At 42.9% G+C, this 258,303-nt stretch overlaps 18 protein-coding genes, 1 long non-coding RNA gene and 1 pseudogene across 37 annotated transcripts in view; 9 read left to right on the top strand and 11 right to left on the bottom strand.

Annotated features, from left to right (window-relative positions):
• Positions 1–3,868: 3,868 nt before the first annotated feature.
• Positions 3,869–18,058, bottom strand: sypl2a (synaptophysin-like 2a). Its single transcript, XM_021570334.2, has 6 exons — positions 17,809–18,058; positions 17,546–17,620; positions 7,250–7,368; positions 6,665–6,863; positions 6,262–6,435; positions 3,869–6,085 (listed from the first exon to the last, which is right to left on the bottom strand). The coding sequence occupies exons 1-6, from the start codon at positions 17,821–17,823 to the stop codon at positions 5,963–5,965; spliced, it is 705 nt and encodes a 234-aa protein (XP_021426009.1). The 5' UTR covers positions 17,824–18,058; the 3' UTR covers positions 3,869–5,962.
• Positions 18,059–23,869: 5,811 nt separating this feature from the next.
• LOC110494971 (putative nuclease HARBI1) lies at positions 23,870–26,387 on the bottom strand. Of its 3 annotated transcripts, none has more exons than XM_021570316.2 (3): positions 26,095–26,387; positions 24,412–25,837; positions 23,870–24,179 (listed from the first exon to the last, which is right to left on the bottom strand). In XM_021570316.2, exons 2-3 carry the CDS (start codon positions 25,482–25,484, stop codon positions 23,966–23,968), a joined length of 1,287 nt encoding a protein of 428 aa, XP_021425991.2. In that variant the 5' UTR covers positions 25,485–25,837; positions 26,095–26,387; the 3' UTR covers positions 23,870–23,965. The 3 variants fall into 3 exon arrangements, with proteins under 3 accessions (XP_021425991.2, XP_021425992.2, XP_036804109.1); XM_021570317.2 differs by having other exon boundaries at positions 24,412–25,834; XM_036948214.1 differs by having other exon boundaries at positions 24,412–25,817.
• A 13,404-nt stretch (positions 26,388–39,791) lies between these two features.
• On the bottom strand, positions 39,792–44,662 carry LOC110494986 (SUZ domain-containing protein 1). Its single transcript, XM_021570341.2, has 4 exons — positions 44,440–44,662; positions 43,636–43,685; positions 43,263–43,532; positions 39,792–43,170 (listed from the first exon to the last, which is right to left on the bottom strand). The coding sequence occupies exons 1-4, from the start codon at positions 44,488–44,490 to the stop codon at positions 43,059–43,061; spliced, it is 483 nt and encodes a 160-aa protein (XP_021426016.1). The 5' UTR covers positions 44,491–44,662; the 3' UTR covers positions 39,792–43,058.
• A 1,666-nt stretch (positions 44,663–46,328) lies between these two features.
• Positions 46,329–62,327, top strand: fbxo42 (F-box protein 42). The gene is made up of 11 exons (XM_021570302.2): positions 46,329–46,498; positions 47,224–47,503; positions 47,791–47,907; positions 48,080–48,214; positions 50,282–50,435; positions 50,704–50,814; positions 51,116–51,212; positions 51,390–51,446; positions 51,594–51,710; positions 54,729–56,759; positions 62,223–62,327. The coding sequence occupies exons 2-10, from the start codon at positions 47,233–47,235 to the stop codon at positions 55,779–55,781; spliced, it is 2,112 nt and encodes a 703-aa protein (XP_021425977.1). The 5' UTR covers positions 46,329–46,498; positions 47,224–47,232; the 3' UTR covers positions 55,782–56,759; positions 62,223–62,327.
• Positions 62,328–63,649: 1,322 nt separating this feature from the next.
• slc25a34 (solute carrier family 25 member 34) lies at positions 63,650–74,185 on the top strand. The gene is made up of 5 exons (XM_021570311.2): positions 63,650–64,228; positions 68,001–68,066; positions 72,383–72,535; positions 73,214–73,348; positions 73,579–74,185. Exons 1-5 carry the CDS (start codon positions 63,704–63,706, stop codon positions 73,759–73,761), a joined length of 1,062 nt encoding a protein of 353 aa, XP_021425986.1. The 5' UTR covers positions 63,650–63,703; the 3' UTR covers positions 73,762–74,185.
• Positions 74,186–80,594: 6,409 nt separating this feature from the next.
• On the top strand, positions 80,595–90,123 carry fblim1 (filamin binding LIM protein 1). Of its 4 annotated transcripts, none has more exons than XM_036948215.1 (8): positions 80,595–81,005; positions 85,905–86,299; positions 86,496–86,653; positions 87,555–87,654; positions 87,919–88,088; positions 88,186–88,364; positions 88,538–88,658; positions 88,897–90,120. In XM_036948215.1, the coding sequence occupies exons 2-8, from the start codon at positions 85,909–85,911 to the stop codon at positions 89,008–89,010; spliced, it is 1,233 nt and encodes a 410-aa protein (XP_036804110.1). In that variant the 5' UTR covers positions 80,595–81,005; positions 85,905–85,908; the 3' UTR covers positions 89,011–90,120. The 4 variants fall into 4 exon arrangements, with proteins under 4 accessions (XP_036804110.1, XP_021425994.2, XP_021425995.2 ...); XM_021570319.2 differs by lacking the exon at positions 80,595–81,005 and adding an exon at positions 84,614–84,710; XM_021570320.2 differs by lacking the exon at positions 80,595–81,005 and adding an exon at positions 84,635–84,714.
• A 4,213-nt stretch (positions 90,124–94,336) lies between these two features.
• On the top strand, positions 94,337–125,811 carry LOC110494951 (msx2-interacting protein). Of its 7 annotated transcripts, none has more exons than XM_036948166.1 (15): positions 94,337–94,607; positions 100,551–100,871; positions 103,620–104,105; positions 104,384–104,544; positions 104,779–104,979; positions 105,139–105,290; positions 105,397–105,522; positions 107,225–107,338; positions 107,466–107,579; positions 107,674–107,774; positions 107,912–115,970; positions 116,097–116,180; positions 116,372–116,566; positions 122,450–122,611; positions 124,600–124,792. In XM_036948166.1, the coding sequence occupies exons 1-15, from the start codon at positions 94,525–94,527 to the stop codon at positions 124,729–124,731; spliced, it is 10,491 nt and encodes a 3,496-aa protein (XP_036804061.1). In that variant the 5' UTR covers positions 94,337–94,524; the 3' UTR covers positions 124,732–124,792. The 7 variants fall into 7 exon arrangements, with proteins under 7 accessions (XP_036804061.1, XP_036804062.1, XP_036804064.1 ...); XM_036948167.1 differs by having other exon boundaries at positions 104,381–104,544; positions 105,145–105,290; XM_036948169.1 differs by having other exon boundaries at positions 94,525–94,607; positions 104,381–104,544; positions 107,912–115,943; positions 122,453–122,611; positions 124,600–125,811.
• On the bottom strand, positions 124,916–136,456 carry prkar2ab (protein kinase, cAMP-dependent, regulatory, type II, alpha, B). The gene is made up of 10 exons (XM_021570324.2): positions 136,196–136,456; positions 135,015–135,056; positions 134,727–134,866; positions 133,274–133,380; positions 131,635–131,788; positions 131,441–131,542; positions 131,163–131,237; positions 130,996–131,061; positions 130,592–130,730; positions 124,916–126,806 (listed from the first exon to the last, which is right to left on the bottom strand). Exons 1-10 carry the CDS (start codon positions 136,434–136,436, stop codon positions 126,682–126,684), a joined length of 1,191 nt encoding a protein of 396 aa, XP_021425999.2. The 5' UTR covers positions 136,437–136,456; the 3' UTR covers positions 124,916–126,681.
• A 728-nt stretch (positions 136,457–137,184) lies between these two features.
• Positions 137,185–143,637, bottom strand: slc25a20 (solute carrier family 25 member 20). Its single transcript, XM_021570329.2, has 9 exons — positions 143,303–143,637; positions 140,893–140,985; positions 140,650–140,777; positions 140,436–140,526; positions 140,086–140,203; positions 139,351–139,423; positions 139,063–139,172; positions 138,182–138,306; positions 137,185–137,896 (listed from the first exon to the last, which is right to left on the bottom strand). The coding sequence occupies exons 1-9, from the start codon at positions 143,402–143,404 to the stop codon at positions 137,834–137,836; spliced, it is 903 nt and encodes a 300-aa protein (XP_021426004.1). The 5' UTR covers positions 143,405–143,637; the 3' UTR covers positions 137,185–137,833.
• A 2,387-nt stretch (positions 143,638–146,024) lies between these two features.
• On the bottom strand, positions 146,025–163,387 carry LOC110494960 (NCK-interacting protein with SH3 domain). 3 transcript variants are annotated; one of them, XM_036948192.1, is made up of 13 exons: positions 162,638–163,387; positions 156,226–156,338; positions 153,689–153,866; positions 153,484–153,559; positions 152,729–153,297; positions 151,181–151,351; positions 150,789–150,944; positions 150,542–150,680; positions 149,698–149,778; positions 149,391–149,519; positions 148,877–148,966; positions 148,531–148,703; positions 146,025–148,104 (listed from the first exon to the last, which is right to left on the bottom strand). In XM_036948192.1, exons 1-13 carry the CDS (start codon positions 162,806–162,808, stop codon positions 147,889–147,891), a joined length of 2,262 nt encoding a protein of 753 aa, XP_036804087.1. In that variant the 5' UTR covers positions 162,809–163,387; the 3' UTR covers positions 146,025–147,888. The 3 variants fall into 3 exon arrangements, with proteins under 3 accessions (XP_036804087.1, XP_036804086.1, XP_036804088.1); XM_036948191.1 differs by having other exon boundaries at positions 152,729–153,300; positions 162,638–163,386; XM_036948193.1 differs by having other exon boundaries at positions 150,858–150,944; positions 152,729–153,300; positions 162,638–163,380.
• Positions 163,388–163,464: 77 nt separating this feature from the next.
• Positions 163,465–165,884, top strand: ndufaf3 (NADH:ubiquinone oxidoreductase complex assembly factor). The gene is made up of 5 exons (XM_021570340.2): positions 163,465–163,613; positions 164,059–164,254; positions 164,494–164,560; positions 165,097–165,197; positions 165,483–165,884. The coding sequence occupies exons 1-5, from the start codon at positions 163,480–163,482 to the stop codon at positions 165,576–165,578; spliced, it is 594 nt and encodes a 197-aa protein (XP_021426015.2). The 5' UTR covers positions 163,465–163,479; the 3' UTR covers positions 165,579–165,884.
• Positions 165,885–167,725: 1,841 nt separating this feature from the next.
• Positions 167,726–173,927, bottom strand: zgc:112334 (uncharacterized protein LOC619199 homolog). Its single transcript, XM_021570312.2, has 11 exons — positions 173,810–173,927; positions 170,798–170,905; positions 170,612–170,708; positions 170,345–170,479; positions 169,943–170,141; positions 169,731–169,862; positions 169,514–169,613; positions 169,172–169,343; positions 168,908–169,052; positions 168,729–168,783; positions 167,726–168,486 (listed from the first exon to the last, which is right to left on the bottom strand). Exons 1-11 carry the CDS (start codon positions 173,849–173,851, stop codon positions 168,331–168,333), a joined length of 1,341 nt encoding a protein of 446 aa, XP_021425987.1. The 5' UTR covers positions 173,852–173,927; the 3' UTR covers positions 167,726–168,330.
• Positions 173,928–179,665: 5,738 nt separating this feature from the next.
• Positions 179,666–186,768, top strand: LOC110494973 (transmembrane protein 43). The gene is made up of 12 exons (XM_021570321.2): positions 179,666–179,912; positions 180,295–180,438; positions 180,665–180,799; positions 181,186–181,280; positions 184,056–184,105; positions 184,319–184,388; positions 184,565–184,635; positions 184,754–184,881; positions 185,315–185,389; positions 185,728–185,829; positions 185,986–186,103; positions 186,239–186,768. Exons 1-12 carry the CDS (start codon positions 179,898–179,900, stop codon positions 186,439–186,441), a joined length of 1,206 nt encoding a protein of 401 aa, XP_021425996.2. The 5' UTR covers positions 179,666–179,897; the 3' UTR covers positions 186,442–186,768.
• A 298-nt stretch (positions 186,769–187,066) lies between these two features.
• On the bottom strand, positions 187,067–193,087 carry rhoa (Transforming protein RhoA). 2 transcript variants are annotated; one of them, XM_036947899.1, is made up of 5 exons: positions 192,989–193,087; positions 191,592–191,749; positions 191,182–191,302; positions 189,283–189,413; positions 187,067–187,737 (listed from the first exon to the last, which is right to left on the bottom strand). In XM_036947899.1, exons 2-5 carry the CDS (start codon positions 191,745–191,747, stop codon positions 187,564–187,566), a joined length of 582 nt encoding a protein of 193 aa, XP_036803794.1. In that variant the 5' UTR covers positions 191,748–191,749; positions 192,989–193,087; the 3' UTR covers positions 187,067–187,563.
• Positions 193,088–197,058: 3,971 nt separating this feature from the next.
• LOC110494984 (cytokine-inducible SH2-containing protein) lies at positions 197,059–204,093 on the bottom strand. Its single transcript, XM_021570338.2, has 3 exons — positions 203,474–204,093; positions 201,451–201,620; positions 197,059–197,909 (listed from the first exon to the last, which is right to left on the bottom strand). Exons 2-3 carry the CDS (start codon positions 201,590–201,592, stop codon positions 197,440–197,442), a joined length of 612 nt encoding a protein of 203 aa, XP_021426013.1. The 5' UTR covers positions 201,593–201,620; positions 203,474–204,093; the 3' UTR covers positions 197,059–197,439.
• Positions 204,094–219,413: 15,320 nt separating this feature from the next.
• Positions 219,414–229,631, bottom strand: LOC110494976 (WD repeat-containing protein 82). The gene is made up of 9 exons (XM_021570327.2): positions 229,304–229,631; positions 228,736–228,836; positions 228,284–228,350; positions 228,098–228,197; positions 227,854–227,970; positions 220,826–220,981; positions 220,443–220,512; positions 220,126–220,268; positions 219,414–219,994 (listed from the first exon to the last, which is right to left on the bottom strand). The coding sequence occupies exons 1-9, from the start codon at positions 229,462–229,464 to the stop codon at positions 219,965–219,967; spliced, it is 945 nt and encodes a 314-aa protein (XP_021426002.1). The 5' UTR covers positions 229,465–229,631; the 3' UTR covers positions 219,414–219,964.
• A 746-nt stretch (positions 229,632–230,377) lies between these two features.
• On the top strand, positions 230,378–234,140 carry LOC110494990. 3 transcript variants are annotated; one of them, XR_002469364.2, is made up of 5 exons: positions 230,378–230,684; positions 232,006–232,093; positions 232,334–232,498; positions 233,472–233,544; positions 233,670–234,140. It is a non-coding gene; the product is annotated as an uncharacterized LOC110494990 (long non-coding RNA). The 3 variants fall into 3 exon arrangements; XR_002469363.2 differs by having other exon boundaries at positions 230,378–231,238; XR_002469362.2 differs by having other exon boundaries at positions 230,380–232,093.
• On the bottom strand, positions 234,035–245,689 carry LOC110494957 (glutamine-rich protein 1). 2 transcript variants are annotated; one of them, XM_036948186.1, is made up of 12 exons: positions 245,326–245,689; positions 243,953–244,228; positions 243,637–243,717; positions 243,325–243,423; positions 242,065–243,210; positions 241,370–241,529; positions 240,982–241,136; positions 238,741–238,855; positions 238,416–238,524; positions 237,405–237,565; positions 237,061–237,151; positions 234,035–236,880 (listed from the first exon to the last, which is right to left on the bottom strand). In XM_036948186.1, the coding sequence occupies exons 2-12, from the start codon at positions 244,196–244,198 to the stop codon at positions 236,691–236,693; spliced, it is 2,553 nt and encodes an 850-aa protein (XP_036804081.1). In that variant the 5' UTR covers positions 244,199–244,228; positions 245,326–245,689; the 3' UTR covers positions 234,035–236,690. The 2 variants fall into 2 exon arrangements, with proteins under 2 accessions (XP_036804081.1, XP_021425974.2); XM_021570299.2 differs by having other exon boundaries at positions 243,325–243,429; positions 245,326–245,684.
• Positions 245,690–248,680: 2,991 nt separating this feature from the next.
• Positions 248,681–253,076, top strand: LOC118940151 (annotated as a pseudogene).
• A 398-nt stretch (positions 253,077–253,474) lies between these two features.
• LOC118940040 (proline-rich transmembrane protein 3-like) overlaps positions 253,475–258,303 on the top strand; it is a 6,464-nt gene continuing 1,635 nt past the window's right edge. The window contains exons 1-5 of one of the 2 annotated variants that reach the window (XM_036948184.1): positions 253,475–254,059; positions 256,211–256,222; positions 256,398–257,230; positions 257,345–257,446; positions 257,573–258,303. The exon at positions 257,573–258,303 is cut by the window's right edge and continues 1,635 nt beyond it. In XM_036948184.1, coding sequence (XP_036804079.1) covers positions 256,411–257,230; positions 257,345–257,446; positions 257,573–258,303 — 1,653 coding nt within the window. In that variant the 5' untranslated portion in view covers positions 253,475–254,059; positions 256,211–256,222; positions 256,398–256,410. Of the gene's footprint in view, positions 254,060–256,210; positions 257,231–257,344; positions 257,447–257,572 lie in introns of both variants that reach the window. The other variant, XM_036948183.1, reaches the window with a different exon arrangement.

Here is a 258,303-nt window from a genome sequence, read left to right as displayed (position 1 = left end):
TGGAAAACAATATATAATATGGCATCACTATATTACCTACATAAATCCAGTCCTTTCAGATCAGTGAACACAAAAGATAGGTGCTAAGGAAAGGGTGGAGGGATAAAAATAGGATTTGACCACACGTGGGGGTAACAAACTCTCCCTACACATAATACCATAATACCATTGAGAGGTTAAACCCCGGAAGTCAATACTATTGTGACCTACTCATACACACGCTCTACACACAAATATCCTCATTAGCAGACCACTATGAAAACCACTGTAACGTTCACTGTAAAGGGGTTAACATGAATTTGACAGTAATCTAGATGGAAAGTAAAATTCTTTATTTAATATTACAGTACAATTAGTGTAATCAGAATGAATGGATGGATGGATGAAATTCATTGAGGGGATGGGTTTGTATTTCACAGTATTTGACTGTAATTACAAGGTATTGGTGCAAGCAGGTTTGCTGCTAGGTAGTGTTCACAGCATATTAATTCATATTTGTGGTCTCAATATTTCCACACAGTCCATCAATTTGTTAGTCAGTCAGTCATGGTTGGTCTGGTGGAGTGGTTGACAGTGTGTTTGTGTCTTTGTGTTGGGGAGGGAAGGGGAAGGGGTGAGGTCTGAGCTGCTGGATGAAGGTGGCAGTTATGGTTGGTCGGTGCCGTGTCCAGGGTTGTTGCTGGTGTTGGGGCTGGGACCAGGAAAACCTGGGTTGGTGTTTTGGTGGGGTTGGATATTGTGCTGGTACCAGTGCTGGAAAACCAGGGGTTGGTGCATGGGTCAACACCAAAGGATCCGTTTCACAGCCACAGATCTGCATGGCTTACTGAATGTGGAGGACATCCCAGGAATTGAGAATTACTATTGACTTAACCTGAGCCTGACATACAAAACAACCACTGCTGCCTAATCCCTTATCAACCTACCCTCTGATGCATTTATAACACTGGAAGGTTCGGATAGGTGGAAGCAAAAATCCTCCTTGACCTCTGATAGCAATTTAGTTACATTGCTTACATCTATCCAACTTTTTCTTAAGTTTAGATGTACATACACTGAACAAAAATATAAACACAACATGCAACGATTTCAAAGATTTTACTGAGTTACAGTTCATATAAAGAAGTCAGTAAATTTAAATAAAAACAGGCCCTAATCTATGGATTTCACATGACTGGGAATACAGATATGCATTTGTTGGTAAAAAAAAAAGGTAGGGTCGTGGAACAGAAAACCAGTCAGTATCTGGTGTGACCACCATTTGCCTCATGCAGCACGACACACCTCCTTCGTTTAGAGTTGATCAGGCTGTTGATTGTATCTGACTCCTCTTCAATGGCTGTGCGAAGTTGCTGGATATTGGCGGGAACTGGAACACGCTGTCTTACACGTCGATCCAGAGCATCCCAAACGTGCTCAATGGGTGACATGCCTGGTGAGTTCACAGGCCATGGAAGAACTTGCAAATGTTTAGGTTCAAGGAAGTGTACAGATCCTTGCGACATCATGCTGAAACGTGATGGCGGCGGAGAAATGAGTCGGCAATATGCCTCAGGATCTCGTCACGGTATCTCCGTGCATTCAAATTGCCATCGATAAATGCAACTGTGTTCATTGCCTGCCCATACCATAACCGCACCTCCATGGGGCACTGTTCACAATGTTGATGTCAGCAAACCGCTCGCCCACACAACACCATACACGCGGTGTGCCTGGTACAGTTGAAAAAGGGATTCATCCGTGAAGAGCACACTTCCCCATTCTGTATACTTCTGGCCCTTCTTTGGACACTGTGTTAACAACCCTCCAGGCAAGCTTCAATGCCATACAACTCTCCTTCCGTGGCCTCCAATTGCTCTTAAATACAAGTAAAACTAAATGCATGCTCTTCAACCGATCGCTACCTGCACCTGCCCGCCTGTCCAACATCACTACGGCTCTGACTTAGAATACGTGGACAACTACAAATACTTAGGTGTTTGGTTAGACTGTAAACTCTCCTTCCAGACCCATATCAAACATCTCCAATGCAAAGTTAAATCTAGAATTGGCTTCCTATTTCGCAACAAAGCATCCTTCACTCATGCTGCCAAACATACCCTTGTAAAACTGACCATCCTACCAATCCTCGACTTTGGCGATGTCATTTACAAAATAGCCTCCAATACCCTCCTCAACAAATTGGATGCAGTCTATCACAGTGCAATCCATTTTGTCACCAAAGCCCCATATACTACCCACCATTGCGACCTGTACGCTCTCGTTGGCTGGCCCTCGCTTCATACTCGTCGCCAAATCCACTGGCTCCATGTCATCTACAAGACCCTGCTAGGTAAAGTCCCCCCTTATCGCAGCTCGCTGGTCACCATAGCATCTCCCACCTGTAGCACACGCTCCAGCAGGTATATCTCTCTAGTCACCCCCAAAACCAATTATTTCTTTGGCCGCCTCTCCTTCCAATTCTCTGCAGCCAATGACTGGAACAAACTACAAACATCTCTGAAACTGGAAACACTTATCTCCCTCACTAGCTTTAAGCACCAACTGTCAGAGCAGCTCACAGATTACTCCACCTGTACATAGCCCACCTATAATTTAGCCCAAACAACTACTTCTTTCCCTACTGTATTTAATTAATTAATTTATTTTGCTCCTTTGCACCCCATAATTTGTATTTCTACTTTGCACATTCTTCCACTGCAAATCTACCATTCGTGTTTTACTTGCTATATTGTATTTACTTTGCCACCATGGCGTTTTTTTTTGCCTTTACCTCATTTGCTCACATCGTATATAGACTTGTTTATACTGTATTATTGACTGTATGTTTGTTTTACTCCATGTGTAACTCTGTGTCGTTGTGTGTCGAACTGCTTTGCTTTATCTTGGCCAGGTCGCAATTGTAAATGAGAACTTGTTCTCAACTTGCCTACCTGGTTAAATAAAGGTGAAATAAAATAAATAAAATTCCCCAGCCTGCCAGCGGCCATCGAAGGTGAGCATTTGCCCACTGAAGTTGGTTAGGTCGCCAAACTACAGTCAGGTTAAGACCCTGGTGAGGACAACGAGCACGCAGGTGAGCTTCCCTGAGACTGTTTCCGACAGTTTGTGCAGAAATTCTTTGTTTGTGCAAACCCAGTTTCAACAGCTGTCCGGGTGGCTGGTCTCAGACAATCCCACAGGTGAAGAAGCCGGGTGTGGAGGTCCTGGGCTGGCCTGGTTACACATGGTCTGCGGTTGAACCTTGTGCTAAATTCTCTAAAACAACGGAGACGGCTTATGGTATAGAAACGAATACTCATTTACCTGGTAACAGCTCTAGTGGACATTACTTCACTCAGCATGCCAATTACACACTCCCTCAATACTTGAGACATCTGTGGCATTGTGTTGCGTGACAAAACTGCACATTTTAGTGGCCTTTCTGCCCCAGCACAAGGTGCACCTGTGTAATGATTATGATTTTTAAATCAGCTTCTTAATATGCTACACCTGTCAGGTGGATGGATTATCTCAGCTAAGGAGAAATGCTCACCTACAGAGATGTAAACAGATTTCTGCACAAACTTTGAGAGAAATAAGCTTTTGTGCATATGGAAAACAATTCTGGGATCTTTTATTTCACCCATGACACGAACAATTTACATGTTGGATTTATATTTGTGTTCATTGTTTATAAAGGGATAAGGATTTGGGTTTGGGCATGACTGTCTACAAAACAGTGCTACCTAGTGGGCAAAAAAAGAACTGCAACCGTAGTTATGAAATGCAATAGCTCTATCTTCTGGCTAAAAAAAATGCACTTTAGTTTTACTTAATAGGTAACATTACAGTTACAGGGCAGTGAACACAAACATCAGTACAGAGGTTGTTGCAGCTCTCTTATCCTTTAATGTGTTGTCAATACAGAGGATGTACAGATGTTTATTTTGTACAAACATGGAACAAAATACAAAAGAAATACAGAGTCAAATTTCAGAAATCCCATTAGAGAATATAGAAGACCCACAAGTCTGACTTCTACCCTAAAAAGCTAGGTTATTTCTATTAAAATGGCACAAATGATCTAGAGCAGTGTCTTTTGATGACTGATATTGACTCAAACCTTCCCTTTGTAAATAACTAGAGGCCAAGGCGGTATGAACGGCACTGTGTGGATTGCACAATGTCTGCATTTCCCTCAAATCACAACTCATAAGTCAATGACATTAATTACAACACTTAGTGCAAAGCAACAAAAAAAAATCAAGTTCCATTCACTTCCCATAGAGCTGGACAGAGTTTGTACGTCATCCCCACATAACCGTCAAACGCAATCATTGCCGAAATTAAATGTAGGACCAATGTAAATAATTGAGGGGAAAAAAATAAGCATTATTCAAAAAAATACAGCAGGATTCACCACATTTTGGCACCTACATGTTGCCACTTGTTACTTGGCGGTGCCATGATTAATTCTAGCTTGTCCAGTGATGCCAAATAAAAAGCAACAAATCTAGGACCCGTGTTTGCATAAAAATGACTCCGGTAGAGAAGCTGCATAAAATATATTTTTCTTAACACACAGAAGCCATAAATTAGCTTAATTTTAAATGTATTGACCAATGAATGTAGGTAAAAAAAAAAAAAGTATAAATAATGACTTTTCTAAAGTTGCCTTATCCCGTTCAAACAACATTTTTGAGAAGAGTCAAATACATAGGGAACTTAGTGTTGTAGTTGTTAGAATGGTCACCTCCACAATACACAAATTTAAAAAAAGTTTGGCTAAATTTTCCAAGATATCCACAAAAATACCACTTATCTGCAGGTTGTTGAGCAAACATACACCAACCAGCGCTGTCGAGGACTATAGGCACTGACTGGTTGAATAACTAAAACAGACAGCCGTTACTAAAAACATGTTACATCAACTTGACTGTAGCCAAAATAACTTGGTTACTCTTTGAGAGTAAGTACTCTCTTAACCAGATACTGATATTTTGTGTAAATTACCAAGGCACTTTTCATACGGTTAACAAAATAATGACAAAAAAGCCATACCACACGTCAAAGAGAGGAACGCATTGTACATCAGTAACGACTGCAATCAAGTAGCTAACACAGCTCTAACGAGTTAAGTGCACCAAAGCAATACGCTTTCAGACACAGAAACATCAATGTATCTATGAGGTCCGTTTCAAAACACGCAGTAGTAGTGGAATATTAGGGAGTTACTGAAAGGCCAGTAGTTAAATTGTTTCTTATTTGAAAGTGCCAAATTTCGACGTGAAAGGCAACCTAGAACAGGGGCTTTCAACATGACCTTTGACATCTCCTTTAACAAATTCATGGGAAAGGAGGAGACCTCCAGACAGGCAATTACTGTATGTCAACCCAGCATTACTGAACTTCCTCATATGAATCAAATATAGGGAACAGTTCAGCTACAGTAGGTTGTCTGCGAGCCCTGTTTTGTGGTAGGCCTATGTGATCGAAAGCACCTGTTCTAGAGGAACCGACCAAATCAAACATGTTGGATATCACAAATACCCAGATCCCTATCAAAGTGTTCAACTCAAGCCACGTTCACAGTAACTGAACACATTTTATGTACAGTAAAGGCACTTAGTTTGGAAGGGAAATTCCATTTAAAAAAGTAAAAAAATAGTTGTGATCACTCTGTAAATTGGGGTAGTGTTGAGTGCAGCTAGCAAATCAATCATATTAACTGACCAATTCTATGAAGAGTAGATAAACAACAACCTGGGTTCACTGTGGTGAAAGTTAGAGATGGGCAACTAACTACTATCCCTGAAGCTTGAGCCGAACACTCGTCATTGAAAAGGGGCCTGTGTTGTTGGTGGTTAAAAAGCTTAATTTTGCTCTACATTTTAGTTTCTTTCCTAATAGGGTTACACTGTCAGTCCCAAGCACCTTGGCGATTGGCTTGAACTGTAGAGGTGGAGCTTCTGTGTGCCAATTAAGAGCTGGGGACTCCACCCTCCATGGTGGTTGCTGGATTGGGGTCTTTGTGGAATGGAGTCTCCTTAAAGATGAACCAACAGTTACCTGCCCACAGGATGAGGTTCAGAAACCCGAAAATCTTGACAGAGGAGGAAAAGTACGAAACAAAGACAAAACACAGGACACAAAGGAATTACAAATGCTACCCTATACCCGTAGCCCTGTCATTCACACTCGACTTGCACATTCACATTGAGAATTAGCTATAAAATGCAGAACACTGAATAAAATGTATTACAATATCAAATTGCTCACCACAGAGGCATTGAGTTTTCCCATGGACGGGTACTCTCCAGGTGAGCACTGGGGCTGGCAGGCCTCAACCAGGTGTACTGGGTTGGTGGCCCACTTCACATCAGTCAGGCCCTTCCCCCAGGCAGAGGAGGACACCAGCCACAGGAAGGCAAAGGCAGCAGTCACCAACAGGTCCTGGGAGAAACACAGGGCTGTATCATCACTATATTACCATGTTGGAGAGGACAGGTACGTAGCTTTCCAATCATAAATATCATTACAACGATAAGGCTCACGCCTTAACTATTATAAAAATGGTTCTCCAGCTATTCTACAACTATACTGTAGTAGTAATAATAGTCTACTACACGGTAACTAACATACCAGTGGTAAACACGAGATACTACGGTATCTTAAGACTCACAAAGGTGGGTCCGCGGCCCTCGCGGTACACATGCTGGTAGCCCAGGTAGAGCACCAGGGTGGCGGTGCAGTACAGGAAGCCCAAGACACCGACACTGACATAGAACTCGGCTGAGGAGGAGTAGTCGCCCTGGAGGTAAGTCGCATTCGCAGCGCTGCCGTTACACGTGGGCACCATGAAAGGGCCGTAGCTAGACAACCTAGAGAGTAGTGAGGGGGTAGAGAAACAAAACCAAATCTATAAAATCAACTGCATGGCACAAATGCATTTCAACCACAAAAACACTTAAGAGGCAAGAGTCAGAGACAAAGAAAATTATGTTGGTGGGAAGATTAGTTTGTTTTTTCCATGTGCGAATGCAAGCATATCACAACCAGCTTAAGAGTAAATAGAAAATGCTATTTGGAATTCCTTGCTACACATCTCTCGGCCCTTCAGCAGATTTTACACAACTTTTGTCAGAGATAGGCTTACTGTGAAGACCATTAGGTAGGCATTATAAAAGAAGAAATCACAAACACAGAATGACAATTACAGTAATGTTGTTAATTTGCAGCTCCATCTGTGAGGGATAACAGGTTTTACCTGAAGGGGTAGCTGAACCCTGCCCCTACGGTCTTGGGCTCCCCCCCCACACAATTCACAAGGATTTGGGTCGTCCCAGAATAACCCCCCGTGGTGGCAAAGGCAAAGATGGTGAACACCTGCACAGAGAGAGAAGAGTCAGGGTGCATCTCAATGGCCTGTCGCTTCCTTTCCTCATTCCTTTGCCTTAACCTGCACTGATCTAGGGCGCATCATTCTCATACCCGAGTGGGCAGCTAAGAAAGTTTCTCATTTCAAAAGGCTAATTGATCATTAGAAAACCCTTTTGCAATTATGTTAGCACAGCTGAAAACTGTTGTTCTGATTGAAGAAGCAATAAAACTGGCCTTCTTTGGACTAGTTGAGCATCTGGAGCATCAGCATTTGTGGGTTCAATGACAGGCTCAAAATGGCCAGAAACAAAGAAGTTTCTTCTGAAACTCGTCAGTCTATTCTTGTTCAGTCTACACCAGCAAGAGGATGACCACCATCCAGGAGTCGCCTCTTCACTGTTGACGTCGAGACGGGTGTTTTGAGGGTACAATTTAACGAAGCTGCCAGTTGAGGACTTGTCAAGCATCTGTTTCTCAAACTAGACACAAATGTACTTGTCTTCTTGCTCAGTTGTGCACCGGGGCCTCCCACTCTTTCTATTCTGGTTAGAGTCAGTTTGCACTGTTCTGTGAAGCGAGTAGTACACAGCATTGTACGAGATCTTCAGTTTCCTGCTAATTTCTCACATGGAATAGCCTTCATTTCTTAGAACAAGAATAGACTGACGAGTTTCAGAAGAATGTCCTTGTTTCTGGCCATTTTGAGCCTGTAATCGAACCCACAAATGCTGATGCTCCAGATTCTCAACTAGTCTAAAGAAGGCCAGTTTTATTGCTTCTTTAAATTAAAACAGTTTTCAGCTGTGCTAACATAACTGCAAAAGGGTTTTCTAATGATCAATTAGCCTTTTAAATTATAAACTTGTATTAGCTAACACAACGTGTCATTGGAAAACAGGCGTGATTGTTGCTGATAATGGGCCTCTGTACACCCATGTAGATATTCAATTTATTTTTAAAATCAGCCGTTTCCAGCTACAATAGTCATTTACAACAGTAAAAATGTTATTTTAATGGGCAACAAAATGTGCTTTCTTTCAACAAGGACATTTCTAAGTGACCCCAAACCTCTGAATGGTAGTGCATATGCGTGTTTTTCGGATGGGATGGGTTAAAAGACGAAGTCAAATTCTGGTTGGACACTTGACCAATAAAGTGATCATAATCTCCCCTGATTTAGTCATTTAGTTGTATTAACACCTTCAAAAACATATCCTAATATAACCTACATAAGACAGTATATAGCTATATTTAACTCGCACTCCACACGCTCATCTCCATCATAGCTGATCAGAGAGCTGTTCTGAGTTCTGGTTCTGTAACTTACAACAGAGGGGAGGGAGAGCGATGTTCCAACAGGCAGGACGTGGAGCCATTTGAAGTGGTAAGATGTTCCTGCTGCAGCAAAGTTAACAGGCCTGAGAAACTGTCATAAAGCGTGGGGATTGGTGACTCAGCAAGAAAAACACCAACTCCAGCAGAACGCCCCACTGGGTTCAGGTCTGACAGGAAGAGGCATTGCCCACATCACCAGCCAACGTTCTGAAAACCTGACTTGGCAGAACTGTGGGGATCTCACCTCAACCACCCTGGTAACCACTTCCTCTGCTCATAGCTGAGTAGTGGGGAGAGATTAAGGGGTGGGGAGAATGGTGCACACATCCGCAAGCTAAAACATACACCATTCTCTCTCCCCCGGAGTAAGAGTTTCCCTGTGCTTGACCTTTTTCCCACTCTGCTCACCACATCAGCTTCCCCTACAGCATCCTCTTGTCATACAGGAAACTCCCTCCCTCAGTGAGTGCTGAGAGAGCTAACTGACTAACACTGACTGGCTACGAACAGCAGAATCTGACTGACTGTCTAGGGGTGCATTTGAGGGCTCAAGTTGAGCAAGGCGAGGTGCAGAATCGCTGATCTGTAATGAGGAGTTATCTGGGATGCAAGGTGACTTGAGGATCAGTGATTCTTTACAGTATGACAGCAATGTAGTAGTCCATCTCCAAACACACTACCCACTGGTGCTCACACTGGTTGAATCAACGTCGCTTCCCACTCCATTTCGATGAAATTACATTGACCCAACGTGGAACAGACATTGAATTGACGTCGCTGCTCAGTAGGTAGGTCTTCGAGGCTACTGAGTGCAGCGAGGGGATCCCTATGATAATGGGTGGGAATAAGTAGCCGAATTGGTCATTATAAAGATGGTTAACGCAGTGACAGTTAGCGAACGCAAGTAATAGACAAAAGGATATAAACTATATAGCTCTCTGTATCCATCTCTCCAAGTTACTCCTCTTTCCCTAGGTGTAAAAATAACACTTGGGAATAACACACCTTCTGGAACTACAGAAATAAACCTGTCTGGCGGGCTGATTGCATAGACTAATAAAAAACGAGTGTCTTTCTATGCATAGAGTAGAATTATGTTGCTGCCCAAACTTTGATCAATGAGGGGATTCAATTATCTGGCCCAGGTTTCCCCGGTGGGAGGAGTTTGTATCAGGTGAAAAGTGATTGCATTCGTTTTGGAACCGGGCAGCCTCCCACGAGTGAGCAAAATGGCCCGTTTTTCCCCATTCACTTATCAAGAGAACATCCCTGGTCATCCCGACTACCTCTGACCTGGCAGACTCACGAAACACAAATGCTTCATTTGTAAATGATGTCTGGCTATCCATAAAAAATACAAGACAATTGTGCTGTCTGGTTTGCTTAATATAAGCACTTTATAAAAGTTTTATACTTTTACTTTTGATACTTATGTATATTTAGTATCACAACATGACCGAGCGACACAGGTTACTGTTCTATTTGTGAAGGGTGCTCCTCCCTCACCACTTTTGCCGTTCACATCACGGGCCTTAGAACGGTGCACCGCAGTTCAGCTTAAACTAACTCTGCCCATATTCCCTTGTTAGGGGCTTGAGGCAGCGTTCCAACGAATAGGTGCTTGTGAGCAGATCCCTCCTCCAATGAAAACATCTGATAGGGCTGTGTAGCACGTCCCAACTTCCTTTTCAGAATAATGCTCGTTGTTCTGAATATAGTCCCAACTCCAAAGTTGGCTGAGGCACGTTCCCACATGATTACAATCAAATAATTTACATAACAGTTCAACGGTGCATCAGAAACCATGAGGTTCAGGGACCGTGACATATTGAAGTCACTAACAGATACAATATAGACTTGCAATCAAGGACAGTGTCTTTTCCAACAGAGTATCAACACAAGACAACAGTTCCTGAAGTGTAAGGGTAAAATACTGGTAATTTCAGTGGCAACAGAGCCAAACAGGGAAAACTTTTCAGTGATAAACTACTACGATGGTCAAGTGAACTTTGTGGGAATTGGTTTCATCTTTCAGGTGTTTGGCACAGTAAAACATTTCTGAGCTTTCATATCACCGCCCCCACCAAACCCCATTCCAACGATCCCCCAGCTCAGCCACCCTCCGAATAAACCCTCCACTATGCAGTTTCCTGAGTAAGTAACACACCCAACCTCCCTGACTGAGAATGGGAGCACACATAGGCTAGTACATTCATATAGTTTGTTTAGATGGGAGTTAAGGGATATGGGGAAGTTAGCAAGCCTTTGTTATACAAGCTGGTGCCTCAAAGAGTCTGGCTTGTATCGTTGTCATGGCATATTGAATAAGCTATTACTTAAATACTGGAAGTCAAATGATACCCCAACGTTAAGAAGATGTAAGAATCAAATGGGTTTTTTAAATATAGAAAAAAATCTTGCAACAGACAAATAACATAACACATTTTGAAGCCATATGGGGCAGAGTCCGACAAGCTTTACAAAGAACATTAGGTGTGGATAAGATGGAAGCAAGTGTGTTAATGTATGTATGCAAATGTTAAGTTATTGTTTTTGTCTGTAGGTTTTTGTTTATTGTATAAAAAAAGGAAAACTAGACTGAACAAAATATAAAAACGCAACATGCAACAATTTCTAAGATTTTACTGAGTTTACAGCTCATAGGAGGAAATCAGTGAATTTAAATAAAATCATTGGGCCCTAATCTATGGATTTCACATGACTGGGCAGACGTGTAACCATGCTACCCCCAGAACCTCCACATCCAGCTGCATCACCTGCGGGAACATTTAGAAACTCATTGATTGGCTGGGCCTGGCTCCCCAATGGGTAGGCATATGACCTCCAAGAACCGCCCATTGGGGAGCCAGGCCCAGGCAATCAGAATTAGTTTTTAAACAATCCCACAGGTGATGCAGCTGGATGTGGAGGTCCTTGGGGGTAGCGTGATTACACATCTACAGTTGTGAGGCCGGTTGGACGTACTGCCAAATTCTCTAAAAAGATGTTGGGGGCGGCTTATGGTAGAGAAATTAATAGGGATGCACGATATATCGGTTAACATATTGGAATCTGCCGTTATTAGCCAAAAATGCCAACCTCAGTATTGGCCCAATGTCTAGTTTAACTCCGACGTTAAAATCCGATGTCAAAGCTATCGTGCATACCTATAAAACGTAGGTACATGACTTAATGACGCCAAGTAAAAGTTTGCGCTCCACGTGCAACACAGCATTCATAACTTAGCCCACAACTCAAAGGCGAAATCCATTAAAGCCAAGATAATGGAATTCATTGCCCTTGACAATCAACCGTTCTCTGTCGTGGGTGATGTTGGTTTTCGCCGACTGGTCGAGCACCGGTACACACCACCAAGTGCGATGCATACTATGGAACGCCGTTTGGATATTTGCGTGTCAAAAAAGATAGAGTAGCACTGTCAAAGCTGTACAAAAAAGTCTGCAAACAAGCAAACACCAGCCACGAACGATGCGTTTACAATACCGTGTTGGTAATAAAGCATCACTTGTTTGACCGCAACTTCTGGGGTAGTTAGCTTTAGCTTGGTACCTAGCTAGCACCAATACAACCAGTCTGAAAACAATGACCAGTACAAACTGCAGTCATTTTCACTATTTTTAGCAATGATTTAGGAATCCTTGTAAGTATTAGCTAGGTAGCCACTTGTTGTTTGCCAATTAAAATTGAACTTCAGTTCAAGAAAATAAATAGCTAGCCAGCTACTTAACCCTGTTGCCCAAAGCTAACGTTATAAGCAGCCAGCTAGCTTCATCTGGCTAGTGAGGCTCGACTGGCCCGGGAAGCTAGCCACAATAAGGATTCGTCGCAATAGTATAATTTGCGGTTTGCCTTCAAAATAAAAAGTATATAATTGATAGTAATGCAAATTAATACAAATAGTCGAGTTATGCCATACTTTTATTTTGAAGGCTAACCGCAAAGTACACTATTGTGGCTTGCGTCACATAGATGGGTCCGACAATTAATCAAATAAGAACAGTCTTATAAATTAGAGCAATTTTAAAAACGACACCTAGCTATATAGTTACCTAGCTACCGAAACAGATGTTTTTCTATGTTTGGGGGAAGAACATTGTTTGCATCCATGAGCTAGATAGCTTTTTATTTTAATGACCAGCACTGTAGGACTTGCGAGTCAACTTTACCAGCATCATAGCATACACATCGATGAATCGTTGTGACATATGAAATACAAGTGATTGATTACACCTGTGTAATACCTATGTAAAAAATGTATGAAAGTGTTACATTTTTATGTGACATGAAGTCATATTCAAGTCCTGATTGGTCAACAAGCTTATTTGACAAGGCAAAGAGTATTATTTGACACGTTAAATAGTGTTATTCGCCGTCTATCTTTGACACGCAAAGACCCAACCGGCTTTCCATAGAAATCCTGGTTGAGAATGAAACGACTGAACAATGAAACAGCACATAAAGTGAAAGAAATAGGTTTTGATTATGTTTTACTGGTAATGGAGATGTAAATGCCAACAAAATAACTTTTTGGTCAGTGTGTGTGTGTGTGTGTAACCTTTATATAACTAGGCAAGTCAGTTAAGAACAAATGTTGATTTAAAATGACGGTCCAGACGATGCTGGGCCAATTGTGCGATGCCCTATGGGACTCCCAATCACGGCCAGATGTGATACAGCCTGGATTCATACCAGGGAGTATAGTGACGCCTCTCGCACTGAGATGCAGTGCCTTAGACCGCTGCGTCCATGTGTGTTAACTATTTAACTGTACTAGAATGCTTAAAAGGCAACACATTTTAAATATCGGTATCATTTTTGGGGGGGGCAAGGAAAATATTGGATATATTGGTATTGGCCAAAAATGTCACATCACTAGAAATGAACATTAAATAATCTGGCAACAGCTCTGGTGGACATTCCTGCAGTCACCATGCCAATTGCACGCCCCCTCAACTTCTGTGGCATTGTGTTGTGTAACAAAACTGTACATTTTAGAGTGGCCTTTTATTGTCGCTAGCACAAGGTGCACCTGTGTAATGATAATGCTGTTTAATCTGCTTCTTGATATGCCACACCTGTCAGGTGAATGGATTATTGTGGCAAAAGGGAAACGTAAACTAATTTGGCATGTAAACTAATTTGTAAAACAAAATTGGAGTGAAATAAGCTTTTTATGCACATGGAACATTCCTGGGATCTTTTATTTCAGCTCATGGAACCAACACTTTACTACATGTTGCCTTTATATTTTTGTTCAGTACAAATCATAAAAAAGCAGCCACAAAACATATCAGGGATACATGTTGCCTTATTTGAACTATTCTTCCCTCATACCATGCAGCAGTATGCAGGCCATGGTTTTGCACCAGGATCACTGGTGTATATAAAGTAAACCCTGCCTCCACTCCCTCTCTGCACTGACGCTCTGAGAATGTTGTGTTGCAGCGTTGGCCAGGATTTACAGTGCATTTCTTGGTAACTGGCCACTCCCCTCTCTGGCCAGAGAGGCATGTTGCTGGCTGGCACAGGACAGAGGAAAGGGATAGGGGGGCTAGTCACTAATGCTAGAATGGACCAGAGTGGAATTATGGTCAAAGAACATAAGCCCTTTCTAATTAATTTAGGGTGAGGGTAAAGTTACTGGTTAACATAAAGCTTAGAGGTTTTAAAAAAATTACATTTTGGACTAGAAAGTCTACATTTATGTCCTCTAGCATGGCCAGATAGTGATGACTAAGGGAGAGGACGTCCTGGATTGGATACAAACTCCAACCTAAAAGATAACGTCTGTCTTAATTACCTACAGGGCTCTGCCACTGGCCATTCTACTAAAACACACACACACACCTTAAGCATACACAGACAGTACATTAACGGCTGTCAACAGTTAGCCTAACGCACAGGCAAAACATGCACATACACATACACATGCACGCAATAACGGCAGTCTGAATGTAGTGCATACAAAGCATACAAAAACACCAGTACTGTACAGAGTACACACTCGAACAGATATGCATGTGTATACAGTAGGACCTATACAGAAACCCGAAGACAGAATGCCCATGGATCAGAACAAGAGGTCCTCCTCCTTGTATCCTGAGCCAGCTACTTAGTCAAGTTATAAAGTTCATGAATCCAAGCTATTTCTGTTGCAGCTGCTGACATTCACTTTGGCCAGCCGGCTACACCTCTAAAAAGTAACTTCACATAACATCCCTGCTCGAAATTGCACACTATCAGCTAATTAGCTAAATATCTCTTACACAGTACAGTATATGTTAGTCGGCCTTCCGAAGTGCTGGGCTGGGCATTTCCAGTATATTTTCTGGGGTCAAATTTAAACATTATTTGAGTGAACTTTACTTGTGATCTGTTTGATTTGGGTTGAATTATACTGACTTGGAGGTGATTCTTTGCTGTATAAGCAGCTAAAGCAAACAGTGAAATCAGCTAGTGACAAACTATGGACATTCAAGAGTCATTGAACTTCACATCAAGTCACTAAAGTGCTCTACAGAAATGTAGCTCAAGGAGGCAGCACTGTGAAAAAGCCGTCATTCAGTTATTTCATAAAGGAAGCCCATGTTAGGAAATAAGTAGCTATCTGCCCTGTATATCATAAGTGGAATTTCCATGTCCTTGTACTCACGGTGGTAACAAATTAGGTCAGGTGCCTAGTTGCCCTGGTTACTAATGAGCACGAGGAACTTGCAAATTGGGTTTGCACTGCGTACGGGATCCATTAGCCTTCTAGCTCTCAGTTTGTGGTCACAATACTGCTGACACTATCTGCAACAACTTTGTTCCGGTCATAGAAATACCAATATACCACTCTAAGTCAAGATCTAGCTAGGTCATAGGTAAAGCATCAGTCTACACTCAGACATTAAATTATACCACAGCATTTTTGAATACTTATTCTGGCCTTCCTGACGGGCCACCCCCAGGTGTTGAGGGTAGGCAACAACCCATCTGCCACGCTGATCCTCAACACTGGGGCCCCTCAGGGGTGCGTGCTTAGTCCCCTCCTGTACTCCCTGTCACCCATGACTGCGTGACCAGGCATGACTCCAACACCATCATTAAGTTTGCTCATGACAAGAAAGTGGTAGGCCTGATCACCAACAACGAGACAGCCTTTAGGGAGGCGGTCAGAGACTTTCTGTATCTATGGACATGACCCAGTCGTTCATTCTAAACATTCCATTGCATACTGGCTGGCAAAGTTCTTATCACTTGCTTGCTAGCTAGCCAACTACGGCTAACTTTGTCATGTTAAACAGTGCAGCCAAAATAACAGTAGCTGCATTTGCATAAGCTGTTTTCTGGTGACATTTATTTGGATACATCCATAACAATGAACTAATGAGGCATGATTTCATCTGGCATAGAAAATGTTCACTAGTCAGGACACTGTTGTTCAGAAGAGATAGCCAACAACACAGCTAATACAATCACGTCAAACTGAAGCTGAAAATAATAAACTAGCTGCACTTTGTTTCGTTTGACCTTTTTTTCAATTGACATTTTTGTATATATCCATGAAAATGATGCCAGCTGATTGATGACTTCGATCGGCTGAGAAACGCTGCTTGCATGTCTGTTTCGTCCCGACTCTCGACACGTTTATTACTACCGGACTGCTGGATATCGAATTTGAATATTGAAACAATGTTGCAAATGTCAGAGAGGCAGACACCAAGGTTTACACAAATCTCTGCTTTTGAAAACTAAAATGTTAGTATAAAAGAAATGAGATAACGTCTAGGTACTTTTTATAGTGGAGATCAAGTTTATACATTGACTGGCTGGGCTGATGAGACAGTGGATTGCGCAGACAGGTGGAACAAAGTAAATGGCATTTTAAAATCATAGATTTATCTGATCTGGTGGTAACTTGTGGAAAAGAAACTGTCGAATGCAGTTTCAACTAATCAGTACTAGAACCAACAGTTGTAACCAATTCACGTAATGTGTGTATAGTCGGTACTGAGGAATTCAATGGCTACAGTTAATTCTTACACTTTCTGTTTGAGCTGCTTTTGAAAGCAAAAGTCGAATTTAAAACATTAGTAATTTATTACATTGATTTTCATAATAGAAAGCTAACTAATGTTTTGGTTAGCTAAACTAGCAAGTATGTTTGGATACCAAGGAAACAAGTCTAGCTACCTATTTAGTACACTTGCTAGCTAACTTCTGTGGATGTTTAACACATTTTAACACAGCAAATGTGTTAATTTATAGAGATGGTATAAAAGGGATCATCAACTAGGTACTATGCATTCACTTGAAAATAATGCAACTCCATGTAAGGTTAGTTCCACTCCGCAAGCGGGGTCGTATAACAGACTTTGCACGTCGTTCATTATTTTCCATAGAACGCATAGTTAGACAGAGTCGTTGATTATGCCTTACATAACGTTTACTATAACAACCCAAGACTCAAGTGCAAGACCATCTTGAAGGGGCGACTTGCTACGAGTCCTAGCTAACCAAAATAGACAGTCGCTGAAAAGGGTGTTGCCCGATGAGATCTACGCACGAAGCTTTGGTGTTTGAGATTGTAGCTCGCCAACGTTAGCTAGCAAGTCAGAGAGCTATATTTTGAGACAACCTACACACTATCTGCATCAATACACTTGTTCAACTACTGAATAATGTTAAAAGTAGGTAGCTCGTTAACGTCAACTGATAAGCCAGCAACATTTACCAATAATAACTAGCTAGTGAGTTGTGCTTGTTTGCCAGCTTCAAGACAAGAGAGACATTAATAGTTTGCACCACATATTTTGGTTAAGATATCTAATTAAGGGTATCTTACCCATTCTAGAACCCGAATGAATCCCAGAGGTTCTTTCAACGGTCCCAGGTCAAGTCTGAATCCCGAAAGCAGTTTCTGAAGTTGTAAAAAAGACGAAGACAAAACATCTGAATCATGACGGTGGTAAGGAATGATTTCAATCAAATTATTTAGGTTTGTAAAACTAGCTAGCTAACTGGCAAAAACATATTTACGAATGTTTTTTTCACCTTCACCGTTTCAGTAGATAGCTAACGTTGGCTAGCTCGTGTTAGCCGACCCACCTGAATAAATTCCATGTTCGATTTTCAGAAGTTTGTTCGTTAAGTTCCCTTTACTGGAAGAAAACGTATATTCTCCCAAAGCAACAATCTTGTACTTGGACGAACCTCTGGTTTACATTCGACTGAATTTTGGCAGGCAGCAGATGTTGTAAAACTGCTGTCAAACTTTCTAAACTGTATAGGCACACGTGACAAGCAACTTGTTTTTCTTCTTCTTTGGTATAATGGCGATGGTACATTTTGTTTGTGCATGCCGCCACCTACTGTGCGGGAGTGTCGTCGATCATGATACATTTTGTTATAAGTAAGAGGGAAATGAACAAATTCCACCATCAACTACCCCTACACCACAGGAGGCTGCTGAAGGGAGGACGGCTCATAATAATGACCGGAACGGAGCAAATGGAATGGCATCAAATACAACTCCAGCCTTTACCACGAGCCCATCCTCCCCAATTAAGGTGTGACAAACCTCCTGTGACCTACACCTATAGACCACTATCCCATGACAACAAAAAACATTACCCCATTCCACTACTTTGACCCTAACTGATTCTACATCAGGCCGACGGCCGGGCAGGATGGGACTCTTTTGTTCAACCCACCTTGTAACTCTTCTGCAGTAAAATCTAAGTACTTCTCTGCAGCTGCCACCACAACATTTATTTCTGTGATACCATTTCTGCGATACAGTTGATAACCATGGCAATGAATGCAAAGAAGACAACCTTACTGAAGTACAAATTCATATCACTCCATATTACTCAACCTTGACCCATCATCCTCTACTCTTTTCACTGCCTCACCATATGACACCTTCTGTTCTACTCTGGCAACCTCAACCGGTCTCTTGCACCGGACACTTCTGATCCCCAAAAACATGGCACCCCCACAATTGACACAGTTTTGTCATGACCATCCTGTGAGGATCCAATTAGGTCAGATCAGCTTGGCAATGGATTTTTTATTTTATCTTACCTTTATTTAACTAGGCAAGTCAGTTAAGAACAAATTCTTATTTTCAATGACAGCCTAGGAACAGTGGGTTAACTGCCCGTTCAGGGGCAGAATGGCAGATTTGTACCTTGTCAGCTCGGGGATTTGAACTTGCAACCTTCCGGTTACTAGTCCAACACTCTAACCTGCGATGACTTCGTGAAGTACATCTTTTGATTAGCGATGCACGGTTGATGCACGGAATGTGCCTTTGTTTCACATGCGTTTTCCGCTGAAACTCTAACAAGTTCTAAAGCGAATACTGGAACAATATTTCTAACATAGAACATGTGAAATGGTCAGCGGCGATCTAAAGATTAATAATGTCATTTTGATTGTTATTTTGTGATGCCATTAAACATGTTATAAAGGAAATACTGAAACTTGAAAAGTATATACACTTCATGTACGAAGTCTCCATCCTCTACGTTGTGTATGAAATGTGACAAATGAAAGGGTTTTTGTTACGAGAGGGATGTGATCTTAGAAACTAAGAGGTAATTGTTTCTATAACTTTGTACAAGTGAGTAGTCACTGCTCCTTGAGTGAGGTCAGAGAACCTGTCAGCCTCACAAACCGTCCATTTTGAATGAACTGTATAAAATGGTGTGTTAAGAATTAACATATCAGACCAGAGAGGCGTTGAGCTGCAGCTCACGTTCAAAGTGGTTTGAACAATGAAATCTCAACACTAGTTAGAGACGATACTCATCTCCCGTAAAATCACTGCTGAAAATCATAGCTGTCCTAAGTAAAGTATCTAGAAAAGTGAACTTAAGTGGGACCATTCTACTACTCTTCTCAAAATCACAGAAGTACGCTACTCTCATCACTCAATGGGAACAATCAACATGGCTGGCTAGCCTATCTTCAAAGAGGCAACTTTAGGAGCGAATGGAAGGGAAATCAACTCTGTAGTTCTGTTCAGGACTACACGAAAAACCAAGGCATTTACACGTAAATACATTCATGATTATTTACTCCAAACAGGCGAGTAGTTTCTAAATGTACCAAATTATTATGTCTCTGTCCTTCTCTCCCTGTCCCTCCCCATCCCTTTTGTAACAAGCCACCATATTGTGTCAGTCCGCTAGGGACCTGTTTCTAATGTATTAAGTGTTAAGTGTTAATTAAGATTAATGTTTATCTTGTGTTACCATTTAGTTAGCTGGTACATAAATAATTAAACCAATTTGTGCAGTACTGAATCATAAGTACGGCTGGGGTTTTAGCATATGCAGGAGATTATGATTGTTCAGAATGATGATATGATACAAGGTTATGATTATACGTTGACGGTTTATGAATGTAATAGGTTAAGACCTTTAGTTTAATCCAGGAGATTTAAGGAACCACTCTCGTGGTGCCCCAATTCCTAATGAGTTAATTGTTACATTATTAATTTAATTGGTAACAATTAAACATAGTTAATTGATTAGATAAATAACAGTCATCAGATGAATGAAAGTAAAGTCACAACAGTTTTAACTTGTTCTTAAAGAGACGGGGCATGTTTATTTGAAATCCGAACCAGGTACAGTCCTTTGGACCAGTGTTTCCCAGAGTCGGGGATCCCTTTGGGTCCACGTTTTGGCTTTTGCCCTAGCACTACACAGCTAAAAACAGGCAACCTGTATTTTTAGCTTAAAACCTTGTGTGACTACGGGGCAGTATTTTCATTTTTGGAAAAAATAAGGTTCCCGTAGTAAACGGGATATTTTGTCAGGACAAGATGCTAGAATATGCATATAATTGACAGCTTAAGTTTCCAAAACTGTAAAAATATTGTCTGTGAGTATAACAGAACTGATATTGCAGGCGAAAGCCTGAGAAAAATCCAATCCGGAAGTGCCTCATGTTTTGAAAGCGCTGCGTTCCAATGCGTCCCTATTGAGCAGTGAATGGGCTATCAACCAGATTACTTTTTCTCCGTATTCCCCAAGGTGTCTACAGCATTGTGACGTAGTTTTACGCATTTATGTTGAAGAATACCCTTAAGTGGCTACATTGCGCAACTAGTCACCTGATGGCTCCCAGAGTGATTCTCGAGTAAAATACAGAGGTAGCCATTATTCCAATCGGTCCTACTGAAAAACCAATTGTTCCGCTGGATATAATATCGACTAGATATTTGAAAAACACCTTGAGGATTGATTATAAACAACGTTTGCCATGTTTCTGTTGATATTATGGTGCTAATTTTGAATATTTTTCTTCGTTTTCGTGACTGCAATTTCCGGGCAATTTCCCAGCCAAACGTGAAGAACAAACGGAGCTATTTCACCTACAAAAATAATATTTTTGGAAAAAAGGAACATTGGCTATCTAACTGGGAGTCTCGTGAGTGAAAACATCTGAAGCTCATCAAAGGTAAACGATTTAATTTGATTGCTTTTCTGATTTCCGTGACCAAGTTACCTGCTGCTAGCTGGACAAAATGCTATGCTAGGCTATCGATAAACTTACACAAATGCTTGTCTAGCTTTGGCTGTAAAGCATATTTTGAAAATCTGAGATGACAGGGTGATTAACAAAAGGCTAAACTGTGTCTCAATATATTTCACTTGTGATTTTCATGAATAGGAATATTTTATAGGAATATTTATGTCCGTTGCGTTATGCTAATTCGTGTCAGTCGATGATTACGCTCCCTCATGCGGGATGGGGAGTCAGAGGTTTTTAAAATGTGGGTCTCTGCCCCACCTGCCCTGATTGACGGGTCGCCACAGAGCGTGATCATAATTATTTTTGTGATCCATGGTAGACGTCCTTCCAAACAACAATGCCCCCAACCAGCTGAACCGTATTTGCACTTGACTGTTTATGGATGAGAAAGTGAAATTGACATTTCCAAAAAAGTTTAGCGGGAATGCTGCTTTGCGATCTATTGCCTAGGACAGGGCTCTCCAACCCAGTTCTTGTCGTAGAGCTACCATGCTGTAGGTTTTCACTCCAACCCTGATCTAGCGCATTTAATTCAATAATTAGGTGGTTGATAAACAATCGGATTAGTTACAACTGGGGTTGGAGTGAAAAACCACAGGAAGGCAAGTCAACAGGAACAAGGTTGGAGAGCCCCGACATCAACAGCCAGCCAGGGTTTCATTAAATAAACTATAGGCACAATACTTTTATTGCACACTGAGGGCTAATTAAACTGATGCATTTGGCGATGTTAAACTTAAATTTACTGGCACTATGAAGAATAGAGTAGCCATACTAACTTATGAGGCTTTGCTAAACAAGACATTGCTAGATACACCATTATAAAGCCTATGCGCACGGTTCTGTCTGTCTGCCCCGATCCTCTATCTTAGCTATTAAAAATGTAAAAACCCTAGTGTGTGTTTGGTCTAAGGTCTGTTGCATGAAGAATAGCTCAGCCTAGTCATCAAAAACCTCTACTTTAGTGAACTTGCGCGAGACACTGCATACAACACCCATTCTGCCAACGCACACATCCCTGGTTCGCTCCCCTTTTCAGTACGCTACAGCTAGCAACTGGAACGAGCTGCAACAAACACTCAAACTGGACAGTTTTAGCTCAATCTCTTCATTCAAAGACTCAATCATGGACACTCTTACAGACATTTTTAGCTGCTTTGTGTGGTGTATTGTTATCTTTACCTTCTTGACCTTTGTGCTGTTGACTGTGCCCAATCATGTTTGTACCATGTTTTGTGCTGCTACCATGTTGTTACCATGTTGTCATGTGTTGCATCTCTCTTTATGTAGTGTTGTCTCTCTTGTTGTTTTGTCCTATATTTATATTGTATTTTATTTATTTTTATCCCAGGTCCCGTCCCCTGCTTAATACTGCATTGGGATAGCCTACATCTTTTGATTAGCGATGCACGATTGTGACTTTCTACCTGGTGGCCGACACACCTATGCCTGGCTGTGCCCCCCTCCCATCGTTCTCTCTTCCTCGCTAGCTCGCTCTTGAAGTAGACTATAGCAAATAGTTTCTTCCGTTGGAAAAATAATGAATCTTAAGAGTCGATTAACCTTGACACCCAGAAATTTAATTTTAATTTTTTAAATTTAATTTTACCTTTATTTAACCAGGCAAGTCAGTTAAGAACAAATTCTTATTTTCAATGACGGCCTAGGAACAGTGGGTTAACTGCCTGTTCAGAGGCAGAACGACAGATTAGTACCTTGCCAGCTCGGGGGTTTGAACTTGCAACCTTCCGGTTCCTAGTTCCTAGTCCAACTGGGAGTCGATGGGCAAGGAGAGGTGCCCGAAAGTCGTGATAGAGGCTAACAACAGTTTCGTCAAAGTTACACTATAGTGGCATGGACATATGATGACACTGCCATCATTATCATGTTGTCGCTAACCATAGCTAGCTACCATAGTGATCCCTCGAGAGTAGCTAATTTCTGAGCATCATTCAAGTTTGCCAGCTAGCTAGGCGGCTATGCAAGAAATTATATAATTATGCTAGCTAATTGTGTCAACGCACCATCCCAGTGTGAAATTACAAGACAAAATGTGTTTGTAGATCGACTGTGGTGAATGAAACTACAGCAACCAATGTGATAACGGCTGAGGTAATTTTTGCTGTTCTCCAAATAGCATTTGAGTTTAAAAATTGGTGTCAGGGAAAATGACACCCATTCATATAACCTTTATTTAACTAGACAAGTTAGTTAAGAACAAATTCTTATTTACAATGACAGCTTACCCCGGCCAAACCCAAATTTTGCGCCGCCCTATGGGACTCCCGATCACGGCCAGTTGTGATACAGCCCGGGATTGAACCAGGGTTTGTAGTGACACCTCAAGCACCGAAATGCAGTGCCTTAGACCGCTGCGCCACTCGGGAGCCCAGAGTGGTGTTGTTGTCCCAAACAAAAAATGTGAGCCATTCCACAAATGGTGTGCCTTCTGGTTAGTGTAATTTTGTAAAAAAATATATTTAAAAAACTATACACTTCAGCTAATTGTAGCATTGCCATAAAGAGCACATGTTCAACTTCGTAACAAACATGTTTTCCCCATCTCAAGCTGTTAAATTAAGAAAAATTATTACAAAAGTGACTAAAAGTGCCTGTAACAGGGTTAATGATTTATTCTTAAAATCAACAATAACTCACCCTTGTGACAGTTGAACTGTAACTGATCGATAAACACATATTTCCATATCGTTTGTAGCTAACTCATGTACAGTACTTGTGATAGCCACACATTCAGGGTCTGTTCTACAGCATACTTGAAATGTAGATCAGTAAAGTAGAGTCTGTAGTGAAGATCACTTGGGGGCAGGCTCTCTACTGGCCCATTCTCTTCAGCCATCATGCTTGCAGGATGGGAAATCTCCTCTTCATTTGGCTGATGGCCCTCATTACATCTCGTTTTCTTAAGTGCCCTGAAAATAACCACCACAACAACTGTATCACTAAGATAGGCCAAATTGATCATAGATACAAGACAGAGAAGGGGATACTGACAATTGGAAAATCGCACTGTTTTATTTCTCCTCGGGTGGTTATGTCCTAAGTATTCCTATTCACAAATTTGCTATGACAACCAACTTACTTCATTTAAAGTTACCCTCAATGAAGAGGTTGATTTTAAACATGTATAATACAACATCTTACCTTTTGTAGTTGAACTGTGGGCCAGGCAGTGGATGGAGGTAAGATGTGAGCAGCCATTGTCTGCAGGGGTATCCACTGTCCCCCAACAAGTGATATCCAGCAAGCGCAAGAAGCCCCTCAATCTGTTTGAGGCCAACCTCACTCAGTATCTCCTGATCCACGCTCTTCGGCACAACATAGAGAACCTTGCAGTGTGCATCGAACACCACGTGGGTGTTGATTAAAATAATTGGGTCTCCAGGGAAATTATTGAACTCCTTGTTGTATGTTGTACTTAATACTGAGCTGCTTCTAAAAGTTGTGCCAATGACTCCAGCAACACTGGGGAAGCCAGCTATTGCTTTAAACCTAGCTTGGTTGTGTTGGAGCTGGCTGGCATCTTGCGGGAAGGCAACGAACTGGCCTACTAGTTGAGGATCTGAGAGGGCATTGATAGTTTGTGATATCACCATTCTGACATGAGCTATAGAACAGCTTGACAGTCCCAAATCGTCACTACTGCACGGTAGCATCTTGCCTGTGGCCAAGTAACCCAGGGTTATTAGTAATTTAACTTCAGGAGAAATGGCTTGACATTGATGTTTTGACGACGTGAGAGAGTCTCTGACTAACTCCAATACAAACGTAATTCCTGCCTGATCAAGCCTGTATCTTCCCAGCAACTCCTTGTCATCACACATTAATAAAGCATCTTTGTTTGTCACAGTATGATGGGTTTCCTGATTAAAATGTCCTCCTAGAACATGCCCTGGCCAATAATGACGATTCCTCATATGCCTTACCAGGTCTGCCTTTGCACTGTAGCATTTGTCAGTCTTTGCACTTATATGGCTTCCCCCCCCTGTGTGAACAGTCTTATGGATTCTCAGATTAGTATTGTGTGCGAAGCATTTGCCACAGACATGGCAACAGTATTTTTTGCCTTCACAACTCCGCTTTAACCCTGACGATGTTTCTCCCTTCTCAACCCAAGCATTTTCTCTTGTTCTAGTCTCATCAGCAGAGCACTCTGAATTTACTGCAGAGAAGGGCTGAGAGACACTGTAGTTCTCTTCATTCACTTCTGTTTCCATCTGCTCAGTTGTGTTGGTAGGTAGAGAGTCACTAAGTCTGTTCTTTACATTTTGACTTTGGTAAAGGTGTGAGGGTTGAGATGGGTCCTGATCAGTCACTTTTAATATAGGGAGGGTTGAATATGAACTCTTATATCAGACTCCAGCCCTTGAAGTTGGTCTCCGCCCTGACTGACCCAGAACTCCCCCCCCCTCTTTAATCTGTGTGTGATCTTTCGGACTGGTCCTGAGGTCTTCTTCCTCTTTAATCTGTGTTGGCTCAGGGTCCTGTTCATTTTTAATCTGTGTGGGATCTGGGTCTTGGCCCAAACTGGGGCTCCCCTCTTGCTGACTCTGCACAGGAGAAACCACTTCTTGTAGAAAGAATAGAAGAAAACATTCAATGTGTTTTCAAATTCAATCATATTTTTGTTCAGATAACTTTGCTAAGATTTATATTCCTCAAAACAGCTAATAATTAACAGCCAACTAACAACATAACTGTTTGTTTAGCAGTGGCTTTGGCTGGCTAAATCTGACATATTTACAACAAGCGTTGGGCAAACATTCTAGCCAATCTAAATGGCTAGGTAGAGATGTAGGTAAATTAGTTCCCTGCCTAGTTACAAACCTGTTCCATGTAACTTTATCTCGGGTTCCAAAACCAAATCTAGCATCCTTTGTAGACGTTCAATCTCCTCCTTTGAACGGGATAGTTCTTCCTGGTACTCTGCTAACGATTTTTTAAATGCCCCAGATATTTCCACAGCGGCCGCTGATAATCGGTCGGTAAGAAACGTGTTAAATAGTTGTAATTTTAACATTGTGAAGGGAATCCTAGTCCAGTCAATATTCCACCATCCTTTGCAAATTGGGAAGAGGGGAAGATATTGCCCAAGTTCTTCTTCTTCTTCAGTGGTTTTAAAATAGCGGTTGACAACCAACTTTAGTGTTGCATTACTGCCACCAGCTGGACTGGAGTGTGGACCAAAGACGTAAATTCCTCAAAACTGTCTCGATTTTTTAAATGTATAAAAAATGTATATAATGTAGAAAGGTCTGTACACATACAATAAGTACACAAATAGACAATGATCAAATATGCTAGGGGGTACAACAAATGACAGATTATACAAAGACCTGAAAAGAAACAAACATATTGATTGTTTTAACAGCTTTCTTATTCGAAGAATTCAGAATGGTCTCTTTTTTTTTTACCTTTATTTAACTAGGCAAGTCAGTTAAGAACAAATTCTTATTTTCAATAACAGTGGGTTAACTGCCTGTTCAGGGGCAGAACGACAGATTTGTACCTTGTCAGCTCAGGGATTTGAACTTGTAAACAACGCTCTAACCACTAGGCTACCCTGCCGCCCCGTATTAATGTACTGCTCGAATTCTTTATAGAAAACACAGAGGAGTGTTTGTTTATTCGTGAATTTACATTTATGAAATGAAATTTTGCCATTAGCACAATTATATTTATGAGGTAAAATTGTTTTTCTTTATCTTTATTATGGTTAAGGAAACCGAGCAGCACATTCTCCCATAAGAAAAAAAAGTCATCAAGAATATTAACAATTATAAAACTGTGAATATCTTTCCATAATTGTTTTACATGTAGACAATGACAAAATAAATGTGAAACCGTTTCTGGATGCTCAACACAAAAAGTAGAATCAATGTTAAATGTATATTTTTTTGTTTCTTCAAGTAATGATTCGCAGGGTAATACTTATGGATCATTCTGAAAGAGACCTCTTTGACCTTGTCAACAACCAAGTATTTGTGTGGTAATAACCAGATGTATTTCCAACAGATATTAGTGACCAATGTATTCCAGTAACTTGTGACATAAGGAATGGATACAATATCCCTTTGAAATAAAGCACGTATAGATCTGTTGTTTTGAGGGAGCGAGGAGAAACATATTAATAAGTGAGGGTAGGTCAAGAAGGTGAGGTCTGGTTACACCTCTAAATAACATGAGAGAATACCATCATGGTTGCCATTTTTACGTCTCTGCTTTCACTACGAAGGAAGTTTGCGGTAGTTTCACGAGCCAATGCTAACTAGCATTAGTGCAATGACTGGAAGTCTACAGGAACAGTTAGTACACTAGCTGTTCCTGTTCATCTGACTGGGGAAGTAGATAAATGGCTACATTGCCAAAATCTCAAACTATCCTTTGAAAATTGAGGAAATTACAGTCATTGGAGCTAATTGCAGGGTTTTTTCTATATAGAAAATTCATAGGCGGGCCATCTAAGTAGAGCTCTGCTACCCGACCCGAGCTCGACAAGCCCGGCATTTTACATTAGGTTAGAGCCGGGTAGGGCCAGTTCTTCCATCAATACCTAGGGTACAGGCAGGGCTCGGGTATCTCTAAATTGATCCCTAACATTTTGAAGGTGGGCCATTTGCTTGTGCTCTGCTGCGCAGTACAGTCATATCTGACTGAGATCATAACATTGTGTTTGAACATTGTGCTTCAGCATAATCAAATATAAAACAGGAAGGATTATTTCACAGAATATAATACTGCACCTTAAATTTAGAGCGATGAAAAGTATCTAACAGCTATATGCTCTTCATTGAGCAGAGCAGCCCAACTGAGCCGTTGCTATTGATGCATGCAGAGGAGCTGCACGCAAGGAGCAAGTGACAGACAGAGAGCTAATAATTTCTGGGTTCAGGCCAGGCCTTAAATTTGGCAGAAGCAATTGGGCCTGTGTAGGGTAGGGCCTGACCATAGGGCTTAGCCTTAAAAAATTAATTCCCTTGCAGGGCTCTACGTCTAAGTGCTAATGTAATGTAGGGTAGGGCCTGACCATAGGGCTTAGCCTTAAAAATGTATTCCCTTGCAGGGCTCTACGTCTAAGTGCTAATGTAACGGATGTGAAATAGCTAGCTAGTTAGCGGTGGTGCACGCTAAATAGCGTTTCAATCGGTGACGTCACTTGCTCTGAGACCTTGAAGTAGTGGTTCCCCTTGCTCTGCAAGGGTATGGGCGAGGGGACGGTCTAAAGTTATACTGTTACACTAATTTTCAGGATGGAAAACCTGTTTCAGTTCAACCGGAAGCATGGAGAAAAAATATTGAACTACTGTATATACAGTGCCAGTCAAAAGTTTGGACACACCTACACATTCCAGGGTTTGTATTAAAAATATATATATTCTACATTGTAGAATAATAGTGAAGACATAAAAACTATGAAATAAAACATATATTTGAGATTTGAGATTCTTCAAAGTAGCCATCCTTTGCCTTGATGACAGCTTTGCACTCTCTTGGTATTCTCTCAATCAGCTTCATGAAGTAGTCACCTGGAATGGATTTAAATTAACACGTGTGCGTTCTTAAAAGTTAGTTTGTAGGATTTCTTTCCTTCTTAATGCATTTGAGCCAATCAGTTGTGCTGTGACAAGGTAGGGGGGTATACAGACGATAGCCCTACTTAGTAAACGACCAAGTCCATATTATGGCAAGAACAGCTCAAATAAGCAAAGAGAAACAACAGTCCATCATTACTTTAAAACATGAAGGACAGTCAATCCGGAAAATTTCAAAAAGTTTCTTCAAATACAGTCGCAAAAACCATCAAGCGCTATGAAGAAACTGGCTCTCATGAGGACTACCACAGGAAAGGAAGACCAAGAGTTACCTCTACAGCAGAAAACAAGTTCATTAGAGTTAACTGCACCTCAGATTGCAGCCCAAAATAAATGCTTCACAGAGTTCAAGTAATAGACATATCTCAACATCAACTGTTCAGAGGAGACTGTGTGAATCAGGGCTTCATGGTCGAATTGCTGCAAAGAAACCACTACTAAAGGACATCAATAATAAAAAGAGACTTCCTTGGGCCAAGAAACACGAGCAATTAGACCATTGGAAATCTGTCCTTTGGTCTGATGAGTCCAAAGTTTAGATTTTTAGTTCCAACCGCCGTGTCTTTGTGAGAAACAGAGTAGGTGAACGGAAGATCTCTGCATGAAGCATGGAGGAGGAGGTGTGATGGTGGGGAGGTGCTTTGCTGGTGACACTGTCAGTGAATTATTTAAATTCAAGGCACACTTAACCAGCATGGCTACCACAGCATTCTGCAGCGAAACCCCATCCCATGTGGTTTGTGCTTTTCAAACATTTGTTTTTCAACAGGACAATGACCCAAAACACACCTCCACATGTAACATGGCTGAAATATACATTCTTAGTTGTATGAGTTTTGTCATAATTAAGCAGTCATGTTATGTATGTATAGTTGTGAAGCCATCTGCTGTATTATTTGAGTAACTGCATCCCGTGTGTACAGTGCATTGCGAAAGTATTCGGCCCCTTTGAACTTTGCGACCTTTTGCCACATTTCAGGCTTCAAACATAAAGATATAAAACTGTATTTTTTTGTGAAGAATCAACAACAAGTGGTACACAATCATGAAGTGGAACAACATTTATTGGATATTTCAAACTTTTTTAACAAATCAAAAACTGAAAAATTGGGCGAGCAAAATTATTCAGCCCCCTTAAGTTAATACTTTGTAGCGCCACCTTTTGCTGCGATTACAGCTGTAAGTCACTTGGGGTATGTCTCTATCAGTTTTGCACATCGAGAGACTGAAATTTTTTCCCATTTCTCCTTGCAAAACAGCTCGAGCTCAGTGAGGTTGGATGGAGAGCATTTGTGAACAGCAGTTTTCAGTTCTTTCCACAGATTCTCGATTGGATTCAGGTCTGGACTTTGACTTGGCCATTCTAACACCTGGATATGTTTAGTTTTGAACCATTCCATTGTAGATTTTGCTTTATGTTTTGGATCATTGTCTTGTTGGAAGACAAATCTCTGTCCCAGTCTCAGGTCTTTTGCAGACTCCATCAGGTTTTCTTCCAGAATGGTCCTGTATTTGGCTCCATCCATCTTCCCATCAATTTTAACCATCTTCCCTGTCCCTGCTGAAGAAAAGCAGGCCCAAACCATGATGCTGCCACCACCATGTTTGACAGTGGGGATGGTGTGTTCAGGGTGATGAGCTGTGTTGCTTTTACGCCAAACATAACGTTTTGCATTGTTGCCAAAAAGTTCAATTTTGGTTTCATTTGACCAGAGCACCTTCTTCCACATGTTTGGTGTGTCTCCCAGGTGGCTTGTGGCAAACTTTAAACGACACTTTTTATGGATATCTTTAAGAAATGGCTTTCTTCTTTCCACTCTTCCATAAAGGCCAGATTTGTGCAATATACGACTGATTGTTGTCCTATGGACAGAGTCTCCCACCTCAGCTGTAGATCTCTGCAGTTCATCCAGAGTGATCATGGGCCTCTTGCACGCCCAATTTTTCAGTTTTTGATTTGTTAAAAAAGTTTGAAATATCCAATAAATGTCGTTCCACTTCATGATTGTGTCTCACTTGTTGATTCTTCACAAAAAAATACAGTTTTATATCTTTAAGTTTGAAGCCTGAAATGTGGCAAAAGGTCGCAAAGTTCAAGGGGGCCGAATACTTTCGCAATGCACTGTAATAACAGGAGTAGCAGCAGCGTTAAAAGAGGGGGTGGGGGGTGGTGGGCAAAGCACATAGTCTGGGTAGCCATGTGATTAAATGTTCAGGAGCCTTATGGCTTGGAGGTAGAAGCTGTTTAGAAGCCTCTTCAACCTAGACTTGGCGCTCTGGTATCGCTTGCCGTGGGGTACCCTTCCCTAGAACTGTGCCTCAACACAATCCTGTCTTTGAGCTCTACGCACAATTTCTTCAACCTCATGGCTTGGTTTTTGCTCTGACATGTGCTGTCAACTGTGGGACCTTACATAGACAGGTGTGTGCCTTTCCAAATCATGTCCAATCAATTGAATTTACCGCAGTTGGACTCCAATCAAGTTGTAGAAGCATCTCAAGGCTCCCGAGTGGTGCACCGGTCTAAGGCACTGCATCTCAGTACTAGAGTCACTACAGACCCTGGTTTGATCCTAGGCTGTATCACAACCGGCTGTGATCGGGAGTACTATGGGGCAGTGCATAATTGGCCCAGCGTCGTTTAGGTTATTAGGGGAGGGTTTGGCCGCGGTAGGCTGTCATTATAAAATAAGAATTTGTTCTTAACTGACATACCTAGTTAAATAAAGGTTAAATGGAAACAAGATTCACCTGAGCTCAATTTTGAGACTCATAGCAAAGGGTCTGAATACTGTAAATGTAAATAAGATATTTTTGTTACATATTTTTTTGGTGTAGATTAATGAGGAAAAAACATATTTCATCTATTTTAGAATAAAGCTGTAACGTAAAAAAATGTGGAAAAAGTCAAGGGGTCTGAATACTTTCCAAATGCATTTGAAAAGTCCTCATGTAAAGTCATCATATAAAGTCATCATATAAAGTCAACATATTATGTTGGATTCATGTGTGCATTTCAACCATAAATCAAAGTTAAAGTATAGGACTAAATCAAACTTTATTTAAAGTGCATTTTTGGTTGAGATGGAAACGTGAATATCAATTGTTAATTTGTAGACAAACTGGAATTAAAGTCAGTGGCTCAGATGGAGCTATCCAATCAGTAGATACATTTCCTTTTAATGTTGATATTTGGTTGCATTGTCAACCAAACACAATTCAATATTACTTTTGTAATACAGTAAATAGTCTAAAGTTAAATGCGTTACACATAGAATTTCTTCCCCTTTCCCCATAATCTGCGCAGAAGTGACGTTGATCACTTGCACCATGTACTTTACTGTAATCTCAACTGCAATCCAAGTCATTTGGTTCTGCTATTAGATGAAGCACAATGATAACACATTAATCTGTTGTATAAACAAACAACATTTCTGACATTGTATTCCCATTTGAACTTTGTTATGCTTTTAAATGGTTGAAAGCTCAGTGATAGACATTTGGGTGACACTTAACCCAAAAATCTGTCATTGTTTTTCCATTGGAATTTGGTTGTGCTTTTAGATGGTTGAAAGCATAGTGATAACACATTGGAAATTCAACTAACTTTTGGCTGTCTTTTTGAGTGGGTGAATATAGGTTGTAATCTCATTGATCAACGTCTCAACTAAATATGACCCAATTATTCATGTTGAAATTATGTGGTGTGCACAGTATGTCTGCTCAGGGGGAAACTGCTTCAGGGATGTGGAGAGTTAATTTATGTGGGTCTGGGGTGATGTAGAGAATAATATCAGGGAAATAGGCTGACATACGATGTACTCAAATTATAAAATATTTAGATACTGGGTTGATCTTGTGGTCCGAGGCTAAGACTTATGCTCAATAACAATCATATCCATTAGGGAGAGAGCTATACCCAATAAAGTCTCTCTCTCTCACAAACACACACACACCACGCACACAAACGCATGAGAGATTGCAACAAATCTGTTTTATGTAATTTTATCACGGGTTTGAAATACAAGTCCAGTCGCCTTTGTTGACATTTACTCTCTGTTCAGAAAATGTCTTCCTCTACCTCCGTTATATTTTTTTCCATTGCCCCAAATACGGTATAGCGTATCTCAACGCCACTGTTAATTTCGCAGTAATAAACACATTTAATAACTATATTTGACATTTTCATTGAGTAAATGTCGAGCAGTTCAGTTCATATGCTAGCTAACCCGATGAGATGAAAGGGGAATACAAATCTTAGGTTAAACTGGTAATTATATAACTCTGTTGTAGCTAGCTAACTCTCTCATTGGCCGCAGAGACATTTCCTTACTTTCACCCCAGAGGAAAAGGCAAAGCCTCTAAGCAGACTAGAAAAGGGCTTTTTAAATTTCTCTTGCCCAGGGACCCCCACCCAGGCAAGCTGGCGACCCAGAGACCCCCATCATATGTTAAAAGAAAAAAAATCACGTATTGTCTTGTCAGGTGAATGATAATGGCAAGTAGAAGTAATTAGCATTTGAAAAATAATCGATTTGGTAGACAGTTTCATAATTTTGACCTTCCCACAGTTCATTGGAAGAGGAAGTGTAAAACTCTAACATAGTCTATTAGCTAGAAAGGTATTTTTGGCGGAGTATAGAAAATGTTGCTGTTGAATAGCACATTTTCTGCAATTCTACACATTTTTCCATTGACCTGAGAATTAGCTGTTTTAATCTCATTACCAATAATTGTGTTCCTCTGCTCAAACGTTATAACAAAATATATGTAAATGTGCCCTGAATGCCTGGTTTTGGGAATTTGTCGAGCTTTTGTTAGTTCTCAAAGATGGTATAATTAAAAAATATACAGTACCAGTCAAAAGTTTGGGCACACCTACTCATTCAAGGATTTTTCATTTGAACTATTTTATACATTGTAGAATAATAGTGAAGTCATCAAAACTATGAAATAACTGTAATGGTTGTCTTGGGTGGAAGGAGAGGACCAAAGCGCAGCGTGGTTAGTGTTTATTTTTTTCATAAGAAACTGAACACTTCAAAAATACAAAACAACAAAGTGAAAACTGAAACAGTTCTATCTGGTGCAGACACACAAAGACTGAAAATAACCACCCACAAAACACAAAGGAAAACAGGCTACCTAAATATGGTTCTCAATCAGGGACAACGATAGACAGCTGCCTCTGATTGAGAACCATATCAGGCCAAACACAGAAATAGAAAATATAGAAAAACTAACATAGACTGCCCACCCCAACTCACGCCCTGACTGTACTAAATAAAGACAAAACAAAGGAATAAAGGTCAGAATGTGACAATAACACACATGGAATCATTTTGTAACCAACAAAGTGTTAAACAAATCAAAAATATTTTATATTTGAGATTCTTCAAAGTAGCCACCATTTGCCTTGATGACAGCTTTGCACACTCTTGGCATTCTCTCAACCAGCTTCACGAGGAATCCAACAGTCTTGAAGGAGTTCCCACATATGCTGAGCACTTGTTGGCTGCTTTTCTGTCCCTCTGCGGTCTAACTCATCTCACACTTTCTCAATGGGGTTGAGATCGGGTCATTGTTGAGGCCAGATCATCTGATGCAGCACTCTCCTTCTTGGTCAAATAGCTCTTACCCAGCCTGTGTAAATGCTTTTATTTGGCTCATCGACAAAGGACACAATGCTGTTTATTCTGCAAATACATACACAACACCGCGTACACTTCAGAACAACTGCAAACCCACCATGCAATCTGAGTGACGTGAAACAGAAAAAAAAACACATTTAGACTTCAGGAGGTGACTAGCCTCATTAGCAGAGAAAGTACAATGCGAACGTTAGCTATCCTTTAGCATAACGCAACGTACAAATTTCGTAAATGTCCATAAAACTATACATTTTTTTATTTTATTTTTATTTCACCTTTATATAAACAGGTAGGAAAGTTGAGAACAAGTTCTCATTTACAATTGCAACCTGGCCAAGATAAAGCAAAGCAGTTCGACACATACAACAACACAGAGTTGCACATGGAGTAAAACAAACATACAGTCAATAATACAATAGAAAAATACATCTATATACAATGTGAGCAAATGAGGTGAGATAAAGGTGAAAAAAGGCCATGGTGGCGAAGTAAATACAATATAGCAAGTAAAACACTGGAATGGTAGATTTGCAGTGGAAGAATGTGCAAAGTAGAAATAGAAATAATGGGGTGCAAACGAGCAAAATAAATGAGTAAATAAATACAGTAGGGGAAGAGGTAGTTGTTTGGGCTAAATTATAGATGGGCTATGTACAGGTGCAGTAATCTGTGAGCTGCTCTGACAGCTGGTGCTTAAAGCTAGTGAGGGAGATAAGTGTTTCCAGTTTCAGAGATTTTTGTAGTTCGTTCCAGTCATTGGCAGCAGAGAACTGGAAGGAGAGGCGGCCAAAGGAGGAATTGATTGAGGAATTGAATTGAAATTATAAATACATGGCACAACTCTGTAACACTATCACATAATGTGTCAAAATCGATAATGATTATAAAACATTATGGTTTTCAGCCTAACGTACATTAGATATAACTTTAAAAGTGAAAACTCTGGGTGCAGCATGGATCACGATACATACAACCATCAAAGGTTAACAACTCTATAGCTGGATGTGGCGTGATCATGCGCACATATATACATTTTTGCCTTGCGAAAGTATTCGGCCCCCTTGAACTTTGCGACTTTTTGCCACATTTCAGGCTTCAAACATAAAGATATAAAACTGCATTTTTTGTGAAGAATCAACAACAAGTGGGACACAATCATGAAGTGGAACGACATTTATTGGATATTTCAAACTTTTTTTAACAAATCAAAAATTGGGCGTGCAAAATTATTCAGCCCCTTTACTTTCAGTGCAGCAAACTCTCTCCAGAAGTTCAGTGAGGATCTCTGAATGATCCAATGTTGACCTAAATGACTAATGATGATAAATACAATCCACCTGTGTGTAATCAAGTCTCTGTATAAATGCACCTGCACTGTGATAGTCTCAGAGGTCCGTTAAAAGCGCAGAGAGTATCATGAAGAACAAGGAACACACCAGGCAGGTCCGAGATACTGTTGTGAAGAAGTTTAAAGCCGGATTTGGATACAAAAAGATTTCCCAAGCTTTAAACATCCCAAGGAGCACTGTGCAAGCGATAATATTGAAATGGAAGGAGTTTCAGACCACTGCAAATCTACCAAGACCTGGCCGTCCCTCTAAACTTTCAGCTCATACAAGGAGAAGACTGATCAGAGATGCAGCCAAGAGGCCCATGATCACTCTGGATGAACTGCAGAGATCTACAGCTGAGGTGGGAGACTCTGTCCATAGGACAACAATCAGTCGTATATTGCACAAATCTGGCCTTTATTGAAGAGTGGCAAGAAGAAAGCCATTTCTTAAAGATATCCATAAAAAGTGTTGTTTAAAGTTTGCCACAAGCCACCTGGGAGACACACCAAACATGTGGAAGAAGGTGCTCTGGTCAGATGAAACCAAAATTGAACTTTTTGGCAACAATGCAAAACGTTATGTTTGGTGTAAAAGCAACACAGCTCATCACCCTGAACACACAATCCCCACTGTCAAACATGGTGGTGGCAGCATCATGGTTTGGGCCTGCTTTTCTTCAGCAGGGACAGGGAAGATGGTTAAAATTGATGGGAAGATGGATGGAGCCAAATACAGGACCATTCTGGAAGAAAACCTGATGGAGTCTGCAAAAGACCTGAGACTGGGATGGAGATTTGTCTTCCAACAAGACAATGATCCAAAACATAAAGCAAAATCTACAATGGAATGGTTAAAAAATAAACATTTCCAGGTGTTAGAATGGCCAAGTCAAAGTTCAGACCTGAATCCAATCGAGAATCTGTGGAAAGAACTGAAAACTGCTGTTCACAAATGCTCTCCATCCAACCTCACTGAGCTCGAGCTGTTTTGCAAGGAGGAATGGGAAAGAAATTCAGTCTCTCGATGTGCAAAACTGATAGAGACATACCCCAAGCGACTTAGAGCTGTAATCGCAGCAAAAGGTGGCGCTACAAAGTATTAACTTAAGGGGGCTGAATAATTTTTCAGTTTTTGATTTGTTAAAAAAGTCTTAAATATCCAATAAATGTCGTTCCACTTCATGATTGTGTCCCACTTGTTGTTGATTCTTCACAAAAAAATACAGTTTTATATCTTTATGTTTGAAGCCTGAAATGTGGCAAAAGGTCGCAAAGTTCAAGGGGGCCGAATACTTTCGCAATGCACTGTATCTATGCATAGTCACTTTAATAACTCTACCAACATGTACATATTACCTCAATTACCTCGACTAACTGGTGCCCCCGCACATTAACTCTGTACCGGAACCCCCTGTATATAGTCTCGCTATTGATATTTTACTGCTGCTCTTTAATTACCTGCTCCTTTTATTTCTTATTCTTATTTGTATTTTATTAAACTGCACTGTTGGTTTGTAAGTAAGCATTTCACTGTAAGTTCTGTTGTATTTGGCCCATGTGACTAATTAAAGGCACATGACAGCCCGCTTGGAGTTTGCCAGAATGCCAGAGAAACAAGATTCTCTAGTCTGATGAAATCAAGATGGAACTCTTTGGCCTGAATGCCAAGCGTCACGTCTGGAGGAAACCTGGCACCATCCCTACGGTGAAGCATGGTGGTGGCAGCATCATGCTGTGGGGATGTTTTTCAGTGGCACTGGGACTGGGAGACTAGTCAGGATTGAGGCAAAGATGAACAGAGCAAAGTAGAGAGATCCTTGATGAAAACCTGCTCCAGAGCGCTCAAGACCTCAGACTGGGGCGAAGGTTTACTTTTCCAACAGGACAACGACCCTAAGCGCACAGCCAAGACAACGCAGGAGTGGCTTCGGGACAAGTCTCTGAAAGTCCTTGAGTGGCCCAGCCAGAGACCAAACTTGAACCCAATCCAACATCTCTGGAGAGATCTGAAAATAGCTGTGCAGCGACGCCCCGGATGGACAGTGGAGGACTAATGTCAGCGTTACAGCCACTATCAAAATAAAGTCACACCCTCCATGTATAATCTCCCAGCGATTTAATGGGTATTTACCAACGTTTCGGCATCACTGTGCCTTCCTCAGGGTAATGTCATGAATACTTGAACCAATGACAGTAGTGAGGGGTGTGTCATAAGGATTAACTTAATTTATAAGACTTGTTCATGAAGGAACATTTGTTCATAAGAAGGGCCTGAGATCAAAGTCAATATTCAGACCACTAGGGGTCAATGTTTTTAGATAGCCTACAAAGTCTCCCTTTGTAGTAGTAGGATCTCGATGTTACCTTCTCTCCTTGGTAGAGCAACATGCTCAATGCCTGTGTATTTGAGGGAGGAGATGGGATGGTTAGCTTCAACAGAATGAGCTGCTACTGGATAGTCAATGTTTTTACACCTGATTGAGCTGTGGTGTTCAGCTATGTGTTGTTTTAATTGTCTTTTTGTTTGTCCTACGTAGGCTTTTCCACATGAACAGGTGATGAGATAGATTACTCCCTTGGTCTTGCATGAGATGATACCCCTAACAGGGATCTTTCTACCTGCATGTGGGTGTCTGAAGAAATATGTTTTTATAGTGCTATTGCACTGTGTGCGCATGAGCTACATTTGTAGTTCCCATTTGGGATAGGTGTCAAGTGTCTGAGTGGGCTCAGGGGGCATGTCAGATCTCACCAAACTATCTCCAACATTGTGGCCACGCTTATCAAAGAGAACACGGGCAAAGAAAGGACCGAAGCAGGGAAGTCAGTAAGCTGAAAGTTCCATTGAGTGATCAGGTAAGAACCCACACAGTGTCCTGATTGATGAGGGGGGAAACGATTTGATCAATTTTAGAATAAGGCTGAAACATAAAATGTGGAAAAGGTGAAGGTGTCTGAATACTTTCCGAATGCACTGTAAGTGCCTCATGTGTGAAATACTTCAGGACAGCAAGTCTTCTAAAGCAGCACCAGGGAAACCACATTGTTGACTTTTTGGTGGAAAATGGCTTCACTTGTAAGAAGTACTGGTTGGGGCAAAATCTAATTCTCACTCAGTGGTGGAACGAGTACCCAATTCTCATAAAAAAAAGTAAAGATACCTTAATAGAAAATACTATTTGAGTAAGTGTAAAAATATTTGGTTTTAAATATTCTTAAGTGTCAAAAGTAAAAGAATAATTTAAAATTCTTTAAGCAAACCAGACGGCACGATTTTCTTATTTTTATTTATGGATAGCCATGGGCACACTAAATAATCATAGCCAGATCAGAGGCAGTAGGGATGACCAGGGATGTTCTCTTGATAAGGGTGTGAATTGGACACTTTCAAAATGTAACAAGTACTTTTGAGTGTCAGGGAAAACGCACTGAGTAAAAAATACATTATTTTCTTAAGAAATGTAGTGGAGTAAAAGTTATCAAAAATAGAAATAGTGAAGTACAGATACCCCCAAAAAACTACTTAAGTTGTACTTTAAAGTATTTTTACAAGTACTTTACCCCATTGCGCTTACTTGTAGGACATTTTTCCACAGTAAGACGCTAACCTTTCTGCACATAGCACACAAATGGATATGACCTATAACTTAAATGTTATTGACATTTGCATCTCAAAATTGTACTTTTTTGCCAAAATAAAAATTTTGTCCATGTCCAAACAGGCCAATGGCTTTTAGAATATGTTCTCTAATTACTGCAGTTTATTCATAAAAAATAGACAGAACAACACATCCTGGACACACATTGTAGAGCAGTGGTATCCAAAGTCCCGGTCATGACTCCTAGCTGAGTCGTAAAATGTATTAATAAGAGTACAGATTCTTGTATTGGACAATATACAAACGGTTTTAAGAAAGATAATTGAAAAACACTTTTGAGTTCATGTATTTTTTGGTTTTATTTTTATTTTGAAAATGGTACGACGTGAAGGCTATTTGTTGATGTAAAAATAGAAATGTACCGATTTGAACGTTGTGTCATTTGATTTGGTGTGGGGTCGTGAGAAAAAAACAGTGAAAAAAAAATGGGGTCCCGAAAAATGTTGAATACCACTGTTGTAGTGTGTTGGGCTAGACAAACAAAGGACACAAGTGTTCAATGATATGACAGTTCCAAGGAGATATACATTAGGACGACACTTCACACACATTTTTAGATCAGGTTAGTAAGAACACAAGATGCATGTCAATGGTGCTTACTGCGGGGTTTAAGATTTTTTTTTTTTAACAGGACAGACTATTAAATATCTCCAAGGGGAAATCTGAAATGTCTGGCACCATACTCATTTTAAAGCTACAACAGCTCAATAAAATATATGAGAGTAAGTTAGCCATATATGGAGTTCTTACTGCTATGGTTTAGGTTAGAATAATAATTTCAAGCATTAGCCTAACTGAAAGTTAAAAAATTTAAATAATTGTACATTAGGTATAACTTCAAAAGCACACAAAGAGCTCATTGGGCATTGACCAAAATTGACAATGGTTGCATTAAGCATTTCTGAAATGCAATTTATGTTGGTTGTGCAGAATATCATATTCACATGATTGCTCAAAAAATTCTGTCATATTAATGCATTTGAAATTCTTCCTGTAGTCATTGAGGGACATTTAAGGTTATGGTTTCAGCTATGCTTGGTATCTGTAAAACCACTAATATTTGACTAAAAGTACATGCACATTTTCCATTTCACAAAATAGAAAAATAAAACTCTACACCAAACAAAAATATTTGCAATTGCGTTTAACTTTACTTTTCAATATTATTTTATTAAAGGGAATTTAAAAAAAACTTTACAGGCTGATTTGTTTGTTGTGTTCGCATGACAGAAGAGAAAAGCGTAATCTCTTCATTGTCGCCCCGCCCCATATCCGATGGCTGAGTTACTGGAATTGCGCAGGCTCATCAAGCGCATCGTTGGGGTCAATTCGGTTTTGAATTTAAATTCACTTCACAAACGGAATAAATCCTCAGAAATAAAAAATCTATTTTCTATTCAAGCATTACATTTCAATTCGCTTCCTGAATTAAACTGAATTGAGCCTAACCCTGTTCAGGAGGATCATACTAATCCAGGGTTAGACTCTAGTCTCCTCCTCCCTCCCTTCCCCAAGCTGATCTCTGATCCATGTAGACAAGACAGGTATGGAAACCGCACCCAGGGGTTTCTACAATCCACCTGGGTTTCTCCACCGTATTGCTTTCACCTGTCCAGCCCTCTCTGCTCAGTGATCCCTAGAAAGGATAAAGGATGAGGTTGAGTACTCTTCAATGGCCCAGACGTAACATACTCTAGGTATAGTCCAAATAAGAACCAAATCACACCCAAATAAGGTTACTGGGTGTGATTTTCTTTACATATTAGGCTGTGCAACAATTCCAGCCAGTCACTGCATCACTGGGATTACATGTGAGCAGACCAAAGACTTTGCTTGGCCACTCCAGCATTAAAACCTGCCTGAGGGGCCAACAAAACCACCTTTCCTGAGGTTCTAAGGCGGGCCAATTGACAGAAATTAGAGAAAGAGAGGTTACAGGGAGGATATTTTTTTTTTTTTTTTTTTAGGAGGTGGGGGGGTTTAAATCTCAGCATCCAAGAGCATTAACCTGAGGTGCCTCAGTTACTGTGGGGTCCAATATGAAACCAAAGATAATTTAAGGCGTTTGAGTCAACACATTTACTATGGTTTAAAACAGCCAAGATGTAGTTTCTTGTCATTTCATTTACAAAACTACATAGATTGGATAGACAGAGCTATGACATGTTCCTCCACTGGGGATAAAAGGGCTTCCTTTCAACTTTGGCACTCTCTTTAACAATAACTTGCCTTCTAACCAAGCAAAAATTGAAACTTTATGTCAATCTCCATCTAACTCAGTTTGTTATTCTGTCATTCTCCTTGATCCAGCATGTCTTTAACGTAAAAGAACAAGTGCTCCTCTCTCCAAGTAAGGCAACCCTGGAGAGACAGAATGAAAGACAGGACAGAACAGAGGTGCTGCTTAAAACACTCCCAGCCAATGGCTTCCTCTTCAAACAACCCTGAATCAAAAGAAAGCGATGGCCTTCTTCATGCTCCTTGTCATCGGTGGCCCCTCTCTTCGCAAATGAAGCAACAAGGCCACGCAGTGTGGACATTTTTACAGGATTACTTTTTGGCCATCCATAAACTATTTTCTCCTAATCTCAACATATACTTACAGTATCGTTTCAAAAATGGCTACTACTTTCAATGACTACCTGTATAAGATGCTATAAAACATTCAGCTTCACTAACATTTGTCATTTTTTTTCTTTTCTTCTATATCATTCCCACTTTGAAAACAGACATGAATTTAAAAAAAACTAGATGCAATAACAGAAGACACCATTAATCTAACAACCTTCCCAAATTCGCCATTCAGTTACTGCCCAGATGTTAAACAAAAAAACAAAGAAAAATAAAATTACAGTAAAATGTTTTTTTTGTTGTTGAAATAACTTAAAAACAAAACAGACGAATATTAACAGATACAGCACAGGCAGTCTAACTAAAGAAGGCGGGGCTTACATGTTGATTTCGGAATTATTGCTTGAACATGCTAACACGAAGTGGCACCTTGTCACTCCCCTGCTCTATCCATGGCCCTACACTCACACCCGGAGCAAGGTTCCTTCCTCACTTCCCCCTGGCCACCTTTCAGTCCCACAGAACCAGTCTGTCATTTCCCTGGAGGGCAGGTATGCCCGGGACCTAGGAGGACCCTGGTCCTTAGCAGGAGAGGGACAGTGGAGAGGGGCATGGGGCAGCTCAGGGTGCATCATGGGAGATATCACAGTGTGTGGAATCCTGAGGGACTGCCCTTGTCACAGTGTGGGACAGAGAGGAGATCTGACTTGACACTCAGCTCCTCTCTGCCATCTCCCTGCAACCCTCTGCGCAGGCTGGAGACAGGGCAGAGGGCGAAAGGCAATGAGCGTACCAACAGTCAGCAGAAAGGGGTGGGAGGGATACTTCATCTCATTCTGTGGGCCAATATATTCTGTTTGTCCTAATCTAATTTTTTCAATTTCATCCCACCACTCTGCTCTTCATGCACTATGCTACCTCCCCCTTTATCCCCTGCACACCATGCCCCCATGGAGACGATGGATCCCCCTCTCCCTTCTGCACTCTATCTGCAGTGACGGAAGCCTGTGGTGCCGTCTGGGCCAGTGGGTTGGCGGATCAGGTGATTGTTTGGACGAACCGGTTCTGGCTGTGGCTGGGCACTCACTCGCACTGGTCTAATGGGGAAAGACAACAAAATGTAAATGGATGAGAAACAGCACAATAAGACTGTTTACATAACCCATACCATTGAGTGTAGGTGCCTAACCTGTCTTGGCTGGGTTTGTCCTGAGGTGTTTCTTCAGAACTAGCACTACCCAAAATCCTCCTGCGGGCCTCAGCATACTCTGCCTCCCGCTGGGCCAGTGACTTCGGCTGCTGGGTGGGGCGGTTAGATGAACTAGTTGACCCTAGGGAACCGTTACTTGAGGGGCGCTTCAGAATTCGGATTTGAGGTGGGGGGGCTGCAGGTTGAGATTCATCCTGGATAACCATGGCAGTTCGTATAGGGGAGCTACCTGGGCCGATGGAGGATTTCCTGAGGGAGGGGGCAGAGTTTGTATTAAACAAGAAATACGTTATGCTGTATAGCTAGCTATATCTTTACTTGGATATTTTCAGTTGGATTTTATTTCGCTCACTTTGTTTTCTGGCTTATCTTCAACTTTGCTTCGAGTCTTCGCTCAATTTCCTTGGAAACAGGCAAATAAACATAAAAACCTTTTCATTCTTAATTCAATTATTCAAAGTAGGAATACGTTACATCTATAATCAGAATTAATACATTTTCGTTATAAGTCACTGGTGAGAAAATGTGTTAAAAGAAAGGAGACTCGGCATAACATGATTCGATTTAGCACACTAGCTAGCCGATTTAACGTTTGGTAGTTATCTACATTTAATTCCAGTGCTGAAATTTGAGTTGAGTGTTAAGCATTTTCACAACAGTTGCAAAATGGTGTAGTTATTAAGATAACTACCTAACTGGCTTAAACATAGCCAATCCAGTTTGTCGAAATGTTTCGTTAATAATTATTTCGTTGCCTAGCTAACGTTAGCTGCTAGCCGAATGACAACTGCTAGCTAACTAGCGACACTTTCCACAACCTGGCTAGCCAACTAACGTTAGTTACATAACAATAACTTGCCGCTAGTTAACGACGTTACCAGATCGTTGTTGACTCTCTTTTTACACTTCCGCCTGATACAAAAAAATAAACCATATCGTTATCTGTAGTCCTGGCCAGGCCTTTGCAACTTACGATACCCTGGAATGGCTCAATTTGGGCCTGTATCTAAGCTAGCGGAGGCTCCGACATGGCGACAGGCTGTTCGCTTCAGTTCCCTCATAAGGCATTGAATGTTTGACAGGCCAACCACACACACTGACTATTGAACACAGTTCATGTCCTAAAAACAAAAGTTCCATCGCATTTCTTCCTCACCCCGCTGTCTGCAGCTTCCTCCCAGCTTTCGCAAACCTCTTCATCTTCCATATTACAGCGTCCAAGACCCACACACGAGCTCAGTGTTCAAGATACAAACACACGCTGTAGCTAGCTGGATGTCTGCGCCGATGCGAAATCGAAAACCAAGCAGTCAAAAACAAAAAAATACAGAATCAACAGCGACCTCTACTGTATCGACATTGCACATGTTCATCGGGAACGCGCATTGATTCCTGAGCTAGAAGTGTGGTCTACTTCAATGTTGAATGATTTGAGTATTGGATGACCTATATGTTGTACAGGTTATTGTAGCTATACGTTTACAGGTCGTATCCATATGACTTAGTTTGTCCCAACTTTGTTATTGTAAGTGACCTTTAGTTTAGGTATGCCAACTTGGTCTAAACTTCATCCAGGTGCAGAAATCTGTGTTCAGCTACATCAAATCAAATAAAAGTTGATTTTTCACTTGAACTGGATGGAATAAGTGTAAACAGTACAGCGAAATGCTTACTTACAAGCTATTCTTCCTCAACAATGCAGTGTTCCATATTAAAGGTAAAGAAATAGAAACATCCATAATAGAATCTTCAAACGAGCACGTAATCAATACAAGGTCAGATAAAATAAAAACACAATAAGTAAAACAAGATTTTACACTATATACAAGGTCAGTACTTAAGTACCATAGCAATGTGCCAGGGATATGGTGGTAGTTGAGATAGCTATGTAAATATAGGCAGGGGTAAAAGTGACTGGGCAGCAGGATAAAAGTGACTGGGCAGCAGGATAAAAGTGACTGGGAAGCAGGATAAAAGTGACTGGGCAGCAGGATAAAAGTGACTAGGCAGCAGGATAAAAGTGACTGGGCAGCAGGATAAAAGTGACTGGGCAGCAGGATAAAAGTGACTGGGCAGCAGGATAAAAGTGACTGGGCAGCAGGATAAAAGTGACTGGGCAGCAGGATAAAAGTGACTGGGCAGCAGGATAAAAGTGACTAGGCAGCAGGATAAAAGTGACTGGGCAGCAGGATAAAAGTGACTGGGCAGCAGGATAAAAGTGACTGGGCAGCAGGATAAAAGTGACTGGGCAGCAGGATAAAAGTGACTAGGCAGCAGGAAAGTAATAAATAGTAGCAGCAGTGTATATGGTGAATTTGTGTGTGCATGTGTGATAGTGTGTGTGTGTGTGGGGGGGGGGGGGGGGGGGGGGGTGTCAATATCTGTGTATGTGTAGGAGAGTGTCAATGTAAGTGTGTGTGAGTATGTGGATAGAGACCTGTGAGTGTGCATAGAGTTAGTGTAGATAGTCCGTTGGTGAGGGTGGGCAGCCATGGAAATAGCTGTTCAGCAGTCTTACTGCTTGGAGATAGAAACTGTCTCGGAGCCTGTTGGTCTGTGACCTGATGTTCTGGTACCGCTTGCCAGACGGTAGTGGAGAGAACAGTCCATGTCTGGGGTGGCATGGTCTTTGGCAATTTTCCGGGCCTTCCTCAGACACCACTCTCAATGGTGCATCTGTAGAAGTTCTTGAGGATCTGAGGGGCTATGCCAAATCTCTTCAGCCTCCTGAGGGAGAAAGGGCGCTGTTGAGCCCTTTTCGCAAACTGTGCTGGTGTGTTGTTAAGTCCTTAGTGATGTGGACACAGAGGAACTTGAAGATCTCGACCCTCTCCACTGCAGCCCTGTCGATGGGATACCGGCTGCCCCCGTTTCCTGTAGTCCACAATCAGATTGTTGTATAATAGCTTGGTGTAGATTAATACATTGGTATCAATACAATAAAGGCATTTGAATTCATATGTTTTGTTTGGTTGTCATGGTATTTTAGTACAATGGGCCTTTCCCTATTTTTTTAACTATTCTCTTCACCGCTTTTGTTTCTACTTCCTCCATTCACGATTTACGTGCGCGCTCCCGCGTTGCGAAGGACGCTGCCACTGAGGAAGATGGCGAATGCTTGGAGTATGGCGATTTACTGCAGAAGCTGATAAAGGGAATGAGAAGAGAGACGTCAAAAGATAGAAAACCAGCAAAATAATTCGTGCAGAATTACGGTGAATATAGCTGTTGGGGTTATGGTTGGAAGGGAAATATTGCCCCTGAAAACTAGGGCAGAAAACACTAGTTTCTGACTGCAAACATTAGCTAGATATATAGCTAGCTAGTAACGTAACCCACTAGCTAGCCAACTATCTCGAGATTCAGGAAATGTGTAACTATCATAGTTTCCCACGGATTGGTAGCAAAATGTCCATGATTTGCCACATAGTTTTAACAGATGTGATGCCCTACCATAGACTGGAATTCTAATTATCAAGGGCGGGCCAGGATGGATGCGCACATCGGTGAACGCTAACATAATGCAGCTAACTGTATTGTGCCACCTACCTTACCACTTTGGTGAACTAGTTATCAGGCAAACAAGTTACATGAATTTAGCATAGCACTACCTGGAAATGGAATGTGTTTAATTATCTACGACCAGCTAAACTCTTAGCTAGAAATTAGCTATCAATTATCCAAGAACGTTTGTTAGCTATCTAGACAAGTTACCGTTACGTTCGCTGCTCAAAACATTATATAGTTAGTTAGATAGTTAACTTACTCTGTTTTGCCTTGTATAGTGGCTAGCTAAATTAGCCATGTGTATTTCCACCTTGTTGTCATTGATTAATGCTACCCTGAAAACACGTGACGTGTTGGAATTGATGGAAGTTACAATTCTTGTTTGAGTCTTTGGGCTCACCTTTTTAGTGACTTCTCCCATCTTTGTCTACAGAAAGAAAGAATGTCCCGCTCCTCAGACAGTGAGGATGGATACTTTGTTGCCATGGATACAGAGGAAGATGGAGCAGGTCCTGTTGGATTGGCACAGGAGGAAGAAGAGAAGATGGGGACCAACAGAAGAGAGAGGGACCTAGAGGGATTAGTTGAGGGCGAGAGGACAATGGTGGAGCTACCAGAGGAAGTCCTAGAATACATCCTGTCCTTCCTTTCACCTTACCAGGAGCACAAGACCGCTGCACTGGTGTGTAAACAGTGGTACCGCCTCATCAAAGGTATGTCTCTCTTCTGACGACACCATAACCACACTAAACCAAAGTAGGCAATTGCATGCCATGATGCTACATTTTGAGACACCCTAGTGGTTATTTCCTTACAAAAGGGCAAGTAACCTTTATCCCATTTTCAGTAACCTTTGACCCATTTTCAGTTGGGAGTCAACCCAAAACAACAAGATACTGACATGTTACCTATTATGTTGCTTTTATTGTGGTTATGAGTTCACAGAAAACCGTAGGAGTCACTCACTTCATCTCCAATCCCCCCCCCCCCCCCCCCCCAGGTGTTGCATATCAGTGTTACCATGGTTTTCTGCGGGCCGTCCAGGATGGCTACATCCAATGGGAGAGTCGTACATACCCATATCCTGGAACACCCATCACTCAACGCTTCTCACACAGTCAGTATACAATATGTATATATACCACGGCTTTGTGGAATTTAGTTGAATGGCCATGGTATAAGCTGGATAATCAACTAGGCTGTGCTTTTTCAAAAATAAGTATCAGGGACATGGTGTTGAAGGTGTAACTAGTTCTTACTCAAACCATGTATGTATGTGTGTGTTGCAGGTGCATGCTACTATGACTCCAACCAGTCCATGTATGTGTTTGGGGGCTGCACTCAGAGTAGCTGCAATGCTGCCTTCAATGACCTGTGGAGACTTGACCTCAACAGTAAGGAGTGGATCCGCCCTTTAGCCTCAGGTACACACTCAACGTCCTTTTCAGCTCACTGTGTCTGTTGCTGTATCTGTTGGTATTTATGCTTTATGCCTCTCCCTGACCCAGGGAATACCTACACGTTTTTTTTTTACCTTTATTTAACTAGGCAAGTCAGTTAAGAACAAATTCTTATTTTCAATGACGGCCTAGGAACAGTGGGTTAACTGCCTTTTCAGGGGCAAAACAACAGATATGTACAGTTGGGGGGTTTGAACTTGCAACCTTCCGGTTACTAGTCCAACACTCTAACCACTAGGCTACCCTGCCGCCCCAAGTGAAGTTTCAAGTGGAGAACCTTCCAGAAGGACAACCGTTTCTGCAGCACTCCACCAGTCAGGCCTTTATGGTAGCATAGCCAGACGGAAGCCACTCCTCAGTAAAAGGCACATGACAGCCCGCTTGGAGTTTGCCAAAAGGCACCTAAAGGACTCTGACAATGAGAAACAAGATTCTCTGGTCTGATGAAAGCACGATTGAACTCTTTGGCCTGAATGCCAAGTGTCACGTCTGGGGGAAACCTGGCACCATCCCTACGGTGAAGCATGGTGGTGGCAGCATCATGCTGTGGGGATGTTTTTCAGCAACAGGGACTGGGAGAATTGAGGGAAAGATAAATGGAGAAAAGTACAGATATTCTTGATGAAAACCTGCTCAGGACCTCAGACAGGGACGAAGGTTCACCTTCCAATAGGACAACAACCCTCAGCACACAGCCAAGGCAATGCAGGAGTGGCTTCGGGACAAGTCTCGGAATGTCTTTAAGTGGCCCAGCCAGAGCCCGGACTTTAACCCGATCGAACATCTCTGGAGAGACCTGAAAATAGCTGTGCAGCAACGCTCCCCATCCAACCTGACAGAGCTTGAGAGGATCTGCAGAGAAGGTCCCCAAATACATCTGCCAAGCTTGTAGCATCATACCTAAGACTCAAGGCTGTAATCTCTGCCAAAGGTGCTTCAACAAAGTACTGAGTAAAGGGTCTGAATACTTAAGTAAATGTGATATTTGAGGGGGGGGTGAAATGTTTTTGCTTTGTCATTATGGGGTATTTTGTTTAGATTGATTTAATCCAATTTAGAATAAGGCTGTAACATAACAAAATGTGGAAAAAGTCAAGGGGTCTGAATACTTACCAAATACACTATATATACAGTGGGGCAAAAAAGTATTTAGTCAGCCACCAATTGTGCAAGTTCTCCCACTTAAAACCCCATAGAAAATCTTTGGAGGGAGTTGAAAGTATGTGTTGCCCAGCAACAGCCCCAAAACATCACTGCTCTAGAGGAGATCTGCATGGAGGAATGGGCCAAAATACCAGCAACAGTGTGTGAAAACCTTGTGAAGACTTACAGAAAACGTTTGACCTCTGTCATTGCCAACAAAGGATATATAACAAAGTATTGAGATAAACATTTGTTATTGACCAAATACTTATTGTCCACCATAATTTGCAAAAAATTCATAAAAAATCCTACAATGTGATTTTCTGGATTTTTCCCCCTCATTTTGTCTGTCATAGTTGAAGTGTACCTATGATGAAAATTACAGGCACCTCGTCTTTTTAAATGGGAGAACTTGCACAATTGGTGGCTGACTAAATACTTTTTTGCCCCACTGTACATATCAACCTCAATTACCTCGTTCCCCTGCACATCGACTCGGTACGGACAAACTGTATATAGCCAAGTTATCGTGAGTCATTGTGTATTTATTCCTCGTGTTATTATTTGTCAGTATTTTCCTCTCTTAATTGTTGGGGTAAGGACCCGTAAGTAAGCATTTCACTGTTAGTCTAAACCTGTTGTTTACGAAGCATGTGTCAAATAAAATGTGGTTTGATTTGACCTCAGGTAAGCACTCCTAAGCCCCTGGGGTGGATGCTGCTGTCAGTGTGCTTTACACATGATCGAACAAACTAATCTAAAATGTTTTTTGGTGTGTTTTTTTTTCTTTTTCTCCCCTCATTTTTAACTCGACTTCTAACCCATGTATGTATGACATAGAAAATGTATGAATGTATGGTTCTTTCATTTCTCCTTTTGCCCACACAGGCTCCTATCCGTCTCCTAAAGCGGGGGCTACCCTGGTGATGTACAAAGACCTGCTGGTGCTGTTTGGTGGATGGACTCGCCCCAGCCCCTACCCACTGCATCAGCCAGAGAGATTCTTTGACGAGATCCACACATACTCCCCTTCCAAAAACTGGTGAGAGGAAGAGGCGAACCTAGACTCGGTAGATGAATTAGCCTTTTTGAAGCCAATGAGTGGCTTTATCACGTTGTCTACAATTCACTCTCTCAATACAGGTGGATAGTCAGTGTGTTATTACGCATGAGAAGTCTCTGTGTAGAAGCTCTTAAGGCCCATTATCCCCATATCTATATCTGTAGCCTTACCTAGCCATCAGTGCTTGGTGTTTTACCACTTTCCCCCTCCTGTCTAACTAACCCCGTACTCTTCTATGCCCTCTCAGGTGGAACTGCATCGTGACGACCCACGGTCCCCCGCCTATGGCCGGTCACTCTTCCTCTGTCATAGGGAGCACCATGGTGGTGTTTGGAGGGTCACTAGGGGCACGCCAAATGTATGTCACTACTTTGAGGAGCTTTTACCTTGAGTTTTCTGCTTATTTTTACCATACTGTGCCAAACCGGACGCTACAATTGCACAACCTGACACACATCAGTTCAAACACTTGGAATTAAAACCGTTGTGGTGTTAGGAAACAATGTAGGAAGGTTGTAGTGTGAATGTCTTGAAAGGAAATCATTTCAAAAACTGTCTGGTTTAGTTGTTTTGCAGTGTTGAAAGTTGTGTGTGTGAATCTGTCACTGTGTGTGTTTTGTCTCACCGTGTCCCCCTGCTCTCCACTGGTCCCTGATCAGGAGTAACGAGGTGTGGGTTCTGGATCTGGAGCAGTGGTCCTGGTCCAAGCCAACCATCTCTGGCCCGTCCCCCCACCCACGAGGAGGCCAGTCTCAGGTCAGGATGACACTTTCACCGCCCACCTTCTCCCTTCTGTACCTCCATGCAGTATTTCGGATTCTTTTGTAAATATCTGTATCTGTATATTTTTTTTTAGAGAGAATACCAGTCACATTTTTTTGTGGCTTGTGTCAGTGCTTGTCTGTTTTAAATGTATATTCTCCTCTCTCACAGATTGTGGTTGGCAACGAGACTCTACTTATTCTGGGAGGCTGTGGAGGCCCTAATGCGGTGAGTGCCTGTGTTCTCGAATGGGAGTCTGCACTGTTTTCCGTGGACGGGCAACTCTGCTTGCCGGTGTTATGCTAGTTGAACTGTTTCTGCGGATGTTTTGCTGGTTGTGACTCTGCTCCCCCCCCTCTCTCATGTCCCTGCTAGCTGCTGAAGGATGCCTGGCTCCTCCACATGGGTGCCCCACCCTGGACGTGGCAGCAGTTGAGGGTTGAGAACGATGACCATGGAGCCCCAGAGCTGTGGTGCCACCCCGCCTGCAGGGTATGTGTGGCTCTCAATACGTTCCCTACCCCTTTTTATACACACATTTATGGAGTGCTATATGCTTGTCGCTGTCAAGATTGATGAGGGTAAACCTTATCCCAGATCCTTGCCTGCACCTGTTGAATGATGACTCATCTTTGACACTTAAGGCAAATGCTTAGTTTTTTGCAGTTATGTTGGAATCAGGGCTGGCTCTTGAATTTTACTGGATGAATGTTTTCCAGAATATTGTTAATTTGGGATCCACAACAGTAAAATGTAATAGGGCGAGGCCATCCACAATGCAGGCTTTGGCAGGGAATCTTAAGCCGTAAGGGACCAACTGGTGGGGTGACCTTACTTCTCTCTTTCCTTCACCCTTTGGTGTTTCTTTTTGACTGCCTCTGCTATTTGAGAAGTTGGCTACGGACTGTTGGTGAGAGATGGGTGGGAGGCTTGACCAAATCTTAACATTACCTGTATTTTTATTTGGGAATTTAGTTTTTATGGGCTGGAGCTGCATGTATAACATTGTATGGTGTTTTCTGTTTGTTTGTTGATGTTCTTTAAAAAAAAAAATGTTGGTCAGAAATGTACTGGCCCGAATAGAATTTATACTGTCCCAGATATGGGGTAGTTTATAAATATATTATGGTACTGCAGGGCCTGGGTTGACATGCTTTCTTTCTATATTTTCAGCTAATAAAATGCTACATTATGGTATATATTAAAAAGCTGTGTAATATAATTTAGCAATGTAGGACATTATTCTCTTCTTTGAAATCCCAAAATGTTTTGCATGCTAGCAATCAAGTTTTCAAGATATAAAACATTCAAAATACAGTTCTTCAAAACTTGATTGCTGACATGCAAAACATTTTGGGATTATGTCAACAGTGGACAAATGAAACAAATACCAAAAGATAGGTTTTGAGTTGTATTTTCCTTTTAAATCTGCAATTTGTAACTTTATGGGCTACAAACCAAATTCACATAGAAATGTATGGTTATAGGTCTGTCGTTGAAAGCAAGTCTAAGTTTCATTTTGCGTCTTTTACTTTCGGTTTTGTACACCAGCTTCTAACAGCTGAAAATACAATATTTTTGGTTATGGTAAATATATTTTACAGCGGTTTTGATGGTACAATGATTTTCTACACCAGTGGTCACCAACCTTTTAATTTTTGAGTCAAAAATGTAAGCTGAGATCAACCGTAAAAATATTTTGGGAAATGACTTAAACATAAGCTTATACAACAGTCACCTATTAAAAACAGTACTGTAGTAATGAGATCTGTGTGTAGGTTATAAGCCCAAATCATTATCACCCCCCCAATGCATTGTTGTTCTTCTCAGACCATTTAATTTGTATTTATTTTTATATTTCAACATTTGAGCTAGGCTATATGATCACACCGGTAATAGATCAGTTGTTGTATTACTTGTGAGGTACAGCTGAGTGAGCATACATTTAAATCATTTGCTTAGTTTTTTTTTTTTACCAGGCTGAGGAAGCCTGCATCTGATGGTCAGTCTCAGCGGAGGGAGAGGGCAGCAGACTGGGTCCGCCTCTCAACGTCCCCCAGCTCTCCCTTTCCTCCACTGACACTGACCAAAAAGGGACACCGGCTGATGGTGAAACTCGCATTGCATTATTTCTGCCTCGTGCACAAATTCATGTTGTTACACCTATGACCAGAGAAAGTGAAATATTCCTCAATATTTAAAAAAAGATCCAAGCCGCTAATAATAACAATGCAAGCCTATCAATACACTTTCCTACTAATTCATTGCAGCTGCAGTGCTGGTTGTAGCGCGGGTGGAAGTAGGGAGAACATGCATTTTATGGCTTATAAAAGTGTTGAATAGAAGTTAAAAACTTAAACATGAACTCACTCATAAAAACAGCAGCTCTTTGCTGTATTCGTTGACACTCTAGTCATGGTTTTAAAAGATCTGAAATCTCACAGTATCAACGTTCTTTTACGCCTGCTACGTTACTACAGCACTGTAATCTGAGCCATCCGATTGGCCAGAGGTAGGCCTATAGTGCACTTGATTTGCTTCCCCCGGGCCCGTCTGGAAGGCAGAGGTTGTACTTATTAGAAATATGCTATGGTTCTAAATGGGAACACGTCGACTACCCGGCGCGCAGGGCAGTTAAATCAGGTGCACCTACCGCCAACAGCGCGAGCCAAATAAAAAAAATGAGGAACCCAAGGCTTTCTCGTTGTTTTTTTACAGAAATATTTGGTGACCGACTAGGAATGCCTAGGAGATCGACCAGTCGGTCACGATCAACTGGTTGGTGACCACTGCTTTCCACTGTACTTGCTTGTTTTGTCACATAAACTGAAATTAAGCAAACTATTCTAATTTTAACAACCAGGAAATGGCGGTGCGACTTCTGCATAGTGCATTTTCTTCCTAAAGTATTAAGAGTTTTGCATCTGAAAATGGAAGGTTACCCATTAGACAACTGCTTTTCAATAGAGACATTGCTCTAGGCTAGCCAAGAGGAATGATACTTGTCTTTTTGTAGCATTCTTCTTTCAGACTGTCAACAGTAGCCACTAGCCAGCCTGTTGCTGGTTTGTAAATCACTTTCCCTGAAAGAAATAAGCTCAGCGAGCGGATTGACAAGTGCTTCTTTTCACTCTGGACTGCTCAACTCTGCAGTGTGAATGCATCAACTCTTGTACTGCACAGGAAGTTGGGGCTCTCGGAGTGTGGTTGAATGAACGGGCTATCATATTGCTCATACAAATAGATTTACTTTTTCACATGTGGTCTTCAATGGAAGACTGCGACGTAGCAGGTAAATGTCGAAATGGAACACCAAAATGCGCTGAGAAATTACTGACCCGGTCCAGCCAATGACTGATGAGATCCACTGGCCTGACACATACTGGCCCCGGGCCATCGTGAATGTCGGATCCTGCCTTGGTCTCACAGCAGTGAACACTGTTGGGATGTTGTGTATGGGATTTCTTCTTTCAACTCAACCTCCTTTCATTGTTTTCTATCTCTCTCCAGGTTGGGCAGTGTGTGGTGGTGTTCTCCCAGGCTCCGTCTGGCCGTGCGCCCCTCAGCCCCAGCCTGAACTCTCGGCCCTCACCCATCAGTGCCTCTCCCGCTCCCTTGGGCACGGAGCCCCCTTCCCTGCGCTCCTATTCCCCTGTGAGGAGCGGAGCCGCCGGGGTCGTACTGGGGGCCGCTGAGGAAGCCCCCTGTGTGAACGGCCGCTGGGGCACACTGAGACCCCGTCCCTCGGCCAGAGGGGGTGCCAGAGAGGGTAGCCCCGGCTCCTCCTCTCAGCAGCCATCCCCCTCCCAGGGTCCTGACAGCCCGCCTCTTCCATCCCTCCATCCACTACTCGACGGCTCGTCCCCCTCTCCCAGGACCAGCCCTGCCCAGGCAGCCTCCCCGCCCTCTCACCCCCCTGTCTCGTCGGACTACGGCTGGGAATCTACTCTTTCTGCCACCCACCCCCTTTCTGCTGAGGTACTCAGCACTAATGGAGTGCACACACCTCCCCCTGCTCCTGGTTCCCCACTCACTCCACCGGGGGCGGTGTCCCCTGCTGCCCTGAGACGGGGCCTGGAGGCTGTCAAAAACCCGTCCTCTTCATCCATGCCATCGTCCTCAAATCCATTGTCTCAAGGGGCTGCTACAGGAGTAAGTGGAAGCGGGGGAGGCGGGGCTTCAGCGGGAACCTCCCCCTCATCCTCCAGCCCACCACAGGTTGCCGCTGACGGACACACCATCCCGCCCATCGCACGGCGGCTTGGCCATCACCCGCCCCAGAGCCTGAACGTGGGCAAGCCCCTGTACCAGTCGCTCAACTGCAAGCCCATGCAGATGTATGTACTGGATGTGTCCCGAGCCAAAGGGGACGGTCTTGTCTCCTGGAGGGTTTACGGTAACGGAACCCCCGCCGCCGTCACGGGTCCCCCCGAGACGAGCCTCCACACAGTGGTCCAAGGGAGGGGTGAGCTCATCATTTTCGGGGGCTTGATGGACAAGAAGCAGAACGTGAAGTACTACCCTAAAACCAACGCCTTGTACTTTGTACGCGCTAAGAGGTAATGTAACGACGGACAGGGTCGTGAATGATGCCAGAAAGTGTTGCTAAGTAACGGACGATCAATTTTCCATCCTGACCCATACAAGGGAAGTGAAACAAGGTCTTATTCCTCTACCGCAGAGGATCATGGGAAAATAACATGTCACACTAATTCTTGGCGTTTCTTTCTTCTCACACTAACTTCTCTCCCTCTACTTCTCTCTCTACCCCCTCTTCCTATCGCATAACTTCAAAGAATATAACATTTCAGACAGTACATTTTAAGGACGTTGAGGGTGTTGTTGCTATGACAGTGAGGATTGGATGAATGGGTATCCTGACCTCCCAACACCTGCAGTGTGTGTGAGATGGTTGGTCAAATGGCCCGACAGGACAGCAGTTTTTCCATTGATCCCTAAAGATTTACAGTTTCTGTTCCTCTTCGGTCTCCCCGCTGTGCACTGAGAGGGAGAGAAAAGAAAATGGTTGACCGAGCCCTGTGCTGAAGAGGGAGGAACAGTGGAAGGCTGACTACTTTGCTTTTTTAATCACTCTATCAGCCTGCATTGTTTACATTGAAGAGTGTAAGTGCGTGTGAAAGCGTGTATGTTGCTGTTGGGTGTGAGTGCGTGTGGGTGTAAATGCTATTGTATGTTGATTTGGGTTTTTTTTTGGGGGGGGGGGGGGGGGGGGGTTGCAGTGTACTGTAAGCATAGTAAAACAATAAAAGCCTAATTGTCAAAACTCATGTTTCATTAGGTGTTAATACATTCCCTTTAAGTAGTTGATTCATTATGTCCTGGAAGTATTTTGTTATTGGGTCATCACCAGGCTATGCTGCATCTTACAAAATAACGGTTATAAATAAACACATCCAGTAAAGACCTGCTTGGCATAACCTTGATGCAGTAGTAAACATTACACAACTGACGGGAACGTCGAGACTCCGGAGTAAATTTCCTGATATGCGGGCCCAAGACAACGGGTGGAATGTTCTGATGGTAGGTTATTGACACGCTAAGCATGTGATTGTGAGCTGCTAGATAAGGCCACCGATGGAGTTCAGCTACTGCAAATATTGTGGGCCGTAAAATGTTTGGGGGAACCTAAAGTTGAGTTCCTAAACCCTTCACTACAGTACGTTCCCAAAGGGGATGCCAAGTATGGCCATGACTACATAGGACACCTAGGTTTAAAAAATGACAAAATAAAGTATAGGAACACCAAAATGTGGAAAATATATTTTGCACACAATGAAAATAAATTACGAGTCAACATCGAAATATTGCTCCCAGCGTTGATCAAAGCTCAGAACGCGTGTATTCTTGATCTGCCTCTACGAACGTGTGGAATCTTGAAACGGGGGTGCTGCAGCTCAATATGGCGACCGGAGTACAGAATGTGGAAAAAGTCTAAGGGTGTGAATACTTTCTGAAGGCACTATCCGTCAAGTTGCTATCTGCCGACAGAGACTTCTATTGCAGTAACTTTGAAGGACTCTGGCTAGTATTAGCCAGTTAGAAGGATGAAGTAAGAAGCTAAGGTTAAACGGAGCCGACCTCAGCAGGTGCAAAATTACGCTCTAACTTTGCTTTACTGAGAGCGACAGTAGTGACGCAGAGGCAGGCTGCTGCGCACGCAGAGGAGACAGAGAAGTTCGGACAGTGGTTCCCAAACTTGGGACAGGGGCCCATTTGAGGTCCCCTGACAAAATTTGTACTAATCATATCAAACAAGTTAGGAACTTAAAACTCAATATGAACATCTCCACATGGCCTGTTTTATCTACTGGCCTACATTAAAATGCATACAAATGCTACCAATACAGTTCTAAAAAATATAATACGTTTTCATTTCAACGCTGATGCTAAATGTCAGTGTGAATCATTTTTCATATTTTCGTTTTTTGTTTGTAGATCTACTGAGGTGAATGAACCTGCAGCAGCCAAAGTGATAATAGCTAAAAAAAATTATGTAATCCAAATGGCATTTTAAAAAATAATTATTGTATAGAAATGCATTAAATGAGCTTAAACTTTCAAAACAATGGTCCATTTGTTTACGTGCATTTTTTTTTTAACGTAAAAAAATAGAAAATTAAAGTGTCTTCTGATGAAGGGAAGCTGTGGCAGGATGATCTTTTTCTGATTTACAAATCATCTGTAATATAGAGATAAAGATTACATTCTGTCACACAGATCTTAACACACTTTTGATAAAATCCTATTTCATACGTGCCAATGGTATAAAGGACTCCAAGGTTAAATCATGAATAAGATTAGCAACTGAACATTTCATTATGTACCTCAAATTTGGAGATGGCAAAAATAGTGAAAAGAAATTCAAGAGATTTAGTAGTGAGTCAGTGCGGTAGTGGCAACTTTCTCAAATTGGACAATGTGGGCCTCGCATGGCCCCTGTGGTTATAGCAAGCATCAAATGAATGGGGGATTGGAAACAAGAAAAACTTCGCTCTTGGCGAAGGCAGTAATTTTGAAACAAAACGCTATGTTCTAAAAAAGACAGTTTGAGTACAGGAATTAACTTCCTCCATCACAATCGCTACTTAACCATCCATCGAAGAAAAACAAATGTAAAACATTTTCCACACCCACTGAAGCTGTCCCCACTTTTCAAGGCCAGTGTTGGGATTTGTTCATGAAGAAGTAATTGTCTTATCCGATTTTTACCTACCATAATAACCTACCACTGTGAATATGATGATAATACCATCATTTTTTAAATAGGGACAGACAGAAAGTTTGTCACTTTCTTTGTTGTGGATCCCAGACTAACCTATTTTTCCTTAGCACATGATTAGTCCTTCTATTTGAAAGCAGTGCTTTTCCCCTATGTTACACCCTTATACACTCCACCTCTGTTCTCAAAACTATAACCTTTTACCCAGAGACAATCCATAGGACCAAAGCAGGGGGCAGAACTTTCCGTTGGAACAGAGTAGGGGATGTGTTGAGGTGGCGGACAGGCCCCGGTCTTGATTGGCTCTGGCTTAAGGCAGTAGGAGGAGACTTCCACAATGGATGGGACTGCTGGGGACAAATGTTTACTAATGCTGTCTGGCTGTGCAGGGAGGGGAAGCAGAGAGGAAAAGACCACAACACACAACAAGAGTAAGTTTAGTTTAATTTGCTATCAGACATTCAGACCATTGTGGGAGTGTGCAGATTATGCTGAGTCACTCTGGGATTCAGACTTCAGTCTGATTACAGCGGTGCAAAGTTCTTGATTTGTAACAAGGGATCCCTGCTTATGCCTGTCATTGTAGAGTAAGTATGTGTATCTGTGTGCTCTTATTAGTAGTTGATGTGTATTTGTCTATGCATAAATTGTAAAGTGATCAAACTGCATGGGTGGTTGTTTTATGAGTGTTATGGCTATTTCCATGTAAAAGGACCCATGAGCACCAACATGTGACATTCATAAAAGCATGTCAAATTGGGTGTCAATTGAAAGCTAAGTCTCTATATATATATATTTGTTTTTTTAAATTAAGGAGTATGTAAAGTGCAATCGGAAATTATTCAGACCCCTTGACTTTTTCCACATTTTGTTACTTTGTTTTTTTTCCCCCTCATCAATTTACACACAATTCCCCATAATGACAAAGCAAAAACGTTTTTTATACATATTTGCAAATGAATTTAAAAAAAATCTACAACTGAAATATCACATTTACATAAGTATTCAGACCCTTTACTCAGTACTCTGTTTAAGCACTTTTGGCAGTGATTACAGCCTTGAGTCTTCTTGGGTATGACGCTACAAGCTTGGCACACCTGTATTTGGTGAGTTTCACCCATTCTTCTCTGCAGATCCTCTCAAACTCTGTCAGGTTGGATGGGGAGCGTCAGTGCACAGCTATTTTAAGGTCTCTCCAGAGATGTTCAAGTCTGGGCTCTGGCTGGGCCACTCAACGACATTCAGGAACTTGTCCCGAAGCCACTCCTGTGTTGTCTTGGCGTCTTTCCCTCAATCCTGAGTAGTCTCCCAGTCCCTGTTGCTTAAAACATCCCCACATCATGATGCTACCACCACCAGGCTTCCTCCAGACGTGACGCTTGGCATTCAGGCCAAAGAGGTCAATCTTGGTTTCATCAAACCAGAGAATCATGTTTTGCATGGTCTGAGAGATCCTTTGGGTGCCTTTTGGCAAACTCCAAATGGGCTGTCATGTGCCTTTTACTGAGGAGTGGCTTCCGTCTGCCTACTCTATCAATCAATCAATCAAATGTATTTATAAAGCCCTTTTTACATCAGCCGATGTCACAAAGTGCAATACAGAAACCCAGCCTAAAACCCCAAACAGCAAACAATGCAGATGTAGAAGCACGGTGGCTAGAAAGGCAGGAACCTAGGAAAAAACCTATAGAGGAACCAGGCTCTGAGGTGTGGTCAGTCCTCTTCTGGCTGTGCCGGGTGGAGATTATAACAGTACATGGCCAAGATGTTCAAAAGTTCATAGATGACCAGCAGGGTCAAATCATCTAAATAATCACAGTGGTTGTAGAGGGTGCAACAGGTCAGCACCTCAGGAGTAAATGTCAGTTGATTTTTCATAGCCGAGCATTCAGAGTTAGAGACAGCAGGTGCGGTAGAGAGAGAGTCGAAAACAGCAGGTCCGGGACAAGATAGTATGTCCGGTGAACAGGTCAGGGTTCCATAGCCGCAGGCAGAACAGTTGAAACTGGAGCAGCAGCAATGCCAAGTGGACCGGGGACAGCAAGGAGTCATCAGGTCAGGTAGTCCTGAGGCATGGTCCTAGGGCTCAGGTTCTCTGAGAGAAAGAAAGAAAGAAAGAGAGAAAAAGAGAAAATTAGAGGGAGCATATTTAAATTCACACAGGACACTGGATAAGACAGGAGAAATACTCCAGACATAACAGACTGACCCTAGCCCCCCCGACACATAAACTACTGCAGCACAAATACTGGAGGCTGAGACAGGAGGGGTCGGAAGACACTGTGGCCCCGTCCGACAATACCACCGGACAGGGCCAACCAGGCAGGATATAACCCCACCCACTTTGCCAAAACACAGCCCCCACACCACTAGAGGTATATCTTCAAATCACCAACTTACTACCATAAGACAAGGCTACTCTACCATAAAGGCCCGATTGGTGTAGTGCTGCAGAGGTGGTTGTCCTTCTGGAAGGTTTTCCCATCTCCATAGAGGAAATCTGGAGCTCTGTCAGAGTGACCATTGTGTTCTCGGTCACCTCCATGACCAAGGCCCTTCTCACCCGATTGCTCAGTTTGGTCGGGTGGCCAGCTCTAGGAAGAGTCTCGGTGATTCCAAACTTATTCCATTTAGGTATGATGGAGGCCACTGTGTTCTTGAGGACTTTCAATGCTGCAGAAATGTTTTGGTACCCTTCCCCGGATCTATGAGTCGACACAATTCTGTCTCGGGGCTCTACTGACAATTCCTTCAACCTCATGGCTTGGTTTTTGCATGCACTGTCAACTGTGGGACCTTATATAGACAGGTGTGTGCCTTTCCAAATCATGTCCAATCAATTGAATTTACCACAGGTGGACTCCAATCAAGTTGTAGAAACATCTTAAGGATGATCAATGGAAACAGGATGCACCTGAGCTCAATTTTGAGTCTCATAACAAAGGGTCTAAATACTTACTGTATGTAAATAAGGTATTTCTGTATTTATTTTTAACACATTTGGGAAAAAAAATATCTAAAAACTGTTTTTGCTTGGGTATTGTGTGTAGATTGATGAGGAGCATTTTTATTTAATCCATTTTAGAATAAGGCTGTAATGTAACAAAATGTGGAAAAGGGGAAGGGGTCTGAATACTTTCCAAATGCATGTTATATCCTAAATATTAGGAATAAGCAAAGGGTTGGATTTAAGGTCAAACAGATGGAAAATGAGTCTTAAAAAACATCTACCAGAAAGTCTTTAAAAGGTATTAGAAATACATCAAAACACAATAATTTTGAAGTAAAGATCCCTGCCAACTAATATCAACACTTATATTTTGATAAATGATTTGCCTTGTGTGAGTTTTGGAAACATTGCCCTGTGCCTTCATATTCCGTTACCAAAAAACCACATATCCTTCAAAATATTTTCACATTTCTCTCCCTCGTAAGGAGGGACGATAATGAAAGTTCAATTATTAATTGATTAAAACTCAAAATTCTGTTACCAAATAATCTGCCATAGAATTACTGCAATTGATGACACAGAATTACTGCAATTGATGACACAGAATTACTGCAATTGATGACCCAGAGGGTTAACAATAGGAAGTCATAGTAGTCACAAACCACAGTTGGGTCACCTGCTACTGTCATAACGGTTTTCTTTCTCTTCCTGTAGTCTGGTGGTCAATGCTAGTGTGAAAATAGTCTGGACAAACTCTCCCTATCTCTCTCACTCTTTGTTTCACTTCCTCTCTCTCCTTCTCTTCTCTCTCCAGTTAATATCAACTCTCCAGGATCCTACTGACCTACCCATGAGCCCCCTCTTTTTCCTTTTACTCTAACCAACATCCTTACCCACTGAGCACCGACCGACACAGGACGTCTATGGATGTTGACAAGTTGTTGAAATTTGGTCAGTCCGCCCTGGCCTTGATTTCAACATCTACAAACTTAGATTTTTGGTACGGTCTTTGATTTGGCTTAAACATAGACGTCCATGATTGATTCAGATTTGGACCAGACCAAATTTGAACCAATCATAGATGTCTATGTTTCACAATTTTGGAGAGCACAGTACAGCACAGCACAGTATAAAGTTAAAACACATTTGAGTATAGTTCAGTACGGTCCTCTATTGTACTGTACAGTAGAGTTCAGTGCAGTACACAGTAGAGCACACTAGAATTGAGTTCTCTAATGTATTGTAAGGCACTCAACTGTACTGAACTATACTTTACTGTACTCTACTGAGCTCTACTGTACGGCGATTTTACCAAAGTTCTTCCAGTAAATGTGTTTTGTAAATTTTGCCGTGCAAATTGTTAAAATTAGTCATTGTGCATATAGTTGGATGGTTTGTTAAACTTTGAAATCAATGTTTTTTGTTTGGCATACATCTTTAAGTGAAAAATCTGAGTCAGCGCAATTCTGCTACTGTGGAATTGCCCTTATGTGACTGAGTTCTGTTGGGAAGAAATGTAGTGTCAGCTGTCCTCCTTAATCTCCTGTTACATATTCTCTAAAGAAATGGAACCAAAAGAAGCAACCAAAGCAGGACATGTAGTCCCTCTTCATAACATTTTTTCATAGGAATTGCAACAGAAATCTAGAATCTAAGATTTCCTTATTCTTTTACAGAATCCTGCAGGTACTTGGCTCTCGGGTTGGGCTAGATCTCTTGGCTGGACTTCCTCAGTGATAATTTCACATTTCGACACGTTAGCTCAGTGAACAAAATACAACTCTTTAACCCTACTCATGATTTGCTTTCAAGGACATTGAGGACCTCAACCTGTAGCTACTTGTGAAGAGACTGGCATAAGACATCTCAGGACAACATCCCAGAAACACTGAGCACCAATGTCAGAGGAGCACTGTGACAGGAGCACATGTCACGCGACATCATAGCAGCATAACAGCATAGCAGGAAGTAATCGCTGAATTCTTATCGTACCACTCTGTACAGTCAGCTGTACAGGTTTATATTTCAGTCATTTAGCAGACACTCTTAGGGTTAAGAGCCTTGCCCAGGGGCACATTGACCGATTGTTCAACTATTCGACAAACCCAACACTCTTAACCGCAAGGCTACCTGCCACACAGCTCTGACCTCACCGTTTCCTACCACGCTTTCGTGATCACATGCACCATACCCACACTCCGTCACACTCCATACCCTCTCACCCACCTGGGAGCCCTTCCTTAGCCTGGGTAGACTCATCACCAAGGGCACCATTGGACACTGCACCCTTCAGAAATGACCGGTACCCAGCTAATGAACTATCCCACCACAAACTCTCCATTCAGCTCTCCCAGCTCCAACTCCATTCTGCTCCAATCAGCTGCCATGACATCCCCAGTCCCCCCTTTTTCCCGGACCACCTCAGTCCCCTCGCCTCAACTGCCTCCGGCCCTGTGGCCCCCGCTGGACTTTGCCTTAGGAGCGTTGTCGTGCTGCGGGGCCTGTGTGTTCACTAACCCCCTGGAGGTGGTAAAGACACGGTTGCAGCTGCAGGGAGAGCTGCGGGCGCGGGGGTCCTACCGGCAGCACTACCGCGGGGTGCTGCAGGCCCTGTGGGTGGTGGGGAGGACGGATGGGCTCCGCGGGCTGCAGAAGGGGCTCTCGGCTGGGCTGATGTACCAGGGTCTGATGAACGGCGTGAGGCTGGGCTTCTACTCCTACTGTGACACCGTGGGGTTCACTGCAGCCCCTGGAGGGAGTCTGATGTCAGGGGCCGTGGCCGGGGCTCTGGGGGCCTTCATTGCCTCTCCTGCCTATCTGGTGAGTGGCATACATCTTTGTTGTATTGTTGTCGCTCTCATAGTGCATAGCTTTGGATGAGGTAAGGAGATATGGAGGGTACTTAGGGTGTCATATTGCCATGCACAGACCTTACAATATTAACAGTGTTCACCCTGGAGTATGTGCCCCAATTTTCACAGTATGCACCCCCCTCCCCAACATGAAAAATATTAACCCCTCTTATAGAATTAAGAGGGGTTAACTGCCTTGTTCAGGGGCAGATGTGGGAACTCTAGATCGTCATTGTAAATAAGAATTTGTTCTTAACTGACTTGCCTAGTTAAATAAAGGTTGGTTTTAAGGCGACTTTCGTGAAATAATAATTGTCCACCTCATGGTTCAGCTCTCAGATATTTTAGTACTAAATGTATCAGGGCATTGCATGCATAGGCCTATAGGCTTAGGTGTCCACTGTACTGTACTTTTTATACTATTTTCTACATTGTAGAATAATAGTGAAGACATCAAAACTATGAAATAGCACAAATGGAATCATGTAGTAATCGAAAAGTGTTAAACAAAAAAATATATACATTTTAGATTCTTCAAAGTAGCCACCCTTTGCCTTGATGACAGCTTTGCACACTCTTGGCATTCTCTCAACCAGTTTCACCTGGAATGCTTTTCCAACAGTCTTGAAAGAGTTCCCACATATGCTGAGCACTTGTTGGCTGCTTTTCCTTCTCTCTGCGATCCAACTCATCCAAAACCATCTCAACTGGGTTGAGGTCGGGTGATTGTGGAGGCCAGGTCATCTGATGCAGCACTCCATCACTCTACTTCTTGGTCAAATAGCCCTTACACAGCCTGGAGGTGTGTTGGGTAATTGTCCTCTTGAAAGACAAAAGATAAGCCCACTAAGCCCAAAACAGAATGGATGGTGTATCACTGCAGAATGCTGTGGTTGCCATGCTGGTTAAGTGCGCCTTGAATTCTAAATAAATCACTGACAGTGTCAACAGCAAAGCACCCCCACACCATTATACATCCTCCTCCATGCTTCACGGTGGGAACCACACATGCGGAGATCATCCGTTCACCTACTCTGCATCTCACAAAGACACAGCGATTGGAACCAAAAATCTCAAATTTGGACTCATCAGACCAAATGACAGATTTCCACCGGTTTAATGTCCATTGCTCGTGTTTCTTGGTCCAAACAAGTCTCTTATTATTATTGTTGTCCTTTAGTAGTGGTTTCTTTGTAGAAATTCGACCACGGAGGCCTGATTCACGCAGTCTCTTCTGAACAGTTGATGTTGATATGTGTCTGTTACTTGAACTCTCTGAAGCATTTATTTGGGCTGCAATTTCTGAGGCTGGTAACTATAATGAACTTATCCTCTGCAGCAGAGGTAACTCTGGGTCTTCCTTTCCTGTGGCGGTCCTCATGAGAGCCAGTTTCATCATAGTGCTTGATGGTTTTTGCAACTGCACTTGAAGCAACTTTCAAAGTTCTTGAAATTTTTCAGATTGACTGACCTAAAGTAATGATGGACTGTCATGTCTCTTTGATTATTTGAGCTGTTCTTGCCATAATTGCCATAATATGGACTTGGTCTTTTACCAAATAGGGCTATCTTCTGTATACCACCCCTACTGTGGTTCTTCCTTTAAAAGATATGAGCTTATGCCATGACCGTTTGTGGTAGATGGTGGCAGATTGTGGTAAATTGCATCATTCTGGCAACAATGGCTGACACTTAAATAATAATGCCATAGAATTCTGCAGCACCCCGCAGGCTGCGCTGCAGTACGCTGCAACTTCTAAAGGAAGAACCTTGTCACAACACAACTGATTGGCTCAAACGCATTAAGGAAAGAAATTCCACAGATGAACTTTTAACAAGGCACACCTGTTAATTGATATGCATTCCAGGTGACTACCCCATGAAGCTGGTTGAGAGAATGCCAAGTGTGTGCAAAGCTTTCATCAAGGCAAAGGGTGGCTACTTTGAAGAATCTCATATATAATATATATTTTGATTTGTTTAACACTTTTATGGTTGCTACATGATTCCATATGTGTTACAGTATTTCATAGTGTTGATGTCCTCACTATTATTCTACAATGTAGAAAATAGTACAAATAAAGAGGAAGCCTGGAATGAGTAGGTGTGTCCAAACGTTTGACTGGTACAGTATATATATAAATAAAGGAAGATAAGCTTAGTCCTAACCCCACTAACCCCACATGCTTTCTTTATGTCAGGTGGCTACATCTATATCTGCTATACTGATATAGATGTACAGACGGAGGGTAATTGGTACATTTCCAATCTGAATATTTTGTATAAAGATAAGTGTTATATTGTTATATTATAGGCGTAACTCTGGCAGGCCTGAAACATTCTTCCTCACCTCAAGTTCAACTGTCAGAGTCAGTTGGAGCGCCGGGGTGCACTGCCTTCATATAATAAGCCCGCAGTAGCTAATGCTTAATAATAGCCACACCATACCAAACCTTCACAGACGTTTCTTAACTTTATTACAGTTAACATCAAAAGCAATCAAGCCATTAGGGACAATATGAACAGAAGAGCAAATGTAAACCATAGAAAAACTCACTCTCCCTCCCCCGTGCCCAATAAAAAAAACACACAACCCTCCCCCCCAAAAAAAACAACCTTTGACAATGTTGGACCACCCCTCCCCCCTAGTAATTGTAGATCTGTCTCTAAGTGTGACGGTGTTTATTTGTATCATTCATTTATTGTGTGTGCGGGTAGTAATATTGCCCCAGCCATTTTCCCTGTTATGAGAACTTGACGTGTTTGTGTTGGTACTATAAATACAAATCTGTTGTGTTTCTACTGTGCGAAGGGCAGTGACTTCTACAGTGGCTGTGTATTTCCCCATGAGTTAAGGCAGTTGTATAACTTGTGAACCCCAAGGTGGCTCTCATATACTCTGGCTGCTGTTGTTGTCTAGGCTGCATCTGTTGCTCAATGTACCTCAGTGTAGCCATCTGACCTCTGCAGCATCGTGGAAACACTATATAATCTGCATGGTGATATGTTTGTGAGAATCTGGGTCACTAAATATACCCGGCACGTACCTACTTCCAACCACTACCCAAAATACTCCCCAGCACTCCCTCCTATGTTTTTTGGCAGAATATGAAGTAAAGGGAGAGCGAGAGAGATTAAAAGAGAAAGAGATGGGAGGCTATTTTTGGTTGTAGAAGAAGCAGGGAGGGGTCCGACTCGGGTGTCTCTGCATGTGTACTGTGAGAGCCCAACTCAGGTTTCTAGACCCAGTCAGTGTGCAGTGTCATCTCAGTAAGCTCAATAATGGTCGTTCAGAGAGGAGAGATGTGAAATGGAGGTCATGGGCATCCTGAAGGGATGTGTGTGCCTGTGAGTGCTCAAAAAACATGCACATGTTACATAACTCATACCAGGTGTACCCACTGAACAGTGTGTCTCTATTTAGTGATGGGGTTGTGCCTCTGTTATTATGGGGAGGCGTAATGCAAAGTTTCTCTTTGCAATGCTGTGTATGTAAAATGGGTATACAACAGCGGAGGCTGGTGGGAGGAGCTATTGGAGGACGGGCTCACTGTTATGGCTGGAATGGAATGAATGGAAAGGAGTCAAACATGTGGTTTCCATATGTTTTATGTGTTTGATACCGTTCCATGTATTCCATTCCAGCTCTCTTCCAATGAGTATGTCTTCCTATAGCTCCTCCCATCAGCCGCCTCTGGTATAAAATACATTGAAGCAAGTGTCTTATGTTTCCTCCACAGGTGAAGACACATCTGCAGGCCCAGACAGTCGAGGCCATCGCAGTGGGTCACCAGCACAACCATCAGGTGAGGAGTGTGTGCGCTGTGCGTGAAACAGTTGGACCCAGTGTTCTCTAGTTGTTCGGGCTCTACACCAGTCCTTCATGTTGTGTAAGTATGTCACTTTGTTTCCAATCCCACTCCTCTATCATTTTGGCTCACATCCCTCTCTCTCTCCCCCCTACTTCCTCAGCCAACCCCCAGCATAACTAACCATATCCGTGTGAACCCTAGTGACACGTTTCACAACCACCAGCCAGTCAGTAACATGCAAACAGAGGCGTGGAGTGGTGTCAACGAAACAAAAACACACAACCTTTGTGACTGATACTGTAATCATCAAGATAAAGACAAGCACAGGGATTTATTTTTAAAACCCTGTTAAGGGATGTAGTGTGGCCCTTTTGATCTAAGAGATACATTTTTTCAATTTGTCATGGCACTGTTCACTTTTTTCATGGCACTGTTCATTTGCCTGGCTACCCAAACACCTTGCTTCCGGCCAAACACCTTGCTTCCGGCCAAACAACTTGCTTCCGGCCAAACACCTTGCTTCCGGCCAAACACCTTGCTTCCGGCCAAACACCTTGCTTCCGGCCAAACGCTACGCCACGCCCATGGACGTTAGTTTCTTCGCCGCTATGAGTCTGGATCTGAGCACCTCCCTGATGATTTCTAGAACGCAAATGCATTCTAACCGTATTGATTTGTCCCAGAAACCGATGGGTTGGGCCAGAGCCAGAACCCTTGTGGATAAAGTGTCTTCTTAAAAATTCTTCATTCTCTTTGATACTTGGTTTGAGATGATCCAAGCTGACTTTGTTTTGATGTCGCTAAAAACGACTTCAACGATGGCAGTCTCAGACTGAAGTACAATATGAAGTGAACAAAGACCAGCAGAATAATTCAGTTTTGGTCATCAGGCAAACTGTTCACACCCTTACAATAAAGTTCAAAGTCAATGTGTAGACCTAAGGTACAGTTGAAGTCAGAAGTTTACATACACCTTAGCCAAATACATTTAAACTCAGTTTTTCACAATTCCTGACATTTTATCCTAGTAAAAATTCCCTGTCTTAGGTCAGTTAGGATCACCACTTTATTTTAAGAATGTGAAATGTCAGAATAATAGTAGAGAGAATTATTTATTTCAGCTTTCATTTCTTTCATCACATTCCCAGTGGGTCAGAAGGTTACATACACTCAATTAGTATTTGGTAGCATTGCCTTTAAATTGTTTAACTTGGGTCAAATGTTTCGAGTAGCCATCCACAAGCTTCCCACAGTAAGTTGGGGGATTTTTAGCCCATTCCTCCTGACAGAGCTGGAGTAACTGAGTCAGGTTTATAGGCCTCCTTGCTCGCACTCACTTTTTCAGTTCTGCCACAAATCTTCAATAGGATTGAGGTCAGGGCTTTGTGATGGCCACTCCAATACCTTAACTTCGTTGTCCTTAAACCATTTTTCCACAACTTTTGGAAGTATGCTTGGAGACATTGTCCATTTGGAAGACCCATTTGCGACCAAGCTTTAACTTTCTGACTGACGTCTTGAGATGTTGCTTCAATATATCCACATAATTTTCCTCCCTCATGATGCCATCTATTTTGTGAAGAGCACCAGCCCCTCCTGCAGCAAAGCACCCCCACGACATGATGCTGCCAACCCGTGCTTCATGGTTGGGAAGGTGTTCTTTGGCTTGCAAGCCTCTCCCTTTTTTCCTCCAAACATAACGATGGTCATTATGGTCAAACAGTTCTATTTTTTGTTTCATCAGACCAGAGAACATTTCTCCAAAAAGTACGATCTTTGTCCCCATGTGCAGTTGCAAACCGTAGTCTGGCTTTTTTTATGGCAGTTTTGGAGCAGTGGCTTCTTCCTTGTTGAGAGGCCTTTCAGGTTATGTCGATATAGGACTTGTTTTACTGTGGATATAGATACTTTTGTACCTGTTTCCTCCAGCATCTTAACAAGGTCCTTTGCTGTTGTTCTGGGATTGATTTGCACTTTTTGCACCAAGGTATGTTCATCTCAAGGAGACAGAACACGTCTCCTTCCTGAGCGGTATGACGGCTGCGTGGTCCCATGGTGTTTATACTTGTGTACTATTATTTGTACAGATGAACGTGGTACCTTCAGGCGCTTGGAAATTGCTCCCAAGGATGAACCAGACTTGTGGAGGTGTACAGTGTGTTCTCTGAGGTCTTGGCTGATTTCTTTTGATTTTCCCATGATGTCAAGCAAAGAGGCACTGAGTTTGAAGGTAGGCCTTGAAATACATCCACAGGTACACCTCCAATTGACTCAAATTATGTCAATTAGCCTATCATAAGCTTCTAAAGCCATGACATAATTTTCTGGAATTTTCCAAGCTGTTTAAAGGCACAGTCAACTTAGTGTATGTAAACTTCTGACCCACTGGAATTGTGATACAGTGAATTATAAATTAAACAATCTGTCTGTAAAAAATTGTTGGAAAAATTACTTGTGTCATGCACAAAGTAGATGTCCTAACTGACTTGCCAAAACTATAGTTTGTTAACAAGACATTTGTGGAGTGGTTGAAAAATGAGTTTTAATGACGCCAACCTAAGTATATGTAAACTTCCGACTTCAACTGTATGTAGGTTTGCTATTGTAAAACTGTCACAATATCCCTTTGTGTTCCATAGGCTGATGCTGTCCAATACCCTGACACACTGCCATTTGTGGGCAAAGTATCCACAAGTGATGTCAGCGCAGAGTTGATAACTTAATAGTAGAAAAATGTCCATACTTCAGGGAGGGATTTCGATAAGAAAACATTTTCACATTCAACAGCGAGAAGCACTATATATGGTAGTAGTAGTAGTTTATTTTAAAGGGACCATGTGCAATTAAAGATTTCAGACAGTGAAATATGATGTTCGCACCAGAGTTAGCTATGCACAGATCATTTCCATCTGCAGTCCCTAACCAAACATAACTGAATACATAAACATAGCTAAATGCACATCAGTCATACAGTAGTATAGTAGGATAACAGATTAAAAGAAATACAGGAAACATAAAATACAACAAATTATACAACAAATTCAGCAGACTTGAGTGCATTAAGAATTAGTCAATGTGTGCAGGATTGATACGTCTTGATCCATGATTTGACCTGCACGGAGAAGAATTTAGTCACTCGTGTTTCTTAAAGTAGAGGGGATGAAATTCCGTTTACTGATGCCTGAGGTGGAGAACGCTGACTGCCCAAAGGTGTTTTCTTTTAGGAATGACACAGACTCCTCTTGTGGATGTCTGGTTGATTCTGTTGTTTTGTTCAGAGCTTAATATGCCAAAATCTTTCAGAGGTGGGGGTGCAACATTGTTGATAATCTTACAAACTAGACAAACAACTGAGAAATGGAACCGATTGTGCTTGGGGAGAATATTGCAGTGATGGTAATGACGCGATTTCCTGTCCAGGATCTTCAGTGCTTGTTTATTTAGAGATCGAAGGGGTTTCAGTCATGTTTAATTGGCTTGAGACCAGCTGATGATACAATAGGACAGGTGGGAGAAGATCATTGCTTGTAAATAGATTTTGGTTCCTGATGTATCGGAAATTTTAAAGACTATCTGATTTTGCTGGACATCTTAATGTTTTTTCAAGTTTAAAGTATAATGCCCAGATATTTAAACTAGGTGACTGTTTACATTTTTTGTCCTTGAATAAGTATGTCCGAGTAAGCCTGTTTGTTTAGTTTTGTGAAGAAGTACATGGCTACCGTTTTTAAAACATTGAGGGTGAGACAGGAGAGGTTGAGCCATTCAGCTACTTTTTACAATGATACTGCTTGCCACTTCATCAGCATAGAAATGCGTATAAAGAACTGTATCATCCACGTACATATCCACACCCTGGCATACAGACGGAAGGTCATTAATATAGAGGCTGAGTAACAAAGGGCCCAGGATTGACCCCTGTGGCACTCCCACAGTGCAATCCCTTGGTGAGGATAGTTCACCGTTAATCCAAACACATTGCATCTGGTCTGCCAGATAAGACACAATCCATAAGAAAGCACTTGACAAAATGTTGAAGTTGGATAGCTTGGAAAGGAAGACATTGTGGTAAATAGTGTCAAAGGCTTTTCTGAGGTTGAGGAAAACTGCACCTACAACACCCCCTTTGTCCAGCTTTGCCTTGATCTATAGGATATGGCAACATGCTGTTTCTGTAGAGTGGTTGACCCTAAACCAAAACTGCATGGAGTGAAGAGGAAAGCTACATTTATCCAGGTGGACTGGCTCGACACTTCCAACTTTTCTCCCTCGTAAAATGTTTTGTTTTTGTCTGAATTTGCCTCCGTCAGGGTGTGTCGAGTGCCTTCGCCAATATCTACCGGCGGGAGGGCGTGGTGGGGCTGTGGAGGGGTGTGAACGGGGCTGTGCCTCGAGTGATGGTGGGATCAGCCGCCCAACTGGCCACCTTCAGCTCCGCTAAGGAATGGGTGGCACGCCTACAGGTAACTATAGAAACCATCCATCACACTCGCAGGCTGTCGTGTGTATTGCGTTAAGCCAGGTGTCACACATGCAGAATGACCTGTACATACGGTATCAGCATATAAGGATGGTGTGTATATAGAACTATTGAAAGTTTTTGAGTGTGTTTAAAACCATTTTCGAAGGTACATTTCATACAAGTATCCATCAAGCGGTACCGGAGTGCCAAGTCTATGACCAAAAGGACCCTTAACAGCTTCTACCCCCAAGCCAGAAGACTGCTGAATAGTTAATCAAATGGTCACCTGGACCATTTATATTGACCCCACTCTCCATTTGTTTTTACACTGCTGCTACTTACTGTTTATCTGTGCATAGTCACTTTACCCCTACCTACATGTACAAGTTACCTAGACTAACCTGTACCCCCGCACATTGACCCGGTACCGGTACCCTCTATATATAGCCTCGTTATTGTCATTTTATTGTGTTACTTTTTACTTTAGTTTATTTGGTAAATAGTTTCTTAACTCTTTCTTGAACTGCATTGTTGGTTAAGGGCTTGTAAGTAAGCATTTCACGGTAAGGTCTACACCTGTTGTATTTGGCGCATGTGACAAATAAAGTTTGATTTGATCAAGATATGAATAATCTTTCACCTCTACAGTTGGTTGATTTCTCTTTCTGTGTCCTTGTAGTGGTACAGTCCAAACAGCTGGCTGGTTGCCTTGACAGCTGCCTGTATCAGTGGAGTCGCCGTGACGATCACCATGACGCCGTTTGACGTCATCAGCACACGCCTCTACAACCAGCCAGTGGATGAGCGTCATAGGGTGAGCCTCTTTTCAATATCTCATTTTTCTTTGTCCACCATCATTGGAATTGCCTATTTCACCCTGATATTCCCTGGTCTTGGTTTCTAAGTAGAACCTTGCCTTCTCCATATACTGTATACCTCTGGCTCTTAGCTGTTGAACACACAGATTTATAAAGATCTATACTGTAACTGTCTTTAGACGTTGAACTCACAGTTTCATTTTCTGCCTCTCTGCCTGTCTGTTAGGGTCGTCTGTACCTGGGCTTCTCAGATTGTCTGGTGAAGGTGTGCCGGACAGAGGGTTTTCTGGGGCTGTATAAAGGTATGGGCCCTGTGTTCTTCCGCCTGTGCCCTCACACCGTTCTTAGCATGCTCTTCTGGGACCTGATGAGACAACGGGCCTTTCAGGACGTTCAGAACGAGAGCTGAAGAGAAGAGGATATTCAACCAATCTTGGAGGACAATGGAAGTTGATTTAAAAAATAAAACATGTTTTGGCCTGCTGTCTTCATCAGAGCCGGAGCTAAGAAAGAAGGCCTCATATGGTGGACAGAGTTGAATGAATGACTGGTTCGTTGGTAGAGACGAGCAGTAGACACTCTTTGTGATGCCAGTGTGGAAAGTTGGTTGAGAGAAGGGGAGACGAGGAGGAGGAGATGCTCTCAATTCCACAGAATAGACTTGCACTCCCTCACTGGTTAACTGGAAGGATACATAATGGCTTGATATACACTGAGTGTACAAAACATTATTGAGTTGCACCCCCTTTTGCCCTCAAAACAGCCTCAATTCATCTGGGCATGGACTCCACAAGGCGTTGAAAATGTTCCACCGGGATGCTGGTCCATGTTGACACCAATGCTTCCCACAGTTGTGTCAAGTTGGCTGGATGCCCTTTAGGTGGTGGACCATTCTTGATACACATTGGAAACTGTTGAGCGTGAAAAACCCAGCAGCGATGGAGTTCTTGACACACTCTCAAACCGGTGCGCCTGGTACCTACTACCAATCCCCAGTCAAAGGCATTTAAATGTTTTATCTTGTCCAATCACCCTCTGAATGGCATACAGTGCTTTGTAAAATGATTTAACCCCTTGGAGTTTTTCCTATTTTGTTGCATTACAACCTGTAATTTAAATATATTTTTATTTGGATTTTATGTAATGGACATACACAAAATAGTTCAAATTGGTGAGGTCAAAAAATTACTTGTTTCAATAAATACATTTAAATTAAAAATGTAAAGTGGTGCGTGCATATGTATTCACTCCCTTCGCTATGAAGCCCCAAAATAAGATCTGGTGCAACCAATTACCTTCAGAAGTCACATAATTGGTTAAATAACGCCCACCTGTGTGCAATCTAAGTGTCACATGATCTGTCACATGCGCTCAGTATATATACACCTGTTCTGACAGGCCCCAGAGTCTGCAACACCACTAAGCAAGGGGCACCACCAAGCAAGTGGCACTATGAAGACCAAGGAGCTCTCCAAACAGGTCAGGGACAAAGTTGTGGGGAAGTACAGATCAGGGTTGGGTTATAAAAAAATATCAGAAACTTTGAACATCCAACGGAGCACCATTAAATCCTTTATTAAAATATGGAAAGAATATGGCACCACAACAAACCTGCCAAGAGAGGACCGCCCACCAAAACTCATGGACCAGGCAAGGAGGGCATTAATCAGAGAGGCAACAAAGAGACCAAAGATAAACTTGAAGGATCTACAAAGCTCCACAGCGGAGATTGGAGTATCTGTCCATAGGACCACTTTAAGCCGTGCACTCCACAGAGCTGGACTAGAAAAAATAAGTAAACACGTTTGGTGTTCGCCAAAAGGCATGTGGGAGACTCCCCAAACGTATGGAAGAAGGTTCTCTGGTCAGATGAGACTCAAATTTAGCTTTTTGGCCATCAAGGAAAACGCTATGTCTGGCACAAACTCAACACATCTCATCACACCGGGAACACCATCCCCACAGTGAAGCATGGTGGTGGCAGCATCATGCTGTGGGGATGTTTTTCATTGGCAGGGACTGGGAAACTGGTCAGAATTGAAGGAATGATGGATGGCGCTAAATACAGGAAAATTCTTGAGGGAAACCTGTTTGTCTTCCAGAGATTTGAGACTGGGACGGAGGTTCACCTTCCAGCAGAACAATGACCATAAGCATACTGTTAAAGCAACACTCGAGTGGTTTAAGGGGAAACATTTCAATGTCTTGTAATGGCCTAGTCAAAGCCCAGGCCTCAATCCAATTCAGAATCTGTGGTATGACTTAAAGATTGCTGTACACCAGCGGAACCCATCCAACTATAAGGGCACAAGGCGAGACCCAAATGCAGACACAGGAGGCAGATGGTTAGATTCCAAGCTGTTTATTAACAATCCAAAAGGGCTAAGCAAGAGAATGGTCATGGATAGGCAAAAGGTCAAAACCAGTTCAGAGTTCCTGAGGTACAGAATGGCAGGCAGGCTTGAGGTCAGGGCAGGCAGACTGGTCAGGCAGGCAGGAATGGAGTCCAGAAAAACAGGCAAAGGTCAAAACCGGGAGGACGAGTAAAAGATAATGGAAAAGCAGGCGCAAGGGAAAAACATGCTGTTTGACTTGAACATACAAGACAAACTGGCACAGAGAAACAGGAAACACACGGATAAATGCACCAGGGAAAATAAGCGACACCTGGAGGGGGTGGAGACAATCACAACTTGTGACACCAACTTGGAGCTGGAGCAGTTTTGTCTTGAAGAATGGACAAAAATCCCAGTGGCTAGATGTGCAAAGCTTATAGAGACATACCCCAAGAGACTTGCAGCTGTAATTGCTGCAAAAGGTGGCTCTTCAAAGTATTGACTTTAAGGGGGTGAATAGTTATGCACGCTCAAGTTTTCAATTTTTTTTGTCTTATTTCTTGATTGTTCACAATACAAAAATATTTTGCATCTTCAAAGTGGTAGGCATGTTGTGTAAATCAAATGATACAAACCCCACAAAAATCTATTTTAATTCCAGGTTGTAAGGCAACAAAATAGGAAAAATGCCAAGGGGTGTGAATACTTTCGCAAGCCACTGTACATGCACAATCCATGTCTCACTTGTCTCAAGGCTTAAAAATCCTTCTTTATTAACCTGTCTCCTCCCCTTCATCTAGACGGATTGAAATTGATTTAACAAGTAACATCAAAAAGGGATCGTTGCTTTCCCCTAGATTCACCTGGTCAGTCTATGTCATGGAAAAAGCATGAAATGTTCCTAATGTTTTGTACATTCAGTGTATTTTACTTGACTTGAAAAAATTGATCTATCGCAGCTTGATTTTATAGACATTGTTGGACAATGATGTTGAAGGTTGATATGTAAGATGAGGCTCACTCCATGACTAAGCCTAAAGGTCAAAAGTCAAACTGTGCACAAGAAGGCCCATTCTTGATGAAACAAGATTAAGTTTGGTCAGATCACCAAGTCCATGTAATATGTGTTCTTTAGTCTGGGTTAGTGACCTGGATAACATTGAGCCTACAGTTTTACTGATATGTGTGTCTTTTCCATGCAATGTGTGAAAATAAAAATGCCTTGACTTATGTGTGACTTAAGATTCGATGAGAGAAATGAAAAATAACTTGAACTAACTGAAGTATATATGTATAATTGTTGTATTAAGCCTTTTGAATTGCTATTCTAGATCGTTCTACTTTTTAAAATTGTTACAGACCCCATTGAAGGCACAGGTGAGTAGCCCAGCCTAATTTCTGATCATTCATTTCTGAAAAGCATTACACTCCAATGAAATCAGTCAGATTCCCTTGATGCAATTTCAAGCAATCATCTCTATATTTAGGTACGGTGATTTTGATAATTGTTGAATAGTTAAGCCTATCTATAACAGTTATTTATTTGCAACCCTTTTTGATCATTTAACGCATAGGCCAACTTAGACAGACGGGGACACACATTGTCAGACCACTATCATACGACCATTGAAACGCCAACATGGAGAGGACACACAAGTGATCAATACGGTGAAAATGAAGGCAACATGACAATTATCAGAAGGGTGTCGTGTTGAATAGGAAAGGATATTAATTCACCCTACCTGGTCTTCTCACTGCCTATTTAATCAATGACAATATCACTCTACATTTTGGGATAGAAATTTCTAGCATGAGATAATAAACAAATACTTGTGGTGATAGTGTGAGTCAGAAAAAAACAGGAAAAAGTCTCCCTCAAACTGGATACTGCACAAGCTGTGCATGTCAGTTTGTGGTAGACAAACAAATAGAATGCCATTCTTTACCATGAAATGCTTACTTATGAGCCCTTTCCCAACAATGCAGAGTTAAAAAGTAAGAACGTTTGCACAAAAAAAGGACTCTGGGATTAAACACTTCCCTCTGCAACTCGATCCTGGACATCCTGTCGGGCCGCCCCAGGTGTTGAGGGAAGGCAACAACACATCCATTACGCTGACCCTCCACACGGGGGCCCCTCAGGGGTGCATGCTTAGTCCCCTCCTGTACTCCCTGTTCACCAAGGATTGCATGGCCACACACGACTCCAACACCATTATTAAGTGTGCCGACAACACGACGGTAGTATGCCTGATTATTGACGACGATGAAACAGTCTATAGGGAGAAGGTCAGAGACCTGGCAATATGGTGTCAGGACAACAACCTCTCCCTCAACGTCAGTAAGACAAAGGAGCTGATCGTGGATTACAGGAAAAGGAGGGCAGAGCACGCCCCCATTCACATCGACGGAGCTATCATGGTCCAAGAACCTATCACATTAGTGTTAGCCACCTAGCTAACCTTAGCCACAAAAAAAATATTGCTTTAATTGCTTGATATCAAAGTCATTAAATTATGGTGGTATTGATACAATAATGGTGAGGAACTTTATTGATTATGGTGAAGAGGACAGTAACTTGTGAGCATGTGTGTTCCTCAGGTCTAGTTGGTATACAGTGCATTGCGAAAGTATTCGGCCCCCTTGAACTTTGCGACCTTTTGCCACATTTCAGGCTTCAAACATAAAGATATAAAACTGTATTTTTTTGTGAAGAATCAACAACAAGTGGGACACAATCATGAAGTGGAACGACATTTATTGGATATTTCAAACTTTTTTAACAAATCAAAAACTGAAAAATTGGGCGTGCAAAATTATTCAGCCCCTTTACTTTCAGTGCAGCAAACTCTCTCCAGAAGTTCAGTGAGGATCTCTGAATGATCCAATGTTGACCTAAATGACTAATGATGATAAATACAATCCACCTGTGTGTAATCAAGTCTCCGTATAAATGCACCTGCACTGTGATAGTCTCAGAGGTCCGTTAAAAGCGCAGAGAGCATCATGAAGAACAAGGAACACGCCAGGCAGGTCCGAGATACTGTTGTGAAGAAGTTTAAAGCCGGATTTGGATACAAAAATATTTCCCAAGCTTTAAACATCCCAAGGAGCACTGTGCAAGCGATAATATTGAAATGGAAGGAGTATCAGACCACTGCAAATCTACCAAGACCTGGCCGTCCCTCTAAACTTTCAGCTCATACAAGGAGAAGACTGATCAGAGATGCAGCCAAGAGGCCCATGATCCCTCTGGATGAACTGCAGAGATCTACAGCTGAGGTGGGAGACTCTGTCCATAGGACAACAATCAGTCCTGATGGAGTCTGCAAAAGACCTGAGACTGGGACGGAGATTTGTCTTCCAACAAGACAATGTGCATGGGGCCCCCACTCATCCCATCTTGGTGGACTCTCCCCAAGCAGACCCACACCAGCCACAATACTTTAATTAAATGTTTTAAGAAAAACAAACCGATCACAGTACTTAAGTGGCAGCCTTTCTTCAATATATGTATGATGAAATAATCCACTGTTTTTGTTTTGGTACATTAGGAGAGGAGTTGGGAGCAGAGCGCTTCAAGTTGCTCTATGTTTTTTGTGCTTCTTGTGTGGCTTTTTTGTTAAACGTCTGCTCGGTCCACACACTCTAAATATATAAACACAACATGCAACAATTTAAAATATTTTACTGAGTTACAGTTTATATAAGGAAATCAGTGAATTGAAATAAATAATTTAGGCCCTGATGTATGGATTTCACATGACTGGGAATACAGATATGCATCTGTTGACTCATCTCCTTCGCATAGAGTTGATCAGGCTGTTGATTGTGGCCTGTGGAATGTTGTTCCGTGTTCAGTTCTTCCGTGGCCTGCATACTCACCAACATGAGGTGATGAATACACATTATCTCTGTGCATTCAAATTGCCATTAATAAAACACAATTGTGTTCGTTGTCTGTAGCTTATGTTTGCCCATAACATAACCCCACTGCCACCATGGGGCACTGTTCACAACGTTGACATCAGCAAACTGCTTGCCATTCCTTTTTTTTGGGGGGGGGGACAACTTGTTGGTATACTGTTTTACAGTGGAGAAATTGTGTAATTTGTCCATACTGAATTTTCATACATTGCCACCCAAAAGAGCAATTGTCCAAGAAATGTACTTCAATGAGGATTTCTTACATTGTGACAGTGATGCATCATGAGAAAGCCACACATGTTCAGATAAGCACGAGATTCCCTTTCATCCTATTTATTGAATATCGGAGGAATTATCTTCCAATATATTGCTCTAGTTATCCCCTGCACACACAGCGGGAGTTTTGTCATCAGCACAGCATGTTTTTTTTGGTTCCTAGTGTTATTTTAGTGTTGTGTTGGGTGTCCTTCATTCTTCCATTTATTCCTTAATCCATTCGTTACTGTATCCCTCTGTCTCCAGGATGTCCTCCCAGGCAGCACCCGGCTGATGCTGGTCCAGTGTTGGTTCTCCCTGGGCTGTGCTCTGGGCTGCAGTCTCCCCTTTCTCCAAGAGGGGGCTCTACACTGCTGTCTCAGCCTCCTGGCCTCCGTTGGCTGCTGGCGGGTCACTGCCAACTTCTCTGGAGCCATGTCTCTAGGCTCTACACCCGTCACAGCTTTGAATGCTACTTTTCGTTCTGCGTCACCCTCCTGACCTCCGTCCGCTCTCCTTGCTGTGGAGAGCCGTGGTCCTGGCCTTCGGCCCGGTCTCACCACAGTGCACCACCACGTCCAGTCAGAGGGGAGTCTCTGAAGTTCTGGATGTCGCTTAACATGTGCTACACCCTGTTGGTGGTCTGTGTCCAAGGGGATGGATCAATCAGAACTTGATTACCATTCAATCAAAGAATGAGTTAAATCAGTCAACTGAGAGCAGTAGCACCACAAATAGAATCGCCTCTTAGAAACGTAAAGATCAGGGTCTTGTTCAGTCGGGAGAAAACATTTAAAAACTGAGTGAAATGACAGGAGGTATGACCTCAATTTGGCCAATAAGAACATAGATTTTCATTTTCAGTCAATGTTTTGCTCCAGTGAACACTACTGAACATGACCCTAGTAGAATCACGTTTGTTAATTTAACTTCTCTATTGTCCTCCACAGAGGAGCAGTATGGCTGCCCAGGTAGTGAGGCCCTACTGCACACGGTGGCCCTGTGTATGGGGACCCTGCTGGTGCTCATGCTGACGGTAGGCCGCTGGACTGACATGCTCCTCATCCTCGTCACCTTCCTGGGGGGAGGCTGTCTGCCTGCTGCCCTCCCAGGTACTCCCCAAGTTCTGCCCCAGGTCAGTGTGACCCACAGCTTGAACACATCTAGCTCTCTCTGTTGCTCTGTTGGTCTTTCAGTTTGTTTTTCACCCTCTCTCTGCAGGGACGGCAACACATTTCTTCATAGGGCTGTGTGAAAACTATAGTTTTAAGCTTAGCTATTTTTATGCTTATAATTTCTGACATTGGGTCGGCTATTTGTTAGTCAACTTGTCTAATTATACTGACCAAAAATATAAACACAACATGCAACTATTTCATTGATTTTACTTAGCTACAGTTCATGAGGAAATCAGTTAATTTAAAATGAATAAATTAGGCCCTAATCTATGGATTTCACATGACTGGGAATACAGATATGGATCTGTTGGTCACAGATACCTTAGGATCATGTCACAGTATTTTTATGCATTCAAATTGCCATTGAAAAAAATGCAATTGTGTTTGTTGTCCGTATCTTATGCCTGCCAATACCACAAGCCCCCCGCCACCATGGGGAACTGTTCACAACATTGACATCAGCGAACCGCTCGCCCACACGACGCCATACACATGGTCTGCGATTGAGGCCGGTTTGACATACTGACAAATTCTCTAAAACAACATTGGAGGCAGCTTATGGTAGAGAAATTAACAAAAGTTTTTTGGCAAAAGTTCTGGTGGATATTCCTGCAGTCAGCATGCCAACTGCACGCTCCCTCAACTTGAGACATCTGTGGCATTGTTGACAACATTTCTGAGTGCCCCCAGCACAAGGTGCACCTGTGTAAAGACCATGCTGTTTAATCAGCTTATTGATATGTCACACGTGTCAGGTGGATGGATTATCTTGGGAAAGGAGAAATGCTCACTAACAGGGATGTAAACATATTTGTGCACAACATTTTTGAGAAATATTTTTGTGCGTATGGAAAATGTCTGGCGTCGTTTATTTCAGCGCATGAAGCATGGGACCAACACTTTACATGTTGCATTTTATATTTTTGTTCAGTGTTTGTCTATACATGCAGCTTCTCGTCTCTCAACTTTGTCCCAGAAGACTAAATACAGTCTGCTGTATAAATACGGTGCTCACAAGAAAAATGTCAGAAATCAAAAGAATGAATGCATCAATAATCTAGTATAGTTGGCATCAGTTAAGTTCTCTTTCATTTCTGCTTCTCTCACAGAGCGAGGATGTTTAGGGACTAAGGAGAACATGTAATACTTCTAAAACAGGGGAAAGGTTTTTCCTGTACAACATCAAATGATGTCAGTTTAACATATTTTATGGCACTGACTGTTGTGATTGCACAATAATAGTGTTCACTTCCCTCATGACAGCTTCTATTGTTCTTTAGGAAGGAGCAGAAGACATTCACAAGCAGATCTGTCCGGCATTCCAGAAGCCTGTCATCAGACAGCGACACACAGAAAGACTATCAGGCTGCAGAATACCACAACACAGACCAGTCACTGTTTAACTCTACCTCAAACAAAAAACTTTTGCCTCAAATACAGCCATCTACCGGCCTGTCTCACTCAGTGATACTGTTGAAATCCAATACTGTCCCCATTTACATAGACATGTTAAGCTTTGATGTGGCGCAGCGGTCTAAAGCACTGCATCTCAGTGCCAGAAGCGTCACTACAGACACCCTGGTTCGATTCCAGGCTGTATCACAAACGGCTGTGATTGGGAGTCCCTTAGGGCGGCGCACAATTGGCCCAGTGTCGTTTTGCTGGGGTAGGCCATCATTGTAAATAAGAATGGTTTCTTAACAGACTTGCCTAGTTAAAGGTTCAAAAATAAATGATCTTGTCACGTACACACCGTTTCCGTCATAAATCATATCAACATGAATGTTTGCTGTTTTATAACCTCGTTTGGACCTGTGAAGGGAGGCCTAACCCTGCTTACACAAGGGGACTGATGTTTGTTTACTCTTATCTTCTCTTGAATTATTAACCAGTCTATTACCATAGTGACAAGGGTGTGGTTGCTAGAGCCACAGATATACAGTTTGTTCCCTGGCTACGTGACTTATATTATTATATAACGTTGCAGTAGATTTGTGGCGTAGCTAGGTATTGTATGCTATTTAGCTTTACCAGATGTCCAGACCATTCAAAATAGAACAGGTGTGTGTGTGTGTATTGTCTGTTTGCAGGCCCACCTATGGTGATCATTTCTATTATTTAGGAAGCGTGGCAATACAGTGAGAGAAGGCGGGTGAATACAGAGTTAGCAGTTCAGTGGACGGTAAAATGGGGGGGGGGGGGGGGGGGGGTGATTAAAAGGAGACGTAGAAGATAGAAGTTGAGTCGAAGAGCAGAGGGAGAGGTGTGTGTGTGGTAACTGTTGCCTGCACTGGGTGTACCTTGTCCTTTTAAAAACCTGTCATCAACACACCCAGTTGCACAACTCTAGGACATTTACATTTTAGTCATTTAGCAGACACTCTTGTCTAGGGCCACTTGCAGTCAAACAGGAAGTACAGACATGCTTCTTGCTTTATCGACTAACCTGAAAGAGAGAAATGAGACCGTGTTTGGTTTATGATGCCAGGGCTATGGCTAGGGTTTTAAATAGTTGCAGATGGAAGCAGATTAGAGTTGAAACCGGGTATTAGATATAGGCCACAGGAAGGGCCTTGTTTATTCAGTAGAAGGGGTTCTACTGAATCAACTAAAAAGCCATTTATTTCATAGAGATGTAACAATATGGGCTGTTTTCCTACAATGGCCATCTCCCCTTACCCAATCATATAAGTTGCGTTGTCAGCTTCCCCCTTTTCTGCATCTGGGTTTCTGGGTTCTTGAAGAAGAAGGGGGGGGCTGTGGGGGAGGGGCCTAGATTTTAGAGGCTGATGTCATCACTGAGCATGCTCCCTCTTGCAGCTGTGACATCACCGCAGCGGCAGCATTCCATTCTTCAGACACTGGAACAACACAGACCCCCTGACCCAGCTCCCCCTCTAGCAGCTCCCCTTCTCTCTTAAGCCACTTCTCTCAGTTTAACCTCTCTCACTCCGTTCTCTCATTTCTCTCTCACATCATCTCTTACACAGTTCTGCACTGGGCCTGTGCCTTTCTCCTTTTCACCCTTCCATTATCAAGCCCCCTATCTTTTCTGAATCTTTCAACGTTCAGCCTCCCCCTTCTCTTGCACAAGCTTCTCTCTGGCTGGAATGAGGGTGCATGCTCCACAAGGTTACGCTCCACTCAACGGCAAAACATTTGCTGATAGAGCTGATAAAGTCCGACTCAGGAGAGGAGAGCTCATACCATAACAGAGCTGATTTCTAACTCTCAGACATCCTGTAATCTCTCTCTTTCTCTCCGTCTGTACCGTTTCATTTTTGCGATGATTCGTTGCACTGTAATGTGTTTGTTCATTTACTGCTGCTATTAGTCCAGACACTGATTGAGGAAGGGGTTTGAATCGAACTTTAGTGAGAAGTAGACTTGTACTTTCTTTAGCCCTCAGCATTCAGTATTGGGGAAAAGGTCATGCGTTTTTGTTGATTTACAGCACTGCATTTGAGACCAATAGTTAGTCGAGGCTAAACGAGAGAGCAAGAGTGAGTGATAGAACTGAGCGGGGGATGGGAAGAGAAAAATGAGGGGGGGGCAGACTCAATGAGGGAGGTAGGGAAAATAAAACCGACAGAACAATGAGGGAAAGCGGAGAAGGAGAGAGTGGGCAGAGGAGAGCTACAGAAAGAGGGCAGCTGGAAAAGGCAGGTACAGTCACATCCTGTTGGATTTCGAAAGATAAAGAGGGAGGAAAAAAGAGGGAGGCCAGCATGTACTCTGTGATACTGTACGTGCTGTGCGCATTACCGACGTGTGTGAGTGTGCCTGTGCGCCAGACTGCTTGTCTGAATGTGTCATGCTTTTTACTGCACTTTGTTGGTGATTAACTGTTCACCTTTTACGGTTGGGAAAGCGTTGTTGTCATTCAGCGGGAAAGGAAGGAGGAGGGGGAGAGAGAGAGGGAGGTGCAGGAGGAAAAGGAGTGACTTTCTGTAGATAGCTGTCCTTTCTGCCAGAGCTCGCCCTCTCAGTGGCGGTTTAGGAGTAACAATAGAGGAGCAGACCGGGAGTGCCGAGACGCAGAGAGGGAAAGACAGAATACAGAGCTGACGCCCACATTTTTCACTCAGGTACGTAACGGCACAGTAGAAGATCGGATTTGATACGGAGAGGAATGAGGTTTTAGTTTTTCACTGTTACACTTAGGCCATTATTAGGAGTCTCATTTCAAAGTAGTTAGGCCGCAGAGAGGATGTGAGGCTTTGTGTGTGTGTGTGTGTGTGTGTGTGTGTGTGTGTGTGTGTGTGTGTGTGTAGTGTGTGTGTGTAGTGTGTGTGTGTGTAGTGTGTGTGTGTAGTGTGTGTGTGTGTGTGTGTGTGTGTGTGTGTGTGTGTGTGTGTAGTCATGTGAGTGTGTATTTTTGACTGTTCAGGTAGGTTTTTCATGCATGAGTTCAGCACACTGTATGTATGAATATTTTAGAAATGTTTGTGTACATGTACTATACTGCATGAGGGAGTGAAGCAGGTATGTGGTGTTTAAATGTTACAGGTTATGTCAGCTGGTGTAAAAAGTTATTTTGGCACAGTTGACAGAGCGTGTACACCGCCACACCTTGATGAAACGGAAGTTCAAGAGGTGACAATGCGAAGTTCTTTCTTTCTTTGGTGGGCTAAACATTCTGTGCCCTGACAGATCAGCCATACGTTCTGTACGTTCATGTATGGGTGAGTGTTGAAACAGCAGAGATGACTAGGCATTCAAAAGACACCTCCCACCGGAATTTAGCACCATCGGGCCTCAGTGTGTTCAATAGTCTCGACGGTATGCCTAGCTTGTCCCTCACACGTGCTAGTTACGGTGGGACGTTATGTTGTGCGTTGCATTCTGTGTTTCAGCATCATGGCGTCGGCTGCTCCGCAGAAGAGGATGGTTTCCTCCGTCTTCATCACGCTGACGTCCCCTTACAGAGCCACCGTCACTCAGCACCAACACACGCGCACACACAGCGCCACCGCCAATGACATGCCACATGCAGCCATGCGGGTTAGCCCAGAGGACAGCAGCACCCGTAAGCCCAGTGTCGGTGACACGCAGCATGGTTCCATACATAGGCAAGAGAGGACTCCGTCTGAGTCCCAGGGCAGTGCACAGAATGGGGACCAGAGCTCCACACCTTCCCTGGCCAGACCCTCAAAACCCAAACCTCCACCCAGCCCAGTGACCCCTAACCTCACCCTGGGTCTGGAAGACACGCAGCAGACAGATACCGCAGCATACAAGGGTCCTGAGGGTAATGAGGAGCAGCCAATACATTAATTACAAAAGCTGTAATTTTGTTGTGAAGAAATCTAGATATTACAATTTACACGTGACAGGATTGTTATGAATGATAACAAAGTACATTTTTAAATAGTACGTTGACCGGCAGGGTTGTGATGCTGAATGCAGTGTTATTATTGCTACACTGGAACCTCTTTTCCTCACAGAGCTCCCTCCTCCACCTCCCCTTCCTCCTGTGTCTGTGGATGCTGAACTGACGGAGGATCTTGCACCTCTCCTGCCTCCTCCACCCGTACAGGAGACGCCAACTGCTCCCATCCTCCGACCTATGTATCCAGACAGACCAACAGTGTCTGAACAACCGGTAAGATTGACCCTAGTATTCTACATCCCATGCCATGTTGTTGCTAGCCCTGGCACGATGACCGTAGAAGTTGGTATGGCTGTACAAACCGATGTGGGGCCAGGCTATATTATTGCCGTTCAACGCCCTCCATGTTTAGATTTCTTCTGACAATACTACATAACAGTTCCCCATATATTTCTCACGAGACCTCATCTCTTGACCATTCTGTTGAAATGTTCAATAATGTCTTAGCAGGCCATGATACTGAGAGGTGCCATTCGCTGTGTGCAGAGACTCTAACGTGTATATGACATCCGTTGAGGAGACAACAAGGATGCATCTGTAGTACAGATTAGTGGGGGGAAACACAGCTGTCTTTTGGATACAGTGGATGACACAGCACAAAAACACATTAGCACCCGCTTCTAAAGCACTTCTACATTTTCTTTCGCAAATTTTTTAAAATTCAGAAACAGGACTGTTGATCCCTCTCAGGGAAACTTTACCCTCCCTGTCACCCCATTATTCTGTTCTCTGTTCTCCAACTCTCAGTCGAAACAATAACAGCACAAACCAATAAAGATGCCTGAATGGAGAGAGCAGTACTATTGGGTACATGGAGTGTTGTTCCCCTTTCTCTGGGGCACTGGAGAGTTTATGTATTTTTGCTAAGAACACTGTGTGTGTGTGAGACCTTTCTCCGTAACCATGAACTGAATCCCTCTCGATACAGAAAGTTTGGACAAAAAAAACCTACAAAATGCTCAGATTTTGAGACCGAGAAAATAGTGTATTGACTTTACTTTAAAATGGCACTGTTGAGGAAGGCTGAAGAATAGCGTGTCTGTGTGCCAAACAAAATGATTAGTCACGCAAGTGAAGAATCTTTGACTTAATCTCCCTTTTTTTTTACCCACAGAACTTTGCAGTGAATAGACCGCCAGAGCAAAGAACACCATCTAGTGGGGGGGAGCAGAAGGAACCATCCCAGGAGCAGCTACAGATGGTGGAGAGCAAGGGTAAGGTGAAACTGTGTCTGTGACCTTATAGAAATGTCACCCGGGTATGTAACTTTTCACAATTCACCGTTAAGATGTCAGGGCTCGAATTAACCCCATAACAAATCAAGGACACCACATAACAATTGAAATATCAAATAATCCTCCCCACACACACACACACACACACACACACACACAATTGTGAGAGATTTCGACATTACGCACCCTCAAGACTCAATGTGTAATTTTACCCTGCTTGATATGTGAATGTGTGCTTCGTAGAGGTGTGTGGCTTCTGCCGTAAGCCTGTGGCTCTGAGTGAAACTGCCATAGAGGCTCTGAACAGGACATACCACGCCAGTTGCTTCCAGTGCAGACAGTGCCATATCCCTTTGGCTGGTAAACTGTACTACAATAAGGCAGGAATACCACTCTGTGAGGACTGTTACCAGGTATAAACAACCTCCTGGGGAGGAACAGTACATGTTGTAGAGATTGACTTAAGATGAGGATGAAGATGATGATGATAAACTACTCTCTTTCCTGCAGGCCAGTTTGGAACTTTGCTGGGCATGTGGTGAAGTTATCAAAGACCATGTTATCCGTGCACTGGAAAGAGCTTACCACCCACCTTGCTTTATCTGTGCGACGTGCAGCCAACCAATTGGAGAGCAGAGATTCGCTCAGGGAGAGGTTGGGGAAGTGTATTGCCTCCAGGATTACTACAGGTAAACAAACGCATTACGACACAAATCTCCGTCTTCTGTTCCCGACACACTCGTGTATCCTGATTACCTGAGGATGAGAGCTACTAAATGGGCTTGATGTTGTAATTGAAAATAATTCATCATGAATACATAATAATGAAATGAGGTCCTCTTGTCTGATTTGTTTGTTGAAGGAAATACGCTCCCCAGTGTAGTGCCTGCCAGCAGCTGATCATTCCAAGAGAGGATGGCACGGACAGCTTCACCGTGGAGTGCCTGGGACGCTCCTTCCACGAGGACTGCTATCGCTGTGAGGTACAGGACACGAACAAGAGAAAGGCTCTTTATATGTTAGTGTGATATGTGTTCGCTACATTTGCATGCCGATCTCAATCAGCTGAATAATTACTGGGGATTGGTTTCTTCACAATCAGTTCAGTACAGCAAGAATAGAATAATGTTAGAATAGAATAACTTAATTTTTCCCAGAGGAAACTTTGGCTGTGGCATCTGCATCTCACAACCTTTTCCCTTTTATACACCCTGTGTTCAGATCTGCAGTACCCAGCTCTCCCCAGAGCCAAACGACCATGGCTGCCATCCACTGGATGAGAGGGTGCTGTGTAAGTCTTGTCACCTGACCATGGTTCAGTCTGCCCAGCTCTAATACTGAACTCAGAACCAGGGCCCGTATTCAGGGTTTGGGAGTAACTGATTACATGTATCTGATTACAAAAAAATGTAACCTTTAACCAGGTACGTTACCAGCAATGGAATCCCATTACATGTAATGTAATCACATTACAGATACTTTTGAAAATGTACCCTCTTGGATTACTTTTAAATTTAGGAAGAATGTTTGCGAAGTGATGACACCTTTTTGTTTTCTCAATGACATTTAATTCAGCGTTGGAAAAAGGTGTACATTTTAAGTCGCTCCACCTGAGCGAGTCTGAACACAAGTCAGAGACCACTATGATGACACATCAAATGTTTGATGGATCCTTTTTGTCTCCTTTAATGCCTCTTAAGGGGAAAGTAATCTAAAAGTAATATGATTACATTACTGAGTTTGGGTAATCCAAAAGTTATGTTACTGATTGCAATTTTGGACAGGTAACTAACTAGTAACTGTAACCAAACGAATTACATTTAGAAATTACTAAACTCTGCCCGTATTCATAAAGCGTCTCAGAAAAGCAGCCACGGTCTAGAATCAGTTTTGCCTTTTAGATCGTAATGAATAAGATTGAATGGAAAGGGCAGACCTGATCCTAGATCAGCATTCCTGCTCTGAGACCCTTTATGAATACGGGCCCAGGAACCAGGGTGGGACGCTCCAACTGTGCAATGTAGCATATGGAGAGACAGGCTGAAAGTCAACGGAGTAGGTCCTGATTGGATTGTAAAGGAGAAATATCGATGAAACTGGGAAAGAAGACGAGCCTTCCTAGTTCTGCATCATGGGAATAAGTCGTTGGACTTCGAATGTAACAAACTTTCTTCATCACACAGCATTTAGAAATGATTTGCAATTATTGTTTACGTAGCAAGACATGTTTATCAATTGCCTCCTATACTTCTTTCATAATTGATACTTTTGCACTCTTTTTTTAAAAATGTTTACCCACACTAGTAAATGCACCAAAGATATTTATTCAACATACATTTTCAAGTATTTTGTCGTATGCATTCTTTGAATATTATGTAGTGCTCAGTGCTGTATGTTCATTCTCAATATATCCTTTCATATGAGAAAATAAACTAATATATTATATAGTATTGTGCTTCATTTTATTTATTTTTTGTTGCTTCCCTTGCTCTCTCCACGTTGTCAATCTTTTTTGAGACAGGCATGTTCTATGTATGGCTTGCATGCATAATTTACTCAAGGAACACAGTGAACATTAACTAAGTAAAGAAACATATTAGTTATAGGATATATACAAGGAAAATGACCTATGCAAGAGGAATTAAACCAGAGGCTGTACAGTTCTAATAAACCATGATGGGGGTGGACATGGTGTTATGCAATTTCAGAGCACAGTCGACGTGCCATTAAAACCTTCACAAATGAGTTTGGCCTACCAAGATGCTGTGGCCAATGACTTGCACAATCGACACCCTTTAGAACAGAATACTCAACAAAGCCATGATACAAATAGGCTCTTTGATTTAGGAAGAATTACGTGTGTCCTGTCAATGCACGTACATAATACATGCAGGCAAAGTGTGCCATGCCTTCTCAGCACAGGGTTGCCTTGGAATAAGCCATTTTGGGAGAATCACGGATCACCTTGAGCAACATACTAACCGAATGGCTTCTCGATTCATTAAAACCTCAGAGGCTGCATAGATGTGTTTGATAATGCGAAGTGTATAAGAGGTCATACAATAAGTTTTGTAGTGATTCCCATGTTGATGGTGTAAATAATGTTTGTCTGTGGTGCGTAATGAGGAACAACCAGACTGCAATTGACACATTTATGAAATTGCTTATTCCAGTTACTAATAAGCATGCACCAGTTAAAAAAAGAACTACAAATTGTTAAAGCACTGTGAATTGATGAGGCATTGAAAAATGTTATGGTTTAGAGGGAAGAGGCAAAAGGAATGGCAAATAAGTCTGGCTGCACAACCAATTGGCAAACACACTGCAAATTGAGAAATCATGTAATTAAACTGAATAAAAAGAAGAATAAATTATACTATGAAACAAAGAAATTATGTAAAGAACGATAAGCTTTGGAGCTCTTTAAATACAATTTTTGGCAAAAATGCAAACAGCTCCATCATTTATTGAATCAAATGGCTCATTCATCACAAAACCCACTGACATTCCCAATTACTTGAATTATGTTTTCATTGGCAAGATTAACAAATTTAGGCATGACATGCCAGCAACGAACTCTGACACAACACATCCAAATAAAACTGATACAAGACAAGCATTTTTATTTTGAATTCTGTAAAGTGAGTGTGGAAGAGGTGAAAAAAGGATTGTCTATCAACAATAACAAGCCACCGGGGTCTGACAACTTGGATGTAAAATTACTGATAATAATAGCGGACAATATTGCCACTCCTATTTGCCATATATTCAATCTAAGTCTACTAGAAAGTGTGTGCCCTCAGGCCTGGAGGAAAGCAAAAGTAATTCCGTTACCCAAGTATAGTAAAGCCCCCTTTACTGTCTCAAATAGTTGACCAATTAGCCTGTTACCAACCCTTACCAAACTTTTGGAAACAATTGTGTTCAACCAATTACAATGCTATTTTACTGTAAACAAATTGACAACAGACTTTCAGCACGCCTATAGGGAACAACATTCAACAAGCACGGCACTTACACAAATGACTGATAATTGGCTGAAAAAATATTCTGGGAGCTGTTTTGTTAGAATTCAGTGTGGCTTTTAACATTATCGTCATAGTTTGCTGCTGGAAAAACGTGTGTTCCACTGGCTAAAGCCAGTGTGTCTATGAATGCGCATGACTCAACACTACACGTCAGCTACCACAGCGAGTGAAATCATCAAAACACTTAACAAAGAGCTGTAGTTAGTTTCAGAAAGGGTGGCAAAGAATATGTTAGTCCTAAACATTTCAGAAACTAAAAGCATTGTATTTGGGACAAATCATTCACTAAACCCTAAACCTCAACTAAACCTTGTAATTAATCATGTGGAAATTGAGCAAGATGATGCGACTAAACTGCTCGGAGTAACCCTGGGTTGTAAAACCGTCATGGTCAAAACATGTTGATACAACAGTAGCTAACTCTGTCCATAATAAAGCATTGCTTTGCCTTCTTAACAACACTATCAACAAGGCAGGTCCTACAGGTCCTAGTTTTGTCATACCTGGACTACTGTTCAGTCGTGTGGTCAGGTGCTTCCAGACTAACTAAACACCTTCTTTGCCTGCTTTGAGGAAAATACAGTGCCACCGTCGCAGCCCACTAATAAGGGCTGTGCAATTGGGTCCTGTACTTTGTGACGGGCCACCCCTGGTGGTGAAGGTAGGAAACAACATCTCCACTTCACTGACCCTCAACACTGGGGCCCCACACGAGTGCATGCTCAGCCCCCTCCTGTACTCCCTGTTCACCCATGACTGCGTGGCCATGCACGCCTCCAACTCAATCATCAAGTTTGCAGACAACACAACAGTAGTGGGCTTGATTACCAACAAAGATGAGACAGCCTACAGGGAGGAGGTGAGGGAACTCGGAGTGTGGTGTCAGGAAAACAACCTCTCACTCAACGTCAACAAAACCATGGAGATGATCATGGACTTCAAGAAACAGCAGAGGGTGCACCCCCCTATTCACATCGAAGGGACAGTAGTAGAGAAGGGGGGAAGTTTTAAGTTCCTCAGCATACACATCACAGACTAACTGAAATAGTCCACCCACACAGACAGTGTGGTGAAGAAGGCGCAACAGCGCCTCTTCAACCTCAGGAGGCTGAAAAAATGTGGCATGTCACCTAAAACGTTGACAAACTTTTACAGATGCACAATCGAGAGCATCCTGTCGGGCTGTACCACCGCCTGGTACGGGAACTGCACAGATTTCAACTGCAAGGCTCTCCAGAGGGTGTTGCGGTCTGCACAACGTATCACCTGGTGGCAAACTACCTGCCCTCCAAGACACCTACAGCACCGATGTCACAGGAAGGCCAAAAAGATCATCAAGGACATCAACCACCTGAGCCACTGCCTGTTCACCCCCACTACCATCCAGAAGGCGAGGTCAGTACAGGTGCATCAAAGCTGGGACCGAGAGACTGAATAACAGCTTCTATCTCAAGGCCATCAGACTGCTAAACAGCAATCACTAACTCAGAGAGGCTGCTGCCTACATAGAGACTCATATCACTGACCACTGTAATAAATGGATCACTAGTCACTTTAAACAATGCCACTTTAATAATGTTAGCATATCTTACATTACTCATCTCATTACCATCTATTGCATCTTGCCTATGCCGCTCGGCCATCGCTCATCCATATATTTATATGTACATATTATTTTCCATCCCTTTAGATTTGTGTGTATTAGGTAGTTGTTGGGGAATTATTAGTGTACTTGTTAGATATTACTGCACTGTCGGAACTAGAAGCACAAGCATTTCGCTTGCTCGCATTAACATCTGCTAACCATGTGTATGCGGCCAATAAAATTTGATTTGATTTGAGGGACCTCGGAAAATTACAATTGGCTCAAAACAGGGCAGCATGGCTGGCCCTTAAATGTACAAGGAGAACTAACATTAATAATATGCATGTAAATCTTTAATGGCTCAAAGTGGAGGAGAGATTGACTTCATCACTCCTTGTTTTTGTAAGAAGTGTTGACATGCTGAATGCACAGAGGTGTCTGTCTAAACTACTCGCACACAGCTCGGACACCCATGCATACCCCACAAAACATGCCACCAGAGGTTTCTTCACAGTCCCCAAGTCAAGAACAGAATCTGGGCGGTGCACAGTACTATATAGAACAGACACACACCCTACATTGTAAAATTGTTGTATGGTGTTTTTATACATTTTGTATTGTAGATATGTAGTGGTGTAATAATGTTGCATGAAGTACTGTTTTATAGTTTGTTTTATGCGTGATGTAAGTTCATTAATGTGTTTGGACCCCAGGAAGAGCTGCTGCTGCCTTTTAAGGACCCCTAAAAAATACAAAATAGGACTGCTTCGACTTTTGTCTAGACGGTATACAGTTTATGTCAAAATTGACCAGAATGTACTTTTCATGGGAGGTTAGGATAATTTACACAGCAGATTAGGAGAATAAAAGTACCAGGTTATGATAATTAGGTTAAGGTTAGGAAACCGGTTAGGGTTATCTTAAATGCAACAACAACAAAAAACAAGTTAAGAAATCAAGTTGACATAAACTGTATACCCTCTAGCCGTAAGTAGCTGTCGCATGATCTCGGGAGCGCGCAAGTCATGAGAAACGAAGCCGTCGTCACAGGGAAGCGCGCAGCTCGCACCCTATCTCTGGAGAATACACACACATTCGGATGGATTGGGACGGAGCTAGGCCAAGATCATTTTTACACGGACTCACTCGTCGTTCATTTTGTAAGGCGGATTTCCCGACCAGCGGGGATTAAAACGTGCTAGAGCATATGTATGAGGGGGGAAAGTAACGTACAGTATGGTTCGGGAAACCAGACACCTTTGGGTGGGAAATTTACCCGAACATGTTCGAGAGGAGAAAATTGTCGAACATTTTAAACGGTAAGTTAATGTTACGCAAGAGGGTTATGGAGAGGTAGCGCGCGTTATGTCCAATAGCTAGCCAGCTGAGCTAGCTAACGTTAGCCATCATCTACATTCAACACCAAACGGCCTCTGTTGTTTGGAAGATTTTGCTTTGCCCTTGATATTTTTAACCAACACACAACAGCGTGTCGCTTGCATAAAAAGTCACAATTTGATGGATTCCAGCAAACTGAAATGCCACTGAACGCTAGTTAGCTACCATTTTGTCGTCGCTCACTTGATGGGTAACTACAGTCTACATCATGCCTGACTAGTTAAGCATGAAAGATAGCTAACATGCTAGCTAGGTATTTAGCTAACTAATGTTATTATTAAAATGTGTTAAGACACTTCGTCTACTAGTTATGCATTTACAACGTTAGTTGGATTACTTAATAATGAATAGGTTATCAAACTGTTGCGTTAAATGCATCGTTTCTCCGCGTTCTTCTGAAGCTAGCTTCGTTTTAGATAGCTAGCATAATTCGCTAGCGAAATATGTGGTGTTTGATTGCCTGGCGGCGAGTTGATCAACTTGCCAGTAAGGTGAAATATGAAAGCCCTCGCTTAACATATGGATTTAATATTTCTATTGCTCGTTTAATGCATAATTCAACACGTATTCCCTGCAATGTTCCGCTGTTCATATCGTCCGAAAATCGGCTACCATCAATCGCACTGGATCCTCCAACGTCCGAAAACAAAAAGTTGCAGGGAGATTGCGATTATGATAAAGGTAATTTGAAAATTATACATTATACATCGTTCAGCCTAGGTTCTTGGAACTAGCTTTCAGTCTGTGATGGATTTGGGATTAAATAAATGCGGGGGCTGTCTTTCTCCAAGTTGAACCGTTCGACTTTAAAACTATATTCACAAATTACAATATGCTATAGAGTCCTCTGATTATTCACTTAAGGGTTTATACACATTTCCCATGACGTTTAACATGTTCATGACTGTTATTGTAGCCTACATGAAAAAGTAGGCGTTATTGACACTGGAATGCTGCTATGTCTGAACCCATGTAGGCCAACTATCTCCTGCCGTTGTGCCCTTGATCAAGGCACTTAGCCCCCCCCCCCCCCCACACACACACACACACACACACAGTAGAACTGCACTGTTAGTCACATGCTATCAAAATGTGGTCAACCCTCCATCTGGAGAACTCCTGGGTGTGCAGGCTTGGCTTTTGATCCAGCACAGAAACACACAAGTCTCCTTCATCAAGGTCCTGTTGAGCAGCCACTGTTTAGGCAACAATGTGGTTAGATCAGGGCATGAACAAAAGCCTGGACACCTAGTTGCCACCCAAAATTACAGCCAAATACTTTTGTCTTTATAAAATGATTTGTGCATTAAATGAATCAGGGATCACATTTTTTATTTTACCTTAACAAGGCTAGTCAGTTGAGAACAAATTCTTATTTTCAATGACAGCTTAGGAACAGTGGGTAAACTGCCTTGTTCAGGGGCAGAACCACATTTTTACCTTGCCAGCTCGGGGATTCAATCTTGCAACCTTTCGGTTACGAGTCCAATTCTCTAACCACTAGGCTACTTGCCGCCTCAAATGGCTACTTCAAAGCAAGGTATCTAACTGGGCATGTTTATATATAAGACTCAAATATTACTGTTTCAGGGGAGATCTATGCACAGCAAGATTTGTCTGGCTTTTTTTCTTTTTAATATAATATTTTTTACTTTGTCCAATTACATGGCTACTGTTTAATAGAGGGGGAATCCCAGCTTTCCAACAGTGCAGGTGGAAAGGTGACTAGGACCGTAATGCTTAGTTAATTCAAACCATAATTTGTAAAAGTTGACTACCCAGTTAGTCTGTTTATTTTATACCTGCTGCTGAAATGTCGCGCTCGCTGTCTCGGGCAACAGTCCACTCGCACTGGTACACACAGACGTGTGCTGAAGGGTCATTAAGATCATGGCTAGCATGTAGATTTTTTAAATTATTGATAATATTTAAGTATGCTTTCATTAATTACATTAACAAAAGTTATTAAACAAATTTCGACAACCTTTCAAATCCTCATTTTTCAACTTGGAACAGCGCTTTCAGGCTGGTGTATTTTCAGTCTGCGCAATCTCAAGCAGCCTACTGTCACACACAGATTCACAGACCAGTGGCAAATAAACTTGAACAAGGCGGAATCAGGAAATGAATGCCCACTGCATTGCTATTCAGTGCAGATTCTGCTTTGATCATGCATTTTTGTCTCTGTTAATCTGGGCCGGCGATAAGCTACTTTTATAGAAGAGCCAGTTCGCAATTCCCCAGACATTTGAAGTGCCGGTATGTTGCTCTGGCCCAAGTCAAGCACTGCTTTCAGCTAAGCGCCAGATTCAGTGAACATGAGCACTGTGTGCACCTGCACAAGGATCTAGTGTTTCAGTGTACAACTACTGAAGAGCACCTTCTTTTAGACATGCTCACTAATGTATTCATATTAAAGAAAGACTGTAGTGTAGCTCTCAAACCCTTTTCCGTACCTAGGGTTTTCACGGCTGGCTCCATGTAAACTACAATTCCGACTGTGTTTTAGTGTTTAGAAATGTTATTCATCGTTTTCCAAACATATGCTGATATGTCCCTTTCTCCTTTCACATCAGCAAGAAATAATCTTTCAAATAAAAAAGATACACCTACTGTAGCAGTTTTGCAAAGATCCACAAGCTGTGTGTCTCAGTTGACGGACTACACTTCCTACCCAGCTACGGTATTCGGAGCATGCTAGATGGATAATTAGCACAGGTGGCTGCCTATGTCTTCAGTCTGTCTTTCGTTAACAAGCAGTGTAACTTAAGATATGACTATGTGGGAACCCTTAACCCTATCAATTAAAACAAACTATAAAAGTCTAAGCCGTAATATATTTTTATGAGAATTATTTGATAAAATATTGAATTTGGACTTTACTACTAAACTCAGTATAATGAAACGTTCTCTCACTGTCAACTGTTTATTTTCAGCAAACTTAACGTGGAAATATTTGTATGAACATAAGATTCAACAACTGAGAAATAAACTGAACAAGTTCCACAGACTTGACTACAAAGGGGGGGCAAAATCAAAAGTAACAGTCAGTATCTGTTGTGGCCACCAGCTGCATTAAGTACTGTAGTGCATCTCCTCATGGACTCCACCAGATTTGCCAGTTCTTGCTGTGAGATGTTACACCCACTCTTCCACCAAGGCACCTGCCTGTTCCTGGACATTTCTGGGGGGGTGGCCCTAGTCCTCACCCTCCGCTCCAACAGGTCCCAGGCCTGCTCACTTGAGATCTGGGCTCTTCGCTGGCCATGGCAGAACACTGACATTCCTGTCTTGCAGGAAATCACGCACAGAACGAGCGGTATGGCTGGTGGCATTGTCATGCTGGAGGGTCATGTCAGGATGAGCCTGGAGGGTCATGTCAGGATGAGCCTGCAGGAAGGGTACCACATGAGGGAGGAGGTTGTCTTCCCTGTAATGTACAGCGTTGAGATTGCCTGCAATGACAACAAGCTCAGTCCGATGATGCTGTGACACACCGCCCCAGACCATGACGGACCCTCCACCTCCAAATCGATCCCGCTCCAGAGTACAGGCCTCGGTGTAACGCTCATTCCTTCGACGATAAACGCAAATCCGACCATCACCCCTGGTGAGACAAAACCACGACTCGAAGAGCACTTTTTGCATGTCCTGTCTGGTCCAGCGACGGTGGGTTTGTGCCCGTACAGGCCTACAAGCCCTCAGTCCAGCCTATTACGGACAGTCTGAGGACTGATGGAGGGATTGTGCGTTCCTGTTGTAACCCTGGCAGTTGTTGTTGCCATCCTGTACCTGTCCCGCAGGTGTGATGTTTGGACGTACCGATCCTGTGCAGGTGTTACACGTGGTCTGCCACTGCGAGGACGATCAGCTGTCCGTCCTGTCTCCCTGTAGCGCAGTCTTAGGCGTCTCACAGTACAAACACTGCAATTTATTGCCCTGGCCACATCTGCAGTCCTCATGCCTCCTTGCAGCATGCCTAAGGCACGTTCGTGCAGATGAACAGGGACCCTGGGCATGTTTCTTTTGGTGTTTTTCAGAGTCAGTTAGTGTCCTAAGTTTTCATAACTGTGACCTTAATTGCTGTTAGTGTCTTAACGACCATTCCACAGGTGCATGCTCATTAATTGTTTATGGTTCATTGAACAAGCATGGGAAACAGTGTTTAAACCCTTTACAATGAAGATCTGCAAGTTATTTGGATTTTTACAAATTCTCTTTGAAAGACATGGTCCTGATAAAGGGACGTTTCTTTTTTTGCTGAGTTTATAACCCATAGAAACGCATTGAATAACACATTCATAAATTGCAGAAAGTCAAAGTTTTGAAGTTTTGAATTGTCTGTCCTATATCTAGGAAATATTAGAAAGCTCAGGATTTAACCTGTTTTTGTTGGCATAAGACTACCTCCATACTTCCATTCATTTGTATGGGTTACCTTCAGACGAGTCCAGTGACATGTGGTGGCCATAGAGTAAAACTGAGAACGCCATCGTGAGAGTCTTCCCCTTCCACAGTCGGATAATATTAGTTTGTAGCCCAAATGGTTTGGGCGCTACAGACTTTAGTTGGCACATCAGCGTTACCCACTTCAGACAAGTCCCTTGGTTACTTGAGGGGGTCATAGCGCAAAACGGAGAACACCATCGTGTTTCTTGGCCAAACCGTTGGAATGCTAGCCGTTTTAATGAGGTGACAAATTTTCAGCATGTCTTGTGGTCTGACAAACACGTCTGTTCCTCGGCCACCTTCCACCTCAGATGTAGGAGGGCGACTTTATAGGCGGATGTGGTGGATTGAGACGCAGCCCATGCAAAACAACTATCTCTAGCTTAAACTGACAGATTTTATGGGGATCTTTTGTATTATATTACTTAGACTCTAAAGGATTAACCTTTTTGTTTTTTGAAATTTGTTTCTCACTGATATGAACGATGCATGTTAATATTTAGAGCAATACTCCCCCGGTCAGAAGATACTATCTTCAGTAGGCTTTAAAGGCCCAATGCTGCTGTTTTTATATCAATATAAAATTATATCTTGGTAACAATAAATAGATTTCTATTCAAATGGGCAAAAATCGCATTTTTAGCAAACCTATTTCTCAAGCACAAATTTTGCATAGACATTCAGAGTGGGGAGGGGAAAACTAGCTGTTATTTGGCAGAGAGGATCTGAACTATTCTTTTGTTATTAGTCTATTAAATAATTTACCACCTGGTGATGTGACCATGGAAGGCCAAAACTCCATCCCACCAAAACAGGCTGAAATTGCAAGTGGTGTTTTCAGAATACTCTTACACTAAAAGGGCATTATCGTTTTCACGGTATTATTCCAACCTCAGTGTGGAAAATGATATGTAAATAAAACAATCTAGTTTTTTACTTTACTAGGCCTTTAACCAATTGACCACATGTTGATGTCATCATGGAAAAGCCGAAACCCCCGCCCATGCAAACCTACTGATTTAGAAGGTTCTGTGTAGATTGTATTTTTAACCAGCAACTTTCAGGAATAACACTGATCAACAATTTTCACACTGACAGCGTTAGTTTCATCAGCTGTTGTACAATATGATACAAAACACAGGAAAAACAGAATTGCGCTGTGGTGGGCCTTTTAAGATGAGCAAAGACATTATTCCTTTGTTTTTTATTTTTTTTTACCACACCAAGGTCACAAAAGGCTTGGCCCTCCACTAATGTTAATTTAACTAATTGGCTGGCAAAAGCAGACTCCTGTGTTTTCTTTGCTGTTTAATCATGTTTTTCCAACTGATGATTATGCTCATGAGTGAAGGGACACGTACATAGTCCTCTCAATAAAGTGTGACGTCTCTTCCCTTTTTGTTCTTGCTCCTCAGCTATGGACGCGTCGAGAGCGTCAAGGTCCTGCGGAAGCGTGGGTCGGAGGGTGGCGTGGCAGCCTTTGTGGATTTTGTGGATATCAAAAGTGCACAGAAGGCTCACAATGCTGTCAACAAGATGGGGGACAGGGACCTGCGCACTGACTACAATGAACCTGGGTCTGTCCCTAGTGCTGTTCGGGGCCTTGATGACAACCCCCCCTCAAGCAGTCACGGGCGGGATGTTTCAGGATTCTCTAGGGGGGCAGTGGGTCCAGTGTTTGGCCCCCCAGTGTCCATTCACACCAGAGAGGGGCGTTATGAACGGATAAGAGATGGGTAAGTGGACATGGTCACCTCTAAGGGATCAGGGTGTCAGTAAAAAAAAAAAAGTTTTCTCCCGCAATCACATGATTTCCTTGTTGGGTTATTAATAGAACAAGGAGAATATATTCCTTACAGTTTCATATTAAGGTAACCTAGGAAACGAGCCCTTCTCCATCTGCACAGACCTGTCCTTTCTCACGGGATCTAAGTGAAATATTTATGCAAATCTATTGGTCATTTAAAGGTATGGATATGAGGTATTATCATTCAAAATTTCGGATTTATTGTGTGAGACGTATCCTGCTTTCAAGTTGGATATTACACCTGTGGGGAATATCCTGGTGAGTTTGGATATATCACATTTGTTGGAATTTATCCTGGTGAATTTTTGGGGGTAATTAGATTTTCCGAACCATGGATTCTAACCACAATTTACCTGGGATCGTCGTTGCTTGGAAGTAAATCGTTGCCTGTGATGGATTTAATACCCCTATATTTTCTTGAGAATTATTTTCGGACAGGTTCATTTATGTATGGACTATACATCAGAAAAGACAGAGTATTTTTTTTCCACTGCTGGACATAAACTATTTTTCTGGATGTCTCCAAACCAAGGATGTCTGCTTCTTGTCTGGATTTAAATAACATCATGGACCAAAGGATGTAAGTTGCCATTGAAAGGATGTAAATTGGGTAGGCATCAGTCATCACAGTCCCATCAGTACATCATTCACCGCTGATTGATCATTTTCAGACAAGGAAACAATATTTTACAGGGTATTATTGTAATTTAGTAAGGTGATTATATCAAAAGGAACTAAAGAGAAACTGAGGAGTAACAGAACACTCATCAAGAAATTCCATGGAAATATTTTTGGGGAGAGCGATGGCCACGAAGACAACTGAAGACATGCATTTTGGATGTACCTGCCTCGTGGAAGAATGGATGTAACCCCTGTATTGGATGTAAGGATGTTGGGTATAGGATGTACACATGTGTAACTGCATTTCCATTGCTGGATTATTCCGCTCCAGTGTGGATTTAGCTGTATATCCTCTCAGCATCAGTATTTGGTTTGGGTTACGAACAAAGAATAGAAACATCAGCATTTTCAGCGAAAATCGAATGAAGACTGAAGCGGATGTCGTCTACACAAAGTGATGGGAGTAGACGGTCTATTTTGCCTTTGGGGTATGGAAAAGGCCTATTTTAAGGAATTCATTATGTTGCAGTGGACTAGGATTATTCCATACATTTTGGTGAGAGAAGATACTGTTTTTTTTTTTTACGGGAGTGTATGCAAACTGGTTTCCTAGTTTTGAAGAGGAATAATACCAGTCTCTCTTTTGGACAGTAGTATGCAGACAATTCCTGCTTTTTTTGCTTCTTTATACTAGGTTACCATAAGCAAATTGGACATATTTTCAGTCTGGCCCATCTCTAGTGTTAATTTTGGAATGCACTGTGTGTGTGACTCATTTTTTTTTTCTTTTTTTTTTTTTTTCTTCAAATCATACCTTTACTACTGCATCAATATTTGTCTTAAGAAATCCATTGCTTTGGTTATTTTGTTTTCTTCTTTTTTCCATCAAACAAAGAGATTAAGAAATTACGGATTATACCTCAGATACCTACCTAACCTGCTGTTCTTCTCGAACGTCGAAGACTGTACGCATGATGACAAAATAAACATTTTTGCTCTTTTTTTTCTAAAAAAAACAAAAACATCCTGCTCACACCATTCTGTCCTCCTAGATTGTATTTGGGATTATAGGTTCGGTTACCGCTTTTGGAAAAGGTTGGTATTGTCCTGCCCTCTGCATCTCTTTTCCTAACCCAGATTTGCACCCTTGTCTCTTTCCTCGTCTCCTGCACTAATTGTTAGAGCTTTTAGTGAAAAAGACACAGCTGCTTGGGCCAGGGGGCTTCTGCAGACACCATCTGTGCCAATGGCTTGTCTTCCTTGCTCTCTCGCTCTTATTTTTGCCCCTCCCTCTCCTGTCCTTCTCTCTCCCTTCTATGCTCTTGCTCCTCCTAGTTACTAGCTGTCTTAATATAGGCTAGTTCAGCTCCAGCAGGTCCGCCAGCATTTCCCTCACCTACGAGACCCCCCTGTTCTTACTTGATTCAGAAGTGGTATTTGATCTGAGGGAATAGGATTTGCCAAATGTGATGTGACACAGATTCCAGATGATTATAGTCAACGGTAGAGTTAAGTAGCTTTCCAGCCTATCATTATGGTTGTGGTAGTGTTACGTTTAGCCAAAATAAAATAAATTCTCACAATGTGTGTAGATGCATTCTTTAGTTTTGGCTTGGCCCTTATATTTGGTTCCATGTCCTTGGGTTACCTAACCTTGCTCTATGCCACTATCAGAATAGATCTGCCCCCATTTTATTAACGTATACAAGCTATTGTCTGTCAGCATAAATACTAGAGAAGGACGAAATAAAATGTACTACCTACCTACCTACCATCGTTTGAATTGACCAAATGTATTCTATTGTTCCTAATGGAATTACAAACCACTGTCTTCTATAGAACCAGCGCTCCGCAGCATTCCGGTTTTGTTTGTGTATTTAAGTTGACGTTTTAACAGTGCACTTGCCTATTTGAAACGTCATTGTATATTGGAACTGTCCAATAGTTATCTGCAAGTTTTTCTATAAGTCTTTTTGGAGTCACAATAACAGACTCTCTCCCCCTCTTTCTCTCTCTCTTCCCTCTCTATCCATCCTTTGCATGTGTCTTCCAACAGCTCAGAGAGCCGGGAGCGTGCATATGATCACAGCCCCTATGGACACCATGAGCGCGGTGGCACTTTTGATAGACAGCGTCACTACAACGCAGACTATTACCGCGATCGCACCATGTTTGCAGCTGGAGTTAGCCCTGGGCCAGGAAGCGCCGGCGCTATGGGTGGGAGCTTTGAAACCCCGGAGCCTCATTTTGAGTCCAGGATCCGAGGAGATCCCTTCACCTTGTCTAGTGCTGCGCGGCGTGACCCCTATCGAGATGACCGAGGGCGTCGTGTTGACAGAACTTACCATCGCCGCAGTCGGTCATCTCATTCTTCACAATCTCGACACCCCTCCCCGCAAAGGACCACGGGGCAAACGCCCAAAGCCCCCCATTCCCCCAAAAGAGCCCCCCTCTCCCCAGGTAGAGGTCCACGCTCTAGGTCTCGTAGTAGGTCCTCTAGCTCTGATTCTGTCAGCAGCACCAGCAGTACCGGCAGTGGCAGGTAGGATGTGCTTTTGTGATGGTGCCGATGTTTGTTTGTTTGTCATGGATGGAGCACAATTCAGTCAATTAGCCCGTGTTGTAGACATGTGTGCAAGAGATGGAAACTTTCAATTTACCCAGTTGTAAAAGAGTTTAAAATACATTGCTTGACTGTAGGATTATGGAGAGAATTTCACTGATCTGAGATGCATACAGACATACCCTCTATTTAGTAATGTTAGCAGAAGACCCTCTGAACATTTCCCTCTTATCTCACATTTGTCCGCTTGGCAGCAGCGATTCAAACAGCAGCTCAAGTGATGGGTCTCATGCACGCTCTGTTCAGTCCTCTGCTACACATGCACCCCCCTCTCAGCCGTGCTCTATGGTTATGGAAGGTGACGAACCACGCAGAAGCTTTGGCATCCGGGTGCAGAACCTACCAGTGCGCTCCACAGGCGAGTATAGCAGTATACACACAAACATGCATTCTGGCTGCACTTTGCTGTGCATCATGACATTATGAAGGGGGTAACTAATAAATAGCGTACCTCCTCTGCTACAGTGAGCTGTAGAGCTAGCTTATCAAAGAAATTCTCACTTGGATTATCAACCTTTTAAATAACATTTAATTTTGTCCTTAACAATGCAGCTGCGTGACCTGTCAATTAACTGTCTGTTTCCCTCTCCAGACACAAGTTTAAAAGATGGACTGTTCCATGAGTTCAAGAAACATGGGAAAGTGACATCCGTGCAGATCCACGGGGCCTTGGAGGACCGATATGGTCTGGTGTTCTTCAGACAGCAGGAAGACCAAGAGAAAGCCCTCAACGTCTCCAAAGGAAAGCTTTTCTTCGGCATGATGATCGAGGTTTCTGCCTGGAACGGCCCTGGTATGGCAAATGTTTTAGATTGAATTACAGATGTGGTAATACATTTCAACAATAATTATTTGAGCTTGGGCCTTAAATACTAATGATGTGTATTGTCATTCACCTACTGTTGAGTGTACTTGTCTTGTTTGGTGATTGTAATAGAAGTCTTTCCCTCAGAAACAGAGAGTGAGAATGAATTCAGGCCTTTGGATGGACGGATTGATGAATTTCACCCCAAGGCGACTAGGACCCTGTTTATCGGCAACTTGGAGAAGACCACCAGTTACCAACAACTACTTGATATCTTTCAGCGCTTTGGAGAGATTGTGGTATGTGTGTTACTGGCCACTGAAAGGTTAAGCAAGTGAAATGTCACCTCTAAAAAAAAAAAAATAGATATATTTTTTTTAATCCATTTTGTCATCCCTCCCACAGGATATTGACATTAAAAAGGTTAATGGTGTTCCTCAATACGCCTTTGTGCAGTATTCTGATATTGTCAGTGTCTGCAAAGCTATAAAGAAGATGGATGGAGAGTATTTGGGGAGCAACCGGCTCAAGGTATTATTCTTAAATCTATATTGCCCTAAACTCTTATGTACAGTGCATTTGGAAGGTATTCAGACCCCTTCCCCTTTTCCACATTTTGTTACTTACATTACAGCGTTATCCTAAAATGTCTTCAATAAAACCAAAAATCCTTATCAATCTACACACTACCCCATATTGACACATGCTCATTTATAAAAAAATGTATAAAAAAAAAACAGAAATACCATAAGTACTCAGACCCTTTGCTATGAGACTAGAAAATTGAGCTCAGGTGCATCCGGTTTCCATTGATCATCCTTGATGTTTCAACAACTTGAGGGGGTGTGGTAAATTCAGTTGATTGGACATGATTTTGAAAGGCACACACCTGTCTATAAAGTCCCACAGTTGACAGTGCATGTCAGATCAAAAACCAAGCCATGAGGTCGAAGAAATTGTACGTAGAGCTCTGAGATAGGATTGTGTCGAGGCACAGATCTGGGGAAGGGTACCAAAAACATTTCTGCAGCATTGAAGGTCCCCAAGATCACATTGGCCTCCATTATTTTTAAATGGAAGAAGTTTGGAACCACCAAGACTCTTCCTAGAGCTGGCTGCCCGGCCAAACTGAGCAATCGGGGGAGAAGGGCCTTGGTCAGGGAGGTGACCAAGAACCCAATAGTTACTTTGACAGAGCTCCTGAGTTCCTCTGTGGAGATGGGAGAACCCTCAGAAGGACAACCATCTCTGCAGCACTCCACCAATCAGGCCTTTATGCTAGTGTGGCCAGATGGAAGCCACTCTTCAGTAAAAGGCACATGACAGCCTGCTTGGTGTTTGCCAAAGGGCACATAAAGGACATGAAAAACAAGATTCTCTGGTCTGATGAAACCAAGATTGAACTATTTGGCCTGAATGCTAAGCATCACATCTGGAGGAAACTTGGCACCATCTCTATGGTGAAGCGTGGTGGTGGCAGCGTCCTGCTGTGGGGATGCTCTTCAGAAGCAGGGATTGGGAGACTAGTCATGATCGAGGGACAGATGGAACAGAGAGATCCTTGATGAGAACCTGCTCAGGAGCTCTGACTGGGGCAAAGTTTCACCTTCCAACAGGACAACGACTCTAAGCACACAGCAAAGACAACGCAGGAGTGACTTCTGGACAAGTTTCTGAATGTCCTTGAGTGGGCCAGCCAGAACCCGGACTTGAACCCGATCTAACATTTCTGAAGAGACCTGAAAATAGCTGTGCAGTGGCGCTCCCCATCCAACCTGATAGAGCTTGAGAGGATCTGTAGAGACGAATGGGAGAAACTCCCCAAATACAGGTGTGCCAAGCTTGTAGCGTCATACCCAAGAAGATTCAAGGCTGTAATCGCTGCTAGAGGTGCTTCAACAAAGTACTGATTAAAGGGTCTGAATACCTATTTAAATGTGATATTTTGGTTTTTAATTTTGAACATAATAGCAAACATTTCTAAAAATATTTTTTGCTTTGTCATTGTGGGGTATTGTGTGTGTGTGTGTATAATGATGAGGGGGGAGGGACTATTTAATACATTTTAGAGTAAGGCTGTAACATTAAAATGTGGAAAAAGTCCAGGGGACTGAGTACTTTCCAAATGCACTCTGTTAGTACAAAAGGAATTGAGTTCGGTGATAATGAAGTAACCGTAGCAATATTATTTTCCCTGTTTCTTCATCCTTGTCTTGTTCTGTCTCCTTTGCAGCTGGGTTTTGGGAAGAGTATGCCCACAACATGTGTTTGGCTGGACGGTTTGGCTTCCAACATCACAGAGCAATATCTCACACGTCACTTCTGCCGCTATGGACATGTAGTCAAGGTCCATACTCTTTTTTTTTTTTTTCTTCTTTTTTTTCCCCCCTCCAATATTTTTTAGGTCCCTGACATTCTATTAGACTATATTAGACATGTTATTCTAAACATGATTTTCCCTTTTCTTCCTATAGGTGGTGTTTGACAGGTTGAAGGGGATGGCTCTCATCTTGTATAACAACACAGATTTTGCACAGGCAGCTGTCAGGGAGACCAAAGGCTGGAAGATTGGCGGCAACAAAATCAAGGTATGACTAAACGAGTGTGACTTACTCGTGACTGACAGTTTCACAGTAAACCAGGTGAAAGGAGACAAATTGTTGATTTGTTTTCTGTCTGCAGGTGGATTTTGCCAGCCAGGAGAGTCAGATGGCTTTTTATCGCTCTATGCAGGCCTCTGGGCAAGACATTAGAGACTTCTACGAAATTCCAACTGAAAGAAGGTAAAGTTCACATTTTGTTATGTGAGGTGAATGCATTTGAGGGATTACTTTGAATAACTGTTTTCGGGTGTACTTTGATCTCACTTCAATGTTCTTATTGTTTCCTCTCTCCTATTCCACAACCCCCTTCTTTACAGAGAGGAACGACCAAGACCTCCATACCATGAGTTCTCAGCAGAAAGAGCCTACTTTGAGAATGCACGCACCCCTGGCACCATTTACCCCGAAGATCCTCGCCGAGACTATCCTGCCCGCAGCCGTGAGCGGTATTCTGAACTGGAGCACTACCAGGGAGAACACTTTGACCCACGCTACCATGAAGACCCCCGGGAGTTCAGGGATTATCGAGATCCTTTTGAGCAGGACATTCGGAAGTACACATACATCCAGAGGGAGCGAGAAAGGGAGCGGGAGCGCTTTGAGGCAGACCATGGCATGTGGAGCCCCTCTCATCCACGGCGCCCGATCACCCCTTCTGCCTCCCCTTCACCATCTGAGCGTGCTCCCAGAGACCCAGAGCGACGGGTCTACAGTCAATCCTCTGAGCGAAGTGGTAGTTGCAGCTCACTCTCACCACCACGCTTTGACAAGACTGACAAGGCTCCTCCTTTGGAACATGGAGCCAGCTCTAAGAGTGAGAGGTTGGAAAAAGACATCCACCTGGTTGAACCTGAGCGTGTTGCTGGGGCTGAGAAGAGCAAGCGGGGGAGACGAAAGGAGAAAGGTGACAAAGAAAAAGGGGAGAAGAGTAAGTCAAGGAAAGCAAAGGTGCAATCTCCCAGCATCCCACCATCTGAGACAGAGCTAGAACCCAGCCTGGATGGAGGCTCTGGAAGGGGAAAGGTGTCAGACCAGGACAGCCTTGACAGACAGCGGTATAAAGGTGACAACGACCCTCCTTCAGATCCGACAACGTCAACCTCTCGCCATGAGCCTGTAAAAAGTGAGAGGCTTGAGTCGGGGAAAGGTGAGAACGCAGACAAGGATGGTAAAACACGATCCAGAAAACACCAAAAATCTGACACGGGAAATGATGGGAAAGATCCATCAGTGGATTCTGATCGGTTGGCTGCGAGGAAGAGGCGCTTTGGAGATGCCAGTGGGAGAACCATTCGACAGAAGAGGAGAAGGCTGGAAGATGAGGATGGGAGTCAACCCCAAGACTTTGGAGCTAGCACTGCCTTTACAAAAGAGATTGATGGTGACAGAAAGTCTCAGCAAAAAGACTCTCAGCGGAGGGATTCAAGATCCAAATCAGAGAGACTGGTGTTTCTTGGCAGTCATAAAGAGGGTCAGGATCCTGCAATGAGAGGACAAGAAGAGCTGCCCGAGGGGAGCATGGACCCTATGGACTCAAAACGCCACAGTATGTCCAGAAGGTTCTCCCATGATGGGAACATGGACCAAGACAATGCAAGAAATCAAGATCCACAGAGTCCTTTCAAATATGGTGCACAAGACAATGACAAGGGTGTCAAGGAAGAGCCTCTGGATATTGATCTCTCCCAAAGTTACCGCAAACAGATGGAGCAAAGGAGGCTCCACCAACAGCTTCAAGAGCCAGACAAACAAGAAAAAGCTGGGAGTCCACAAGGCTTAGAAACGGAGGACCTGGAACACCGCAGTCTGGTACATGAAGTGGGCAAGCCACCTCAAGATGTCACAGATCATTTCCCATCTCATAAACTCAAGAAACTAGAGCAATTTGATGCAGATATCAGTGCCAAGAGGGGGGACCGTGTCTACAGGAGCTTCCGGCAAAAGAGTGAAGATCCTGAGTGGCACAACACTGCATCTCCAGGCTTGCAACACTTCTCTCATCATGCTGAGCAGGACTTTGCTGAATCTTCACATCTCAGGGAGGTTAAAACGGAGGATAAAAGCCACCCAGACCTGGAGCTGGCAGTCAAAAGGACACATACAACGCAAATGTCCAAGCCAAGCACTCCTTTACAACTTAGTGAAGAAGAGCGGGAAAAACAGTGGGAGAGCAGAGTCAAGCAAGATTTTTTACCTGACTTAAACTTCTCCAGAGGCATTGGAAAAAATACACACAATCGCAAGCGTTTGGAGTATGGAATTTTGCAAGATTTGGAGCCTGGGGAAGTACGATCCGATTCCGAAGAGGATAGAGAGCACAAACCACAATCTCCTATGCCCTCCACTTCTATGCCTTTCTCTGACGGGCAACGAGTGGACAGATTTTCAGACCCCAAGCTTGCCACTTTGGAGAGGATGAAGTTCTACTCCTTTGCACTTGACCAGACCATCACACCAGATACCAAGGCCCTGCTAGAGCGAGCAAAGTCTCTGTCCTCCTCTAGGGAGGACAACTGGTCTTTCTTGGATTATGATTCACACTTTGCTGGTTTGCGCAGCAGGAAAGATACTGAAAAGGTTGAGTCAGCACCACGGCCTACACCCTCTTGGTACATGAAGAAGAAGAAGATTCGCAGTGGTGGGTCTGAAGACAAACTAGATGACAGGAAGGAAGACCCCAAGCCCAAGCCAGAGGAACATGAACGCAGGGAACTGTTTGCCTCCCGTTTCCTACACAGCTCAATCTTTGAGCAGGACTCAAGACGTCTTCAGCACCTAGAGCGAAAGCATGAGGACCCTGAGCAAAGTCCGGCTCAACAAACTGGTCAGCTAGGCCTGGCAGATGGGCAGCCTGACACAGAACCAGTTGTCCTCTTCCATAGCCGCTTTTTAGAGTTCACGCGGCTGCAACAGCAGAAAGACCAACAGTTACATGAAGTAAAAAGAGCAGATTCTGTAGATAGTAATAGGTTGGAGAAGTCACTGGAGGCAGAACAGCAACCTCTGCAGTTTCCTAAAACCTCAGAACCGGTCATGGATCCAGAGACTAAACCTACTAGCCCTGCTGAGAACCACATGATTTCCCAGCCCCCACTTATGCCCAAGGAGATGTCTCCACCTAAGCAAATGTCTCCACCCCTTCCACCCAAGGGGATGTCTCCACCCAAGGAAATGTCTCCACCCCTTCCACCCAAGGTAATGTCTCCACCCCTTCCACCCAAGGTAATGTCTCCACCCCTTCCACCCAAGGTAATGTCTCCACCCCTTCCACCCAAGGAAATGGCTCCACCCCTTCCACCCAAGGAAATGGCTCCACCCCTTCCACCCAAGGAAATGACTCCACCCAAGCACACGTCTCCACCCCTTCCACCCAAGGAAATGTCTCCACCCAAGCATACGTCTCCACCCCTTCCACCCAAGGAAATGTCTCCACCCAAGCACACGTCTCCACCCCTTCCACCCAAGGAAATGTCTCCACCCAAGCACACGTCTCCACCCCTTCCACCCAAGGAAATGTCTCCACCCAAGCACACGTCTCCACCCCTTCCACCCAAGGAAATGTCTCCACCCCTTCCACCCAAGGAAATGTGTCCACCCAAGCATACTTCTCCACCCCTTCCACCCAAGGAAATGTCTCCACCCCTTCCACCCAAGGAAATGTTTCCACCTCTTCCACCCAAAGAGATGTCTCCAATAGTGGAAACACATGACCAGTTTACTCCAGAGCCAAAGGGTCCAGAGCCAGCTGCACCCGAACCTTTGACAAAAGAAAACAGAGAAAATGAACAGCTCCCTCCCCTCCTGCAAATACCTCCGTGTGAGATGTTGACCCCTGCTTCTGTTAATTTAGTAGCCCCTGAGCACATCCGTTCTGTGAGAAAAGTTAAAAGAACCCCTAGTGGAGAGAAATCTGAAGATATAGCTCAGGATATTCAAATATTGAACCCCGAGCAGTCTTCCAGCAGTGATTGCCTTCATGAAACATCAGTGAGTAGTTTTGTACCAGAGCCTGAGCTGGCGGCACCTGAATTACCACCTGTATTTTTAAGTTCCACACCACCTAACCCTGTTGAGGAGATGGAGGTTTCAAAATATGATACCAACACTGACAATACAGACACTCATACAGAGGTGGAAAAGAAACTTGAACTCAATCAGACCCAGGTGCTTGTTGATAATGAAACCAGTGATGAGTCAATTTCACCACCTCAAAAGTCCAAGAACAAAAAGAGTAAGTCTCCTACTCAAGTCCCACTGACTCCTTTGGTTTCAACAACTAGTTCAGAGAAACCGCTTACCCGCAAGAGTGAACGCACAAAACGTGCATCATCCCCAAGAGCAGAGTCTTCAAAGGGAAACTCAGATTCCAAATCCACAGGCAAGTCTCCCATACATGGAGCAGACCCTGAACATGGCACAGAGCAGAGTATATCTGTTGGAAGAGCAAGGCGTAGAAATGTGAAATCTGTGTATGCCACCCCAGTTGAGGAAGATGCCACTAAGGGGGCTGGAAAGGATGTAACTGAGTCACCCCGCACTGCACGGAAACGAGGTGGAGACAAAGACAAGGAAGCAGCCCCTCAGCAACCGTTAGAGCAGGATTCCCTTGCACCTATTACTTCAAGGCGGGGACGTCCCCCTAAGAATCGGCGACAAGGAGAGGACATGTTAACAGCTAAAGGGGATAGATCGAAAATGGAGACCAAGGATACAGACTCCAATGAATCAGAGAGTAGTGAAAGAATTTCAAAAGTGTCAAAAGGCAGACATTCTCCTCATGGTCATAAAGCTTTGGCAAGTCAATTACCCATGCCCATAGCGACTGGATCAAGTAGGAAGGGGGACAAAACTGAACCGCCTGAAGATGTTTCTCAGCAGATGGATTTTACAGAAGACAGTTTGGCCATGCAGAATTGCACTGTCTCATGTAAGGAAGATACTGTAGCACCAGGTGTGACAAAGAAAGAGGAGAATGTTAAGCAACAACTAGGAACAGAGAAATCACGAGATAAAGACAGGCAGAAAAAGGACCCTGTTGACGAGAAAGCCAGTGTAACTAAATTTGGCGAGAAAGAGTCTGAACCACCAGTTGTGGAAGAACAGCCTGTATTGGAGAAAATGGAGAAGAGTGGGAGAGGAAAAGCTCCACGCTTGACACGGACTCCAAAATCTCCTGTCCTCAAGAACCTGAAGATCAGACTAAATGTCACTGAGGTGAAAGATTTGCTTCAAATGGGGGATGAAGAACCTGAAAATGGGGATGATTCTTCTAAAAAGACCAAACCAGGCGAATCTACTAATGACCCATTATTAGAGTCTAGCCCAGGAAAAGATGTGAGTTCTAGCAACGAGGATAAAGATGAGAGCACACCAGAAACTAAGCCACCAATAGATCCTAAAACTTTGCTACAACAGGAACAGGAGCTTGAGCAAGCTGTGGAGAACATTGCTAAACTGACAGACCCAACCCTCCCAGCAGAGTCACCAACTCCACTTGCCCCACCATCTGCAGAATTAAAAATTGACACTGAAGAAGAGAAATCTGCCAATCCTGCTAGTGAGTATGAACTTGCTGCTGCCATTGATTCGATTATGGGTGAGGATATACCCGTCCCTCTGCCTCAAGAGCCGGTAATTAGTGCTGTTGTGGATTCAGACCTAGAGATTCCATCCTTCGTCCAGCCGACCAAGGGAGCTGAACCTGTTAGTAACATATCCCCTATTCAGGGGGAGTCCTTTTTCCCAACTACACCCAGGAAGGGTGCTAAGGGCAGAGCTAAAACACCGAAACGGTCTAAGAGCCAAAAATCAAACAAAAAGGACGCTGTAAAAGAAATTTCATCAGAACCGGAGAACACTTCTGTTATCACATCAGACAGCATACCCTCCAATTCACAGCCTGTTCCAGAAACTATTCCCTCAACCCCAGTTGCCGGTGTCATTACAACCACCTCTTGGAAGCCTAAAACTGAGCATTTGGCTCCTAAGGCTACGGACATGCCTAAAGAATCGAAGTTACCTCCAGTCCTTACAGAGCAACCTCCACCTCAACATCTGAAACCTGTCTGCCCCCAAACAAAAAGTCCCACTCTCCCAAAGCCTCAACAACAACCACCACCACCACCTGAGTGCATCTCACCTTCACTTTCTCCACCCCCAACCCGGCCAAACATCAGGCCCACACAACCAAGCAGGATACCAGTTTCCCCACCAGATTGGCTCAACCAGTCCAAGGACGCAGGTGTCCCTTCCTCTCCTAGAGCATCAGCAGCTTCCTTTGAGAACCCAGCAATTCCCTCTGACACTGAGCCCTTGGAGACTGAGCGTAACAACAGTGACTTGCGTAGGATTCTCATGAAGCACAAAAATGTTTCACTCCCAGTCCCATGCAGTAGTTCTGTTCCTAGCAATTTGGGCACCTTATCCCTTAGGGATCCTCCACACCTACCTGAAAGTAATACCCCAATGGTTGCTGTGACGAGTAAGACCTCTCTTAATGACAACAGGCCTCATCCAGCTCAGCCTGTAGTCCGGCCCCCAGCCTCACTACCATCCCCTGAGTCAAAGTCTGTCATTTCTGTTATTGCCTCCACTGCCACCTCTGTTATCAGTCGTGTTTGCAATCCACCTGACATGGAGAAGGTTAATATGTCAGTTGACAGAAATCCCATAGTGGACATGCCACTTCCCAAGCAGACATACAGGCCGCCCAGCATGGAGGACAGGGACAGTGGTTCGTACCATGGACCATCAGTTGGCGAGGAGGGTGGAAGTGCTGGGAGGTACTTGGTTGAGAGCTCTGGTCTGGGTACTGGCTCCAGCCCAGGTCTAAGGGTGAATACCTCAGAGGGAGTGGTGGTGTTGAGTCACTCAGGACAGATCAAGGAGGGACCACAGAGGATAAGTGCCAAAATCAGCCAGATCCCACCAGCTACTGTAGTTGACATGGAATCTCAGCAGCTAGTGTCCATGCCCCAGATAAAACAGGAGATGTATACCCACTCCCAGTCAAACACTCCAAAGTGTCCTCCAATACAGACAGACCATGGGCACCTTAAGACGCAACAAACGGTTTCCTCCATTAAACAAGAAAACACTGGTATGGAAAAGTTAGAATCTCCCTACCCATCAGGGCCTCAAGGAGGAGTCGTGAAGAGGCTTCAGCAGACAGTTGGTAATCCACAAGGGATGGGTTACCATCATTCAGAGTTCACAATGTTATTGAAGCATCCAAAGAAAGTGGATGGGGCTGACGCTATGAACGCTGATGGGTGTAAACCATCTTGGACCTCTGCCATAAGTCCTGCAATGAGCCTGCCCTCTCCGGCTGGCAACCATGTAGGCTTTGTTCCCGGTTCGGCCACTGACAGAACTCCCTCACATCTCAGTGGGGTCAAACAGGAGCCCCGTTCTCCTCGCAAGTTAGGCCATCCACATTCTCCGTTCACTAAAGTGTCCTCTCCCATCGGCTCCTCCTCTCCCAAAGGTCTCCCTGGGATGCTGCCCTCTAGCTTGCCCGCCATGCAGCAATATGTCACCAGTGTTCACCACCCTGAGCAGTCTGTCATCATGCAACCTCACAGTGCTCACGGTGGCATTGGAAGGATGTCACCCCATCGTGCCTCCCAAGCAATCCCCATGGGGCACCTTGTCCAAGGAGAGGTCAGGGTGAACACGCCACCCCTATCTGTCATGAGTTTCGGGATGCATGGAGACCCTCTTGTCTCTCCCTGGTCTGGTCCTCTCCAGCAACGCCCCACCTCGCCCCAGGCGGTAGGCAGAGACATAGTCCTCAAGGTTAATCCTGGGAATGTGAGGGGCCATGAGGGTGAGCAAGACGATGCCAGGCGCTTCCATCAGGCCACAGGGAGACAATCTGCCACACAGCTGAAAGCAGAGACTATGCAGCCGGATCCCCGTGGGGCTCTACTTAGCGGGCTGCAGCTGGACCCGTACATGTCGCCCAGGGACTTACGTGTGCTCATGCACCACCCTCAGGGAGAGCGCTCGGCCCCAGAGCCACACCAGGGACACATCCAAGAGACTGTCCCACCCTCCTCAACATCGACCAACATCACCTCGTCGATGTCCCCGAGGGCACATCTGCTGGCTAAAGGTGTGTCCGAGAAGGATGTCACAAAGCCACAGGAGGTCAAGAGGCCACACTCTCCTCCGAAGGATGGGATGATGGGGTTTCGGCCAAGTATGGCCGCCATGGCGTCCCCCCAAAGGGTGCAGCTGCTGCCATCGGGGACGGGAGCTTCTTTCTCGGAGTATCCAGGAATTTACACCAACACCCGGGCCATCCATTCACAGATCACTGAGACCTCTCCTTTTGGGATCAACCAGGTACCTCTCAACATCACTTCTGCCTTAGTGAGTTAAACCCTATTCAATGTAATTTTATATCTCCACAATTTAATAATGATCATGTGGTCGTGTCTTAAATGACGTTTGAAAACCAACTTCTTTATACTAAAATCGCTTTGTTCTGGTCCTCAGGGTGCAGATCCCAGCCAGTCACAAGCTGATGTCAAGGTGAAACAAGTTGGACAGCAACCTGTGAACATGGTGCAGCTGCTCACGGTGAGTCACTTGGACATATGGAAATGGGGAATAAAGAGTGCATTAGAGAGGAGTAGAAGGTAAATCTGGACAGAGACAACTGAACAGGGCAGGACAAGAGCGGACAGGATATAGTGTAGTAAAGGAACATTATTCACAATTATATTCAGTTTTTATATCACAGAAAAAATATATTTTCTCTGTTTGAGCAGAAGTACCCGATAGTGTGGCAAGGGCTGCTGGCACTGAAAAATGACCAGGCTGCTGTCCAGTTGCATTTTGTCTGTGGCAACAAAGGATTGGCCCTACGGTCACTGCCCCTACCAGAGGGAGGATCGCTGCTTCGGATCGTCCAGAGAATGAGACTCGAGGCGTCACAACTGGATGGTGTGGCTAGAAGAATGACAGTAAGTTTCTGGTCCCTGTCCTTGAATTGTTTACATTGGGATGAGAGTTCATTTTAGGGTGGGCAATTTTGTTACGATTGCATCGTCTGTCGACGGTGTTTGACGGCCATGACGTCGAGATGTCACAAACGATGGTTCAGCGCAAGTGAACTTGGCTGCCCTGCAGGAATCTGGCAGCGCACTACAGCGCAGTGCAGTGCGGTGAGCACACAGCAGGGCGACGTGCCAAATGGCCTATTCCCTAATTGCCATAGCCTAAGTAGTTGGACAATTAACATAATGCAAGAGAACAATGTAGATTGTGGAAAGAGCGTTAGAGCACCAAAGCAGCACAACATGTCAGATAGGGTCTGTCCGTCCCCCGTCCCCCCCCCCCCCCTTCTCCCTATTTCGGATTATCATGGGCCTTTTGCAGAGGACACTCCGTTGTCTGGCGTATTGTTTTAAAATCTTAATTGACCCTTTTTTTCCCTCCTTAATCCCTGTTCAATTTCAATGTGACTAGTTGGCCTAGGCATGACCCACTCTTTCGCGATCAACCATCGACTGAATCTATAGGCCAGCTCAGAAAGTTGTTTACGAATAGCTTAAATAAAAACACAGTATAGTAAAAACGAGAGAGCGAACAAACAATTGCAAGATAGACTAATCTAATAGGAAGTTCAAACAAACCTGGTACATTTCTGCTTTATTTAACGTGTAGGCAGAATCAATAGTGCCGTCGGAAAACCCCTCGCAAACCAAACAGCCAATAATATAGGCCTACATGTAGACTACTGTCAAAAGTCGCAGTAAATGTTACTTTGACAAATTCAACTTCTAAACTAATATTTATATTGTCTGTCTTTATTGTCGTCCTTGAATTGTGCCATGGGCAATCTCGACCCTTTACACTCATAGGAATGGCCAATTTGAAATGTTTCTTAAAAAAAGAAATATGAAAAGCATAACCATGAAAGTAAAGTTTTTGGAGATTTTGGGAAAATTATTAGACCAAAGGTGAGGACACAACAGCTCACCTGACACGACTGAATCCAAACATTACACTGTTGATTTTATGTGTATTTCACTATCTTTTGCCACATTTGTTGATAAGAAATAAAAAACTCTGGATACATTCAGGAACATAATATTCCTGGAAATTGTGAGTTAGGTGCAACATAAGACTAAAGATTACAAGGTTTTAAGTGAGAGGACTATTAGGTGTCTCCAAGTGGCCACACACTTAACCAAAGTGTGCACAGTTCCTATTTAAGGTGCTTTTTTTTAGTTCTAGCTGTGCCGTTGAGTAACTAAAACAAGCACACTTAGTTTTATTTGGAACACAACTCTGCATGCACACAACACCGGTCAAATATAAAGCGCAATATGGGTCAGGTGGTCAACATTTGAAAGATGGTTCTATTGCCAACATGACTAGCTAAGTTCTAAAATCTGATATTACAATGCAATTCAGTGAAACAGATCATTTTGGTGCGCATAGAAAGAAGTCATGAGTGCGTTCAGGTGTGTGTGACGCAGTAAATTTTCTTAACAATAGACAAACAGGCTCATTCTCTTCAGAACAACCAAGGATATATGCCATGTCATCTTGTAACTACATCAGAGTGATCATAAATGATAACACTGTATATGACAAGTTTTATGTGAAGTGCACATTTGGACTCGCGGGGTTTGGCTTGCTTTTATGACAAAGCAGTATTTATTGTAATCCTCAACGTCTCATCTTTTGAAACTGCGTAGAGTCCTCTTAATTTACAGCATTTCTCTCACTCAGGCAACCCAAAATGTGACCAAGTTGCCTTACTGGCGGAAGCGACTAATTGTTGCACGAGGCGCTCACGTTCAGAACAGCTGTCAGTCAACCCACACAACCCGCCGATGGGTACGAGTGTAAAGGCCTATGGCCCGTCACATAATTTCCTCAGCCGGTAATTGTCAAGGAAACAACTGTCGTTCTCACGGTTATTGACGTCTAATTAACAAACACATTTGGCATCTCCTGACTTAATAAATCCATTTAATATAGCCTGCACCTTATAGCCAAATCCAGTATTTATTTTAGACAGTTCTACAGAAGCATGATATGAAGAAAAGGTAGTCTATTTCAGAAGAACATAATAGCATACTCTGAGTTGTCCTTCTGTTAGGTCCTGATCTGGCCATGACTGTGGGCTACACCAGTTAATTTAGCAGACAAGATGTGCTTAGAATTCCGTGGCATTATTGTTTTTGTTTTATAGAATGAAAAATACAATCGAACAAAGCTGAATAAAATGGAAAGCACCGGTGGCTATTGTGTTGAGCGGTTAACAAAAAATAAATAAATAGGTACTCCTATATGCTTAATTTAGAGTTAGTAATGTAAGTTTAGTTCTACAAATGTTGGGCTACACATTTGGATTTTTAATACATTGTAAGGCTGCATGATGCAACTAATGATGAATTGAAAAAAAGTAGCTTGAAAGGTGAGCTCTGCTTTGATTTGTCAGTCAACAAGATGAGTAGGCCTAACAAACGGCAAAAGCACTAGCCAGTGTCAATTTACTATCCACCATAGTACATAAGTTGACCTATTCTGTGCAAGAAATAAATATTCCAAACATAGTCTGGGACAATTGTGGGATGCCACATTGAAAGTCACTGAGCTTTTCAGCAAGGCCATTCTGCTGCCAATGTTTGTCTATGGCTGTGGCCTTGATTTTATACAACTGTCAGCAACGGTGTGGCTGACATAGCCAAATCCACATACTTTTGTATATATAGTATGTACAACGCATTTGGAAAGTACCCAGACCCCTTGACTTTTTCCAAATTTTGTTAAGTTACAGCCTTGTTCTAAAATGGATTAAATCAATCTACACACACTACCCCATAATGACAAAGCGAAGAAAGTTTTTTTTGTGACATTTTTGCTAATTTATATGTAAAAAAAAATACCTTATTCACGTAAGTATTCAGACCTTTTTGCTATGAGACTCAAAATTGAGCTCAGGTGCATCCTGTTTCCATTGATCATCCTAGAGATGTTTATGCAACTTGAGTGGAGTCCACCTGTGGTAAATTCAATATATTTGACATGATTTGGAATGGCTATCATTTGGAAAGGTTTGGAAAGGCTATAAGGTCTGTCTAAGATCCCACAGTTGACAGTGCATTTCAGATCAAAAACCAAGCCATGAGGTCAAAGAAATTGTCTGTAGAGCTCTGAGATAGGATTGTGTTGAGGCACAGATCTGGGGAAGGGTACCAAAACATTTCTGCAGCATTGAAGGTCCTCAAGAACACAGTGGCCTCCATCATTTTTAAATGGAAAAAGTTTGGAACCACCAAGACCCTTCCTAGAGCTGGCCGCCCGACCAAACTGGGAAATCGGGGGAGAAGGGAGGTGACCAAGGACCCAGTGGTCACTCTGAAAGAGCTCTGGAGTTCCTCTGTTGATGGGAGAACCTTCCAGAAGGACAACCATCTCTGCAACACTCCACCAATCAGGCCTTTATGGAAGAGGATACCTAGTCAGTTGTGTAACTGAATGCATTCAACTGAAATGTGTCTTGGTAGAGTGGCCAGACGGAAGCCACTCTTCAGTAAAAGGCATGACAGCCCACTTGGAGTTTGCCAAAAGGCATCTAAAGACTCTCAGACCATGAGAAACAAGATTATCTGGTCTAATGAAACCAAGATTGAACTTTTTGGCCTGAATGGCAAGTGTCACGTCTGGAGGAAACATATCACCATCCCTACGGTGAACTCTCACCATCCCTACGGTGAAGCATGGTGGTGACAGCATCATGCTGTGGGGATGTTTTCCAGTGGCAGGGACTGGAAGGTTAGTCAGGATTAAGGGAAAGATGAACAGAGCGATCCTTAATGACAACCTGCTCCAGAGCACTCAGGACCTCAGACTAGGGCAAAGGTTCACCTTCCAACAGGACATCGACCCTAAGCACACAGCCAAGACAACTCAGGAGTGGCTTAGAGACAAGTCTCTGAATGTCCTTGAGTGGCCCAGCCAGAGCCCGGACTTGAAGCTTATAGCATCATACCCAAGAAGACTTGAGGCTGGAATCGCTGCCAAAGGTGCTTCAACAAAGTACTGAGTGAAGGGTCTGAATACTTAAGTAAATGTGATATTTACATATTTTTTATAAATTAGCCAAAAATTCAGAAAGTTTTTGCTTTGTCGTAATGGGATATTGTGTGTAGGTTGATGGAAGAATTTTTAAATCAATTTGAGAATAGAACTGTAGTGTAACAAAATGTGGAAAAATTCAAGGGGTCTGAATACCTTGCGAATGCACTGTGTGTATAAAAAATATACACGTGCACACACATGGCAGGCCTATTAAAATATGTATGCTTTTTTTTCTCTAATTTATTGTCATGTCAGACCAACACTGTATTCAAAGTGCCCACTATTACGTTCTATCTATAGAATTAGAACTGGTCGATCTTCAAGGCATTCCTAGTCGATCACTAAACAGGTCTGTAGAAAAGCCAATGATAAAGCCTTGTGCTCATATAAAACAAATATTTGTCTTGCACTGTTGACAGTAGGTGCACTTGATTCAGAAGCCATGTAGGCAAATTGTTCCCATTTTATTTTGTCTGAACGGACAAACTCCGGCTACCCGGCAGACCAGCGGAGAGCTGTGGCTAAATTGTGCTGGCCAATCCGATTAGCTCAAATTACCATGCCTACAGCTTCCACGACTCTACAGCTTCCACGACTCTACAACAAAGTTTATTAGCCTACTGAGATTTCATCACTTTTAAAACCATGACCAGAGAGTGGCTGTCAAAGAATAAAGCAAAGGGCTGCTGTTTTTGAGTGAGTTCATGTTAAAAATGTGATTCAACACTTACAAAACATAACTCACTTCTCCCTACTTCCACTCACGTTTTGAAATATAATATGGTCTGAGAAGAACAATATTGACAGGCCAAGCATAGCCAATATGCTGTGATGTGTTAGTGCAGTAGGCCTAACCTCATTCCTACAGAACAGTTTTTATTATGTTAATGTTGTATAGGCTTACATTTTTTAAGTTAAAACACATCTGAGCGGTAGATCTCAGCTTGCTTTTTGACTGCGAAAGTAAACTTGACTCAAAGGTTGGTGACCAGTCTATTTCCATAATGCCAACATTTCACCCGTGTTTTGATCTAAATCTCTTGTCAAATCGCAATTGTAATATTTGGTTAAAACTAAGGCCAAGATTTGATGCCCATATTGTGAAGCCCCACGTAACAGTATAAAACAATCCGAATGGAAAAAGCTTTGTGTTGCTACCCTAGGGTTATGCACAACTTATTAAGCAAATTATTAACTTTATAAAAATTCCTAACCATAAAATGCCATCATACCATTAACAATGTGAAAAATATTGTGATATATTTTGGCTATGTCATGTCACAATCTTATCTGATTTATACTAGACCAATAACTGTTCATCTGGGTAAGGGGGTGGAATCTAGACCATCCTATCAGTCAATCAGGGCTGTGTCTTAAATGTAAATGTCTTAAAATTAGTTTCCTAACACACACACAATTACTGAGCATTTCAATGGCCAAAAGAAGCTCGGGGAAATTAATGATATAAAATATATTCTGGAGATATTTTCATTAAACAAAGAGTGATTCACTAGGAATACAGTGATTTAAAAAAATATATATTATATATATATACAATTTAAGACTGCATGAGGACTTTTTGGCCCAGATCATCAAGTGGAGGCAAACAGCAAGTGAGTGGATCCTACATGAGGAAAATGTTTAACTTATAACCTAGTCTCTCAGCAACTAAAGTAATGGTTAAGAATTTCTAGCTTTCATCTCCATCACAGGTCCTTGTTCTAATTTGATTTATGTTCTGTCTACTGCAGGGGGAGAGTGAGTTCTGTCTCCTGCTTGCTCTGCCATGTGGACGGGACCAGGAGGATGTCCTGAACCAGACCCAGGCCCTAAGAACCGCTTTCATCAACTACCTTCAGGCCAAGCTGGCTGCAGGCATCATCAATGTCCCCAACCCAGGCTCCAATCAGGTGGGTCTGTCTGCCTATTTAGGTGTTTGCTACAGTCGATGTCTGTTTTTGCAAACCATCAGCCACTCCTTGTGTTTGATCAAATGTGAAGTTATACACCCCCCTACGTATTTATTTGGACAGTGAAGCTTAAACTGTTAATTTTGCTCTGTACTCCAGCATTTTGGATTTGAGATCAAATGTTTTGTGAGGCGACAGTACCGAATGGCACCTTTTTTTTATTTGAGGGTATGTCAGTTTTACAGTGTAGAAATGAATGCACTTTATGTATCTATCCCCATTTTGAAGGTGCCATAAGTATTTGGACAAATTCACTTATAGTGCAGTCAACCTATATTTTCCTGTGTTTTATATACACTGCTCAAAAAAGTAAAGGGAACACTTAAACAACACAATGTAACTCCAAGTCAATCACACTTCTGTGAAATCAAACTGTCCACTTAGGAAGCAACACTGATTGACAATAAATTTCACATGCTGTTGTGCAAATGGAATAGACAACAGGTGGAAATTATAGGCAATTTGCAAGACACCCCCAATAAAGGAGTGGTTCTGCAGGTGGTGACCACAGACCACTTCTCAGTTCCTATGCTTCCTGGCTGATGTTTTGGTCACTTTTGAATGCTGGTGGTGCTTTCACTCTAGTGGTAGCATGAGACTGAGTCTACAACCCACACAAATTCTTGAGAAATTGCTCTTTGCTAAGAAGCTATTTTTGTGTCTTTTTCACGATTTTAATTACAAACAATCACAGTAAGGTAGTTAATTGTTACCCAGAAATTAGTTGATATTGAGATTTTAAAAAGTCTGCATTGTAGTCAAGTTTAATATTTGGTCCCATATTCCTAGCATGCAATGACTACATCAACCTTGTGACTCTACAAACTTGTTGGATGCATTTTCAGTTTGTTTTGGTTGTTTCAGATTATGTTGTTCCTAATAGAAATGAATTGTAAATAATATTTTCATTTTGTAGTCACTAGTAAATAAGAATGTTTCTTAACACTTCTACATTAATGTGGCTGCTTCCGTGAGAAAGTTAGATGCACGATATTTATGGCTAACTTTCTTTCACGATTTATTCATGATTATCCATAATCATGGTAGCATCCACATTAATGTAGAAGTGTTCAGAAACGTATTCTATTCTTATTTACAATAAATGACTCCAAAATGACACACTACATGATTGACCTTTCATTTCTATTGAGCACAACACAATCTGAAAAACAACCAAAACAAACTGCAAATGCATCCAGCAGTCATTGTGTGCTTGGAATATGGGATCAAATACTAAACTTTAGACAACATTTTATACACTAAGTGAATTTGTCCAAAATATTAGTGACTCCTTCAAATGGGTGGATTACATAAAGCTCTTTCATTTCTAAATGCTAAAACGGATATGTATGAAATAAACCCTAAAATAAAAGGTGACTTACTGTCCTCTCGCTTAATATACATTTATTTTTTATTTTTTTTTGTAATTTTAACCCTGATTTTTCTCATCGGACTCAGGAGGCGAAGGTCGAGTCATGCGTCCTCCGAAGCATGACCCGCCAAACTGTGCTTCTTAACACCTGCTCGCTTAACCCAGAAACCAGCCGCACCAATGTGTCGGCGGAAACACCATTCAACTGATGACGTAGTCAGCCTGTAGGTACCCGGCCTGCCACAAGGAGTCACTAGAGCACAATGATCTTTGTAAAGCCCCCCACCCCCCCGGCCAAACCTAACCCTGATCGACACTCAGCCAATTGTGTGCTGACCTATGGGACTCCTGGGATCGAACCCGACGCTATAGTGATGCGGCAACACTGCGATGCAAGGCCAATATAAAACATTTGATCTCATATCCAAAATGCTGGAATTTAGAGCCAAATTAAAAGTTTGCTTCAATGTGTGTGTGTGTGTGTGGTTTTACGTTTTAGAAGTGTCTTTAGATAGTTTAGTCTTTCAACTGATCCATTTCTATCTATCTTCTCCAGCCTGCCTACGTGTTGCAGATATTCCCACCATGTGAGTTTTCAGAGAGCCACCTATCCCGGCTAGCCCCTGACCTCCTCAACCGGATCTCCAATATCTCCCCTCACCTCATGATTGTCATCACCTCCGTTTAAGGACCCCCTCCCCCAGCAGGAAAAGGGAACCACCTCTTTTCTTCAGTGGACGTACTTAACATTGAGCCTCAGGAACCAAGAGGAATGGCAGGATCTTTGCTCCTGGAGACACTGGGAACATGTAGGAATAACGTCCTATTGGAACTTTTACCTTTTCCATATCAACTATTTTTTTTCTTTTTTTTTTTTGGTCACTCCTGGTATTTTTGTCCTTCTCAAAAGAGCGAGCTCAGGGATGGACCAGACCAGAGCCCTATGTGTCCATTCTTATTGGACTTTTTTTTTCTTTTTTTTTTTCTGCTGTCTTTGTATTTATTGGGGAGTTTTATTTTTACGTAGGGAGATACTTTGATGAAAAGAATGAGTGACTAACTGTGTGGCCTTTTTTTTCTTCATCTTTTTAATGGTTCATTTTTCAATTCTTCATAAGAAAGGATCATAGGTCATTGTACAACAATGGCAAAAATAGACATTTCAACATGTATTTAAACAAACGTCATTTTTCAGCCTATCCCATAGAGGAGAAAGAATTAACCTCAAAATACTATTAGGGCACCCTAATAGGGTCATGTCTCAAATGGCTCCCTACTCCTCATATAGTGCACTACTTAGGGCCCTGGTCAAAAGTAGTACACAAAGGAAATATGGTGCCATTTGGGACTCAGATCTTGTAGAGAGGACAGTGTCAGCCTAACAAACCCCTTTGATTCCACCAGCTCTACTGTTCCATTTTCTCTCTACTCAAACCAGACGAGGCTCTTCCCTTCCACCTGTTTCAGCATTATACGAGCAACAGTGGGATTAAAGAGTTTTTGGAATACTGGACTCTGTAAATATTTTAAATATTTAAAACGGACTAAATGGAACTTGAGATGACTTGACACCAAGAGACTTCCAACCAACCGTGGAAATACAAGATGGTGAGGTGGGATTGTTGGGGTTGTAAGGAAGGACGCAGATGAAACCCCTTGATTTCGTGGAGTAAATGCTTCTAATACAGCAGGTTGGCAAACTCTCGTGTGGAGTTTGCTGAGGGCACATCACATTTTGTTACTCCAATAAAAAAACAATCCAGAAAACTTGAACATTAAATGAGCTCTTTTATTTCATCTGGATGTCTGTCATTGTTGTTTCTCTTTGAGATGCTGTCTGTTTGAAATAAATGTTTGAACATAATCTGTATTCTGTTACGGTTCAGTAAAGGCCTACTTATGTAACATATTGATTGATACAGGATGTTGGGTTAGGGGATTTCCCTTCACATTGTCAAGTATTTGGAAATGAATTCCATTATTAATGGAAGGTTCTATAGTTCAATAGCATTTAATCACTGACACAGTCTGAGGGGTTATTGTTGCATAAGTGACACAGGCCAAGTCCTTACACGCACCCTTGGCTTTCACACCACTTAAAGTCCAATAAACTACAGTGCACCACATCACATCAAGGTTTGTTTTAATGAAAAATGGCATTGCAAAAAAAAACAAATTGCAAATTAGCTGCTTCCATTCATGCAATGACAATTTAGGTTTTCAACAGGGATTACATTTATGAAGTCTCACTGTAGGTGAAACAAGTCTTGACATATTAAAGCAAAGTACATGTTAATATTTGATTGATTGGTCATTGACCTTAAGTCAAATTCAGTTTAAAACAGCATTTGAGGAAGCTTTATTGGGCTAGAATTATACATTAACAATTTACCAACATGGATACTAATCACGATGGTAAAAAAAAAAAAAAGTACTAGTAGCTAAATATTAAAATTGTCAGTCATTCACGTAGTAACATGGATGTCAATTGTAGATTCTACAATTAAATGTCACCCAATATGTTTTTGTGTATAATTTAGTACTACTAAAGAGTGTGTATCCACCTGTTTGTGTTCAGGGAGTACTCGTGTGTGGGATTGTGTTCGTGTGTGACATTTCTTACAAAGACAATTATACATTAATGTTTCAAATCTACACTAGAACCAAACAGAGCTACCAGCTGGTTCTCATATTGGGAAATGTTCCTCTTCATAATCTCCTTACAGGAACCCAGCAAACGCTCAAATGCCTGAATGTCTATTACTGCAAAAGAGAGGTGAGGGAGAGAAAGAGGGGGTGTCAAGTAAAATTATTTAAAAGGCTATTGATCTACTGTGCCTGTATTTATAGTGTCCTTGTGTAGGAGTGCTGATCTGGTCCCCCCTTTTATTCATTATCATTTAAAAGACTAGATCAGCACTCCCGAGACTACTCTGAGGCGCTATGAGCCCGATTCAGACTTAGGAAATGTATTCCTTTCCTATGCATGTCTCAGTAGTTGGTATTCAGATGCATAGCTGCCTAATGCTTTGCAGACATGGTTCCCTTCACGTGCGCTGAATACATTTAATTAAACCGCTGAAAACCCTCTCACTTGCTGGGTTTTTAGTACGCTTAATTCAAATTTTCTCAACAGACTCGTTACAATATATGGAAAGAACAGTTCAGAATGTAAATACACGCATATTTGTCTACTTTTCAGCACCAATTGATACATTTAAAAATACTCTGATCTTGTATATTATTTAAGGTTAGGAAAGGATTTATGAATTATAAAAAATCAAAATATATTTTAGAGAGCCTTTTCACAAAATATATTGGTTTATCAAAAATACAGTGGTTTGATTTAACCTGGAAGTTGCCATATTCAAATCGTTCAATCCATGAAACATCGGAAGGTAAGAAAAATGTACAATGGGTTGACCTGAACTTGACCAGTTGCCCTATAATCCTCCCCTAATAATCCTCACTAATTATGGAACTGTGGTGTCCGCCAAGGCTCCAGGTTCAAACTGCTAAGTATGGTCTGCATTCCACAATGATTCAAATAGGTTACATGTTCCAAATTAATGCAAAGCTTGTAATACGTTAGCCTAATATGATCCACTACTACTCAAAATCATGTTTTTTTATGAAATTGGATGATATTTAGATGAAAGTATGAAAAATGATTGTTGCTTCTACATGGATAAAGTTTGATCATAAAGTTACTGTTCCCCCATGTCAAAAGTTTGGATTCAGGAGGCGGGATTATTTTAATACACCAATGGTAACATGATATTCTCCGCCTTGTAACCAACATCAGAGAAGGCATGTTTGCGGAGGGGCGGGCATGGTTTATATAGCTACTCTACAGTGGCCAAAATTTGACTGTATGGTATCAGCAAATATAATTAAAAGTTTTCACTATTCATCTATGGCAAAGAAACACTATACAGTTGAAGTCGGAAGTCTACGTACACTTTAGCCAAATACATTTAAACTCAGTTTCACAAATCCTGACATTTAATCCAAGTAAAAATTCCCTGTTTTAGGTCAGTTAGGATTACCACTTTATTTTAAGAATGTGAAATGTCAGAATAATAGTAGAGAGAATGATTTATTTCAGCTTTTATTTCGTAAATCACATTCCCAGTGGGTCAGAAGGTTACATATACTCAATTAGTATTTGGTAGGATTGCCTTTAAATTGTTTAATTTGGGTCAAATGTTTCGGGTAGCCTTCCACAAGCTTCCCACAATAAATTGGGTAAATTTTGTCCTATTCCTCCTGACAGAGCTGGTGTAACTGAGTCAGGTTTGTAGGCCTCCTTGCTCGCACAAGCATTTCAGTTCTGCCCACAAATGTTCTATAGGTGTGAGGTCAGGGCTTTGTGATGGCCACTCCAATACCTTGACTTTGTTGTCCTTAAGCCATTTTGCCACAACTGTGGAAGTATGCTTGGGGTCATTGTCCATTTGGAAGACCCATTTGCGACCAAGCTTTAACTTCCTGACTGATGTCTTGAGATATTGCTTCAATATATCCACATAATTTTCCTACCTCATGATGCCATCTATTTTGTGAAGTGCACTAGTCCCTCCTGCAGTAAAGCACCCCCACAAGATGATGCTGCCACCCCCGTGCTTCACGGTTGGGATGGTGTCCTTCAGCTTGCAAGCCTCCCCATTTTCCTCTAAACATAACGATGGTCATTATGGCCAATTTATGGCCTATTTTTGTTTCATCAAACCAGAGGACATTTCTCCATGTGCAGTTGCAAACCGTAGTCTGGCTTTTTTATGGCGGTTTTTGAGCAGTGGCTTCTTCCTTGCTGAGCGGCCTTTCAGATTATGTCAATTTGGACTCGTTTTACTGTGGATATAGATACTTTTGTACCTGTTTCCTCCAGCATCTTCACAAGGTCCTTTGCTGTTGTTCTGGGATTGATTTGCACTTTTCGTACCAAAGTGCGTTCATCTCTAGGAAACAAAACGCGTCTCCTTCCTGAGCGGTATGACGGCTGCGTGGTCCCATGGTGTTTATACTTGCATACTATTGTTTGTACAGATGAACGTGGTACCTTCAGGCGTTTGGAAATTGCTCCCAAGGATGAACCAGACTTATGGAGGTGTACAATGTGTTTTCTGAGGTCTTGGCTGATTTCTTTTGATTTACCCATGATGTCAAGCAAAGAGTTAATGAGTTTGAAGGTAGGCCTTGAAATACGTCCACAGGTACACCTCCAATTGTCATACTTGAGTAAAAGTAAAGATACCTTAATAGAAAATGACTCAAGTAAAAGTCACCCAGAAAAATACTACTTGAGTAAACGTATACAAGTCGTTGGTTTTAAATATACTTAAGTATCAAAAGTAAATGAAATTGCTCGAATGTACTTAAGTATCAAAATAAAAGTTGAAACCATTTCCGATTCCTTATATTAAGCAAACCAGACGCACAATTATTTTTATATTTTTTATTGACGGATAGCCAGGGGCACACAACAATTTACGGTCCAAACACTTAAAAGACACACCCTATCCCCTCAGCCCTCAAATTAAGTGAACACTTCTGATGACGTTTGACCGAGTATACACTTGCGGGGCGAGGGAGGCAGGAATGATTTTTAATGGTCCATCCTTGGCCGGAAATTCGTCACTCGTTCATCCCGCGATGATTGTGTTTTCAGCCACCGCCACAGTCAATTATGATTGCATATCTACTTATATTAAAAATATAATTATTAATATACGCCTACTGTATGATAGCTAGCAAATTAATTAGCTAACTAACGTTTGCCTGCCTAGCTGTAACTTCTGAAGGACATTTTTTTTATCACTACATTTTCCAAAAGATACCCAAACAAAAATATATTTACTTTTTACGAGACCTGTTTGTGCTGTCATGTGCATTAGTAGCTCAATTTCTAAATTATTTGCATTAGTTTTTACTTGCACTTGTATGTTGACTTCTCCATTGATGTTGTTTTGAAGTTTTCCTTGACTTTTCTTAGCCGATGTACAATCGTCACGAATTGAATTATGGAGATTATACAGTCGCAAAACCGACTACAAACGAGGGCTGAGGGCCTTACATTGCAAACTTCCCTTGCTTGGCTAATCATTTGGACCCCCCCTCCAAGATGGAAACGGGGATTCCCCCAAGGGCATAGAATAAGTAAATTGCTCAACCTTATTCATATGCTTCAGTTGAAACATTGAAACAATGAAACATTGCACATAAAGGTGGTGGAATTATGAGGGAATTAAATCAAGGTCAGAATACGGCCTATCTGTAGACACACCTCCTTCACACCTTCATTTCTTAGATCTCCACCCCAGATGGAATAGCGGGGTGAATAGCATGCTATTCTCATTCTTAAGAACAAGGTCAGAATACTTGTAGAGAGAAAGGTGCATAGAAAGGGATTTCCGTTTCATTTACGCATGAATACAGTCCATGGTCTATTCATTTTGGACTGCTTTAGACAGACAGAGAGAATGACCATGAATATCATTTTTCACGACTGAAGAGTAATGATTTGTATGTGTGCACATACAACGTACCCAAGCACTTGGTAACTCCCATGGCGTAGACGGAGGCTGCGCGTGGTTTGTTGGCGACCAGAGCCAGCTCTCCAAAGTATTGGCCCCTAGAGCAGCGTGCAATCTCCACCTCTGCATTACCCTGCTGCCCTGCCTTAGTCTAGGTAGGGAGACGTAGACATGATGATGATACTGATGTAACCGACTCCATAACTCTTTAACAATTACAGTTATCCGTTCCTTATCTACCACCCAGCCTGATACATTTATTTTACTAGCTGCAAAAGCAGGAAAGTACCACGTTCCAAAGAAGCTACACATACAATACATACAGTGCCTTGCAGCAGGTACCCACAGCAAACTCATTATTTATACAGTAGATCTAACACACTTCCTGGGGAAGGGGGAAAAACATGTACACCTACTTTGCTTATTATCATGATCTTCACCTCCCCAGACTCCACAATATAGAAGCAATCTGCCTTATCCCCCTAAGAGTGCAGAAATGCAGTGGAATCGGCAGTGATACAGTACGAAGTAAAGAAGAATTGTTATCAAATATAAAAAAAATTACTGTAAAAGTCGACAATACCTGTGTTAAGATGCACTCCCCATCACTGAACACTCTCATTCCCACGACATCAACAATCTTCATCCTCTCAGAGAGCTGAGGAAGAGCAAGATGAGGACAGACGATGGTGTGATAAAAGTATACATTGATCTTTACATGCATTCTGAGAGGAAAGATAGTTTACAATGGATTCTGTGTGTGCAATTTGATTCATTATCTTATGGTGTCCTTTGAAACAAACTGCACAGTACACTTTTATTGTGAAGCACTTTAAGATGCTGTGGTCAAATGAAACAGACCTCGAGAGACTTTAGAAGGGGTACACACTCAATGAAGGCTTCGTACATCTTCCTCTTCTTGGCATTGTTTTTCACTATGAGTCTATGAAATGTGGCCCGATCCTAAAACGTACACATACCGGTTACTCATCTTTCACTGAAAAAACCCCACACATGTATAAAGTAGGATTGTTCGGTCTCTTACTGTGACTCACCAGTCCCCACAGTGCCCCCTCCTGGTTGGCCATGATGGTGGCAGCACGTGGGGTGTTGTACATGAGCGCCAGCTCCCCAAAACTTCCCTTGTTGTCATACTTCCCCACACATTTCCCAACTCCGTCAATCAGCACAATAATATCATACACGCCCCTACAACACACAGAGGTACACAAGACATCAGAGCAATCAGAGGACATCACATTCACATTAGTGTTGGTCAGTGCTGTTGAAGATTAGGGAGGACATATTTATTTTATGAGCATGGCCTTATTTCTATTACAGCATGCATATTGGATGACTGATATTCCCTTCACACAGCTCAATGTAAAATCGATGGGTTTCGGCTACTACACGATACTCGCATTTGTCATATACCCATCACCAGGTTGCTAAAACCTAGCATGCAAATGAAAGTTTATAACATAGTTGTACAGGTCAAGAGACAAATTGTAGTAATCAAGGTGACAGACAGTGACACATTCAATACCGCCTTGCATACTCTTGCCTGTATTTAGCTGATGATCTGGGGTGTAAGCATTAGTCCAAAATGAGAGTTTCTATTTTACAAATTCAGGTAGGTCCCTCCCCGCTTCGTTCTCTTTACTTCTGTTTAAGAAACATTTTGCAACAAAAACCTCTCGAAGCCAAACTTTCATACCATAACCACTAACCGCTACACAGCCTACATTGTTGTCACCATATCAACGTTATAGTCAACAAACTAGAGCTACTGCGTTTGTAAACCCACAAGCCAATTAATGCATACAATCACGCAATACAGTGCACAGCAAGCAGTTTAGCAGTTACACAGGCAGTGGCAATACATTTTGTAAAACCGAAAGCTTATCTTGTCTTGAAAGAGTTGCAATGTTGGATAGCCTTAGTCAGCTAGCTAACATAAATAGCGTTCATCTCTGTTTGAGTCAGGTTGTGAGTAGGCTAAATTAGCTGCATTAGTTAAGTAGGTAAAAGGTAAACTAAGAAGAAAACCATTACAACGAAATATAGCTAGCTCTCTCTCTCTGCTGCTTCTTCTTAATTGTTGAAGAAATTAATTTGTCAAAACTGCTCAACTATTGTCGTTCTCTCTCTTTGAGTCAACTACTCAACACACCACACTGTTTGGCAATGAAGGTCTACAGTAGCCTCAAAAGCACACTCTAGGGTAGCACCATGGTGTAGCCGGAGGTAAGCTATTTTCTGTCCTTCTCTGGGTACATTGACTCCATCCAATCAGAGGATCAGAGAATAAATCTAGTAATATAGTAATCTAGCATTGCAGTGCTAGCTAGCTGGAGCTTATGCTTTCAGTACTAGATTCATTCTCTGATCCTCTGACTCGATGGAGTCAATGTACCCAGAGGAGGACAGAAAATAGCTTACCTCCGGCTACACCGTGGTGCTACCCCAGAGTGTGCTTTTGAGGCTACTGTAGACCTTCAACAGAGTTTTAATCAGTTATTTGGTGACGTGATTTTAAAAAATGATTGCTTTTTTTGTTTCACCATTTGTTTTCTTTCTGAAATTCACTGAGGATGGTCCTCCCCTTCCTCCTCCGAGGAGCCTCCACTGATTCAAATAATTAGGCCTAATGCCTCTCACACAGAAAAAAAGATAGATTCAACACACACACACCTCTCTATGACATAGAAGTTGTCTCCGTCATCCCCCTGGTCTATAATGTGCTCCTGTGGTTTGACCAACACCTCAAACATGCCATCCAGCACCTCTGAGAACTGCTCCTGAAAGAGAGAAACAACACTCATACATTAGTGTGTGTGTGTGTGTGTGTGTGTGTGTGTGTGTGTGTGTGTGTGTGTGTGTGTATGTGTGAGAGAGAGAGAGAGAGAGAGAGAGAGAGAGAGAGAGAGAGAGAGAGAGAGAGAGAGAGAGAGAGAGAGAGAGAGAGAGAGAGAAAAAAACTGGGTCACCCAGCAACAAGCATCACACAATTATACTGCTGAACAAAAAAAAATTCAACGATTCTACTGAGTTATAGTTCATATCAGGAAATCAGTCAATTGAGATGATTTCATTAGGCGCAGCCATACAGTATGTGGGCCTGGGAGGGTATAGGCTCACCCACTTGGGAGCCAGGCCCACCCACTGGGGAGCAAGGCAGAGAAATTAACATTAAATTCTCTGGCAACAGCTCTGGTGGACATTCCTGCTGTCAGCATGCCAATTGCACACTCCCTCAAATCTTGAGACATCTGTGGAATTGTGTTGTGTGACAAAACTGCACATTTTCGAGTGGCTTTTTATTGTCCCCAGCACCCGGAGCGCCAAGTCTAGGTCCAAGAGGCTTCTAAACAGCTTCTACCCCCAAGCCATAAGACTCCTGAACATCTAATCAAATGACTACCCAGACTATTTGCATTGCCTCCTGCCCCCTTTTCTACGCTGCTGCTACTCTCTTTTATTATCTATGCATAGTCATTTTAATAACTCTACCTACATGTACATATTACCTCAATTACCTCGACACCGGTGCCCCTGCACATGGACTCTGTACTGATACCCCCTGTATATAGCCCCGCTATTGTTATTTACTGCTGCTCTTTAATTATTTGCTGTTCTTATCTCTTAAAACGGCATTGCTTGTTAGGGGCTTGTAAGTAAGCATTTCAATGTAAGGTTCTATTCGGCTCGTGTGACAAACACAATTTGATTTGAAGGTGCACCTGTGTAATGATTATGCTGTTTAATCAGCTTCTTGATATGCCACACCTGTCAGGTGGATGGATTATCTTAGCAAAGGAGAATTGCTCACTAACAGGGATGTCAACAAATGTGTGCATAGAATTTGAGAGAAATAAGCTTTTTTGTGCAAATGGAAAAGGTTTGGGATCTTTTATTTCAGCTCATGAAACATGGGAGCAACACTTTACATGTTACGTTTCTATCTTTGTTCAGTATAAATCAATACAAACTCCAATGTGTTAGGATGACTATTAAGAGGGTGTTTGTTTAATTCATAACCGAACATAAGATAAAATAACTCGAACAGGAAGATTAACTGTATTTCCTCTAAACTTAGAAGTAACTCTCAATACCTGAAGACAGAGGCTTGAATACAATACTTTACCTGGTCGAGGGTTTTAAACAGTAATATATCTCGGCAGGCGTCCTGGAGTCTGCGACGCTGCTCATCTGATTTGGGGTGTACCACCCTTGGCTCAAAGTCATCATCCTCATCATCGTCTGGGTTGTAGGCCTCCGCACACACTGGAAGGGAAAAACACTATGACACACACTGGGGACAAACAAATACTCCCAAAGGGAATGTTGTGACTGTAACACACAAGTGAGAGACAGAAATAAGATTCTTCATACACTGTATATAATGGATGCAAAACCCAATGATGAGGCTCACCAGATACTCTGCGACTGTATTTATTTGGGGTGGGAGGTGGCACTAGAGAAAGAGAGAGATGTTTCAGTGCTAGAAATTAAGTTGGTTCCACTGAACATCAATATTAGTTGTTCTTATGAATCATTTGACACACTTTAGCTTACACCCAATTATTTTGTACCCCTTTTTTGTGATATCCAATTGGTAGTTACAGTCTTGTCCCATCGCTGCAACTCCCTTATGAACTCGGGAGAGCCGAAGGTCAAGAGCCATGCGTCCTCCGAAACACGAACCTGCCAAGCCGCACTGCTTTTTGACACACTGCTCGCTTAACCTGGAAGCCAGCCGCACCAATGTGTTGGAGGAAACACCATCCAGCTGGCGACCGGAAGTCAGCTTGCAGGCACCCAGTCCACCACAAGGAGTCACTAGAGCGCGATGAGACAAGGAAATGCCGCCCAAACCCTCCCCTAACCCGGACGACACTGGGCCAATTGTGCGGCGCCTCCTGGGTTTCCAGGTCGGCTGTGACGCAGTCTGGGATCAAACCCAGGTCTGTAGTGAAGCCTAAAGCACCGCAATGCAGTGCTTAGACAGCTGCGCCACTCGGGAGGCCAAGCTTACACTCAATTCTGTCTAAATATAGTTACATAGATACATCCAACAGTAAATGTGTAGGGTAGGGGATGGTACTACTACCATGCCTGATACATTCTCTTATTTTCTCCCTTAACCATTTTTGTCAGAGTACAGCAGCTGATTTATGAAAAGAGGTTGAGACACCCTCAAACAAACGTTCATTATCTCATGTTGCTTTAAATAGGCTACTGAATAATGAAATAAATCAGGACAAATAGCTATTCAGTAGGCTAATACCCCAGTAGCATCCTATCATCTGATAACCTCTGGCAATGGAAGAGAAAATCATATGACTACAGGGGCCCTCACGTTACAATGAGAACCCATTCAACTGGCATGCAGATTTATTAAAAAAGGACTTCATAGTATTATCGAATAGAGACTAATATCATGAGATAATGATTCATTATGCATTCTGTGCGCTTATTTATGTAGCCTATTACGTGCGCAAGTGGGAGCGAGTAAAAAGTTATAACAGAAATAAAGAACATGGGAAATTATTGAAATATATTTAAGAATCAAATCATGAAGATTGTAAAATAGAGATGCAAAATGTCACTCACTATAGTCATCAGAGTCCTCATCTTCATCTGATTCAAACGAATTACTATCAAAAGCCACCCCCTTTCGAGCAGAATTGACCGGGCTGTCTTTAGCATGTTGGTCGTGTTTTCGGCACTCTTGAAGACGCGTGAAATATTGGATTGCGAATTCAACCAAATCTGTCGGTCTCTGCCGTAGTACCTCCACAGTGTATCCTTGCAGCATGTCCTTCAAACCAACAGGTATCTCGATGCTCATCATAGAACTATGGTAGCCTATAATGATCTTTGACAAGTTAAAAATACAAATTTGAGTAAAACAATCTGCCTAATCCATAACAATAGGCAAAAAAAACAAAAAAACTATCACATAACTATAATAATCAATAATTTCCAAGACCAGGGATTTGTCAAACTTAGCCCAGGCCTAGTCATAAAGTATGCTAAATAGCATAAGTAGTGCAAATACAATAGAATTTGAATATAACCTTCAGTGTCGGTCCAATATAAAATGCATTCCCTGATATCCAATGTTGCCAAGGCTATGTGAGAATAAAGAGCTAGATCAATGATCAGCGGCCACGGCAAATATCAAAGTATAGGCAAACATAAATACATTTACTAAAACTACCAATGGCAGCTATCAAAACAGATTAAATTGGTTACAATTTACCGACCTCCTTGCAATGTAGCCTTTCGAATATTAGTTATGGTCTGACATTATGCATATTTTGCGAAATGCGCACAGCGCGGTTCTGCCCATTTTAATCCACTCCCAGTCCGCGTCTACTGGTTAATTGACGGGTCTACGGGTTTCCGCATTTAGACTAGAAGCAGCGTATCGGAAAGTATTGACCGGGCGTACTAGGCTATGTCACAACTTTTCAGATCAAAATGTCATTCATGCCTGTCTAGGCCTATTGTGTATCAGACCTTGACCCGAGGTGCTCAGTAAATATATAGTTATACACGTGTAATAAGATGTTCTAATTGGAAATTAGAAGTAGATCATGATTTCATTGTATTTATTTATTTATTTACATACATAATGACACATACAAACATGAGACAATGGCCCAATGATGGTTCTCCATGTTGTGGCATAAGTTACATCTGCAACAACCTTGGAGAAAAGTATTATTCATTAATTCATTAATAAATCTACTATCAATTTCCAACTCAGTGATTTGGTTACTGGATCACAGTTTGGAATGAGACTATTCAGGGATGTTTTAATGTACTGGTATGTTTTAAAAGCCATATGTTTTGTGTTTAAACACACACGCAGAGACACACAACAGAGAGACACACGCACACACACGGCATACTAACACACATTATACGCACCCTGTGAAAATGTACCTATTCCCTGATATGCAGACTCACTGAGTAAGTAAAGGCACATGTTCAATTCACAAATGTTCTAATTAAAAACACACAAAAAACTAAACAAATGCAAGTAAAACACCAAGGAGTGAGAACAATGTGTGCGTTCCCCCCCTCTGTCCACCTCTACAATGTGTGCGTCTTTCTCAGTCCGTATGCCAGTCAGACGTTCAATGTGTACCTCTGCGTAAGTGTATGTATGTGAGTACTGTCGGTCTCCACTGTGTTAGTGAGTTCTGTCTCTGACGTCTACGCCTGGGGCTTGGACAGGGATCACAGACCGGGTGCTGCCCAGTTCAGGAACTTCATGGCCATTTCAAACCCAAGGAAACAAGCCTAAGGGGAGAATAGATCAATGTGGTCATTAACTGACTTCATGAAAAGTGTAACATTTCTACAGGCAAGGGGTGAGTGTATTATGACTGTAGAATGCAGGTGATTTCAAAGTTTTGTGCACTAAACCATACTGTTTATGATATGATATGCTGGGATTAAGTGGTAATAGGAGATCAGTGAGTATGGTGGACGTAGCATGTGTGAGTACCATCTCTGACTGGCCGGTGAGTGTGATGAGTTAAACAGACTGTATGTGCTGTATGTGAGTAGAGCGTGTGTACTCACTGCATTGGCAGGGAAAGCTCTGAGCATGACAGCGGTGAAGCCTTTGTACAGAGAGGCCACGCCCTCCTCCCTCAGTAGCTCTCGTAGAACATCCCGGAAACCATTAGGGTACTTCCCTTCAGGGGCTGGGAGGAGAGAGAGAGAGGGCTCCAGTCATACTATGGTGTTTTACACAGTACACTTAAGGCTTCCCAACCCAAAACAGTTCTGAAGAGTGTGTACATATACAGAATTATGACATTTTGTGAAGTTTTTGTTCACTTTGAACTTCGGTGAGTTTTTTTGTTTGTTCGGCTGTCCGGTCACACAATTTGTTTTCTGGAGGCAAGTCGAAGTTCAGAGCCCAAAATCCACACCAGATTTCTTGACTTATCTTAGATTCATTCGGACTATTTTGAGGAAGTGTATACCGTCTACGGCGTTTCAAAATGGACAAACAGTAATATTGCCGCTTTTTTCCCTCGTTTTTCAAGCGAAGGTCTTTTAAGGGAGTATGCGAGCGCACTCGTTCGGTCAGGCTAGCCGGGTTTGGGCTAGGCGCCAGCCGAACTGAAAAACGCCAACGTCTTTAGTCACTCTGCTACTCTAAACCAAACAGACAGTACGGTTGGTAAGCTATATACTGTATACTACAGTTAGAAAAAAGACAACACAAGACATCAGGGTTGAGGTTATTTCGATTTCAATTCAGGAAGTAAATTGAATTTCTAATTCTGCTTCAATTTTTCCACAATGATTTTCTATGAGGAAAATGTAAAAATGGAATTGTAATTTCAGTTTACTTCCGGAATTGACTGAATTGACCCCAACCTGGTAAGAAATACATATTACACAGTATTTACACCAAAAATGGGGCTTAGTCAGAAACGCCAAAGACACACCTGTCTGGAAGCGAGACTTGAGTACATCAGGGGGAATGGCCACGGCCCAGTTAAAGATTCCTGCCATCCCTCCAGCGAATAGAACACTAGGAACACTCAGCTCATTGGGGCTGTGGAACAACCAATCACCAATTCATTACAAACAATACACACATGCCATGACATAAAGACATTACACAGCACACAAACAATAACACAGATAAACAGCTGTAAAATATATTTTGTGGGGACAAAGACACACGTGCTTAGGGTTTCAATTGCATACACACACAGTAAACACACATTCACCTCTTGCCCTCTGGTGTGAGGAGGCGCTTCAACCACTCATAGGTCATGAAATACATCCCACTGGCTGGCACGTCTGAGAAACAAAGTAAGAAACTGTCAGAATTACTGGCAAAAACTCAGTTGTGTCTTAATTATACAATCACTACTGAACACAAGTATCTAGATAAAGAGTTAGATATCAGAGACACGGGTATAAGACTTACACTGAGTGTACAAAACATTAGGAACATGACAGACTGACCAGGTGAAAGTTATGATCCCTTACTGATGTCACTTGTTAAATCCACTACAATCAGTGTAGATGAAGGGGAGGAAACTGGTTAAAGAAGGATTTTAAAGAGTTCAATTGAGACATGGATTGTGTATGTGTGCCATTCAGAGGGTAAACGGACAAGACAAAATATTTAAGTGCCTTTGAACGGGGTATGGTAGTAGGTGTCAGGCGCACTGGTTTGAGTGTGTCAAGAACTGCAACGTTGCTGGGTTCACGCTCAACAGTTTCCTGTGTGTCAAGAATGGTCCACCATCAAAAGGACATCAAGCAAACTCGACACAACTGTGGGAAGCATTGGAGTCCACACGGGCCAGCATCCCTGTGGAACGCTTTCGGCATCTTGTAGAGTCCGTGCCCCGACTAATTGAGGCTGTTCTGAGGGCAAAAAGGGGGGTGCAACTCAATATTAGGAAAGTGTTCCTAATGTTTGTACACTCAGTGAATATTCAGTCAGGAAGTACCTCTCATGAGGGTGAGAGCAGTGCCTCTGTAGATTCCCCTGATCCCACTCTCTTTGTACAGCTGCTTCACACAGTCCATGGGCCCAGCATACTTCACCTCCCCTTTGGCCGCCTGGATCTGTACACACATAACATGTAATGTAACCAACTAGGTTGGAACCCTGGGTCTTCTTCATGCCACAAGACTGTGTTAGCCCAGGGAACGTAAGTCTTCCGGTCTATGGCAAGGCTCCTTATCACGTGAGTGCGGTTCACTGAAACGCATCTCCTTTGACCTCAGCCTGTTATCCAAAACCCAGTTAACCTAATCCTTGTTAACCTACGTTCAGTTCTGTAAGTGCGTCGCTCACCTGTAGGAGACACTTGATACGTTCTCCAGGGGCCATGATGGCTGTGGTGAACACGCCTGACAGCATGCCGGCAGCAAACAGCTGTGGATACCTGAGCGGGACAGCGGATGGTAATGCACAACACACACACACAAGCATACATCCGCCCGCACACAATTTCACCATACAAAAAAAAAAAATGGGGAAGACACTCTACTATGGAACAATCACCTACGTAAGGACATCGTCAGGGGTTTTCTGTTGTAGTTTCTTGCCCAGGCCAAAGCCGAAGAAGCAGACAGCGAACATGGGTGTGACTCCAATGATAGGGGCTGCCATGCCTTTGTACAGGCCTTTGAACCCCTGTTGTAGAGAACATGACAGAGAGAAGGAATGAATAAAAGAGAGAGCAAAGTGTGGTGAACAAAGAAATACATTGAATGGAAAACCAAAAAGACATACACCTACTATCACCCACCTCTTTGGCAAGGGTCTGTTTGAAACAATCAAAAGTGCCTCTATACAGGGGGCTCTCGCCAGGGCCGGGCACAGGCATGGTCTGAATGCGCACCTAAGAGAGAGGATATGAACAGACTCACCCTATTGGCCTACACACATGACATTACTTATGTATAGATTGATGTATATATTTATATAAGTACCAGTCAAAAGTTTGGACACACCTACTCATTCAAGTGTTTTTCTCTCTTTTGACTATTTTCTACATTGTAGAATAATAGTGAAGACATCAAAACTATGATATGACACAAAGAATCATATAGTAACAACAAAAGTGTTAAACAAATCAAAATATATTTTAGATTCTTCAAAGTAGCCACCCTTTGCACACTCTTGGCATTCTCTCAACCAGCTTCATGAAGAATGCTTTTCCAACAGTCTTCAAGGAGTTCCCACATATGCTGAGCACTTGTTGGCTGCTTTTCATTCACTCTGCGGTCCAACTCATCCCAAACCATCTCAATTTGGTTGAAGTCGGGTGATTGTGGAGGCCAGGACATCTGATGCAGCACTCCATCACTCTCCTTCTTGGTCAAATAGCCCTTACACAGCCTGGAAGTGTGTTGGGTCATTGTCCTGTTGAAAAACAAATGATAGTCCCAATAAGACCAAACCAGATGGGATGGCGTATCGCTGCAGATTGCTGTGGTAGCCATGCTGGTTAAGTGTGGCTTGAATTCCGAATAAATCACAGACAGTGTCACCAGAAAAACACCCCCACACCATCACACCCCCTCTTCCATGCTTCACGGTGGGAACCACACATAGATAATCCGTTCACCTACTCTGCGTCTCACAAAGACACGGTGGTTGGAACCAAAAATCTCAAATTTGGACTCATCAGACCAAAGGACAGAGTTCCACAGGTCTAATGTTCATTGCTCGTGTTTCTTGGCCCAAGCGTGTCTCTTTCTTTTTGGTGTCCTTTAGTAGTGGTTTCTTTGCAGCAATTCGATCATGAAGGCTTGATTCACACAGTCTCCTCTGAAAAGTTGATGTTGAGATGCGTCTGTTAATTGAACTCTGTGAAGCATTTATTGTGTTGCTACAATCTGAGGTGCATTTAAATCTAATGAACGTATCCTCTGCAGCAGAGGTAACTCTGGGTCTTTCTGTCGTGTGCCGGTCCTCATGAGAGCCAGTTTCACCATAGCGCTTGAAATGTTCTGGATTGACTGACCTTCACGTCTTAAAGTAATGATGGACTGTTATTTCTCTTTGATTATTTGAGCTGTTCTTGCCATAATATGGACTTGGTCTTTTACCAAATAGGGCTATCTTCTGTTTACCACCTCTATCTTGTCACAACACAACTGATTGGCTCAAATGCATTATGGAAAGAAATTCCACAAATTAACTTTTAACAAGGCACACCTGTTAATTGAAATGCATTACAGGTGACTACCTCATGAAGCTGGTTAAAAGAATGCCAAGTGTGTGCAAAGCTGTCATCTGTGATCTCCGCATGTGTGGTTCCCACCGTGAAGCACGGAGGAGGTGGTATGATGGTACGATATGCCATTCCATCTGGTTTGCGCTTAGTGGGACTATCATTTGTTTTTCCAACAGGACAATGACCCAAAACACACCTCCAGGCTGTGTAAGGGCTATTTGACCAAGAAAAGTGATGGAGTGCTGCATCAGATCACATGACCTCAACCCTCATGAAGCTAGTTGAGAAAATGGCAAGAGTGTGCAAAGCTGTCATCAAGACAAAGGGTGGCTACTTTGAAGAATCTAAAATATATTTGAATTTGTTTAGCACTTTTTTGGTTACTACACGATTCCATACGTGTTATTTCATAGTTTTGATGCCTTCACTATAATTCTAAAATGTAGAAAATAGCAAAAATAAAAACCCTGGAATGTTTTGTTTAATTAACCTTTTCAAATTGTACAAGCATATATGGGAGTTGGTTTACACATTTAAAATGCATATTAAGCACATACCAAGCACACAGGATAAAAAATAATTACTGAAAATAAATAAACCTTTTACAATGTGTATTTCTTACTTCCTATAAGTGGCTCATGCGATAATACATCTATACTGACAGGTCAGTCACTGTCATACGGTTAATGTTGTGCGATATGACAGAAATTGACATAGGTCAAAGGTCTAATGTTACACTCGACCTCGCTCATTGGGTTAACTGACAGTCCCTTGAAAATGTCAGTTCTATCAAATGTAAAGAGCCACGACACTCACATCCAATAACCAACCAGAAATCTGTAAAGATACATGTTAAGTGATTACTTTGCTGAATTCTACGTGCAGCAAAACGCAATTAAAGTTAGGCTCATGAGGCAAGATATTATTAACAGCTAGCTAGATGAGGAATGAGCTATTTTGAGAAATAAATAATTACTTTTATGGTATCAAGTGGATGTCCAGCGAAGACCAAGCAGACACCCCCAAAGCCCCCAGCAAAGAAGTTCTTCCCTGGACTTATCGCCTGCTGTTTAGACATGGTTCTGTTCAAGAAAAGACAGCTAACGAGAAAAGAAAAACGCAAAATGTTGCGTTGTTACGATCCGTAACAAGTTGGGAAAATAACTATCTACCTAACAGGTTAACCCTGTGTCACCACTATCGGTTCAAATGAAAGGTATATTTCTTGACAGCCACCGTCGTGTCATCCAATGTGGACCTTTCACCCAGATATATGCCCGGACCGAATTGTCTGTTACACAATTGCTTTGGTTCCTCTTCATTTAGTGTCCGACCTTCTTCTTTGATGAGGTTTAACGGTGGTTGGCATCCAATAAATGTTGCATTACCGCCACCTACTAGACTGGGGTATAACTCCCTAATACTTTGCTTTAAATAAATAAATACCCTACCATCTAACACTAAACTCACCAAAAATAAATAAATACCATACTCCACTATTTAAATCTATTTAGCCCAGGCCAACAGCCTGAATGGATGGGACACCACCACTTAACACACCATGTAACTCTTCTCACGTCAAATCTCGCACACCCAAATACCTCTCTGCAGCTGCCACCAAAATCTCTATTTTCCATGACTTACGTTCCATCCCTGCAGTACAGTTGATAACCATTGCTATAAATGCCAAAAATCCAATCTTACTGAAACATATATCACTTGTTGGTTTATCCCTCTGTACTGGTACAGATCTACTACTCACACCACTCCTCTCAGGATCCCTCCCCCTTGACCCATCATCCTCTACTTTCTTCACTGCCTCGCGTATGACAACTTCTGCACTACTCTAACCTGGAAACCTCAACCTGCCTCTCTCACACGGGACATTACTGATCCCCAGCCCCATGGGCACCACTACAATTAACCCATACCACTACTTTCCCCAATGTTACACATGCCTTTGTCTCATGCCCTTCTGCACAATTCTCACACCTAGGTATTTGGCATTATATTAAGATCCACATTAGCTGTTGCAAAAGCAGCAGCTACTTTTCCTGGGGTCCAAACAAAACATGAAACATAATACAGAATGACGTAATACAGATCAATTGACAAGAACAGCTCAAGGACAGAACTACATAAAACAATTTAAAGGCACACGTAGCCTACATATCAATGCATACACAAACTATCTAGGTCAAATAGGGGAGAGGCGTTGTGCCGAGAGGTGTTGCTTTATCTGTTTTTTGTTACCAGGTTTTCTGTTTATTTGAGCGATATGAGACAAAAGGGAGTTCCATGCAATTAGGGATCTATATAATACTGGACGCTTTCTTGAATTTGTTCTGGATTTGGAGACTGTGAAAATAACCCTGGTGACATGTCTGGTGAGGTAATTGTGTCAGAGCTGTGTGTAAGTTGACTATGCAAACAATTTGGGATTTTCAGGGCATTGTTTCTTATAAAAAAAAGAAGTGCTGCTGTCAGTCTCCTCAAATCTTAGCCAAGAGAGATTGGCATGCATAGTATTTATATCAGCCCTCTTAAGAACAAAATGTGTCACTCTGTTCTGGGCCAGCTGCAGCTTAACTAGGTTTTTCCTTGCAACACTGGACACGACTGGACAATAATCAAGATTAGACAAAACTAGAGCCTGCAGAACTTGCTTTTTGGAGTGTGGTGTCAAAAAAGCAGAGCATCTCTTTATTACTGCCAGACCTCTCCAGTGTGTAGGAGGATCCTCCCTCCTACACACTGATGCCACATGCCTACAAGCCTGACACCTTTTACAAGGTAATGTATTCGGCACAAATGCTGATATAGGATAATATCCTACCATCACTTTGTTGGCCAAAGATTCAACATCAAAACAGCAGACAACGACTCTTCTGTTTCTCCACTCACGCCACCCTGTCTGCGTCGCACCAAACGGCGAGCATCACAAACACTGGGAATCGTCAGCTTTCACATTTACCACTACCCCAGTAATCACTCCACTCAATGGCGCCCTTTTCTTGAGAGCAAGACAATTCACATCTCTTGCCCTCATTTGTTTAAAGTGGAGAGCCTGCTACATCTGACCAGCAGAGAACTTCGCCACACCTATCGCCTCCGATACTTTGCCCTCATTCACTTCCATTTCTCCTCGTCTTCAACTCACTCTGCTTACACTTTCTACCATTCTTCTTTAACAAACCATCTCCCTTTTTCCCGCCATTTTCAACCGACTCAAGCTCACCCTCTTCCTCCCATTCTCTCTCTTAGACCTCCTCTGCCTCTCTTTTTCCCCTCCTCCATATTCTAAGTATAACGCTCCTTATGAGAATACTGCACTTCTCCTGACGTACATCTTGTTCTTGCCTTGTCAAGGGATGCCATTTAACCGCCTGTCACAATCTCTGTACAATCAGCACGAACCCCTCGGGATGTAGCGTTTCAACAGTGTATCCCATTTAGAAAGCCTTAGTGTCCAGCCATAAACACTTCATATTTCTTATAGGCCTACACTACAGTAAGAATTAAGCATTTCCTCTCACAAAATGTTGGACCCTACTTTTTCAAAATACTATTTCAAATAAATGGCAAACATTTGGTATTGCTAAATATGCATCAAAATCATCTTGTTTTCTTAAAATGTTGATATTTACCCAATTTGTACAGTACACTCACAAAAAAAGAAAAAAAAATGGCACACTCACTGTTCATTGAGATGTTTATTAGTTGATTGTAAACATTAAGAAAATACACTTTGTAGCGTCACCCCTCTCTGAACAACCATTTCAGATATATTTAATTGGGAAAATATAGTTCAGTTGGTTTTATTGCTATAACACAGTCGTACCTTAAGGGACAATGGAGGCTCAAACCTACAGGGACGATGATAAAACCATACATAGTTACGAAAATATACACAAACCGTACATAGACACGCACATGCATAGCTTTATGCATTAACACCGGATAATAAAAACACATACGTCAGAGAAAACACACTCTGGTATATATGTTTATATGTGTAAACACTTCCTTTTAAGTGTGTGTTAAAAGGTATACGTGCATCATGACGGCCACGACTATTTTGCCACATAAACACTTCCCCTATTAGCTCTAACAGAGCCAAGTAAAAATAAACTGACACAAAGAGAGAAAGAGCTCTGATGGAGAGACACCGTACTGTGGTAACTGATAGATTTCAGACCAAAATGACCAGGGCAAAGCAATCAATCAATCTTGGTGACAAGTCCCTTAGTTAACCCCAGACTACATTTAAAAAAAACAACAACAAAAAAACTGACCAATCGAATCTTATCAATTCCTTATTATTTCCTATGAATAAATAACTACATTCCATTTCAGAGAGCCATAGCTATATAGGAAGTTAGTCAAGGCTTAGTATGTAGAAGCAGCGTGTTACAGCTTGTTATTACAGTACCATTACGTTCCATCTACAGCACAAGCAGCAGAGCAGAGTAGGAGTGGTCTGGTTGAGACAAATTTAGAGCATGTCATATTTTAGCCATACCTAGAGTGGAGGTTATTGTAGATAAAGTGTAGGGAAGAAAGCAAGGTCACAAGTAATGGCGAAAGCAAGGTAACAAGTAATGGTGAAATCAAGGTAACAAGTAATGGTGAAATCAAGGTAACAAGTAATGGTGAAAGCAAGGTAAAAAGTAATGGCGAAAGCAAGGTCACAAGTAATGGCGAAAGCAAGGTCACTAGTAATGGCGAAAGCAAGGTAACAAGTTGTGCTCAGTCAGAGAATCACAGCCATAGATTTTAAGGTAAATGAGGCTCATGTAGCAGCATTGCCATTGCAATAAATAGTGAGTACTAAACTAACCTCAAAGCCTAGAATGTATTATTGTCAGAGGTCTGGTTTCCAGGACACAGATTAAGCCTAGTTAATGTAGATTCTCCATTGAGCACGCTTTTCAATGCAGAACTTGGCTTAATCTGTGTCTAGCAAACTGGACCAGAATGTTTTGTTATCAGTATAATCACCTAATTTGTCTTTTCTTTGAACTGTCTTCGTAACATACTGTGAGGCCATGCCAGGTGGTGAGGAATAAGAGTGAGTGATCAAGACACATGAATAGACTGAAAGTAAGAAGACATATACAGCACACCAGTCCCAGGGTTACAAGACCCTCCGTTCACACCAGTCCCAGGGTTACAAGACCCTCCGTTCACACCAGTCCCAGGGTTACAAGACCCTCCGTTCACACCGCAGTTTGGTCCCTCAGTACAAGGGAGCACATTTAAAGCACAATGCAGTATGCTGTTGGGTAACTCTTCACTTGAATCCTCAGACATAAGAGCTACATAGCATTATCACAATCATGACACGAAGGACGCAATAAACCGCCGTGACAGCTGGTGCTCATGCCATCTCTTATGTCATAATGGTAAAAAGTGTGACGGAGGGTTGTAACACTCAGGAACTAAGTAGCTGACTACAGTCCTTCGTCAACCCTAGGAAGCGCCACAGTACCATCTTTCGGGAATAAAGGAGACAGACTACCGGCTCATGAGTGCACAGCACCGCTGTCATATTCAGTCGTCCTAGGTGTCTCTGATCTGAGGGAATTCCTTGTAGATCTCCTGCACTATTAGCTTATCCATCTGTTTGGCTGTGGCCCCGCCCTCGTCCGCTCCCGAGTCGTCCTCTCTTAGAATCCTTTGCAGCGCGCCCTGCAGGTCGGAGAGGCGGTGCCGGTGCTCCAGGTAGTCTGTGGAGCGCATGACGGAGTGCATGAGCGCGAGGTACTCCATTCTCAACTGGGAGGAGGAGGGAAAAAAAGAAAGAAAGTTCGGAAGGCGAAAGAGAGAGAGAGAGCGAGAGGTCATTAACACAGTCACTATACAGCAGACATTCGCTTTCCTGTTCGGGATGATGTCATGGCGAGGGTTCCTGCTGGTGTAACAGTATAACTTTAGTCCGTCCCCTCGCCCATACCCGGGCTCGAACCAGGGACCCTCTGCACACATCAACAACAGTCACCCACGAAGCATCGTTACCCATCGCTCCACAAAAGCCGCGGCCCTTGCAGAGCAAGAGGAACTACTACTTCAAGGTCTCAAAGCGAGTGACGTCACCGATTGAAACGCTATTAGCGCGCACCACCGCTAACTAGCTAGCCATTTCACATCGGTTACACTGGCTGGCCATTCGAAAGAGGCGTGGTGTGTGTGTATTAGTCTCACCTTTTCCCCAGGTGAGAGGTCAGAGATGCATCGAACAGCGATATCTATCATCACCATCATGTCCGCGCGGTAGAAGATGTTAGCAGAGTCTCTGCTGGCGAAGACATCCTGCAGGAACTTAAGAACTGAGTGTGGGGCAGGGGGAGCATGTTTAAAGACACACACAGGGTCATCTGGAGAGGAGAGAAAGACCAAGTAAGAGAGAGATAAAAAGGAAGCATAGAATGTAAAAACAGAAAACAAATGGCAAAGGAATGAGAGTAAGTTGGGGAAAAAATGATTGGATTGAAATTAAATGAATTGAATTGCATTGAATAAAATCCATGTTAACAAGTGTGTGCCTCACCTCCTCGGTTTAGTAGCAGCACTATTTTCTCAGAAAAGAGCTTCACGTTTTTCTTGATCAAAGTCTGCATTATCACGTTGCTGCTGGGCACTGAGAGAGAGACAGAACATACAGTACCCACCTTCAAATAACACACTTTACACTACCACAAATACCACACTTCGAAGGTCAAACACACACAGTTAAAGTAATTCAAAATCTTTCAAAAGAGGAATCAGGTCTCCATTATCCCAAAGCATAAAGCAGTCAATAGGGAACATTCCCGATTCACTATTCTGATAGCACATTAAAGGGGAAAGCAAGACGGAGGATTCACATTAAAGATTATACTTTGGGTTCTGACGGGGTACGACGGTTTAACTAAGCTCGTCATGAGGCGTTTACAAGTTATATTCTTCAGGAATCAATGGGTACATATGAATCACTTAGAAGTGACGTCCAAAATGGAGGCAGCAACTGCAGATGGCTAAAAACAAAAAGGTGTTTGCTCTGTTTAAAGCCTCTGTCGACTCACCTGTGAGGTGCAGGTTGAAGGCCAGGATGAGGTTGACGCAGAGGTCAGGGAGCTGTTCCGTGGGGTCAGAGGGAAGACCCTCCTCTACCACATCTAGCAGGAACTGAACAAAGCTAGCGTTTAAGTGCTCTGCGCAGGGAGGGATGGAGAGAGACAGAGAGACGCAGAGAGAGAGAGAGAGATGAGAAAATGTCAATTCTATCAATCAATCTATTCATTTTGGACTTTTGTTTCTATAGCTGATACATTTGGCTTTTATAGCAATATCGTGGTGATATTTAAGGGGGTTAGGGGATATTGCACGTACCATAGTGGTGATATGGCACCTGCTCCCCCATAGAGAAGATCATAGTCAGGACCAAGGCTGTGTAGCACATCTTCTGATGCTCTAATGAAAGAGATACAGGCACACAGACATTAATGAAGGAGATACAGGCACACACACATTAATGAAGGAGATACAGGCACACACATATTAATGAAGGAGATACAGGCACACACACATTAATGAAGGAGATACAGGCACACACACATTAATGAAGGAGATACAGGTACACACACATTAATGAAGGAGATACAGGTACACACACATTAATGAAGGAGATACAGGTACACACACGTTAATGAAGGAGATACAGGTACACACACATTCATGAAGGAGATACAGGTACACACACATTCATGAAGGAGATACAGGTACACACACATTCATGAAGGAGATACAGGTACACACACATTCATGAAGGAGATACTGGCACACACACATTCATGAAGGAGATACAGACACACACACACATTAATGAAGGAGATACAGGTACATACACATTCATGAAGGAGATACAGGCACACACACATTAATGAAGGAGATACAGGTACACACACATTAATGAAGGAGATACAGGCACACACACATTAATGAAGGAGATATAGAGGGGCACAGATATGCTGAATAATAAAGGCTGAATCAGAAAGACATAAGGAAGGACACAGAGGTCCCAAAGAGAGAGAGAAGAGAAAGAGATGGATGCCAGAGCAATAAATGGATACATTAGAGAGAGAGAGAGAGAAACAAGCAGACGGAGAGTGAGACGGAGAGAGAGAAAGGCAAAGGAAGAAAAAGAGCGAGAGAGAGAGAGGGGAGGCCTCCTCACCCTGTGTGTCAGTCTGCAGGTCTCTGGCCAGCTCCATGGGCAGGATGGAGTTGAGGAGGGTGGAGATGAGGGCAGAGTCCAGGCTACACATCGCCCCAAACACCTTGAGCAACAGCAGGCGTAGAGACACTCGGTGCTCCTGCACAGTGGCACACAGGAAGTAACACACATCGCTTACAACGTGCCAGTGAGACGTCACTCAATCTATGATAATGAAGTACATTCCTAGCACCAACAACACATTTAACAATAGTGTGGTCCTCTTGGGTGGGCAACAGGAGAACAGTAGCGACGGTGGTGGAGTAGAATCTCTTACCATCTGATAGTAGGACACTAGTGACAGCACTGGCTCAGAGTGGTTGACCCTGCACATCCTCTTACACACCACTGGATCTGCATCCGTCTGGACGGACACACACACACACACACATAAACACACACACGTCCTTAGATCCAACAATTACCAAAGGTCTCAGTGGTCCTCTCACATCAAACCCCAACAGGTAATCAAGGAAAGTGTTTGGCTCCGTCCCAAGCAGAACCCTATTCTCCATATAGTGCGCTAAACAGGAAATAGGGTGCCTTTTTGGGGACACACCCTATCCAGGTGCCAACTGTCCCCGAGTTCACATGTCTCACCAGTATCTTCAGCAGCTCCTCCAGGTAACATGCGATGAGGGAGTGGTCTTCGTAAAGGGCCCAGCTGCGCTGCTGAGAGTCGTCAACGTGACGGGCGAGGTCGCCTAAGATGACCTCCAGGCGCTGTTCATCGTGACACACTTGTCCCTGTGGCAACGCAGATCTCTGATCCTACAGGGAGAGGTCAGGGGGGTATGTTACGTGCAATCTGGAATCGTGGAATCTGTTTGAGCTGACAGAGCCACTTCGGATGGAAACATTGTCACAGTTATAGTCGGTATAAAGAGCATTGTAGTTTTCAGACTTTTCCGGGTTTCTTTGTGTACAGTTTCTCGTTTGACAACGTCACTTCCTAGAGCAGGGGTCGTCAACTAGATTTCAGCCGCAGGTGTTTTCTTGAGTGAATGGTCAGGGGGCCGGTATATAATTTACAGTTCATTTGTAGACCGCAAATTGACGGCAAGAAGCCCAAACATAAATAATATTTGACCCAAACGTAATAATTTGATACAACAGTAGCTAAGATGGGGAGAAGTCTGTCCACAATGAAGCCCTACTCTGCCTTCTTAACAACACTATCAACAAGGCAGGTCCTACAGGCCCTAGTTTTGTCGCACCGGGACTACTGTTCAGTAGTATGGTCAGGCGCCACAAAGAGGGACTTAGGAAAATTACAATTGGCTCAGAACAGGGCAGCATGGCTGACCTTTAAACGTACATGAAGAGCTAACATTAATAATATGCATGTAAATTTCTCATGGCTCAAAATGGAGGAGAGATTGACTTCATCACTCCTTGTTTTAGTAAGAAGTGTTGACATGCTGAATGCACAGAGGTGTCTGTCTAAACTACTCGCACACAGCTGCATACCCCACAAAACATGCCACCAGAGGTTTCTTCACAGTCCCCAAGTACAGGATCTGGGGGGCGCACAGTACTACATAGAGCAGTTGAATCAGATTTCAAAAACAGATAAAAATACACCTTATAGAACAGCGAGGACTGTGAAGAGACACACATACACAGGATACGACACACGCTCTACAGTACACACACATACACATGGATTTTGTATTGTAGATATGTGATAGTAGAGTAGTGGCCTGAGGGAACACACTTAATGTGTTGTGAAAAGTGTTATGAAATGTAATGTCATGTAATATATTTTTTCTTGTATATAACTGCCTTAATGTTGCTGGACCACAGGAAGAGGGAGCCTTAATACAAATCTTGCTTACATTTGTATAGGATCACATATAATCTCTATTATTACTTTGGAACAGATTTCTAAAATTATAATCAGTTTGAGCTGATTTGCTGGTGTTTTTACAGTCTTTTATGTCCAACAATAAAAACAAATATATATATATTATTTTTTTTAAATGACTCTGAAAACTTAAAATCATTGCAGCCCAAATTCGGTCAGAGGGCTGCCAGTTGGAGAACCCTGTTCTGGAAGGTGTGGTTATAACACATTCCTAAAATTGAAATTCCATATATTGGAGAAAGTTAGTTGACATCCTACAACTACACGGTTACGTGACTGACCTTGCTCTCTACCAATGAGAGGAGGACCTTCTCTAAGGCAGAGGAGGCTTGAGGAAGGGTGGTCTGCAGGTGACCCACGACCACACCCACCGCCACCCGAGACAGCTCGTAACTCAGGCCCGTGTTGCTCCGAACCAGCTCAATAAGCTCCGCCCCTGTTGTCCCGGGAACAGGCTCTGAGTGAGAGGGGCTTCCGGGGGTGCTTTCAGCGACAGAGGGCGGGGCAAGAGGCCAGTCGGTTTCTGTTTGGTCCTCGGTGCTGGGCTGTGGTGGTGGAGTGGGCTGTGGTGGTGGAGTGGGCTGTGGTGGTGGAGGTTGGGGGGCATGGCCCTTCTTTGAGGGAACTGGCTGGGGAGAGGGGGTAGAGGGGGGCAGGTCGTCTGGAGGATGGGGTGGGGGCTTCACACGGCTTGGCACTGGGGGCGGGGTGCTGGCAACGCTTGTCAGGCTGACATCAGAGGACACCACCGAGTGGGAGGAGACAGAGTCCAGGGAGGCGGAGCTGACAGAGGGGGACAGGCCAGTCCCGGCAGGAGGGGTAGGGCCAGGAGGAGGAGGAATGGAAAATTCTGCTGAGAAAGAGAGAACAAGGAAAACTAAGGAAGTGCGGGAGAGGATAGAGTCAGTGTAGAAGTAATGTTGCAGTAGACTGCATGAGTAGTGTATATATGTGTGTGTGTGTGTGTGTGCGCTTGTGTGTGTGCGGATAGAAGATGAGTAGCTCTGTGTCTCCATTGTGATGGTGAGACAGTCACCTGGGCGTCGGCTGGCTCTTTGTTTCTCAGGAGGGGGAGGGGTTATGGGTGCTGCACGGCGGGGCTGAGGAGGCACCTGCAAGAGAGGAGAGTAAATCAGAGTAAATATCAGGATATTTATGTACATGCACTTGTCTCAGGTTCCTCAAAAAATGGACTATGAAGTATTCTTGCTCAGGTGTGTACGAATACTAGTCTGCAATACCTGGTAAAGCCCTTGAACATTGTCGGTACTCTCTGACAGGGTGCGGCTGACACCATTGGGTGGTTGAGGGGTGTGGCTGAGGGACAGTTCGCTGGTAGATGAGGGCAGGCCCTGCTTGTGACTGGATGGAGTTGGACTTCGCCTTGACAGGGTCTCCTTCCTGTGATGGATCAACTTCCTGTTCCAGACAGACACAAAGAGAGAGAGAGACAGTAGCTATGTCTGAAACGGCATTTAATACTACTAAAATAGTGGACCAGGCTATATAATGAATAGGGAGCTATTTCAGATGCAGCTTATGAAGAGAACTCATCACGATGCAGAAGATGCACCAATCAGGAACCTGCAGTATGACAATTCTACATAGTGACCATTCAATATCTGACAACATGAGACTAGTTTGCATGCGTGGTTGTGTATGGTATAACAATAGGAGCAGGGCCGTGCACAGACCTTTTCAGGGGACAGGTGCTCTGAAATGCCTCTGTAACCAAAACATTTTTTTTGTTTTAACTTAGGCCAATTTATTTCTGCAACACACTCACTCATCATCACAAATTTTTATCAAGCTAGTTACACTGCCTCCTAAAGACATTATTGACATTGTGAAAAAAAGGGTGGGCTCACTTACGGAAAAACACATGTATTTGACGTGTACACATGTGTAGTGTTCCAAAAACAGATGTTTTCATGTGATCTTGCGTGAAGTTAATATGATAGCATGTGACAAAATGTCATGCAACGTGATAACATGAAACTACACGTGAAAGCGGGCCTGATTTCATGTGAAATCATGTGATTTTCCACACGTAAAATCATGTGGGTTTTCTGTAAAGTCCATCAGCTGATCATGACGTTGAAGACTGATGTAAATCTGCTAGTTAGCTAGCTTGATTTATTTTACTGATTGTGATTTACCTCTGTGTCATTTAGAAAGACATTCCACTCCAGCACAAGAAATAGGATTTTGACACCCACCATCTCAGATTGTTCTAAAATAATTTCTGTAGTTAGAAACAGATAAGGCTAGAATTCCTGCAACATTATTTTGTTGAAATATATTTTGATCTCTGAGAAATTAAGCTAACTGATTTCACACAAATTGGCCCTTTTCATTTATAGAATTTCTAATAAATATAGTAACTAACATCCGATTTGGACAAAAATTATTCCTAACAAATAAGTGAGACATGAGTGAGACCAAAAAAAATGCCAAAAGCCACCCACGGACCCATCACACCCCACACCAAGCCCACCCTAACGGCAAGTATACAGTATAAGTTCTCTATGTTTGACAAGTAGTATAAAGCTGTGGCTTGGTGTATTGTTTATTCATACTACACTGACCAAAAATAACAATTCAACATGTAAAGTGCTGGTCCCATGTTTCATGAGCTGAAATAAAATATCCCAGAAATGTTCCATACGCACAAAAAAGTGTATTCTTCTCAAATTTTACATCTCTGTTCGTGAGCATTTCTTCTTTGCCAAAATAATCCACCAACCAGACAGGTGTGGCATATCAAGAAGCTGATTAAACAGCATGATCATTACACAAGTGCACCTTGTGCTGGGGACAATACAATTCCTTTCTAAAATGTGCCGCTTTGTGACACAACGCCGAAGATGTCTTAAGTTTTGAGGAAGTGTGAAATTGGCATGCTGACTGCAGGAATGTCCACCAGAGCTGTGCCAGAGAATTGTATGTTAATTTCTCTACCATTTGCCGTCTAAAACCTTGTTTTAGAGAATTTGGCAGTACGTCTAACCAGCCGTCGTGTGGGCGAGCAGTTTGGACAAACTGAATTGCATTCATGGAGGACTGGCTTGACTTGACGAGGATGACCACACAATTTATTTTCTACATGAGCAAAAGCTTTTGGTTTTCTACCCAATGTTGCAAAAAAAAAAATTGTGATCTACTTGATAAATACAAGAGACCAGTAAAATTAATAAAAGGGTGTGGCAGTTGCAGGAACAGCAGCATCTAGTGGGCAAAACGGTGTACTTTCACTAATTTATGAGGGGAAATGCAAGCGACTTCAATGGCTAATTTCTCTGAACGTGGGGTATACTAGCCGTTGGGGTAGGCTTGGTGTGGGGGGTCCGTGCATGACTTCATTGTTATGAAGAGGTTTGTTCCAAATCGGATGTTAGGTACTATATTTATTGAATATTATATGAATCCTATCAATTGAAATGTCCAATTTGGGTTCAATCAATTAGCTTAGTTCAAATTGTCTTATCTGTTTCTAACTACATAAACAATTTCAGAACAATCTGAAATGGTGTCATGACTTGCTGAAATGACATGAAACGACTTGACGATGACTTGCGGGCAGTGGGTTCCGAACAAAAATGACCAAAACATTTTTGAAAAAATATAAAACACTTTCGGGGGAATTTTACTACCCCCGAAAAGGGCTCTTTGGAGCCTGGAAGGGCAAAGGGGCATGTGCTCTGCACAGGTAGAGCCCGATCTGTGCACGTGCCTGAATGGGAAAATGTGTGTGTGTGTATGCTAATGTTGCACTCACTGTAGCACGTCTCGCTGCTCCAGGTTGTATTTGCCCCCGTTCTTCATGGCCACGTTATGGATCCCTTCGATGGCCCTGTCGATAGACTGTAACACTTCATCCTGCTCCGGAGCCTGACGAACAGAGGAAAGGAGGGCAGGGAGAGAGGTTGAAAGAGAGTGAAATGTTCATAATCAGCATTCATTATTATGAAACTGGAAACAAAAACAAACAAAACATTTGGCTGGAAGGCAAAATGGGACTCCGGGCAGAAAATCTGGGACAGCACAGTTATCTAACCAAAATCAAACCCTCTTGAACAGGAACATACCTACTACACGACCCAGGCAGGGACACACTCAGACAGACACAGCAAATCCCTCTGCAGCCAGATAATCCACACTGAATATCGATCTGTTTCAGCATGGTTTCATTTGACGGATTAGTCAGGTGAAATTTCAGCAAAACACACTCAGAAACAAGCAGTTCATACTGACTCAATAAAAGTGCATTGGAGCATCCATCTGTGTGGCTATTTTGATGTGATATGAAAGTAAAGGGCTTTATGTTTCTAGAACCGTATCTCAGTAGAGAATTGATTCACGTTTAGATGGAGCATTTGGCTAAGGAAGAAAAAAATCCCCATCAAAATCCGTCAGTTTAAGCTAGAGACATATGCGTCTCAATCTACTGCATCTGCCAATGCCGGCCTTCCGCATCTGCGGTCGAAGTTGGCCGAGCTACACCGGTGTTTGCCAGACCATGAGACCAGTGCCGATTTTAGCATGTAAATCTTGGTGGGGCAAACAAACAAAAACATTTTGGGGGGATGCGTGCCAGCAAAGCCACTACACAACACAACACTAAACAATACATGAATTGCACTATAACAGTGACAAACGGTGCCCACTAACTGTTAGGACCTACATAATGCTGTCCCAACACATTACCACTGCTATACCTGGCTATCAGCGGAGCCTTGTCTGGCAGCGAAACAGTTAATTTAGACTAATTTACTTTAAAAAAAAACATAGCTGATATGGTTGACTTGCTTAAACAAATGTGGTTTCTACTGACAATTCAAATGTACAAACTATGGCATAAGGGAACGATGAGCGGATAAGAGGCAACACGTAACTTCAATTAAGACATTAATGAGCGAGCTAGGAGGGACGTAGTCAATATAACTAACTATATGTTCAGCACTTTTGAAATGTACAGCAACAGAATTCATAACATCGGCGTTCTTACAGTGTTCTCCTAGTACACCAAGTCAGAGCCATATGATAAATAAAGGGGGCATATAAGCAGACAATGAAAGCTCTTACAATATTCACTGATTACATTTCTCTAAAACAGGTTATAGGCTGCATGTGCACCACCAAGTCTGAACAATAGGCAGAATTAAGTAGTATTACTTTCTTAGCTACAGTATACATTTCTCCCTGGCATATTACATAATTTATGCAGCAGCATACAACACATTTTTGGACTCGCCTTGTTGTGCTGTGCTTACTTAAACAGGACAGTGGCGCAGCGGTCCTTTGTGGGCAAATTTAGCCATCAAAGTCTGGCATTCTCTGGATTTTTGGGTGGGAACTCGGGAAAAAAACAAGGTCGAATCAGGATGACATCAGTTATCTTCAGGTCGTAGCTCTAGAGGCCCGAGTTCCCGATTTACAGTTGGATGACCATTCAAAACGTACTTTCCCAATCAGAGAGAGTTTTTCGGGGGAGTTCCCAGTTGTCTTGAACTCACTGAAGTCAGATTTTTCAGTTCAGAGTCAACAGTTGTTTTGAGCGCGGCTGAAATCATGCTGGATTGATAGCACGGCCAATGTTGAATGTTTAGCATTTTAAACTTGGAAAAGAGACCAGTAAACCCAGATTTGGGACCACACATCCACTCCACTGAATAGCAGGCTAGTGATTGCATTGCAATGCTTCCTTACAAACCACTCATTGTTGAATTTGCGATTTTCAACTTATTGTGTAATGTTTATGTCCAATGGCTGATGAGCACTGATGAGTTTTATCTATAATTTTTCTTCATATGACATGATTAAAAAAGATTTGTCAATAGATTGTTGACTTGACTGATAATGATGACTGCTAACTAAGATTTTGAAAGTATGATGTTAACATCGGTCCAATCAAAGCTACAGCAGATATAACATGATTTGACATTTTATCTTTATCAGCCTTCTTGGATGGTCACTTCTAATGTAACTATGGCAGCACCCAAGGGGCTTGAATTTTCGAGGTCTACCCTTAGATTTGGAAGTGAGGTAGTGTCCCCATGAGTGACAGAACACTGAGCATCTAGAGAACATTACCTCTACGCTCTGTATTTTCAGCTGGCTGCTCCACAACCATAGAAAGCACTGAGCTAGGCTGAAACACCTACCTTACTCAAGAAAGCAAAAAAGAGACCATGTTTGTATGGAGGGTTTATAAACTCAATTATTCCAAAAATATTGTTATGAATTGAACTTAAATTAAATCAGTTGACTCTTCACATGGGATGATTTCACTGAACAACAAAAGAAAGGGAATATTGAATGATCCCCAATGATCTGTCACATCTCCCAAAAACATTTTCAACATAGATATGTAAAATGATAGTCTAGAAACTAAAGCTATGGTTGTCTTCCTCTCAGGCTTCCATGTATTCTCCCTGGACCTTCTCAATGTCCACCTCTTGAACATCAGACTCTGAGGCCCCATCTTCACTGTCACTTTCCAACCTTGTTGAGGCTGGCTCGTTGTCAGGTTCAAAAAGCCTGAAACTTGCCTGGATGCCCACCAATTTTCACCCCTTGTATTGGTTAGCCTGTTGCATGCTTTGGTGTGTGTGTTCCCAAACAAGGACCAGTTGCGCTCTGAGGCGGCTGATGTTGGTGGGATTTGGAGGATGATGGAGGCAACAGGGGAAAGAGCCTCAGATCCACAAAGTCCCTTCCACCAGGTGGCTGATGAGATATGTTGGCACAACTGCCATATTGCATCTCCATCCCAAAGCCCTTGCTTGGAAGTGTACGTTGCCAGACTGCCAAGAATCTTACCCTTATCCAGGCCAAGGAGGCAAGACACGGTAGTGATGACACTATAGGCCTTGTTGATCTCTGCACCAGACAGGATGCTCTTGCCAGCATACTTGGTGTCCAACATGTACGCTGCGGTATGTATGGGCTTCAGGCAAAAGTCTTCATGCTTTTTGGTGTATTTCAGAACTGCAGTTTCCTCTGCTTGGAGCAACAGTGAAGTGGGCAGGGCAGTACAGATTTATTATCTTACATCTGCAAGCAAAGTCTAAACATCAGATAGGATGGAATTGTCTCCCTCAATCCGTGCAATGGCTACTGCTATAGGTTTCACGAGTTTCAGGCTGATTCCCACTCTCTCCCAAAATACATCATCCAGAAGGATCCTCTTGATGGGGCTTGTCCATATCGGCAGACTGTGATATGGCCATTTCTTGGAAAGACTCCTTCCCCTCCAGGAGACTGTCAAACATGATGACAACACCACCCCAACGGGTGTTGCTGGACAGCTTCAATGTGGTGCTCTTATACTTCTCGCTTTGCTGCTATAACTTGATGACCCTTCACATACATAACCATTTCCTTGGCTCTCTTGTAGAGTGTATCCATTGTTTTCAGTGCCATGATGTCCTTGATGAGCAGATTCAATGCATGAGCAGCACAGCCAATGGTTATGATGTGATGGTAGGACTCCTCCACTTTAGACCAAGCAGCCTTCATGTTCGCAGCATTGTCTGTCACCAGTGGAAATACCTTCTGTGGTCCAAGGTCATTGATAACTGCCTTCAGCTCATCTGCAATGTTGAGACCAGTGTGTCTGTTGTCCCTTGTGTCTGTGCTCTTGTAGAATACTTGAGGGGTGGAGATGATGTAGTTAATTATTCCTTGCCCACGAACATTCGACACCCATCAGAGATGATTGCAATACAGTCTGCTTTCTCTATTATTTGCTTGACCTTCACTTGAACTCTGTTGAACTCTGCATCCAGCAGAGTAGATAAAGCATGCATGGTTGGAGGGGTGTATGCTGGGACGAAGAAAATTCAGAAATCTCTTCCAATACACATTGCCTGTGAGCATCATGGGTGAACCAGTTGCATACACAGCTCGAGCAAGACATTCATCAGCATTTCTCTGACTACGTTCCTCCATTGAGTCAAAAAACCTTCTGATTCCAGGAGGACAGTGAGCTGTTGCTATTGATAAGGCGTCTGATTCATCATTTTCACCTCGAATAGAAGTAGAGGGACTTTTGTCAGAGGTTGCTTGTTGTGAGCGCTGAGGGAACTTTATGCACTTGGCAAGATGTGTTGCATTCTTCACATATGATTTGGCACAGTATTTGCAAATGCACACAGCTTTTACTTCTACATTAGCTGCAGTGAAATGTATCCAAACATCAGATAGTGCCTGTGGCATTTCCTGTAAAGATTAGGAAAACATTTGTAAAAAAAAAAAAGCAATTACAATTCCATGTACAGATAAATAGTTAGCCGTTAGATTAAACAACTCCTTTGTAAGATAAATGTTTTAAAATGAAACATGTATGGAAACAGGTGAATTAACACTCCTCAGTTAGCAGGCTCAAGCAAGCTAAAACCCACATGGTAGCAAAAACCAACTAGCAGAAATTGTTAACAAGCTAGAAATTATTTAAACACACTTTGCTATAGGCTACTATTTACTAGTTAACAAAAACATATGTATGCCATAAATATATTTACCCCACCCAGTCTTGTAATCAAAACTTACCAGAAAGCATGTAGTCCTTGGCTCAGACAGTGTAGTACAGTGTGGGCTCAATAGCATCTCATTAGTGTGCAAGATCTTGAGAATCAGTTGTACATGTGATGGAAGAATGCACTGTGCATGTAGAGGGTTGCAATTCCATTGAATTGGGGATAGTTTAACCAAAATATGCCCCAAGACCTAGAATTGCCTTATGTGTATACCACAAAAAAGGTTCACTGCTATAAGCTCATTTTTTTTGATGAATTTAAGCAAAATTCCTGGGCTTAAATTTCCGGAAATTTACAGGATAGTTTCCGACCCTTTGCAACCCTAAATATGACTCCACTGTGGAAAGGGGACACTCTCACAAACACGATGGTGTAACCCATACAAATGAATGGAATTATGGAGGTAGGTTTGTGTCAACAAAAATAAGAGGTTAAATATGTATCTGAAAAAACAAAAAATATTTCCTGAGCCATTAATGAATGTGTTATTCAATGCATTTCTACTGGCTAAAGTAGTAGTTTTTCTTATACCTAAATGGGTCATAAAGTTCAGTTTTTTAAGGAGCAACGGTAGGCTCCTTAAGAGTATATCTCGGGCTAATGGATGCATGCATGAATCTGTGAGAGTAGCTGTATTCTGTCACAATCTAAGCATAGCTCTAACTCAGGGGTTCGCAAACGTTTTCACTAGGGGCCCCCCTTCCAGCATTGGGGAACATCTCACGTCCCACCTGCCGCGCACGTGCCACATCTATTTTTATGGGCACAAGCACTGTTCATGACACAAACTGTGCACACCTCTCTTGTTAGTGGAGAACATTTAGCAGGTTCTGTACTGTATTTGCTCTAATCTCACATCAATCACGAGATCTGAGATGCGCGTGACACACAAATGACAGACGCTGCGCCACATTTTCATGCAATTTTGGCTTATGTCGCAACGACCCCTGCGGTGCACACCCAGATGGCATTGCGAACTTGCCAAGCCTCTCTGAGCCTCTCTCATTAACCCATTTGAAACATTTTGATTTATTCTAAACATATTTTTGTTAACATGTAAACGTTAGCATAGCGTATTGAATGTGGAAAATACTGTTTAATAATGCAACAAAAAGTCTAGTATGATAATGTTTACATTCTGCTTTACTCATTTCATATGTATGTACTGAATTCTATTGTACTGTATTTTAGTCAATGCCACTCCGGCATTACTCGTCCTAATATTTATATATTTCTTAATTCCATTATTTTACTTTTAGATTTCTGTGTATTGTTATGATTTGTTAGATATTACTGCACGGTTTGAGGTAGGAACACAAGCATTTCGCTACACCCGCAATAAAATCTGCTAAATATGTGTATGTGACCAATAAAATTTGATTTGATTCATGAGAAACAACTGAGGCACAGGCAATGCAGTAGAGCAAAATTCTCCCATTCAGGGAGAACTGTCACATGAAAGCCACAAAAGTAACTGAAGTAAGGTCTATTGGAATGCACGCACCAATTGGACCTTGCCCCCCTCGTTCAATTCTCGGTGGTCCACTCTTTTTTATCATGCTAACAAGCTAGCATGGAGGACCTGCTTGTCAAAATCCACGTCCCACTTTCACTAATCGAGAAAGTGAAAATCCGTTAAATTAAACCTACCTGAATCCTTTCAATGTAAGAAGCGGGAACGTAGCCGGTTTCGCCCGAACTGCAGCGCGATCCGAGCCACCAGTGTTTGTTGCTGCGTTCCAGGATCAGAAAGCCCTCCCCGGCCCCGAAGTGGAGCGAGTTGGGCTCCGCGGATCGGAAAGCATACAGAGACCGATACATAGTTATTCTGTTTTAAATCCCTTGTAATTCCTAAAAACACCGATATGACTGTTTCAGAAAATGCACAATTAGCTGGTTCAGTAAATAACTGATGTACCCAGTCTAAGGTAATTTTAAATAGATATTTACGACTTCGCGAATGATTCTCCTACTTTCTATTTACATTGTAAAATCCAATTTGCGACTTGACCGTTTCAAGCTTGTCCCGAAAACACAGTAGGGGGCGCGCACGCACCCACGCAGAATAACACACAAGCGGGCACGCCTCTTTGGTATTCAGGCGAATTCATCAATGGCTGAGGACGAGAAGCCTCCTCCGACAGCTATCGTTCTTTGTTGTTTTGCAATATAATTCCACCGTATGCAAGCTTGCTTCACATGTGTATCAGATATAGGGCCATAATTATGACTGTCCATCCTATCATGTTCCATTGGAGGACATGATTGGAAACTATTTCCCAATTATAAATATATACTTTTTTATGTGCTTTATAATGATTTTGTTGTTTTACCACATGCAAGTAATGTTCCTCCCCTGCCATTGATACAATTAATCACTGATTTCTAGAATGTATCTACACAAGACCCGTTACATTATAAAATAACCGGATGTACCCAAACGGAAGTACCAAACGTTGTGCTACACATAATTAGTTCCCACTCTGGTTTTAATGTCTTTGGTTCCAACGGGCATTAGGTACTTAACCATCAACAACATGGCTGTCACTATGTGTGCACGACTGTTTTTCCACAGATCTTCACAGGGTCTTCGGCTCAGCCCTCTGACACCACCCGCGTTCACAAGGTACAGTACTGCTGAGAAACGAGACATCTAGAGAATAGAAACGACGATGTTTTAGTGCTAACTGCTACTAGCTACACAATTTGACATATGTACCCCCCTGACTGGCTATTTAGCTTTTGGTAGATGCTGATGTCAAAGCTTGCTACTTGAAATACATCCCGGGTAGAATAGACCAATTCTATGGTTATTACATCTTGCTAGGTACAGAGAGCCCCATTTGATAATACAGAGAGCCCCATTAAATCAAATCTGATTTTTTTTAAATGGCTATGGCATCCCAATACATGTTTGAAGGTAAAACCAGCCCCAATATCAAAGTTTGTCAAACGTTTTTAGACATACACTGGGTCTGATGTCCCTATCTCACATCATCCAGTTGTAGCCACTAGCCAGGTAATGGTACAGTATGTGATGGAAAAGCAACTTAATGTCTCTCCTCCTCCAGCCCCTTTCTATCTCGCGCCCACAGGCTTGGTCCCAGTGATGATGAGATGTACCAGCGTACCACAGTGTCTGTCATGCAAAAAGAACCAGGAGCTGGAGCAATGATCCACAGCTACAGCCCCAGAGGGTTCAACATCGATGGGAACCGTGTTTTCGGGCCATGTGCTGTGCTACCTCCAGCCATCCTCCAATGGAATGTAGGAAAACGTTTATTTAATATTTTTTTAACCTTTCCTCTAATCCCCACCAGAAGTCAACCTTTTATGATGGTTCTATTTTTTCATCTCTCTTCAGTTTACCTGCTCCCTGTAATACTGTTGAGTGCTGAGTGAGATATTTAACTGGCGAAATGAGGAGTGATGATGAGTAGAATATGAGATGTAACAGTGTATTATGTGGATTGTCCTTTTGGCTACTCATCTGTCGCCCCATGCAGGTAGGCAGCTATAAAGACATCACTGTAGAGAGCATGGCCCTTTTCCACATGCTGGAACCTCGAATTGGTGAGATAATTCAATTATACTGTAGTCACGCTGATATGAATTATGAGGATAGACAGAAAGTCACATACTCTAATTTATGAATGTACAAACTCATGCAAGATGCTGTTAGGTTCTGGTACAAATCCAGTTGGACACCAGAAGAAGCTCAGACTAGATTTATTCCACCCAAACTGGAGGCTACAGCTGCATACCACCCATGCAATTCATGCAAGGATATATTTATACCTTCCGATTAGGCGGAGTCACCTCCTTTTATTTCTATCAGTCTCTGTTGCTGGGCAACAACTGAGTGATCCCCTATTGGTTTTATCATGGCCCAGCCTGAGTCCAGAACCTTCGTGGGCAGGGGTATGTGTGAGAGAGAGATAAGACTACAGTTGGGGTGTTTTTGGGATGGGCCCCCTCTTAAATTAGTTGCCAGTTCATGTTTGATTGTCAGAGCTTGACTATGATGATGATTGTACGGTGTTATCACCTGAACAACTTAATGATTGTGTATGACCATGATGTGTCTCAAGAATGCGTTGTATCCACAGAGGTTCTGGTCCTGGGCACAGGGGGTCGGTCAGAGCGGATTGACCCCAAAGTCCTGGCCCTCCTCAAGAGCAAAGGCATCGCTGTGGAGGTGCAGGACACGGTAGGGACACCTGACCTCACCTGGCATCTGTCAACAGTAGAAGGATTGGGCTTGTGCAATAGATTTCAGTGCGTGAGCATTCATAGGCCGGTTTGCCCAAGCCTGGTTCAGAATGTCCTCTTGAGATTTCTCTCACATCAAGTTACTGTGTGCCACCACCTGGAAAGTAGCTATCCATCCATACACAGACATGGGCAGCCCCTGCCTAAAGAATAAGGTGAAGGGCGGTTATAATTTAGCTTTTTCCCTCTCTCTCTCTGACACTCATCCCTTTACCTTCCTCAGCCAAACGCTTGTGCAACCTTTAACTTCCTGAGCAGTGAACGGCGAGTGGTAGCGGCAGGTCTGATTCCTCCTCCAATCAGCACGGAGCTGGAGTAGCAACAAGAAAAACGACACTACTTTCACTACTGGGATGGAAGATTTGGAAAAGTCTGTCCTCATTCAAGTGCTGAATTATGTTTTTTAGCCTTTGCAAACTTTGTGCTTGTGTGACCTTTCCCCACAGAGGGGTAGGGGGGGGGGGATTGGTTGGTTATGAAATGTGTAAATGAAAAAGAGAACAGGATTTCTAACGAGTATTGAAGGATATGTGGTGGGAGTGTTATTTAATGTTTCATATATCTGTATCATGGTAAATACATAAGGCCAGCTACTAATGACGCAATAAACATATATATATATATATATATATATATATATATATATATATATATATATATATACACACACACACACACAGTGGGGCAAAGAAGTATTTAGTCAGCCACCAATTGTGCAAGTTCTCCCACTTGAAAAGAGGAGAGAGTCCTGTAATTTTCATCATAGGTACACTTCAACTATGACAGACAAAATGAGAAGAAAAAAATCTAGAAAATCACATTGTAGGATTTTTTAATGAATTTATTTGCAAATTATGGTGAAAAATAAATATTTGGTCAATAACAAAAGTTTATCTCAATACTTTGTTATATAACCTTTGTTGGCAATGACAGAGGTCAAATGTTTTCTGTAAGTCTTCACAAGGTTTTCACACACTGTTGCTGGTATTTTGGCCCATTCCTCCATGCAGATCTCCTTTAGAGCAGTGATGTTTTGGGGCTGTTGCTGGGCAACACGGACTTTCAACTCCCTCCAAAGATTTTCTATGGGGTTGAGATCTGGAGACTGGCTAGGCCACTCCAGGACCTTGAAATGCTTCTTACGAAGCCACTCCTTCGTTGCCCGGGCGGTGTGTTTGGGATCATTGTCATGCTGAAAGACCCAGCCACGTTTCATCTTCAATGCCCTTGCTGATGGAAGGAGGTTTTCACTCAAAATCTCACGATACATGGCCCCATTCATTCTTTCCTTTACACGGATCAGTCGTCCTGGTCCCTTTGCAGAAAAACAGCCCCAAAGCATGATGTTTCCACCCCCATGCTTCACAGTGGGTATGGTGTTCTTTGGATGCAACTCAGCATTCTTTGTCCTCCAAACACGACGAGTTGAGTTTTTACCAAAAAGTTATATTTTGGTTTCATCTGACCATATGACATTCTCCCAATCTTCTTCTGGATCATCCAAATGCTCTCTAGCAAACTTCAGACGGGCCTGGACATGTATTGGCTTAAGCAGGGGGACACGTTTGACACTGCAGGATTTGAGTCCCTGGCGGCATCGTGTGTTACTGATGGTAGGCTTTGTTACTTTGGTCCCAGCTCTCTGCAGGTCATTCACTAGGTCTCCCCGTGTGGTTCTGGGATTTTTGCTCACAGTTCTTGTGATCATTTTGACCCCACGGGGTGAGATCTTGCGTGGAGCCCCAGATCGAGGGAGATTATCAGTGGTCTTGTATGTCTTCCATTTCCTAATAATTGCTCCCACAGTTGATTTCTTCGAACCAAGCTGCTTACCTATTGCAGATTCAGTCTTCCCAGCCTGGTGCAGGTCTACACATGTGTTTCTGGTGTCCTTTGACAGGTCTTTGGTCTTGGCCATAGTGGAGTTTGGAGTGTGACTGTTTGAGGTTGTGGACAGGTGTCTTTTATACTGATAACAAGTTCAAACAGGTGCCATTAATACAGGTAACGAGTGGAGGACAGAGGAGCCTCTTAAAGAAGAAGTTACAGGTCTGTGAGAGCCAGAAATCTTGCTTGTTTGTAGGTGACCAAATACTTATTTTCCACCATAATTTGCAAATAAATTCATTAAAAATCCTATGTGATTTTCTGGATTTTCTTTTCTCATTTCGTCTGTCATAGTTGAAGTGTACCTATGATGAAAATTACAGGCCTCATCTTTTTAAGTGGGAGAACTTGCACAATTGGTGGCTGACTAAATACCTTTTTGCCCCACTCTGTGTATATATATACACACACACAATGTTTTGTATTTATTTAATTGTCAGTGAAAGCATGTATGTGTATGTAATCTACCCAAGGTGACTGTCCTTCACTGGGATTAGTAAACCTCTCTAATCTCATTGTCTGTCTTATCCATTTGGCTTCCACCCCCATCTCTCTGAACCACCGCTTTATCTTTCTCAGAATAGAACATAACACAACTCCAGCGGCTTTGTCCTTCTTGGAGTTAATCTGTAGGGTAAGGGTATCCCTAATTACTCTGCTCTGATGCATTTAGTATAATCCATCCAGTTCTACTTCACACAAACACATGGCCATTCATTCATTCATTCACACTCGAGCACACTAAACACAATCTCAGGCCACATTTTACATTTACCACAGTCAAATAAAGTGTGCTGTTTATTAGACAGAGTATTAAATCGACTGAGTTAGTTAGCTTTACCACTCTCCAGTCTCAATGCCATCAGAGTACGAGAGCATCTACCACATAAAGCACATGATAAATAGGACTGATAGATTAGCTGTGAAGCTGGGCATTTTGGGAGATACAAGAGGTGAATCGAAGGGTTGCTTCAAAAAACAGTAAAAACCAGGACAATTTAGACAGCCGCAATATAATAGTAATGTCATATTTGCTGACGTTGTCATACATGAGTGTGCATACATTTTTGGATGGGTGGCCCGCCCTAGAGGGAATTGAACCCAGGATCCTGGTGTTGCAAGGACTATGCTCTGTCAACTGAGCCACTCAAGACAAAAATGGTAGCAACTCCACTTAGTGTCCCTTAGTCCTCGTCATCGTCATCATCATCACCACCACAGTCTTTGCGTAAGTCACCAAAGATGAATTCTGATCCTGTGATGCGGCGATACATATCCTTGATGTCCTCACACTCCATCTCAAAGTGTGTCGTGGCATCATAGGAGCGAGACACAAAGATCTGAAAAAGGGAGACAGGATCACAATGAACAAAACCCAGAGACTCCACAATTTATAATCTTGGTACAAACCAATGGCCAAGAAATATGAACACATGTTTGTATATTACAGTGCATTCAGTCAGTAGCCTCAACTGGGACTCGAACCCAGATCCAGCGACTGTAATCCCAACACCTCAGCCATTACACCAAGTGAACTGAACTGAATCTCAGTGAGGACGTTAGTTGTGTGGTTGACCCTTACTTGACTGTTCCTTCCATCGTCAATGGGGACCATCATGTTGCTGATAGAAACAAATCTGTAGACCAATCACATTCAGTCTTTAGTGAACTGTTTTTGTATGTATGAAATTAGCCTTGCATCATTACAATAGACAAATGGCTCTGGTTGTAAAAGTCTGCAGTAGGTTGTGTGGAACTTACTTCTGCTGAATGGGCTCTAGTAGTTCTAACCCAGGCTGCACTTCCTTCTCTGGGTTACTGGTCTCTACAGTGGTGCTCACCATTGCGATATACATCCCCTCTGATGCCACATTGTGAGCGTAGGACACCATACATACATAGATATCTGAAAAACAAAGAGGGTCCATTTTAAAAATACTGCAATCATATTTTCCCTGTTTGGTATATGGGGTCTTAGGCCTTTGTCTAACTTCTTGTGTATATCTGGTCTATCTGTGATCATACCTGATTTCCTGTGGACTTGTGTTTGAGGGATAATGATTTGACAGGAGTTGGCATCATGGGTGTTTTTGATTGGATGATTCAGTAAACAGATGACCCGAATGACACGGCCCACCTTCTTCACCCGGTTGGGCACGTAGCTGGGGTCACAGATCAGCTGTTTACAACGGAACATCTTCACAAAGAGGAAGCGAAAGAAGAGAGAAAGATTAGGTCCAACTACTAATTTACGACACTGATATTCAGCCCATGTTCCGGTTCATGCTCTACCATTTCTCATTCATTCATTCCCTCTTCAACTCTCTCGCTCTCTCTTGTCCACTCTCTACTTCACCAGCCACTCACCGCTCCCTCAGATTTCACTGCTACCACTTTGCCCTTGTCCATCACAATCTCCTCCACTCCCCTGTTTAACATGTAGGACCCTCCATGCACTGCACTTAACCTGAGACAGACAGGAATAGTAAGGGTTTACATTGCGGCCATGTTCAATACCATAACAAAAACTTGAAGTTAATGTATTTCTGCATTCTTGAGTACCTTTACGAGTCTGTTATGTTACCTGGCAAAGCCCTGAGGTAATTCCCCTAGCCCATACAGTGGATAGAGGTACGGACTGAAGTTATACCGAGCCAGAGACTCAGAATACAGCTTGATCCGTCTGATGGTCTGGATGCACGGCTGATCCAAGTAACTGTGAAGACAGGGACACAACCATTGAGATAGGTGTGTGTGTGTCGTCTTTCTGACTGTCTGTGTAATATTTGTACTGACTCGTCACTGCGGTACAGGGCCATGGCGTGACCAGTGAACTCCATGATGTCTGGTCCCAGGTCGAAGTGGCGGAACAGCTCCCTCATGCTGGTCCTGTTGGGGTCCATGTCCTGGTAGGTCCGCGGGTCTCTCTCCTCAAAGTTCAGAAGGAACAGAAGAAGCTTCCTGAACCTGCGCTTGTCAAACATCCCCATCAGATCTGAAACACAGCACCATGTTACAACCACTGTTTGAGACCTTGAATGATTGTATGTATTTGAAATCAAGATAATCAATTTGTCATGTCCATGAATTTCAGTTGGCTTTGATTGTTATGTGGCAATCCTTTGTATAGAATCAATAATTCGGAAACACAGGATTTGTAAGTTACAAATATTGTTTATTTTGATGGGTATGCATTACCTGAAGCTAGTGCTTCTGCCTCAGTTGAAGGGACCTTGTGGACTTTACCAGCCCTGTACACATAGCTGCCCTCCACCACCTTAAAGTCCAGATACCGAGTTACCTTGGTGTACACCAGCATTTTAACCAGCTGACCTGAACAAACACACAAACACAGGTTAAAACAATATGAATGAACTCTGACCTTGACACAGTTAAACACGTTCACATTCATATTAGACGTATGACGACAAGACAGATGTACATAATATTAACCATAGTCCTCACCACTGGCAAGTAGAAATTTGGGAACAAGGTCCACATTCCAGTCCCTGCCACGTCCCATTGGCTTAGCTGGACATGGAACCTGAAACCTCTTATATAGCTACAAAATACATTCACTCTCATTAACACTATACAATAACCCTCCAGTGCTTTGTATGTTTGTGTGTTTGTGCATGCGTTCATACAAACCTCTTCTAGGGAGGAGATAGAGGCACTCTCTCCACCATAGTAAGGGTTGCGGTCAATGTGAAGGACCTTCTTCCCACCCACTGACATCAAGCCAGAGAGAATACATTCCTGAGGGAGATAGAGTCAGAGCTATTCATATCCAGAGCAATTAGGGTTAGGTGCCTTGCTCAAGGGCACATCAACTGATTTCTCACCTTGTTGGCTCTGGGATTCAAACCAGTAACTTTGTGGTTACTGGCCCATTGCTCTTAACCGCTAGGCTACCTGCGCTCCAGTAGACAGGTTAATGATGATGATAATTCCTTAGACAGCCTGCAAGGCTTTGAACGTTCCTAGAGAGCCCAGGGATCACCTGTGTGCTTGTGTGTTTGTGTGCGTGTGTGTGTGTTTGTATGTGTGTGTAGGTTAATTAATTCATGAATACACATTTATGACACTTGATATTATAGAAAATACACATGAAACACATAGCATTGAACTGAAGTAAAATATTATATTTTAAAGAAATGTGATCACTAGTGGTAGGTATTATATTTAATCATTATTACTTTGTTCATGGTACCATAAATATACAATATTTTGTGAAAGTCTACACACACCCCTCTTCACATTTTGGGATTACATTTGATGTTTTTCCTACAGATCTATAACACCTACTCCACATTTTAAAGTGTAAGAAAGTTATAGACTATTTTCCAAATTTATTAAAAAATATATTAATGGAGATGTCTCGATTGCCTAGGTCCTCACACCCCAGAGTTAATATTTGGGGCAAGCACATTTGGCAACCATTACAGCTGTGAAACATTTTGAATACGATTCTACCAACATTACACAACTCTTAGGGCAACATGTATACGTTGTTTTTGTCAAAATTGCTTAAACTCTGTAAATTTGGTTGAGAATGTGGAGTGAATTCAGTATTGTTGATCCATTTGTATTTTCAAGTATTGTGGTGGCAGCATCGTGTTAATGGTATGCTTGTCACCGGCAGGGACTGGGGAGATTGTTAGAATCAAAATAAATATGAAAAGAGCAAAGCCCAGGTAATAGAGTTGTATGTTTCCGCGGGATAATTATACAAATTCAAATGCCAAAGACACACCAGAATGGCTTTCCAAGAGGTGTTCGAAGAGTGTTTCTGACTGGTCCAGTCTCAGTCCTGATTTAAATCTGCTTGAAGAATCAGAGACAAGGTTTGAATATTGCTGTCCATAAAAGATTCCCAGACAAATTTACTTAGCTTGAGCAATTTTGACAAAAACAATAGGTGGTATGTCCAAAGTGAGTGCTACTTTCAACATCTATACATTGTGTCATCAGCACTCACACTCCAGAAACATCCACATATGTATTTAGTACAGGGATAGATAGGTGTTGGGCCACCACAAGCATATACTCTACTGTCTATTGGACTATTGAAGGAATGCAATACCATTCTTCCACTAGAAATTCCACAATTTGGTGTTTTGTTGATGGTGGTGGAAACGCTGTCTCAGGCGCCGCTCCAGAATCTCCAATAAATGTTCAATTGGGTTGAGATTTAGTGGTGCACATGCCAGCCTGGTCTCAGACTAGACGTAACATAGTAAATGTAAATCCTAATCTGGGACACTCAAATTAGTATGATATGTTACGTTTGGTATGGTTACATAAGACAATAGCTTACTTAAGGCAATCATTAAAGTAGGGTAGTTGGTCGGCGTGGATGGATAGGCAGGCGTATAACGTGAACATCTAGCAACCCAAAGGTTGCATGTTCAAATATCGGCATGGGCTACTTTAGCACTTTAGCAACTTTGCAGCTACTTGCTACTTTTCAGCTACTTTGCAACTACTTAGTATGTTAGCTAACCCTTCCCCTAACCCCAACCTTAACCCATTAACACCTAACCCCTAGCCTAGCTAACGTTAGCCACAACAAATTGGAATTTGTAACATATATGTTTTGCAGATTTGTAACATTTTGTACGAATTGCAATTCGTAACATAATGTACGAAATGGACGATGGACATCCACAAATGAATACATACCATACAAAACATACCATACTAATCGGAGTGTACAGGATTCACATTTACTATGTTATGTCTACCCCTGAGTCCAGGTTTCCTTTGAGACCCCTCTTTCAAAGTTACTGAGATCTCTTATTCTAGCCATGGTAGCCAATATAATGGGCCACTGGGCATTTTTAGACATTACCCTAAGCATGATGGGATGTTAATTGCTAATCTAAATCATAAAACCACACATATGTGGAAGCACCTGCTTTCAATGTACTTTGTGTACCCAGTTTACCTGTGTTTCCTTTATTTTGGGAACTACCTGTATGTTGCCCAAGGAGTTGTGCAAGGTTGGTAGAATCTTTGTTTCACTTTGAAAATGTGAAGTCGGTTGTGTAGATTGTAGGATTTAAAAAACAAATGTAATCCTTTTTATATGTAATTTTAAGGCAGCATGTGAAGACTGTGCAAGGGGTGTGTAGACTTTCACTAGTGACTGTATATAATAATACTGTTCTATCACAGGAGGTTGGTGGCATCTTAATTGGGGAGGACAGGCTGGTGGTAATGGCTGGAGCGGAATCAGTGGAATGTTATCAAATTCATCAAACACGTGGTTTGATGCCATTCCATTCGCGCTGTTCCAGCCATTAGTATGAGCTGTCCTCCCCTCAACAGCCTCCACTGTGTTCTATGTACCTCATCTCTAAATTCTCTGACTTCTGTTTCTTTATTCTTTCATGCTGATAGAATTCACTGTGTTTCTTCTATACTCAAATTCTGACAAAACACCTGGCAAGTACAGTCCATGATACATTAATCAATGATACACATTAACATCATGAAAAACATTAAGACTCTTTTTTTTAAATGTCCCTACATATGAATAAATTGCCACGCGTACGATTGTAAGTTTTGTTTTTATAGTATTAAGTCTTTAAGGTATCTTTATTGGGTAGTTCAGAGAGCAGAACTAAATATGTGTGAGGGAATGTGAGTTTCTCTTACCTTCAGTCCTGTACCCAACACTATGATATCAAACTCCTGCATGGTGACTGATCAGTGCCCAGGGCCAAGTCCCTCTGCTACTACTGAGCACCAGTATGGATAAGTATGGCTGTGTGTGTGATTCACTCTCTCCATCTACACCTCATTATCATGTCTTCCCCGTCATGATAATCCTCTCAAGCGTCACAGACACGACAAGTAATTAGACAGGCACTGAATTTTATCTCTGTGTGTCTCAATAATAAATCACCAAAATCAATGGAATCATGTTCAAATTCAAATCATATTCCATGACATGCCCAAACCTGTTATTAAATATAATTTCTTGCCACAAACATTTGACACATAAAGCTCCAAAAAATGTTTAAACAACTGAATATACTCTGTTCTGCAGTTCAACAGCAACGTACAGTAAAAAACACAACAACAAAAAATATATCAGCTGAAGAACGTTCAAGTCAAAATATTAAAAATCATCTGTGTTCCTTTTGTGGAGACACAAATTGTAAAAACTCCCTGATTCAATTAAGCTTGGTTAAGCATTGAAATGTAGTGGTATAACCTCAGTCCAGTGAAAGTATGGATAGATCCTCTCTGTAAATGTGTGTTTGTAAGTGGTGAGGCACTTGTTGTTTTGAACAGGATCAGTGTTACTTCTGCGCCTGCCACGCTCTCTAGTGCTCATCCTGTGTCTCCCTAACCTGCCGCCACTCCCCTAGTGCTCTCTCCCTCTTTCTCTTTCTCTTTCTCTTTCTCTTTCTCTTTCTCTGTCTCTGTCTCTCTCTCTCTCTGTGTGTGTGTGTGTGTGTGTGTGCGTGTGCGTGTGCATGTGTGTGTGTGTGTGTGTGTATGGGCGGAGACAGGTGTGCTGGAGGCAGAGCAGATCCCCACCAGCTGCAACCTGTTCCATTATCAAGACCTCTACATATACTCAGCCTTGCCACTTCAAGATCGTAACCTCTGCTCAGCCCATCTGCATTTTTAGCCGTTTGGTCCTGAATAGATCATGTTTAAGTGCTGTGCCTGGTTTCCCTTGCCTGGTGCTGTTTTCTTCTCTGCTATAGTTCTGTTCGCTTTGACTCTGGTCCCCGTGTCCAGTCCCACATCTCGTCAGCTTCGCTACCCTGTCCTGGACCCCCCCCCCCCACGCTACTGCTTCCTTGGATTCCTCTCCAGACCTGCTTACCCAGCCCAAACTCCCCTCGTTCCAGCCTCCGTCTCAGCACCTGGTTCCCTGCAACCTGCCCGAGCTTTTCCTGGCCTGCACCCCATCTTCCACGTTTTCAATAAATACCTTGGTTACCTTATCCCAGTCTCCTTGTCTCAGTCTGCTCTTGGGTTCACCTGCTCCGCTCCGAATAACACAGATAATGACACCTCCCCTTTGTCAATTTCCAGGCAAACTTTGATTCTCTGGAGGTTCTAAGTTATACAGAATGTATGGAACATTAGAATGAATCCCTATAGTCGAAAATCCAGCATCTGGGCCTCCTGCCAACAGACTCTCTAGCCTCCCATACCATCCACATGTCATTTTCCCCCTCCTAGACCTCCCAGCAGTGAGTTCCTGAAATGAACCCCTCTGAACCCAGGATGTCGTCTCTGCTAAACCTTTCTGGGTTGTCTGGGAGACTCTGTAGTATGTCACCTTTACATCACATGCTGGTCAGATCTTCAGACAAAGACTTGAGTGTGCAGTGTTTGGGTTATAGAACCACATGTGTATTCCTTCATATTCTTTACACCTTGAACCCGAGGTTGCCTAAGTGTTCTGTTTGTGTCCTTGTCTAATAACCAATTTCTATGTTCATGCAAGTTACTGATTGAATGCTGGGAGAAATCTTCACTGTAGCATTGCAATTTGGCAGTATGCCCAGACCCTTGTTTTGAAAATGATACCTCAGTTTCAAGGTCTCAGCTTGGAGAGAAGAAGCCTTGTGAGGTATTGGTCACACGACATTGGTCGTTCACATGAATGAAGCAAACGTTAATGATAAATGATTAAGCTAAATCATGCAAATATTACTTTCTGTGTAAGTATATGAGAACTAACGGGACTGCCCCAGGAGAGATCCTGACAGACATTCACTTTAGTACATAAAGTTTGTTGTAACCTCTCCAGCGCCCTGGCAATAAACAATGATTCATTTAAGATTGACTTTGAGTGTCCCTGTGTAAGAATTTCCACTACAATCATCTTACTGTTTCCCCCCTCTTCCTCCCTCAGAACAGATAGCCTTCTCCTCCACTCTTAGGAAGTGGTGCAGTTTCTTAAATTCCTCTTTTATACGTCTGTCCATTTGCTTGGCCTGAACCTCGATGTAAGGTGCCCTTTTGTCCGAGGTGACTTTGGTCTAATCCATTTTCTACTGCAGGGCCTTCAGTGTGGTTCTGAGCTGCTCTCTCCACTGGGTTGCTGCCTTTGCCACAGAGCAGAAAATGTGGTCTGTGTGATCATACACACACTCCGCACAAACCACACACTGTTCCTCGAGGCAGAATAAACAGGGCCTCTGGGAGTGGAGGCTACACACAGCCTGCGGGCCCTTGTCTTCTACTTGCATAGCCTCCTATGTGGGCCCCTGAGTATTCTGACGATCCCTCTCCCTCAGCAGGGCATTACAGTTACTTCTTAGGGCCATGGTAACTTGGGGATGGTCTCTGGAGGACCTGCATCAGCAGATAGGACAGTCTTGGACACCTGCCTGCCTGCAGCTGGCCTCCAGGCAGGGCCTACAGGAGCTGTGGCTGCAGGAGAAGATGACAGGCTCCCTCAAGGTCTTGCAGCAGATGGGGCATGATAGATCCTCCTCTACAGAGGAGAGATAGGCTGAGGCTGCCATCCTCACAGAACTGTAATGGGAGAGAGTGAGAGAGGGAGTGTGTGTGTCTGTCTGTGTGTGAGGGAGAGCTCCTGTAAGGGCAAAAAGATGTCCACTGTCACACTGCCCAAACTTTTCCCAACAACCAGAAATGACAAGTTCAGCAAAGGGTCAAAGCACACCTACATGATCCCAAGACTTGCAAAGTATGTGAGCTTGCCTAAATTAATCAAGTCAGAAACCAAGTACAGACTTATGACTCCCTCCTAAATGTATGGATTATCGAAATGCAGGCTATCACATAGGCAAGAAATGTGGCGATGCATGGTTCTTCAAGTAAATTTGCATGGTTTTGCGCGTGTGCCGGGTGATATCAATTTCAACGGCAGTACCTGCGCTCTAAAAAGTTGGGTAAACAATACTTTCCTGTGGATATTTTATCTCAAATTACAAGCGGCTGAAGGACCAACCACATAGACAGCTGGCAGAGTAAGTTCAAATGTAGTTTTATTCAACATTCTGGCTTGTAAGGTAAACCTCTACGTTTCAGACTGCATATAAGTATTGGTATAAAAGTCTGATTTATTAGGCAAGGTACCACACAGCATTATTCATACACAGGGATAGCTGAATTTACAAAGGGCAATTCCATGGTAATCGAGAGATACTGAGACTCAGATTTTTCACTTTAAAATATATGTCAAACAAAAACCAATGATTGCAAAGTTAAACAAATAATACAACTACAGTGCCTTGCGAAAGTATTCGGCCCCCTTGAACTTTGCGACCTTTTGCCACATTTCAGGCTTCAAACATAATGATATAAAACTGTATTTTTTTGTGAAGAATCAACAACAAGTGGGACACAATCATGAAGTGGAACGACATTTATTGGATATTTCAAACTTTTTTAACAAATCAAAAACTGAAAAATTGGGCGTGCAAAATTATTCAGCCCCTTTACTTTCAGTGCAGCAAACTCTCTCCAGAAGTTCAGTGAGGATCTCTGAATGATCCAATGTTGACCTAAATGACTATTGATGATAAATACAATCCACCTGTGTGTAATCAAGTCTTCGTATAAATGCACCTGCACTGTGATAGTCTCAGAGGTCCGTTAAAAGCGCAGAGAGCATCATGAAGAACAAGGAACACACCAGGCAGGTCCGAGATACTGTTGTGAAGAAGTTTAAAGCCGGATTTGGATACAAAAAGATTTCCCAAGCTTTAAACATCCCAAGGAGCACTGTGCAAGCGATAATATTGAAATGGAAGGAGTATCAGACCACTGCAAATCTACCAAGACCTGGCCGTCCCTCTAAACTTTCAGCTCATACAAGGAGAAGACTGATCAGAGATGCAGCCAAGAGGCCCATGATCACTCTGGATGAACTGCAGAGATCTACAGCTGAGGTGGGAGACTCTGTCCATAGGACAACAATCAGTCGTATATTGCACAAATCTGGCCTTTATGGAAGAGTGGCAAGAAGAAAGCCATTTCTTAAAGATATCCATAAAAAGTGTTGTTTAAAGTTTGCCACAAGCCACCTGGGAGACACACCAAACATGTGGAAGAAGGTGCTCTGGTCAGATGAAACCAAAATTGAACTTTTTGGCAACAATGCAAAACGTTATGTTTGGCGTAAAAGCAACACAGCTGAACACACCATCCCCACTGTCAAACATGGTGGTGGCTTTTCTTCAGCAGGGACAGGGAAGATGGTTAAAATTGATGGGAAGATGGATGGAGCCAAATACAGGACCATTCTGGAAGAAAACCTGATGGAGTCTGCAAAAGACCTGAGACTGGGATGGAGATTTGTCTTCCAACAAGACAATGATCCAAAACATAAAGCAAAATCTACAATGGAATGGTTCAAAAATAAACATATCCAGGTGTTAGAATGGCCAAGTCAAAGTCCAGACCTGAATCCAATCGAGAATCTGTGGAAATAACTGAAAACTGCTGTTCACAAATGCTCTCCATCCAACCTCACTGAGCTCGAGCTGTTTTGCAAGGAGGAATGGGAAAAAATGTCAGTCTCTCGATGTGCAAAACTGATAGAGACATACCCCAAGCGACTTACAGCTGTAATCGCAGCAAAAGGTGGCGCTACAAAGTATTAACTTAAGGGGGCTGAATAATTTTGCACGCCCAATTTTTCAGTTTTTGATTTGTTAAAAAAGTTTGAACTATCCAATAAATGCCGTTCCACTTCATGATTGTGTCCCACTTGTTGTTGATTCTTCACAAAAAAATACAGTTTTATATCTTTATGTTTGAAGCCTGAAATGTGGCAAAAGGTCGCAAAGTTCAAGGGGGCCGAATACTTTCGCAAGGCACTGTATATGTACAATGACTACTTTTAACCATTTCCACTAAAGATTTTACAAAAACACATTTACTTGAAGAACTGTGCAGATGCAAAGTTTGGTAACAGAATATCAGTTTGTGCCTTCATTCTTATCATGGAAAATGGTCCAATTTACACACTTCTCAAGAGAACATCCCTGGTCATCCCTACTACCTATGATCTGGCGGACTCCCTAAACACACATGCTTCATTTGTAAACGATGTCTGGGTGTTGGAGTGTGCCCCTGGCTATCAGTAAATTACAAAAAAATAACAAGAAATTTGTGAAACCTGGTTTGCTTAACATAGAAATTTGAATTGATTTATACTTTTAGCAATTACATTTACTTTCTTTAAGTATATTTAAAACCAAATGCTTTCAGACTTTCACTCAAGTAGTATTTACTGGGTGACTTTCACCTTTACTTGAGTCATTTTCTATTATGGTGTCTTTACTTTTACTCAAGTATGAAAATTGGGTACTTTTTCCACCACTGACAACAGGCACAACAACTCAGTAGTTTTTCTCAACGTTGCCAGAATTCCCGCGGGGATCCATTTTTATCAGTACATTTGTAAAAGCCTAAACATTATGAAACTTCTAATCGACATTCTCTCATAGACCTCCGTACAAAAAAAAAGGCTTATCCCAAGCGGACAGATTGGGCGGGGCCATCATGACAGCATGCCTTCATTTCCCAGCATCCCCAAGAAAATACGGCAAATGTCCTTTTACCTCACGAAACGCGTATTTCAAGTTCTTGCTTTATTGTGTTGAGGTCTCTTGCTTGACCAATTGAGTATCCGCGGGCAGCTAATGCTTGCAAGTCTATTTTGAATCAAGGACGTAAATAGCCAACTGCAAACTTCTTTAACTTCATTTCTTTGCGGATACACGGTTGGGCGTGGACAATGTCGGCTCCAACAGTAAGTTTTATTTCTTTATTAACCTTACCATAGCCAGCCTTGCCATTTATCAGTGCAATTTCGTGCATTTTATCAGTCGTTCTGATATTCATTTTCATCCAGCTACACAGCCCTAATAGTGAGTAGTGATGGACAGGCGGTTCAGGACGGTTCAGGACAATTCATGACAGTTGAAAATAAAATATTTTTGATTATGGAAAATGTCAGCGGTTTGGATGGTATAATGATTCTCTAAACTTGCTTGTTTCTTCAAATAAACTGAAATTAGGCGAATTATTGGAACTTTAGCAACCAGGAAATGGCGGAGCGATTTCTGCATAGTGCATATTTAAAATGCTTTTGGGAAACCGGGCCCTGCATATTTCTTCTGTCCTTCTCACAGTTGGCGGCAGAACATGACCAGCACACGCGGACAACCAGCCGTTCCAAGCCCGGCTTCCTGGAGCGTCTGAGTGAAACCGCAGGGGGAACAGTTACTGGTGTTGTACTGTTCGCCCTCTCTTTTTACGTCCTCTTCACCAATGAGGCGAGTAGTTTCAAACAGTGTGTGTAGCAGCACAGTTTAAGTGTCTATGTCAGTGGACATTTCCAGAATATTGCATAATTGAAACGAAAGATGTCTGGAATATGACAATTACATGGGGTGGCACATTTCAAATAAACCATTTATTTGAGTTGTGTGCAGTGTGTGTATAATAGGCTATTTGGCAGGTATAGGCCTCCAGTAGTCCAACAGTTGGTTTCCCACACAGGGAAGGGCCCTGAGAACCGCTACCTCCCTGGATGAGGGTCTCTCTCAGGTGGTGTCCCTGCACCTGTACTCCAGCCCACTGGACCATAACAACAACCATCTGGTTCACCTGACAGGCCCACTACGCACCTTACAGGTATAGGCCTACAATACTTACCACTATGCATTACTATTCCCCTTACCAGTCTCATCACCAGGCCCAAATTCTATAAAAGGTGCTGTTTCAACTGAGTGCTGCTGTTACTCTTGGGTAATAATAAACCAATATAGGCCTACCACTTACTATTCAGTTCTCCTACTTCTCAAATGCTTTACAGAAGTGTTCCCTTAAGCCTCTTTCTGATCTGTCATGTCTTTAACTGGGCCCATATCCACAAAACATTCCAGAGTATGTGCTGCTGATCTAGGATCTGTCCATATATTCTTATTTATTATGATCTAAAAGATCAGCACTCCTACTCTGAGTCACTTTGTGGATATGATCCCTGATCTTAACCTGTTATCACCTCCTCCCCTCTCTAGCCTCTCCATGACCCAAACTACAGAGTGGCGGTGCAGGCGGTGAAGCTGAAGAGACAGGTGGAGATGTACCAGTGGGTGGAGTACAGCGAGAGCAGGTGAGTCAGGGTCTTATGATCTGGTAGGTACAGTGCATTCAGAAATTATTCATACCCCATTGACTTATTCCACATTAGGTTGTGTTACAGCCTGAATTCAAAATGGATTAAATAAATAAAAAATGCCCGCATCTACACATCATACCCCATTGTGTAGGCAGGTAGCCTAGTGGTTAGAGCCTTGGGCCAGTAACCAAAAGGTTGCTGGATCGAATCCTCAAGCTGACAAGGTACAAATCTGTCGTTCTGCGTTGAAATGGGAAGCTGATTTTTTTTTAGATTTAATTTTGGATTGGCGATGCTTAATGCGAGTACAAAAGGAGAGTTTACAGTCTAACCAGACACCTAGAATATGTGGACAACTACAAATATCTAAGTCAGAACCGTCCAGATTAGTGATGCTAGTCGGGTGGGCAGGTGCGGGCAGCGATTGGTTGAAGAGCATGCATTTAGTTTTACTTGCATTTTAAGAGCAGTTGGAGGAAGGAGCAGTTGGAGGAAGGAGAGTTATGGCTTTGAAGCTCATCTGGAGGTTTGTTAAGTGTCCAAAGAAGGGCCAGAGGTATACAGAATGGTGTTGTCTGCGTAGAGGTGGATCAGAGAATCACCAGCAGCAAGAGCGACATCATTGATGTATACAGAGAAAAGAGTCGGACCGAGAATTGAACCCTGTGGCACCCCCATAGATTGCCAGAGGTCCGGACAACAGGCCCTCTGATTTGACACACTGAACTCTGTCTGAGAAGTAGTTGGTGGACCAGGTGAGGCAGTCATTTGAGAAACCAAGGCTGTCAAGTCTGCCAATAAGAATGTGGTGATTGACAGAGTCGAAAGCGTTGGCCAGGTTGACGAATATGGCTGTGCAGTATTGTATTTTATCGATGGCGGTTATATCATTTAGGACCTTGAGCGTGGCTGAGGTGCAGCCGTGACCAGCTCGGAAACCAGATTGCATAGCGGAGATGGTACGGTGGAATTTGAAATGGTTGGTGATCTGTTGTTGACTTGGCTTTCGAAGACCTTAGAAAGGCAGGGTAGGATATATATAGGCCTGTATCAGTTTGGGTCTAGAGTGTCTCCCCCTTTGATGAGGGGGATGACTGCGGCAGCTTTCCAATCTTTAGGGATCAGTCAGTCAGTCATTCAGTCACTCCTCATCAGTTACCTGTTACTGACGGATCTCTTTTTACCAACCTTCACTGGGTATGTTTACATGCACACAATAATTTGATTATTGTCAATATTCAGATTAAAGGTAATAATTTGATTAAAACCTTTACATGCTTTGCAAGGAACAATTTCTCTAATAATCCTGTTAACATGGACACACCTGAAATCAGGCTACCTGCTGGGACTTTGATAAATGCCGAAAATCGGCAATCACACAGCGACCATTATTTTTGTGAAGCCTGTTAGATTCTGAGTTCGGACATAGTTTGTATGTGAAAACTATTTTGAAGATGCATGTGTTCAGACCACTTCATGTTACAGCCTTATTCTAAAATGGATTAAATAAAAAATGTTCGATCTACACACAATACCCCATAATGACAGTGAAAACAGGTTTTTAGAATTTTTTGCAAATGTTTAAAAATAAACATACCTTATTTATATATGTTTTCAGACCTTTTGCTATGACTCGAAATTGAGCTCCAGTGCATCCTTGTTTCCATTGATCGTCCTTGAGATGTTTCTACAACTTGATTAGAGACAACCTGGGGTAAATTCAATTGATTGGACATGATTTTGGAAAGGCACACACCTGTCTATGTAGGTCCCACAGTTGACAGTAAATGTCAGAAAAAAATCAAGCCATGAGGTCGAAGGAATTGTCCGTAGCGCTCCGAGACGACAGGATTGTGTCGGCACAGATCTGGGGAAAGGTACCAAAAAATGTCTGCAGCATTGAAGGTCCCCAAGAACAGAGTGGCCTCCATCATTCTTAGTAGGAAGAAGTTTGGAACCATCAACACATTTCCTGGAACTGGCCGCCCAGCCAAACTGATCAATCAGGGGAGAAGGGCCTTGGTCAGGGAGGTGACCAAGAACACGATAAATGTGATATTTCAGTTTGACATTTTTAATACATTTGCTAAAAATTATGAACCTGTTTTTGTTTTGTCATTATGGGGTATTGTGTATAGATTTGAGAAGGGGGGGAAACAATTTAATATTAGAGCAAGGCTGTAACGTATCAAAATGTGGAAAAAGTCCAGGGGTCTGAATACTTCCCGACTGCACTGTACTTTCAGATTTTCCGAAACTCACTTCACTTGCGCAAAAGAGCGGGAGGCTCGTTAGTCTGGTGCTAACACATGCACAGGTCAAATATACTCTTGGGGTTCACATTTCCTAATCATTTAAAAGATTACTTAAAAATCCAGGTGCTTTAATCAGCATATGCTTACTTCAATTATGACTTGACGCAGAGTAAGGTGTTTACATGACTGCCATACTCTGCCTATTGCCGTAATCAGTTTAATATTGAATTATTAGTATGCCTGTAAACACTAATTTTGTCTTTGCTGAACTGGTTTTCAGGCACATGCAATTTTTTTTGTTCGTTCACTCACTACTTAACAGCCGATTTAAATTTTTTTTTTTTTTTAAATAAATAATAATAATAATAATAATTTAAAAAATGTTTATATATATTTTTAAAGGAATCCATAGCTCGTACTCATTCAGAATTAATACCGTGGTTGGGTTTTGGCAGCTACATGTGTTAGATGTGTATATTTTGAATTTGTAACCTGCTAGTTGACCATTCCTCAGAGACTATGACGAGGATGGAGAGTCCAAGACTGAGACTACGTACAACTACAGTAAGTACAGACCAGTGGAAGATGGCTCATAATAATGGCTGGAACGGCGTGCATGAATTGGCATCAAACACATGGAAACCAGCCATTACCCATGAGCCCGTCCTCCAATTAAGGTACCACCAACCTCCTGTGGTACACACAGTGAAGTACTATAATAAGGGAAGTACTATAAACACGACACGTGTTTCAAATTTATCCTAACTCTTTCTTCAGATTCAGAGTGGAAGGCAGAGCTTATCAACAGCAGGAACTTTGATAAAGAGATTGGTCACATCAACCCGAGGTACTCCAATTATTTTGTCCTCTCTGTCTCATTCTTTCTGTCTCATTCATTCTCAGTCACAACTACAGCCGGTATTATGTTGAACTGGTACAGAGGTATTTGGTAATCTCTGTACCTGACATGCTGGTGATTTAAAAAAAAAATATATATATATATATAACATTTTTTTTTAACAGTGCCATGGCAGTGGAGAGTGTAACAGTGGTGGCTTCTGATGTTCAGGTTGGACCTTTCTCGCTCTCCAAAGGTATCTACAGAACACAGGCTAGCAGCTCCATTGCTTGTCTAAGAACCTTTTTGAATTGTATCCCAGTGATATTCTTAATGATTGGTTAATTGATGAATTTGTTTTATTTTCTCCTGAGGATTGGTGGATCAGATTGAGAACTTCCAGACATTGAGTCTGAAGGGTCTCCCCGCCCCTGATTCTGACTCCTTTCTCACGGTTGATGAGGACTACTTCTACCACACCCAACACCCCCGCAGACCAGAGGTTAGTGTCACTCTCAACACAATGGCTGCGTTTAAACAGGCAGCCTAATTTGGATATTCCCCCCCCACACTCATGTCAAAATGCCAAATCAGATCTTTTCAGAGCTGTTCTGATTGGTCAAAAGACCAATTAGTGGGGGGAAAAAGATCAGAAAATGGCTGGCTGCGTTTAGACAGGCAATCTCTTACACTCAAACAAAGCTTTTCTAACGATGGCTCACTACACAAATATATATATATATATAGCTTTTTACAATGACTTGCATACACAAATGTATAGCTTTTTACAGACTCACCAACACAAACCTACAGTTTTTCACACAATAACTCACCTTCATAAACCTATAGCTTTTCACATAAAGGCTGGTATGCACAGGCTCATGACACTCATCCATTCTATTCAAAACTTTGGTGATTTGTTTGCTTGTGTTTAGGTGGGAGATGTGCGTGTGAGCTTCTCCTATGCAGGACTCAGTGGGGAGGGGACCTACCCTGGGCCAGCCCAGACAGTGAGTACATAGAGCTCAGGCGCTTGATACTGATCTCAGGTTGGTCAGCTTGTAGGTTGCTGTTGTCAACTTGTGAAATTTCCATCTCCCAATAGAGAAGTTATTTTCAACTCTGTTATCAGTCATTATTTAGCATCAATCACTGTGTACTAAATGCTACCCCCATGTACCCCTTATGTCACTGTGTACTAAATGCTGCCCCCATGTACCCCTTATGTCATTGTATATACTATATAAGTCCATAATCCTCTTCAAATGAGCTGTCAGTGGAACAACTCGTCATCAACTGATTGCTAACTGGAGTACTGTAACTGATCTGAGAGCCTGGTGTCCCACAGGTCAGTGTTGTGGCCATGCAGAGTTATGACACCCTGAAGCCCTTTAGGACCAAATCAGGAGACACACTGGAGATCATTTATCTGGAGGAGCTCGCTGCTGAGGTGAGGTGTTTTTTTTGTTTTTTTTTGAAGGATGTGACTTTTCCTGATTACTTCTGACAATATCCTCTTCATCCATCACTGAAATGTACCTACTCTGAACCATGTCTTGATTTTTCTATGCTGCCTTGATAACATCCCTGTTGGTTTTGTTTGTAGGAAGTGTTTGAGAGGGAGCATAATAACAATGCTATGCTGACCTGGGCTCTCAGGGCTGGAGGCTGGTTACTCATGTTCCTTGGCATTAGTTTGATGATCCGCATCATCCACACACTGGGTAACACACATTATTGGTTAACTCCAATACCTCATTTTACTTTTCCTAAGCATAGACCATGTGGTTACGTTCCACTCAAATTAACTGCTCTGCATGCATGTCAGTGTCTCTTAACTCGTGTATTTTGTTATCCAGTGGATTGGATCCCTATTCTTCGAGAGCTGATCAGCGTGGGGCTGAAGCTCTTCGCCCTGTGTATTTCCTGCTCCCTCTCCCTGCTCACCATCGCCTCTGGCTGGATCTTCTACCGCCCCCTAGTGGCTGTGGGGCTAATCGCCATGGCTGTGATTCCAGTCGTCATCGCCCGCTCTCGCGCACCGGCCAAGAAACACCAATGATGTTTAACGCTTTGAACTGAAGGAGCCTCGACATCAGCTCTCCAATCCTTGCAGAACAATCATTTGAGATCCATTGTCTTGTCACCTCACCAAATAGTCCCGTAGCTCTTTGACAGACCCCTCAGGAATTTAGATAATGTGGTCAATCTAAGAAAAGTGCAGAACAATGTTACATAAGACAAATACATTTGCACATATTATTGAACAAGTTTAGCAATAATACCAAAGACTTTAGAAGGGATATTTAAGCATGTAAGGCATTTGATTGTATACTGCTTATGAATGAGTGTTACATAATGTTAAATAAAATGTGCGTTAAGTTGTCCACCCTCTGTGCTGAAAACTTAGTATGGGCAGATAATGTAAGCAGAACTCATTGTTCTTGTGACACAGACAATGATACTGTGGTGACCTTAAACCAATACATAGCCACCTTTTTCAAGATACTCAGACATCATGGTGTAACGGTTAAGGTGTTGCCTTGAGCCGCTGGATCCAGGCTACATTGCTGTCAGAAGTAGGATGGTGCCCATGTAAGGTCAGTCTCCTGAAGTACTCGGAACCTTTGCTGGACCTGAGGTTCGAGTCCACCCCCCCCCCCCTGAATTCGCTAAAATACAGTATCTCAATTTAGCTTCTTACAAACATACATTTGTAATTTATTTCCACTGTCAAGGTATTTATTACACAGACACATTTCTGTGTGCGCATATGAATATATGAAGCACATTTATTTCAAATGTTATGCCTGTATGTGCATAACAAAATTATCAAGCCTTTGGATCAGTGTATGGGTACCCCACCCTGATTGGCTATGGAGACATTCCTCAGTTCAGTGGGCGGGGCTCAAGCACTTAATTGGCAGGTATGACAATAGGTTGCATGGCAGTACAAGTTCAAAGGAAGTGTTGATATGGCAGATTCACTCATGTACAAAAAAAAAAAGCTTTTCCATAACCCCATCATTGAATACTGACAAAAACATGACTCACTTTAAGACAAATTAAAAGCATTACACCTTTAGTAGAAAATGGGGAGCACAGTCTTGTGGGGCAGAGGGGGAATAGATCTAATTTATTCTGCCTTGCCCCCAGCAGGAGGCAGAGTCCCTCATGCCTCCCTTTACAGTAGGAGGCATTTATTTCTCGGCTTCCCCCGCCGGGCCTGTAGCGCCGCTCTGGTGGCCATCTCAAACACTTCCCTCACGCCATCCTTGGTCTTTGCAGAGCACTCCATGTAGCCGAAGGCACTGATCCGGTTCGCCATGTCACGTCCCTCCTCTGGCTTCACAGGCTCCTGTTGTGGGGTGGGGGAGAATTAGGCGTGTGTGTTCTTGTTTTCCTACATTATCAGGACCCCAATGTCCCCCCCAAAAAAGGTAGTAAAAATAATTAATTTTCTAAAATGTCCTTAATTTGTTAATTCTGACTTAAGTCCTATTTTAAACTTAAAGCTACATGTATCCTTTTGGGCGACCTGACCATATTCATATAGAAATGTGAGTCTAAGAAGCGATAGATCTGTTCTGTGTGTGCTACTTCTATGCTTCCTGGTCAGAAGTTTTGTTTTTGCTTCTTACTTTCGAATTGTACACCAGCTTCAAACAGTCTGCTTTTCAAATTGATCCAAAAGGTGTTCGATGGGGTTGAGGACAGGGCTCTGTATGGACCTTGCTTTGTGCACGGGGCATTGTCATGCGAAACAGGACAGGGCCTTCCCCAAACTTTCCACAAAGCTGGAAGCACAGAATAGTCTAAAATGTAATCGTATGTTGTAGCGTTACAATTTCCCTTCACTGGAACTAAGGGGCCTAGCCTGAGCCATGAAAAACAGCGGCAGACTATTATTCCTCCACAAAAACTTTACAGTTGGCACAATGCATTCTGGCAGGTGATTCGTCACTTCAGAGAATCAGTTTCCACTGCTCCAGAGTTTAATGGCAGCAAACTTTGCATCACTCCAGCAGACGCTTGGCGATCTTAGGCTTGGAAACCCATTTCATGAAGCTCACAACTAACAGTTATTTTGCGGACGATGCTTCCAGAGGCAGTTTAACTCGGTAGTTAGTGTTGCAACCGAGGACAGCAGACTTTTACGTGCTTCAGCACACGGTTTTGCCGTTCTGTGAGCTTGTGTGGCCTACCACTTCACAGCTGAGCCATTGTTGCTCTTAGACGATTCCACTTAACAATAACAGCACTTGTTGAACGGGGCAGCTCTAGCAGGGCAGAAATTTGACAAACTGACTTGTTGGAAAGGTGGCATCCCATGACAGTGCCATGTTGAAAGTCACTGAGCTCTTCAGTAAGGCCATTATACTGCCAATGTTTATCTATGGAGATTGCATGGCTGTGTGCTCGATTTTATACACCTGTCAGCAATGGGTGTGACTGAAATGATCGAATCCACTAATTTAGAAGGGTGTCCACATACTTTTGAATATATAGTGTATATGTGATTGTATACAAATGCAAGCAAGGTTTGAAATTATTATGCTTTGGTCATATATTTTTGTTCAGTTAAGCAACAAATTATTTGAAATTATGTTCCGGCCCCCTGACCATCCGCTCAAGAAAAGATAGGCTTGCAGCTGAATCTATTTGATGATCCCAGCCCTACACAACTAAGGTGAGTTTGTCTTCTTTTCTTAGAATTATTCTCAACAGTCAATATAACCTACAGGTTAAATTTGCTGTTATGCACAATGGCAACATGGTTTGGGTAAAGGCGCAACTGTTTTCTAGAAGTCTGGCTTTTTTTCGGACTCGGGATAGGTCAGACTGGATTTGAATTTTCAAGCCTGATGACAACTATAGTGTGTGTGTGTGTAACTGACTGTACCTGCTTCATCTTGGCTAGCTCTCTGCGGGTGTGCTCGTCGTTACGCAGGTCCTTTTTGTTGCCCACTAGGATGATGGGAACGTTAGGGCAGAAGTGTTTGACCTCTGGAGTCCATTTCTCTGGGATGTTTTCTACACAGGAGAGAAGGGCAGAAATCAAGAGAATACTAATCAAGGCTGTCCAGGTACAATTCCTCTTATTGTGTGTGCAAGTGGCCTTACAAGTCTGTCAAAGCTCTGTCACCAAAACAAGGGCCCGTGTCACAAAACAGAATCTGCATGCATGTGTATATACAGTTGAAGTCGGAAGTTAACATACACTTAGGTTGGAGTCATTAAAACTTGTTTTTCAACCACTCCACACATTTCTTGTTAACAAACTATAGTTTTGGCAAGTCGGTTAGGACATCTACTTTGTGCATGACAAGTAATTTTTCCAACAATTGTTTAGACAGTGAAATAATCTCACAATGCCAGTGGGTCAGAAGTTTACATACACTAAGTTGACTGCCTTTAAACAGCTTGGAAAATTCCAGAAAATTGTCATGCTTTTAGAAGCTACTGATAGGCTAATCGACATCATTTGAGTCATTTGGAGGTGTACCTGTGGATGTATTTCAAGGCCTACCTTTAAACTCAGTGCCTCTTTGCTTAACATCATGGAAAAAAATCAGCCAAGACCTCAAAAACATTGTGGACCTCCACAAGTCTGGTTCACCCTTGGAAGCAATTTCCAAATACCTGAAGGTACCACGTTCATCTGTACAAACAATAGTACGCAATTATACACACCATGGGACGACGCAGCCGTCATACCGCTCAGGAAGGAGACGCGTTCTGTCTTCTAGAGATTAATGTACTTTTGGAGTGAAAAGTGCAAATCAATCCCAGAACAACAGCAAAGGACCTCGTGAGGATGCTGGAGGAAGCAGGTACAAAAGTATCTATACCCACAGTAAAACGAGTCCTATATTGACATAAACTGAAAGGCCGCTCAGCAAGAAAGAAGCCATTACTCCAAAACCGCCATAAAAAAGCCAGAATACGGTTTGCAACTGCACATGGGGACAGAGATTGTACTTTTGAGATGTGTTCTCTGGTCTGATGAAACAAAAATAGAACTGTTTGGCCATCGTTATGTTTGGAGGAAAAAGGGGGAGGCTTGCAAGCCGAAGAACACCATCCCAACCGTGAAGCACAGGGGTGGAAGCATCATGGGGGTGCTTTGCTGCAGGAGGGTCTGGTGCTCTTCACAAAATAGATAGCATCATGAGGGAAATCGTGTGGATATATTGAAGCAACATCTCAAGACATCAGTCAGGAAGCTTGGTCGCAAATGGGTCTTCCAAATGGACAATGACCCCAAACATAATTCCAAAGTTGTGGCAAAACGGCTTAAGGACAACAAAATCAAGGTATTGGAGTGGCCATCACAAAGCCCTGACCTCAATCTTATTGAAGATTTGTGGGCAGAACTGAAAAAGCGTGTGCGAGCAAGGAGGCCTAGAAACCTGATTCAGTTACACCAGCTCTGTCAGGAGGAATGGGCCAAAATTCCCCCAACTTATTGTGGGAAGCTTGTGGAAGGCTACCTGAAACATTTGACCCAAATTAAACAATTTAAAGGCAATGCTACCAAATACTAATTCAGTGTATGTAAACTTCTGACCCACTGGGAATGTGATGAAATAAATAAAAGCTGAAATAAATCACTCTACTATTATTCTGACATTTCACATTCTTAAAATAAAGTGAGGATCTTAACTGATGTAAGACAGGGAATTTTTACTAGGACTAAATGTCAGGAATTGTGAAAAACTGAGAGTAAATGCATTTGGCTAAGGTGTATGTAAACTTTAGAGTTCAACTGGATCTGTGTGTTGCGGCATTAAATACTCACCCAAACTGTCAGGGCTATCGATGGAGAAGCACATGAGGATGACATCTGTATCTGGGTAAGATAGGGGGCGGAGCCTATCATAGTCCTCCTGGCCGGCTGTATCCCATAGTGCCAACTCAACCTGCCATAGGATTTCAAGAGACATCAGCCAACTGTGCCCAACTTACCAGTTACAGCTGATACAGTGTACGTGACCTACTTGAAAAGGCATGATCATGATCAACATGACATCATTACACTGCATTGAGAAATCAAATGACAAACTGCCAACACTGTCTGCCGCTATTGGCAATGTATGCAAGCCTTGAGGGAGGATGCAAATTGGGAGGAGGCAATGGCAGTGTTGGCAGATGTGAATTCTGTTGATTGTCCTACAGGTTGAAAAAACAAAGGGAGGGGACTTTTTACACCTGTTTGCTGTCGACCTCAATGTCAGCGACATAGTTCTCGAAGACAGTGGGCACGTAGACCTCGGGGAACTGGTCTTTACTGAAGACGATGAGCAGACACGTCTTCCCACATGCGCCATCTCCCACTATGACCAGCTTCTTTCGGATGGCTGCCATGACTGGACAAATGATAGAGAACATTGAGAGACGGGCATAAATACATTGCAGGTCAAAGAGTTGGAGCATGGATGGTACTGACAACAGATGTCAAGTCCTGCATGGGCCACAGATTACGTAGTTCAGGTGTCTTCAACCCTGTTCCTGGAGAGCTAACCTCCCGTAGGTTTTCACCCCAACCCCAATTGTAACTAACCTGATTCAGCTTATCAACCTGCTAATTATTAGAATCAGGTGCGCTAGATGAGGGTTGGAATGAACACCTACAGGACAGTAGATCTCCAGGAACAGGGTCTGATAGCCATGCAGTTAATAATTAGGATTTGTTGTTAGATGTAGCAAATAGTGGAACTGTCCTTAGAAAATAAACTCTTGTTAAAAGCCTAGCTCTCTCACTTCAAAATAAGATACATTTTTTTTAAATCATTGATTAATTCATATGATTGGGAAAACTCTCCTGCAAGATTTGTGAACCCTGAAACCAAGCCATAGTTGTGTCTTGTCATGAAACCACTTATTTAACATTTCAGTCATAGAATATTATTTAAATTTAGCCAGAACATAACGTTCGTAGCTAGCTATCTACCCCCTGACTAGTAAACAACTTTGAAGAAGTTAACGTTAGTTTGATTAGCCACAATATGATGATGAATTCAGCTAGACAACCAAATGGTGTTATTGACTTGTTAATTGTTTACTCCATGTGTAACTCTGTGTTGCTGTCTGTTCACACTGCTATGCTTTATCTTGGCCAGGTCGCAGTTGTAAAATAAGAACTTGTTCTCAACTAGCCTACCTGGTTAAATAAAGGTGAAATAAAAAAATACATTAAATAAACATACCCAGCTAGCTAACTTGGCTAGGATAGTTAGTTAGCAACTTTAATTTTGTATTGTGCTAGTTTAGCTAACGTTAACTAGGTATAGCTAGCTGGTCAACAAATGTGTGATGAATAATTCCTGCGGACCATATCTGATATTACAGGGCACGAATACCACGTAAACAACATAACTAACTATTTGAATCAGGTAATCAAAAATAACTGATTTGCTAACGTTAAGCTAGCAAGCCATTAGAGGCGGAAGTGATGGGGTGGCTAACTTGCTAGCTGGCAATATTGCAGCTAGAGGAAAATACATGTAGATAGCGATACCGGATTAACTAACTAGTTTTTAATGCGGTTATATTACTGCAATATTGGTTAATGAGTTATGTTGGTTAGATAATTAGCCTTACCTGACCAATATGTAGCTAGATTGTTGTTTTCTGGATAATGTCTCGGCCTCAGGCTTGACTTGCTAGCTCTGTCCCAACCTTATTTGAGGGGGTGCACTGAAACAGACACCTATGTGAACTAGCCACAATAAGGATTAGCCACAATAGTGGAATTTGCAGGTTGCCTTTAAAATAAAAGTCCCTCATTGAAAGTGACACAAATGGATACAAATATTGGAATCATGCCATATTTGGACTAGATCATGCTAAACAAGTTTGGAATGTTATATAAATTCAACAAAAGACAATAGCTCATTTGACAACAACAAATGAGTTGAAATCACGTTGCATTGATTTTTCAAGCAGAAATTTGCATCCTGTAGCTCTAACTCCAAAACGTTTTGGGACACTGTAAAGTCCATGGAGAACAAGAGCACCTCCTCCCAGCCGCCCACTGCACTGAGGCTAGGCGACACAGTCACCACCGATAAATCCATGATAATCGAACATTTCAAAAAGCATTTCTCTACGGCTGGCCATGCTTTCCTCCTGGCTATCCCAGCCCCGACCAACAGCTCCGCACACCTCGCAGCTACTCGCCCGAGCCTCCTCATCTTCTCCTTCACCCAAATCCAGATCGCAGATGTTCTGAAAGAGCTGCAAAACCTGGACCCGTACAAAGCAGCTGGGCTAGACCCTCTCTTTCTAAAGTTATCCACCGCCATTGTTGCAACCCCTATTACCAGTCTCTTCAAACTCTCTTTCGTTTCGTCCGAGATCCCTAAAGATTGGAAAGCTGCCGCGGTCATCCCCCTCTTCAAAGGGGGTGACACTCTAGACCCAAACTGTTACAGACCTATATCCATCCTGTCCTGCCTTTCTAAAGTCTTTGAAAGCCAAGTTAACAAACAGATCACCGACCATTTAGAATCCCACCGTACCTTCTCCGCTGTGCAATCCGGTTTCTGAGCTGGTCACAGGTGCACCTCAGCCACGCTCAAGGTACTAAACAATATCATAACCGCCATCGCTAAATGACAGTACTGTGCAGCCGTCTTCATCGACCTGGCCAAGGCTTTCAACTCTGTCAATCACCGCATTCTTATCGGCAGACTCAACAGCCTTGGTTTCTCAAATGACTGCCTCGCCTGGTTCACCAACAGGGCCTGTTGTCCGGACCTCTGGCAGTCTCTATGGGGGTACCACAGGGTTCAATTCTCGGGATGATTATTTTCTCTGTATATATCAACGATGTCGCTCTTGCTGCGGGCGATTCCCTGATCCACCTCTACGCAGACGACACCATTCTGTATACATCTGGCCATTCTTTGGACACTGTTAACTAACCTCCAAACGTGCTTCAATGCCATACAGCACTCCTTCCGTGGCCTCCAACTGCTCTTAAACGCTAGCAAAACCGATTGCATGCTTTTCAACCGTTCGCTGCACACGCCCGCCCGACTAGCATCACTACTCGGTTCTGATCTGGAATACGTGTACAACTACAAATACCTATGTGTCTGGCTAGACTGTAAGCACTCCTTCCAGACTCATATCAAACATCTCCAATCCAAAATCAAATCCATAATCGGCTTTCTATTTCGCAACAAAGCCTCCTTCACTCACACCGCCAAACTTACCCTAGTAAAACTGACTATCCTACCGATCCTCGACTTCGGCGATGTCATCTACAAAATAGCTTCCAATACTCTACTCAGCAAATTGGATGCAGTCTATCACAGTGCCATCCGTTTTGTCACCAAAGCGCCTTATACCACCCACCACTGCGACCTGTATGCTCTAGTCGGCTGGTCCTCGCTACATATTCATCGCCAGACCCACTGACTCCAGGTCATCTATAAGTCTATGCTAGATAAAGCTCCACCTTATCTCAGCTCACTGGTCACGATAACAACACCCACCCGTAGCATGCGCTCTAGCAGGTATATCTCACTGGTCATCCCCAAAGCCAACATCTCCTTTGGCCGCCTTTCCTTACAGTTCTCTGCTGCCAGTGACTAGAATGAATTGCAAAAATTGCTGAAGCTGGAGACTTACATTTCCCTCACTAACTTTAAACATCAGCTATCTGAGCAGCTAACCGATCGCTGCAGCTGTACATAGTCCATCTGCAAATAGCCCACCCAATCTACCTACCTCATCCCCATATTGTTTTTATTTACTTTGCTGCTCTTTTGCACACCAGTATCACTACTTACAAACCACAATCTGCTCATCATCTTCTGCTCATCTATCACTCCAGTGTTAATTTGCTAAATTGTAATTACTTAACTACTATGGCCTATTTATTGCCATACCTCCTCACGCCATTTGCACACTGTATATAGACTTTCTTTTTTTCTATTGTGTTATTGAATGTATGCTTGTTTATTCCATGTGTAACTCTGTGTTGTTGTTTCTGTCGCACTGCATTGCTTTATCTTGGCCAGGTCGCAGTTGTAAATGAGAACTTGTTCTCAACTAGCCTACCTAGTTAAATAAAGGTGAAATAAAAATAAAATTGGGGGCATACTTACATTTTACTATACAGCCTTACCTATTCACGAAATTGGGTATCAGCCCACTCAATGACACCAACAAAAAACACAACTGTGAAGAGTTTTTTTTTTTTACAAATATTAGCGTTGTAGCACTTATTGTGGGACTTCAGCTGTGGGAATTCACCTCACTATTCAGCACATGTACGTATTGTACATTCATATTGCAATGTGGGAAATCACCTCCCCAGTCAGCCACACTACGCTTACTAGTCAACCTACTATGCATATTAGACTTTCATATTGCACTGTACTGTCACTGAGTAGACTGATACCACATTTCAGTGATCCACAATCCATAGGTAAGGCTGTACAGTGCAATACAATATGAATGTCCAATACACATAGTAGGTTGACTGGTAAGATTAACGTGGCTCATTTCACAGTGGTTTCAGAGTCCCGCAATATGAGCTTCGAGACTAATATTGGTTTAAACTCTTCACAGTTGTGTTCTGTGGTTGTCACTGAGTAGACTGATACCACATTGGTAAGTCTGTACAGTGAAATGTAACTATATCCCCAATTCTGAAGTGGAATACATCCACAGTGCGATTTCAACTGATATGCTTTTTTTATCAAATGAACTAATTGCTGTTTTTTGTTGAATTTATATAACATAATTCCAACTTTTTTTGCCTTATCTATCCCAAATATGGCATGATTCCACAATTTGTATCCATTTGTATTACTTTCAATTAGAGATTTTTATTTTGAAGGCGAACTGCATATTCCACTATAGTGGCTAAGCCTTATTGTGGCTAGCTTTACATAGGTGAAACAGACCAACGAGGAAGAGGGAGGAGGGCTGGTGGTAGAAAAAGCTTTGATGGGAAAGAGTCGGACAGAAATTATTGGGTACTGTCAGGGTTTCCTCTCCCTCCATAGAAACGGACTGAAACCACACAGTTCAGAACCTACCAGGGGTGCCCCATTGTCTAGACTGCAATGTGTGTTTTTTGTTGTCACAAAATAGACTTATGCCGGATTCATGTGCTAGTAGTCGGAACTATGAAACTCAAATTTCCGACTTGATAACTGGATGAACGCGGCACGTAAAGATGACAAAATAGTCAGCCTGTCTCTAATGCTTCACAATGCTGTGTGTGTGTGTGCCCGTGCAGGTTACTGTTCATGTGCGTCTGTGTGTGTGTTTGTATGCGCTTCTGTTTGTATGTGTGAGTGAGTGTGAGTACACCCCATCCTCTGTTGGTGTATTAATAACCATGGCTCTGGCTCTAATCCTGATAAGAGATGTTCTAAGCATAGCTTAAATCCACTTCATGGAAACCACCTCAGGCATAATGTGTCCGTGGAAATGCTCCCAGCAATGCGCTCAATGCTAATCATTTTGCCATGTAAGTGTTTTATGAAACCTGTTGTGTTTCATTTTCATCAGCATCCTTCCATCTGTGAAAGATAATAGGGCGTACCGCAGCAAGGTGTTGGTTTTATAATTACTCCTCTTTTCAGTTTACTGCTACCTTCTATATGTCTGTTAGTGATGGTTTAGAATAGATTATGGGTTAGACAAGATGAACAAGAGACATCTTTTATTACCATTTTTACTATAAAATATATTTATTTGCATTCATTGACAATTAATCCATATAATTTAACTCTTATAAAATCCTTGACAAAATATTAAAGTAAACAGTATAAATGTTGATAGAAATTTCATTTTAGGAGTCTGGTTCATGTGTGTCTGTATGAGAAGCCCAAGGCCCAGTGAGATGTGTATAGTTCTACTCTTCCCAGACAACACTGCACATTGCTTCCCATGGTGCCACTGTCCGGCTGAGCTGAGGCCATTTCTGACCCTATAAGCAAAAGGTAATAACCTCTGGCCCTCAATGGGAGGACGCTAGAGCTGCTGTGTGCCCTTCCTTGGGCGGGGATGGTTGCCAGATGACCATCATACGTCATACCTGGAAGGGGTAGTCCTGAAGGTAGCGCACTAGCGGGCATGGCAGGGGCAGCTGGTACGGACAGTCAGTGTGGTGGTTGATGGTGAGGCGGGTAAGGTGCTGGAGGGAAGGGAAGGCCTGGGGTAGGGGACGCAGCAGCTTGAGCAGTACTGCATTGCCCTTCACTGCGGGCTGGGGCGACCTGGGTTTGGCTTTAGGTTGAGGAGTGTCCTCCACGTAATGCTGTACAAGGCTGCAGACATCAGGGAAGGACAGCAAGTGAGGGGGGCCTGGAGAGCTGGAGTCCAGCCGGAACCGACCCCCGATGTACTCAATGCGTACATTGGTGGGGCCAAAGGCCGTCTTCACTGACAGGGTCAGCATGTAGAGGGGGTGGCTGCTATCGCGTACCAGGAAGGTTCCCGCTGACATCTTCAGGAGAGCATCTCGAGCCTCACTGGCTGAAATAGACCCCCAGTACCAACCTGGAGCCAGAAACAGACCCACATGTTACTACACATGACTACTGTGTTGTAAATCATCTTACAGCATCTACACAGACTTTAACACTGACACACACACACACACACACACACACACAAAGTAATGTCATACTTACCAGGTCCATACCCAAACAGTTCGAACTACTAATTTTAAAAATGAATCTCTCCTGAAATAAGTATCTCACTGTTGCCGCCTGCTACCGACCCCCCTCAGCTCCCAGCTGTGCCCTGGACACCATTTGTGAATTGATCGCCCCCCCACCTAGCTTCAGAGTTTGTTCTGTTAGGTGACCTAAACTGGGATATGCTTAACACCCCGGCAGTCCTACAATCTAAGCTAGATGCCCCCAATCTCACACAAATCATCAAGGAACCCACCAGGTACAACCCTAAATCTGTAAACAAGGGCACCCTCAGATGTTATCCTGACCAACTGGCCCTCCAAATACACCTCCGCTGTCTTCAATCAGGATCTCAGCGATCACTGCCTCATTGCCTGTATCCGCTACGGGTCCGCAGTCAAACGACCACCCCTAATCACTGTCAAACACTCCCTAAAACACTTCTGCGAGCAGGCCTTTCTAATCGACCTGGCCCGGGTATCCTGGAAGGATATTGCTTATCTTAGATAAGCATGCTCCGTTCAAAAAATGCATAACTAAGAACAGATATAGCCCCTGGTTCACTCCAGACCTGACTGCCCTCGACCAGCTCAACAACATTCTGTGGCGGACTGCAATAGCATCGAATAGTCCCCGCGATATGCAACTGTTCAGGTAAGTCAGGAACCAATACACGCAGTCAGTCAGTAAAGCAAAGAACAGCTTTTTCAAGCAGACATTTGCATCCTGTAGCTCTAACTCCAAAAAGTTCTGGGACACTGTAAAGTCCATGGAGAACAAGAGCACCTCCTCCCAGCTGCCCACTGCACTGAGGCTAGGTAACACGGTCACCACCGATAAATCCATGATAATCGAAAACTTCAACAAGCATTTCTCAATGGCTGGCCATGCCTTCCTCCTGGCTACTCCAACCTCGGCCAACAGCTCCACCCCCCCGCAGCTACTCGCCCAAGCTTCCCCAGCTTCTCCTTTACCCAAATCCAGATAGCAGATGTTCTGAAAGAGCTGCAAAACCTGGACCCGTACAAATCAGCTGGGCTTGACAATCTGGACCCTCTATTCTGAAACTATCCGCCGCCATTGTCGCAACCCCTACTACCAGCCTGTTCAACCTCTCATATCGTCTGAGATCCCCAAGGACTGGAAAGCTGCCGCGGTCATCCCCCTCTTCAAAGGGGGAGACACCCTGGACCCAAACTGTTACAGACCTATATCCATCCTGCCCTGCCTATCTAAGGTCTTCGAAAGCCAAGTCAACAAACAGATCACTGACCATCTCGAATCCCACCGTACCTTCTCCGCTGTGCAATCTGGTTTCCGAGCCGGTCACGGGTGCACCTCAGCCACGCTAAAGGTACTAAACAATATCATATCATGCCATCGATAAAAGATAGTACTGTGCAGCCGTCTTCATCGACCTGGCCAAGGCTTTCGACTCTGTCAATCACCATATTCTTATCGGCAGACTCAGTAGCCTCAGTTTTTCTAATTACTGCCTTGCCTGGTTCTCCAACTACTTTGCAGACAGAGTTCAGTGTGTCAAATCGGAGGGCATGTTGTCCGGTCCTCTGGCAGTCTCTATGGGGGTGCCACAGGATTCAATTCTCGGGCCGACTCTTTACTCTGTATATATCAATGATGTTGCTCTTGCTGCGGGTGATTCCCTGATCCAACTCTACGCAGACAACACCATTCTGTATACTTCTGGCCCTTCCTTGGACACTGTGCTATCTAACCTCCAAACGAGCTTCAATGCCATACAACACTCCTTCCGTGGCCTCCAACTGCTCCTAAATGCTAGTAAAACCAAATGCATGCTTTTCAACCGTTCGCTGCCTGCACCCGCAAGCCCGACTAGCATCACCACCCTGGATGGTTCCGACCTAGAATATGTGGACATCTATAAGTACCTAGGTGTCTGGCTAGACTGTAAACTCTCCTTCCAGACTCATATCAAACATCTCCAATCCAAAATCAAATCTAGAATCGGCTTTCTATTTCATAACAAAGCCTCCTTCACTCACACCGCCAAACTTACCCTAGTAAAACTGACTATCCTACCAATCCTCGACTTCGGCGATGTCATCTACAAAATGGCTTCCAATACTCTACTCAGCAAACTGGATGCAGTTTATCACAGTGCCATCCGCTTTGTTACTAAAGCACCTTATACCACCCACCACTGCGACCTGTATGCTCTAGTTGGCTGGCCCTCGCTACATATTCGTCGCCAGACCCACTGGCTCCAGGTCATCTACAAGTCTATCCTAGGTAAAGCTCCGCTTTATCTCAGTTCACTGGTCACGATGGCAACACCCACCCGTAGCACGCGCTCCAGCAGGTGTATCTCACTGATCATCCCTAAAGCCAACACCTCATTTGGCCGCCTTTCCTTACAGTTCTCTGCTGCCTGTGAATGGAACGAATTGCAAGAATCGTTTAAGTTGGAGACTTCTCCCTCCCTTCTCCCTCACCATCTTTAAACATCTGCTATCTGAGCAGCTAACCGATCGCTGCAACTGTACATAGTCCATCGGTAAATAACCTACCCAATTTACCTACCTCATCCCCATACTGTTTTTATTTATTTACTTTTCTGTTCTTTTGCACACCAGTATCTCTACCTGCACATGACCTTCTGATCATTTATCACTCCAGTGTTAATCTGCTAAATTGTAATTATTCGCCTACCTCCTCATGCCTTTTTCACACAATGTATATAGACTCTTTTTTTCTTCTTCTTCTACCGTGTTATTGACTTGATTATTGTTTACTCCATGTGTAACTCTGTGTTGCTGTCTGTTCACACTGCTATGCTTTATCTTGGCCAGGTCGCAGTTGTAAATGAGAACTTGTTCTCAACTAGCCTACCTGGTTAAATAAAGGTGAAATATATCTATATATATTTTTTTTAACACACATACACACAATGGGGGTGGGGGGCATGGATTAAAAGTGGTGTGTTAAGAGACTGAAAAACAGCTTCTATCTCAAGGCCATCAGACTGTTAAATAGCCATCACTAGCACATAGAGGCTGCTGCCTATATACATAGACTTGAAATCACTGGCCACTTTAAGAAACAGAACACTACTCACTTTAATAATGTTTACATATCTTGCATTACTCATCTCATATGAATATACTGTATTCTATACTATTCTACTGTATCTTAGTCTATGCCGCTCTGACATTGCTCGTCCATATATTTATATATTCTTAATTACATTATTCTACATACATTTGTGTATTGGGAATATTTTGTAACATTTGTAGATATTACTTGCTAGATATTACTGCACTGTTGGAGCTAGAAACACAAGCATTTTGCTACACCCGCAATAACATCTGCTAAACACGTGAATGTGACCAATAAAATTTGATTTGATTTAGCAGGCGTACCTGAGTTCTGCAGGTACTGGAAGGTGTTGGTTATGCTGCAGAGGTCCTCTGTAGAGTCGTAGAGAGGGGCCGCTGGATTCTGACATGACCCTCCTCTCTCACCATGATCCTGCTGCATGCTGCTCATCGTCCTGACAATCATATCCGAAGGTGGCCCTGGCAACAGAGCCCTGAGGTGAGGAAAGGATTGTCCATTTAGTGCATGGATAGGATAGGCTATAACACAATAGTTACTATGGAGACAGAAACATATGTCATAGGCGTGGCAAAATGGTTGTGAATTCCACCCCACAATGTTGGCAAATAAGATAAGTGGTGGGAGGGGGAGAGATTGCTCATGTAGCTTGCTTTGTGTTTGATGTTTATGGAAATAAAAAGCATAAGCTGGCGGACACCCAGAGAAAATCATGACTGATGAAAATCAGTGAATATCAGACTACAAAAACAGTATTTCAAGACTTGGCAAATGGGGATATATGAACCACAGGATATTGGTGGCACCTTAATTGGGGAGGACGGGCTCATGGTAATGTCTTGAGTGGAATCAGTGGAATTGTATCAAATACATCAAACATATGGTTTCTATGTGTTTGATTCCCTGCCATTCGCTCCGTTCCAGCCATTATTATGAGCTGTCCTCCCTCAGCAGCCTCCATTGATATGAACCCATAGGAGGCACTTTGTTAAACGGTCAGACAGGGTGCACGAAGGCAGGGAAACCTTATTTCTATTGTTGAGAACAAAATATTTTGTTGCATTATTTGAGCTTAAAATGTACATTTATGGGGAATATTAGGGGAATATTTATAGGGAATTTTCCAAATACTTTCCATATTATTTACGTTTCCTCTATGCCTGGAAATGCTCTACTCCGGAGCAAAGAATCCCATTTTCAAACTAAAAAGTGTTTTGAATTGTAAAAACTGCCTATAATGGATATTAATAATTGAAAAATGATCTTATGTAGTTTTTTTCAATGGTCATCTGTGACTTTAAAGAATATTTCTCCCAAAACTGTGATTCCTTAAAGATGTCCAGAGATTTGGTCAACTTTGTCAGATTTGTCTAAAATCCTAAATCATGAATGAGCAGGGTCAGCCATACCATAAGGACCCCTTAGGTATGTCCTCATTACATGTCGTGCAATACATTTCCATCAGATTTTTGTTGAAAGAGCTGATAGAAAGGTTTTAATTGGGGATTTTCAAATGAATCATTTTCCATATTTTACAAATGTTTGTAGTGAATGTTTTTGAGTATCTGTCATCAACTCCATCAGTGGCTTGTTACTCTGTTACTGATCGAGTTAATATTTCTTTATATATATTCTGAAATAAATATTTGTAGCACTTTTCTGCAACATATGCTTAAAGAGTTGAAGTATTTGCTGTGCTAAACCAATTTTGTTTTATGTTCTAAATCTAGAAAAACAAACATGCCAAAATACTAACAAAATTTGCCCTGGAGCATTAAATAGTGTTATAAAACAAAACATGTTTGGAGATTTGTATTACATATTTTAATGAATCTAATGTTAGAATTAAACAATCAAAAAAGTACATTGTCCCGTCTTTCAAGAATCCCTGAGCTCTAAAACTGCAATATTTTATCTCAGCCTCATGGCAAAATGTGTTTACTAGCATGAGATATACAAGGCTATGTAGGTCACAAGGTCAAATCGAATTCTTGACCTGCAGTCGCTTCCATTCTGGATAAAAGGTCCATTAACATTCAAAGTTTCAGCTAAAAATACAGCCATAATGTGCCGACATTTTTCGATTAAAGGCCTAATTTCATCTTCGAATATAAAATCATATTTATCATAAACCCTTTAATAATTATCCTGGCTTTGTTACACTCCGTCTGATACAACGAATACGATCTCTGCTAATACTGAATTTTGATGTCAAAACTGAAACTACATTTTCTCAGCATAAGTCAAAGTGTGAAATTAAAATGAGCATATAGGGAAAAAGCATTATTACCTAGCCTAATAATTGTTCCAACAATACATTTTACTTACCTTTGAACACACAATCATAATGAAATTCAATCCAGTTGAAAAAATGTGATAGGCTATATAATTATTTAACAGATCCAGTGATTCTTAATTTGTAGGAACAGTCGCTGAGTTCATGCTGTCATGGCGCCAATAATCCGACAAAAAAAAAATTCTCATTATCTCAACCGACTATACTGATATTTTGCCAAAAATAAAAAATCTTAACTTCTTTTGGTGATAAGGAAATGTGTCAGTGTCAACATTGGCAGAGATAGATAGGCTAGGTCCAACGCAGTGATCCACTCGCCAGAAACAACTGTTCTATGTTTTATTCTACAGAAAGACGGTGAGAAAACGCCTCTCCTGTAAATTCAGTTTTGCGGGTTGACGGAAGTTCTAGGAATCTAATTCTAAGAATAGCTTTGTATTTCAGCAGCGGCGGTGGCAGGGGCCAATTTTGCCCACTCGGTTTCTCGGAACTGCGCTTATGACCTGCGCTGCGTTTCGATTGGCTCCATACGTGCTCCGTTTACTTCTCTGCCGCGCGACAGGGCTATGGAAGCGGCCCAGCTGGCTTCACAAGTAATGCGCAGCTGATGACTTCCAAGTAGAGGACTTTCCAGAAAAGCTGACTCAAATTGACTGGGCCGCCCCTTTATAATGCTCCGCCCCCCTAATGTTCTATAGCAGGGATCATCAACTCAGTGCCAGCAAAGCCACTACACGACACTAAACAATACATTAAATTCACTATAATGGTGACAAACGGTGTCCACAAACTGTTAGGACCTACATAAAGCTGTCCCATCAGCAGAGCTTTCTTTTCAGCACCATGGAGTGAATCCTTACCACTGCTACACCTGGCTATAAGCAGAGCCTTGTCTGGCAGCAAAACAGTTAATTCAGCCTCATTTACTGCCTTTAAAAAAAACACACCTGATATGGTTAAACAAATGTGGTTTCCACTGACAACTGAGATGTACAAACTATGGCATAAGGGGATGACGAGCCGATGAGGCAATCCGTAATTTCAATTAAAACATTAATGAGCGAGCTAGGATGGAGGTAGTCAATATAACTATTTGTTCAGCACGTTTGAAATGTACAGTGACAGCATTCAGAACATGGGCCGTTCTTATAGTATTCACTCTGTAGTCAGAACCAAAGGATAAATAAAGGGGGCATACAGTGCATTCAAAATGTATTCAGACCTATAGATTTTTTCCACATTTTCTTACGTTACAGCCTTATTCTAAAATTGATTAAATAGTTTTTTCCCATCATCAATCTACACACAATACCCCATAATGACAAAGAAAAAACAGGTTTTTATAAATTTTTAGCAAATGCATTAAAAAAGAACAACTGAAAAATCACATTTACATAAGTATTCAGAGCCTTTACTCAGTACTTTGTTGAAGCACCTTTGGCAGCGATCAAGCTCTGTCAGGTTGGATGGGCAGCATCACTGCACAGCTATTTTCAGGTCTCTCTAGAGATGTTCGATCGGGCTCTGGCTGGGCCGCTCAAGGACATTCAGGGACTTGTCCCGAAGACACTCCTGAGTTGTCTTGGCTGTGTGGTTAGGGTCGTTGTCCTGTTGGAAGGTGAACCTTTGCCCCAGTCTGAGGTCTTGAGCAGATTTTCATCAAGGACCTCTCTTTACTTTGCACCGTTCATCTTTCCCTCTATCCTGACTTGTCTGCCCGTGCCTGCCACTGAAAAACATCTCCACAGCATGATACTGCCACCACCATGCTTCACTGTAGGTATGGTGGCAGGTTTCCTTCAGACGTGACGCTTGGCATTCAGGCCAAAGACTTCAATCTTGGTTTCATCAGACCAGAGAATCCTGTTTCTCATGTTCTTGAGTCTTTATGTGCCTTTTGGCAAACTCCAAGAGGGCTGTGCTATACCTTTTAATGAGGAGTGGCTTCCTTCTGGCCAATTTACCATAAAAGCCTGATTGGTGGAGTGCTGCAGAGATGGTTGTCCTTCTGAAAGTTTCTCCTGTCTCCACATAGGAACTTTGGACCTCTGTCAGAGTTATCATCGGGTTCTTTGTCACCTCCCTTCTCCCCCGATTGCTCAGTTTGACCGTGTGGCCAGCTCTAGGAAGAGTCTTGGTGGTTCCAAACTTCTTCCATTTAAGAATGATGGAGGCCACTGTGTTCTTGGGGACCTTCAATACTGCAGAAATGTTTTGGTAACCTTCCTCAGATCTTTGCCTTGACACAATCCTGTCTCGGGAACTCTATGGACCTCATGGCATGGTTTTTGCACAGTCAAATGTTGGACTTATATAAACAGGTGTGTGCCTTTCCAAATCATGTCCAATCAATGTAATTTACCACAGGCAGACTCCAATTAAGTTGTAGAAACATCTGAAGGATGATCAATAGAAACAGGATGCCCCTGAGCTCAATTTCGAGTCTCATAGCAAAGGGTCTGAGTACTTATGTAAATAACATATTTATGTTTTAATTTCTTATACATTTGCAAACATAAAAAAAAACTGTTTTCACTTTGTCATTATGAGGTATTGTGTGTAGATTGAAGAGGATTTTTATTTATTTCATCCATTTTAGAATAAGGCTGTAATGTAACAAAATGTGGATACAATCAATGGGTCTGAATACTTTCTGAATGGACTGTACATATATATATATATTTGTATTTTGTATTTTTTTTTACCCCTTTTTCTCCCCAATTCCGTGGTATCCCAATTGTTTTAGTAGCTACTATCTTGTCTCATCGCTACAACTCCCGTACGGGCTCGGGAGAGACGAAGGTTGAAAGTCATGCGTCCTCCAATACACAACCCAACCAAGCCGCAGTGCTTCTTAACACAGCGCGCATTCAACCCGGAAGCCAGCCGCACCAATGTGTCGGAGGAAACACCGTGCACCTGGCAACCTTGGTTAGTGGGCCGGGAACTTAATTACAAATCATTTGTGGACTGCAAACTGACCCCAAGAAGCCCAAACATATATATTATATTTGACTAAAACATAATCATTTCAAACCTTTCTGACATTTCTATACAACCATGAACAGTACACTGAGTGCACAAAACATTAGGGACACCTGCTCCATGACATAGATTTCACCTGGATTCACCTGGTCAGTCCATGATCGTGTATTGATGTCACTTGTTAAATCCATTTCTTTCAGTGTAGATGAAGGGGGGGAGACATGTTCAAGAAGGGTTCTTAAGCCTTGAGACAATTGAGACATGGATTGTGTATGTGTGCCATTCAGAGAATGAATGTGCAAGAGAAAAGTTTTAACTACGGGCCTTTGAACAGGGTATGGTTGTAGGTGCCAGGCGCACCATTTTGAGTGTGTCAAGAACTGCAACGCTGCTGGGTTTTTCACGCTCAACAGTTTCCCCATGTGTATCAAGAATGATCCACCAACCAAAGTAGGACATCCAGCTAAATTAACACAACTGTGGGAAGCATTGGAGTCAACAAGGGACTCTGTGCTTGACACGCTTTGAAGGTGTTCCTAATGTTTTGTACACTCAGTGTATACTGTATCTCTCTATGCATGGGAATACTTTGGAACAAATTATAATCACTTGGAGCTGATTTGCTGGTGTTCTTATAGTCTTATGTCCAGAAAATTTTAGGGGACAAATAAAGTCCCCCATGGGCCAAATTTGTTCTGCGGGCCGCCAGTTGGGAAACCTTGTTGCTTCTTTAACTCTGTGAATACTGTTTGTTAGCATATAAGAGGTTTAAATGTGTTTAGAAACAAATACGTCTCCAATTTAGCTTTTTAAGATATAGACTACTATCTTTTTTTTTTTTTACAAGACAAACAAGCTGAGATATGCAAGCCTATCGGGTAGACTAAGCTACTTGAGTTCTTTTCCAGGTAGAGGCCTTTCAAACAAATATTTCTCTGACATCATTTAACCTCATTCAGATGATCACTGTGGCATGTACAAACACACATGCCGCACGCACTGTTGTGTGTCCCACTTGTTCATCGACTGTTGGATCCCTTACTACCAAACATTTTAGTAAAAACAGAAGACAAATTAAATACACACTAAATATATTTTATTGTAAGATAATGTTACCATAATGAGCATTGTAAAATACTACAACCTGTTTTTGATCAAACCTTCATCTGACTGGCCTTTTGGGGATAGGCAATAAGAAGGTGTGTCTATTTTAGAATGGGGGACAGGTCACAGGTGGTGAAACAATGGAGTGAGTGGTAAAAGGGAACATACACAAGTTGTGTTGCATGACATTAAAAAAAAATAGGTCTTGAGACATTGTTTATCTTCAAACAAGCACTATCCATAGCCGCAGGAAGGTAAGGTCACTCACTGGGGGTAGCCAGGTGGAAAGCATGGCCAGCTGTAGAAAAAAATTGAAATTCTCAATTATCGTGGATTTATCGGTGGTGCCAGTGTTTCCTAGCCTCAGTGCAGTGGGCAGCTGGGAGGAGGTGCTCTTATTCTCCATGGACTTTACAGTGTTACAGTTTGTGCTACAGGTTGCACATTTCTGTTTGAAAAAGCTAGCCTTAGCTTTCCTAACTGACTGTGTATATTGGTTCCTAACTTCCCTGAAAAGTTGCATATCACTGGGGGTATTTGATGCTAGTGCAGTACGCCACAGGAGGGCAAGAGCAGTCAGGTCTGGAGTGAACCAAGGGCTATATCTGTTCCTGGTTCTACATTTTTTGAACGGGGCATGCTTATTTAAGATGGTGAGGAAGGCACTTTTAAAGAATAACCAGGCATCCTCTACTGACGGGATGAGGCCAATATCCTTCCAGGATACCCAGGCCAAGTCAATCAGATGAGCAAGCAATGAGGCAGTAATCGCTGAGATCTTGGTTGAAGACAGCAGAGGTGTATTTGGAGGACAAGTTGGTTAGGATGATATCTATGAGGGTGCCCGTGTTTACAGATTTGGGGTTGTATCTGGTAGGTTCATCGATAATTTGTGTGAGATTGAGGGCATCAAGCTTACAGTGCCTTGCGAAATTATTCGGCCCCCTTGAACTTTGCGACCTTTTGCCACATTTCAGGCTTCAAACATAAAGATATAAAACTGTATTTTTTTGTGAAGAATCAACAACAAGTGGGACACAATCATGAAGTGGAACGACATTTTTTGGATATTTCAAACTTTTTTAACAAATCAAAAACTGAAAAATTGGGCGTGCAAAATTATTCAGCCCCCTTAAGTTAATACTTTGTAGCGCCACCTTTTGCTGCGATTACAGCTGTAAGTCGCTTGGGGTATGTCTCTATCAGTTTTGCACATTGAGAGACTGAAATGTTTTCCCATTCCTCCTTGCAAAACAGCTCGAGCTCAGTGAGGTTGGATGGAGAGCATTTGTGAACAGCAGTTTTCAGTTCTTTCCACAGATTCTCGATTGGATTCAGGTCTGGACTTTGACTTGGCCATTCTAACACCTGGATATGTTTATTTTTGAACCATTCCATTGTAGATTTTGCTTTATGTTTTGGATCATTGTCTTGTTGGAAGACAAATCTCCGTCCCAGTCTCAGGTCTTTTGCAGACTCCATCAGGTTTTCTTCCAGAATGGTCCTGTATTTGGCTCCATCCATCTTCCCATCAATTTTAACCATCTTCCCTGTCCCTGCTGAAGAAAATCAGGCCCAAACCATGATGCTGCCACCACCATGTTTGACAGTGGGGATGGTGTGTTCAGGGTGATGAGCTGTGTTGCTTTTACGCCAAACATAACGTTTTGCATTGTTGCCAAAAAGTGCAATTTTGGTTTCATCTGACCAGAGCACCTTCTTCCACATGTTTGGTGTGTCTCCCAGGTGGCTTTTGGCAAACTTTAAACAACACTTTTTATGGATATCTTTAAGAAATGGCTTTCTTCTTGCCACTCTTCCATAAAGGCCAGATTTGTGCAATATACGACTGATTGTTGTCCTATGGACAGAGTCTCCCACCTCAGCTGTAGATCTCTGCAGTTCATCCAGAGTGATCATGGGCCTCTTGGCTGCATCTCTGATCAGTCTTCTCCTTGTATGAGCTGAAAGTTTAGAGGGACGGCCAGGTCTTGGTAGATTTGCAGTGGTCTGATACTCCTTCCATTTCAATATTATCGCTTGCACAGTGCTCATTGGGATGTTTAAAGCTTGGGAAATCTTTTTGTATCCAAATCCGGCTTTAAACTTCTTCACAACAGTATCTCGGACCTGCCTGGTGTGTTCCTTGTTCTTCATGATGCTCTCTGCGCTTTTAACGGACCTCTGAGACTATCACAGTGCAGGTGCATTTATACGGAGACTTGATTACACACAGGTGGATTGTATTTATCATCATTAGTCATTTAGGTCAACATTGGATCATTCAGAGATCCTCACTGAACTTCTGGAGAGAGTTTGCTGCACTGAAAGTAAAGGGGCTGAATAATTTTGCACGCCCAATTTTTCAGTTTTTGATTTGTTAAAAAAGTTTGAAATATTCCAAAAATGTCGTTCCACTTCATGATTGTGTCCCACTTGTTGTTGATTCTTCACAAAAAAATACAGTTTTATATCTTTATGTTTGAAGCCTGAAATGAGGCAAAAGGTCGCAAAGTTCAAGGAGGCCGAATACTTTCGCAAGGCACTGTAGATTAGTTTAGATCAAGCTTAGGGTGTTAAGCACGTCCCAGTTTAGGTCACCTAGCAGCACGAGCTCTGAAGGGGGGCAATCAGTTCACATACGGTGTCCAGGGGACAGAGGATGGTCTATAGCAAGCGGCAACGGTGAAAGACTTGTTTCTGGAAAGGTGGATTTTTAGAAGTAGAAGCTCGAATTGTTTAGGCACAGACCTGGATAGTATGACAGAACTCTGCAGGCTATCAGGACTAGAGGCTCTGCAGCTAAGCTGGCTGGAGACACGACGATTCAGACAGCTAGCGGGCCAGGGATAGCAAGCTAGCAGTCTAGCAAGCTAGTCTCCTTGTGCGGGGACATCCTTGTGCGGTTAAGACACACAAGACACATTTTATATGGTTTTCACCTGCATCTCTTTTTTTAATTGATTTGTTGTGTATAACCACTTTTTCTTGTGCTGTAACTTGTTCTTTGTTGTTTATGTCTAATTAAATCCATTATTGATGTGTGCTATATGGTTATATGTTGCCCCCTACAGGTGACAATGGAGTTTGGTTTGGACAAAAGGCACCAGACTCTTACGGGCCTGGCATTCCCTTTACAGGAGGAGGCCAAACGCTCTCTGAAGCAACTCAAACAGAAACGTATCAACTCCATACAGCTGGTGAGCTGGCCTCACATAACAAACATACAAAACAAATATTTTCCCTTCGCCTGTGGACTTCAGTGAACAACAAAACAGCTTTCTGTGACCAGCCGCTAAAACTTCTCCAAGTGAAACCTTCATCAAATCAAATCAAAGTTTATTTGTCCCGTGCCCCGAATACAACAGGTGTAGTAGACCTTACAGTGAAATGCTTACTTACAGGCTCTAACCAACAGTGCAAAAAAGCTATTAGGTGAACAATAGGTAAGTAAAGAAATAAAAACAACAGTAAAAAGACAGTGAAAAATAACAGTAGCGAGGCTATATACAGTATTGAGGCTATAACAGTAGTGAGGCTATATACAGGTACCGGATAGTTGTGCTGATTAAGGTAGTATGTACATGTACAGTCTTGGCCAAAAGTTTTGAGAATGACACAAATATTAATTTTCACAGTCTGCTGCCTCAGTTTGTATGATGCCAATTTGCATATACTCCAGAATGTTAGGAAGAGTGATCAGATGAATTGCAATTAATTGCAAAGTCCCTCTTTGCCATGCAAATGAACTAAATCACAAAAAAAAACATTTCCACTGCATTTCAGCCCTGCCACAAAAGGACCAGCTGACATCATGTCAGTGATTAACACAGGTGTGAGTTGACGAGGTCAAGGCTGGAGATCACTCTGTCATGCTGATTGAGTTTGAATAACAGACTGGAATCATTGTTCTTCCTCTGTCAACCATGGTTACCTGAAAGGAAACATGTGCCGTCATCATTGCTTTGCACAAAAAGGTCTTCACAAGCAAGGATATTGTTACCTGTAAGATTGCACCTAAATCAACCATTTATCGGATCATCAAGAACTTCAAGGAGAGCAGTTCAATTGTTGTGAAGAAGGCTTCAGGGCGCCCAAGAAAGTCCAGCAAGCGCCAGGACCGTCTCCTAAATTTGATTCAGCTGCGGGATCGGGGCACCACCAGTACAGAGCTTTCTCAGGAATGGCAGCAGGCAGGTGTGAGTGCATCTGCATGCACAGTGAGGTGAAGACTTTTGGAGTATGGCCTGGTGTCAAGAAGGGCAGCAAAGAAGCCACTTCTCTCCAGGAAAAACATCAGGGACAGACTGATATTCTGCAAAAGGTACAGGGATTGGACTGCTGAGGACTGGGGTAAAGTCATTTTTTTCTGATGAATCCACTTTCCGATTGTTTGGGGCATCTGGAAAAAAAGCTTGTCAGGAGAAGAAAGGTGAGCGCTACCGACAGTCCTGTGTCATGCCAACAGTAAAGCATCCTGAGACCATTCATGTGTGGGGTTGCTTCTCAGCCAAGGGAGTGGGCTGACTCACAATTTTGACTAAGAACACAGCCATGAATAAAGAATGGTACCAACACATCCTCCGAGAGCAACTTCTCCCAACCATCCAGGAACAGTTTGGTGACGAACAATACTTTTCCCAGCATGATGGAGCACCTTGCCATAAGGCAAAAGTGATAACTAAGTGGCTCGGGGAACAAAACATCAATATTTTGGGTCCATGGCCAGGAAACTCCCCAGACCTTAATCCCATTGAGAACTTGTGGTCAATCCTTAAGAGGCGGGTGGACAAACAAAAACCCACAAATACTGACAAACTCCAAGCATTGATTATGCAAGAATGGGCTGCTATCAGTCAGGATGTGGCCCAGAAGTTAATTGACAGCATGCCAGGGTGGATTGCAGAGGTCTTGAAAAAGAAGGGTCAACACTGCAAATATTGACTCTTTGCATCAACTTCATGTAATTGTCAATAAAAGCCTTTGACACGTATGAAATGCTTGTAATTATACTTCAGTATTCCATAGTAAAAACATCAAAAGTATCTGAAGACACTGAGGCAGCAGGCTCTGTGAAAATTAATATTTGTGTCATTGTCAAAACTTTTGGCCACGACTGTCGATATGGTTTAAGTGACTATGCATATATGATGAATAGAGAGTAGTGGTAGTGTAAAAGGGGGGTTGGCGGGTGGTGGGTGGAGGGACAGACAGCCCGGTTAGCCAATGTGCAGGGGCACTGGTTGGTCGGGCCAATTGAGGTACTAGGGTCAGTTTGTTATATCTGGAGTACTTCTCCTGTCCTATTCGGTGTCCTGTGTGAATCTAAGTGTGCGTTCTCTAATTCTCTCCTTCTCCCTTTTTTTCTCTCTCTCGGAGGACCTGAGCCCTAGGACAATGCCCCAGGACTACCTGACATGATGACTCCTTGCTGTCCCCAGTCCACCTGGCCATGCTGCTGCTCCAGTTTCAACTGTTCTGCCTTATTATTATTCGACCATGCTGGTCATTTATGAACATTTGAACATCTTGGCCATGTTCTGTTATAATCTCCACCCGGCACAGCCAGAAGAGAACTGGCCATCCCACATATGCTCTCTCTAATTCTCTCTTTCTTTCTCTCTCTCGGAGGACCTGAGCCCTAGGACCATGCCCTAGGAATACCTGACATGATGTATCCTTGCTGTCCCCAGTCCACCTGACTGTGCTGCTGCTCCAGTTTCAACTGTTCTGCCTTATTATTATTCGACCATGCTGGTCATTTATGAACATTTGAACATCTTGGCCATGTTCTGTTATAATCTCCACCCGGCACAGCCAGAAGAGGACTGGCCACCCCACATAGCCTGGTTCCTCTCTAGGTTTCTTCCTAGGTTTTGGCCTTTTTAGGGAGTTTTTCCTAGCCACCGTGCTTCTACACCTGCATTGCTTGCTGTTTGGGGTTTTAGGCTGGGTTTCTGTACAGCACTTTGAGATATCAGCTGATGTACGAAGGGCTATATAAATAAATGTGATTTGATTTGACTATGTACATGGAACGCATAGTTAAAGTGACTATGCATATATGGTAAACAGAGAGTAGCAGCAGCGTAAAAGAGGGGTTGGGGGGGGCACACAATGCAAATAGTCTTAGCCCCAGTGATGTACTGGGCCGTATGCACTACCCTTTGTAATGCCTTGCGGTCAGAGGCCGAGCAATTGCCGTACCAGGCAGTGATGCAACCATGCTCTCAATGTTTCAGCTGTAGAACCTTTTGAGGATCTCAGGACCCATGCCAAATATTTTGCGTTTCCTGAGGGGGAATAGGCTTTGTCGTGCCCTCTTGACAACTGTTTTGGTGTGTTTGGACCATTCTAGTCTGTTGTTGATGTGGACACCAAGGAACTTGAAGCTCTCAACCTGCTCCACTACAGCCCCTTCGATGAGAATGGGGATTGCTCTGTCCTCCTTTTCCTGCAGTCCACAATCATCTCCATAGTCTTGGTTACGTTGAGGGGTTGTTGTTTCCTCCACCACCCGGCCAGGTCTCGGAGCTCCTGAGATCAGGCCTACAACTGTTGTGTCTTCTGCAAACTTAATGATGGTGTTGGAGTCGTGCCTGGCCATGCAGTCGTGGGTGAACAGGGAGTACAGGAGGGGACTGAGCAAGCACCCCTGGGGAGCTCCAGTGTTGAGGATCAGCGTGGCAGATGTGTTGCTACCTACCCTCACCACCTGGGGGCGGCCCGTCAGGAAGTCCAGGATCCAGTTGCAGAGGGGGGTGTTTAGTCCCAGGATCCTTAGCTTAGTGATGAGCTTTGAGGACACTATGGTGTTGAACGCTGAGCTGTAGTCAATGAATAGCATTCTCACAGCCTACATCGTTGTCACCACATTAACGTTATAGTCAACAAACTAGAACTCACATGTTACTAAACCCACAAAAACATTTTTGGAAAGTTGGAGCTAATTTACTGCATTTCTATGTAATTAAAATAACTTTAAAATGCTATTTGGAGAACAGCAAAAACAAGCAGATATGAGCCCAGCCATTATCACCTTGGCTGCTGTAGGTTCATTCACCTCAGTTGATCGACAAACACATAGCCTATTAGCTATACAATTGTAATGTTATACCCCTGAAAGGGGGGAAATATGAGAAATGATTCACACTGACACGTAGCATCAGCAACTGTTCAATCAGTTGTAATGATGAAATGGATCATCAACTCTTTACGTAGATAGTTATTTTCTCAACTTACACAGCATTTACATTTGTATTCCTAGGCATTAATAATCAAGCTCCACACAAACAGACATCAACGGAGCACACAGATGATCGTATTATCACATTCACATGAATTATTACAATATTTCTTACGATTCTGTATTGCTATCAGTGATGTTGTGGTAAAAAGGTGGGTAATGGGTAAACTATAGACTCCAGTGGGCGATTGAGATAATTGTTTTTATTTTTTATTTAACCTTTATTTAACTTGGCAAGTCAGTAAAGAAAAAATCTTATTTACAATGACGGCCTACCCCGGCCAAAACCGAACGACGCTGGGACAATTGTGCGTTGCCCAATCACGGCCGGATACAGCCTGGATTCAAACCAGGGACTGTAGTGACACCTCTTGCACTGAGATGCAGTGCTTTAGACCGGTGCGCCACTCGGGAGCCCAATATTAAGACAAACAACCACAGATATAAACAAAAACGTATTTCATTTTTGGAGCTGTATTGATTGCATTTTTATGCAGGTCTATAGGGAAGATAGGCCATGTGGAGATGTTCATATTGAAACATGTCTTCTTTTCTTTAAGTTCCTAACTTGTTTGAGAAGATTAGTACCAATTTTCCCCTGCCCCACATTTGGGAACCACTGTACTAACCCCTCTCTCTGCTTGATTCCTCTCTCTCTCTGTCTCCTCTGCTTCCCCCTGAATGCATTGCAGCCTGCCTCAGGCTCACCACTGAGTGCCACATCACTCTCTGTCTCAGTAGCCGACTCTCTGTAAAGCAAAGTAATTATGAGAACTTAGTAGCCTATGTTTTTCTCTGTTTGACATAAACTTCTAACTTCATCATTCTAGCTGGCTAATTAATACTAGCCAAAGTCCTTCAACGTTTTTTAAATATATATTTTTTTAATTTCACCTTTATTTATCCAGGTAGCCTAGTTGAGAAAAGGTTATCATTTACAACTGCGACCTGGCCAAGATAAAGCAAAGCAGTTTGAGACATACAATAACACAGAGTTACACATGGAATAAACAAACATACAGTCAATAATACAGTAGAAAAAGTCTATATACAGTGTGTGCAAATGAGGTAAGATAAGGGAGGTAAGGCAATAAATAGGCCACGGTGGAGAAGTAATTACAATATAGCAATTAAACACTGCAGTGATAGATGTGCAGAAGATGAATGTGCAAGTAGATACTGGGGTGCAAAGGAGCAAGATAAATAAATAAATACAGTACGGGGATGAGGTAGGTAGTTGGATGGGCTATGTACAGGTGCAGTGATCTGTGAGCTGCTCTGACAGCTGGTGCTTAAAGTTAGTGAGGGAGATATGAGACTCCAGCTTCAGTGATTTTTGCAGTTTGTTCCAGTCATTGGGAGCAGAGAACTGGAAGGAAAGGCAGCCAAAGGAATAATTGGCTTTGGGGATGACCAGTGAAATATACCTGCTTGAATACGTGCTACGGGTGGGTGCTGCTATGGTGACCAGTGAGCTGAGATAAGGCGGGGCTTTACCTTGCAAAGACTTGTAGATGACCTGGAGCCAGTGGGTTTGGCAACGAGTATGAAGCGAGGGCCAGCCAACGAGAGCGTACAGGTTGCAGTGGTGGGTAGTGTATGGGGCTTTGGTGATAAAACGGATGGCACTGTGATAGACTGCATCCAATTTCAAAGAGTAGAGTGTTGGAGGCTATTTTGTAAATGACATCACCGAAATCGAGGATCGGTAGGATGATCAGTTTTACGAGGGTATGTTTGGCAGCATGAGTGAAGGATGCTTTGTTGCGAAATAGGAAGACGATTCTAGATTTCATTTTGGATTGGAGATGCGTGTGGGTCTGGAAGGAGAGTTTACAGTCTAACCAGACACCTAGGTATTTGTACACATATTCTAAGTCAGAACCGTCCAGAGTAGTGATGCTAGATGGGCGGGCAGGTGCGGGCAGCGATCGGTTGAAGAGCATGCATTTAGTTTTACTTGCATTTAAGAGCAGTTGGAGGCCACGTTACTGCAATAGAAGTCTCTGCAAGCAGGTAGCCACCTGGATGATGGTTTTAAAATTGCCTTTGGTCCGGCCTCTCACAAACACACTGTCAGCAGCCTCTCTAGTTGCCTACTTGAGCTGACTCCAAGCTGGGGTAGTTTGTTTTGCGTCTCTAAAAAGGCAAATTCAGGAGGCAAATCCACGGGACACAAGCGAACATAATGAACAAACCACTGTTCATGATTCCACTTGTTCGCAAATAGGCAGGCGCAATTAGAACTCAAGTCAGATCAAGAATATAAGTGTTCTGAGCTTTGATCACCGCTGGGAGCAATATTAAATGTTGACTCGTAATTGACCTTCTTTATTGTGTACAAAATATACACTACCGTTCAAAAGTTTGGGGTCACTTAGTCACCTTGTTTTTGGTTTGATTGTTTTGTACTAACGCGTGTGTTCTATGGAATTGTAGCTTGTTGACTGTAACGTTAATATGGTGACCACGATGTAGGTTGTGTAGCGGTTAGTGGTTATGGTATGAAGGTTTCGCTTGGAGAAGTTTTAGCGTCTGGTCACAGAAAGCTGTTTTGTTGTTCACTGAAGTCCACAAACGAAGGGAAAATATTTGTTTTGTATGTTTGTTATGTGAGGCCAGCTCACCAGCTGTATGGAGTTGATACGTTTCTGCTTGAGTTAATGCAGAGAGAGCTTGACCTCCTCCTGTATAAAGGGAATGCCAGGCCCATGAGAAAAAAAAGAGATGCAGGTGAAAACCTTTGTATAAAATGTGTCTTGTGGCTTAAAGATGAGGAGCAAGTAATGTTCTGTCAAAGTTTTACAGCACTGAGCAGATTTCAGGTCTGCTGAGCGCAAACTTGAACGTTGTGTGAACACTGAGGCTGTACCCGCTTTAAATTACAGTTTTAACAGTGGCAAAGTGGCCTAATGTGGCTATTTGATCATAATGTAGGCCTACTGGGGAGGCCTACCATCAAAAACAATAGAGAAACTGCATCCCATAACATATTAACATGGAAATAGCTGTTCTGTCATTCAGCCTAAAGTAGCAGCCAACGTGTGGTGTACAATGTAGGCCTACATTCCATGAGACTTTTGAAAAAAGAAAAACATGCAGAGATAAACATTAACCTGTTTATCCACTTGTCCTTCAGACAAGGAGGTGACTGAAAATGGTGTTGTGTTGTTTGATGCAAGAAACCACTTTACAAAATAAAATGCATTATTATTCCCACACGATTATTACAGAGAATAAGACAAATTATGCTACCCTCTGCCTCTTGGCTACTTAGCTTATTCAAACCTGTCTGAAAATACCACACTGCCCCTTTAAGACATAGAAAATGTATTTACCTCACTAGCTTTTCAAAGATGTCTAGAAATGTATGCGTTTTGTGCTCTTGTAGGAAGCAATCCCTCCCTCCTCTCTAACTGGGCTAATGAGTCACTAACTAGCAAAGGATATGAACAAAATGTGCACATGTGGCTACATGCAGCTCTTGCTTTGATCTCAAAACAAGCACATCTACTCATAACCACAGCTGTAAACACAGTCCAGTTCAAAGTAAACAGTACAGATCCATATATGGCAAGGGTCTATTTGCATATAGGCCTAATGCAGCTCTGATTGGTTATGTCGCACCGGTCTGTGTAGTCTTGAGTGTCAATGCAATAGAATCCCACTCCGATGCCTTCTGCCTATAAAAAAAATCTGCATTGAAAGTGTCTAATATTGCGTTGATTCGATCACAATTCCCCCAGTAAAGGCAAACTTTGATTGTGTTAACTAACAGGTAAAACTCTAGAAAGTTGAGTGAAATTCAATCTCGTGCTTCTATCAATGGGTTGATCCAGTATTTCTTCTGCACGCCAGTCCCCAGGAGCTGCGAAGAAGTCCTGGGGCTACTGCGCACCCGCACGCAATTTAGAGGGAACATTGGGGAGCAAGCCTCTCTTTAAAAGTCTTCAGTACCGAATTATAGATGAGAGGGAGGGACAAACCTTTGCTCGTCCGCTGGGAGTGTCGCTTAGCCTTCTATGCTCATCCTGTGGGCATATCTCGCTCTCGTACCTCCCCCTTCTCTCTCACACACATCCACACATTGCAAACATACTTGCATACTTACATACAGACACACACACATACACCTGAAACAGTTGGCATGCATACCCACACAGACGCACGCGAAGACACAAAATACACACATGAAAAGACAGGGAAGAACCATAGCTTACCCATACAACCTTGCCCTGGATGGCATATTACAGAGGCAACCCCATATGGCTGACTACATGTACTACCCATCATACAAAAGGTATAACAAATATTTTACAGTACTGGCCTACATCATATATGGGTAATACATAATATACTGGTGGATATTTGGCACACACACTCCTCTTTGCTTTACCTCTGTGATTTGTATTCGCTGCAGCTCCTGCTCCGCTACTGTGAGAGGTGCAGGGGTGGAGCAGGAGGACACGTGACACAGGTACCCCTGGAAACACAGGTCTTCCTGTAGACACAGGAGTACACAGCCCAAGGTTCTATACATTATTCAACAGAGCCCCCCCCCTATTCTACCACAGGTACACTGTACAGTATGTGCACGCACACATATCGTTTTCACCAATGAAAAACACCAGTTTAAGTACATTAGACGTAAAACACTTTAATACTTTCTGAATAAACAGTACAAAATAAAACAAATATTGAATTCCCAATAAAACGTGTCTCCGCAGTTAAAATGCATACTTGATTGGAGTTGTCACTGTATTAAAAAGTTAAAAGGTCATAATTGTCTGCTAATTAATACATTGTAGCACCTTGCTCAGAATCACAGTTGAAAAAAACGAAATATATAAAAACAAGTGTTTGTCAGTAGTACACCACAGGTATTCTCTACTCATAAAAACTTTTCAACAAGCACCTATCACAGTGGACAATAACTACTGTCTCCCACAGCTCTAGTGATTCCCTCATGTAACCTTCCCCATTTGGCAAATAAATCAGTTTACAGAGTGACAGTTCTCCTCGTGGTTAATCGTGAGTGGAATCCCTTTCACCAATGCCTTAATGTGCCTACAATTTCATATGGAGCCGTTAGAGTAGTGTTCGGTCTCTGTATACTCAGCAACATGAAAGGAGAAAGGCATCCTGGGTAATGATGATGACAGTTTGTCTCTGTGGTCCCACACCTTTATCAGTCTCCTACACAGGGAAGCCAGAACGCCTGCAAAGAGAGAAAGAGAGAGAGAGCGTGTGGTAGAATTTGGCAGGGTCAAATTAGAGACAATGAATGCGTGTCTAAGCATGGTTGTGTGGGTGTGTTTAGGCTGATGAAAGTGTGTGTGTGTATCTCACCATATTGGAGCAGGCGCTGGCAAACGTCATGTATTTAGGGTTAAACTGCAGTGTGTTGATTGGTCCTGAATGCTTCCCGTCCAGAACAGCTATTTTCATCCCACTCTCTGTACTCCACACATGGACCCTCCCATCCTCTGAACCTGGGGCATAAAGGACAACATAAGGGTTAGGTGGTTGGTGAGGTGGTTGGCTGGAGTGCTTCAGACTTGAAATTGTGTTGTTGTTCTGACAGACTTTGGTGGATCAGGGAGGGCTGGGTAAGACAGCCTAGTTTGCTAAGTCCTAATGTTGGGAATTGGAGGTGTCGGGCTTACCAATCATGACAAAGTCTGAGTCTGGGGTGAAGCAGGCCTCCAATGAAATGCCTTTACTGTTGTTGTAGCCCTACAGAACACACAGGGGAGACACGTTTGATTCAGCCAGTCCAAAAACAACTATGTATTTACTAGACACAGCTATGTGCATCACAGGATGCTGCTGAGCGGAGAACTGGCTAATAATGATGGCGGGAACACATGGAAACAAGGTGTTTGATGTATTTGATACCATTCCACTAATTCCGCTCCAGACATTACCACGAGCCCGTTCTCCCCAATTAAGGTGCTAACAACCTCCTGTGACGTGCATACTCGTAGATGTGTGTGTGAAGAATATGCACTTCCAGTCTATCAGTGCAGTGTAGTAACGGTTCTCTCACTGAGAAAGTGTGCAGCACGGATCCATTGAAGGCATCTAGGATCCGAATAGCACCCCCGTTGGTAGAGATGAGAATCTGCTTCCCGTCCCTACTGAACTTCAGTCCAGTCCACTCACAGACACGGCTGAACAGAGTCTCAAAGGAGGCGAATGGGCCCTGAACACAAGTAAACAACAAATTGACATCACCACGGCAACTCACAACTGAGGGCGATCATCATACACATTTTGTAACGGTAAAACCACACACACACACTACCAGTCAAAAGTTTGGACACACCTACTCATTCCAGGGTTTTACTTTATTTGACTATTTTCTACATCAAAACTATGAAATAACACATATGGAATCGTGTAATAACCCAAAAAGTGTTCAACAAATCAAAATATATTTGATGTTTGAGACTCTTCAAAGTAGCCGCCCTTTGCTTTGATTGATGACCACTTCAAATCAAATCGTATTTGTCACATGCGCCAAATACAACAGGTGTAGGTCGACCTTACAGTGAAATGCTGAGTACAAGCCCTTAACCAACAATGCAGTTTAAAAAAAATACCAACAAAAAGAAAATAAATAAAAGTAACAAATAATTAAAGAGCAGCAGTAAAATAACAATAGTGAGGCTATATACAGGGGGTACCGGTACAGAGTCAATGTGCGGGGACACCAGTTAGTCGAGGTAATTGAGATAATGTGTACATGTAGGTAGAGTTATTAAAGTGACTATGCAGAGATAATAAACAGAGAGCAGCAGCAGCGCAAAAGGGCAATGTAAATGGTCAGTGATTTACTGGGCCATACACACTACCCTCTGTAGCGCCTTGCGGTCGGAGGCATAGCAGTTAAATCAAATCAAATTTTATTTGTCACTTACACATAGTTAGCAGATGTTAATGCGAGTGTAGCGAAATGCTTGTGCTTCTAGTTCCGACAATGCAGTAATAACCAACAAGTAATCTAGCTAACAATTCCAAAACTACTACCTAGTGTAAGGGGCTAAAGAATATGTACATAAAGATATATGAATGAGTGATGGTACAGAGCGGCATAGGCAAGATACAGTGGATGGTATTGAGTACAGTATATACATATGAGATGAGTATGTAAACAAAGTGGCATAGTTAAAGTGGCTAGTGATACATGTATTACATAAAGATGCAGTAGATGATATAGAGTACAGTATATACAGTGCCTTGCGAAAGTATTCGGCCCCCTTGAACTTTGCGACCTTTTGCCACATTTCAGGCTTCAAACATAATGATATAAAACTGTATTTTTTTTGTGAAGAATCAACAACAAGTGGGACACAATCATGAAGTGGACCGACATTTATTGGATATTTCAAACTTTTTTAACAAATCAAAAACTGAAAAATTGGGCGTGCAAAATTATTCAGCCCCCTTAAGTTAATACTTTGTAGCGCCACCTTTTGCTGCGATTACAGCTGTAAGTCGCTTGGGGTATGTCTCTATCAGTTTTGCACATCGAGAGACTGACATTTTTTCCCATTCCTCCTGTCAAAACAGCTCGAGCTCAGTGAGGTTGGAGCATGTGGGAACAACAGACTGGGATAGGGATTGATTGAATATGTCCGTAAACACACCACCCAGCTGGTCTGCGCATGCTCTGAGGGCGCGGCTGGGGATTCCGTCTGGGTCTGCAGCCTTGCGAGGGTTAACACGTTTAAATGTTTTCCTAACGTCGGCTGCAGTGAAGGAGAGTCCGCATGTTTTGGTTGCAGGCCGTGTCAGTGGCACTGTATTGTCCTCAAAGCGGGCAAAAAAGTTATTTAGTCTGCCTGGGAGCAAGACATCCTGGTCCGTGACGGGGCTGGTTTTCTTTTTGTAATCCGTGATTGACTGTAGACCCTGCCACATACCTCTTGTGTCTGAGCCGTTGAATTGAGATTCTACTTTGGCTCTATACTGACGCTTAGCTTGTTTGATTGCCTTGCGGAGGGAATAGCTACACTGTTTGTATCCGGTCATGTTTCCGGTCACCTTGCCCTGATTAAAAGCAGTGGTTTGCGCTTTCAGTTTCACACGAATGCTGCAATCAATCCACGGTTTCTGGTTTGGGAATGTTTTAATCGTTGCTATGGGAACGACATATTCAACGCATGTTCTAATGAACTCGCTCACCGAATCAACGTATTCGTCAAGGTTGTTGTTTGATGCAATACGAAACATATACCAGTCCACGTGATGGAAGCAGTCTTGGAGCGTGGAATCAGATTGGACCAGCGTTGAACAGACCTCAGCACGGGAGCTTCTTGTTTTAGTTTCTGTCTGTAGGCAGGGATCAACAAAATGGAGTCGTGGTCAGCTTTTCTGAAAGGAGAGCGGGGCAGGGCCTTATATGCGTCGCGGAAGTTAGAATAGCAATGATCCAAGGTTTTTCCAGCCCTGGTTGCGCAATCGATATGCTGATACAATTTAGGGAGTCTTGTTTTCAGATTAGCCTTGTTAAAATCCCCAGCTACAATGAATGCAGCCTCAGGATATATGGATTCCAGTTTGCAAAGAGTCAAATAAAGTTTGTTCAGAGCCATCGATGTGTCTGCTTGGGGGGGAATATATACGGCTGTGATTATAATCGAAGAGAATTCCCAGGCAGTGATGCAACCATGCTCTCGATGGTGCAGCTGAATAACTTTTTAAGGATCTGAGGATCTACGCGAAATCTTTTCAGTCTCCTAAGGGGGAATAGGTTTTGTCGTGCCCTCTTCACGACTGTCTTGGTGTGCTTGGACCATGTTAGTTTGTTGGTGATGTGGACACCAAGGAACTTGAAGCTCTCAACCTGCTCCACTGCAGCCCCATTGATGAGAATGGGGGCGTGCTCGGTCCTCCTTTTCCTGTAGTCCACACTCATCTCCTTTGTCTTGATCACTTTGAGGGAGAGGTTGTTATTCTGGCACCACCTGGCCATGTCTCTGACCTCCTCCCTATAGGCTGTCTCGTCGTTGTTGGTGATCAGGCCTACCACTGTTGTGTCGTCTGCAAACTTAACGATGGTGTTGGAGTCGTGCCTGGCCATGCAGTCGTGGATGAACAAGGAGTACAGGAGGGGACTGAGCACGCACCCCCGAGGGGCCCCCGTGTTGAGGATCAGCGTGGCAGACGTGCTGTTACCTACCCTTACCACCTGTCCAGGATCCAGTTGCAGAAGGAGGTGTTTAGTAATTGAATGATTAGAATATTCCACCCTGAAACATATAATTGTATGGAATTGATTAGAATGTATGAAATCATAATCAATAAATGTGTAGTCCGTCAGAATTAGGGTAAAACAATATGTCTTTATGGTATTTTAAACACAGACTGTCTGAGCTCGGTGCCGACCTGACTAGAGATTTGGGAGAGAACGTCTCAAGGACAAATTCACTATCTCTGTCGGCTGGGAAGTGAGACAGACAGTGTGTGTGTATGCGTGTGCGTATGTTTGTGTGTATGTGTGGGCGTGGGAAGTCAGTATAAAGTGAATTGATTTGTATTCTTGACTTCAGAACGTTCCGTGAATAAACCTTTGACTATTTAGCTGGGCCTCCGTCTATTTCATTCGACCAGGATCTTACAAATTCTGGTTTGCAGACTGAGAGTAATATAATTAAATTGGGTGATGTACCTGGAGAACATAATTCTCTTATCAGTCCTTAGCTTAGTGATGAGCTTTGAGGGCACTATGGTGTTGAACGCTGAGCTGTAGTCAATGAATAGCATTCTCACATAAGTGTTCCTTTTGTCCAGCTGTGAAAAGGCAGTGTGGAGTGCAATAGATCTGTTGGGGTGGTATGCAAATTGGAGTGTGTCTAGAGTTTCTGGGATAATGGTGTTGATGTGAGCCATGACCAGCCTTTCAAAGCACTTCATGGCTACAGACGTGAGTGCTACGGGTCGGTAGTCATTTGGGAAGGTTACCTTAGTGTTCTTGGGCACAGTGACTATGATGGTCTGCTTGAAACATGTTGGTATTACAGACTCAGACAGGGAGAGGTTGAAAAATGTCAGTGAAGACACTTGCTAATTGGTCAGCGCATGCTCGGAGTACGCGCCCTGGTAATCCTTCTGGCCCTGCGGCCTTGTGAATGTTGAGCTGTTTGAAGGTCTTACATTGGCTACAGAGCATGTGATCACACAGTTGTCCGGAACAGCTGATGCTCTCATGCATGTTTCAGTGTTACTTGCCTCGAAGCGAGTATAGAAGTAATTTAGCTTGTCTGGTAGGCTCGTATCACTGGGCAGCTTGCGGCTGTGCTTCCCTTTGTAACATGTAATCGTTTGCAAGCCCTGCCACATAAGACGAGCGTTGGAGCCGATGTAGTAAGATTCGATCTTAGTCCTGTATTGACGCTTTGCCTGTTTGATGGTTGATCGGAGGGCATTTCTTATAAGCTTCCGGGTTAGAGTCCCGCTCCTTGAAATCGGAAGCTCTACCCTTTAGCTCACTGAGGATGTTGCCTTTAATCCATAGCTTCTGGTTGGGGTATGTACGTACAGTCACTGTGGGGACGATGTCATCTATGCACTTATTGATGAAGCCAGTGACTGATGTAGTGTACTCCTCAATGCCATCTGAAGAATCCCAGAAAATATTCCAGTCTGTGCTAGCAAAACAGTCCTGTAGTTTTGCATCTGCTTCATGTGACCACTTTTTTTATTGACCGAGTCACTTGGGCTTCCTGCTTAAGTTTTTTTTTTGTAAGTAGGAATCAGGAGGATAGAATTATGGTCAAATTTGCCAAATGGAGGGCAAGGGAGAGCTTTGTACATGTCTCTGTGTGCGGGGTAAAGGTGGTCAATAGTTTTTTCCCTTCTGATTGCACATTTAACATGCTGGTAGAAATGAGGTCAAACGGATTTTAGTTCCCCTGCATTAAAGTCCCCGGCCACTAGGAGCGCCACCTCTGGATGAGCGGTTTACTGTTTTCTTATGGTCATATACAGCTCAGTGCAGTCTTTGTGCCAGCATCGGTTTGTGGTGGTAAATAGACAGCTATGAAGAATATAGATTAAAACTATTGGTAGATATTGTGGTCTACAGCTTATCATGATCTACTCTAGCCCAGGCGAGCAAAACCTTGAGACTTCCTTAGATATCGTGCACCAGCTGTTGTTTACGAATATACATAGAACGCCACCCCTTGTCTTACCAGAGGCTGCTGTTCTATCCTGCCGATAGTGTATAACCCGCCAGCTGTATGTTATTCATGTCGTTGTTCAGCCACGACTCTGTGAAACATAAGATATTACAGTTTTTAATGTCCTGTTGGTAGGACATACGTGCTTGTAGTTCGTCCACTTTATTATCCAACGATTGGCCAATAGCACCGATGGTAAAGGCAGATTAGCCACTCGTCGCTGGATCCTCACAAGGCACCCCGATCTCCTTCTGCGATATCGCCGTCTCTTTCTCCTGCGAATGATGCGGATGAGGACCTTGTCGGGTGTCTAGAGTAAATCCCTCTTGTCCGACTCATTAAAGAAAGATTATTTGTCCAGTTCAAGGTGAGTAATCGCTGTTCTGATGTCCAGAAGCTCTTTTCGGTCATAAGAGACAGTAGCAGCAACATTATGTACAAAATAAATGTTACAAACAATGCGAAAAAAATTACAAGAATTGCACGGTTGGTTAAGAGCCCATAAAACGGCAGCCATCCCCTCCGGCATCCATCTCATCTTTGCACACACTCGGCATTCTCTCAACAGGTGTGCCTTGTTAAAAGTTAATTTGTAGAATTTCTTTCCTTCTTAATGTGTTTGAGCCAATCAGTTGTTTTGTGACAAGGTAGAGGTGGAATACAGAAGATAGCCCTATTTGGTTAAAGACAAGGTCCGTATTATAGCAAGAACAGCTCAAATAAGCAAAGAGAAATGACAGTCCATCATTACTTTAAGACGTGAAGGTCAGTGAATTCGGAAAATTTCAAGAACTTTGAAAGTTTCTTCAAGTGCAGTCGCAAAAACCATCAAGCGCTATGATGACACTGTCTCTCATGAGGACTGCCACAGGAAAGGAAGACCCAGAGTTACCACTGCTGCAGAGGATAAGTTCATTTGAGTTACCAGCCTCAGAAATTGCAGCCCAAATAAATGCTTCACAGAGTTCAAGTAACAGACACATCTCAGTATCAACTGTTCAGAGAAGACTGCGTGAATCAGGCATTCATGGTTGAAATGCTGCAAAGAAACCACTACTGAAGGACACCAATAAGAAGAGACTTGCTTAGGCCAAGAAACATGAGCAATGGACATTAGACTGGTGGAAATCTGTCCTTTGGTCTGATGAGTCCTCATTTCAAATTTTTGGTTCCAACCACCGTGTCTTTGTGAGACGCAGAGTAGGTGTACGGATGATCTCCACATGTGTGGTTCCCACCATGAAGCATGGAGGAGGAGGTGTGATGGTGCTTTGCTGGTGACACTGTCAGTGATTTATTTAGAATTCAAGGTACACTTAACCAGCATGGGTACCACAGTATTCTGCAGCGATAAGCCATACCATCTGGTTTGCGCTTAGTGGGACTATCATATGTTTTGCAACTGGACAATGACCCAAAACACACCTCCAGGCTGTGTAAGGGCTATTTGACCCAGAAGGAGAGTGATGGAGTGCTGCATCAGATGACCTGGCCTCCACAATCACCCAACCTCAACCCAATTGAGATGGTTTGGGATGAGTTGGACTGCAGAGTGAAGGAAAAGCAGCCAACAAGTGCTCAGCATATGTGGGTACTTCTTCAAGACTGTTGGAAAAGCATTCCAGGTGAAGCTGATTGAGAGAATGCCAAGAGTGTGCAAAGCTGTCATCAAGGCAAAGGGTTTTGATTTGTTTAATAGTTTTTCAGTTACTACATGATTCCATGTGTTATTTCATAGTTTTGATGTCTTCACTATTATTCTACACTGTAGAACATGAATGAGTAGGTGTCCAAACGTTTCACTGGCACTGTACATACATAATAAACAATAGTACAAACATAGTACATTACAAACACTAATACATTTCACACACATTTTCAATGTTACCTTGTCAAAGGAGCGGAGGTCGTACAGTTTAATCGCCTCAGAATCGACCCCAGCAGCGAATATCAGGCCCTCGGGGTCATAGGAGCAAACAGGCTTCCCCAAAGGATTAGTAAGACCCTAAGACAAAGAAACACACATTTCAAGGCCTGTTACATGATATAAAATACATTGATATGTCTTTTCCCAAGCTCATCTAAAGAGCACTGTGAAAGAATTGTGGCTTCTAGAGGCTGCTCTTATTCACCTGACAGTTTGGAGAGCGCAGGTCCCAGAGTCGTATGGTCATATCCAAGGAACCAGAGATAAATGTGTCATCCACCGGTGACATGGAGAGAGCAACAACCCTGACAACATCCACACAGTGTGTAATCAATGTTAGTGCCCAAATAACCATTAACTGTATATGAATCCCTCAAAAGTATTGTCTCACCTATCAGTGTGCCCAGGGAAGTAGCGAATGTACTTGTTGTCAGTGAGAGACAGGTATCGGATGGTATCTGGATGAGTCACAGAGAAGACATGAGTGAGGTCATACTTTTGTAAAACTGATACAGACACATGTTTAATTTAATTTAATGGAAGCAGCCCATCATGTTTTTAGCATCTTTGCGCCCCACTTTATAAAATACAGGGAAAACACTGCACACACTAACATACCATGTTGGCTTGACCGTTTTGTTTATTAGGCTGTGTTTACACAGGCAGGCCAATTCTAATATTTTGTTTCACTCGTTGGTATTCTGTCCAATCCGATCAGCCCTGAAAATGATTTGCTATAAAAATAGGCGATTGGTCAAAAGACCAACTGGTGGAAAAAATATCATAATTGGGCTGCATGTGTAAACGCAGCATTAGAGCTGTTTAACTTCTAGAAATTCCTACCATCTAGTTTGTTGGAGCTGTAGACCACTGTGTTGGCATCCCCATGTGTATACCGGATTAGGTCTACTCCGTACTTCTTACTGTACAGGGTCCGTATTGGTCTGAAGTGGGGTGTGGGCAGAAGGGGACATGATGACACAAGACAATTTGACAACACCTTACATTAAAGCTTCGTTTGATTCTCTATCATTCACAGTAATTTATGTAAAAGTTATACATGTTGTGGTTATGTAATGCAATGTGTTTCCGTTTGTTTTCTTCTAATAAAATAATCTTCATTCTATGCAAACTATTTGTATTTAAACTGTACAGTATTATTAACCATGCCTTGATGGGTGTATGATTTTCCAGCCTTGGATTATAATTGTAATACAACATTAATTATTATATTTTCGGACACCTTTTTTTTGCCCTCTTGAACAATCGACCTCCATGTGGGACTTGAGCTCGGGGAAGTTCCCAAACAACAGGCCCCACACATAGAAAATGTGTCTTCTAGACAGTTTTGTGCACGTATAGGTTACTGTATGCAAACTGCAGCCGATGAAACAAGATTAATTGTGCTCACTTTCCCTCCTGACAGTCATATAAAACAATGGAGTCGTCGTCGCTACTAGATATTGCACTCTCGCCGTTCGAGCTGTAGTCCACACAGTTGACTTTCTGCGAATTCTCCCGGAATGTCCTAGCAACCCTAAAACTTCGCAACACGCTGTCCGTAATCTTCATCTCGGCAGCCGCAGAATTTGGACATCAATCAATGTTATTTTAATTTTATTTAGGCAAGGACAGAATGGTGGACTGACATCTCAGCAAGATGTATTGACAAATCGGAATTTGCAGGCTGGCCCATTGAATGTCGGGCCATGTGTGGTGTGTCGTGAACAAAATTAGCTTGAGCATCAATAGTGGAATCTGCGGGTTGACTTCAAAATAAAAGTCCCCCATTACATCTGCTGCATACTCAAAAAATAATTTAATCATGCCACACTTGAACTAGAATATTAAACCAAATTGGAATGTTATTTAAATTCAACAAACATCAATAATGAGTTAATTTCCCACATTTAAAGTCCTTCAATAAGCTCTACAATGCTAATGTTTGTGTAAACTCTTCACAGTTGTGTTCTCTGGGTGCCAAGACTCATAGGTATGGCGCCAATATTGATGAAAACTCTACATAAATGTATAAATACGCCCCAATGCAATTCTGATGTCTGATACATCCACAGTGCAATTTCAACTGATTTGTTATTTTTTCAAATGAACAAATTATTGTATTTTGTTGTATATATAACATGCCATTGACAACCTTGTTAAGCATGATCTAGTCTGTGTCATGATTCCACTATTTGTATCAGTTTACATGTTGCAATGAGGGACTTTTAATTTTAAAGCAAACCACGGATTACACTATTTTTGTTCACGATAATGTGGTTCATGACACACGTGTGCCCACTGACTGAATATAATGTTCCCAAAACGATTAGCCTCAACTCCAAAATAACTATGCATCATGAAAGTATTTGCGTATCCTATTCGCACATTGCATAGCTCAAACTGGATATCCATTCAGCTGCAGCATTTTTAACGTTGTAGATTCATTCACGTCTTTGTGCGAATCTGAAAAAAGGGAAGTCAATATACAGAATTTCCGGTGTGAAGAAATCAACCACCACTATGGCGCCATCCAGTGTTTTCAGCTTCAGACACAAACCGACATGTAGGCTAGTTGTCATAAACAACTACAGGACGGGAACGCTGACTTGTAATAATGATGTTATAAGCACATGTCAAATGGTAATTCGCTCAGGGAGAACGAGCAATATTTGTCACATATCGAGGGGAGCATCAGCACCAGGGTCTGACTCTGACAAGAGACCGAATCTGAGAATCATCGACCTTCACGCAAAATTCGCCTGGAAAAACAGAAAGGAAAGGCAATGGTGGTGGGTCAGAAGAGACTCCCTTATCCTCGGTGTCATATGCTAGTCGACTAGTATTTTTTTTTTCAATTTAAAGTTTTATTAAGTTTTCTTGTTTTTCAATCAACCAACAAAACACATTCACAGATGTGACAGGCATAAAAAGACTAGTATTTGTTTTATGCATTTACATTTTTTTAACTAGGCAAGCCAGTTAAGAGCAAATTCTTATGTCCAATGACGGCCTACTCCAGCCAAACCCGGACGACGCTGGGACCATTGTGCGCCGCCCTATGGGGACTCCTAATCACGGCCGGATGTGATACAGCCTGGATTCGGTCTAGGTACTGTAGTGACGCCTCTTGCACGATGCAAGACCGCTGCGCCACTCGGGTGCCTGGTATGTGATTGCGGCAAGTGTCCCCACTGCCAAAAGAGGTTCATCGAGCTGCGACAGTTCACTCAGCAGCTGAGTAATATTCACCCCAACGTTCTGGCCAAGCACCTAAAAAGAGGTCTGATTCTCCCACACCCAGAGCTCGCTGTCATCAATAAGCCATATGGAGCTTCTGCTCAAGGTATTGGGTGTTGAGACAATGTATTTACATGCCTATTACATTATGGTACATAAGGCTTATATGGTCAAACACACATTCAAGGATTATATCATGAAAGAGATTGTTCATTTGAATGTCACTTGTAAAAAAAAATACACCCTAATACCCTGAAGTGTTTTCAAAAATCACTGTGATTTAAATCCAATAATCTTCCCCCTAAATGGGTCAAAGGAATATCATGGACATCTTCCAGTCCTTGCCAAGGTGATGGCTGGCATGAGGGCTGAGCCCCACTCCCAGCTGGAAGTCCGCCTTGGATTGGACAAGGAGACAACAGGGACACTCTTGCTGGCAAGGACTGATGAAACACCGGACTATGTACAAAACCTCCACAAAAAACTCAAAGTGGAGAGGAAATATTGGTGTGTGGATGTCTGTGTTTAGAGATTTAGTTTAAGATAAGGATCCAGGCAGCACATCATATGGCATAGAGTTTTTGTAATGACCCTGCCGTTGACAACTAGCTCCCTAGTTTTCTTGGAGCAGCGGTGATGTGTCTGTCTGGCTCTGGACCCAAGGGTTTTTGAGCTCAATTCACACCTCAAATCTATTTTTTGGGTTGCATACACATAGCAGACGTTATTGCGGGTGTAGTGAAATGCTCGTGTTCCGAGATCCGACAGTGCAGTAGTATCTAACAAGCAGTGACGTAGCCTCTGAACCTCATGCTACTTCCTGGTTTCCTTACACTTTCAGTCATCTTCCTTTTTCCCTATCCCCCCATGCAGCATTTCTGCTGTGGCCTGTTCCCTCTGAGGGGATAATTTGACAACCATCATAGAGAGAGAATTCCCCTGGGCTCAGGCTCACTTCAAGGTAATCAACTGCTTTCAAACAATAAATCATTAGCTACTTACCAAATGCTGGCAATGGCTGTAGTCTTCTAGTGACACATTGACAGTAGAGTGCACAACTCCTGTTATGTTTACATCGGTGGCTTTCAGCAGATACTGCAATGTCCTTCGGGTTTTGAAGTTAGCATCTGTTATAGATTCTATATTTGTACGTAATGTATTGTGTAATTGTATACACCTAACGGCCCATAATCCCTCTCAGGTAGGCCTGAGTCCTGTGTACAGGGTGAGTGTCGGCGGCGAGAGAGTGACTAACGTGCAGGCCAATCGGCAGGCCCAGGGGGCAGTGACCCAGGGGGCAGTGACCCAGTACGCGTCCTGGACAGCAGCAATGGCTGCAGCCTTGTGGAGCTCCAGCCCATCACAGGTAGCGACACTTCTGAAAAATTGAATCTGGTGTGTTTCCAAGTCATCTGTTTTTGCAGTCACCCTGCACATCCTAACTGATTGCTATATAACATGATTGCAAAAAAGATGACACGGAACCTGTCTTCATTTAGTGGGGGGAAATTCGGGTGTTTTTACAGACTAATATTTTCGACTCATTCAGTCAAAAGAACAAATCTTTCGACTCATTTTGTTCATTTGAGTCAGTAATGCTCAGAGAACACAGGACGCTTACCGGCGAATGATGAACTGAAAATTCAAAATAGTAATGATTCTACAAGCCCTCTCGTTCCCCATAATTGGGCTTATTGGAGCTGTCATTTGTGATTGAGACTTGTAAAAGGGTGCTTTAAACAATGTACATTTGTTGATTGCTAGACATGCAAATGCGATTATGTCTCTGTACATTTGAAACGAGTCGTGGCCGCAACTCGACTAGATTGCGAGCGTGTCTTGGGGGAACGCATTTCTCGACTGCCTTGAGGGTAATAAGCATAATATTATTTGCGAACTGCAGCATCCCAAATGATTCATTCTCAAGTTCGAGTTTGTTGAGCAGAGGCTGTGTATGTTTTGGTTCTACAAAGCTGTGTAGAACTTGCGAGAATATATGATATATGCTGTCCGGAGCACGTTAACGGAGGAGTGCGTATTAATCCTGCTGTAGAATTAATTGCGGCCAGCAGTTCAAACGACTTAAAACGAACGAGTCAAATCAGAAGAATTGTGTCATAACTCTCGAGCCAGTAAAAAGTCCTTCAAAAAGAACAGATCGTTCTTTAGTCTTCGTGTTGTTGAGGGGTCTGCTACACACTAATAGCTCACATTAACCTAGGTCATAGAAGACACGATGCTCCTTTTAACAGTAGCACCATTTTTGAACAACCTTGTGAACCAGCGTAGCAACCTGTTCACTGTGTCTCTTGCCTCATCCATCCATCTCCTGCTCATAGGGGTGAGGATCCACACCCCAGCATACGCTCTGGGGTGTCATATCCTTGGGGACCACAAAAACTTCCACCTTAGGTAAACACCACTTCACAATATAGATGCATTACAACAAAGTGTTGCCTAAGCTTTAGACCTCTTTGGTACCAGTCAAGTTAACTGTACTGGCATGCAATGATGGACTTTGTTTCTTTTTACTTCAGAAATTGCTGGATGGTTTGTTACCGAGCCTGGGATTGAAACAAAGCAAGGCACGTCGCCTTCTTCCCTAACCCTGCACGCACGTCCGCTGACACTGCCAGTGATATCACTGTGTCCTGCCCCCTGCTGAAGTACTTCACCACCAGCACCCTGCGACGACTGCATTCCAGATAAGAGGATGAATGGTGCATCAGCGGCTCCTCTGCAGAGCAGACAGGATACAGAAGATTCTCTTAAAATCAGAAATACGGAGCGGCATCACTTCAAGTGACCTTTGACCTAATGGTTGTCCCAAGTTCCAAGAGCTAAGGCCTGACTGAAATTCTTAAAAAGCCACACACACACTCATTCACAGTACAAAGGCACGTTTGGGGGGAAAAAAAACATACTTTCTTATTTAGCCTCCAACACCACTAGAATATCAATACATACAGGAGATCATAAATGCCAATAAAAATACATGTAAAAAAAAAGAAAAGCAGAGCAGAGTTCCCATTAAATGTCTGTTGGTGTGTAATCCACTCTGCTCTTGGCTCCTGTCCTGTCTGGAACCTGAGAGCTTAGAGGACAAGAGGCACAGGAGGGTCCCTGTGAGGGCTAACATGTTAAACGTGGTACATTTCCATATACACTCCCCTACGTATTTATTTGGACAGTGAAGCTAAAATATGTACATTTGGCCCTATACTCTAGCATCTTGGATGACATCAAATGTTATGAGGCGACAGTACAGAATGCCACCTTTTATTTGAAGGTATTTTCATACGTGATTACAAACTTGTGGATGCATTTGCAGTTTGGTTGTGTTTCGGATTATATTTTGCCCAATATGAATGGTGAATAATGTATTGTGTCATTTTGGAGTCACCTTTTATTGTAAGTAAGAATAAAATATGTTTGTTAACACTACATTATTGTGGATGCTACCATGATTATGGACAATCATGAATTAATCCTGAATAATGAGTGAACGATGCTCCTCAACAACAACAAAAATGCTAACCTCTTATTGGTCATGTTGAGAGGTTCAGATGTCTTGGGGGTATGATCTTTGTGCCTAAACCTTCTCACTCATTATCCACAATTCATTCATGATTATCCAGAATTATGGTAGCAGCCACATTCATGTAGAAGTGTTTGGAAACGTTATCTTATTTACAATAAAAGTGACTCCAAAATATCACAATACATTTACCATTCATTTCTATTGGGCACAACAATCTGAAAACACAACCAAAACAAACCGCAAAAGCATCCAAGAAGTTTGTCGTCACTTGTAGTCATTGCATGCTAGGAATGCGACCAAATACTACAATTTTGATTACTTTAATACTACAAGTGAATTTGTCAAAATACTTATGACACCTTCAAAAATGGGGGGACTAGATACATGTTTCACTGTTTAGAAATTAAAGCACTATGTATGAAAATACACTCAAATTAAACATTTCATCTCAAATCCAAAATGCTGGAATACAGAGCCAAATGAATCATTTTTGGTTTTTAGCATCATTATCCAACTAAATACTTAGGGGAGTGTACAGTGCCTTCAGAAAGTATTCACACCCCTTGACTTCTTCCACATGGTAACAATCTGAATTTAAAATTATTACATTGAGATTTGTCACTGGCCTACACACACACACACACAAAATGTCAAAGTGTAATTATGTTTTTATAAACTTTTACAAATTTAAAAAGCAGAAATATCATGAGTCAATAAGTATTCAACCCATTTGTTATGGCTTACCAAGAAGACAGTGAATGTTCCCGAATGTCCGAGTTACAGTTTGGACTTAAATCTACGGCAAGACCTGAAAATGGCTGTCCAGCAATTTGACAGAGCTGGAATGATTTTGAAAAGTACAATGGGCGAATGTTGCACAATCCAGGTGTGGAAAGCTCTTAAAGACTTAAAGCCAAATTACACTTGATCCAAAAATGTGGTCAGGGTTTGTATGGAGGGTGTGATGCTAAGGCGGAGTCTCCTGAAGCGTGCAGAGGCCAAATCAAGCTCCGTACCGCATCGCTACGCGCCTCTCAAAATGTTTTAACAATGCGGAGGGCTCCGCATTGACATGACTGATTTGACGGTAGGTGGGGGCGAGAGGTCCTGTATAAACACAAACTCACTTCCTTGACAACAGCTCAGCGAAGCGCAAAAAGTATGTTTGTTCTGACTTCTGCGGAGGCCGCATCGCAGTAAATGCTGTATGGCTTGACCACGCAGCGCCTTTTACCCAGAAAGACCCTCAGCTGTAATCACTGCCAAAGGTGCCTAGAAAAAGTATTGACTCGGGTGTGAATACTTAATGTAAATGAGATATTTCTGTATTTAATTTTCAATAAATGTGCAAACATTTCTAAAAACATGTTTCCACTTTGTCATTATGGGGTATTGTGTGTAGAAGGGTGAGATTAAAAATAAACGTTTTAATTCAGGCTGTAACAAAATGTGGACTAAGTCAAGGGGTACGAATACTTTCTGAAGTCACTATGTGTATAATATATTTATATGACTGAATATATATCCGATATTTCACCATCCATTTCTGACCATTTCATCTTTATTGGGGGCTGCAACAGCCTACAGGAGTACATGATGAGCTCTGATTTAGTGACTTTGTCAAAATCCATCTCACTCGTCTCGTCAGTCCAGGAAACAATTCTATGGTGAAGTGAGGTGGGGGGTTAAGTGAAGTGGTGGCTTACGTACACGTGTGACCATCCCCAAAAAGATAACAGCATTGAGGGTGACATAACTGCCATTGAACTGCCATTAGATGAATAAACGCAGGAGTCTATTCCTTAAAAAAAGGCCCATAAGTCCACTCTGTAAACACTATCGATCGCTCCCCCACTCCTATGGTTGGCAGGTGTGATGGGTTGAGACTGAGGCCACTGGAGGTCCTTAGAGTTAGTTACTGAGTGAAGGAGGTACCACAAAGAGGAACGCTTGAGAGAGAGGAAGGCTGATTTCGGGGGTTAGTGTGTTCATTTCAGTTCCTCCTCCCCTCCCCTGCTCAGTGCATGCTGGCCGACGACATGGCGATGGCCTCCTGGATCTCCCGCACCATGATGATGCGCGTGAGCATGTGCTCCACCTGCTCACTCGTGATTGGCTGAGTGGAGTACCATATGGGACTGTTGGGCGCCACGACGGGCTCTGGCGTCAGGTAGTACGCGTCGTTACGCCCCTTAGCACTCTGGGGACTGAGCGAGACGGGAGGGTTAGACGTTGATTGGGTCATTAGAAATGCATCAAAGAGCTCCTGTTAAAGTTGATGTTCTGTTGTGTATTTAACACCATGGAAAACGTCACCCTGTGCAAGGGCATCCTCTTAGCGACTAGATATGTCGGGAGGGGGGGGGGGGGGGGGGGTCATTACTCACCATTTGAAGAGGTAAAAATCATACAGCTTAATTGGGCATCGCAGAGGGTTCTCAGGATCCTCAGCCTGCTCCTCATACATGTCATCGGTCACTGCAAAGTTCAAACATCACAGAGGTCAGAGGTGATCATCAGGAAGTAGTGATGGGGATTATGGACCTCATAATGTTGACAAACTTAGATCAGTCAGAGAGGCGCAAAGAATTTGCCCCAAAGGGAAAGTTTTGAATGTATGGAACACATAGCTGACCAATACCAGTTAGTCGGTGACTGGGAAAATGGAGATCCAGTCTAAAATATATAAAGCTTAATTTGTATTTATTATGAACTCTAAAGATGACTTCACCTTTCTGCCCTGCATGGTGTGTTCCTAAGGGCCCATGGCCCTTCAGATAGCGGATACTGGTGCTCTTATCCTTTGGGTTGGACGGGTTCTTCTTCGTGTGCCTCAGCACTTTGGAGAAGGCCACCTTCATGTGCTGCTCTACCGTTGTTAGACGGAAATACCTACAGGAGAGAAACGTTTAACACAAAAACACACACACGCAACAGACAAAACCCAGCATTCACACACATCAGCTACCCTGCATCCTTTAAAACAACAGCAAATAGGCCTGATCACATGAATGCTACAAAGGATTACAATTATATTGTGACTTAGCAAGTACAAGGGTCGTTCCATTTCATTTCAATCGCACCACCTTGGATTTGAACTAAACGTTCTATGTGTATTTGCCCATGGCAGAAGTGGTCAGAAAGTAACTTTTTGGACTTGAATGCCAAAACATTTCGGAGATGGAGGAACTCAAAGTCGAGCCATTTTGCATACCACACCATGACACATCCATGTCTTCATCACTGGAAAAGATAAACGGTTGAGTTGAATATAATTTTAAAGTTAACAGACAACTTACTATTTTATAATTTCTTGCATAAAATGTTGGATAAATATTTTTTAAATTAACATTAAAATAAAAAAATATATATTATTAAAAAAAACCAATGCATCTCCAATTAACAGACATACACAAAACATGACAGCCACCCTGTATTCAAGAGCATGCATAAATTATATCAAAGTTAACCGTTTATCTTTTCCAGTGAAGAAGACATGTCTCGTAGCAAGGTGGGGTATGCAAAATGGGTCAACGTCGAGCATTAATGATTTGGCATTCAGGTCCAAAAAGTTACTTTGAGCACTTGGGACAAATATGCATGGAAGGTTTCGTTCAAATCAAAAGGGGTGCGGTCAAAAAGCGATTGAAATCCAATGGAATGACCCACAAGTCTATTGGGTGAACAGGAGACATTCGTACAATGAGTATGAAATAAGAATCATGTGTCCAGTATGACTCACTTAGTGTTGAAGAACATGAGTGTTGTGAGCAGCGTGGCTGGTGAGTGGGCACCCAGCTGTTTACACTCCCACAGCATCTCCTCTGTCACGTGACTGGGAATGATGTACCCTGGGAGGAGAGAGCAGAGTGGCCAATCACCATACATTCTCCTCTCAAGAGACAGCAAGCAGCCCAAAACACAGAAATGTACTCAGGTATGGAAGTCACAAAAACAGACTTGCTTTTATTTTTTTTACACCGTTTTGACCCTTAGGTCTTTAGCAGTTTCTTCCCCATACTCTCTCTTGAATTTACACCCGGAAACAGAAACTGATTGTATCTTACCTAGTGGATGGATGACAGGCCTCCACTCGTCCAGGGCTTTGTGTAACCACTGGGAGAAGCGTGTGTAGTACTGGTCAGAGAAGATATCATCCACCCGTCCGTTTTCAAAGAGGTACTGCCAGCAGAAAATAGAGAACGGCATTAACAACCTCAGTCAACTGTAATACACTTCAGTCAGTATCTTGTATTGTGTGTGCGCGCAGTGGTGTAAAGTACTTGAGTAAAACTACCTTAAGGTACTACATAAGTTGTTTTTTGGTGTATCTGTACTTTACTATTTAGATTTGACAACTTTTACTTTACTACATTACTGAAGAAAATAATGATACTTTTTACTCCATACATTCTCCCGACACCCAAAAGTACTCATTACATTTTGAATGCTAAGCAGGACAGGAAAATGGTCCAATTCACTCACTTCAAGAGAACAACCCTGGTCATCCCTACTGCCTCTGATCATGTGGATTCACTCAACACAAATGCTTTGCTTGTGAATGATGTCTGAGCGTTGGAGTGTGCCCCTGGCTATCAGTAAATATTTATTAAAAAATAAATAAAAAATTTTTTTTTAAAGGGGCCATCTGGTTTGCTTAATATAAGGAATGTGAAATGATTTATCTTCTTATGGCTGGGGGCAGTATTGAGTAGCTTGGATGAATACGGTGCCCAGAGTAAACTGCCTGCTACTCAGGCCCAGTTGCTAATATATGCATATTATTAGTATATTTGGATAGAAAACACTCTGAAGTTTCTAAAATGGTTTGAATGATGTCTGTGAGTATAACAGAACTCATATGGCAGGCAATAATAACCTGAGAAAAAAATCCAACCAGGAAGTGGGAAATCTGAGGTTTGTAGTTTTTCAAGTCATTGCCTATCGAATATACAGTGTCTATGGGGTCATATTGCACTTCCTAATACTTCAACTAGATGTCAACAGTCTTTAGAACCTTGTTTGAGGCTTCTACTGTGAAGGAGGGGGGAATGAGAGCTGATTGAGTCAGGGGTCTGGCAGAGTGCCATGAGCTCATTCAGGCGCGCTCCCGTGAGAGCGACCTGCGTTCCATTGCAATTCTAAAGACAAAGGAATTCTCTGGTTGAAACATGATTGAAGATTTACGTTAAAAACATCCTAAAGATTGATTCTATACATCATTTGACATGTTTCTACAAACTGTAATTTTTTTACTTTTCGTCTGGCCTGGATTTGTAAACTCAAGGCGCGAACAAAAAGGAGGTATTTGGACATAAATGATGGACTTTATCAAACATTTATTGTGGAACTGGGATTCCTGGGAGTGCATTCTGATGAAGAGCATCAAAGGTAGGTGAATATTTATAATGCTATTTCTGACTTCTGTTGACTCCACAACATGGCGGATATCTGTATGGCTTGTTTTTGTGTCTGAGCGCCGTACTCAGATTATTGCATGGTGTGCTTTTTCTTTAAAGTTTTTTTGAAATCTGACACAGTGGTTGCATTAAGGAGAAGTTTATCTAAAGTTCCATGCATAACACTTGTATTTTCAACATTTTTTATGAGTATTTCTGTAAATTGATGTGGCTCTCTGCAAAATCACTGGATGTTTTGGAAGCAAAACATTACTGTACGTAACGCGCCAATTTAAACTGAGATTTTTGGATATAAATATGAACTTTATCGAACAAAACATACATGTATTGTGTAACATAAAGTCCCATGAGTCTCATCTGATGAAGATCATCAAAGGTTAGTGATTAATTTTCTCTATTTCTGCTTTTTGGGACTCCTCTCTTTGGCTGGAAAAATGGCTGTGTTTTTCTGTGACTAGGTACTGACCTAACATAATCGTATGGTGTACTTTCCTTGTAAAGCCTTTTTGAAATCGGACACGGTGGTGGGATTAACAACAAGTTTATCTTTAAAATGGTGTAAAATACTTGTATGTTTGAGGAATTTTAATTATGAGATTTCTGTTGTTTTGAATTTGGCGCCCTGCACTTTCACTGGCTGTTGTCATATCGATCCCGTTAGCGGGATCTAAGCCATAAGAGGATTATACGTACTTTTGATACTTAAGTACATTTAAAACCAAATACTAATTTTCCATTAAGGTATATTTACTTTACTCAAATATGACAATTGGGAACTTTTGCCCACAACTGTGTGTGTGTGTATTGAGGATGTCAGTGAAAATGCATCCTTTCTGTACGGATATGTGAATTCCATTGAGAGGGTGTGTGTAGTAGTGGTACGTGTACCTTCTGTATACACAGGAAGATGTAGTAGAGGGCATCAGGCTCAAACTGTTCTCCTTCCAACCCCCGGGCCTCTTGGGTCATAAGGGCCAGAGCCACGTTGAGCTCAGCCACCGCACTCGACACCAGGTCCTCCTGGAAGCGCAGTGCCTGACGACCTGCACAGAGAGACACAGGGAGAGAAAAAGGTCAGATGAATATGGTCATTTAGATTACGTTTTTATCCAAACTCCAACTAAGAGAACTGCCAATATTCAAGAGTGGAATTTATTCAGTATTCGGGAATCAAACCAACAAGACAGACAGGAAGGAGAGGATAAAAGAGATAAGTAAACATACTTGGAGAGAGCGGTTTAATGAGTGAGTGGGAGTCTGTGTTGTGTTGACTCACGTCCGATGGGCGCCAGCTTGTTCTGCTCTTCCTTGTCCAGCTCTGTGTTCTTGCGCTGGACCCAGAGGCGCCACACGTCCATGCCCTCCTCAGGCTTCAGGGAGACAGGCAGCAGCAGCTCCTGGGGGGCCTCCACCTGTGACTCTGACTCCACATGACCCTGCAGGGGGACACACAGGAAGTTAAAATGTTAACACGCACACCACCATGCGTCTTCGATTTGTGGTTTACCCTGTGAGTTGACTTCATTGTAGAAAAGAAATTCCACACACAAAATTACTGGATATTTCTACACAAACACTTAAAAAAAAAATTAAAAACTAGGCAAGTCAGTTAAGAACAAATTATTATTTACAATGACGGCCTAACCCGGCCAAACCCGGGCCAATTGTATGCCGCACTATGGGACTCCCAATCACGGCTGGATGCGACGCAGACTGGATTTGAACCAGTGACTTGCACTGAGATGCAGTGCCTTAGACCGCTGCGCCACTCAGGACATTAAACTAGTGACATGGAAATGTGCTTCCAAAACACCACAATAGGCTAAAGTGTTACACTAGTCAAGCCAATCATCCCCTTCTTAACTGGGTGAGACTACAGCCTAAATGTATGTAATTGTTGTGGAAAACCTTGGAATCGGAGTCAAAGACAAAGTCAAGGTCTAACCCAGGTAATGTAAGTCCTGTTCTGACCTGTAGATGGAGCTGTTGCTCTTGGTGTTCCTGCTGCTGCTGGGGGTCCCAGATGTGGAGCTGCTGCGTGGCGTTGTAAGCCCCTCCCACCGTCTGCACCACCACAGGGCCGTGGATGTTCCCGTTCATGAACTGCGCCGGGAAAAGCGTCTGCACCACTTCGTCGTTTGTCGTCGTCTCGGAGACTGACACCGTGGTGCCCGACTGGACGGACCCAGTCCCCGACGACGAGGAGTGGGCCACCCTATTGTCCTTGTTGTCGTGGTGACCAGAGGAGGACACCTGCATTGTGTTGTAAGCCTCCTGGGGGATGGCGATGTGATGCACGCCCCCCTGCTGCCCCCCGGAGTACACAGGGATGGTCCAGGTCTCCCCGGCAGGGCCTGTGATGGTACCTGTGGTGCTGTACAGGTGGGTGCTGTCCACAGTAAGCAGGTCGGGCCGGAGGGACAGGAACTGCTGTTGCTGCCCCTGCCCCTGGGGGAGGGCCAGGACCACCTGCTGGCCCTGTTGGCCCTGAGGGAGGGAGTACGACACCTGGATGGGGACGTCCACCTTGCGCTTCTTGGCAGGTTGGAGGACGCTGGTACCCGCCCTCCTCTCTGCCTCCCGGGGAGAGCCCTGCTGTTGCTGAGGAGACATGGCCTCCACTGTCTGGAACTGGATCTGCTGCCCACCCTGTAGTTGAATATGTTGACCACCTGGTAGCTGAATGTGCTGGATTTGTTGCCCGCCTTGTAGCTGGATTTGTTGCCCCCCTTGAAGTTGGATGTGCTGACCCCCTTGAAGTTGGATCTGCTGACCCCCTTGAAGTTGGATCTGCTGACCCCCTTGAAGTTGGATCTGCTGACCCCCTTGAAGTTGGATCTGCTGACCCCCTTGAAGTTGGATCTGCTGACCCCCTTGAAGTTGGATCTGCTGACCCCCTTGAAGTTGGATCTGCTGACCCCCTTGAAGTTGGATCTGCTGACCCCCTTGAAGTTGGATCTGTTGGCCACCCTGTAAGTCCCCTTGAAGCTGGATGTGTTGGCCTCCTTGGAGCTGAATTTGCTGACCCCCTTGTAGTTGAATATGCTGGATTTGTTGACCGCTTTGTAGTCTAATCTGTTGACCTCCTGACACTGCTGCCACCAACTGGGCCTGGATCTGAAAGCCACAGAACAAATACCTGAGCCTGGTGTATACAAAACCAATTGCCTGGTTAGTAAAGGACATGGGGTGAGTGTGTGTACTCAATAATGCAGAGTGCTACGTGTGTACCTGCTGGTGCTGCTCCTCTGTGAGCTCTCCTTGCTGGACCAGCTGTGCTGCTGTGGGGATGCCCTGGAGGTCCACCGTCTGGCCCTGCTGTCCCTGGATCTGCACCTGACCACAGATGTGAGGAGAATAAACACAGTGCATCATACACTTCTGTCACATCCACCATGCGTTACATGCCACATGGCTGAGGGTGTGTTTCCGACTACTGCATTTTCAACTGATCCTTTTGGTTATAGGCCCTGGATGTCGATAAGAAGGCCATTCAGTCCAGTCTGGTAAATAATTGAGTGGGAATACAAGTACAGGCCTCACCTGTACTTGTATCTGCTGCTCAGACCCCTGGTGCACACCAGCAGCCATCTGGGGTGAGATCTGTGCAGAGTTCACCTGCACCTGTTCATCCACAGGAGAAAATCAATCAATCACAGAGCAAAAGTGACAATGATAGCAGCAATAAGATAGGTAGTACCAATGTTGAAGTATGAGTTGGGCTTTACTCTCAATTTAGTAAAGTGATCTGTTCTTCAAAGTATATAGACTAGATGAGGGTAATGGGCACAAACGCAGCCTGAGGTGTATTCAAAAGAACTGAACTACTGGAGGAACCACATAAGGTCTCTCCTCTTACCGGACAGGCCAGCTCCAGCAGCGAGCCAGCCACCTCAGTGCTGTCTGTGTAGACACAGTTTCCCCCCTGCTGGTACACCATGGTGGTGGTGTCACCGTCCTGCTGGCTGAACTCCTGCAGTGCCTCGGGGCCCTTGTTGGCCAGAGACTCCAGGAACTCCTTCATACGGTGCTGGGGCACACTGCGGGCCTTCTGACGCACGTACTCGTCAAACGAGACTACACCGCTCTCTACGGGCTCGTTCATGACAAGTCACTATGCCCTCCACGGCACCTTCTGAGGAAGGAGGGGACATAAGATGCGTTCAAGACAACTGGGAACTAAGAAAAAAACTAGGTAAAATCATGAGGTCTGTGATCTTCAGGTTGGAAAGAGTTCCCGACTTAGAATTCCAAGTTGGATGACCCTTCAAAAGATTTTCCCAGTTGGTGCTTGTTTTTCTCTGAGTGCCCAGTTGTTTTGAATGCAGCAATTGTTTACACACCTATACAGCATCACAGCTCAGGACTGCATGTCATTTAACTCTGGTATCAATTAAGACTACAGCCCCTGTCATCGGTACAGCCTAACATCTCAAAGTCTAGTATACATTTAATGGCCAAGCTACCTAACTGTTTGCATTAGAGGGGAAGGTGAAGCGAGATGGGGCCAAAGCGCACAAGCAAACCCCTTTCCTTGACGAACTTTGAACCAATTATTACGCCATCTGATCACCTGGCACTATGTTCTGAACACTGTCCCAAAAAAGCAATATGCTGTTGTGGTCAATGACGTGTACGCCATTGGTTGTGGTATACAGTATCTGTCTATGAAATAAATATGATCGTTATTATTACTATGATGTAATGATTAGCTAGCTAGTTACATGTACTACTGGGGCAGTGTAAAGAGCCATCAGCCTCTATCATTTGCCATTTATCACATGATTACTTTTGCTTATGTTTTTTGTCTATTTCTAGCTGCAAAGTTCAGCTAGCTACAATAATCCCCCAATCTGAATAAAGTTAACATTTCAACAACGAATAAATTGTCTTTGAGTGATATATATACGTGCAACTTGTGCTATGTATTCTATAATAGCTAGCTAGCAAGTTGCTAACGTTAGCTGGCTAACTAGCTACCAGTGCATCTTCCCATGCTACCTTAAATAAAACCAAAACCCCTCCGTTCCGCCAAGACACGGCGTTCAAAAATAAAACGCGATAAACTCCAAGTAAATTGCGCTCCAAATGACATTTGTAAAGTCTTAATTTTATAGCGATGGAATACATTTCAAGAATTATGAATTTAAACAGCTAGCTAGCCAACTAAACAATATCATAACGTTAGCTTGCTAGCTTGCTACGTCGTGTGAGTATTTAAGCGATATTTACCCTGCTTTCGATGAGAACAATATGGGGGTAATCCACACAAATTTGTCTCGCTCACAGTTTCTCCAGCAGAATTCTGAGCGTTTGGCGATAATATTTGTCTAACTATTCAGAGGGAAGTATTTAATCAATACAGAGAGAATTATGGAAGTAGGCCCGATGGAACAACGTGAATCCCCGGACTTCTGTGACACTCAACCGCCGCATCAGACAGAGCGAGTAGGTCGCGACGCTCATTCGGCTACACAGCAAATTCTCCACTTGCAAAGGCTAGGTAACGACACATTTCATATTTACGGGAACGAGCATCGCGTGCCCCCGAGACAGTACATTGGTGACACAGCAGGCAACTATTTTCTTATTGCACGACATACATTATTTGATAGTAATTATGAATAGGGTGTAAAATTAGATAAATAAGATCATGTCAACATACACTTACAGAGGAAACTGTGTGTGTGTGTGTGGTAATGCATCCAATGATACATAATTGACTGTAGTAGTGCCGCTGTACCCATGCTGTGTAATGTTAGCCAAGCAATAGCCAAGTACAATTACATAGGAAAAAAACCTACACGTCCCTTGTCTATCACGAATATTAAATACAATTATATTTGAACTCGGTCTACTCCGCTGATTATTTGTGGGGTTGGTAAAATATCCACAGCCAAGTATTACTAAACAAACTTTAAAACTCGGGTCTCTGAAAAGTAGGATAAATAAAACAAAACATTTCGGCCCACTGAAGGACCAACCACAAAGACAACCATAAAAGTAAGTTCAAATGTAATTTGCTTCAGAATGTATAGCAATAATTGGTATCACAGTCTGATTTATTAGGCAACATTGAATACATCCCATTAATTGTCCTTGTCTTCTCCCTTCTGTTCTTTCTATCATTCTGCTCTAAAGTCTCTTATCTCTATTATTTATTCCCTCTGTACAGTCAATGAGTTGTGTTGAGACCTTGTGACAATGCACTTTAAATAAAGTTTGACATTACTTGTAACTATTCAAGCGAATTTATTTATCTGCACTTCTGTACGTTTGAACACATCATCAGCACCTGTATTGGAGTCCTGCTCGCCCCCGCGACATATAGATCGCGCGTATGTACGCGAACAGCTCTCGCAATGTTATAGTACAGAACCCAAACAAATATCCTCCTTATTGTAGTGGGTTTACCTGTTACAATGGCCAACCGAACATCTCCTTTAAATTAGGATGTGACTTGTAAATCCTCCCAGGCCCAGCCTTTTTTTATTTGACTAATAATTTGCACTTTTCTTTTAACATTTCATTTATCAATTTCCTACACATTTGTTGGAAGGTAGGCACCATTTTACATTCAGATTGAATGGGTATGCACATATTCTCACGATTACTCGCTAGGAAAGGGTCCCGAGTAGAGCATGGATGCAAGCAGATAAGATGTGCTGCAGTTTTGATGCTCAGTATGAGGATATGTAAGGCCTATTATATTCAAAGAATCAAGAAGTTGTAGAGGATCAATGAGTAGAAACATAGAGGCACAATATGCTGTCCTCATATTGAATCCCCTCCATCCTTATTTTTTTCAGTGAATAATGAACTCTGAAGGTTTGCATACAACCCTGGTTCTTAAAGTAGAAATCCATTCCCCCAAAATATATTTGAGTATTTTTTTTAAATCAGTCCACTGTTGATACAGTCCCCAAACCTTTTCCATGTCAGCAGTCAAATTTTCAAGATATTGGACTTTCAAGAAGCAAATTGTCACTCGCCACATGATGATGCAAAATGCAATATCTTGAAAACTTTACTGCTGACATGCAAAATATTTTGGTGCTGTATGAACAGTGGACTAATTTTAAAAAATGTGGCACAACAAATGTACATTGCAATAGCTAAATTAGTTGCACATGTAATACCGTGCTTGTCATTCAGAAAAAAATCCTCAGGAAAATACGTAGGCTGTTTTGTAATAATTCCTCAATTGCGGAGGGGAAAAAATCCATACGTTTAAAAAGCCTATGTTTTAATGTCGAAATGAGTGTTAAACTTACTGTTAAGGTAAAGAACTTAATTTGGATGCTTACACACTGTTTTCTGCATAAAGGTACATTTAGATTAGAGGTTCATATTCAAGGTTCATTTGGACGTATAACTTTTTGTGTGTATGTGCCTTTAAACAGGAATACAACTGCCCCAGTCTGCCTTAAAGAGCCAGGCATGTGCCAGTGAGGGCCTACCCCTGCTCTACCCACAACAGGCTGCCTCTCCGCTCTCTTAAGGTGGACCAGAAGAGATGTGCTGCATGTGTATAGTACCTTGCTGGGACAGTGGACAGGAAAGAGTTAATTCCCACGGTCTCTCCTCTAGCCTCTCTATGATCCCATGGAGGGTTGTCAAGTGGATATGTTCATGGCTCCATTCCCCAGAACACTTGTAATAGACCTCATCACACCTAATAATATGGTACACATACCACAGGAGGCTGCTGAGGGGAGGGCGGCTCATAATAATGTCCAGAACAGAGCGAATGGAATGGCATCAAACACATGGAAACTATGTGTTTGATGTATTTGATACCATTCCACCTATACCGCTCCAGCTATTACCACAAGCCGACGTGTCCTCCCCAATTAAGGTGCCACCAACCTCCTGTGACACACACATCGCACCACTCATACTCAAGTTAATTCACGAGGTGTGTATGATGAGAGGTGGGATGTTTCTTTTATCACAAGTTGTACACAATTACATGATGTCAACCTGTTTTGAACTGTTCACAGCATACAGAACAAAGGGCACTATGTTACGATTGTGGAATGAGAGGCCTTCTCATGGAATATTGCTGCTTAGTTTGTATACATTTGTAGTATATAATAATTTTAGTGTGTACAGTTTATTGCACGTGGGAGTGTAAAAGAGCGTGTCTTATTTTCTGTAAGCTAGTCTGTGTTTGTTGGCTGACAGTGTCACCAGAGCGGTATACTTCGAGTGAAGCTGGATCTACAGGGGTGTCTAAAGATAGTTAGCTTCCCATTCCAGCTCAGGCTTCATTCATACTACAACGGTGGATATTGCTTCTCAGCATCCCGCTAACTCTGGCAGGTTTGTAACTGCGTGTGCATGTCGCTCGTGGCTAGTCGAACGCCAAACTCTTCTTTTTGACAATGCTGAAACTCAAACCTGGGCAAGTCACTGCAACATATTTTGGTCCAAGCAAGTCTGTTCTTCTTAGTGGTGTCCTTTAGTATTGTTTTTTCTTCTTCTAGAAATTCGACCATGAAGGCCTGATTCACACAGTCTCCTCTGAACAGTTGATGTTGAGATGTGTCTGTTACTTAAACTCTGTGAAGCATTTATTTGGGCTGCAATCTGAGGTGCAGTGCAGTTAACTTTAATGAACTTATCCTTTGCAGCAGAGAAAATATATTATTTGGATCACTCCAATATATTGGTATCACTCCGCGGCGGAGGGATACATCCGAGGTAGGATTTACAGATTTACTCCCATGTACACCTGTGTCACGGCTGGGGTCCGCCCCTATATATAGACTGTCCGTACGGTTTGAGTTACAAACTTTCTGAAGTTCACTTGGTAAGTCACTGGTAAGTGTAATATCTTGCATGGAAGTATACTCACTGGCTGTTTGCAGTGGAGCAGCTGGCCACTTGGCCAGCCCCTCTTGGGTGCTCCACTCGCTGCTCACGGTTGATCTGTATCTTCCGCCCGTGGTTTGTCGTGCTTGTGTTTTGTTAGCGGTACACTACGACTCAGTGTGCATCCTTTATATATTGGTGGCTCTTGCTGCCACAAACTGTATTTACCTTACACAACTTGCCGACTGGCTTGTTCTGTGTGTGTTGTGAATTGCTTAACATGCTGTGGCGCGGGTTCTCTGCTAATTACCCTACAAGTTTTGTTTCTTATTCTTTCCCCTGCAGAATGTAAGAGTATCGTGGTGGGCTCCACTACATTGAGACATTAACTTTGGAGTTCCTTAACGGAGTTACTCCATCATATGGTGCGGTATTTACTGCTTGGATATTAAACCAGCTAGGTAATATTGCAGTTGGTGTAAAAAAAACAACACAAAAAAACACAATCAAATCCATTACCTGGTTGCTGTTCGTCTGCCTGTTTTCCCCACACGGGTCTTCCCTGTATTTGCAGAGGAACTGGGTAATTGATCCCTCACCGGGTTCCTATTCCTCCAAGCGGGTCATGACAAGCTCTCCCAGGGCGTCGGACCATTGTTCCGTGGCCTTGCTGGCTTGGCTGAGTTTATGGCTTCCCTTTGTGACAGGTGTGATGGTGGCATCCCCCCTGGAGATCCGCATACCTCGTGTATGCACTGCCTGGGTTTGAGCCATGCGGTGAGGGCAGTGGAGCGCCCTACTGGATGCCTGTTTTGTGTGGTGTTCTCAGAAAGCCTTCGCCTGGCGCGATTGGGGGCCATGCGCGAGTGGGTCGGCCAGGCTCGGGCTCAGGCTGGGGACGAACTCCCTCCCTCAGGAGTGGTGTGCCTGCGAGCTGTTAGTCCCTCTACTGGGCCCACTACCCCTCCCAGGAAGCGTGCCGGAGCAGAGCCCATCTGCTGCCAGTCCTGGACGGGGGCAGAAGTCGGACCGCTGGGACCACCTTGAACGGAGGGCGCATGCCCTGCGTCAGGAGGTTGATAGCTTCGATGGCAATGACAGCTGTTCCCTGTTGGCCAGTGATAGGCTGTTTCTGGGGGACGATACTGGCACTGTTCACCACCGTGAGCAGGGCTACCAGGCTGACAGGCCATCAGAAGCCGGCGGTGTGGCTTCATCGCCCCCAGCAGCTTGAGGGGCTATGAGGGGCCTACTCACTCGGGTAGCCACTGCACTGGACATCAAACTGGTGAACAGTGATGACTCTCCATCTGTCCCCATCTCTGCTGAGTTCCGCGAGGCCTTACAGGAGAGCTGGGCCTCTGCCAGGAGGCGCTTCTGACTCACAGCAGGGACTGGACCATGGAGTTTTGTGGCGGGTGCAGAGTCACTCATCTTCCGGGAGTACCCGACTGTGGATACCATGATAGCCACATGTGGGTCCCTCTGCTCTCTTAGCCGCCTTACCTACCTGCAGACTCTATTGCCCCAGATCCAGGGGGCACAGAGGAGCTCCTCCAGGAAGCAATGGAGGTGTCTCGCCTGCTTTCCCTGCTCCAGAGGGATGTGGCCCACTCCAAAGGACGGGCCATGGCGCAGGTGGTTACCTCCCGACGCCATCTCTGGCTGGCCCATTCCCGTCTGCCACTCTCGCCATCCCCCAGGGCTGACCTTTGGCATAGGGGTTCTGGAGCAGACCGATAAGGTTCGCAGGGACCGGGAGACCCTGAGACAGTCCACCCACCAGCACCCGAACAACGGTGGGGTCCCTCTCCTGCCCCATGCCTCATGCTGAGGAACGACAGCGGTGGAACAGTGTGCGGTGGAACAACAACCTGTCAACCATCACTGCCAAAGGGACGTGCCTGGGGGACCCAGGGGGGACTCTGGGCGCCAGAGGAAAGGCGAGCCCCAGCAGGACCCCTGACATACCCTTCCCCGGCCTCGGCCGCTTCTCCTGGTCACAAAGGGCAAAGTGGGAGGAGTGTGTAGAGTCCCCATGGGTGTTGTCCACAATGCTTGAGGGGTACCAACTCCAATTCCGGTGCCGGACCCGGTCCTTCAGGGTTCTTCGTGTCACCACGGTGGTCGACCCCCTGAAGAAAGCCCTCCGGCTGGAGATCTCCTCACTCATGGACAAGGGTACCATCCACAGGATCGAGAGTTCAGAACATCTAGGTGAGTTCTCCTCCACTTATTTTGTGGTGCCAAAAAGAGATGGAGGGTTTTGACCGATTCTGGACCTCCGCAACCTCAATGTGTACTTAAAGGTACTGAGGTTCCACATGCTGTCCCCAGCCCACGTGTTGCAGGCCATGTCCAGGGACCAGTGGTTTGTGATGCTGAGGGATGCGTATTTCCATGTTCCTGTTCACCCAGCTCATTGGCAGTACCTGCGATTCGCTTTCGAAGAGAGGGCTTACGAATTCATGATTCTTTCCTTCGGCCTCTCCTTGGCATCCCGCACTTTCACAAAGTGGCACCTCTCACGTCCCGAGGGTTGTTGATCCTCAATTACCTGGACGATTGGCTGATTAGTGCCCCAACCAGGACCCAGGTCCTGTCAGACAGAGACATGCTCCTGACCCACGTCGGTGGGCTGGCATTACTGTAAACGACAAGAAGAGTCATCTGACGCCAACCCAGAGGGTGGCCTTCATTGGCATGGAACTGGACTAAGTTCTCATGAGAGCACGACTGCCCACCAGAAGGGTTCAGGCGATCTTATCTTGCCTCAACCTGCCAACACCTGTTGATTCCCCTGGGCCTGCTCCATCTCTGGCCTCTTCAACGGTGGTTCAACTTCCACCCACTGCACCCGAAGCACCACCGTCTCTGCCAGCTGCGGGTGACTGCACAGTGCCTCCTGGCATTGTTGAGGTGGCGCTGTCACTCCTTTCTCTCAGGTGGGGTGGAGACGCTGAGGATGTGCCACCGGGAGCTGGTCAGCACAGACGCTTCCCAAGGGCAGGTCGGCCAGCGGCTGTTGGCTACCCCCTTGGAGCGGAAGGCACATCAATACATTAGAGCTCTGAGCTATACTACTGGCCCTGCAGTCTTTCCTTCCACATCTGAAGGGAAGACATGTCCTGGTGAGAACGGACAACACCACAGTGGTGGCTTACATCAACCATCAGGGTGGACTGCGGTCGCACCACCTCCATGTTATGTTATTGGAGCTCCTTCTCTGGGCTCAGGGATGTCTAGTGTCTCTACGTGTAGCACACATACCTGGCATCCTGGATGTGGCAGCGGATATGCTCTCAAAGGAGGGCCCGCCACCTTCGGACTGGAGCCTACATCCCCAGGTGGTGCAGCACCTGTGGGACAAGTTTGGGAGGGCGCAGGTGGACCTGTTTGCCTCCCTGGACAATGTGCACTGCCCACTGTGGTACTCCATGTCGGAGCCACCAGGGCCTCTGGGCTTGGATGCTCTGGCTCACGATTGGCCAGGGCTGGATCTTTACGCATTCCCCCCTTTTCCCCTGATCCAGGCTATGCTGGACAGGACCAGGTTGGCAGAGCATCGTCTGCTTCTGGTGGCCCCATACTGGCCCAGACAACCCTGGTTCAGCCTTCTCCTGTCGCTGTTGTCTGGGACACCTTGGCAACTTCCCCTGAGACCGGACCTGCTGTCTCAGGCCGGGGGAACTCTGTGGCATCCGAGGCCGCACCGCCTCAGTCAATGGTACACGAGGGTGTAATGAACACCATGCAGAGCGCAAGGGCGCTGGCTACAACTGTGGTATAGTTGCGCTGGCGGTTGTTCTGCTCTTGGTGCACTGGTATTTGGTTGTGCCCCAGTCATGTGGGGTGTAATATGTCCTCTAATACCTGCAGTCTCGCTTGGAAGAGGACTTGACAGCCTCTACACTGAGATAGTATTTGGCCACTATATCTGCCTGCCATGTAGGGTGGATGGACAGGCCAGTGGGGCGCCATCCCTTGGTCTCCAGGTTTATGAAGGGGGTTCGTCGCCTAGTGAAACCAATATATTGGAGTGATCCAAATAGCTCACATAACCTTCAGTCTTTCTTTCCTGTGGCTGTGCTCATGAGAGCCAGTTTCATCATAGCGCTTGATAGTTTTTGCGACTGCACTTAAAGAAACTTGAAAAGTTCTTGAAATTTTCCAGATTGACTGACCTTCATGTCTTAAAGTAATGATGGACTGTCATTTTTCTTTACTTATTTATGGACTTGGTCTTTTACCAAATAGGGCTATCTTTTGTATACCACCCATTCCTTGTCACAACACAACTGATTGGCTCAAAAGCATTAAGAAGAAAATAAATTCCACAACTTAACTTTCAACAAGGCACATCTGTTAATTGAAATGCATTCCAGGTGACTACCTCATAATGCTGGTTGAGAGAATGCCAAGAGTGTGCAAAGCTGTCATTAAAGCAAAGGGTGGCTACTTTAAACAATCTCAAATATAAAATATATTTTGATTTAACACTTTTTTAGTTACTACATGATTCCATATGTGTTATTTCATAGTTTTGATGTCTTCACTATTATTCTACAATGTCGAAAATAGTAAAAATAAAGAAAAACCCTGGAATGAGTAGGCATGTCCAAACTTTTGTCTGGTACTGTACATACAAACATTCTCAAACACACCTAGACATTAGTGGAAAACTCTACACTCTTATAACCACCCCAACTCGGTATTACACTCTGAGTATTTTCTCATATTTACATATACTGTGAAATAAACTCTGTATACATCCGTCTTCTGCTTACATTATCCCAAACCATCCCACTACACTGAAATACAGTAAATAATACACAAATATAACTAACCTTATTTTTCTATACATTTATGCACCTGTGTCTGTGTGTGTTTTGTTCTCTACTGTCCTCGTGCACTGCTGGTAGCTTTGTGTCAATCTAATGATCTTAATGTAATCCTTGACTAATGAGATTACAGAACACAGCTGTGATATTGTATAGGAGCAAGAGACTCTGAGCATCACTCTAACAAATCCAAACAGGACAACTACAAATGGCTACACTTGACCCATGAGACCAACAGGAGAAAAGGGAAAGCCAGTATGCTACCCAACAACACAACAAATGTGAAGCAGAGGTCTAAAGAATCACAGGTAGGCTTTAAAAGGATTGTCTTTTTTTATTGCTTTTGAGGGAAATTCAATTGGTACATTAAAGCATCTGTTACTGTGCCTCAAAGTTAGTGAAAGAGGCCTAGATGTTCTCAGAGAACAGAACAGGCATACCATGCATTGAGGTAGAGATGCTGCAAGTGCAGAGAGGAAAAGAGTGTGTGATGTACCATTAATCGTTACAACTGTGTTGATCTACGAAATGTGCGCCATTTGTGCGTCCCTTTGATATTTTAAGTAGAAATTGTGCACCATTGCATTTTAATTCAATTAACTTCCCTTTAATATAGACCACATGGACAATTCAATACATCTTAAATATGACTAAAGACTTGCTAAAGTGCCAAAATTCAGCATTTTGTCATGGCCCTCCATGCACCCTCTCTGACTTCTAGGAAGATTTTAACATACTTAACCTGAAAATGTATCGAAGTTTTCACCATCATTGTAAAGCCCTAGTTATTTTGTTACTTTCACAAAGTTCTTTCTTAAGATAATGATTTATTTCATGTGATTAGTGATTCATTTACGCCTGTCCCTCATTTCAAGGTCAACCCTGTTACGTGACATGACCTCTCATTTTAATACGGTGAAACTATTCCTTTTTATTATTTTTCAAAATGAACGTTGAACATCTAGTAGTCAAGTCATAATGTAAAAGCAGGTCAGGTGGTTTTAGTCTCTCTGGCCATTTTCTGGTGTTTTGTAACACTGAGTGGGAGCAGCATAAGACATCAACCCTGCTACCCATAGATAGGCTAGAAATGTTGTAACTTTTATTTGTATTTTTGTGAAGCTTGCATTCAATTGCCCCTCCCTGTTGCACACAACAAGCTTCCATTCCCCTTGTCACGAGGGGATTTATGGCTTATTTAAGAATTTGTCAACCCTGTTACGGTCAACCCTAATACGGTCTACCCTGTTACGGTCCACCCTATTATGGTCTACCCTGTTACGGTCAACCCTGTTACTTCATTTGGCACTTAATAGGCACTTACTATACTACTTACTACTTACTTATTTTATTTAACCTTTTGAAACGGGAAAAACATTTTTTTTAATGAGGTTGAACATGCGCTCTTTATGACAGAACGTTAGAATTAGGTGAAATCGATGTGTTTTTTTTTATAGCAAGTTACACTTCTCAAAACATTTGTGAAATGACCCAACTGTGTAAGTTTAGCTACATTTTGTCAACTCAAAGGGCACGTTTTTCAACTTTAATTTGATGACCGCTGAACTAATAGTAAATTATGTGACGATATGTAAGACAGGAGGATATTAGTATTGTGTGTGTCTGAGAGATGCACAGTCTGCATATGCCTCATATAAATCCCAGTGAAATTAGGCATCATATTTTTATGATGGTGTCAGATTGCACTAAGGAAACACTAATATTGTGCACCAAACACTTCCTCCCTGTGCAATAACTTGGGGAGAAGGTTAAGCAAAAAACAAATAAGGATGTGACAAAAAGGACACACCTGCAAACCTTCAGCAGATCAGACTACTTGCAGCTGTAGGCACATGTAACAGTATAGCTTCCGTCCCTCTACTCACCCCTACCTGGGCTCGAACCAGGGACCATCTGCACACATCAACAACTGCGTCCCACGAAGCATCGTTATTCATTGTGCCGCAAAAGCAGGGGCCCTTGTAGAGCAAGGGGAATAACTACTTCAAGGTCTCAGAGCGAGTGATGCCACGCTATTAGCGCGCACCACCGCTAACTAGCTAGCCATTTCACATCGGTTACACACACACACAACACACACACACACAGGATTACCGAGGGGATTTATTGGTTCTTAATGGATTGGAAGTGCAGATTAATAATCAGGAGGGAAGCTGTTTTACACTTTACCCTTAGCTTACAAGCTGCTACTTAACAGCCCTGCTGCTCACCCTGACAAACGTCATGCTACTAACCCCTTTACCTGCAAATTTCCCTGGAAAACCGCATTACCTAAGCATGAACAACAACTCCCAGACTCATAGTCAGTGTGTCACAGATAGTGAATGTTATCCATTATAGTTACTTTGTCCAAATGGAGTGCTATGCCTGTCTGCCTGCTGCTATGTCCTATAGCTTCTAGCCACCTCACTTACGTTTTCCTTTCTGTTGTTCTGCAGGTCTTCTATAAGGTATGATTGCTGCTTCAAAGTTACATTGAGCAATGGTGTGGCTCTTATCTCTCTCCTTGGTGCTGGCCACAGTGTTTCACTGTTCACCTGGAAACATTATCAGGGCCACCTCCACCTCACCCTCATCCATCAACTCTGACCATGTCCCACTCCCTTTATTCTCTAACTCCCTCAGCACCACCTCCAACATGGGTACAACAACCCCCAAGCTTACCACAACACAACAGACAGGGACAGACATCCTTCTGCCCGCCAGCGGTATGCAGGTGCCAGGAAACAGGATGACAAGTATGGAGGACTTAGATGGGGCATTGGTTGGCACATCATATGGCAGTGATGAGTCTATGGATGATAGTGGACTTGGGGACACAGATATAATAGAAAGTCAACAAGAGACAACTGCCAGCACACTTGTTATCAATTCTGCGCCTGGAAATGAGGAGAAGAAAGCGAAGGAACTTGAAATGCATTCCTCCATCCCTACTTCTCTCTACCCCCCTCCCACGCCCCAAAAACAGACCCAAGACAGCGTCAGCACAGCAGGACCAGCTGGCTTACAAACGTCAGAGGATCTGCGTTCACCGGCCAAGAGCCCACTGACCAAGCTTACACTTAGAGCTACGTCTAAATTATCTTTGCCACCCATAGGGGACGATGACAGTGGACTCAATCTGGAACCTGCGTATTCTATTGTAGAGATCTCAAAACAATCGGAGCCAACTGTCAACTCGACATCAGAAATAAACAATTCTCCAAACCCATTAACTCATCACAGCTCCCACCAATCCCCTAAAGACACAATTACAGAGGCCACTCTCGAAGAAGAAGAAGGGCTTGGAGCACTGGAGGAGAATGAGGAAGAAGATGTGGTTGTGTTAAAATACATTTTTGTGATTGACTCAGCGGTTCCCATAAGCAGAGACACTCGGGGAAAACTGTCCCACTCCTCCACCCTGTCATCAGCCAATCCCAAACATGCACCCATTGTGACAGGACAGTTTCAAAAAGGTAAGAGTGGCACAAGAGTTGACTATTTTCTAATTCTGTTTATATTTCTAATTACTCACATCCAAGTGTTTCCTCTGCTATAAGTTCTATGTGTATGATTATTTTTATTTTCAGAAAAGGAACAAACTCAATCCTTTCCTGACATACAATCAACTGAGTTGCCGGCACAATCGTCACCTGACGTGAAACACATAATCCATCAACATGAAGAAAACAGTAAATGGCCCTTTTTGTTGTTGTTCTAAGTCGGGCAATTTCTCTTTCTCTTAATATGCTTTCTATATTACTTGATGAGATTATAAACTATTCTATTTTTCTCACACACCTTCCTCACTTTCTCAGCTAAGGGTCAACTCTGGCCTGCGCCCTCTGTCCGCTACGGTGTGTTTGGTCCCGTAACACATCAGAACCTGAATGGAGGCCCCTGTGTGCTGGGTCTTGGCAGCTGCGTGTTCCCTACTGGCACCAACGGCACTCTCCTTCTTTGGGAGGACCTGAGCCGCACACTGGCCTTCGCCTGGGAGCTCCACGTCTATGGCTCTGCTGGACTCTTCCTGCTGCTGTCCTGTGTGGCTGTGTTGGGAATGGTTGGACGGTCTAATATGCTTCACCCCCTCTGTGATGTACTAACCCTGGCCAATAGGCTGTTGCTGCTGACCGGGGCTCTGCGTGCTGTCCTCCTCCTCACTGACCCGTATGGGACACGCCGGATCCTGTCTCGGCCGGTCCTCACTGCCCTCTATAATCTGCCTCTGCTGCTGCTGCTGTGGGCACAGGTTGCCCTGGCGATGATTCTGCTGTCCCCAACGATGCAGCGCCCTCGTGTGGTGGGAAGTCTGGCAGTCTTACACTGTACCCTGCTGCTGGCAGCCGACCTGCTCTCCCCAACACTGTCCCATGCCTTTCCTTTGGTTCTACAGAGCCTCTCTCTCTGCTGGGGCCTGACTCTCTGCCTGGGCATTCTCACTCAGTCACTCTCCCACCTGCAGCCCTTCTCCAAGACTCCCATACACCAGTGGGGGGCCCCTCAGAAGATTGAGGAGCGGGCAAGACGCGTGACGGCAGTGTGTGCC

This window comes from Oncorhynchus mykiss, chromosome 17 (genome assembly GCF_013265735.2).
Source record: "Oncorhynchus mykiss isolate Arlee chromosome 17, USDA_OmykA_1.1, whole genome shotgun sequence".
In the NCBI taxonomy this organism is placed as follows: Eukaryota; Metazoa; Chordata; class Actinopteri; order Salmoniformes; family Salmonidae; genus Oncorhynchus; species Oncorhynchus mykiss.
This window is presented reverse-complemented; position numbering and strand designations above follow the sequence as displayed.

Bases quoted from the DNA above. Each gene is read 5' to 3' on its own strand.
- sypl2a (XM_021570334.2), bottom strand. The intron at 7,369-17,545 runs GTAAGATACCCT...CTCTCTGTGCAG, and splicing joins TCATTCGGGTTCTAGAATGG to GTGTTCACCATCTTTGCCTT. The intron at 6,436-6,664 runs GTGAGTCTTAAG...TGTTTCTCCCAG, and splicing joins AGGGCCGCGGACCCACCTTT to GACCTGTTGGTGACTGCTGC.
- prkar2ab (XM_021570324.2), bottom strand. From the start codon at position 136,436: ATGATGAGCATCGAGATACCTGTTGGTTTGAAGGACATGCTGCAAGGA. The intron at 133,381-134,726 runs GTAAAGTATTGT...TCTCTCTTTCAG, and splicing joins TGTTTAAAACCCTCGACCAG to GAGCAGTTCTCAGAGGTGCT. The intron at 131,238-131,440 runs GTCTGTTTCATT...GCTCTTCCTCAG, and splicing joins CCCTTCTAAAGTCTCTCGAG to CTCTCTGAGAGGATGAAGAT.
- slc25a20 (XM_021570329.2), bottom strand. From the start codon at position 143,404: ATGTCTAAACAGCAGGCGATAAGTCCAGGGAAGAACTTCTTTGCTGGG. The intron at 140,527-140,649 runs GTAGGTGATTGT...TGTCCCGCTCAG, and splicing joins ACCCCTGACGATGTCCTTAC to GTATCCACAGCTGTTTGCTG. The intron at 139,424-140,085 runs GTACTTCCTGAC...TTTGTTTCTCAG, and splicing joins TGCTCTCACCCTCATGAGAG to ACGTGCCAGCCAGTGGGATG.
- fbxo42 (XM_021570302.2), top strand. From the start codon at position 47,233: ATGTCCCGCTCCTCAGACAGTGAGGATGGATACTTTGTTGCCATGGAT. The intron at 48,215-50,281 runs GTACACACTCAA...TTGCCCACACAG, and splicing joins GATCCGCCCTTTAGCCTCAG to GCTCCTATCCGTCTCCTAAA. The intron at 50,436-50,703 runs GTGAGAGGAAGA...ATGCCCTCTCAG, and splicing joins TACTCCCCTTCCAAAAACTG to GTGGAACTGCATCGTGACGA.
- LOC110494971 (XM_021570316.2), bottom strand. From the start codon at position 25,484: ATGGAAACAGAAGTGAATGAAGAGAACTACAGTGTCTCTCAGCCCTTC. The intron at 24,180-24,411 runs GTAAGATGTTGT...GGTTATTTTCAG, and splicing joins CCACAGTTCAACTACAAAAG to GGCACTTAAGAAAACGAGAT.
- zgc:112334 (XM_021570312.2), bottom strand. From the start codon at position 173,851: ATGCAGGAGTTTGATATCATAGTGTTGGGTACAGGACTGAAG. The intron at 170,709-170,797 runs GTTTGTATGAAC...TGTATTTTGTAG, and splicing joins CTATCTCCTCCCTAGAAGAG to CTATATAAGAGGTTTCAGGT. The intron at 170,142-170,344 runs GTAATGCATACC...GCTGTGTTTCAG, and splicing joins GGCAGAAGCACTAGCTTCAG to ATCTGATGGGGATGTTTGAC.
- LOC110494973 (XM_021570321.2), top strand. The intron at 185,830-185,985 runs GTGAGGTGTTTT...TTTTGTTTGTAG, and splicing joins TGGAGGAGCTCGCTGCTGAG to GAAGTGTTTGAGAGGGAGCA. The intron at 186,104-186,238 runs GTAACACACATT...TTTGTTATCCAG, and splicing joins CCGCATCATCCACACACTGG to TGGATTGGATCCCTATTCTT.
- LOC110494986 (XM_021570341.2), bottom strand. From the start codon at position 44,490: ATGGAAGATGAAGAGGTTTGCGAAAGCTGGGAGGAAGCTGCAGACAGC. The intron at 43,686-44,439 runs GTGAGGAAGAAA...CCTGTTTCCAAG, and splicing joins AGGAAGCTGCAGACAGCGGG to GAAATTGAGCGAAGACTCGA. The intron at 43,171-43,262 runs GTTAGGCACCTA...TTTCCCCATTAG, and splicing joins GACAAACCCAGCCAAGACAG to ACCAGTGCGAGTGAGTGCCC.
- ndufaf3 (XM_021570340.2), top strand. From the start codon at position 163,480: ATGTCTTTGGTTCCAACGGGCATTAGGTACTTAACCATCAACAACATG. The intron at 164,561-165,096 runs GTGAGATAATTC...TTGTATCCACAG, and splicing joins CATGCTGGAACCTCGAATTG to AGGTTCTGGTCCTGGGCACA. The intron at 165,198-165,482 runs GTAGGGACACCT...TACCTTCCTCAG, and splicing joins CTGTGGAGGTGCAGGACACG to CCAAACGCTTGTGCAACCTT.
- rhoa (XM_036947899.1), bottom strand. From the start codon at position 191,747: ATGGCAGCCATCCGAAAGAAGCTGGTCATAGTGGGAGATGGCGCATGT. The intron at 189,414-191,181 runs GTGAGTATTTAA...TCTCCTGTGTAG, and splicing joins CGATAGCCCTGACAGTTTGG to AAAACATCCCAGAGAAATGG. The intron at 187,738-189,282 runs GTACAGTCAGTT...ACCCCACAACAG, and splicing joins AGCTAGCCAAGATGAAGCAG to GAGCCTGTGAAGCCAGAGGA.
- LOC110494960 (XM_036948191.1), bottom strand. From the start codon at position 162,808: ATGTATCGGTCTCTGTATGCTTTCCGATCCGCGGAGCCCAACTCGCTC. The intron at 150,945-151,180 runs GTGAGACATGTG...GTGTCCGTCCAG, and splicing joins AGGAGCTGCTGAAGATACTG to ACGGATGCAGATCCAGTGGT. The intron at 149,520-149,697 runs GTACGTGCAATA...CTCCCTGCGCAG, and splicing joins GGTGCCATATCACCACTATG to AGCACTTAAACGCTAGCTTT.
- slc25a34 (XM_021570311.2), top strand. From the start codon at position 63,704: ATGACCGGTACCCAGCTAATGAACTATCCCACCACAAACTCTCCATTC. The intron at 68,067-72,382 runs GTGAGGAGTGTG...TGCCTCCGTCAG, and splicing joins GTCACCAGCACAACCATCAG to GGTGTGTCGAGTGCCTTCGC. The intron at 72,536-73,213 runs GTAACTATAGAA...GTGTCCTTGTAG, and splicing joins AATGGGTGGCACGCCTACAG to TGGTACAGTCCAAACAGCTG.
- LOC110494957 (XM_021570299.2), bottom strand. From the start codon at position 244,198: ATGAACGAGCCCGTAGAGAGCGGTGTAGTCTCGTTTGACGAGTACGTG. The intron at 238,856-240,981 runs GTACACGTACCA...TTCTGCTGGCAG, and splicing joins TCTTCCTGTGTATACAGAAG to TACCTCTTTGAAAACGGACG. The intron at 237,152-237,404 runs GTGAAGTCATCT...TGAACTTTGCAG, and splicing joins ACACCATGCAGGGCAGAAAG to TGACCGATGACATGTATGAG.
- LOC110494976 (XM_021570327.2), bottom strand. From the start codon at position 229,464: ATGAAGATTACGGACAGCGTGTTGCGAAGTTTTAGGGTTGCTAGGACA. The intron at 228,837-229,303 runs GTGAGCACAATT...ACCCCACTTCAG, and splicing joins TATGACTGTCAGGAGGGAAA to ACCAATACGGACCCTGTACA. The intron at 219,995-220,125 runs GTGAGATACACA...CTCTCTTTGCAG, and splicing joins CCAGCGCCTGCTCCAATATG to GCGTTCTGGCTTCCCTGTGT.
- LOC110494951 (XM_036948164.1), top strand. From the start codon at position 94,525: ATGGTTCGGGAAACCAGACACCTTTGGGTGGGAAATTTACCCGAACAT. The intron at 100,872-103,619 runs GTAAGTGGACAT...GTCTTCCAACAG, and splicing joins TATGAACGGATAAGAGATGG to CTCAGAGAGCCGGGAGCGTG. The intron at 115,971-116,096 runs GTGAGTTAAACC...TCTGGTCCTCAG, and splicing joins TCAACATCACTTCTGCCTTA to GGTGCAGATCCCAGCCAGTC.
- fblim1 (XM_021570318.2), top strand. From the start codon at position 85,909: ATGGCGTCGGCTGCTCCGCAGAAGAGGATGGTTTCCTCCGTCTTCATC. The intron at 86,300-86,495 runs GTAATGAGGAGC...TTTTCCTCACAG, and splicing joins AGCATACAAGGGTCCTGAGG to AGCTCCCTCCTCCACCTCCC. The intron at 88,089-88,185 runs GTATAAACAACC...TCTTTCCTGCAG, and splicing joins TCTGTGAGGACTGTTACCAG to GCCAGTTTGGAACTTTGCTG.
- LOC110494984 (XM_021570338.2), bottom strand. From the start codon at position 201,592: ATGATTGTCAGGACGATGAGCAGCATGCAGCAGGATCATGGTGAGAGA. The intron at 197,910-201,450 runs GTACGCCTGCTA...TTCTGGCTCCAG, and splicing joins CCAGTACCTGCAGAACTCAG to GTTGGTACTGGGGGTCTATT.